General features: G+C 36.6%; 1 protein-coding gene and 2 long non-coding RNA genes across 4 annotated transcripts; 1 reads left to right on the top strand and 2 right to left on the bottom strand.

The window, feature by feature from the left end:
* Window positions 1-17,123: 17,123 nt before the first annotated feature.
* On the top strand, window positions 17,124-21,421 carry LOC137763673 (uncharacterized). Its single transcript, XR_011073833.1, has 3 exons — window positions 17,124-17,270; window positions 18,872-18,975; window positions 21,364-21,421. It is a non-coding gene; the product is annotated as an uncharacterized lncRNA (long non-coding RNA).
* An 18,939-nt stretch (window positions 21,422-40,360) lies between these two features.
* On the bottom strand, window positions 40,361-96,952 carry LOC137763672 (uncharacterized). 2 transcript variants are annotated; one of them, XR_011073831.1, is made up of 5 exons: window positions 96,661-96,952; window positions 82,585-82,910; window positions 78,718-78,815; window positions 77,084-77,381; window positions 40,361-40,807 (listed from the first exon to the last, which is right to left on the bottom strand). It is a non-coding gene; the product is annotated as an uncharacterized lncRNA (long non-coding RNA). The 2 variants fall into 2 exon arrangements; XR_011073832.1 differs by having other exon boundaries at window positions 77,084-77,143.
* A 28,253-nt stretch (window positions 96,953-125,205) lies between these two features.
* ANTXR2 (ANTXR cell adhesion molecule 2) lies at window positions 125,206-287,039 on the bottom strand. The gene is made up of 17 exons (XM_068542777.1): window positions 286,215-287,039; window positions 285,548-285,619; window positions 283,426-283,497; window positions 271,404-271,485; window positions 270,804-270,911; window positions 270,602-270,670; window positions 269,733-269,813; window positions 252,619-252,679; window positions 250,673-250,771; window positions 248,801-248,870; window positions 232,700-232,778; window positions 214,987-215,082; window positions 193,760-193,804; window positions 192,826-192,918; window positions 186,987-187,154; window positions 186,589-186,669; window positions 125,206-127,131 (listed from the first exon to the last, which is right to left on the bottom strand). The coding sequence occupies exons 1-17, from the start codon at window positions 286,364-286,366 to the stop codon at window positions 127,093-127,095; spliced, it is 1,467 nt and encodes a 488-aa protein (XP_068398878.1). The 5' UTR covers window positions 286,367-287,039; the 3' UTR covers window positions 125,206-127,092.
* Window positions 287,040-288,358: the final 1,319 nt, after the last annotated feature.

The following is a 288,358-nucleotide window of genomic DNA, read 5'->3' as shown; positions in this document are numbered from 1 at the left end:
CAAATTTATAATCTCTGGAAAAACATCTTATTGTTTTTCTCTCTGCCTCCTTCTATATCCTTCATCTTTCCAAGACTAAGAGAGCTATCTTTCTATCCAAAAATAGCAAATTCAGCCTGTGCAACTCATCGTCTCCCTCATCTCTATACCCAGTCATTAATACCTGCCCTTATTCTTCATTAATAGCTCATGACTCTAACCTCATTGCCTTGGTAATTTCATCATTCATTCCTGAATTACCAGAAGAGCTTCCTGCTTTTTCCTTTTGTATTTTGCCTTTCCATTCCAGTCTGTATACTATCAGTACAGGCAATTGTCTAAAACACAAATTTAATCATGTAGTTTTCTAGAAAAAAAATCATATGGGATCCCCCACTACCTGCAAGATCAAGCCCCAAATCTTTAGCATGGCTTTCAATGCTCTCAATGAATTACATTCAACCTTTCCTGCCATCCTCACTCCCTTACACTCTTAACCAAACCAAATTTACTTTTTTTGCTCAGTTTTTTTCTTTCCAAAGCATTTATCAAGGCCTGGAATTGTCTTATGTTTATGTTTGTTGGCCTATTCCCCACTAGAAGGTAAGCTTTCTAAGGTCAAGAACTCTGTTTACTTTGTTTACTGCAGAGTCTACCATGCCTAGAACAGCGTCTGATGCATAATAGGTGCCCAGTAGATATCTGTTGATTGATTGACTCACCCAGAAGTTTCCAGACAATTGCCTTTGAAGCCCAAATCCATGTTCTCTATTATATATTAATTACTATACATAATAAATTGACAGTCACTTCCTTACTTTTCATCTCAACTTTCACTCTAAGTAGTAAAGTTTAAAAACTGATATAATGGGGAAACGTACAGGTCTGGGTATCAAGGAGACTCAAGTTTGAATTCTAGCTCTATGCTGACTCATTTACCTTATTTATAAAATGAGGATATATTTCCTTCTTTACATAGTTATTTTAGATCATGTGTGATACATGATTTATACTGTAAATACCCCCTCCCTTTTTTCTTCCCTCCCTCCTACCCTTTCTTCCTTCTACCTCCTCTTATCTTTTTGGTATAGAACCAAAAAGATAAACCTCGGGTGTGAAGAAGAGGAAGAAAGGGGGACATTTCCACATCTTATTTTTAAACTATCTCCTTACAGCTGAAAAATCAAATGTCTGGTTTGGAAAGGGATCTTAGGGTTCATCTGGTCTCCTCTAACATGTCAATTTTCTCTATAATTTCCAAGCCATGTGGTTGCCCAGCTGATGCTTAAACAGCTCTAGCAAGAAAAATTCTACCTCCTGTTACTATCTAGCCACCAAAAACATTATAAATTACATATCACAACCATATAAAATTGTAGCATCAGCCAATATTAAAGATAGTTTGCATAGTACAATAAGTTAATTAAATCATCTTGGTGAGTCTATTTGAATGGAAACTTCAGCATCAAGTTTCCTGCAATTTCTTTATCAAGGCCTCTAAAGTTGTACTTTTATTGATATTTTAAAAATAAATTTCTATAACATCAAACCTATAAAAGGTTCATCACAGACCAAATACCTCTCTAACCTTTTAAGCTCTCACAGTAAAAACTGTCTTTTTTATTTATCTAAGTTTGAGAAATATACAAATGTAATCATAACCCCCAAGGCAAAATTTTATGGCAGTTTTCAGAACTCTTCACTATGAAAACTACTCAAAGCTACAAACATAAAAGTTTCCAATAAAATTTGTTTTAGATACTGGCAATAAAACATCCTTTGCTTGCCTCCTAGCTCCAAATTTTGGAACCACAGCTGTCCAAATGCCGAAGATGTATCCCACATCCCCCAGCCACATATTCCCCAAACTTTTAATCTCCTCCAATTGAAAAACAATAACTATTATTATTTATGAAGTATCATTAATATTTCATATTTAAGGAATGTGTGTTAATGAGAATAAAAGAAAAAATAGGTCATATTAAAGAAATCACAAAGAGCATTACATAAATTACTAAGGCACCTTAAGTAACTATATTTTACTTTAAAAATAATGTCCTCATGTTTTCACCTCAAAATCTTTCTGATTTTTAACCTGGAACTTGTTTCATAATGAAAATGTAAATAATAAGGGAGAAACATGTGCCTATGAGCACAGAAGTGGTTCGTATTGGAAAGTCTTCTGAGAGCCCGTGTGCGTTGTATTAAGGGCATTTGGAAAGCTGATTTCCATTCCACTTCTGGCCCTCCCAGTGCCACAGGGAGATACTGCCAATGGCTTCAGTGCTCAGGAAGCACATGGAAGCATTCTACCTCCGGACTCTAACAATTTTACCAAAGTGTTCCTTTCAGGCCTCAGACCTTGAAATCAGTTCATTCCATCCATTGCTCTGATCTCTGTTCCTCTGCGACACCAGACAAAACACAAACCAGGCTCCTTCCTTTGACATCAGCATATTGTTCACCGTGCGGATGGCAGTCAGTGGTCTATTGTCAAGGCCCTGTGCTCAGCCAGTCCCTTACATGCTCCTTCCTCTGCCTTAGGGAGGGAGTGTAGGTGGAAGCATATGCAAAGGCTCAGGCACTAGACCGACCTATGTTTGAACCTCAGCAATGCCACTTTTTAGCTCTATTAGCCTGGCAAGTTAAGAAACTTCCTCATCCGTAAAACTGGGGCAAACTTCCCTCCTTTTGCTCCTTCCTGACTCATGGTCCCTGCAAACTCCTTCAATTTTACACTCAGTTTCTCTCAAAGTAAACTCCTCATTCTAATTCAGATTATGCAGAAACAAACCCTGAGACAAGAATTGTGTACAAGGTACTCACTGTGGTACCGGGAGAGACCTGTCAGAGAATCCGGGAAGCAGGGCAGGGAGAGGGAAGAAGTCAATCAAGGGTCCCTTTTCAGGCACAGATTTGGCCTCACCTGGTCCCTCAGAGGAGCTCTGCAGCTTAAATTACACCTGCAAGTTTGGTCCCCTCCAAGGGTTGCCAGATAAAAGGTGACACCCAATTAAATTTGAATTTCAAATAATGAATTCTTTTTAGTATGTCTCAAATATTACATGGAACAAACTTATACTAAAAAAAAATTATTTGTTGTTTACCTGAAGTTCAAGTTTAATTGGCCATCCTGGATTTTTATTAGTTAATCTGGAAACTCTATGAAGGTCAGTTTGCAGGGCTTTCATCCTAAGGGCTGTGGGGATGGCGGCACGGTGATGGGGATGTGGGTAGCGGCTCCCACAGAACCCATAGAAGGGATCGAAGGGGATCTGGGTGGGATCCTAGCACAGTGTCTGCTAGCATCCTGTACTGTCTCATGTTCTTCACACGATGCTCCTTCCACTTCCTCCCATTATGGAAACTTGGCCCATGGGTAAAGAACCCACACTTACAGGTCTCACAACGGAGCCTGCTTTTTCTCTGCAACAAAACTAGCTTTCTACAGTTCTTCACTGTGGCTTCTAGATCATACATCCATTGCTCTGACACCCCAGGGATAAGTCCCTCTTTGAGCTCTGGCTCTCCGGCTATTGCCTTCTAACCCCTGCAGTTTTGCCTACTTCCAAGGGACCCTTAACCAATTCCCTGATAACCGTGGCATCTCGGTCACAGGTTTCCTCCAGCCCCAAATGCTATTGCCATTTTGGTCATTGCTTTGTCAAGTAAGTAGTCTCAAAGTTCTGTTATCCCTTCTCTATTTTCACAGCACATTCTCTTGATGCTTCCTGGCCTAACCGTTACTGGGATTTCCTTCACCTCTGAAAACTTAATTATCCCACCTTGAAAATACTCTCATTCATCCAGTTTTCAGTCCATTACTCCTATTTCATTAGGCCTTAGACTTAATGAAGACAACTTTCCTCATTCATTAACCCCTCCTGAATTTACTTTCTTCTCTCATCAGCTACACACTTCAGCCTTTTATCAGCATTTATAAACATTCTCGACAGCCTCACCCTCTTTTTATTCTGCTGTACTCACTCTAAGATCCCTCAACCCATATCACTGCATAAACCTCCTTTCTCCATTCTTCTGAAATTTTATTAAAAAGATTACCATGATGTCATATATATTGGGATAGCAAAACTTTCACTTATAATTATAGGAGCAAATTTAAATCATACTGAAATTAGCTACATTATATATTGCTGCATTCCCAGCGGCGAGTGTTGTTAAGTGCAAAGACTCTCTGATACATTGCAATTTTCCTTTAGGGATCATTAGGTATTTAATATGAAGAATATTAGCTTGAGTAGGATAGATGCTTGAATCTATGTATTTAGTAATTTCTCACACTACAATATAAATTGGAAGCACTATTTTTTTAAGTGCTGAATCCATGTTAATATTTATACATTGAAAATAGACACAAGGAAAAGACATCATTAATTATTTTCCTTTAAAAGGTTTAAGATTAATGCTTATTTCCAATAAACTTTTATTAAGTTTACTTATTTTGTAATCAAAAAGAATAAAAGAGGCTGAAGGAAGATGAAACAAAATAGCAATTATCACATGCACAGACATATACTTAACATAAACACAAAAGTGAAGATGAAACAAAGAACAATTATCACACACACATATACATAAAAACAGAAAAGAAATATTTGCAAAGTTGAGGGTTTTTTCTTGGACTTAAATAAAAGTAACTTCAGGAGCAATTTAAAAACCCTAAACCATTTTTTATACAAGCAGCTCATGCAGCTCAATATCAAAAAAACAAACAACCCAATCCAAAAATGGGTGGAAGACCTAAATAGACATTTCTCCACAGAAGACATACAGATGGCCAACAAACACATGAAAAGATGCTCAATATCGCTAATTATCAGAGAAATGCAAATCAAAACTACAATGAGGTATCACCTCACACTGGTCAGAATGGCCATCATCAAAAAATCTACAAACAATAAATGCTGGAAAGGGTGTGGAGAAAAGGGAACCCGCATGCACTGTTGATGGGAATGTAAATTGATACAGCCACTATGGAAAACAGTATGGAGTTTCCTTAAAAAGCTAAGAATAGAACTAACATATGACCCAACAATCCCACTACTGGGCATATACCCTGAGAAAACCATAATTCAAAAAGAGTCATGTACCACACTGTTCATTGCAGCTCTATTTACAATAGCCAGGACATGGAAGCAACCTAAATGTCCATCAACAGAGGAATGGATAAAGAAGATGTGGTACATATATACAACAGAATATTACTCAGGAATGAAATTGGGTCATTTGTAGAGATGTGGATGGACCCAGAGAGTGTCATACAGAGTGAAGTAAGTCAGAAAAAGAAAAACACAAATATCATATATTAACACATATATGTGGAATCTAGAAAAATGGTATAGATGATCTTATTTGCAAAGCAGAAAGAGAGACACAGACGTAGAGAACAAATGTATGGATACCAATGTATGGATACAAATGTATGGATACCAACAAATGTATGGATACCAAGGTGGAAAGGGGAGATGGGAGGAATTGGGAGATGGGGATTGACATATGTACACTATTGATGCTACGCATAAAATAGACAACTAAGAGAACATACTGTCATAGCACAGGGAACTCTACTTAATGCACTGTGGTGACCTAAATGGGAAGGGAATCCAAAAAAGAGGGAATATATGTATACCTATGGCTGATTCATTTTGCTGTACCATAGAAACTAACACAAAATTGTAAAGCAACAATGCTCTAATAAAAATAATTTAAAAAAGAAAGCAGTAATCAGATCTGATGATTAGTAAAAGATTGCCACATAATAGCTTTCTAAAACATTTTGTTAATATAAAAATTATAAATATAACCATCAAAAAAAACCCCAAAACCATTTTCAAGTTCAACAATGTACAATTAAATACAAGTGGATGCTTATTTCAAAACAAGTTGTTTACAGCAGCTTCTTAATTCATTGTGCTGTCACCATCTTTCAAAGCCAACACAACTAAAAGCTGAAACCTACACCAAGAATTGCTCCTCCACCAAATAGTGAAAGAGAAGCAATGGTGAATGATATTTTAAACCTTTCTTTCCTTCCTTGTCTTATTTCACCATCTAATCCATTTAGTATTCATGAAGGTGTGTGAACATTAATTTTCGTTTTTATATACTTGTTTCAGACATACTTAAACTGAAAGAGTTTGATTACTACACAAAGTATAAGATGATAAATCATAATGCTTCTCCATTTAGCAGAATTGGATTTTACCAATCTCTTGCCTTAAATTTTATTTGCTGGACTAAATTATCCTCAAATACTTTCCACATACAGTTGGATTCTTTCAGCACGGGTCCTGAGACCTAGTGTAAGTTGTTGTGTGCAGGGAGATAGTCTGATATGATTAGGAAGTTTATTATTTCAAAGAGCTGGAAGAAGAGGGCCTAAGGAATGAGTTCTAAATTAATAATAACTAGTTGGATTCTCTTCTGGTTTAAAACTGAAACTAAAATTCCAGGTGGATTGGGAGGACCTTCAAGATGATGGAGGAGTAAGACATGGAGATCACCTTCCTCCCCACAAATACATCAAAAATACATCTACATGTGGAACAACTCATACAAAACACCTACTAAATGCTGGCAGAAGACCTCAGACTTCCCAAAAGGCAAGAAACTCCCCACATACTTGGGTAGGGCAAAAGATAAAAGAAAAAGAGAGACAAAAGAATAGGGACGGGGCCTGCACCAGTGGGAGGGAGCCGTGAAGGAGGAAAGGTTTCCACACACTAGGAAGCCCCTTCACTGGTGGAGACTGCGGGTGGCAGAGGGGGGAAGCTTCGGAGCCATGGAGGAGAGCGCAGCAACAGGGGTGCGGAGGGCAAAGCGGAGAGATTCCCGCCCAGAGGATCGGGGCCAAGCAGCACTCACCAGCCTGAGACGCTTGTCTTCTCACCTGCTGGGATGGGTGAGGGCTGAGAGCTGAGGCTCTTGGCTTCGGAGGTCGGACCCCAGGGAGAGGACTGGGGTTGGCTGCGTGAACACAGCCTGAGGGGGGCTAGTGCACCACAGCTAGCTGGGAGGGAGTCCAAGAAAAAGTCTGGACCTGCCAAAGAGGCAAGAGACCATTGTTTTGGGGTGCATGAGGAGGGGGATTCAGAGCGCCCCCTAAACAACTCCACAGATGAGCAAGAGCCACGGCTATCAGCGTGAACACCAGAGACGGGCATGAAACGCTAAGCTGCTGCTGCAGCCACCAAGAAGGCTGTGTGCAAGCACAGGTCACTATCAACGCCTCCCCTCCTGGGAGTCTTTGCAGCCTGCCACTGCCAGGGTCCTGTGGTCCAGGGACAACTTCTCCTGGAGAACACATGGCACGCCTCGGGCTGTTGCAACAACACGCCGGCCTCTGCTGCCACAGGCTCACCCCGCATTCTGTACCCGTCCCTCCCCCCAGCCTGAGTGAGCCAGAGCCCCTGAATCAGCTGCTGCTTTAACCCCATCCTGTCTGAGTGGGAACAGACACCCTCAGGTGACCTACACGCAGAGGTGAGTCCAAACCCAAAGCTGAACCCCAGGAGCTGTGCGAACAAAGAAGAGAAAGGAAAATCTCTCCCAGCAGCCTCAGAGCAGCAGATTAAATCTCCACAATCAACTTGATGTACCCTGCATCGGTGGAATACTTGAATAGATGACGAATCATCCCAAAATTGAGGCGGTGGACTTTGGGGGCAAATGTAGACTTGGGGTTTGCTTTCTGCATCTAATTTGTTTCTGGTTTTATGTTTATCTTAGTTTAGTATTTAATACTTATTATCATTGATAGATTTGTTTATTTATTTAGTTGCTCTCTTCCTTTTTTTATATATATATATATATTTTTTTTTTCCTTTTTCTCTTTTTGTGAGTGTGTATGTGTATACTTTTTTGTGTCATTTTGTCTGTATAGGTTTGCTTTTACCATTTATACCTGGGTTCTGTCTGTCCATTTTTTTAAAGTATAGTTTTAGCACTTATTATCATTGGTGGATTTGTTTATTGGTTTGGTTGCTCTCTTCTTTTTTTTATTACTTTTTAATTTTTTTATATTAATAATTTTTTATTTTTATTTTAATAACTTTTAAATGTAATTTAATTTAATTTTTTTCTTTCTTTTTTTTCTCCCTTTTCTTCTGAGCCGTGTGGCTGACACGGTCTCGGTGCTCAGGCTGAGTGTCAGGCCTGAGCTTCTGAGGTGGGAGAGCCAAATTCAGGACATTGGTCCACCACAGACCTCCCGGCCCCACGTAATATCAAAAGGTGAGAGCTCTCCCAGAGATCTCTGTCTCAATGTTAAGACCCAGTTACACTCAACAACCAGCAAGCTCCAATGCTGGACACCCCATGCCAAACAACTAGCAAGACAAGGACACAACCCCACCCACTAGCAGAGAAGCTGCCTAAAATCATACTAAGTTCAAAGACACCCCAAAACACACCTCCAGATGTGGCCCTGCCCACCAGAAAGACAAATTCCAGCCTCATCCACCAGAACACAGGCACCAGTCCCCTCCACCAGGAAGCCTACACAACCCACTGAACCAACCTTACCCACTGGGGGCAGGCACAAAAAAACAACAAGAACTACAAACCTGTAGCCTGCAAAAAGGAGACCCCAAAAACAGTAAGTTAAGCAAAATGAGAAGATAGAGAAATACACAGAAGATGAAGGAGCAAGGTAAACACCCACCAGACCAAACAACTGAAGAGGAAATAGGTAGTCTACCTGAAAAGAATTCAGAGTAATGATAGTAAAGATGATCCAAAATCTTGGAAATAGAATGGAGAAAATACAAGAAATGTTTAACAAGGACCTAGAAGAACTAAAGAGCAAACAAACAATGATGAACAACACAATAAATGAAATTAAAAATTCTCTAGAAGGAATCAATAGCAGAATAACTGAGGCAGAAGAATGGATAAGTGACCTGGAAGATAAAATAGTGGAAATAACTACCACAGAGCAGAGTAAAGAAAAAAGAATGAAAAGAATTGAGGACAGTCCCAGAGACATCTGTGACAACATTAAAAAAAACAACATTCAAATTATAGGGGTCCCAGAAGAAGAAGAGAAAAAGAAAGGGTCTGAGAAAATATTTGAAGAAATTATAGTTGAAAACTTCCCTAACATGGGAAAGGAAATAGTCAATCACGTCCAGGAGGTGCAGAGAGTCCCATACAGGATAAATCCAAGGAGAAACACACCAAGACGCATATTAATCAAACTATCAAAAATTAAATGCAAAGAAAAAATATTAAAAGCAGCAAGGGAAAAACAACAAATAACATACAAGGGAATCCCTATAAGGTTAACAGCAGATCTTTCAGCAGAAACTCTGCAAGCCAGAAGGATGTGGCAGGACATATTTAAAGTGATGAAAGGGAAAAACCTACAACCAAGATTACTCTACCCAGCAAGGATCTCATTCAGATTTCACGGAGCAATTAAAACCTTTACAGACAAGCAAAAGCTGAGAGAATTCAGCACCACCAAACCAGCTTTACAACAAATGCTAAAGGAACTTCTCTAGGCAGGATACACAAGAGAAGGAAAAGACCTACAATAACAAACCCAAAACAATTAAGAAAATGGTAATAGGAACATACATATCGATAATTATCTTAAATGTAAGTGGATTAAATGCTCCCACCAAAAGACATAGACTGGCTGAATGGATACAAAAACAAGACCCGTATATATGCTGTCTACAAGAGACCCACTTCAGACCTAGGGACACATACAGACTGAAAGTGAGGGGATGGAGAAAGATATTCCATGCAAATGGAAATCAAAAGAAAGCTGGAGTAACAATTCTCATATCAGACAAAATAGACTTTAAAACATAGACTATTACAAGAGACAAAGAAGGACACTACATAATGATCAAGGGATCAATGCAAGAAGAAGATATAACAATTGTAAATATTTATGCACCCAACATAGGAGCACCGCAATACATAAGGCAAATACTAACAGCCATAAAAGGGGAAATCAACAGGAACACAATCATGTTAGGCGACTTTAACACCCCACTTTCACCAATGGACAGATCATCCAAAATGAAAAAAAGTAAGGAAACACAAGCTTTAAATGATACATTAAACAAGATGGACTTAATTGATATTTATAAGACATTCCATCTAAACACAACAGAATACACTTTATTCTCAAGTGCTGATGGAACATTCTCCAGGATAGACCATATCTTGGGTCACAAGTCAAGCTTTGGTAAATTTAAGAAAACTGAAATCGTATCAAGTATCTTTTCTGACCACAACGCTATGAGACTAGATATCAATTACAGGACGAAAACTGTAAAAAATACAAACACATGGAGGCTAAACAATACACTACTAAATAACCAAGAGATCACTGAAGAAATCAAAGAGGAAATCAAAAAATACCTAGAAACAAATGACAATGAAAACACGATGATCAAAACCTATGGGATGCAGCAAAAGCAGTTCTAAGTGGGAAGTTTTTAGCAATACAATCCTACATTAAGAAACAAGAAAAATCTCAAATAAACAACCTAACCTTACACCTAAAGCAATTAGAGAAAGCAGCACACACACAAAAAAAAACCCAAGTTAGCAGAAGGAAAGAAATCATAATGATTAGATCACAAATAAATGAAAAAGAAATGAAGGAAACGATAGCAAACATCAGTAAAACTAAAAGCTGCTTCTTTTAGAAGATAAACAAAATTGATAAACCATTAGCCAGACTCATCAGGAAAACAAGGGAGAAGACACAAATAAATAGAATTAGAAATGAAAAAGGAGAAGTAACAACTGACACTGCAGAAATACAAAGGATCATGAGAGATTACTACAAGCAACTATATGCCAATAAAATGAACAACCTGGAAGAAAAGGACAAATTCTTAGAAAAGCACAACATTCTGAGACTGAACCAGGAAGAAATAGAAAATATAAACAGACCAATCACAAGCACTGAAATTGAAACTGTGATTAAAAATCTTCCAACAAACAAAAGCTCAGGACCAGATGGCTTCACAGGCGAATTCTATCCAACATTTAGAGAAGAGCGAACATCTATCCTTCTCAAACTCTTCCAAAATATAGCAGAAGGAGGAACATTCCCAAACTCATTCTACAAGGCCACCCTTGTGGCCTTGGTATCACCATGATATGAAAACCAGACAAAGATGTCACAAAAATAGAAAACTACGGGCCAATATCACTGATGAACATAGATGCAAAAATCCTCAACAAAATACTAGCAAACAGAATCCAACAGCATATTAAAAGGATCATACACCATGATCAAGTGGGGTTTATCCCAGGAATACAAGGATTCTTCAATATATGCAAATCAATCAATGTGATAACAAACTGAAGGATAAAAACCATATGATCATCTCAATAGATACAGAAAAAGCTTTCAACAAAATTCAACACCGGTTTATGATAAAAACCCTCCAGAAAGTAGGCATAGAGGGAACCTATCTCAACATAATAAAGGCCATATATGACAAACCCACAGCCAACATCATTCTCAATGGTGAAAAACTGAAACCATTTCCACTAAGATCAGGAACAAGACAAGGTTGCCCACTCTCACCACTATTATTCAACATAGTTTTGGAAGTTTTAGCCACAGCAATCAGAAAAGAAAAAGAAATAAAAGGAATCCAAATCGGAAAAGAAGTAAAACTGTCACTGTTTGCAGATGGCATGCTACTATACATAGAGAATACTAAGATGCTACCAGAAAACTACTAGAGCTAATCAATGAATTTGGTAAAGTAGCAGAACACAAAATTCATGCGCAGAGATCTCTTGCATTTCTATACACTAATGATGAAAATTCTGAATGGGAAATTAAGGAAACACTCCCATTTACCATTGCAATAAAAAAAATAAAATACCTAGGAATAAACCTACCTAGGGAGACAAAAGAACTGTATGCAGGAAACTATAAGACACTGATGAAAGAAATTAAAGATGATACAAACAGATGGAGAGCTATACCATGTTCTTGGATTGGAAGAATCAACATTGTGAAAATGACTATACTCCCCAAAGCAATGTACAGATTCAATACAATCCCTATCAAACTACCAATGGTTTTTTCACAGAACTAGAGCAAAAAATTTCACAATTTGTATGGAAACACAAAAGACCCTGAATAGCCAAGGCAATCTTGAGAAAGAAAAATGGAGCTGGGGGAATCAGGCTCCCTGACTTCAGACTATCCTACAAAGCTACAGTCATCAAGACAGTATGGTACTGGCACAAAAACAGAAATATAGATCAATGGAACAGGTTAGAAAGCCCAGAGATAAACCCACACACATATGGTCACCTCATCTTTGACAAAGGAAGCAAGAATATACAATGGAGAAAAGGCAGCCTCTTCAATAAATGGTGCTGGGAAAACTGGACAGCTACATGTAAAAGAATGAAATTAGAACACTCCCTAACACCATACACAAAAATAAACTCAAAATGGATTAAAGACCTAAATGTAAGGCCAGACACTATAAAACTCTTCAAGGAAAACATAGGCAGAACGCTCTATGACATAAATCTCAGCAAGATCCTTTTTGACCCACCTCCTAGAGAAATGGAAATAAAAACAAAAACAAACAAATGGGCCTTAATGAAACTTAAAAGCTTTTGCCCAGCAAAGGAAACCCTAAACAAGATGAAAAAACAACCCACAGAACGGGAGAAAATATTTGCAAATGAAGCAACTGACAAAGGATTAATCTCCAAAATATACAAGCAGCTCATGCAGCTCAATATCAGAAAAACAAACAACCCAATCCAAAAATAGGCAGAAGATCTAAATAGACATTTCTCCAAAGAAGATATACAGATTGTCAACAAATACATGAAAGGATGCTCAACATCACTAATCATTAGAGAAATGCAAATCTACAATGCAAATCTACAATGCAAACTACAATGAGGTATCACCTCACACTGGTCAGAATGGCCATCATCAAAAAATCCACAAACAATAAATGCTGGAGAGGGTGTGGAGAAAAGGGAACCCCCTTGCACTGTTGGTGGGAATGTAAATTGATACAGCCACTATGGAGAACAGTATGGAGGTTCCTTATAAAACTAAAAATAGAACTGCCATATGACCCAGGAATCCCACTGCTGGGCATATACCCTGAGAAAACCATAATTCAAAAAGGGTCATGTACCACAGTGTTCATTGCAGCACTATTTACAATAGCCAGGACATGGAAGCAACCTAAGTGTCCATCGACAGATGACTAGATAAAGAATATGTGGCATATATATAAAATGGAATATTACTCAGCCATAAAAAGAAACGAAATTGAGTTATTTGTAGTGAGGTGGATGGACCTAGAGTCTGTCATACAGAGTGAAGTAAGTCAGAAAGAGAAAAACAAATAATGTATGCTAACAGATATATATGGAATCTTAAAAAAAAAAAAAAATTCTGAAGAACCTAGGGCCAGGGCAGAAATAAAGATGCAGATGTGGAGAGTGGACATGAGGATGTGGCGCGGGAGGGGTGGGCTGGGAGGAGGTGAGAGATTGGCATGGACATATATACACTACCACATGTAGAATGGATGGCTGGTGGGATGCAGCCGCATAGCAAAGAGAGATCAGCTTGGTGTTTGTGATCACCTAGAGAGGTGGGTTGGGCAGGGTGGGCGGAAGATGCAAGAGGGAGGGGATATGTGGATATATGTATACGTATGGCTGATTCACTTTGTTATACAGCAGAAGCTAATGCACCATTGTAGAAAATTATACTCCAATAAAGATGTTGAAAAACAAATAAAAATTTCAGGTGATCCAAGGAGTCATTGAGAACTGGGAAAGATTATCTTCCACAAATGGCCTTTTAGGAATTTAAGTAGTATCTTAATGCAAGAAGCTATAGAGGGATCTAACTGCCCCCTCTGCTTTATGTATATCAGGCCTAATAAGCATAAAGTTTTGCTGATTAAAAAGTGTTTTTAAATGTATCTTTTCAGTTAATACTCATAAAATATTATCTAAAAATCTCCACTTGGTTTAGGGTAATGCTGGGACAGTTGAACCTTTACCATTTAAGCGTTTCGTTCATCCACTTGTTCATTCATTTAACAAATAGGGATTGGCTATCTACCATGTGCCAGGCACTCTACTGAGTACTAAAAAGAATGGAACTCTGCCAATGATAAAAATTGTCGTAGCACCCTGGAAACTCGCATATGATGAGTATGATGATCTAGCCAACATGTACTCTATATGAGCGGGGAGCTTTCTGTATCTAAGAGTCAGGGAAGACTTCTTTGACTAAGTGACCTTTGACCCAATTTGTGTGTTCAGGAGGGAGTGAGGAAGGACAGAGGAAATACGAAAGACAGGATAGTGCCTTTTTCTTGAAAGGATTAGCTCTGTATTTATCTTTCATTTTTACCATTTCAAATAACTACTTTCATAGTGGTTCAAAATAAACTGAGATATTTTAAAAAACAATGAGGGCAAGGTAAGCTTTGACATTCCCTATGCTCTTTTTTGCTATTCGAAAGTCTCCTTCATAGGGGCTTGACTTGGATACAGATGGCGTGTAGTAGTGACTTAATGAGATAAATGCTCCTCCTCATTAGGATCTGTGATTGGGTCTCTCTAATAGTAAAGTATTTACCAAAGAATAAAATCAATTCTTTATGTATTAGTGCTCCTTAAGCTAATAACACTTTATATTCCTGATATCCAATGTTAGAATTTATGATCTGGGATATGGTAATGCCCTCAGTCTAGTCGGTACTTTTACTTTTCATGGTTTATCTTAAAGAGGACTACTGTATAATTACTTTTGTGCTTTCCCATTTGTTTTCTCTTGTAAAAGAAAAAAGACTGAGAATATTAAGCCAGCTGTTAGCACTTCTTTGATATTTCCCTGTGGTCTGCTCCATTAGAGGGGGCTAAGTTCTTAATATCAGTTGGATTTGTTAATCATTGGCAAACAGTGCTCTATGAGTATTGGATAATGGGTTCATTTTGTGCATTTATTTTACCATGGCAATTTGGATGTTCTCTTGTCATAAATAAGTTCATTTTAAAAATATCTAAAAACATAATCCAGATTTCCAAGCCTTCCACCAAATTAAACAAAGCAATACTTTCCTTTATTTACATGACTAAAGCAAATATGATTTTCAGTTTTTATTCAAGAATTTATTTCAGATGGTCTTAGATTACATTCTCTATACCTAACACCATGTGGAAAAGAATAAGAAAGGCCACTGCATCCATGACATGAACTAACACTTTATTCAATTATTCATTTACTCGGGGTCTACTTTATACCAGGTTTTGTGTTAGGCTTTGTGGAAATGAAAACAATGATATTGATGGGGAAATTTTCACTCTAGAGACTCCTAAATAGTTGATCCTTTCAAATAAAGTTCAAGGCTATTTGGTATGGCATTTGCTATTTTATAGGAGACAAAGACAAGCTCTAGCAAATTATGCCATAGACAGCCAACAAATGCCTAATTCCAGTCTCCTTAGTGGTAGCCCAACTCTGGGATAGATCAATTTATGTCTTTACACCCCCATCACAAGAGATATATGTGGGGAAACAGACATAGATGTAGATGTTTAGCCCTAAGGCAGAGACATGATAAGAATAATTTACTTGGCCAAGAGTATTTTAAAAAGAAAAAAGATCTCTGCTCTGTGAACTCATCTAGAGATTATTTCTGAGATGAACCCTCTACTGTCAGGTGTGATGGCACCTGTTGCGTGGCCTTAAGATCAGACATCTAGGAGAGCTCCCCCTCTCCCATGAGGCAATCTTCATGAAGTATGTGACAGCTGGAAACACAGACAGAGCTAAAGATACTGAGGGAACTTAAGCCTAGTGCGCTTTCAGCTACCTAACTTATCTGGGACAGGGTTGAATTGTATTCATACTTCTCACTGAGGCAGAAGCATAAATAACATGTGAACTGCTTCACAATTTGCTTAGCTGATGATTGTTTCCCAGAACTGACTCCTAAAAGCCCACTCAGTCAGTCCCAAGAACATCCTAAACAAGTTGACCACTTCCTTGATTGGAAGATTTACAAGGCAGTAGATTTGCCTCCATCTCCCTGTACATATAGGTCCATGGAGTACAACAAACTGAAATGATCCTCCTTCCCTGGAACCAATATGGAGGCAATGTGAAGTACAGGCAAATCCCTTGAGTCCTAAATGGCCTTCAACAGACATGTCTTAATGAAGCAAAGTTAAAAATCAGTAATAAATTAATGAGAATGGGCCTCTTAGTGGCAATCATCCATCCATTCCCTCTTAGAGCACCTTTTAATTATTTTTGCTAATGACAGAGTTTGGGGGTCACTGATTTCAGAAAAGAAGAAAACTTTTCTGCTTTCAAGGCAGTAATGTGCGGTCTCTACATTCTGCATATTTGGAATAATCACTATTTACTACTTGTGGTTGTTTCTCTTTTAAATGCTGGGTGATGACATTGCTTCAGAGGGCTGAAAATACACTTTCTAAATTTGTCTTTTTTCCTTCAGACAGAGACTGTCATTTGGGGCTGTTCATCATTTATAGATAGTAATGACTAGAGTAATATGCCGTACACACCTTCTCGGTCTTCACAGGGTACCTCAGTAATCTCTAAGGAATCATAGAGGTATGGATAAAAATGCCTGTTTTCCCCACTTCCCATCTTTCTGTTAATTGGGCTTATGCCCAGTTTATGCAGTTTATCATTCGGTCTCGCTGGTGATCTTCACAGCTGCTGGCTAATGCAGGCCCCTTAAACATCTCTCCGAAGCTCTAAAATCTGCTTAGGAATTTGTCAAAGTGACACCTGTTAGTAGCAATTTCATTTCTCAAAGAATCATGGGGTGAATGCGCTACCCACTTTTCCTCCCTCCCTTTCCTTCCTTCCCATGGTACATTCCAAATAGGGTGACTTTCTGGGGTTACCGCTCATAGAATATAACTTACAAGTTGGGAAAGTATACTTAATAAATTGTGTCTCAAAACAAATGAAGAACAGTCAACATGAGTCAATTATTAGTCATCATTTTTATAGCAACCAAGCTGTAATTGGGAAATAGAGGGTGTGGTCATCCCACTGGACAGCCACAGAGCATAGAGCAGAAGCAACTTGTCCAGAGCTCTCGGCGTGGCCATCCATAGCAAGCACGTGTCCGCTGCTGTCCTGTGCCTTCACATCAGCCACCAAATCCATCTGATCTCTCTGCTGGCCTCAAACTCCCAGATTCAGAAACAGTGGAGAGTGCAGGAAAGCAATCAAAGAAAAATAGGTGTGTGTGTTTATTTATCTATTTATTTATTTTTGGCTGCGCTGGGTCTTCGTTGCTGCACGCGGGCTTTCTCTTGTTGCAGCGAGCGGGAGCTACTCTTCATTGCGGTGCATGGTCTTCTCATTGCAGTGGCTTCTCTTGTTGCGTAGCATGGGCTCTAGGCACGTGGGCTTCAGTAGTTGTGGCACACGGGCTCTAGAGCGCAGGCTCAGTAGTTGTGGCACACGGGCTTAGTTGCTTCACGGCATGTGGGATCTTCCTGGACCAGGGTTCGAACCCGTGTCCCCTGCATTGGCAGGTGGATTCTTAACCACGGCACCACCAGGGAAGTCTCAATAGGTGTATTTTGATAGCAACTTATGAGAAACTTTGGCTTCATCACTTTGCTAATTACTGTTCTAACTGGCATACTCTCTCCTGCTTAATAAAGGAAGAAGACATCACAGGCAATGCTAGAAAATTTAGGATTAGTGAAATAAAAATAACAATAGATATGTTTTTAAGGATTTTGTTGAGCTTTACATTTTCAAAACTTCTCCCAATAGTGCTTTTTCCCCCCTTCAAGACTGCTGATATCAATCTATCACTCAAGAGAAAATAATAGTGTCAGGGTTTCTAAAAACAATCTTGAATGGAAGGAGACTGTAGGATTAATATTTTTAAATGAATTACAGTGGTCTGTATGCACCACTTTCTTTAGCGATTATTCTTGGCAGAGTGAAACATCAAACTCAGTCCAATGTGAAAATTCCCCAACAGAATGGAAGTTAGAATTCAATACAAGCAGCAAACTTGTGACAGTATGTTATTCATTCAGAGATTTTCATAACTAAAATGCATCAGTTGTCAGCAGATTTAGTGCACACTTCTTAGTCCTTCTTATTGTAAGACTAACAAGGTTCAGCCCCATCTTCTTATTTCACGAATTCTCTTCTTCAGCCTAAAATTGAAAACCTAACCATCTAAGTTCCCCAGAGGGCTTTGCAAGAAACGAACTCTTACTTGAATTAGCATCACTTTTGCAATGTTTCTAAATAAGCTAATGCAGCCCCTTTGAGGAGAAGCCCTTCCAGGGGTAAAAGAGAATGCAGTCAAGCACATCCAATCTCACCGGTATCACTGACTGTGAAGGAAGTTCAGCAAAATTTCTTTCAGCTGGTTAAACTCTGAAAGGTCATCCACACAGACAGCAAGCCCAAGTTCCTCTCCCCCCTCACAGGACTAGAACATCTTATTGACACCAGTTACCAGGCTATGAGACCATGCGGCTGGTGAAAGATGCCTTCATTTATTTATGTATTCATATGTTTTAAAGAAGACTTTTTTCCCATTTAAAAAAATTTTATTATTTAATTTTCCAGAAACCCTAGAGGTCTTGAGAAGAAAGACACAAATTTAAGGCACTGTGGTTTGGATGTTAAATTGGTAACAACCATTAGAAGGGCTGCCCGAGTTAATTATGTAGGATTTACCTGCCCTGTAGATTTGTGAGTTAGATTTTGTTGCAGTTTCATCATTGTATGTGCTACTCAGAGAAACAAATAACTCCCCCATTTTTACTTTATGTTTTGTTTTAATGCAACGTTTATCTTTTGGCATAGGTAGAAGATAATACTTTTATTGGTGCAACCCAAAATGAAGGGGCAAAACGATGAGAAGACATAGCTCATACATGACTTTGCTGATTCAAGTTTCTGTGATTAAGGTATAGTTGAGAACATACTTTCATCCCATTCCTTGTATGACGTCTCTATGCCCTCAGAAGAGAACTGGCATTGCTTCCCCTAATTTAAATCCCACTGATCTATTGCTCTTTAATATTAACAGTCATTGCTAATCTGCCTCTTCCAGCACAAGCAGCTCCAGCTCCAAATCTCAAGGTCTAAAGACCATAGTCATTTATCTAATGAGCCCCAGGAGGACTTAGGGTAGCTCAGCCCATTAAGCAAGCTGAGTCTTAAGCAAGGGCTGCTGAAAGTTGACCTGAGACTGCCAAAATCCTCTTTGTGGAGTTTTGTTATGAGTCATAAAACTCACTTCCTCCATGGCAAATCCAACAGTATTTGTTAATTGTGTCTCTGCTCCGTGACATAAGCTTTACCTCACTGGAGCATCTGCTTGGGCTTTATCCCGTTGCTAATGATCATTTTCTACTTTCCAGTCACTAATTTTTAAGAAGCACCAGTGTGATATAGTGAAAAAATGCCCTTAAAAAGGTATCATGAGACTTGATTTCTATTCCCATTTCTGCCAATAACTATCCAAGTAACATTGAGAAAGTCCTTTGATCTCTCTGAACTTCAGTTTCCTCATCTGCAAAACAGAATTGGGGATGCTGGGTGGGGAGGATGTACTAAATGACACGAAGGTCCCCCTGGCTGTAAAATCCCCGTTACATTTACATATAAAGAAAGGACTTTATTTCTACTCTTTTGATATAACTTTTGGTGAAATGACAATTTTGCACGACTTTTAAAACATTTATTATTTATTCAGTTACCAAATCTTGGGATGACTCTTTAAAATTGGAGGAAACATAAAACAATGTAAACAAAATAAAACAAAAAAACCTCTGAGTTTCACAGCATACTTTATGGTTCATGGCATACTCATCATACTCTATGATTCTCTAAGGGTGCAAAAAATAATTTAAATATTTATTAGTTACTTTTGAAAAATTTGGATTTCCTAGAACTTAGTGTTTAGTTTTGTGTGGTTTCATTTTGTTTGTTTTGCTACCCCATACTTGAAAAATGGTCTTTATTTTCTAAATATGGAAATTAAAACACAAGTTTGGAACCTGTGGTTTCTTCTCAGTCATCTTTCCTGTGATCTCTTTGCAGGATTTGACATTGTCCACTTCCCTCTTAAACACACTCTTCTCATTGGGCTTCTATGACCCTGTATTTCTGGGTTTTCTCTCCCTCTATGACTCTTCCTTGACTTTTCACTGGATCCTCTTCCTCTGCTCAACTTATACAGGAGAGTTTTCCCCAGGTTCCATTCTCAGTCCTCCCATTTTAATCTCTCTGTATGTGTTCCATTAGTAATCTCCTTTACTACTACATGCACATAATTTTCAAGGTCATTTCTCTGTTAAAAAATCTTAAGTGACTCTCCATTTCATCTATCATTCAAGTTTAGATTACTTAACAAGGCACAGGTGGCCCCAGCCTACCTTGGCAGAATCAGTTCCAACTTTCTTTGCCACAAACACCTTATTCTCTAGCCTTGCTTGACTAAGCACCATTCCATGAGCCCTGAGGGACATTCAAATTTCTCTTCCTTTGGCTACATTATTTATCCCTCTTGGGATGTCTTTATCTTCCTCCCCCCTTTTATATCTTAGAATGTTCTATTCATTTTTAAAGGCCCAGCTCAAAGCCACTTTTCTTTCTGTAACCTTACTGACCCAACAGGCAACATGAATTGTTCCAAGCTCTCCCCTCCCACCACTTCTGTGTATTCCTATAGGTCATTTCCATGCTTTTCTGTAGTAGGTATTGCATTATTTTAATTGTGTATCTGGTTAATTCAATAATATGTATTTTGTAGAGAAAAACAGAAAACAACTTTATCACTATCCTTTTAAGCTGACTTTGTTTAATAGTTCTTCCTTGACTCTGGATCAAATCTTATTATTTTTCTCATCTTTTTTCATGTGTGGAAAAGCTTGAAGTTATTTAATTTAAAAAAAACCAAAAACCCTTTAATCTTTTATCCAATTTAAAGATTCTCTTTTCCTCTAGTTTAGGCATGACTCAGACTCAGAAAATCCCCTGGAAGTAGCAGGGGATTTTGGTCAGATTCTTCCTCTTCCATGTACCGTCTCCTCCCCAGCTCACTAGGTGCCATTTCAAGCTCAGCCAGATCAAGCAAAGGAGGTAGGATTACATGAAAAGAGTAAAATCTTAGCTGCCTTTCAAGTTTTAGGATGATATTATCTCTTTGAGTCTGGCAAATGATAAATAATGGGTTCTTTATCTTATAGAAAATTTTTATCTTTAAATGGAAACCATTTAACTCTGGCTGCCATAACAAAATTTCATAGTTTGCTGGCAAAGAACTGAAATTTGTTTTCTCACATTTACAGAGGCTAGAATTCTAAGACCAAGGTGCCAGCGTGGTTGGTTTCTGGTGAGAGCTCACTTCCTAGCTTGTAAGTGGCTTCCTTCTTTTTGTGTCTTCACATTGCAGAGAGATAGAGAAAGAGAGAGACCACTTTCTAGTGTCTCTCTTATAATGTCTCTATTATAAGGACACTAATCTCGTCATGAGGGCCCCACCTTCAGGACCCCATCTAAACCTACCTCATCTACCAAAGCCTCACCTCCAGATAGAGTTAGAGCTGCAATAGATGAATTTTAGGGGGACACAATTCAGTCCATAGCACTACTGTTGCTGTTAACCTTTCACTAAGGATTTCCTGGTATGGGAAATGTTCTTTCCAGCTGAATGCTCATGATAGCCTTTCAACCCCTGGCTTTCAACAGTCCATTCCAAAAAGACTGTCTGTTGAGGATACCTTGCCCCTCCGGACAGGGTTCAATTTCAAATCCTGTCCTTCTTCAAGGACTGACTAACCCCGCTGGGAAATTCACACTATCCTTCCATCAGTGGAAGCCCAACTTCCTTTTTCTGTAATATTCTCTACTCCTCCACTATCAGGTTATTAGCCTTCAGACATCTTCAGATGAAAGTCAGGCAGCAGCTTCTGTATTCTTCATCCTCTCCCACCCCACACTGAGTGGGAAGAGGTCTCTGAAACTACTTGACTTGGAGGCTGGGGAAGGAACCCCCTTTTCAAGAGTACCTTGGTGACTCTATTTTTTTTAAACTCCCAATCTTTAGTAACATAGTCTTGGGGCAAAGCAGCAAGGTAAAGCATGCTTGGCTTTTTCAAGCAACTGAAACCAAAATTTTGTGGTTGGAACATAATTAGTAGAGAGGGAAGTGGCAGACAATGAAATCAGATATGTAGGTGAGACTGAGATCCTATAGATTATGGGAGCTGATAGTGAAGAGCTGGTTTTTATTCTAAGTGCAATGGATAACCATTGGAGGTCTTTAAGCAGGGAAGTGATATGAGCAACATACTGAGATTTACATTTTAAAGATGTACCTCTAGCTGGTATATAGAGAATTTATTATAAGGGGGAAAGAGTGGAAGCGAGGACATCAAATATCAGGCTCCCAAGTAATCCAGGTGAGAGATGTAAGTGATTTGGCTTAGAATGATAGCAGAAAGAAGAAATAAAGACGATAGATAGGAAGTATGGTTTGGAAGAATAATTGAGAGCATGTGCTAAAGGTCTGAATGTGGAAGATGGAGGGGACAGAGATTAAGAATGACTTCTAATTTGGGGGATAGATAAGGGTGATATTAACTGACATGGAAAATATTGAACTAAGAATAAGTTTTGGTTTTGCTTTTGTTCTCTGATCTGTGTTTAAGAACAGAAGGGATTACAGGATTCTATTTAGGTTATATTAAATCTGAGATATTTATTAATTCAAGTGGAGACGTCAAAAGGCACATCAACAAATATTTAACTTTGGAACTCAGTGGTCACGGCTAGAGATAGAAATTTAGTTGCCATGGGCATATACGTGGATTTAAAGCCCAGTGACTGAGTGGAAACACCTAGTGAGAGAATGTAGAAGGAGAAGAGGGACCCAGGACCTAGCTCTGGGTAACTGACGTTGAGAGGAGGAAGAGTCAGCAAAGAGACCCAGAAGAATCAGAATACATCTTATTCAATAATTTCTCAATATTTAAATATATGAGTAGTGAAATAGAACCCTGTTCTTCAATCATTTCTCACCTCAGCACTAGTGAGAATCTAAAGCAGCAAGACCTAAGAGGATATTGTCTAATTCGTAGTTCAATAGGTAATTATTTGAAAATATTGTTATAAGTTTGGAGAAATTTCTCATAATGCTTATATTATGGAATTGGACTCATATGTATACTTAACCACAGTAGGTCATTATTATATATAAACTTTCGTATGCAGAGGTTAGGAGCATAGGCTTTTAGCACAGACCTTCCCTTTTTTTTTTTGAGTAGGTTGCTTCTGTGAGCCCCAGTGTTTTCATCTGTGAAATGGAGATAATAATAATAGGACCTATCTCACAGGACTAATCTAAGGGTTAAATTATTTAGTAGATGTAAATACTTAGAACAAAGCCTAGAACATAATAGCACTGAAATAAATATCAGCTATGAGCATCACACGTAGTTGTTATCTTCTGGGAGCTTGAGCCGTCTATAGTATCTCCAGATTAACATAAAAATGAGTGAGAGTTTTCTAGATTCAGGAATGAATTAAGAGTTAATTTTTTATGTCCTGGAGAGAACTAGTTGTGGACCAGGTAGAAAACAGGTTTGTCCTACAATTCTGGCACTTACCAGAATTATAGTTTTGGAAAAGTCATTTAAATCATGGGGCCCCAGTTGTCCAATTTAGAGAGTGGAGAAATGGAAGGACTGAAAATTCTTAATGGTTTTCTCTAAATTTTATAAATTTTAAGATTTCTTTCTCATTTCACATGATTTTCCTTCTTTTGAGTATACACATGGATGGAATCCACTGTAAAATGGGTTAAAATCTTCACTTAAAGTCTGTGTATAATTAGTTTTTAAGGAGCTTGAGATCATAGGGAATAACAGTGGGGTTTTTTTTTTTTTGGTTATTTTTGTAGATTACAGATACCAAAGCTCCAACATAACTGTGACTGTAAATCTGTCCAAATGTCATACTGAGAAGCTAATGCAAGCTATTTAGGAAAATTCTTACTTCTGTTGAGTCTGAGGTAATTTATTTTGTCTATCGCTCATTTGTAAGGTGTCTTTTAAGAAAATATATAGTGATTTTAATACATTTAGTTTGAAATTGATAAGTTTAAAACTATCTATTTGAAACTGCACATTCAGGGAGTATTTTTTTTTGGATCTTAAGTTTGAATATAAATTTTTATTAGGTTGAAGACATACACAAAGTGTAATTTAATGTGCAAATATCATGAGAACAGAACATTGTAACTATTACTACTCTTTTTTCCTTTTCAAATATGTCAAAGATAAACTTCACATAGGAAAATAGTTTTGGGGGATTTGACAATGCTGCTTGGTTATGATCAGACATTGGACACTCAGTCACCCAGCCTTCTGAAGACCTTGCTTCTGACTAACTACCGGCGGCAAAACTGTTTCCCTCCTTCTTATTAGCGATGGGATCTTCTACCTAGAGATTTCAGAACAAAAGGTAAGAAAGACAGTTAATTATAGCCCAGGCCTCACATGAAGAGTTAATGAATTTTAATGCACATCAATTAATAATTAATTGGGTTTTTACCTGACTATAGCTAGAAGTATTGGGTGATGAGAAGCAAAGAGGCCCCATTTTAATTGAAATACAACAGTCATTCTGCTATGGCTTTGTGTCCCTGGTTCTCCTTGTCTTTAAGTCAAAATCAGAAATAAAAAATCTGAAGCTTCTAAAGAGGTACACATGACCTTTAACATAAGGCAAATACAAAATCCTTTATAACTCTATATGGAGCAATGCTGTTTCAAAGCATTTTTACGTTATGTGTAGGCAAGGTAGATATTATACTTTAGTATATAAAATAAAAAGGAAAAAAGAAAGTAAATAAAGAAAAGAGGGTGGGAGAGAAGGTAGAAGAGCTCAGAAGGTTTAAAAGTCTTGGTTTCATTTCACGGCTAATGAAATTGAAACAGACACAAGACTCTGAGTCTTATGAATCTAACTCCAGTTCCCTGTCCCCACGACATAAAACACCATCCAACTTCAGTATACCCTCAAAGAAGAACAATCAAGCTAGAGTAATCACACTTGTGTGGTATCAGCTTAAGGATAGACACGTATATTAATGGAAAGAATATGGAATACAGCAATAGGCACACATATATGTGGCCAACTGTTTCTCAACAAAGGTATCAACATAATTCAATGAGAAAAGGAACACTTTTCAACCAATGCTTCTAGAAACAATTACGTAAATATTTAGGGAAAAAGAAAATTGAACCTTCACTCCTACATTGTACCACACACAAAAATTAATTTGAAATGGATCATAGACTTAAACATCTAAAATCATGAAGCTCCTACAAGAAAATAATAAGAGAATGTTTTTATTATTGGAATAGGCTATACTTTTTTCAAAAGGACACAAGAAACAAGAACCATAAAAATTGATAAATTGAATTTCATATAAATGAAAATCTTCTCTTCATCAATAATTAAAAAATAAAAAGGCAAGCCATAGCCAGGGAGAAAATATTTGCAATGCATCTATATGACAAAGGCTTGTATCCAAAATATGTAATGAGCACTTATAAATCAATAATAGACAAAAAAACCAATTAACCAATTAAGTTTTAAACCAAGTAAAAAAACTTGCACATAAAGTTCTTTCAACTACGCTACAGATATACAGATGGCTGATATATAAAAAGCTGCTCAATATCATTAGCCATCAAAAATTCAACTAAAATACACAATGAGATACCACTTCACCCCCATTAAAATAGATATACTAAAAACATATATAAACTTCGTTTCATCTCAGAGATACAGAGAGCAGTAAAGAGCATTGATCTCACCATTACCAAAAAAAAAAAAAATAATAACCTCAAACTTCAAATTAATGACTTTTTCTTGAATCTATCAGAAAATTTTAACTTCAGGGCAGAAATTTCATGGATAAAAAGGAGCCAAGAATTTGAATAGCTGAGTCAAATGCCACCAGATGCCATATAAGTCTGTAAAAAGAGTCAGTTAATATGTTTAAATGAATTACTAAAGGCCAAATATCTATTGATAGGAAGGTATAAAGTCATTTGTGGCTGCAATTATAGGAGAGTCTGTGCCCTCTAATGTAATTTTTTCTCCATGAGCCACACCAGATGCTCAGAGAAAATTGTGTAGATTCCTGAGAATAGTTACCTCATGACACTTGTCAGGGGAGGGGAATTGCAGCCACTGTCAAAACTCCACCCAAACCCATCTCCCCTACCTCCCCTAGAGGGAGATGGTCCGCAGGGAGAATAGTCACAAAACTCTTGTTTAGGGCACTGTTGGAAACCCATTAAAGCTAGAGAAAAGAAACAGAGAAAAAGTTAAGTTCTACCTCTGTGGAAGGGGCAGGAATGTGTGCTAAGCAAAGTTATATGTACTCTAACTGTAGCAAGGGCAAAAACACTTGTGAAAGCCACCCCACACTGAGATGCAGGTTCACCCTGCCTAAGAATGAGGCTTAATCAGAACAGCAGGGAGCATTTCCCCCTCCTCCACCTTCCATCACCGTGCCAGCAAGCATTGGTAATTTTAACAATGGGATGTAGCTAGAGAGCTGTTTTCTCTCTGGGGAGAATATATTGAGTAAAAAAGTTCTGGAAAACTCATCCACACCCTATAACTAGGGGATGTGAAGCCTGTGCAATAAACTGCAAACCCAGCCCAAATCCTGAGTATATTAACACAATCCTCCACACTAAAAGCCTAGCATAAGACTAGGCACACACATATCCAAGTATAAAAGAGTATTTATCTCAGTATCTACTGTTGTATACAATATGTCCAGCTTTTAATAAAAAATTACAAAGCATGTGAAAATGCAAAAAAGAAAAAAGTTTGAAAAGACTTTTTTCATCAGAACCAGGGTCAAGTATGACATTAATGTTGGAAATATCAGACAAAGAATTTAAAATAACGATAATTAACATGTTAATGGCTCTTAATGAAAAGGTATACCACATGTAAGATCAGATAGATATTTTCATGAGAGAAATAAAAACTCCAAAAATCAAATGGAAATGCTAGAAATATAAAACAAAAACAGAGATGAAGACTGCCTTCAATGGACTCATCACTACACTTTATGCAAACAAGGAAAAGATCAGTGAACTCACAGATAGGTCAATAAAAATTACCCAATCTGAAACACAAAGAGAAAAAAGTGAAAACAGAGGGAGTGTCCATGAGTTGTGGGACTATATCAAACAGTCTAACATACCTGTATAATTAGAATTCTAGAAGAAGAGAGCTAACAGTGTCAAAGTATTACTTGAAAAAATAATGGCTGAGAATTTTCCAAAGTTAGTGACAAGACACTAAACCACATATTTAAGAATCTCAGAAAAGCATTTGGTTTAGGAGGGGGAATGGAACACCTATACATATCATATTCAAATTGCTAAAAACCAAAGACAGAAAGAAAGTCTTGCAGAGAAAGAAGACACATTACCTACAGAGAAACAATGATAAGAATTACAGTAGACTTCTCATCAGAAATCATGCAGGAAATGATACAACAGAGTGATATCTTTCAAGTACTGGAAGAAACAGAAAGACTCTCAGTTTAGAATTCCATACCAGTAAAATATAATCCAAAAATTAAGGAGAAATAAATATTTTCTCAAACAAGCAAAAAATAAGTGAATTTTTAAAAGTTAGTGAATTTATTGCCAACAGGCCATCTTGAAAAGAAATACTCAAGAAAGTTATTCAGGCAGAAAGAATGTAAGAAATTTAGATTTACACAAAATATGAAGAGCACTGAAACAGGAATAAATTAAGTAAATTAAATTTATGTTTTTCTCAACTTTACTGCTCTAGAGATACCTGTTTGGAGCAAAAGATAACAGTGCTATTCATAGCACATGTAAAAGCTAAAATATATGACACAGTACAACAAAGGATGAGGGGAAGGAATTAGGAATACACTGTTATAAGGTCCTTACTACATGTGAGGGGGTATAATATTGTTTGAACATAAACTCAGTCTTCATCAAGATAGGCAATACTCTGTGCTATTAAACAAACTTTACCATATGTAAAAGAAAATAATTCCACAAAACATGTTCTAAGACCATAATGGATTTAAACTAGAAGTCAATAACAGGAAGATATCTAGAAAATTCTCCAATATTTGAAAAGTAAGCAACACACTTCTGAATAGACTGAAAACACAAAATATTGACAAGGGTGTGGAGCAAATGAATCCCTTTTATATAATGATGGTGAGCGTATAAACTGACCCAAACTTGGAGAACTGTTTGGCAGTTTCTTAAGCATATGCTTTTCATATGACCTGGCCTTTCAACTCCTAGTATTTACCTAAAGGAAATCAAAACATAGGTCCACATAAAACTTGTAAAAGTATTTTTATTGCAGCTTCATTAATAATTGTTCCAAACTGGAAACAATCCAAAAGTGTACCAGAAGGAAGGAAGATAAATAAATTGCTGCATATAATGCAATGTAGTACTATTAAGTAATAAAAAAAGAATGACCTACTGATACATGCAACTAGAGAGATAAATCTCAAAAATCTCTCCAAAAAACTAGCATAAGTAAACACATACTGGGTAGTTCCATTTATTTGAAGTTCAAGAACGTACTAAACTCTTAGTGATGGAAACGAAAGAGTGTTTGTCTGTGGGTGAGAGAGATTGATGCAATGGAGGATGAGGAAACTTTCTGGGTTATAGCAGTGTTCTTTGATTGGGGTGTTAGTTATATATTTGTGTGAATTTGTCAAACTCATTAAAGTACTGGCTGTGAATCTAACTCTACGTAAACTTTACCTAAAATAATAAAAGAATGTTTAAAATTTCTTTAGCAGATAATATTACAGTATTAGTCAAATTTTAAAAACAAGAGACAATAAATTCTTAATAATATGTACAAAAACACCTTAAAAGAAACTAAAATTAATCATCAGTTTATTTTACCCTTAAATAAATAAAATTTCCAAAGCAATAGAATTGAAAGTTTCTTAATACTCAAATTAGTTTAAAATCATAATGGAGACCTGGTAAAAGTTTAGATTTTAGAATGTTTAAGCAATGGACAAAAATATAAGTTAGCGTCTTGTATATTTCAATTATCCATCTTCTTCATTCAATGCTATAATTATCATCTTTTACCATAATTTATCAAGATTACTTAAGTGTAAATAAAAGATACCCAAAAGTATGGCTTACACAAACTTACTTTTCAATTTCTATTAATTTTTAAAGAATATTCTTGGAGGAAGATATATATATCTTCAGAATCTATTAAAAAAATCAAATGTTTATTTATGAATGACAAAATTTATTCTTATAGCAGATTTTGTCCCTTCATAGCATTGTTTTTTAATGGGGCACTGTGTGATGGATATTAATTGTCATTTTAGAATTTTTTTTTACTTTTGGTTTTTCATTTGATTACAAGAAATTTGTTAACTTTCTTTTTGTGGTACTTGATAGGGCACTGCCTCGTGTATTAAAAATGGATGACTTCCCAAAGTGCAGTATGTCTTTACTTCTTGGCTAGCTTCCCATGTGGAAAAATAAGTGTTCATAATTATCTGAAGAAGAGTGTTTGCATATTACTCCTTAAGCATATAATTATCTCATATTTTGGGAAGCATTTTATGTGTAGGCCTACAGCATACTGTATGTTTTCTTTAAAAGGCAAAGTAGCTAAAAATGAACGTGTGGAAAATGTGACAGTCATACCATGCTAGCTGTATTTGTTACTGTGCCACTATATGATTTAAAAGCCACTAATGCAAAAGGAAAGTGCATGGTACTTGCTGTGTGTTTCTAATTGGCACAATTTGCTAATACAGTCCTTTACGCCAGAATTCTGTTGTTCACATATCTGATTTAATATAATTAAATGGCAGGCACTTTTTCCTTGCAATTTTGGAACATCAGAACAAACAGAAAGAAAGGCCATGCACATGAATACTAATTAATAGCGGTTCTTGCTAAATATAAATTGCCTTCCGCAAAGGCAACTATGACAAAGACACTTAAAAACAAATGCACGAAAAATCTATTTTCTAGAATAGGATTTTATCAAGATTTTCTCTGATTCTCTCCTTCAGCCTCCAAGTATACAGCAGCTTGAGCTTTGGAACTGTGATTAAGTAAAAGCTTTTCTCATCCCTCACCTAATTCCACTCACAAGAATCAATATCCATGCTGGCTTTTAATGAATGGGAAGCTACTCAAGAGAGTAGGTGAAATCTGAGCTCTAAGCTGAGATAAGCCCACCCCTCTCCATACATAGTGCTGTCTTTCCCCCTCTTTTCCTTCTCCCCACCCAACTGCCTGGCCCCAAACCCTTGATGACAAGGATTTTTCTTGATGGCAAGACTCCTCAGTGCAACCCTGAATTCACTCATTCATCCATTCATCCATCCACCAAAGATTTATTGAGCATCTACTAGGTGTCAAAGACCATGTTAAGTACTAGGAATAAAATATTAACCAAGATATTCCAACCTTCAGGAAGTTTATAGTTTAGTGAGGAGAAGTAAATCAACTATAACAATACAGAATGAAAAGTACCATTACTGGGGTGCTATGAGAAAGCTTCAGGATGTCTAGAGAAACCTTCCTTTAAGAGAAGAAGTTTGTGATGAGCCTTAAAGAGTAAGAAGTTACTGGAATGTAGCGGGAAAGGAGAGCATTTCAGGCAGGGAACTAACTACAAATGAGACAGGTGCTGCTCACCCCAATATATAGAACATTGTTATATAATACATTTGTAAATGGATGTAAAAAATTAACAGTCATGGGAAGCAATAATATTCCCTCCTTCTCCTGAAACATCTAGGAAATTTCTATCTAAATACTTGTGTAAGTCCATCTAAAACCTGTGCCTTGAGAATTGGCTTCTTCCTTGCAGAATTATTTACCACATTGTTTGCATAGTGATACTCTTTCTTGTCGGAAGATTTGGTATGTTTTCTTTTGTCATACAGTGAGAAATATACTCTTATTTGACTTGGCAATCTGCAAGCCCAGAGTTATATTTAAACATAAATCATTGGGCCTGTTATAATCTTTTTCATCAACCACATTTTGTTGAAGAATATGTTTTTTGACCTCTCTAAGTTTATTTCCAACCATCCTGCTATGCTGTGTGTCACCACAGATCATTTTTTTACAAGTCTGTATACATTGAAAATACTTGTTTCTATAGTAAATTCTTACAAGATAGTCTCACTTGGGCCTTGATACAATGTTGCTGAGAATTAAATTACTTAATATACTTGAAATAAAATGCACATTCTCCTAATCACTCATTCCTCATTTTCAAAAATCACAAGGATGGCTTGTAAGATACAATGTAACATTCATAAAACACATAAAGTCATTATTCTTTACTTATCAAAAAAGCCAGCAATACTTTCACTGATAGCCTTTATTTTAAAATCAGCATGACTTCATTCATGACAAAGCTTGCATAAGGAAAGGTTTAAAGAACATAGTTTGCTAAAAAACACTCTGTATTTCTACAACAAAATTTGTTTCCATCCGCATATTTATATTAATAATGCATGTCATGAATGAGTTGTCAATAAGTGTTAGGCTACATTCCATGATACATTTGCATTTCCAAAATAAAAAGAAATATTCAATATGAATTTTAAAATGTGTCCCAGTCCTGATCATTCTTTTTTCCCCCACTTTTTATTATTCAAAATATAATTTTAAATAGTTTAAAACCTGGAGAAGTTAAAGAAGTATCCTTAAAATGAAGAATCCGTCTGTGCCACATCTTTTTGAGAAGAAAATGTTCTAGGAGATCATAATGGAACAAAATGCTCAGTGGAAGACAGCAATTATAGGACAAACAGTACATTCATCAGAGAGCTTGCTGCCACAAATAAATTGAAGGTCCAAATGGCATACGTAATCCAAAATTAAAGTTTTTTCAAAATCATAGTCTAAGAGAAGGAAGAATGATATTTATCTTGAAAGAACAGATGTGATATTTCATTATAAAACTGAGAAAAAATACAGCTAGAATTGTGCTAAATAAGCAGCATAGGACTTAAAGCCCTTTTATATTTGATTCAGTTCTCATCACACACCACTCATCATTCACCTTCCTCCTTCTTCCCTTCTTCATTTTTTCCATCCTTTTCTTTCCTTTCTTTCTTTCTTCCTGCCCGTATTCCTATATATGTTGGACTTACAAATGTATAGATAATACAAGAATAATAATTCAGTAGTCAAAGTCATTATGACTTCACATTTTGTACTGATTCTCAGTGTGCCTGTTTTCTATTTTTTCCTCATTAGATAAGGGTCAGACCCTTTCAGGTTTCATAAATTTCTAACCACCAGAACCTTTTAAGTTCTAAGACTTAAAAGGCAGATGCAAATCAATTCTACTTAATACCAGAAATAAATACAGACATAAGACTTTCAAAAAAGAAGTTAGAACAGTGTACTTTCTTCCTTATTCATTTTATTCTCATTAATTCTAACAAGAAGACATTATTTGCAATGATTTGCAAATATTTTATCAGATCCTCATTAGTAGTGAAGTGAGAAATATTTAACTTTATTCCATAGCATTTGCCTTATTTACATCTTTTCTGATTAATTTTCAAAGTTGAAGTTTGAAATAGATTTATTTTATTTTGTTATGTGATATGTAATTTTCTTTACCCCCATATCATAAAAAAAAACACTGGGAAATATGTTCAGTTGAAATAGATGCCTATGATCTTTCCAGTGGTTGAAGAAAAAACTTATATGCAGACTTTCCCGTGCAATCTCTAAAATACATTTATCAGCAATTTTACTGATCAACAGCCAAAGGTTTATAAACCCACATGTTATTAATTTTTAAGCACGAGAGGATAGAACAGTGATAATATGAAAAAGAAAGAACTCATTAGTTTTTAATAGAGCATTGGACAGCACAGATTTTGCATCCAACTATTTACCCAGGGTTTCTCACCATGCTCTACGAAACTGCTGCTCAATAAATAATAAAAGATTAAAACCTTAAACCTGGACAGTTTAGAAAAAAATATTAGAAAATTTTATTTGAGATTATAAAATTCCTCAAATGATTTACTTGAAGAGACACCTTCATTGCTTCCATGTGCAAGGACTAATGATGGCCCGGAGCCTGGGATTGGTGAGGAGCACTTCTTGGGAAACATAGTCAGAGGTAGGTGATAAAGCAGGCCCTCCGCATGACTCTTTCACTGTCACCCACATATCTTTTTACCATTTGTTGCAAGAAAATGATAGTCTATGTACATAGTTATCTACTTGGACTGTTACGACTGTGATTTTCTTTTTCCAGGACAGGCCTTTTTGTTCTAAGCAACTCAGCTTCTAGGCAGGGTGACTGCAATGAGTCTTCATGTCTAGAGCGTAGACAAAATAAAAGAAGATTCTAATTAAAGGATCTGCTCTTAGGCTATTGACATCTGCAGAGACAAGATTTCACAGTCACTTTGGCTCTGTCTATACCCGCTCTGGCGTTCTACACAGACTCTTTTAATTAGGATGTCATGCCTTTAATAATCTGACATTCATTTCTTCCCTCTCCTTCTAAAGGTAATGGATCTTTGATAGTTGCTCAGATGCTTATTGAAATGAGATTGGATGTGCCTTTCCTACTGAATCAAACCTGAAGGTATATTTACCTTAGTCCCAACCAGGAGATGAAGATGAGGGCTGAGTTTCAATTTGGTCCCTTTTATCCACTGAAACAGCAAAAAGTAAATACGTCTGAAGAATGATTGTCTGGAAAGTCTATGAAAACAGCAGGCTGCACGTCTTCTTTATAAAGCCAAGTTGTTCACTAAATATTTCATCCATTTGCATTTGATCTTACAAACAAGTATAAGGAAATGAGAAGCAGGAGGCAGAGAGATGGAAAACCCTCTCTCTCCCAGGACTTGGTGCAGTTCCTCACTTATCATTGGACTGCACAGTGGAATGTTATTTCTCAGTGCCTTGAATTGTTTGAAACTATTAATGAATATGGTGTCCCCACAAGAGTTAAAAGTCTTGTTTCCAAGACTTATCTCGCAGTGGTACAGTGGGGTGTAAGTACTACTCTAGACTCAGACATCTCTGCCTTTACGAACCGCATCTCTAGCTGTGACTAGCCCTGTAATCTTAATCTCTCCGAGCCTCAGTTTTCTCCTTTGCAAATAGGGTAATTTCAAGATTTAGCTCATAAACTGTGATAAAAATAAAAAATAAAGCCCTTAATGCCTGGCACACAGTGAGCATGCAATAATTTCTATAAGATTATCACTGGTTATTGATCTTATAAAATTTATTCTCTAATCACCAATAATGTTAATTACATATCTGTTATGGCAAAGATACTGAAGAATGTAATACAGTAGGAAATAAAAGCTGAAATAAATATGTTTTTAGGATCTTCCTAAGGACAGCAAAAGAGAGCAGCAGTAGAAAATTAGGGAAAAGAAAACAAATTTCTATCGACTGCTATTGGGAAGAAAAGATAAAATGAGGGAGAGGAGAGAAGGGGTTAGGGGGAGAAGAAATAAGCATCTATCAACAGGAATTATTTTCAAAATAATGTGTTTCTAAAGTAGAAAAAATTTGTACATCTTTCAATTCAATATTTTGAGAGGGATGATTGGGTTGGAAGGTTAGTGTCATGTAAAAATGTTTATTCTTTTTAACAACAAGGTCATTGACATATTCAAACTCTTAAAATGATATGTGGTTTACTGCCTATGGGGAATCCATAAAAATATTTTGACAAAAAATATGGAAAAAAGTTAAATTCTAATTTTTGGTGCCATTAAAATCGTCTATGATGCGTGTTCACCACTCAGGCTTTTCCATCCATAGATCTGGCTAATAACAGCCATGTGTTCCAGAGGTTTAGTTACTTCATTAGAGAGCATCTGAAAACCTTCCCTTTTCCCTGTGGTTTATATTGTATTTCAAGGGGAACTGTGTCACCATCTTTTCGCCTTCATCTTTGGAGAGCTATACAAGGTATTGCCCACTTTGGAGAATTTTTCCAAAACTCTCGTCTGTTCTTTGGGCAATATGATGCAATGTTTTTGTTGTTGTTGTTGTTGTTTTATTTTACTTTTTTGAACATTCACTCTTCTTCTTCTCAAGATTCAATATTCTACATTTATCTGCATTGATTTCTGGCATTTGCCATCTTTTAGCCCAGGTACGTAAGTGATCCAACTTCTGCTTCTGACTGCATAGTTCTTTTTTACTGTTCTTCTGACTTTATTGCAATATCAGGTATCACTGCTGTGGCATTTTTCCTTTGGGCCACAGTATAAAGTCAATCCAATGTATATAGCACAAATCTCTCTGGGTTTGGGTCTTCTCTGATAATTGCTGCATGTTTTTAAAAGATAAGCTTGAGTACTTTATGTTGAGTATTTATATCTCTGAAGATAAGGATTAACCTCTTTAGAAGATAATTATCCCCGAATTTTAATTCTAATATTAAAAGTAGCCCTTTCCAGAATCTTGTAAAACCAATCAGTAGAAGCCTTCTGTCTCCTCAACCTATAAAACAGGATCAAACAGTTGTGTCTTTTACTTGTGCAAATGCAGATCCCTTACAAGGCATAAGCCTTCTTTTACCTTAGTGTGTATTTTGAAAAATCAATATCTAGCTGATAGTAGTAGCTCTAATCGACTGGGGATTTTAATCAGAAGATCTAGAAATTTTGGAGAAGAAAGAATTTTAGGGAAGAGCCAATTTTATAGAGTACTGAATTCTCTGGTCATGGGGTAAGAGGAGAACCTAAAGGAAAATTGTGAGGAATAGAGGTGGCAGAATTCTGACTAATTTTTGACAGAGGTTCTAATTGTGTCTTAATGAATAAGAGGCATTGTTGCAGAGATAACATTCCATATAGATTTTGATGTGCCTATTTATTTCCTTTATATATTTTACAATGGAGCTGCTTGATTTATTTCTCATTAATTAGTAAAAGCTCTTTGTGTACTAGGAGTATCCCATTATCGTATGTGTTGGAGACATTTTAAATTATATTATTTACCTTTTGATTCTGCTGCTGATGTATTTTCTCTAAAAACATTGAAAATATTCTCTGTAATCAAACCTCTCAGCCTTTTCCAATACATCTGTGTTATCTTGGGTTCTTCCCTGCTCCATATCTATGCATAGATATAAATATATTAGATAAGTAGATAGATAGATAGATAGATGGAGATAGACATGGATAGATAGGTAAGAAGAGAGAGGGGGAGTTCTGGTCCTGGTAGAATAAAGAGATAGAGATATGAGTGGGGTAGGAATAGGAGTAGTGATAGGGTTAGGGTTAGGAGTAGATATAGAGATAGAGATAGGTAGAGGTAAGTAGTCCTTAGGAAATTTATTCTTCATGTAATTTTAGTTAGGAGTTTACGGCCAGAACCATTCATTTATCCACTTATTCCTGTACCACTGTCATATTGCTCTGTTTGTAGCTTTATAATGTCTTATTAACTGATAAGGGAAGTTCTTCCCTTATATTCTTTTACAAAATTTCTTGGCAATTCTTACACTCTTATTGTTCCATATATATTTTTTAATACTGTTTTTTAATTTCATTCTTTTTTTTTATCTTTATTGGAGTATAACTGCTTTACAATGTTGCATTAGTTTCTGCTGTACAGCAAAGTAAATCAGCTATATGTATACATATATCCCCATATGCCCTCCCTCTTGAGCCTCCCTCCCACCCTCCCTATCCCACCCCTCTAGGTGGTCACAAAGCATCGAGCTGATCTCCCTGTGCTATGCAGCTGCTTCCCACTAGCCATCCATTTTACATTTGGTATTGTATATATGTCAATGCTACTCTCTCACTTTGTTTTTATTTTGCAGCACTATTTACAATAGCCAGGACATGGAAGCAACCTACATGTCCATCAACAAATGAATGGATAAAGAAGATGTGGCACATATATACAAAGGAATATTACTCAGCCATAAAAAGGAAAAAAATTGCGTTATTTGTAATGAGGTGAATGGACCTAGAGTTTGTCATACAGAGTGAAATAAGTCAGAAAGAGAAAAACAAATACCATATGCTAATGCACATATATGGAATCTAATAAAAGGTACTGATGAACCTAGTGGCAGGGCAGGAATAAAGACGCAGACATAGAGAACAGACTTGAAATTATTTTGATCAGCTAAAACGAGCTGCTTTGGAATTCTGATTGCAGTTTTATTGTGTGTATATAGATTGGGATTGTTTTACATCCTTGTAATATTGTCTTTCCAACCAGAAACATGGTACGTCTTTCTGAATTTTAAACATTCTTAGTTTTAAATTCCATCTCTTACTTGTTATTTAATATTAGGCTTGTTAGTTTTGTTCTCTTAACATCAATTTTCTCAGCTAAATTTGGCCTAAAAATAACTTCTTACAGGATTATTAAAAACTCTACAAAGAAAACATCTAATGTCATTTTAGAAGATAAATTTAATGCTTAGCACAACAGGCCTATACATTCCATTCAATCTTAGCCCCACTTCTAGTAAAAGAAGGGAAGTGAAGGAATGGATATAGAAAGAGCATAATTTTAGATATTTATGAGCCACTTTCTACCCCAATAATAGTATTCATTAATACCCTATTAATATGGTATTCACAAATTTTACTACTTGGATCAACCTTTAAAATATGTCACTATATTTTTTCACTGCTTCTTACAAAGAACCTCTAACCTCTGTAGAAAATGAAGCAGTGACTGTGATGTTGAAAAATGTTCAGTTAGTCTCGGCGTGACTGAAATCAATACACAATATAACTTGAAGGAATGGGGCCTCCGAGTTCTCAAAACAAAACACACAAATGACCACAGCAACAAAACCCTCTTCTTGGCCCTTTAATGCAATAGGCTGGATCATGTCTTCGTTCCAGGGTTTGGATTTCCTCTTAACTCATACTTAAAAGTTCTTTACTTCCTTTATCCTCCCCCTTAAGGTGAGCTTGTGGTCTTCAGTTTCTCCTTTGGATCTGGCCACAGTAGCTTACACACTTCAAGCATCCAATTATGCCAACCTGGAGAGCAGGGCCCACCTTTTAACCAGAGTTGTCCTGTCCTCCAGAGACTAATCTACTCTCTCATCCTGTGAGCTAAACTCCCTCAACCGGAACTCCTCACTACACTCCCATTGTCAGGAGAGATTAAAGCTAAATGGAGCTTTGTTACGGGGGAAATTGTCATCATCACTATGAGTTAGTAAATAATATCAGCAAAGAAGACTTATTTCATGCTCAATAAATGTCCAGCACTGTACCAGATATTACACATATTTAATGAAACATTTAAAGAAATAGTTTACTAAATTATTCCCATTGAGAGCAAAAAATGTTAAGAAAGGTTAAATCTGGCCTAAGTTCATTAAACTGGTTAAGTATTAAACTCAAGATTGTTAGTTTGTGTTGCTGCATTTCAATGATTAGGAATCTACTCATTAATTTAGGTAAGGATATTTAATAAGACTTTAGCATACTGTAAACTGAGAGGAGAGGGTGTAATCAAATGTCCACTTCTTGACTTTAGTTTTTTCTCTGCTGTTTCCTTATGCTATACCTCCTTCTCAAGAAATACCACACATATTAACAAGGTCACTGTCTCCATTATTTGCAAGTTAATTGATAGGCAGGGTAAAGATTTAAAGTTACAAAAATGGATTTGTTTATGATCTTTGAAGAGCATGTATTTTGTGGAGTAGAGTTACTTTATAAAACTTTCACTTGGGATACTTTAATAATTGCTGGAATTTATCTTCATTTGCTATTTAAGCAGCTCACTATTGCATTTTTGCTATGTTTCTCATATATTTAATCTCTAGTTTATACACGTAAATCTGATACAGCTTCTTTAAATATATGGCTACACTTCACTTAGAAGTGTTTATCTGTTTATAGGAGTGTTTATCTGTCAGTCAGTCAGCTAACATTTACTGAGGACCCATAGAGTATGTGCGTGTTTGTGAACACGAAGCTTGTAGATTATTTAATTTTGAAAAATGGCACTTGTAAATCCTGGCCGACTCACTCTACAATGAGGATAATACTGTTTCCCAAGACCTAGTCTGTGTAAACACTATTGTAACCGGGTGTTTTGGCCTCCAGTACGTTAATCACATGCACTTGGTATGAAGCCTGTGAGAGTGACCTAATGCATTGTTGAATTTTTGTTGTTAATACTCCTAATGTTTAGTCTGTAACAGGATCACTCCCCAGGCTAGATTTGGGTTGTGAGCTCATGAATTTCTCGCTGTAGACATTCTCACATTCTGGATATCAGAATGAGAATGAGATCTAGCCTAGAAACATCTATCTGTGGTTCTTTATAGCTGTGTCATTGGAATAATTATTTCACCTCACCAGACTTCAGTCTCCTTCTGACAGAAATGTTAATAGTAATCATTATATTCATATTAACAACGAACAGCAGATATTTGTTAAATTTTTACTTTGTTCCATTCTTTTTTATTTTTCCTAAATTTTGACCACACTGTGTGGCATGTGGGATCTTAGTTCCCCAACCAGGGATTGAACCCGTGCCCCCTGCAGTGGAAGCACGGTGTCTTAACTACTGGACCACCAGGGAAGTCCCCTGTGTTCCATTCTTTGCTAAGAGTTTTGGATCAAGTATTTTTAAAGAATTTTTATAATAGACCTCATTTACAACACCACCATCATCTCCATACTTCATCCTACCCACACCGAACTTAAAACATTTCAGTGGCTTCTCATTGCTTTAGGATAAAAACTAAAATCCTTTACACAGCCTACATGTTTCTTTACTTGTCACGGTTTTCCACTCCTGCTTCCTTTCACTCTCTGTGCATCAGCCACAGCAGGCTTGCTTGCTTGATTGTTTGCTTGCTTTTTTCAACAATTTATTGAATACACCCATGTTTACCTTCCTCCCATTGAAGATACACTGAGGAATATTTTCAACATATACAACAAAAGCTCCATATAATTAGCCAGAGCAGCTCCTTAAATCACTTGGGAAAAGAATATTATCTAAGTAGGAAAAAACAGGCAAATCACTACAAAGAGGCAATTCATAAACTAGGAAACACAAATAGAAATAAATATTATTGCTCAGTTTCACTAGTTTTTAAGGAACTGCAAATTGAAACAATGAGATAGTATATTTGCCTTTGGGGTTCCTAGCACTGACAGAGATAGGCAAGGAAAGAGAATTCTAATATCTTTCTCAACCACTTTTATACATATATACTAAGATCCTAGCAATGTGTCTTGCAGCATTATATATGTATTATGAGGAAGATCTACACCATTCACTTAAGTGTAATATATATATGAACACAAGAAAGAATCAGTGAATTACAGAATATTGATATATTGTTTCAAAGTATACTTGACATCACAGAGAAACCTATAAAATCAGTACAACTCCAGTATTTCACATTTATTATACTGGTGAAATATATAAAACCATATTTGCAATAAAGGTAGAAACCAGCAAGTGTCACAACAGTGTTTGGACCCAAACACTTGAGATATTCTGCCCTCTAAAGAAAAGTATCAGATTGAACGCCATGCATTTATCACTTAGCAACAAGAGTCCATGAGGCAGCTGATGAGTTGATATGCCACCTGCAACTTCTTGTCAAATGTCCAAGTATGTACAGCTTGTAAATAGCATCACTCAAACTAGAATTGTAGAAAACTTTTACCTGTAAGTGGTAAGGAAAAAAAAATACAACTATTATACTAAGTCAAGATTAACTCTGACCAATCATTTTTATACTCTTACTTTGAAATAATTATAGATTCACAAGAAGTAGGGAAAATAGTGGAGAGGTCCTGTGTATCATTTACCCAGTTCCTCCCAATGATTACATCTTATGTAACAATAGAAAAATATCAAGACTAGAAAATTGATACTGATACAATGTATCTGTGCCATTTTATTACACATGCCATTTAAAGCATGTGGATTATGTGTATAGATTGTTACAACTACCACCACGTTCATGATACAGAACTATTCCATCACCACAACAATCTCCTTCAGGCTACCCTCTATAGTCACACCCTCTCCCTCTTCTCACTCATGTCTAACCCCTCGTAACCTCTAATCTTTTCTCCATCTCTACAACTTTGTCATTTTGATTTACTCAATCACTTTTATCTTCAGTTTCTTGAGCATTTGTAAATGTGAATTTTTTAAGTAATAACACTTTCCAAAATATTTCAGAAATAAGCATCACAGCTCTCAAACCTTGACAAAGTGACAATGTTAGATGAATTTGCATGCAGTTTAACTAATTTAGGTAATTCTAAACCAATGAGCTCACTCAAGATATCAGATGAAAATGCTGACAGTGGCAACTACAGTACTAACTAGATGTACATCTTATTCAGTAAACAAACCTTTTTATCAACTGATAAAACTTTTATCATGAATGGATTCTATTATACCTCATCTACTCATCTATTTCCTCCAAAGACTAACCATTCGTACAAACAAATAAAACGTGTATTTAGCAACTACTGTGCACCTAGTGCTGCATTAATACTGTATGAAGAAACGTAGAGCCTTGAGGAAGCTAAAACACAGATGAAGGTATTTTTAAATATTCCATTGTTATATCTTATTTTTCTAATCTCATTTACTGAGCACAAAGTGACTACTGCATAATTGTTGTTATATAACTCTTTGTCGTAAATATTACAATTCCATAGTTTTTGAATGACTGATACAATCAAAGGATGCCATGAATATAGCAGAAATCTCCATTTGCCTCTGTTCATTAACTAAAGCTTAGATTATTGGTGTCCTGTTTTGGACCAGAGTTCTATTCCAAGTATCATTGGATTTGTAGCTCAATTAAACCTTGATAGGCTGATCCAAGGATGCAATCAATCATCCAGCACAGAGCGCTAAACTCATTTTTGCACATTCAGTACCAGATAATCCAGATTTTCTCCATGTTAATAGATATTTGGGCATGGAGAAAAAACTGCATCAATCTGTGTTGGCTATATTAGTACAAAGTAACCAGAGCCAGGGTTCATTTCCTGTGTAGATTTTGTGTACAAGGAAGTAAAAAACTATGAAACAAATAGGCTACTCAGAGTAGAGACAATATGTTGCTTTTGTAAGTGAAAAATTACACATAATAGTGACCATGACATATATGTGTTTGTTTTATTCTATGAGTACATTTATGAGTTAACATATATTGTAGGGAAGTTATTGGAAATAGAATACTCAGTAAAGAAAATGGTATTATAAGATATTGAGGTGTGTTTTGTTGTTGTTTCTTTTGTATTTATTTCTTTGTTTTTGTTTCTTTTAAGATAATCTCTACAAGATCGTGGTTGAAAATATGTTATTTAGTTTGATAGACAAGAATTTGATATCCAGCTCTAATATTTATCACACTTGTGACCTTGAACAAGTATTCCCATGTGTAAAATGTAACACTATTATCTCTGTCTTAGAGTGGTCATAAGAGTTAATTAGATTTTCATTATGAATACTTAGCACAATACTAGGCATAGTGTAAGAGTTCAATAGATGTTGGTGGCTCTTATTTTAATTATTATTATGTTTATCACAAACAAATATTTTGAGGAAAGCTTTAAAATTTATCAGTATGTAATCTCCATTAATATTCACAGTTCTCTCTTTAGAATTTCCATAATATTAATAATATCAATGACTAACTTAATTTATCTGTAATTAATGATAATGGCCAAATAAAGGCATTTCACCCCGCTCTTCTCAAAGCCAACTAAAAACAATAAAGAGAATGAAAAACAGAGGGGAAAACTCCATCTGCAGTAAAACTAGGAAAGCACAGAGAAGCCATGTACTATGATGGAAAGCTACCAAATCCAGTGGAATTTGTAGCAAACTAACAAAGGTTTCTCGGAGGACATCAACACCTACCAATCTTTTCATTATGCAGTCTCCTTATAATCAGTCAACCAGGCCTGAAGTGCTCAAACAATGACTCTGTTTGCAATAAGAATGCAAAGAGTGAAAAAGTGTGAGAGCTTCATCCTAGAGAATTAGAGAGAAAAGGTAGAATGAGGAATCAAGGAAACAAGGCAGCCTGAACAGAAGCAGATTGCCAGAGTAGAAGGAGAGGCTAAAGGGCAGCAACCAGCTTTGACTGCTAAATGCTTGAAGGTAAATAAATGCAGTTATGTATTGAATTCATACCTTGAAGTTCTAATTCCCAATTGACTACATTTGGAGATAGGATCTTTAAGGAGGTAATTCAAGTTAAGTGAGATTATAAGGGTGGGGCCCTAGGACTGGTGTCCTTATAAAAAGAGAGACACAAAGGACGTGCCTCACAGACAAAAGGCACACAGTGAGAAGACAAACATCTGCCAGCCTAGGAGAAAGGTCTTGGAGAAATCAAACCTGCCTACACTTTGATGGATTTCCAGCCTCCAGAATTGTGAGATATGTACCACCACCCACTCTGTGGTATTTTGTTACACTCCCAATAGCCAAATTTGGAGCAATATGAGCAAAAAAATGATGATAGTACTTAACTATAACCTATAGGATAAAATAAATGTATGTGAGTCTATATCGGTATAAATAAGTAATTGAGTAAATAAATAAAGGAAGTAGCAGCTCTTTTTTACAGAAGATTTCCAATTAATACATGTAGAAAGACTGAGGGAAATATAGAATTATCATTAGGTAAACACCCTAGTTGCAATGGTTGCCAGCAAGATCCACCAGTGGATGAAAAAGGAAGTGGATGAAAGTTTGAGGAGACACAGAATATTTGCAGAGCCTCAAATAACTCTCCCAAGATATTTATCAATTGCCAAAGGAAAATAGTAAATTTACACTGGAAAAACCTAACAAACACCATGTTAGCCATGTGATTGAGGTTTACACTACTAGTTATAATGCATATAAAAATCATTTTCCCCCTGATATAATGCAGTGAAATGGACACATCACTTCTGTAGTTTTCTTGCCAAAATGCATAACCTCATTCTAATCATGAGAAAACATCAGATGTTCCAAAATAACTGACCATGAGTATGAAAATTATCAAGTATCAAAAGATGTGGAAAGACTCGGGAACTGTCACAGCTTGGAGAAAACGAAGAACACAGCAACTATATGAAATGTGGGATCCTAACTGGATTGTGGGACTGCAAAGGGATATAAGGGGGAAACTGAAATTTGAATAAGTCTTTGGTTCAGCTAATAGGAGCACACTAATGTTAATTTCCTCGTTTGACCATTGTACTATGGTTTTGAAAATTATAAACATTACAGGAATCTGAGTGAAGGGTATGTGTGAACTCTCTGTTCTATATATTTGCAACTTTTCTGTAAGTTTAAAGTTATTTCAAAATAAAATGGTTTTATTATAGAAGACTAAGTGGATACATTTCTAGACATTTATCTTTGAAGTCCAATAAAGAAAACCGTCACTTCCTTAACAACTAATCTCTCACAATTTTACTGTAAAAACATGCTATTATTTCCAATGTGTATATATATGTGTGTGTATATATATATATATATGCGCTAGGTTTAAAGGTACTAACCAAAAGCAATGTTAAAAATTTCATCTTGTTTTTCTAAAAATTAAAGAAGGTTGAATCTCAGGCACAACATACTTATTTCATGCTTTTTCCTATCAAAGAGAAGACTTGCTATGAAACTTGAAAAAAAAAGTAATTGTGTTATGTCACTTTAGAACAAAGTAGTAATTAATTATCTTTAAAAAGAGCAAAATTATTGCTCAGAAATAAAAGAAAAATTAACCTAACAAACCATTTTTGGAAAATTTATCCTACACGTAGTCTCATAAATGCATATAAACTTATATCAATCAGGATTTTTCCAATGGAATACTCTGTACCTAATAAAAGGAATGAAGTAGGTCTGTACATTTTCATAGGGAAATATGAATCCACTGTACAATAAAAAATAAAGCAGCATAGTGTGTATGTTACATTCCAATCTGTACTTAAAAATACATATAATTTATATCTGTATCAGTAGGTATATTTGTTTTTATATGAGAATTTTCTCAAAGACTCCCCAAGAAAATTTTGATAGTGGCTACTTCTGGAGACTAGGGCTAGGAGATGGAGTGAGGAAGATATACTTTTAATTTTATATACTTTTATATTATTTGAGTAAGTCCTTGTTATTTCACAATAGGAATATCAAATTAAAAATTATTTTCATAACTGGAAATAAAGTTGTTCAGTGTGTACCATGGAATATAAATGGAACCAATTGAAGGACACCTCAGAAAAATATTTAGCATAAGGGGACAATTTTCTTTAAACCATCAAAATTGTCCAAAGATAGGATTTACTGTCTCAAGTAATTATGTCAATCCTGTTAAGAGAGGTGTTTAGACACAGACTCACAAGACAATCACTTGGAAGAAATCTTATGCAGAGAATCCAGAAACTAGAAGAGTAGTTGGACTGGATAATTTTTATATCCCTTACATGCCTCGACTTTTTTTTTTTTATTTATTTATGGCTGTGTTGGGTCTTCGTTTCTGTGCCAGGGCTTTCTCTCTGGCTGTGGCAAGCGGGGGCCACTCTTCATCGCGGTGCGCGGGCCTCTCACTATCGCGGCCTTTTTTGTTGCGGAGCACAGGCTCCAGACGCGCAGGCTCAGTAATTGTGGCTCACGGGCCCAGTTGCTCCGCTGCATGTGGGATCTTCCCAGACCAGGGCTCGAACCCGTGTCCCCTGCATTGGCAGGCAGATTCTCAACCACTGCGCCACCAGGGAAGCCCCATGCCTCAACTTTTATCAATTAGTATTTCTTAAAGCACACAAAATGGTGCCGTGCTCCGATAGTAAAGTACATTTACAAAGTGATTAGACTTCCCTATCCTCTCAGGATTGTTATAGAGTACTTAATGATAGAAAAACTTATTATTATTACTTGAATATTTAGATGATTAAATATTCTAAATAGGGATATTCAGATGTCATGAACATTTTGTTTCCCACAGGAGGGAGAAAGAACAACTTGAAAGTGAACAGCGAGTCACATTTATTTGACCCAGTGATTTCAATTGTCTTTTCCTAACAAATGAGTAAAATTTAGATGCATCCCTCAAAATCAGATAGAGGACTTAGTGGAAGGACAAGTAGGAGATTCAGGCTTTTGAAATGAAAGAAACCACCTTCTATTTCCCTGAAAAGCAGAGAGCAGATGAAATAAGGGTGGTCACGATGGCTTAATGTGATTAGCCTGAGGTCCTAGCTTAGAACAAAAGGTGTTGGAATCAAATTTCAGTCAAGCTTAGAAGAAAGCTGAAATCTGGCTGACAAATATTGTTCATTCATTCATCTATTCAATAACTACTTATTGAGCACCTACTGTATTACAAGACTTTTCTACACACAGGGAAATAGTGAAAAACACAAGTACCTGCTGTCATGTAGTTTATATTCTAGTGGAGGGAGAATGTTTTTGTAGGAAAAAAACAAATAAAATAACTTTATATAATGTTAAGTACTCTGAAGAAAATAAAACAGGGCATTGGGTTAAACAGTGACGGTCAGGAAAGGCCTCTTAAAGGGGTGACTTTTGAATTGAGAGTCACATTAAAATACGGAGAATGAGTATTCCAAGGAGAGGAATCAGCTAGTGATAAAGGTCCTAAAAACTAGTCAAAAGGGTCTAACTTAGCATGCTCAAAAAAATAAGAAGGCCTCTGTAACTAGAATTTAGGTAGAGGAAAGCAAGGTAAGAAAGAGAAGAAATTAAAATCCCTGTGTCCAGTTCACATCTGTGACTTGATTTCAATTAGATGTGAATAAAAATATTGTATTGTTATTTAATCTTTCCTATGAATCTTTATGCTCTTTGAAAAGTATAAAGCTGAAGTTACTATGAGTATTCTATTATGCTTTGGGGATTTTTTTTACCTGTTAGTCACTGAGAAAGATGGTTTTGAATAATTGCAACACGTCTCCATTCAGGTATGAAGAAAGCTATATGTATGATTGGAAAGTCATTAAAAAACCTGTTATAGGATCTGGGAAACTTTGATGGAACTGAGAGATCTATTGGCAAGATGAACTGCCAAGAGAGTAGAGTGGGTTCTGCTTTGACTACAGTTCTCTTCTTGAAGGAGTGTTTTCTTAAAAGTTGAAATTTATAAGAAATGTATGTGCCAACAACACTCTGGATGCATCCATCTAAGAGCTGAATACTTGAAAGATAGCCTAGGAGTAGTATAAATGGGAGTGTAGCATTTGCCAACTTAGATCTCACCATTGAATAAACGGAGAGAAAAATTATTGAACGGTATAAATGTCACCTTCACTTTTTAGATACAAGCAAAGAAATGTGTGTCTGCTTGCTTAGAAGATTTTTGCTGGACAGATGTATGCTCAGATCCAGCCTATTTATTAGAGAACAGTCTCGGCTCTCATTTTCAGTTTTAATCACTGGGGTCAATTTTAAAAGGGCAGTTCTCATTATATAAACATTTGGAAGTTATAAAGCTGAAAGGTCAAGGTGTAGACAAGACAAAGATAACATACCACCAGCTGGCATATACTTCCATGAGAAAAACTTTTCTCCCAGTAAGCTCAACCCTCATATACAAATGTCCTAGGACATAGGAATCATTGTTTACCAGTTTTCTGTTTCTGCAGCAAAATGATTTTACTTGTATGTGGAGAGTTACATATATCTCTCTACCCAAGGATTATGAAAGGTGGAATTCTGCTATAAAACTTTATAACAATTTCACAATTTGATTCAATCAGACATCTTTATGTAGAATAATAATCATAATTCCACTGTTTATTTAGTAACAATTATGTAGCAATTGTTCTTTCTGAGTTATCTCATTTAATTCCTACCACATCTCTGTGAGGTGGGTATTTTCATCACCAACATACAGAAAGAGAAATTAGGAGTTAGGGAAATTAAGCAATTTTCTCATACCGGTACAACAGGTCTGTGTTAGATCTAACAATTTAACCCAGGCCTGTGTAACTTCAAAACGATATTATCCTCTGTACTACATTATCTCCTTTAGTAAATACCGCTTGAGCTGAGGGTTTTATTCAAGATCCAGTAAAATTTGTACTGCAGGATTCAAGAAATCCTAAAACACCCGTGATGCTCAAAGGAAGCATCACAAATCTTTGACATCACTTTATCTTTATTACTTTCATCTGAAAGGTGCAATATAAACTGAAAACTTCAAAAAGTACTGGCTGGACTCTTAGTTAAATATAGCAGAATAAAGCTTTTTTTTTAATTTCTTTTTTTTTCTTAAAATTCATGAAAAATTATAAGTAGTTAAAATACAGAAAATCTGAAACTCAAAGCACACTTGCAAAATCCTTCAGAATCTGGACCAAAATGCAGAAGAAAGATGAATTTGACCAATTTTTAAAATACTTTTCCTAAATTAAGAAGCATTATCTCAAGTGACCTATACAAATATCTCTTGTTGAGAGAGACAAGAACTAGGGGCATGTCTGTATCACATGAGAAAATGGATAAGACCCTGTTAGAGACGTTGTGTGTGACCAGGGAATGTGAAGGGAGGTGTAGCAAGAGGAGAAAATGTGTTGATCAGGTATTTGTATGAACATCATGGTAGCCCAGGGAGCCACTAGAGGGTAAAATAAGATCAAGGAGAAAAAGTATAAAGTGATTGTCTGGTAGCAACACAGAGAGCTGTGACCCAAAGACTTCCTCAATAAGCCTCTTAAACAATAACAGCAACAATAACAGCAACAAGAAAGTTGTCCCTAGGGCAAGGAAATGACAAATCTATTGAGTATATTTGCAACAGTAATCCTATGAAGAAGCTGACTGGCTTATTTCACTACCTCCATTTCTCCCCACATGATTCTTTAACAGATAATTAGCTTCATTCAAAATAATAATAACAAAAGCTATTAAGTTTAATTAAGTCCCATTTGTTTGTTTTTACTTATGTTTCCTTTGCCTAGGAGATAGATCCAAGAAAATATTGCTACGATTTATATCAAAGAGTATTCTGCACAGCAAAGGAAACCATCATCAAATGAAAAGACAACCTACTGAAGGGGAAAAAATATTTGCAAATGATACGACTGATAAGGGGTTACTATTCAAAATATATAAATGGCTCATACAACTCAATATCAGAAAAACAAACAACCTGACTTTAAAAATAGGCAGACTGAGCAGACACTCTTCCAAAGAAGACAAACAGATGACCAACAGGCACAAGAAAAGTTGCTCATCATTGCTAATCATCAGAGAAATGCAAATCAAATCCACAGTGAGATATCACCCCACACCAGTCAGAATGGCTATCATCAAAAAGTCTACAAATAACAAACGTTGACAAGAATGTGGAGAAAAGGGAACTCTAGTACACCATTGGTGGGAATGTAAATTGGTGCAGGCACTATGGAAAACAGTATGGAGGGTCCTCAGAAAACTAAAATTGGAACTACTATGTGATACAGCAATTCCACTCCTGAAGAAAATGAAAACACTAATTCAAAAAGATAACTGCACCCTGATGTTCATAGCAGCATTATTTACAACAGCCAAGATATGGAAGCAACCTGAGTCCACCAACAGATGAATGGGTAAAGAATACGTGGTGAATATATTAGGTTGGCCAAAAGGTTCGGTTTTTTCCATAAGATGGCTCTAGCAGCACTTAGTTTAACTTCATTTGAAACAATTTTGTTAGATCGTGACAGCTGTCATATCAGTATGCATTTAAAAAAAAGACATTAAAATTGGTGAATTTTTGTGTAGCCATTTTAATGTTGAAGATGGAAGAAAAAAAGCAACATTTTTAGCATATTATGCTTTATTATTTCAAGAAAGGTAAAAATGCAACTGAAACGCCAAAAAAGATTTGTGCAGTGTATGGAGAAGGTGCTGTGACTGATCAAACTCATCAAAAGTAAGTCGCAAAATTTCATGCTGGAGATTTCTCGCTGGACGATGCTCCACGGTCAGGTAGACCAGTTGAAGTTGATAGCAAACAAATCGCGACATTAACTGAGAACAATCAACATTATACCATGTGGGAGATAGCCAACATACTCAAAATATCCAAATCAAATGTTGAAAATCATTTGCACCAGCTTGGTTATGTTAATCGCTTTGATGTTTGGGTTCCACATAAGTTAAGTGAAAAAAACCTTCTTGACCGTATTTCCTCATTTGATTCTCTAGTTAAACGTAATGAAAATGTTCCGTTTTAAAAAAAGTTGTGATGGGCCATGAAGAGTGGATTCTGTACAATAACATGGAATGGAAGAGATCATGGGGCAAGCAAAATGAACCACCACCAACCACACCAAAGGCCGGTCTTCATCCAAAGAAGGTGATGTATATATGGTGGGATTGGAAGGGAGTCCTCTATTATGAGCTCCTTCTGGGAAACCAAACGATTGATTACAACAAGTACTGCTCTCAATTAGATTGACTGAAAGCAGCACTTGACAAAAAGCGTCCAGAATTAGTTGACAGAAAATGCATAATCTTCCATCAGGATAATGCAAGACCACATGTTTCTTTGATGACCAGGCAAAAACTGTTAGAGCTTGGCTTGGAAGTTCTGATTCATCTTCCATATTCACCAGACATCACATCTTCAGATTTCCATTTATTTCGGTCTTTACAAAATTCTTTTCATGGAAAAAATTTCAATTCCCTGGAAGACTGTAAAAGACACCTGGAACGGCTCTTTGCTCAAAAAGATAAAAAATTTTGGGAAGATGGAATTATGAAGTTGCCTGAAAAATGGCAGAAAGTAGTGGAACAAAAGGGTGAATATGTTGTTCAATAAAGTTCTTGGTGAAAATGAAAAATGTGTCTTTTATTTTTACTCAAAAACTGAAGGCACTTTTTGTCCAACCCAATATATATATATAATGTAATACTGCTCAGCCATTAAAAAGAATGAAATTTTGCCATTTGCAGCAACATGGATGGACCTGGAGGGTATTATGCTTAGTGAAATAAGTCAGAGAAAGACAAACACTCTATATTATTACTTATATGTGCAATCTAAAAAATAAAACAAATGAATGAATATAACAAAACAGAAACAGACTCACACATATAGAGAACAAACTAATAATTATAAGTGGGGAAAGGGAAGGAGGGAAGGGAACTATAAAGGTAGGGGATTAGAAAGTGGGAAATACTATGCATAAAATAAATGGCTACAAAGATATATTTTACAGCACAGGGACTATAGCCAGTATTTTATAATAACTTTAACTGGAGTATAATCTATAAAAATATTGAATCACTGTACTGTACACCTGAAACTAATGTAATATTGTAAATCAACTATAATTCAATAAAAAATAATAATAGTGATAACGAATGAAATCAGCATGAAACTCTTAGGTGGGGAAGGGGATAAATAAAGGACTGGAACATTGGGTGAATGCAGATGAAAGACACATATCACAAAAGTAAATACCTAAGGAAACAGAAAAGAAAATCATAAAAATAGTTCTTCATAGACATCATTGTATATGAAAAAAAAACCAACAAATACTACAAAACTTTCAAAGATGAAATTACACAGAATCAAGAGATGAGATTGGACCAGCAAGCTTTTAAAAAAACAAATTGTAAGAGAAAAACAGATACATTTAGAGAAGAAAACCACATTGAAAGCAACAACAACAAAAAATTACAACCTATGTGATTAAAAACTTTTCAGTTAAAATAGAGAAAATCACATAAAATGACATTCAGAGCAATCATAGAGCAAAATGGTAGACATAAATCCAACGAAATGAAATAATTGAACTCTATATAAAATGATCAAAGATTCCATTTAAAATCAGAGATTGTCAGGGGGAGGGACAATATAGCGGTAGGGGGAAAAGTGTTATTATGAGATTATAAGAAATTATATGTGTAAAAATTTTTGAAATTTGTAAAGCACTATAGAGTTTAAAGAATCTTTCATTTAATAAAAAAAGAAAAAAAATCAGAGATTGTCAGACTATTAAAAAGTAAGATTCAACTAGTATATGCTTTCTATAAATGATTCATTTTAAGAGAGAAACTGGAATAAATATGAAAACATATACCATGAAAACCATAAGCACAAGAAAATTATGCTATATCACATGCTATTGTCATGACTATATTAACATTAAAAAAATAGATTTTGAAAAGTATTACCAGAGATAAAGGGAACATGTCATGGTAGAAGAAACAAACCATTGAGAAGACATAAAAATCACAATGTACATGCACCTAATAACAGAACTTCAAACTACATGGAGGAAAAACAGATAGAACTAAAGGAAGAAATAGAAAAACACAGCTTCATAGCTGGAAGCTCTAATACCATTCTGTCAGTAATTGATAGACCAAGTAGTCAAAAAAATCAAACAAGTTAGAGAATATTTGAATAATACTATCAACCATCTTACTTTACTTGATGTTAATAAACATTTAACCTAACAAGTGGCACAAATATGGTCTTTTCCAGTATACAAAGGATGTTCATCAGAATAAAACATATGTTGGGCCAAGAAAAAAATTCTCAATAAATATCAAGAAAACAAATATTTCAGAGTAAGTTTTCTTAACACCACAGAATTAAATTAGAAATGGCTAAAACTAATATTCCTAGAAAAGCTGCAAATACCTGTAAACAACATACTCCCAAATAACTCATACGTTAAAAAAGAAATAAGAAAATAGATAATTAGAAAAGATTTGAATTAGAAAATATCAGAATTTCTAGGAAATAGCTAAAGTCATGAAAATTTATAACTCTAAATGCTTATATTAGAAAAGAAGAAAAGTCTAAGTCAATGACCTACTATTTCACCTTAAGAAGCTAGAAGAAGAGTAGCAAATCAAACCCAAATGATGTAGAAGTAAGGAAAAATAAGATAAAATCAGAAAGGCAGAAATCAATGAAATAGAGAAAATAACTGCATAGAGAAATATCAACAAAGCCATGAGTCAGTTCTTAGAAAAAATTAATTAAATTGATAAACTCCTAGAAAGAGGTCCTCCCCCAAAAGGGAAGGAACACAAATTGCCAATAATAGTGATGAAAGAATAAACAAGAGTCAGATTCTAGATATAAAAAAAAAATTAGGGATAAACTATAATGAGAAAACTTTACACCAAAAAAATTTGACTCTGTAGTTAAGATAAATTCCTTAGAAAAACAAATTACCTATGTTGACACCAATGTTTAATGATCCTAAATCTATCAAAGAAATTGAAATCACAAAGAAAGCTCCAGATCCAGACGGTTTCTCCAGTGAATTTTTCACAATTTTAAGAAAAATAATTTGCCAAAATTATTTCAGAAATTATAGAAAAGGAACACTCATGTATGAGTCCAAGATCATCTTTATACAAAAACTGTCAAGGATACCAAAAGAAAAAAATCACAGACCATTCTTTTTCATAATCATAGATGCAGAAATTCTAAACGAGGTATTAGAAAACTGAATACAACAATATAGGAAAAGGAGCTTACTCCAGAATATAAATTTGGCTTAATATTAGAAAATAAATGAACAAAAGGAGAAAATTCATGGTATAATCTCAATAGATACAAAAAAGCATTTACAAAATTCAACATTTATATAATAATAAAAAATTCTTTTAATCCTTGAAAGATTATCTACAAAAAAATCTACCAAATATTCTACCTAATAATAAATTACTGAAAGTTTTTCTCCTAAGGTTGAGAATGAGATATGGATGCCTGTTATCATCATTTTAGTACTGCTAGACATTGCGCTGGTAGCCCTAAGTGTTGATAAAAAGGACAAAAAATAAAAAAGAAATACAAGTTACAAATATTGGAATGGAAGAAATAAAACTGTAATTATTCAGAGTCAATTTGATTGGCTATATAGAAAGTCTGAAAAAATCTACAGAAAAATTATTTTAACTACTAAATATTTAGAAATAGATATAGTAAAATATGTACAAGACCTCCACACCAAAAAAAGAAATCACAATAACGGTAAGAGTAATTAAAGGAGATTTAATATATGCAAGTCTATACCATGTTCACAGTTTGGAAGATTCAGTATTGTAAAAATATCAATTGTCATTCAGTTGATCTATAGATTTAATTTATAGAACTGAGTGAAAATTGACAAGTTGATGATAAAATTTATATGGAAATGTAAAGGCCCAAGAATAGCCAAGGCATTCTTGGAGAAGAACAAACCTGGAAGTTACAATGTTAGATATCAAGATATATTACAAATCTGTAATAATTAGGAAAATATGGTAATAAGGCAAGGAAGTAGAAATAGACCAATAAAACAAAATTGAGGGTAAAGAAAGCATCATTTCTTTTATGATCTAGATGTCTATTTAATGCATTGCTAAAAAGATGCTTTTTCAATAAATGGTGCTGGGGAAATTGAATGTTCATATTAAAAAGTGAATCATGACCACTACCTCACTTAATACACAAAAAATATAGTCAAAAGGTAAACATTAAAACAATAAAGCTTTTTAGAAGAAATCATAGGAGAATATCTTCATGACTTTGGAAAATATCTTTATGACATTATCTCCTAGGGTAGACAAATAAACACAAAAAACATTAACCATAAAGAAAAAATAATAAATTAGACTACATTATAATTAAGAACTTCTTTTCATGAAAAGACACCATTAGAAGAGTAAAAAGAGTAGAATATATTTGAACTATATATATTCAACAAATGATTACTATCCAGAATATATATAAAGAACAGCTTTGTTCTTCTCCAGAACATCAAAAAATCAATATGAAAAATGCATACAAATGAATACAATAGAAGGAAAAGTGTGCAAAATGCCTAGAGACACTTTACAAAAGAGAACATCCAAATGGCCGATAAACATATAAACTGCATTCATTTTTCAATAATGCTCAAATTATAACTATAATATAATATATCTTTACACCCACCAGAATAGCTAAAATAAAAAAAAAAATTTTTTTTTAATGGAGCAACTGGAGCTATCATACATTGCTGATGGGAGTGTAAATTCATAATAGAACTTTGGAAATTTGTTTGACAAAATTGACTGAAACTGAGCATATGCATACGGTATGACCTAGCAATTGCTCCCCTAGGTATAAACCAAAGCAAAAGGTATGAATCAAATGTTCACCAAAAGACACATAACAACAATGTTTATGGCAACTCTCTATAGAATAACCTCAAACTCGAAACAACCTGATGTCCATCTATCATAAGATGGATAACTAAATATTGGTATATTCACACAATAGAAAACTAAAGAAAAAGAATGAACAATCTACAACTATAAGAATAAGAAAGATGAATCTCACAAACAAAATATTGAACAAAATAAGCCAGTTACAAACTACTACATAGTGTATGATTCAATTGATACTCAGTTTAATCCAGGAAACTACCTAGGGAGTTAGAAGTGAGGGTAGTGGTTATGCTTGATGTGATGGAAGAGAGGATGCAAGGGGACAGGTGTCAGTCTGAGCCCTCCAGGAAGCAGATGCTGAGATGGATTAGGATGGCAATAGGTTTCTGAGAGGTAACACTCGAAAAATATAAGTAGATGGAAGTGTGGTTGAGAAGTGAAAATCTCTATACCCTGTGCGGCTCTGACACCTGTGCGAGAAAACAGAATTGAGGTAAGCCTCAGAGCATAACGCAGATTTGAGAAAGTCTCAGCCAATCCAATGGGAAGCTCCACAAAAAGACTGCCAAATAGAGGAGTTCTACATTGGCCAGAAATGGTCAGGCTCTAATAACCCCACTATGTTCAGCTATTGGCTGGGGTTGCCCCAGAAGAACTGAGCCTCAGGGGCCACAGATGCTGAAAAAGCTGCACCTCAGGGCAGTCAACTCTTTGCACTCTAGGCAGCTGAAGCAAGTCTTTTCTTGAAGATAGATGGGGGCAACACCTCCATGGCTGCCACAGGCAGAAGGGCGGCTTCAGAGCTGCTAAAAATGTACCTTTTCTTCTTAGGGGAGAAGATGGTGGAAGAGTAAGACGCGGAGATCACCTTCCTTCCCACAGATACAGTAGAAATACATCTACTCGTGGAACTGCTCCTACAGAACACCCACTGAACGCTGGCAGAAAACGTCAGACCTCCCAAAAGGCAAGTAGGGCAAAAGAAAAAAGAAATAGAGACAAAAGAATAGGGACGGCACCTGCACCAGTGGGAGGGAGCTGTGAAGGAGGAAAGATTTCCACGCACTAGGAAGGACCTTCGCGGGCAGAGACTGCGGGTGGCAGAGGGGGGAAGCTTCGGAGCCACGGAGGAGAGTGCAGCCACAGGGGTGCGGAGGGCAAAGCGGAGAGATTCCCGCACGGAGGCTCAGCGCCGAGCAGCACTCACCAGCCCGAGAGGCTCATCTGCTCACCCGCCGGGGTGGGCGGGGCTGGGAGCTGAGGCTCAGGCTTCGGTCGGATCCCACGGAGAGGACTGGGGCTGGTGGCGTGAACACAGCCTGAAGGGGGCTAGTGCACCACAGCTAGCCGGGAGGGAGTCCGGGAAAAAGTCTGCAGCTGCCGAAGAGGCAAGAGAGTTTTTCTTCCCTCTTTGTTTCCTGGTGCGCGAGGAGAGGGGATTCAGAGCGCCGCCTAAACGAACTTCAGAGACGGGCGCGAGCCGCGGCTATCAGCGCGGACCCCACAGCAACAGGGGCGCAGAGGAAAAAGCGGAGAGACTCCCGCACAGAGGATCGGCACCGAGCAGCACTCACCAGCCCGAGAGGCTTGTCTGCTCAGCCGCCGGGGCGGGCGGGGCTGGGAGCTGAGGCTCGGGCTTCAGTCAGATTGCAGGGAGAGGACTGGGGTTGGCGGCGTGAACACAGCCTGAAGGGGTTAGCACACCACAGCTGGCTGGGAGGGAGACCGGGAAAAAGTCTGCAGCTGCCGAAGAGGCAAGAGTCTTTTTCTTGCTTCTTTGTTTCGCGGCACGCAAGGAGAGGGGATTCAGAGCGCCGCCTAAACGAACTCCAGAGACGGGCGCGAGCCGTGGCTAACAGCGCAGAATCCAGAGACAGGCGCGAGCTGTGGTTATCAGCGCGGACCCCAGAGACGGGCGTGAGACACTGGGGCTGCTGCTGCCGCCTCCAAAAATCCTGTGTATGAGCACAGGTCACTCTCCACACCGCCCCTCCCAGGAGCCTGTGCAGCCCACCACTGCCAGGGTCCCGTGATCCAGGGACAACTTCCCCGGGAGAACGCACTGCGAGCCTCAGGCTGGTGCAACGTCACGCCGGCCTCTGACGCCGCAGGCTCGCCCCGCCTCCTCCGTACCCCTCCCTCTCCGCGGCCTGGGTGAGCCAGAGCCCCCGAAGCAGCTGCTCCTTTAACCCCGTCCTGTCTGGGTGGGGAACGGACGCCCTCAGGCGACGTACATGCAGAGGCGGGTCCAAATCCAAAGCTGAACCCCGGGAGCTGTGCGAACAGAGAAGAGAAGGGGAAATCTCTCCCAGTAGCCTCAGAAGCAGTGGATTAAAACTCCACAAACAACTTGATGTGCCTGCATCTGTTGAATACCTGAATAGACAACGAATCATCCCAAATTCAGGAGGTGGACTTTGGGAGCAGGATATATTAATTTTTCCCCTTTTCCTTTTTTTGTGAGTGTATATGTATATGCTTCTGGGTGAGATTTTGTCTGCATAGCTTTGCTTTATAATAGCTTTATTTTACTTCACTATATTATAGCCTCTTTCTTTCTTTCTTTCTTTCTTTCTTTCTATTTTTTCTCCCTTTTACTCTGAGCCGTGTGGACGAAAGGCTCTTGGTACTCCAGCCAGGCATCAGGGCCGTGCCTCTGAGGTGGGAGAGACAACTTCAGGACACTGGTCCACAAGACACCTCCCAGCTCCATGTAATACCAAACGGCAAAAATCTCTCAGAGATCTCCATCTCAACATCAAGACCCAGCATCACTCAATGACCAGCAAGCTACAGTGCTGAACACCCTATGCCAAACAACTAGCAAGACAGGAACACAGCCCCATCCATTAACAGAGAGGCTGCCTAAAATCATAATAAGGCCACAGACACCCCAAAACACACCACCAGACGTGGACACGCCCACCAGAAAGACAAGATCCAGCCTCATCCACCGGAACTCAGGCACTAGTTCCCTCCACCAGGAAGCCTACACAACCCACTGAACCAACCTTAGCCACTGGGGACAGATACCAAAAACAACGGGAACTACGAACCTGCAGCCTGTGAAAAGGAGACCCCAAACACAGTAAGATAAGCAAAATGAGACGACAGAAAAACACACAGCAGATGAAGGAACAGGGTCAAAGCACACTAGACTTAACAAATGAAGAGGAAATAGGTAGTCTACCTGAAAAAGAATTCAGAAAAATGATAGTAAGGATGATCCAAAATCTGGGAAATAGAATAGACAAAATGCAAGAAACATTTAACAAGGACGTAGAAGAACTAAAGAGGAACCAAGCAACGATGAAAAACACAATAAATGAAATTAAAAATACTCTAGATGGGATCAATAGCAGAATAACTGAGGCAGAAGAAAGGATAAGTGACCTGGAAGATAAAATGGTGGAAATAACTACTGCAGAGCAGGATAAAGAAAAAAGAATGAAAAGAACTGAGGACAGTCTCAGAGACCTCTGGGACAACATTAAATGCACCAACATTCGAATTATAGGGGTCCCAGAAGAAGAAGAGAAAAAGAAAGGGACTGAGAAAATATTTGAAGAGATTATAGTTGAAAACTTCCCTAATATGGGAAAGGAAATAGTTAATCAAGTCCTGGAAGCACAGAGAGTCCCATACAGGATAAACCCAAGGAGAAACACGCCAAGACACATATTAATCAAACTGTCAAAAGTTAAATATAAGGAAAACATATTAAAAGCAGCAAGGGAAAAAAAAACAAATAACACACAAGGGAATCCCCATAAGGTTAACATCTGATCTTTCAGCAGAAACTCTGCAAGCCAGAAGGGAGTGGCAGGATATACTTAAAGTGATGAAGGAGAAAAACCTACAACCAAAATTACTCTACCCAGCAAGGATCTCATTCAGATTCGATGGAGAAATTAAAACCTTTACAGACAAGCAAAAGTTGAGAGAGTTCAGCACCACCAAACCAGCTTTACAACAAATGCTAAAGGAACTTCTCTAGGCAAGAAACACAAGAGAAGGAAAACACCTACAATAACAAACCCAAAACATTTAAGAAAATGGGAATAGGAACATACATATCGATAATTACCTTGAATGTAAATGGATTAAATGCTCCCACCAAAAGACACAGGCTGGCTGAATGGATACAAAAACAAGACCCATATATATGCTGTCTACAAGAGACCCACTTCAGACCTAGAGACACACACAGACTGAAAGTGAGGGGATGGAAAAAGATATTCCATGCAAATGGAAATCACAAGAAAGCTGGAGTAGCAATTCTCATATCAGACAAAATAGACTTTAAAATAAAGACTATTACAAGAGACAAAGAAGGACACTATATAATGATCAAGGGATCGATCCAAGAGGAAGCTATAACAATTGTAAATATTTATGCACCCAACATAGGAACACCTCAATACATAAGGCAAATACTAACAGCCATAAAAGGGGAAATCGACAGCAACACAATCATAGTAGGGGACTTTAACACCCCACTTTCACCAATGGACAGATCATCCAAAATGAAAATAAATAAGGAAACACAAGCTTTAAATGATACATTAAACAAGATGGACTTAATTGATATTTATAGGACATTCCACCCAAAAACAACAGAATACACATTTTTCTCAAGTGCTCATGGAACATTCTCCAGGATAGATCATATATCTGGGCACAAATCAAGCCTTGGTAAATTAAAGAAAATTGAAATTTTATCAAGTATCTTTTCCGACCACAACGCTATGAGACTAGATATCAATTACAGGAAAAGATCTGTAAAAAATACAAACACATGGAGGCTACACAATACACTACTTAATAACGAAGTGATCACTGAAGAAATCAAAGGGGAAATCAAAAAATACCTAGAAACAAATGACAATGGAGATACGACGACCCAAAACCTATGGGACGCAGCAAAAGCAGTGCTAAGAGGGAAGTTTATAGCAATACAAGCCTACCTCAAGAAACAGGAAACATCTCGAATAAACAACCTAACCTTGCACCTAAAGCAATTAGAGAAAGAAGAACAAAAAACCCCCAAAGCCAGCAGAAGGAAAGAAATCATAAAGATCAGGTCAGAAATAAATGAAAAAGAAATGAAGGAAACAATAGCAAAAATCAATGAAACTAAAAGCTGGTTCTTTGAGAAGATAAACAAAATTGATAAACCATTAGCCAGACTCATCAAGAGAAAAAGGGAGAAGACTCAAATCAATAGAATTAGAAATGAAAAAGGAGAAGTAACCACTGACACTGCAGAAATACAAAAGATCATGAGAGATTACTACAAGCAACTCTATGCCAATAAAATGGACAACCTGGAAGAAATGGACACATTCTTAGAAATGCACAAACTGCCGAGACTGAACCAGGAAGAAATAGAAAATATGAACAGACCAATCACAAGCACTGAAATTGAAACTGTGATTAAAAACCTTCCAACAAACAAAAGCCCAGGACCAGATGGCTTCACAGGCGAATTCTATCAAACATTTAGAGAAGAGCTAACACCTATCCTTCTCAAACTCTTCCAAAATATTGCAGAGGGAGGAACACTCCCAAACTCATTCTACGAGGCCACCATCACCCTGGTACCAAAACCAGACAAAGATGTCACAAAGAAAGAAAACTACAGGCCAATATCACTGATGAACATAGATGCAAAAATCCGCAACAAAATACTAGCAAACAGAATCCAACAGCACATTAAAAGGATCATACAACATGATCAAGTGGGGTTTATCCCAGGAATGCAAGGATTCTTCAACATACGCAAATCAATCAATGTGATACACCATATTAACAAACTGAAGGAGAAAAACCATATGATCATCTCAGTAGAGGCAGAGAAAGCTTTTGACAAAATTCAACACCCATTTATGATAAAAGCCCTGCAGAAAGTAGGCATAGAGGGAACTTTCCTCAACATAATAAAGGCCATATATGGCAAACCCACAGCCAACATTGTCCTCAATGGTGAAAAACTGAAACCATTTCCACTAAGATCAGGAACAAGACAAGGTTGCCCACTCTCACCACTATTATTCAACATAGTTTTGGAAGTGTTAGCCACAGCAATCAGAGAAGACAAAGAAATAAAAGGAATCCAAATCGGAAAAGAAGAAGTAAAGCTGTCACTATTTGCAGATGACATGATACTATACATAGAGAATCCTAAAGATGCTACCAGAAAACTCCTAGAGCTAATCAATGAATTTGGTAAAGTAGCAGGATGCAAAATTAATGCACAGAAATCTCTTGCATTTCTGTACACTAATGACGAAAAATCTGAAAGTGAAATTAAGAAAACACTCCCGTTTACCATTGCAACAAAAAGAATAAAATATCTAGGAATAAACCTACCTAAGGAGACAAAAGACCTGTATGCAGAAAATTATAAGACACTGATGAAAGAAATTAAAGATGATAGAAATAGATGGAGAGATATACCATGTTCCTGGATTGGAAGAATCAACATTGTGAAAATGACTCTACTACCCAAAGCAATCTACAGATTCAATGCAATCCCTATCAAACTACCACTGGCATTTTTCACAGAACTAGAACAAAAAATTTCACAATTTGTATGGAAACACAAAAGACCCCGAATAGCCAAAGCAATCTTGAGAACGAAAAATGGAGCTGGGGGAATCAGGCTCCCTGACTTCAGACTATATTACAAAGCTTCAGTAATCAAGACAGTTTGGTACTGGAACAAAAACAGAAATATAGATCAATGGAACAGGATAGAAAGCCCAGAGATAAACCCACACACATATGGTCACCTTATCTTTGATAAAGGAGGCAAGCATATACAGTGGAGAAAAGACAGCCTCTTCAATAAGTGGTGCTGGGAAAATTGGACAGCTACATGTAAAAGTATGAAATTAGAACACTCCCTGACACCATGCACAAAAATAAACTCAAAATGGATTAAAGACCTAAGTGTAAGGGCAGACACTATCAAACTCTTAGAGGAAAACATAGGCAGAACACTCTATGACATACATCACAGCAAGATTCTTTTTGACCCAGCTCCCAGAGAAATGGAAATAAGAACACAAATAAACAAATGGGACCTAATGAAACTTAAAAGCTTTTGCAGAGCAAAGGAAACCATAAACAAGACCAAAAGACAACCCTCAGAATGGGAGAAAATATTTGCAAATGAAGCAACTGACAAAGGATTAATCTCCAAGATTTACAAGCAGCTCATGCAGCTCAATAACAAAAAAACGAACAACCCAATCCAAAAATGGGCAGAAGACCTAAATAGACATTTCTCCAAAGAAGATATACAGATGGCCTACAGACACATGAAAGAATGCTCAACATCATTAATCATTAGAGAAATGCAAATCAAAACTACAATGAGATATCATCTCACACCGGTCAGAATGGCCATCATCAAAAAATCTAGAAACAATAAATGCTGGAGAGGGTGTGGAGGAAAGGGAACACTCTTGCACTGTTGGTGGGAATGTAAATTGATACAGCCACTATGGAGAACAGTATGGAGGTTCCTTAAAAAACTACAAATAGAACTACCATACGACCCAGCAATCCCACTAGTGGGCATATACCCTGAGAAAACCATAGGTCAAAAAGAGTCATGTACCAAAATGTTCATTGCAGCTCTATTTACAATAGCCAGGACATGGAAGCAACCTAAATGTCCATCGACAGCTGAATGGATAAAGAAGATGTGGCACATATATACAATGGAATATTACTCAGCCATAAAAAGAAGTGAAATGGAGGTATTTGTAATGAGGTGGATGGAGTCAGAGTCTGTCATACAGAGTGAAGTAAGTCAGAAAGAGAAAAACAAATACAGTATGCTAACACATATATACGGAATCTAAGGAAAAAAAAAAAAAAAAAAAGGCCATGAAGAACCTAGTGGCAAGACGGGAATAAAGACACAGAACTACCAGAGAATGGACTTGAGGATATGGGGAGGGGGTGGGGTGAGATGTGACAGGGTAAGAGAGTGTCATGGACATATATACACTACCAAATGTAAAATAGCTAGCTAGTGGGAAGCAGCCGCGTGGCACGGGGAGATCAGCTCGGTGCTTTGTGACCACCTAGAGGGGTGGGATGGGGAGGGTGGGAGGCAGGGAGATGCAAGAGGGAAGAGAAATGGGAACATATTGTATATGTATAACTGATTCACTTTGTTATAAAGCAGAAGCTAACACACCATTGTAAGGCAATTATACTTCAATAAAGATGTTTTAAAAAAAAAAAATGTACCTTTTCTTTACTCCAGTTCAGTTTATTCCTCAAGTGGGTTCACCTCATGAAAATGTTTTGAGCTATGTGCTCGTGATTTGTGTATTTTCTTAGTATATTATGCTTTAATAAAATAATTTGCCTAAAAATTAATCTTTTAATATTTGCCATAATATTTTATTCTTACTTGGGCCAGTTCTGGCTTATGGCCTGTTTTTGTTCAGCCCTGGATCTAAGAATGGTTTTTAAATTTGTAAAGTGTTGTAAAATACACGCCCCTTCCCCTAAACACACACAAGGATATGTGAGCGAGAACATGTGCAGCCCACAGCCTAAAATATTTACTATCTGGCTCTCTACAGAAAAAGTTTTCCCACTTCTGTTTCAGAGGGTTCTTCTAGAGCTAACATGTCATGGGGTAAGGAAGTTAATTATCTAAAGTTCAGCATAGCTTTAATTTCTTTTCTTCCAAGTAAAATTCTATTTTATTTATTTCAAAATGTTATTATAGTATGTTAATTTTTGTTCTATCTATCCTTTTATCTGCAAATAAATATTCTATGTCTAGAATAAAGCTAATTTTTTAAAACCAGTAAATTTCTATGTATTGGGATTATGAGTAACTTGAAAAATAATCTTCTTAGGATTTTTCTTAGTTACATGATTTATATAAAATATGACCATCACATGCCATAGTTTTAGAAGTCAGAATGATATCACACACTCACACACACCCACACCCTCTATCTCTCCCTCTCTCTCTCTCTGTCACACACACGCACAGACACACAAACACACACACACACACAAAACGTTTAATGTAATAAGATATGGAGTTTTCTTGGCGATCTTGCTATATGCTGCTTTTCTTAGTCCTGGAGATCCACAGGAAACACAACAACATGTGATGAAATAGTATGATGTGATTTATAAGAAAAATAGTTCATCACATGTTGGGTTTGGTGTGCTGTTTTCTCAGCAAGAGAGAAATAAATAAGGAGAAATCACATGAACTCTGGGAAGTCGCCACAAACCACAGATTCATCTCTCACTTTAGAAAGATATTTAAGCTCATCTGACACCATGTGATTCTTTCTTGCCAAACACTTTTGATCATACTCAAATTGAGTTCACAGAGGCTCTTTGTGTTCCTGATTAAAACACACAGAAATGTAAAAGGTCTAGTGGAGCCACAAGTAAGGGACCTTCCCTATGACTTTTTTTTAAATAAATAAATTTATTTATTTATTTATTTGGCTGCGTTGGGTCTTCGTTGCTGCGCGCGGGCTTTCTCTAGTTGCAGCGAGCAGGGGCTACTCTTCGCTGCGGTGGGTGTGCTTCTCATTGCGGTGGCTTCTCTTGTTGAGGAGCACGGGCTTTAGGTGTGAGGGCTTCAGAAGTTGTGGCACATGGGCTCAGTAGTTGTGGCTCGTGGGCTCTAGAGCGCAGGCTCAGTAATTGTGGCGCACGGGCTTAGTTGCTCTGCGGCATGTGGGATCTTCCCGGACCAGGGCTCGAACCCGTGTCACCTGCATTGGCAGGCAGATTCTTAACCACTGCACCACCAGGGAAGCCCCCCTATGACTTTTTTGTGACCTCTCATCTACAGAGGATTTACCATTGACTTGACAGAACTTTCCTTCTCACTTGTCTTCCAAACCTCTTTTTTTACAAAGGGCACATTAGAAAGACAAATGTTAACCACATAGTCAAAAATCTTTGTGTTAAAATATTTTCTGTTTGTCCCTGAGAAAATTAGGCATTACTACTAGGTCTCCATTCCTCTTTTATAAAATGAAATGAAAGGGCTTAAAGGATTTGTATTCGTTTTCTACTGCTGTGTAACCAGTTACCTACTACAAACATAGGAACTTAAACACAACATAAAGTTAATATCTCTTCCTTTTTATAGCTCACACATGACTGGGTTCTCTGTTCAGGGTCTCACCCCGTAAAACCCAGGTGTCAGCTTTATCTATGGGTTTTCCTCTGTGGTTCAGTCTCCTCTTCAAAGCACACGGGCTGTTGGCAGAATTTATGTCCTTGCTGTTGTTGAACTGAGTCTTTTGTTTTCCTATTACTGTAGGTACAGGACCACACTTAACACCTAGAAGCTGCCATATTCCCTGCCACGTGTTCCCTTCATCTGCAAAGCCAGCAACAGAAGAATCTCCCTCACGTCAAATCCCTCTCTTGCTTCAAATCCTCTGTGTCTGATCTCTAGACTCATGCTATTTAAGGGGTTCATGTGATCAGGTCTGGCTCACCCAGATAATCTCTCTTTCTTAAAGTCAGTGGTGCTACTTAACATAATCTAATTATGTAAGTAAAAATCTACAAGATTCACAGTCCCAGGGATAATGTACAAAAATGTACACCGGGGTAGGGATCTCAGAGGCCGTTTTAGAATTCTGCCTACTTGGGTTGTTTTAAGGGTTAAATAAGATAACGTGGAAAAACATTTATCTGAATATATGGACCTTAATAGGGGCCTAATAAACTGATTTATTCCGAATATGATATTTTGGGAGGAGGAAAGACAAGTGAACTAACTGCTAACTAGTCATCTACTCAGATACCATAAGAAATCACCACTTGCGTAGATCAGTAATAATAATATATAGACAATTTCATATGGTTCTATTTACCATATCTGCTCAACATCACATTTCACAAAACATTGAAGAAGCACCTCTACATTGATTTTTAGTCAACAATTCATTCATTCTCTTCTTTCATTCATTCATTGGGGCAATTTAGAGCATACAGAAAGGAACAAGATAACCATACCTAACTCTTTTAAAACTTTAGGATCTAGTGGGATTTGAGTCCTCATAGATTTTAGCAGTGCAGTTGATATTAAACAAAGCTGCTTCTGACAGAGCTAAAAGAAGCGACACATATAGCAATTTCAGGTGTCTAACCTCACATTGTTTATAATTCTATGACAAAAATAAATGGAAAAGATAAATTTAGAAGAACCTCTGTTCTACACAGGCTCTGTGACAAATGGGGTTTGCAGTCTTGGCAAGCAGCCCCAAGGGTTTCCAGAGTTAGCTGGCATCTTACTTTGGAAATACCTTTCTTAGCTTCTCAGCAACAGTTAATATATGACAAACGATCCTAGTGTCTCCTTTCTTGTCTTCAAATAAAATAGCATAAGCATATTTAAACATCTATCTTCTTCTGGCTTCAAAAAGTCCTCTTTCACATGAGCACCTAATTCATGGCTCGGTGTCCCTTAAAAGAGTATCCCAAGGAGAGTTTTCCAAACTTCCCTGGAAACCTAAAAGCTTCCTTGGTAACATGATTCAGAATTCTGTCCTTTCCCAGTTTGTTTTCCATTACTTCATTGGTCAGAATGTGGGCAATTTTGGCTGCAGATATGGTCTCCTTTCTGCTTTGCTGATGGCAACTTGAGCTATACTGTAATGTAAAGACAGCTCCCAAATCATTATTAACTTCATTGTGTTGCTATCATTACAATAATAAAACATATGATAGAAGATATCTTAGACACAATCTCATGTAACCCCCATCGTACTTTGAATTCTTTTTCATTGTTATAATTAACATACAATATTATATTAGTTTGAAGTGTCAAACTTTGAATTCTTATTACAGTATCCTCCAGCAGTTGCTACTCAATCTCTTTTAGAACACTGAGATAGAAAGAGAATTTGCTTGCAAAGAAGTATTGCTCACACTTTTAATTCTTTATGTCCAAGCTGAAAAAAATACTGCATTACAATCATCATTGCTGAATTTACAGTCTTTTGTGTTAGTTGCGGATTAGCAAGAATAGACTCCCCTACCCTCCCCAGATACACACAGATTAAACTCCAAACTTAATTAGCCAAGGACACAAATAATTAACAGAAGCAAGATGGACCAAACAAGTTAGAAACAGATGTAATTTATCTTGATGTGACTTTTCCTGGGCCTCCAGTTCCCAAAAAAAAGGCAAAAACTGATAACCCTTTGAACAGAGTAGAATAATGCCTGATCTGAGAAAACAGTCTGATTTGTCTCACCACAAGCCTTTTTTATACTCGGGGTTTAACAACTGCTATAGGTGGAATAATGAAGCCCCCCACATCCGGAACCTGAGACTGTGCTAAGTTTCCTGGAAAAATGGGAATTAAGATCACAAATGTAATTAAGTTAGCTAATCAGCTGAAGTTAACATGAGGTTATTGTGGATCATCCAAGTGAGCCCAGCATGATCCCAAGTGTCCTTTAAAGCAGAAGAGGGAGAAGAAGAGGAAGTTGGAGTGATGTGAGAAGAAATCGATTAGCCTTTGCTGGCTTTAAAGATGGAGAGAGGGGGTCATCAGCCAAAGAATATAGGTGGCCTTCAGAACCTGGAAAAGGCAAGGAAACACATTCCCCCCTTAAACCCTGAAAAAGGAATGCAGCCCTGCAACACTTTGTTTTAGTCCAGTCACTAGTTTTAACAGTGACTTGGCTTTAACTCTTGTTGGACCTCTAACCTACAGAACTATAGGATAATAAATTTGTGTTATCATAAGCCACCAAATTTGTGGTCATTTATTACAGCAGCGAATAGAAAACTAATACACCTCAATTAAGTTGGTTTTAGACTCCAAAATGAAGACTTATGTAAAGTGTTTTATTAGGAAGTGTTCCCAGGAAAAATTGTTTCCGGGAGTAGGAAAGAGGAATCAGGAAGGAAAGGAGGCCACGCAAGGAAACCATAGCAAGCTAAGTCCCAGGAAAGACTTTGGCTCAATTCCACAAGGGAGCTCTGGAGACAGTGTGGGTCATTTCTCAACATCATCCTAGATCAGACGGCAACAGGACTGAGTTATTAGTTCCTCTCTGACCAGACATTGCTTACACATTGCCCATGGTGGTGAGGCAAGAGGAGTAGCGCCCAGGCAGTGGAGATCTCTGTGCAGGTAAGAAAGGGGAATCTGAAGGTCTGAGAGCATCCATCTACCAAGAGACACAGGTACTGGCTGTTAGAAAAAAAAGCTGACTGCAGCCTTGTGTATGTGAAATGGTAGAGACCCGAGGAGACGTGGGTTGAGTGCTACCAGTGGCAGCTATAGAGGGTTTTTTCTAAAAATCGATACATTTCCGCTTAAGTGAGTGCTGACATAAATTAGACTTTTCCTTGTTTTTGTATCAAATCCAGCATCTGCAAGGCTACATACCATCCAGAGGAAGAAAGCAGAATCAGCGTTCAAATGACCCTGAAAAGTATCTTTGCCTCTTCAGAGATCTGCATAATTCTAATAATCTAATCATCATCAGACAGTATGAGTACCTACTGTGTTCCAGGAACAATCTCTGAGAATCTAAGCTATATAACACAGTTCTCAGACTTCAGTGGCTATAAAATTTTAAAAATGTCTATGAATTATCATGTTGGATCAGAACAATCCCATTTTATACTCTGTCTGTCATTGCCTTAAAAGTATGATACTACAAAACTCCAAATGTCCGTGAACATTACCTGACCATCCCCACATTGCAATTCTCTTTATTAATTATTTATAAATGATTCTCTCACATCAGGAGAATTAGCTGCATCACTTTTCTAATGGACATCATCTTTAAGATTACGTGATCAAAACTGTTTCCCCCTGTAAATCTGCTTCTTTTCCCAACATCTCTTTCTTTATTAACGACATCCTATTATTCTGGTCTCCAAGTTAAACTTATCAACTTTAACTTCTTAAATCCTGAATCAAGTTTGTCATTGTCTTTTTTTTTTTTTAACATCTTTATTGGTGTATAATTGCTTTACAATGGTGTGTTAGTTTCTGCTTTATAACAAAGTGAATCAGTTATACATATACATATGTTCCCATATCTCTTCCCTCTTGCATCTCCCTCCCTCCCACCCTCCCTATCCCACCCCTCTAGGTGGTCACAAAACACCGAGCTGATCTCCCTGTGCCATGCAGCTGCTTCCCACTAGCTATCTATTTTACATTGGGTAGTGTATATATGTCAATGCTGCTCTCTCACTTCGTCCCAGCTTACACTTCCCCCCTCCCTGTGTCTTCAAGTCCATTCTCTAAGTCTGTGTCTTAATTCCTGTCCTGCCCTTAGGTTCATAAGAACCATTTATTTTTTAGATTCCATACATATGTGTTAGCATATGGTGTTGGTTTTTCTCTTTCTGACTTACTTCACTCCGTATGACAGACTCTAGGTCCATCCACCTCACTACAAATAACTCAATTTCGTTTCTTTTTATGGCTGAGAAATATTCCATTGTATATATGTGCCACATCTTCTTTATTCATTCATCTGTCGATGGATACTTAGGTTGCTTCCATGTCCTGGCTATTGGAAATAGTGCTGCAATGAACATTGTGGTACATGTCTCTTTTTGAATTATGGTTTTCTCAGGGTATATGCCCAGTAGTGGGATTGCTGGGTCATATGGTAGTTCTATTTTTAGTTTTTTAAGGAACCTCCATACTGCTCTCCATAGTGGCTGTATCAACTTACATTCCCACCAACAGTGCAAGAGGGTTCCCTTTTCTCCACACCGTCTCCAGCATTTGTTGTTGGTAGATTTTTTGATGATGGTCATTCTGACTGGTGTGAGGTGATACCTCACTGTAGTTTTGATTTGCATTTCTCTAATGATTAGTGATGTTGAGCATCCTTTCATGTGTTTGTTGGCAACCTGTATGTCTGCTTTGGAGAAATGTCTATTTAGATCTTCTGCCCATTTTTGGATTGGGTTGTTTTTTTTTTTGATATTGAGCTGCATGAGCTGCTTGTATATTTTGGAGATTAATCATTTGTCACTTGCTTCGTTTGCAAATATTTTCTCCCATTCTGAGAGTTGTCTTTTCGTCTTGTTTATGTTTTCCTTTGCTGTGCAAAAGGTTTTAAGTTTCATTAGGTCCCATTTCTTTATTTTTGTTTTTATTTCCATTTCTCTAGGAGGTGGGTCAAAAAGGGTCTTGCTGTGATTTATGTCAAAGAGTGTTTTTCCTATGTTTTCCTCTAAGAGTTATAGTGTCTGGACTTACATTTAGGTCTTCAATCCATTTTGAGTTTATTTTTGTGTATGGTGTTAGGGAGTGTTCTAATTTCATTCTTTTACATGTAGCTGTCCAGTTTTCCCAGCACCACTTATTGAAAAGGCTGTCTTTTCTCCATTGTATATTCTTGCCTCCTTTGTCAAAGATAAGGTGACCATATGTGCATGGGTTTATCTCTGGGCTTTCTATCCTGTTCCATTGATCTATATTTCTGTTTTTGTGCCAGTACCATACTGTCTTGATTATTGTAGCTTTGTAGGATAGTCTGAAGTCAGGGAGCCTGATTCCTCCAGCTCCATTTTTCTTTCTCAAGTTTGCTTTGGCTATTTGGGATCTTTTGTGTTTCCATACAAATTGTGAAATTTTTTGTTCTAGTTCTGTGAAAAATGCCATTGGTAGTTTGATAGGGATTTCATTGAATCTGTAGATTACTTTGGGTAGTATAGCACTCTCACCACTATTATTCAACATGGTTTTGGAAGTTTTAGCCACAGCAATCAGAGATGAAAAAGAAATAAAAGGAATCCAAATTGGAAAAGAAGTAAAACTGTCACTGTTTGTAGATGACATGATACTATATAAAGAGAATCCTAAAGATGCTACCAGAAAACTACTAGAGCTAATCAATGAATTTGGTAAAGTAGCAGGATACAAAATTAATGCACAGAAATCTCTTGCATTACTATACACTAATGACAAAAAACCTGAAAGAGAAATTAAGGAAACACTCCCATTTACCATTGCAACAAAAACAATAAAATACCTAGGAATAAACCTACCTAAGAAGACAAAAGACCTGTATCCAGAAAACTATAAGACACTGACAAAAGAAATTAAAGATGATACAAACAGATGGAGAGATATACCATGTTCTTGGATTGGAAGAATCAACACTGTGAAAATGACTATACTACCCAAACTGCCTCTTATCTGTTTAGGAAATGTTAATAATTAATGTTAATAATTAATATTATTTATAAAATAATGAAATGATTATTAATTAACATTATTGATGTAAAAAATACAAACTATCACTCAAGCCAAGTGATAAAATGTCTAAGATATAAGATGAAAAAAATCACTAATGAAAAACTTGAAGCAGAAGCTAGTAGAGAATGCAGTAGGTACTATTTTCCTAAGACCTAGTGTAGTTTGGAGCGCTTTCTATCAAAAGAGCAGATGAGCAAATAAAAGTTAATTTCAAAATAAGTTCTCTTTTTTTTACGCAAACTGATTGAATATCCTGATGGGATTCCACAACTATCCTTCTTTAAGTCCTCTTTCCTCACATACAACTTCTCTTAACTCTCTTCAGCTCCCCTGGGAAATGTGGCAGAGGGACCCCTTGTTGATCCTTGGCTCCCGCCTCTTGATCTTTTCTCTCTTTTCTTTCCCTCTTGCATCACAAAAGCACACCAGTGCAGGAACTACCTGAGATTTCAGGAGAGGGTAAGAAACAGAGGATGTAAAGTCAGTATCACATTCAGCAAAGAGGGATTATGGGAAAGGCCAAGAATATTCATCATTTACCATTTCTGGATGTATTGATTTGTTTCTGTGGATTCAAGTTAGCATCTGGATTCATTTCCTTAGCCCAGCTAAGCTGTGTTCCCACCCACCTCCTTTATGCTGTTAATGGCAAATATATTACTTTTCTATGAGTCATAGGCTCAGCAATCCATTATATACATATCGTTTTGTTTTATATAATTGATTTTTAAATTAGTTAAGAGAAGAAAAGATAAGAAATATACATTTATCTTCTCTTTCACAATTACATAATTTCCTTTATAGTGTTCTTTGTTTTCTTGTGTGGATTTGAAAAAATGAGATCATTTGCTTTTAGCCTGAAAAACTTCCTGCAGTATTTCTCAAAGATGGGTCTGTGAATAATACATTCTTTCACTTTTGGTTTATCTTTTAATGTCTTTTTTCTACTTTCATTTTTGAACAATAGCTTTGCTGAATGTAGGATTCTTGGTTGACAGTTTTGACTTTGTGCACATTGGAAATGTTATCCCACTGCTGTCTGACCTCCATTATTTCTGATGAGAATTTACTGTTTATTTTCTTGGGATTCCCTATAAGCAATGAGCATTTTCCTCTTCCTGCTTTCAAGATTTTCTCCATGCCTTTGGCTTTCACCATTTTTATTATGACTTGTCTATTTGTGGATCTCTTTGCATTTATCCTATGAGTTTGTTGAGCTTCCTTGATGTGTAATGTCTTCCAATATATTTGGCAAGTTTTCAACTATTATTTCTTCAAACACATTTTTTGCTCTTATCTCTGTCTCCTTTCCTGGTATTCACATTGTGTGTGTGTTGGGGTACTTATACTGTCTCATATTTCTGAATGTCTGTTTATTTTTCTTCATTCTTTTTTTCTCTCTGCTCTTCAGATTGCACAATCTCTATCAGTCTATTTTAAAATTTGCTAATTATTTTTTCTGCTTGTTCAAGTTGACTGTTGAGCCCCTCCAATGGATTTTTCATTTCAGTTATTGAAACTTTCAACTCCAGAATTTCCATTTAGATCTTTTTATCATTTATAGCTCCTTACTGATACTCTCCACTTGTTGCAACATTGTCATTATACCTTTCACTATGTCCTTAATCATAGTTTCCTTTTAGTTTCTTAAACATATTTATAATGCTACTTTGAAGTATTTATCTGTTAAGTCTGACATCTGGTCACTTACAGTCTGCTTTTCTCCCAGTGTATGGATCCTATGTTCTTGCTGCTTTGCATAATCTTTTTGTTGGAAATGACATTATAGATAATACATTGAAGCAATTCTAGTACTGTTCCCTTCCCTCCAGGGCTTGCTATTGTTATTGACTGCACTATTTTTGTGAAGTATATCACCCATCTCACCGCCACCCACAACTCCATGAAGCCTCTGACGCTGTTCATCAAAACACACGGCCTTGGATAACCCACATCACCCTCAGATGACAATGATCTGGCAGAACATTCTTTGACTGTCTCTTTCCCTGCCTACACCTACCTGTTAAACTACAATAATTTCCAACTAATTGCTTTATTGTTTTCAACAATGTCTTGGGCATGAATTGTTTAACAGACCAATCCAGTGAAATTTAGGCTGCTTTGAAGGGACAGCTCCTAAGATCAGTGTTTGAGATTTGCTCTGACCCAAGGAGTGCTCTTCCCAACTGTCTCTTCCCCTGGCTCTCCCTGGCAAACAGCTAGCCAACGCTTTTGCCTATATTCCCAATGAATCTACCAATCTCTTATCAAATGTTTATTCCCACAACCCCTGCTGGTTTTGAGAACTCCCCAAGGTTCAAATTCTTCCACACTCTGTTGCAAATGAAGTCAGTTCTTTTGGGGAAAGATTCAGAGCTTTCTAACATACAGCCTGATTCTCCTTTCAGGCGAAATATATTAGCCAGGGTTCCGGTGCTAGGTGTGAGGACAATGGTAAGACATACAGCTTTGGAGCTGAGTGCTGAGTGCAAACTGTAGCCTCAGGTTTTCTCAGCTTGCCTCTCTCAGCATGGAACCTCCACCTTACATGCAAGGAAAAGGACAGGCTTCTGTATTCTCAGTGGTGCTGTACCCGAGGTAGAGTCTCTGTCCCATGAGTGGGGGCTGAGTAGAAGAAAGGAGCTCCCACCTGTCAGTCACACTTGCTCAGAACTTAGGTTCAGCAAGAGACAACCAGGAGCATCATGGGAAATGCTGTTGTCCTGCCCCTCCTAGGAAAATAGCCCTCTGACTTGGAGCTAGAATGAGAGGGAGTCTTGCGCTCTTGGTTACGTAAGTCTGGAGTGGAGTTTCTATCTCGCTAAGATTCAAGAGAAAAGAAGGGAGTGGATCTTGGTTCAAATACCATTGACTCTTGCTGCTCTTGCCAAGTTTTAGTAGATTTTCTTGAATGAATACTTTTTCATTTACTGTATGCCCTTAGATCCATTTCCAGAGGCTTTAAATGGCTGGGTTTTTTTTTTTTTTAACATTTTTTATTGGTTTTGCTGGGAAGCACGTTCGCGGAGCTCTCCACACTGTCATACTGAAGGTAGAGCCCTCCACATTGCCTTATTTTATTTTTGAAAACTTTGAAATACTTTGAAAATAAAACCTCTGTGAATTAAATATTATTATCCTTATTTTATAGATAAAGAAATTATTCTTATCCCACATCACAGTTCATTGATGAGAGAGGATTTGAATAGAGCCCTTACAAATGCAGACTTCAAAGCTCCTTCTCTTAATATATTACACTAATTTAATAGCAAAGAAGGGATATAGAATAGAAACGATTACTTCAGGAAAACAGATTTTGAAGTACAGAGACCTATTATATTAGACATCTTAGTGAGCAGTTGCTTTGTGTTATTTTATATTCTGAGTACTGAGGGACTATCTGGTAATGGAGATTACTTAATGGGTTTGTTGCCGAATTAATACAAAAATGAATTGAGGTGAGGGAAATTTTACTGGCTTTGTCCTTTCCATTTTTAATTTCACTTGATGATCATTTTAAGATAAGATATGACAATTTTGTAGATTATGAGGAGAAATTTTATGTAGAAACACTGGAGGTAAATAATCTGAAAGACAAGACTATACAGGTAAAAAATCAAGTCTAAGAGCAATTACGTCATTAAGAGCACTCATAGGTTTTATAGCAACCTCTGATATTTCAAGATAATAGCAAGCTCGTGAATAAATAAGCAACCAGCTTGCGAGCACTATGTAATTGCTTAAACCTTGACTACCTTTTATTATTTGCAAACTGTCATGAATTAAACAATAAAACAATAATCATTAAACAATGATTATTTTAATTAATGTATAATTATAACTTATGTTTTCTAGATAATTATGACATAGAATATATATTATCTATAATCTATTTTATGTAATACAATATATAATAATATATAATTATGATCAATATTATAAAGCATACATTCTGTGCTAAGGTTGTTGCATACTGTAAATTTTGCTAAAATTGCATTTTAATTAATAATTCAAATAGCTATAATAAATATATTTGGTTTTACTTAAGCATTTATTTATTTTGAGGAATGTTTTTAAAGTATGAAAGGTTTTTTTAAAGATTTTTACTTTTAAGAAACTTTATACCTTTATATGGATGAGGTCTACACGCTTAGCAACTTATAGTGAATGGCATCCTGCAATCTGATAGCAGTTACTGAAATTACTGGCATTATAGTTAGGACAGCGTTTATCCAAATATGATACTCAGACCATCTGCAAAAGAAAGTCCTAGAATCCTCCTTACAAATATAAATCTCTAAGCCCCACCCTGCACCCTTCAGATCAGAATCTCTGGCCATATGGCCCAGGAATCTACAGTTTTAATCATGCACTCCCCAGGTGATTCTTACACGTATGAATACTCAAGAACCATAGAGCAAACAAACCAAATCCTAATAAATGTACCCTAAACATCCAACCTATTCCCCAAAGGTTAAATATCATACAGGGATAACGTAAAAAGCCCCAGAAGGAGATATAAGAACAATCAGAGAGGTAAAGGGGTAATTACTAATAAAGAGTTTCTTTGCCAGTATTCAGAGTTAATATGTAAAAAACGGCATAAGTGAAGTAGAATATAGAAATTGAAAAGAGCTTTCATTTGGTATAAATACACTACAAACCACATACATAATCAGAACAAATAAAAAATACATTTAGTGTGTGAACAAAAATAATTATACTCCCTCAATCAGTCTTGGCATATGATACGGTAGATTAAGTTTGATATTTCTGTTTTGACAGTAGATGTATAAAGGAGATGAAAGGCAAAAAAACACACAACAACTGATTTCTCCTTTTTTATGTTAGGTTAAGTGGGTAATGGCATATGGAAGAACTAGAATTTAATCAAAGGTCATTTAAAGGAAAGCACTGGAATTATTCACTTTTTACAGGTACTAATTATATTTTCACTCATGCTTCTCAGTATTTCAAAATAAAATTGCTCTTCATTTTTATGCCAAAACATCTTTACAAAAATTGTTACTGATTATTTCCAATACCTTTCGCTCAGCCATTTGGCACCATCACTATTCAGGCAACAGTGTTCATATGGTAATAGTTAAATCTGTTTTTCACTAGGGCCCTCTCATCCAAAGTTTTCATTTCCAGCCTGCACATGCTGAACTCTAGAAAGTGTTTTAATTATTTTATTTATATATAGGTACTTCTAATTCAATCAATATCAGATGTGTTGCCTGCTTAAGGAGTGGACCTTACTCTACAAATATAAGGTTCTTTAGATCCCATTTTTCAGGTTACAGTTAGTCAGCAAGGTTTGGGTTTGAGTTTCAACTCTGCCTCTTCTTAGCTGCATGCCATTAGGAGAGTGTTAACCTCTTTGAAACTCACTTTCATCATCTTGGTTTGTGACCCCCGGAGTTTCCCAGGTGAAATTTGAAACTGGCCCTCATCCATGGAGGGCAAGGAGAGACTGAAGAAAGAGGCAGACCACTCTATATTAGTAGGTGGTAGGTTTAAGAAGCAAGGGAACTTACTTGAAGACTTGTCTTGCACAGCCACAAGAAGAGTAAATTTCCACACCCGCCTGCCAGAATCTTAAAAACATATAGAGGTCTTAATAGGGTTCAGTCACATATACTGTCCAGATGGTCTTAACAGCACATTGCTCTCTCAAGGGTCCATCCTTGAAATTGGCTCCCACTGTGGGAATGATGGGCAGAACATACATTCTGAGGACAGGGGAGGGGTTGGGGAACCTCTGATTGCCCAGGTGCAGCTCGGGGGTCAACCGGCAGTCACGTCTTCTCGGTGACCACTTTCAACACCTCATCTCTAAAATGAAAAAACACTTACTCTGCATTAGTGTCAAGATTTAAAGGAGTTGATTGAGCGCAGAGCAGAGCACTTGGCACATACTGATCGGTTATTATTGCGAACAAATAACCCCAAAACTATAGAAACAAACATTTCACTTTGCTTCTCATGTTACAGATTTGAATTTGAGGAATGCTTGGCTGGGCCATTCGCCCTAAGGGTCTCTGATATGGCTGCACTCAGATGTTGGTTGGGACACAGTCAGAATAAAGTCTGAATGGGTAGACTGTCAAAGATGGCTCTCAAATGCTGACACTTGGAGTTGATTATAGGCTGGAGGCTTAGCTGTTGACCAGAGTGTCTACTTTTGTCTTCTCTGGCATTGTGGTATCTGTATAATCAGACTTACTACATGGTTTCTGACCTCTCAGAGTGAGCTTTCCAAGACAGCCAGGTAGCCAGCTTCATGGTCTTTTCTGACTGGCCTTGAAGTTAGAGAGCTCACATCTACTAAACTCTGTTAATTATAAGAGAGTCACTAAAGCTGGTCCAGGTTCAAAGGGAGGGAACTTTAGACTCCAAATCTTGATGGGGCAAAGTTCAAACAATTGCTCTTAAAATCACCATATAATCCTGCAGACTTGAGATATGCATAGGCCATGAAATTTAGGTTAATTTTCTCTCAAGTTTTCCTATTTATATACCAGGAATATATAATATATTGGAGGTATATATGTATGTATTTATATACTTTACTTATTATATATCTTTATATATAATTTATACATAAATTCTCCTAATATCTACATCTATTGGTCAGATATAGATATTAGGAGTATTCACTTACAGGTATCAAGTATTAAAACAGATTATTAAAAGATTAGTACATCTTCCAGAGGATTGATTTTTTAAACATAGGCGTTTAATTATAGACAAAGGCACTAACTAGAAGATGTTAAGATCTCTGGATGTTAAGATGATAAGATCTGTAGTAATCTAAGGCTTCTATGACACTACATTCTGAGAAGAAAACATTATAAACAAAGAAACTTCAACCGTGACTTTCAGATATTGCTTTCCAAAAGAGCCAACTGAAGATGCCTTGTAAGGATTCCTGCCTTATATCATGTATGTTCTTTTTTGTTCCACCATATGTTAACTTTCAGCTTTGATTTGTACCCTAGTGTTCTAACACCCTAATTCTCCATGGAATTGCTAAAGTCATCAATAAACCACAGAGATGGAAAGCAGAACTACATGTTTCCTTCACGAATGTGATAAATTTCTAGATGGTAATCTAGCTTGCTTGTCTCCCATAAATTCAAAATATGAGTATTCAGATCTGGAGCCTTACCTGAGATACCAGATGACTACGGGGCCAGAGCTGCCCATCGTGAGCTGGGTATTATAAAATCAGCCAAGCCATAAAGTCCAGTGGGCACAGCAACAATCCTGTGTATGAAAGGGAACAAAGTTTTATTTGGGTTCAGACTTGAGCAGGTTCAGAAAGAACAAGCAAATTACATGAGAAGAGACTCCCCTGAAAACCATCTCTGCTGTACCAATGCCTTTCACTCAAATCATACCTTCTAGATGTTGATTGCTCTGGCGTATGCTGAGATGCACCACCCAGATCTCCCTTCAGGGACAAAGGGCTCATTATCCCACACACTGTAATGTCCAGCTCTCAGCTGTCAGCCCTTTTGGGGATTGCCCTAGCTGGATAGAGCTTCCTTTCCTAAGATCACTCCCCTCCGTCAGCAGCCGACATTCAGTGACCACTGGCAGAGGCATGTAAATATCTGGTTCTCTTGTCCCAGCTCAGGACGGCTCTCAGGAGTCTCCTGGCCTTCAGTCTTCCCTTCAGGGCTGGCGGAGGCCCTCCAGAGATACTGCATCACAGCTCCCTTCTCTGCCCAATTGTGCCTCACCCCTTCTCCTTCCACAGATACTGTCCTCAAGAGCACACTCTAATAAACCCCCTGCATGGTAAATGCCTTTAACAGCGTCTGCATCCTGGGAAACCCAACCTGAAACAATTATGATCAACTGACAGAGGAGGAAAAACTCAGGTCTGGTCCATGGATGGGAAGATGTAATACATCAGGACTAGCAGGAAACGTACTGCTGCCCCACTGCAGCCTTCCACAGAGGTGTCCTCAAAAGACTGAGGTGAAGGAGGTTGTCTGTGTTCAAAACTGTGAGCAGTACAGTTTATTGTTTACCATGTGTGGTGGGGATAGTGGTTTGAGTTATGAATACACACTGACGCCTGTGCCTCAAGGAAAAACGATCAGTGAGCAGAAGCAAGGAAGTCTGGAGAAGAAGCAGGTAGATGGAACTCTGGAAGTGGCCATAGAGTATGCAAATACTTATGTCTCACATGAATGCCCCCTGACATGCATTCACCACAAAAGATGCACTCAGCAACCAACTGGACAAGATGATCCACCCTATTAGTGTCAATCACCTTATTTACTCAGCCCAGTGTGGTTGATGCAGTGAGTTGTGAATGATGTGGCCATCGTGTTAGGGACAGAGGCTATACACGGACTACCTAGCGTGAGCTTTCTCTCATCAAGAATGATCTAGCTACTGCCACTACGGCGTGCCCTCCACCAGAAGCAACCACCCCTGAGGAGACTAGCCAACCATCTGATTCCAACGTCATTACTTTGGGCCTCTTCCACCTTGTACCGTCTTTACCAGACTTGACACCTGGGTTTTCCTTGTATAGCTACAGCGCCTCCTCCAGCACGACTGTTAGAGGATTTACCTAATGCCTGCCTATCGACATGGTATCACATAGAGCATTGCCTCACGCTAACAGATTGGTTCTTGTTTTTCACATTTTAAGATGTGCCCTATTACAACTCAGATAGGACGAAACACTGAGCACGTGCTCCTTGGCGTCGAGATCTGGTTCTGCGTAGAGAGGGGGCGCGGCGCTGGGGGCGGTCCTTCCTCCTCCCTGGGGCCACTGCTGAGGTAGCCCCGTCTTCTGAGGATTCTCCAGAAGAAACTTCTCTTTGGTCTGGGAGCTGGGTGGCATGTTTTCTCTTCTAGCTCTGATGCCATATTTTCCTCATTTTCACTTTCAGTGATGTCATTGAAACATTCAGATTTCATCATCTCATTCTGCCAGGGGAATGTGTCCACACCCCGTAATAAATTGAGGGTAGAAAGTGTCATCTGTAGGGTCCAGGGAGACTCTTTTCACCATGGAGAACTGCTCAAAATCCAAGACACCCTTACAATGAACTCCACGAGGATCGGACAGAAAGGGGGAACTAATATATCTGCTTTCAGCCTCCTGAAGCTACTGTCTTTAAACACAGGTTGTTACTTTACTCCAGCTACTTCGTGGCCCTTGTAGCCCAGTTGGTGCTTTGGATTCTTGGTGAGTAACTACAGTGCTCACTGTTTGAGCTACAACGGCAGCACAGACCCACTTCTTTTGCTTCCTAGACTTGCTGTGAGGTGCCTGCCCCGAGGCCTGTACACACACTTCGCCCTCTCTCTCTCTCTCTCTCTCTGTCTTGTGCTCTCTGTCTAAATTCAAGTAGTCTTTATTCAAAGTTGAAAACTGTACCATACTGCATTACTGCAAATTTTTTCTGGTACAAAACACTTTGCAGCTGGTGAGAAGGCAATAAAAATTTGATTTTTGAACCCATGACTGTAAATTATTCTTGGACTTTGCAAATGCAGAATTTCAAACTGCATTTTCTTTTTCTAAATTGCCTAGAGTACTTGAGGTTCCCGAAGCTAAGGTAGCTGTTCTACAGGAAGAAGAAAGGGGAGGAGTAGGTAGCAAACATCAAGGGATTTCCGTCTCTCTTTCGATGCCCACATACTTCGGGGCATCAGCCTAGCTCTTTCTGTAACCAAAAAATAGCTCCTCACCAGTGTGGATGGCTCTCTTACCAAAAATCCCTATCCTGTGATCACTATTAACCATCATAACATTTGCATAGCAGTTTGAATTTACAGAATGATTCGCAAAAGGAATCTTGTTACCCTTGTGGGTTTCATCCCCCCCAAAATCATTATTTAGATTACAAAGAAAGCTGCGTGTGCATTTATCATATACTTGCCCTCTTCTGTCTGCTTCATCTTGAAAAGAAGAATTCTTTACAGACCAGTTTTACAGCAAAAGAGACATAAGAATGGGTACATATTCACAGAATGCATTAGACGTATTACGCACCTCATCACTCAGAAGCACTTTGCCTGAGTAGAATAGCTAACAATAGAATGGAATAGGACTGCCTGGCAAAGGCACCAGCTCAGATACGGCATCTTGTGAGGATGGCACGTAGACCTCCAAAATGTGGTTTTTATTCTGAACCCTGAGGTTAAAGGTCTAGGGTCACTCCACCGGGCACACGACTAGAGTGTCTTGCCACATTTAAGGGAAATTCAAAATGGACCGTGGAGGAGAGGAGATACTGATTACGGCTTTAGGACTAGCTACAGCAGTGAGGACTACAGCTAATTCAACTAACCCTCTTTTCTTAAGTCCTTGCAAGTTTGGCCACTACCTTGAAAGGGACACGGTAAAGGGAATGAAAGAAACCGAGGGGTGGAAGGGATGAAGTGTAGCAGATACCTCTTGGGCTGTACCTCAAATCCTCTCTACATCCTACTCCAGAACTACGGTGGTGACCAGTTCTTTGAAGGCTTCAACCAGCTTCCCACAGGTGCAACCTGACAGCACTTGACTCAGGCCTGTGTTAATCTCTCTCAATTCCTGCCTGGGTTTTTTGCTTTATGTTTGGTTTTGGATTTGATGCACCTGCATGGGAAGTCTTTAAATACTTATGCATCATTCAAAACTGCAAGGGAGGATCAGTGAGGCTTCCCTTGACAAATGAGGGACAGAAGCTAAGGACAGATTTTCCTTTTGATATCCAGTTGATCAATTCTGAAACGCATACCAGAAGGCTCTTCAGAAGGAACCACAGGACTGCGTGTGGCCAACTCAGTCCCTGCGTTGGCTTTTCCTCCTTCCTGTTCAACCCTCCACCATTTCTTCTTCCTTTCTGTAATCACTTGCTTCTTGTTTTACATCCATACATGAATTAGCTATCTATACAGAAACCTTTGTCTTAGAATCTGCCTTCAGAGAATGTCTAAGAAAAATTACTATTAGGGAAGCCAGGGCCATAGTAAGCCAGAATGAAAAGTTTCTGAAACATGAAAGTATGTCAGGACTTACCCTGATTAAATTAGATTTGAAGCTTTTAGAAAACTATTTCATTCTCATTACATCTGATTCTAAGCCTGGAAATTATTCTCATATCAAGGTCTAAAAAATCCAGCATATGAGGTCTCCAAGTCTGGAAGGATTTCAACCTGACACTCCCATTTATGTCACTGAGATGCGTACATGAAGATCCAAAGACAATACTTGGCTGGCCTTTAAACAAAGGAGGTCTCCTTGCTGTGGCAGATAAGCACTGACGCACATCTTCTTTTTCTGATTTCAAAACACTTTCTACTCATCTCTGAACATTTCTCAATAAAGCTTGAGAATCTGCTGCCCTAAAATAGAACAAACAAGATGGGTCTGAGGTCAAACATTGTTCCCAACTTCCTCTGAGTGGCACATTTTTTATAGCATTCCACTTTGGTATACAAATGTTTCCATGTTTTCTTTGAATAAACAAATTTTAAAACATCAAAGACTCTATGTTGGCATATTAGATTTAAAGATTAGATAAAATGTTTAATGCAAATATGATTATCAACAAATTTTAATCATTGAGATTTTTAGATTTGTCCCAAATATGAAACATTATCATGCCTGAAAATTAAACTTGGATATTTAAAAAATTTAAAATAATTTAAAAAAAACCCTCTCCCTCTGTATATATGACTCCCTTACCAAGCAAATTTGGAGGATGCTGAAAGTTTTGCACATTTTCAAATTAGACGGTATTGTTAATTGCATTAAGTTAATAATCAGAAGTTATAAGCTATCTTCAAATGTAAAATTTATCATTACTGTGTTCTCTGACTAACCTGAATTTAGATGAATAATGATGGTGATGATAAAGATTATTATTGCCAGCACTTATGTCCCAACATTTTGCTAAGCACTACGTATATTATCCCACTTAATTCTCAGACAACTGTATCAGGTAGATTCTGATGGCATCTCCATCTTGTAGCTGCAATGACACAGGCTCAGAGAGAATTAAAATTTCCACAGTAATGCCCAGCTTGTAAATCATGAAACAGCAATGAAATGTATTCAAATAACCAAAACAGAGGGGGAAAATGGCATCATATCTCTCCAAGATGTGCTTGAGTAACAGTGGCTTTCAATTTAGAGCAATGAGATAAGATTAAATGATACCAACTGATGCTCAAAATAATTTCAGTTCATGTTATGGATCTACTGAAAACCTACTAAAGAGTCACTTTAGAAACTGAGATTCTTTTTTAAATGAGTCATAATGTGTGCAGTGACATTGTACAATTGAAAGTGTCTTTAAACTATATATTTCAATTATGAAAATACAGTGGGACTTTATGTATTTGCTGTGGGACTTTATGCCCTACTGTTGAATCAAGAGCATCTGTTCCTAGGTTTAGTGAACATGTCTGTGGTCATATTACCAAATGCTTAGACATATATAAAACTTTTAGCTTCATTACAAATGTCTTTTGCCCTGCAATGTGGTCACGCCAATCAACTTGCATTTTGTGTCTCTCCTCACACTGCCATTGTGTTTGATGAAAGTGCCCTCCTTGGGCTCCTTAAGTTCACTTAGTGAAGGGGATTTCTGGACCCTCTGTAGAATCGTAGGGGCTTTTTACAATCATCCCTTCCCAGCTGTTCCCTCTCCACCTGGCTTGGTTCCGAGGAGATGTTGCAAGGCTGTGAAATGGGACTGTGCTTGGGATCCAGCTGAGGGGAAAGGCTGCCGGAAAGGTCACAGAAACTTTCACATAAACAGAGCTGTGACCCGACTGGCTCTGGGTTAACAGGGTTAGAAGTTGTTCTTCCAGTGGGGACAGACAAACAGTGCTCAACACTTTCTGTTCCAGATCTGCTTCCCTGTCACTTATGCAACACTGGGAGGTGCCTTTGACATTTTCTTTCCCTTTCTTATGACTATGATCCAATGTCTCATTACAAATTATTTCACCAAGCGATGGATCTTCTTGTACTGTATTCAGAGCAGGCCCTCAGCACAGTTATGAAGCAAGACAGATGAATCTACTGAAGCCTCCTCCCTTTGACATCTTCAATCACTTTCCTTTTTCTGTTGGATTTTAGACATCCTATAACTGCCCTCGTATGATGTCAGAGTACCACACTTAAGTCTGGTCTCCCTGAATCTTATCACAGCTAAGATGGATTTGGGTGCTGTCACTTCCTTCTTATTCTATCACCTCAGAACCTGTAGTCTTTAATTGGCATGTAAATGTCAAAATGAGTTCATTTGTTAACTGGGTTTAAATTTTGGAAAGACCTTGTAGAAATAATCTATTATGTAAAAAAACAAAGCAAACAGGATTCAAGCCACATTTGGACATGGGAGAGGACTCTATGTGTGAATGAATATGTAGACTTTCTCCTGTCCATCGGCCATCATTGCCCTCTCTGCTTTGTGGTTATGTCATTATAAATTTTCGCTACCCCTGAAGAAGGCTAAAAACATGTTTTAGAAACTTCTTAACATGCAATTCTCTTTACGATGTTGAGTCATTTTGTCTACTGCTTGGAATTTGTGTTTTGGAGGAATTCCCAGGGCTTTGTAATCCAGGTGTTAGCCCTTCCAAGCCTTTCCCAATCTGTCCTACTTGTTCAGTTCAATCCCAGCTATAAGCCTTCCTCCAGCTTCCTCTTTACCAAAATAAAAACCAAAGTCAGGGTAGGTAAGAGTGAAAGATCACGGAAAGCTAGAACTAAGTCCTATTCCCTCCAAAATTCTTGGCCCAAACAAAATTGCTATGTAAAATACTAAATAAAAAGTATGGTTTTAATTAATAACCTGACTTACTCTAAGGGACTATTCTACATTAGCCAGAAATGATCAGTTATCCTACAATACAAAATTTACTTGGAGCAGTGTCTTAAGCCCAGAGGAAAAAGTATAGAACCTAGGGTCAGAAAAAAAGGGTGCCCTGTTACCAGCTCTGCCATGTTTAGCTGTGTGGGCTTGATCACATTAGTTACCTCTCTGGATCTCAGTTTTCTTAGAGGTGATATAAAATTTACCTAGCGAGATTGCTGTGAAGTTTGATTAAATTCTATGATATAGTATGTATAAAGATCCTTGTTTTGTAGCATAAATTGGTACTTTAATTTAAAAAAAAAAAAAAAGAAAGCAAAAAAAAAAAAAAAAAATCAAGAGAAGAGAAAATCAGCAATAAACAACCAGCCTAAGGCAAACAAATATGTGTCCTTAAGTGTTATGTGATAAACAGTATGTCTCATAGTGTGTGTCCCCCTGAGGGACATACAGTTCTTCAGGAAAAGTGACAAGTCTATCCATACAATATACAAAACCTAGGAATGTGTCAGACCAAACTGTCTTGACTTTCTGGATTCCCCTGCCGTATCATGTCTCATTATTTTTGCATAAACCATTCCTCCTACCTAGAAAATATTATATTTTCCCATCTTAATCTCCTGAAGAAAATAAGACACTTGCACATGCACACACACCCACACACACACACCCCAGCTCACTTTTTCAGTTGTGCCCATGCTATATACCTCAAGGACTCTAAAAACGGGGTAAACTCCCATATGGACTTTCATAAATTACCTTCAGGAAATAAAACATCTGTTGAAATTATATGTAAAATTATGTTTATATGTGCCTTGGCACATTTTTTTTTTTTTCTAAAAATAGGATTTGCATGTTTGATCACAATCTCATAAGGGTCTATGATCCAAAACAACTTAAGAACAATAGTTGCAGTTCTGGGTGCAAATCGCCACTGTACTACAATATTGTTGGCGGCAATCAGGGCTTATTAATCTCTGTTTTCCCAGCCTCTACTGTGTACTAAGTGCTCAAAAGGCATTTGATGGGTGATTAACTGCATTTGCAGAAGAGTATTCTCAGGGTACTGGAAATTATGCTCACAGTACTGTACAAGGAAGAGTGACAGTCATGAAACAGAAAAGTCCATCCTTGCACAGCTGCCATGAGATAAAACTCGGTTGGTGCAGGTTACAGTTTGCTAATAATTAACGATTTTCTACATACAAAATTAATTATAGCATCATAAAATCCAGTAGAATTTCTTCCTAATTCTCCTCTGATCTGCATTCTGTTGTTTATTCTCATTTGTTCTGATAAGGTCCATTGTCTCTAATGTTGTCTCGTAAAGGGTAAGAAATAAGTCAATGGTATTTAGCTTTTCTAAACATCTGGTCTGGCAAACATCCCAAAATTAATGTTTAAATCTGGGTGCAGTACGTGTATGTTGTCTTGTCTTAGGGAACATCTCTGGAGATAGGAAATGAGGGGTAGCGATGGTCCTTTAATCTCACTGAGGAATTTGATCTTTGGGTAGATATTGCTCTATAAATACTGCAGGTTTCCATTACATGTTATGAGGGTCAGTATACAACAAATGTCAAGGCTGATCAGTTTGAAAGCTCCCACTTAGCACACTCCTTTGTGTTTTAGATTAGAGGTTAGCAAACTTTTCCTCATAAAGGGCCAGATAGTAACTATTTTAGGCTTTGCAGGCCATGCAGTTTCTGCTGCAATCATTCAGCACTGCTGTTGAAGTGCCAAAACAGCCATAGACAACATGTAAAGAAACGGATGTGGCTGCGTTCCAATGAAAGTCATTTACAAAAACAGATTACTCTTTAATTCAGATTTCTAAGGTTAGGTCAGAAAGGACCGTGCGGCTTCTTCCTGGTTCTCCTGGGACGGAGAATTTAATTAAGCGTAGTATCCTTTAACTCAGATTTCTAGACCCTTCATCTTCTGACACTAGACTGCTGTGTCCCCCTCACCCTGCTCTCTCCATTCCATGCATCGGCAGCTCCTACACTTGCCTTCTGTGACAGTGACCCTGGTGAGGGTGGGAATGATGTGACAGCTGCTGCTTGGTGATTGGGTGTATTTGCAGAGTGAGAGGAAAGAAGACACAACAATGATTCTGGGATTCCAAAGTTGGATGAATAAGAGGTGACACCCTTAGTAGAAAGGCTAAAGTCAGATGAGGGAATTGACTCAAATGGACATATATACACTACCAAACGTAAAATAGATAGCTAGTGGGAAGCAACCGCATAGCACAGGGAGATCAGCTCTGTGCTTTGTGACCACCTAGAGGGGTGGGATAGGGAGGGTGGGAAGGAGGGAGATGCAAGAGGGAAGAGATATGGGATATATGTATATGATATATGTACATATATATATATGTATAGCTGATTCACTTTGTTATAAAGCAGGAACTAACACACCATTGTGAAGCAATTATACTCCAATAAAAAAGAAAAAAAGAAAACATGAAGATGCAGTATATAACCATTGCTATTGTGAAATTCCTTCCTTGTGTACACTCTCAGTTCCCTGCTCTCTCTCATTTTACCGTATTAAACTGGCAAAACCCCAATCTTGGTTAAATTCGACTCTGATGGCTCTGCTCCTCCCCGTAGCTGAACATGGTTGAGAAAAGCACACAACTTTAAATGCATGTGCCCCACTGTCAAACAGGTCCCTAATGTAGCTCAGCGACAATGTATGTTTCCCTAATCCATTAGCTCTCCCACACTTCCAGAGGGCCATTTCTAACCTCCTCTGTCCTCATACACCCAATACCTCCTCCCAATCCTCACTTCAGCTGTTGACCTTGCTTCCTGTTTAACAGGGAAATAGCAACCATGAAAAAACAACTCTCAAAAGCTTGAAAGCTTGAATCACCACATCTAACCACCTCTCGGCATCTGTGCCCACGTATCCTTCCTAGCTTGCTTCCTGTTATCCTGTCATTTTGTACAACCTGTGTTCCTATTTAAGGTCCTTTGTATATGAAGTCACATGACCTCTTGCTTACTCGAGGCCATAGCTCCACAATTGTTTCTTTTCTTTTGCATCACCAATTTTTCCTGTCTACCGATAGCTTATACGCATGCTATTATCTCTCCAAAATTAACCAAAGAATCCTCCTCTTGCCCTCACAGCTCCCCTTCAGCCATAACTTCATTCTGGTCTTCCCTTTAGAAGTTGTTTGCTACCCTCTACCTCAATGTCCACTCCTTCTCTGGTCCTTTGCAGGTTTCTCCTTAGCTCACCGACCTCTACACATTGGAGTGACCCACAGCTCAGTCCACATAACTCTTTTCTCCCTGCACACACTACCTCAGTGATTCATCTAATTTTGTGACTTTAAATACCATCTAGATGAGGATGACTCCCCAATTTACAACTCACCCCAGGCACTCCTCTGAATTCCAGACACATACACACAGCATACTGCTTAATTTATATTTCCATTCTGATGTCTAATTGGTATCTCTCTCTTATTGTATCCAAAACTTAATCCCGAACACAACAACCAAGTCAAAGTCTTCCCAGTTTCAGTTAATAGCAATTTCTTCCTCCTGTATCTCAATTAAAACCTTGAAATTATTTTTCACTCCTCTCCTCAGGTCTCACATCTTCCTGTTAGCAAATTCTACAAGTTCTACCTTCTAAATAATCCAGAATCTCACCTCATCTTCCTGCATTTATTGCTCCCAACTTTTGCAAAGCTGCTATGATCTCTCTACCAAATGATTGCAATAGTTTCCTAACAGATGTCTCTGCTTCCACACTTGGCCCCATGCTCTCCAGTCTAATCTCAACACCAGTCATGACATGTCGGTTCCTCTCTCAAAACCGTCCATTGAGTTCCCATCCCATCAGAGTCCAAGACGTCATCTTTAGAGAGGCCTATGAGGCTCTTGATGTCCTGGCACCATCACCTCCCCCCTCAGCTCCTGCTTCTCTGCCTCTGGCTCACTCTGTTCCAGGAATACTGGTTTCCTGGGTTCCTTGTGACCCTTCCAGCCATGCTGCGGCCTCAGAGCTGCTGCACTCTGTTTCCTGTGTCCACAGGGCCCTTGTCCCAGAGAGTCTCACTCTCTCACTCCCTTCAGGTCTTTGTTGCGATATTACCTTCCCAGTGAGGCCTTCACTGACCACCTTACTAAAAATCGCAACCCGCCCCGCTCCATACGCTGACACCCTTTTCTGCTCTCGTGTTCTACTTTTCCCCATAGCAGGTGGCACCAGTGGGCATCATTTCTGCCTCACCCTACTCCATGGAGACGGGGATATGGCTGTGCAGCTGAGGTCAAATCCTGTCCTGTTAGGGCTGCACACCACTGGTTGCTGCAGCAATGGCTGGAGTAAAATGTGGCCCAAGAAGGTGTGAGGCAGTGCATGTGATGCACCCAATACAGATGTCAACTGGCATAATTGTACCCAAAAGTCAGCCTGAATTTTCCAATCTGTCTGTTTACAACACTGCCTCTCTCTTCTTCTTGAAGTGATTGTGTGGAAACAGATTTGAAACAGCTTTCCATTTCTTTATCTGCTTAACGCTTTCGTCCAGCACTTGACCTTCCATTCCCCATTTTTCTCTTTTTAAAACTTTTAAAAATTTATGCTCGCTTTCCTGTACCTTCAGTACACATGTGAAAAATGTACTTGCCTTCATTGATGTTTCTCTAACTTCCAACGCACCAGTTTGTTATGCCTCGGGAAAGGTGACCTTTTCTGTGCAGGAGCCAGGCCATACATAATTTTGGTGGTATGTTCAGTTATGCCTTTGTTGGGATGTCTTAACAAATGGATTTTTTAACTCCTTTTTTGACAACTTGGTATAACTAAGTAAATGTGAAAAATATATCCCTCAATATGTGCATTTGCATATATACATGTTTTCAAAAATAAAGAGAAAATACATAATATTTGGGAATAAGATAGGAAGATCATTTTCACAAGTTACAGATGTCCTGATAACTCATAAGTGGTGAAATTATATAAGGTCATCTCTAATGAGTGAAAACATTTTTGATTTCACACTTCCCACATCTTGTACTCTGTTTATAAGAATTGCTTAAGATGTTTGAAGATTTTAAGAGTTTTTAATGGTTATTTAACTATCAAAACTAAATAAATACATCTTTATACAGTTCGGTATTGCTAAGCTTTCATTGGACAAAATGGGACTTTGAAATCTTTTTAAGTTAATAGCTTAAAGACATTTCTCATAACTCAGAGCCCTCATTATAAATTCTGTTGTTTTGTTTTCTAATCACTGTAAAGAAATCCACCTTATATCTTTTCTTCATGACAGATTTTTTTGTGGGGGTTTAATGACATAATTAATCTTAGAACAAAAAAAAACTATTTTCAGAAATGTATTCACTTTTTTAGGCTATTTCATGGATGGAGTTCAGTAGAGTAAAATCATAGTAATTAAAAAAAATATTTTTCCAGCTTTCAAAATACCAAAAATCACTAGGAATTTCAAGTCCTAAGGTCATGGTGTTCACAGTAAACCACACCACCTTGCCTTCCATATCAATATAGAAAGGAGATGGAGAGATCAGGTAAGAACACAGGTACTGGAACCTGGGTATAAAGTGGGGCATGTGACTCTGGCCTGACCAATCATGATGTCAATCCAGTGGTCATGGTCACCAGTTCAGGTGTATATATGTAGCCCCAGCAACCCTAGAATTTTTGATGCAGAGGCTTACAAGAACTTTTTCATTCCTATAAGGCCCACTGAATTGGGATGTTATGAATTCAAGGCTATGTAAACATGTCACCTGCCCCATGGAGAACACCTATCTAGAGTAGGACAGAATGAGACCTACAAAAACAAGTGGAAAACAATAGGGAATCTATAGTTCTCCTCTAGACACGTTGCTTCCCTCTCTATACTACAGCCTGTGCTATAGCTGGAGAAAATGGGACCATAACAGATCAAGTGATAATCTGGAAGAGTGAGAAACCTGAATTCCCTCCAGCCCATACAAACTGGATTACAGCCTAAGTTGGACATGCTGGGGATCCAGGGACCAACCTGCACATAGATATGTGACAACCAGAGAGGATCAGGTTCAAGAGGGCAATGTGTAAGGATCCTGAACTCACCTCCTCCCATGGACATACCAACTCTACAGCCACCTATGAGAGAAACCCCAAAACTAGCTAAGCAACTCCCACACATTGGATGAACAAGAAAAAACCCACATCAAAATGGGTAGGAGAGGCTGAGACACAATCTCATCATAAACCTCACCCCCAGCACAGCAACCCACACAATCAGGTGGTAACTTACAACCCCGAACTTCTCCTGAGGAGCGAATGGTTTCAACCTCAAATATGGCAGCTCAACTTTTAAGACTGGGCACCTGAGAGATGACACCCAAAACATCTAGCTTTGAAAGTCAACGGGGCTTGTGTCCACAAGACCCACAAGGCTATAGTGAACTGAGAACCAGTTCTTAAATGGCTCGTGAAGACTCACCACAGCTACACCCCTGAGCCAAATGCAGAAGAAGCCTACTGAAACACCCAGTCTTCCTGTGAAAGAGGTCTATTAGCTTATCTTCACAGCTGCAGCCCAAGGGGCAGGCTGCTGATTAAACACACATCTAAATGCTCACTGTAATCCTCTCCAGAGACTTTGGAAGGCAGGTGCCCTCTTCACGCTCTCCCTCTGTGTGAAGATACATATTTTGGTCTCTGCCTCTTGTTCCTGCTAATATATGGTCTTTGACCTTGGTTCCTCGCACAGAACTCCTAAAACCCCTGTAATTTCCTGAGTCATAAGAACATCTCTTGTTTTAATGAGGTGACTCTTGGTGGGCTTCTGGATGCAGGATGGTCACCAGAAAGACCAAGCCATAATTAGAAGTTTGGAACTTTCAGCCCCATCCCCCCATTCTCCAGAGAAGGAGGGGGCTGGAAAATGAGTTAATAATTAATCATGTCTACATGGTAAAGCTGCTGTAGAATTTTCTAAAGTATTATTGGTGAACACATCCACGTTCCAGGAGGGCAGTGCATCCCAGCTCCATGGGGATAGAAGTTTCTGTGCTTGGGACCCTTCTGGGCCTCACACTCTGTATCTCTTCATCTGGCTGTTCATCTTTATCCTTTTGATCATATCCTTTATTATATAGTAAGCCTGTAACTGTAAGTAAATGACTTCTTGAGTTCTGTGAGTTTTGTAGCAAATTACCAAACCCAAGGAGATGGTTGTGGAAAGGCTGTTTGATAGCTGGTTAGTTAGAGGTACAGGTGACAACCTGGGGCTTGTGATCGGCACCTGAAGTGGGGACAGTCTTATGGCACTGAACCCTTAACTTGTGTGATCTGATGCTAATTCCAGGTAAGTAGTGTCAGAACTGAGCTGAATTGTAAGACACCCAGCTGGTGTTGGAGAATTGATCACTGAGGAAATAAACCTACACATCTGGTGTCAGAAATGTTTTTAGTGTGATGGTCACATGAGAGTAAAGAAAAACAGTGCATTTTCCCCCCAGATGTCAAGAGATCAAGAGAAAGGAAGTCTTGGTTACATTGCTAGAAACCTTCAATATTTTACCTGAATCTTGCTTGTGCAATAATAACAATAATGTTTAGTAATAATCCCTTTGCTTCTAATGGGAGTTGGAGTTATGTTTGTGTCACTGTCAACTAAAAGAAACTTGATTAAGAGACAATGTAAGAAGTTCATGAATTAATTTATTACTTAATTTACATGTGATTAAGAAAGAACTCCCCACCACAGGGAATGTGAAAGGGATCTGAGTTGCTTTTTAGTATGATTCATGATCTTCTAAATAAGCTGTACTTTAACGTTACACAAAAAAACAAAGTAAGGAGGATTCCCAGGAGAGCATGATCCCTTTCTGACTGCCAAGAAAGACACTCAGTCAATATGTGTGTGATTCATTTTGAACACATATATTGGTATTGGCTGATTGTAATATTGGATAATGCTGTTGGAACATTGTTCCCTGTATATATAGGAAGTGGGATTGCTAGTGAAAGGCAAATGCTTCTACAAAGTTTGCCATTGTGACTATCACATTCCTGAGGATAGAGTTGTGTCTCTCAGACAAGTATCTGAAGGGTGGTCATGGAGAAAAACAAAATTAAAGTTATTCTGCTGAGCTCTCAAAGGCAGAACTATAAATAATAGCTATAATTTGTAAGATTCAAATTCAATAAAAAGAATGATTCTCTTGCATTCTTCATCATTAGGAGTGTTCAAATAAGATTTTTCAGGGATATTTAGAGAAGACACTTGAATTGAGTAGAACAAAATGCAGATCATTCCTGCGTTGGTTTGGATGAGTTCTACAGTGCTTCTAACTCTAAACTTTAAGTATCCTACCCTCTAAAATCCACACATAACTGTTCAGTATGCAAATTATTTAATAATAACACAGAAATCTGAATAACTAGCATTTTCCTACTGCTTTATATTTGTATAAAGCACTCTTAGCCGTATGAATAACTAGTGTACTTCAAGTCAATATACTTTATTGCTTTATCTTTAGAGACACCATGTCAGATGTTTAAAACAAGTGGCTGCTATCAAGAAAATGGATCTCAAAATACAAGAGGTAAATCACAATGACCTCCTTATTTGGGGAAAATTTCACTTGCAATAGAAAGGAAAAATGGGAGTGTGGGAAAGTGTCTTTCAGAAAATTAAATTTTCCCAAAGGTCATTTTAAATTTTAATAATTTAATCAACTACCTGATTCCAATTTCAAGTCAAGAGTCATAGAGGTCCATTTTATTACATATAGAAAAACTTGCCGTCATTCAAATGTTGATGGCAGAGAATAACATCATTAACTGTGCTAGACAGAACACAGGAGCCAAGTAAAGGAGAAAGATGCAATTTATGTCCCTCATCAATTTTAGAGTGTTTTTCCCTCCAGGATCATCCTAAAGCCAAAATTGGGGAAATATTTCCTACTTTTGCACACAACGATCTCTATTCCATCCCTTGCATGTTCTGTGTTTATCTGAAACTTGGTTTCTGTCTAAGTGTCTAAAGAAAGACCTTGTTAGGGTGAAATACATTTTTGCAGGCACTGATGTGACCTTTGGGTTTTGAGTTACCAATGACCTAAGGGCAGAGACTATAGGTAATGGACAGAGAAGGAAAGACAGGAGAGCATGGAGCTGGCCTACTGTCGTTGCTCTATTCACTGAGGATTGAGCCATTCTAATCCCCTTAGATTTTTTTATCTACCAAAGCAGCTTGGGCCCATCAGCAAATTGCAGTGGCATATGGTCCAGGTTTACGAGTAATCTGGCACATGATTAAGGCAAGGAGGATGTTATCCTTCAGCAAATACTGAAAATATTGTAGGAGAGTTTTGTGGGGTTTTAAAACTGATAAAATTATAATTATTAAAGATTTCCAGGAATCAACAATTTGGATTTTGTCAAATTAAAATTTTCTTAAGATATAGGAAGTTACTTCAAAAAAGAAAAATCAATGGCCCAAGTGTTAAGAAGTAGTAGCTCTGTTTATTTGCTGTTGAATCAGTAGCTTGGATACTGATCGTCAGGATCTAAAGGGGGCTACACACAAGGCCTGGGTTTCCATGAAGACCAGGTTTCCACTTCCCTACAATCAGTTCACCATTGTAGTTACAGCTGTCCTAAGGTTCCAGGGATGAAGGAAACAATTTCAAAGAGAGGTGTGACGTGGAGACAGGTAGATGGTGTCTAATATAACCTCATCCATGTTTCTCAAACTGGCTAAGTCTTTAGGTAGAGAGGTGGCTCTCACCCCTGGGTACACACTAGGTTCATCTGGGGAGAGTAGAAAAATCTTTCCCAGAGATTCAGATTTAACTGGACTTCAGTGAGGCCCAGGCAATGGCATTTTCAAAAAGGTACCCTAGTGTTTCTACAACAATTGAATTAGAGCAACAAGCATTGAATTGGGCAACACTCCAGGGTCCCAGTGGTACACAGAAGTGTAGGATAAAGATTGAACACATCTTTCTGGAAAATCCATCTTACTCAAAGATTTCACTATTTTTGTTCCTCTTTAAAAGTTATTACGAGATGTTACACTTATAGTTCTAAGACAGATATGAATACATAGTAAAATACAAATTCACATGAGGTTTTCAGGTAAAACGGTGCCCCAGTACCCTAAGAGGAATATGTTTTTTCATTCATCTTCTCCTTCATTCATCAGACAGTTTTGAAGAGGTCATATACATAAGATAGTATGCTTCCATTGAGGCTACTTCAGTGCCTTGAATTTCTCCATTTATTTGCTCATACACAACAACCTAAAAACTACATACAAATACTTATCTAATCATCAATTTAGGAACATATGTGTGTCTATATGTGTGTGTATTATGAGTTTATCTTTTAATCAGTAAAACACATTTTTTAAGAATCCTTCAGGCTAGATTGCATCTATCTCCAAATAAGTTTAGCAGTTACAAACACAGTTATATACGCCTGATTTAGACTCTAATTCCCTCACAGATTATTTTGCACTTACGACTGTCAGGATGCTGAGTAACAAATTGAGCAGCAGAAAGAAAATAAGTAAAATGTTCGTCTCCTTCTGTTTAATATTGTAGTGCTCTTTAGAGCCACAACGTAGCATGAAAAAGTTGTCAGGTCCTCTGGTTGTTCTGGGCATTATATGCTTACTCTATCAAGTTATTTCTCATTGGATTAAAGCTAATCAGTCCTACAGAAATTCACGACCACATAATTCAATCTCTGTATAAAAGGGGTTCAACTTCCCTGAACCTCTGTTCTCAGCACGTATCACAGGAGAAACAAGTCAAGTTAAACTCCAGTCTTCTAGTCTTTGACCTTAAAAACAATATCAGCACTTGCTTCGGTAGAGTTCCAGCAACTTCTTTTACCAAAGACCTTCTGTGCTTCTCTCCCATTTTCTCTTCAGGGTTAATTAAGGAAAATATATTTATTGATTCATCTTGACTACAGCTTCCAGGGGAGACAAAAATAAGCGTTTTATTTTGCTCTCATCCAAGTTATTTTTGCAAAAACTCCTGCTGGGTAAACCAACCAGTGACCACTTAGCCAGCTACAGAATCACCATAGCAACAGAGTCACTGCATCTTTTCAAGACCCCTGCACTGTCAGGGCTCTTAGGAGGGCTTTGTATCCAACAGCACACACTAGAGAGAAGAGCAGACATGAGCGATTCATGGCTTTGGCTCTGTTGAAAAAAAAATCTCAAGTTTCATTTTAAAATATTCATGCCCAATACTTACCTTATTTGAAAAACACCACAACCGTAAATCAAGGAAGTGTCACAGGAAGGTTGGACTCCATCCTTAGCATTGGATCAAAGTCTTGAGAAGGCTCCAAAGTTCACTGATGGATTGGAGGGGAAGTGAGAGATCTAGTGACACCAAAGTGGTTTCAACATTGAAAGGAATCAAATTCCCTCCGCTATTTGGGAAAATCAGGGTGAATTTTGATGACTTGCATGGAAAGTTGCTTAGATGGGTAAGGGCTATTTTGCAGTCTGTGGATTTTTAAAGCAAGAAAGCAAAAGGATCACAGCATGAGGAAAAGGTAGGCTGCACCAGAATCAGTGTAAAAGGGTTGGAAGTGATTTTCATAGCTTCCCCATGAGTCATGTGCATTCTAAGGGTATTAGAGTGAGTCTTGGAGAAGGAAGGAGCTACTTATCTCCAGCAAAGATGTTTCCAGGGCTGATAGAGAAGGAATTAGAGCCAAAGTATAGAGTCAAGAAAGCCAAGATGCAACTAAGATACAAGATCTCAAGGCAAACCCAGGAAAAGGATAAAATGTCAGACTTGGGTAAGATAAATGGGTTTGCTGATAGAGATCACAGCCAAATTCTCCACATGCCCATTTGATACAGTGTAATATTCCTATGAATTAAATGACTTAAAATAATTTTGTGTGATTTCTTATTCATGACTCAGGATTTCTGGGAAAAGTGAATACTTTAGACAGTGATTGTCACTGGAACTCAAGAGTTTACAAAAATCACAGAAAATCCAGGAAAGGCACAGACTAACTAGAAACCACAGTCACACCCTCCTTGAAAGGTAAGTGTAGATTTGAAACAGGAGAAATACCTGCACTAGTCACTGAATTAAAAAGGATCCTTGTCATTCTGCCCAGAGGATCCAAGTTTTACCCAGGAAGTTGATATCTCCAAAAGCACTTGTTCAGAGTAACTGGGTAGAAATTTTGTAGTGGTTATTAAAGTACAAGGAAGGCATTCTCTCTTTCTAACAGTTTAACTAATCTTGAACCTGGCACACCCCTTCTAGGATTTCTTACCAATATTCTGCTTAGAAACCTAATTTTTAATCAGAGCTCTAGCTTCAAACTATTGTCATACTATATTTCTTCCCACCAAATAAAGCAGTTAAAAGCAATAGTGGCGGCAATAGTTGCTATTTATTGAGTGCTAACAAGGTGCCAGGTGCTTCTGGAAACTCTGAAGCATAGTTTCTAAGATAACTTATAATTTATAGATGAGGAAGTTGAAACCTAAAGAAATTAAACAACTTACCCAAGATGGCCCAGCTGGGATCTTAACTCAGGGCTCTCTGATTTGAGAGCTCAGGGTCTTAACTATTCCTTTGTATTGTTCACCTCCCAGGAATCATTTATTCCTTTCTCCCACAAATATTTGTGAGACACTGACCATGTGCTATGGAGTGTTTTAGATACAGCAGCAAACAGAATACTACAAGTTCCTGCTTTCTTGGAGCTTAGGTCCCACATTCTGCACATATATATCAGGTGCTATTAAGTTCACTGGGAATGAAGAAGAGAACATGGTAGAGAGTTAGACAAACTCCTCATCATCTCTGCCCACCTCCCAAAGTGCAGACAGACCTCTCAGTTACACCTTTTTCTTCCATATGCTTATGTCCAAGCTGGTCTTCTTTTCTTTTCTCTTAACCAGTCCTCTTACTCTTATCAACCCTTCCACTCTCCTCATCACAGAACGGTCCCTTGATTTCAATGTCTTTGTGAAAATGTGACTCTGATGATACCACACCTCTTGGAGCCTTCTTGGGAGTTAGGCTGAAAAGCAGCATTTGTAGCTTCAACTCCACCTGGCGATACCAAACCTTTGCTTCTCTAAACACTTGTAAAAATATGTCTGGCTATATCACTCCCATCTTCTCCATATTTTTGTCCACTTCGGTTATCTAATTTTGTATTTGGTTTAAAGTTCTCCTCTTTGCTCTAAGTTTTATCATAATAATTAGGGATTCCCACATCCATGTGGAAACACCAATCAGACAGCGTCTCCTCTTTGCTGCAGACACTCACCATAACCACCAGACCCCACGCAGAGCTGACACACCTCTGAAACCTTAAAGTTCTATGTCCACTCTCGAAGCACAGTTTCCTATTCTTCTAGCTTTCTTATTTGTCCTATTAACATCTTCGTTTCTAATCCTTAACTAGACTTGAAATTTATTGACTGTTCCATTCTTGCCCATCTATCAACCTCCTCCTGTCCCCATTTCCCATGTGGGCCATAATCCAGCATTTGAGTCACTCCTTTGTGTCTCGATTCTTTGCTCCCTTCTGCTGCATCTGCCTGCCATAACCTCAATCTGGTCAAGGCCACAATCCCCACTACGTAAAATGGATGGGGATGGGGGAATAAAACATAAAACTGTGTAGACCTGTGTCACTGTAAGTTAATGGTGTCCAGTTGGCCCTTAATAGTGCCTGAAAATTCTGTAGTATGTTTCTAATCAGCTTGTCTCTTGCTATCCAGAATAACCATTCCAAGTTTACCTGCTTTTCACAAGCTCCCTATCCCATAATTTCATCCTTCACTCTCAGCACAAGACCTCCTCTCCAATTTTACAGAGAAAACACAATCAGGTGAAAACTTGTCCAACTTCACACTCACCCACCTACACATATGCTACATTTGTTCTCTATTTTTTTCTCCTGTTTCTTTAGACAAAATATTCTATCCTCTTTTCTGAAGCTAATCCTGCCATTCCCTCCAGCTTCCATACAGAAGTTGTACAGTCATTTAGTCTCTCTCTTTTTTTTTTAAGAATTTTGGTAGGAACTTTATAAATTTATTTATTTATTTATTTTTGTTGTGTTGGGTCTTCGTTTCTGTGCGAGGGCTTTCTCTAGTTGCGGCGAGCGGGGGCCACTCTTCATCACGGTGCGCGGGCCTCTCACTATCGTGGCCTCTCTTGTTGCAGGGCACAGGCTGCAGACGTGCAGGCTCAGTAGTTGTGGCTCACGGGCCCAGTTGCTCCGTGGCATGTGGGATCTTCCCAGACCAGGCCTCGAACCCGTGTCCCCTGCACTGGCAGGCAGATTCTCAACCACTGCGCCACCAGAGAAGCCCTATTCTCTTTTATGGTTAAGTTCTCTGACTTCTCTCTCTCCATTGACATTTTCTCTCTTGCATACAAGATTGCTCAAGCCTCTGCCATGCAAAACACTCTCCTTTAACCCTGTATCCCCCACTAACTCCCATCTAGTCTCTCCCTTTTAAATACAAGCTATTGCAAAAAAAAAAAAAAAAAGTCTGTACACAAGTACTTTAATTCTTATCATTCACCTCACTCCTTAACTCTCGCCATCCACAGGCTCCACTTTTACCACATCAGTGAAATAATTCTTCCAAATGTCGGATGACCATGCATCCTGGTTGTCCTGCAAAACATCTATTTTACACTTGTTGTCCTGTCATAATTGTTAATAACAATCTCTGTATTAGTCAGGTTTTCGCAGAGAAACAGAAACAACAGATTATTTAGACAGATGATAGATAGAGAGAGAGAGAGATAGAGAGAGAGATGATATAAATAGAGATATAGAAAGAGACTTATTATAAGGATTTTGCTCTTATGATTATAGAGGCTGAGAAGAACTGTGTCTGTAAGATGAAGACCCAGGGAAGCTGGTGGTGTAGTTTCAGTCCTAGTCCAAAGGCCTGGGAACCAGGAGAACTGACAGTGTAAATTTCAATCCAAGTCTGAAGGCCTGAGACCCAGGGATGCCAATGGTGTATAAGTCCCAGCCTGAGAGCCAGAGAAACCAATGTTGCAGCACAAGTAGTCAGGCAGAGAAAGAGCAAATTCTCCCTTCCTCTGCATTTTTGTGGTATTCAGGCCTTCAGCTGACTAGATGATGTCCACTCCCACTGGTGAGAGCAATCTCCTTTACTCAGTTTACTGAGTCAAATGCTAATTTCATCTAGAAATACCCTCGTGGACATATCCAGGATGTTTAACCAAAACACGGGGCACCAGTCAAGTTGACACATATCATCAACCATCACAATGCCTTTAATTCTCAATTTTATTCTATATTGAATGATAATTTATACCATCACTCTTTCCACTTTGTAACCCTAACTCACTTGATTGTGCTGCAGTAATTGCCTCTGGAACCCAGGGTTTTTCTTTGAAGTCCTTTGACTCCAGGAGACAACTCTCACATGGATACACTTGGACTTCACCAGCTATTGCTTTTCAGTCTCTTTTATAATCTCCTCTTTATCTGCTCCTTAAGAATCAGTATTTCTCTAGGTTTGTCCCTTGGCCAGTCCTCCTGGATAATATATTCATAATAATGGCATCAACCATTCTTATTATACAATAACTCCCAATATACATCTTTAAGCCCAGATCTCCCTCCTGAACTCTAAGATTTCATAAACAACCACCTATGGGAATTTCCACTTGGATGCCTAAAAAGACACCGTAAACAGAACCCAACTCAAACTGAGCCCATCAGTTTCCTTCCATATCAGCTTCTTTTCCCAGACTAACCTATCTAGGTGAATGCAGACCCATACCCATGGTTCACATCAGAGACCTGAACATCATCTTTGACCCAACACCTTCTTTTATTCCTTTATCTCATATCAAATTTGTCATGATTTTCAGGTGATTCTACTTTTTAAATTATTCCTTAGATCTTGACATCTGCATATATCAACTGCCATTACCTTGGTTTAGAACCTTATTAGTTCTCACTCTGTTTACTATAATAGCCTTTTGTCTTTCCACCTTCACTTGTAATCCCTTTGACCTACATGCCACACTGCCATGAGTTTGATCTTTCTAAATCCTACAATGGCACTTATCTAATTTTACCTCCCCAGTCCTTGCACCCTGTATACCAGTGTACTCAACTCCAAATGACTGAATTGACCCAAGTCTCTCATGCTTTTGTGCCTGCTTCTTCCTCTCCCTAGAAGGACCCTCCTAACCATTCTTCTTCTACATTAGTCTCACTTGGCTCAATATCAGCTCCCTCTGAGAGTCTTCTAGGCAGGGTTAGGTGGCCCTCCTTACACAGCATCCTTTGCTTCCATCACAGAACTCATCATCCTGTAGTGTAATTGTACAGTTGCTATTCATCTCTACTGCTAGACTATGAACTGTGAGATGTCTTTGTCTCTATTGTGCCTCACATGAGGCCTGGCACAGAATAGGCACTCAGTTAAGGTTTGTTAAGTAAATGAATGAATGAATGAGTATCAGCCAATTAGAAATAATTTCTACCATAATAGACAGAGTATATATGAATAAAACATTTTTTATAAAGACATAATATTTATTTTCTTAAAAGTTTTTTAGTTCAATCCAGAGATCTTTAATTTCTGCAGAAGTGCTAAAATTACTTGGCTGAGTTTTGCCCCATGGTTCAGGGTTTCCATTTCATGCTTCACCATGTAACACCTGTAGATTAATTTTTTTTCTTTGCTATTTATTATTTGATCATTAAGTCACACTCTGCTGTCTGTTATGGTTATATTAAGGCTGTGCTTGTACAGTATTTCAAGCTTCCAGAAATGCAGACAAGTCATTATAGAGATCCTTTTCTCGTACAGCCACCTGCTTGCTGAGACATATGTTTCTCTCTCTTCTAACACTTGTGTTTCTGAAATACTTTAAAGCTAGACACTATTGTAAAGACATTCAGTATCAGATTATGACTCTTCTTTTACACTCAAAGAATGAGGAATAATTTCTCTTTTTCTTAGCCTGTTTGTGAAATAAACTATATTAAATTTTGTTTAAAAGCAAAACAGTAAAAGAGAAATTTAGTAGGGATCTATGATTCAAATGGGAAAAAGAAAAGCTTCCTGATTTAGCTGTGTCACCCCAATTGGAAAGTATGAAATGGTCAGTTACTAAGAGTGGTCTGAACAAGCATCAAAGAAAGAGATTTGATAGAACATTGGATAGAACATTTGAAAACTAGATATCTGTTTTACACTTGGTAGTGTATATATGTCCATGCCACTCTCTCACTTCGTCCCAGCTTACCCTTCCCCCTCCCCATGTCCTCAAGTCCATTCTCTACGTCTATGTCTTTATTCCTATCCTGCCCCTAGCTTCTTCAGAACGTTTTTTTTTTTTTTTAGATTCCATATATATGTGTTAGCATATGGTATTTGTTTTTCTCTTTCTGACTTACTTCACTCTGTATGACAGACTCTAGGTCCATCCACCTCACTACCAATAACTCAGTTTTGCTTCTTTTTATGGCTAATATTCCATTGTATATGAGTGTCACATCTTCTTTATCCATTTATCTGTCGATGGACACTTAGGTTGCTTCCATGTCCTGGCTATTGTAAATAGAGCTGCAATGAACATTGTGGTACATGACTCTTTTTGAATTATGGTTTTCTCAGGGTATATGCCCAGTAGTGGGATTGCTGGGTCGTATGGTAGTTCTATTTTTAGTTTTTTAAGGAACTTACATACTGGCTGTATCAATTTACATTCCCACCAACAGGGCAAGAGGGTTCCCTTTACTCCACACCCTCTCCAGCATTTATTGTTGGTAGATTTTTTGATGATGGCCATTCTGACCAGTGTGAAGTGATACCTCACTGTAGTTTTGATTTGCATTTCTCTAATGATTAGTGATGTTGAGCATCCTTTCATGTGTTTGTTGGCAATCTGTATATTTTCTTTGGAGGAATGTCTATTTAGGTCTTCTGCCCATTTTTGGATTGGGTTGTTTGTTTTTTTTGATATTGAGCTGCATGAGCTGACTGTAAATTTTGGCGGTTAATCCTTTGTCAGTTGCTTCATTTGCAAATATTTTCTCCCATTCTGAGGGTTGTCTTTTCGTCTTGTTTATGTTTTCCTTTGCTGTGCAAAAGCTCTTACGTTTCATTAGGTCCCATTTGTTTATTTTTGTTTTTATTTCCATTTCTCTAGAAGGGGGGGGGTGTCAAACTTCAGACTATACTACAAAGCTACAGTAATCAAGACAGTATGGTACTGGCACAAAAACAGAAATGTAGATCAATGGAGCAGGATAGAAAGCCCAGAGATAAACCCACGCACATATGGTCACCTTATTTTTGATAAGGAGGCAGGAATATACAATGGAGAAAAGACAGCCTCTTCAATAAGTGGTGCTGGGAAAACTGGACAGCTACATGTAAAAGAATGAAATTAGAACACTCCCTAACACCATACACAAAAATAAACTCAAAATGGATTAAAGGGGCTTCCCTGGTGGCACAGTGGTTGAGAATCTGCCTGCTAATGCAGGGGACACGGGTTCGAGCCCTGGTCTGGGAAGATCCCACATGCCGCGGAGCAACCAGGCCTGTGAGCCACAACTACTGAGCCTGCGCGTCTGGAGCCTGTGCCCTGCAACAAGAGAGGCCGCGACAGTGAAAGGCGCGCGCACCGCGATGAAGAGTGGCCCCTGCTCGCCGCAACTAGAGAAAGCCCTCGCACAGAAACGAAGACCCAACACAGCCAAAAATAAATAAATAAATAAATTTATTTTTAAAAAAAATGGATTAAAGACCTAAATGTAAGGCCAGACACTATAAACTCTTAGAGGAAAACATAGGCAGAACACTCTATGACATAAATCACAGCACGATCCTTTTTGACCCACCTCCTGCTGGTTCTTAATCACAGGTTTGACTGCTAAGAAAAAAAAAAAAAGAACGGGTAATTTGTTTATACAGTGACACACTCCATTGCCTTGGTCACTAATTTGACCAGCACAGGCAGTCCTCTTGATGTACATTTTCTGTTTGCACTTCCAAATATTCACTGTGCCTCCTACCGCTGTTCACTGGAGGCTTCGTCAGCTCAGAGTCACTGAATTAAGCCCAGGTCTTTAACACTAGATACTGTAGTTTGCAAACGCTGCCTTACACTGGCCAGAGGAAGCACAGGTCTGTAGGAATTTACTCTCATCAGGAGAATCTTTGGAGTTTATCCCCTCATTAATAAGGAGGGCTTCCAACTAACAAGCTGTAAAATTCATCAGTATACTTTTTAATCCCTTCCAATAGTCATCCAGTTATCCCCACAGCATTCAACTGTGGTCAAGAAGAATAAAGCCCACAAGTCAAAAACCACTACCACACAAAAATACTGTGATTACAAGATCAGTTTGATAATTCTTTGAAATGATCATGCCATAGTACTCACAAGGAAGTGTGACAAAAATACATTTCACAATATTGCCATGAACTGTGTTTAATTTTATCTAACTCAGTGAGCTCTTGAGAGGGTTTTGCACCTGCAGTAATTTGCCTTTTTGTGAACATGTCTAGATGGCAGTGTGTCTTGGCATCTACTTAGATAATTTAGATAATTTTAGTTGAGACCCAACTAGAACTAAATATGCCTTAAAAAAATCTCTCGATGAAGTTTGTTTTCAGGAAGTTTCAAAGTGAATTACAATTGTATAAGCAGCTTTTAAGAACCTCAGTGAGAGCAAGATGAAAACCTTTCCCAAATGTGACCCCAAATGTAATTCCAGTAATGGGTCTAGGACCCCAAACTCATTAAGTAACCCTATTAGTCCTTGCAGAGTCAACGCATAAGCCATATAGCACATTCCTCTCTAATTACAAACATCAGCTATCCATTCGTGAGGGTATGGTTTATGTCGGCCAACACAGAAGTACAAGGAGGTCAAAGTCACCTTGTTTTCCGAAGTCTGTTACCATCTGGTGAATTTCCAGGATCATTCTGTCTCTACTCAAGGAGGCTAGACCACAGTAACCATTCATAGAGTCTTAAAAAGGAAAGCAAATCTATGTCCAAGTGGGGGAAATGCCAGAACTCAAATAGCCTACTTCTCCCAAGGCAAGTTCTTCTTATGCCTGAGAAGAGGTTCCAAGTTCATAATCTTTTTAAAAGATTCCAACAATTTAGCTTGATATAAAAATGAATTGTTACCCAATTAACTGTCACAAGGGGTTGCTTTCCTTGCCAAAGAAGCTCTCAGTGTTGCTGATATGAATGACATTATAACCACATCGTAGCTAAGAAAACACACAGACCTGTTGAGAGATGGCTCATCTCACCAACCAGAAAGTGGGTACAAAGGAGACAGCAAAAAGAAAACCAAAGAAGTAGAGTCCAATCAAATTAATCATGTTTTGCAAAGGGATTTTCATATGAATCAGTGACCAGAAGAAAATTCTCAAACTGACTATAACTTTCCACTACCCATGGCCAAAGAAACTGGGAACACAACTAGCCAAGAAGTTGAAATTTTCCCCACAAGATATCAAAAAAAAAACCATGACTGATCACTTGACTTTTAACCACATTTTTGTAATATTTACACTTTTTGAGTTTAAGACATGGCAAGGTAATTTGCTTAAAATAAATTATTCTCAGAAAATATTCCAAAGATGATATCATGTCATGTCACATTTTGATGTTTGAAGCCCCCATGTAACGATGACAAGAAAGGGCCATTGGGTGTCTAATGAATCATGTTATAAGGAAGCTGAACTCATGAGTTTCTCTAGTTATTTCTGAATCTTCAGCCTAGTGTCTAGCAATGTTTTTTAAATGAATGAGTGAATAGTTAAGTCTATTATGATGTTAATACATTAGCAATGAGTAACAACATCAAGACTCTCCTGTCTTAATCTCAACATTTTAGCCCTAGTTGGTTAGATTTAGGATAAAGTTGGCAGATAACAATCTTAGCAATGCTAGACCAGGGGTAGCTCTAAGCATGTTCTTAGTTCGCTCACCTCTGAAGAAGAGTGAACCTAAGGTCAAAGGAAACTTGGAGAGATGACTGATTTTCTGAAATCTATAAGAGATTTCTCATCCTGATTTATAAATCACTGGCACCTGTGGCTAACAGTTTCCTATAGAGCAAAATTCAGCATAAGGCAGGTCCATCTTGAACTCTATCCAAAGGGGCTTAATTACTGAATCACACACACACACACAAATCTTGTTATAAAATGGATTTGCCCAAAAGGCAGCCAGATGGCCTAGTTCCAATGCATTAGTGAGGATAAAAAGAATGACAAACACGTTGTTCCCCCACTCCCAAGATGTTCATTGTGTCGCTGAGAGGAGTCAAAACCCCAGGTAATAAGTTGACGCCTGGGAAAGGAAATGAAATCTGCTTTACGACATCCCCACAGCAACTGACTAGACTCCCTTGACTGGGGTCTCGGCAAGTACTGGGGGAAGATAGTTCCTCCAGACCAAGATCATTGTTTCCAAAAAATGTGGGTGCTGCTTGCCTCCATAAGCAACTGTATCTTAGGAACAGAAATTTTAATTGACTGAAACCCACTGTGTGAAACTTAGAATGGAAATTGGGTTCTCCACCTCCGCAGCACCTTTATTTTGGGCTATGAAGCTTTGCAAGGACAGCAGGGAGTATAAACTGGCTATTAGTTGTCTCTTGTATTATTCATTTATGTACCAAAAAAAAGCGAAAAAGAAAAAAGAAAAAAACTTCTGGTTCTGAGGAAGTTGCACAGAAGGTAGGACTGTGGCTAGAATGGCTTGTGCCTGCTGGCTTATGAAGTAAATGGACCTTTTGTATGTTTTTGTGATGAAAAGAAAAGCAGTTGTCGTCTGTCATCTCTGGCAAGTTTGTCACTCGTGAGAATTTCATTAGCCGTCTGTATAGTTTTATCCTATTCTTTGCAGAGATCTCTTTGAGGGCAGGGGCTATGTCTTATTTATCTTTATTGCACCCCAGCCAACACAGTGCCTGGCACTTAGTAGGCTCTCAATAAATTTGGGTAGATGAAAAAAAAAGATGAATACATGAAATACTGATGAATACCTTAAATGATAACTTATATATACTTTAAAAAGTAAAAATACATGGGTACAGCTTACTATAGTATAGAGAAGATAAATGTTTTTTAGGAAAAGATCTTAATACTCTACAGGTTCAATGTCTTGCCTTTAAAGATAAGGAAAATAAGACCTAGGGAAATTTAACATATCAGTTGACTAGAACAGTATCGAGGTTTCAAGATTCTGAAAAGTACATATACAGTTTGTGTGGATGCCACACTATTTCAATTACATTCATACTGCCTGGTTCTCTCTTGACCTCCAACTCACTTCTGGGTTCCTTTCATATATATTTGCCCAAAGAATGCAAACTATTTTAAAATTAGCTTAAGTAAAACCTAATTAGGTAAATCGTATACGGAAATGGATTCCAAAGATCCATTAAAAATCCCTTGTCTACAGCACCTGCTGAAGCCGGATCACAATGAGCCACCTTGTTTGAACTGTCCAGGTTAGATGGAAGGAAGAGCCAAATTTAGACGATTCCAAACGGATGGAGTGGCAATGTTATCAAGTGGCCAGTCAAACAAATGTCAAATGACAAGTTTAGATAGCAATCCCTGTATGCCAAGCAGACACTGACTAGCTGGCAGTGCACGTGGGAGAAGACAGAAGTGGCCCACAAGTCTCCATTGCTTACTCTCCACGCCGCAGCTCAGCACCAGCCTTACAAGAAGGGGAACAAGTGACCTCTATGAAGTGTCACTTAAGGAGGCTTCATCCTACACCGTCTTCCCAAATAACTTCCTCAGATGCCTGAATCGTCACAGTTTGTGCATTAGCAGTTTATTTAAACACAAATAGGCCTGGGAAGAAATTCTGTGGTTAAAATTTTGTCTCTAAGGTAGAAAGACTCACAAGTCTGGAGGTAGATAGATACGGGTTCAAATTCAGGTGTCAGCAACACTTTCTAGCCCTGCAAACTTGGGCAAGTTAATCAACCTTTTGAACTTTAATGTTTTTGTTTTTTTGTTTGTTTTTTTTGTTTTTTTAATCTGTGAAGATTTTAAGTCCTACCTTTCAAAATCATTTGCAAAGATTAAATTAGATATTGTACGTAAAGGCACAAAGTTATACTTGAGGAAGAGGGAGGAAAGAGCAAGGAAGAGATGACAATAGCTTAGCTGGATGGTTAAACATCCCATCTCTATCAGGTTGTCTGAGTTAAAATCTTGACTCTTAGAGGCTGTGTAATTTGGGGCAAGGTACTTACCCTCTCTGTGTCTTTGTTTTCTCATCTGTAAATAAGGACTAATAATAGTACATACATCATAGGTTATTATATAGATTTAATGATATCATAGAGGTAATATGCTAGTATTGGGGCTCAATTAATTGAGCTCTTAGCAGGAGAAATACAGCAAGTGTGAGTATTTCAGGAGGTGGTAGGTGAAGCGGAAACATGTCAGGGAAACTGGAAGATGTAAAAGGGCCTTTAAAGGGAATGTAAATGGCTATCAAGAAGAAAGTGCTGATTCAAATATTTTCCGGGTCTGTGCAGTTAATCTTTATTTTCCTGCATCTCTCTAGAAAAACCGTAAATCTTTTAGTCTGATATCTTGAACTTGTTAATTTTCATTTGTCTCATTTTGATTTTGGTCTTAAAGCTAGTATTCAACCACTGGCTTTCTGCATGTACTTAAAATTAACAAGTAAGAGCAGAAACCATTTACATCCCCACCCTTCCCAGAGAGACTAAAGCTGAAACACCCTTCCCTTAATAATGAGGCTTAACAGATGAGGCTTGCCCTGTGCCCTGGAAGTTAGCATTCTTCAGGCTACAACAGAAAAACAGAAACAAGCTCCAAAGTGGAAGATATTCCACCCTTCCAGCAGAGTTCAAACTCAGGACCTGACAAAGCTGATGGACTCTACTCATGGGAGGATTCATATCTCATCATAAATCTCAATCTACTTTCTTCTTTAGGTCAGAATCTCCTGGTAGTTATTAGACTGTTTGTAAACTTATTTTACAGCATAAAAAATATTATTGCTACAATGGTTTTACTATCATATTGCATTGTATTTGTACAAAATAATATTAGTGCTGGTATTGTTTTTAGTGCTTTGAATTGTATTATCCAACATTCTTCTAAATGTCTTTATTACCTACAGACTCATTTTAATTTTATTGTAAGCAAAATGCAGTCCAGGTACAGATGGTTTAAAAAAAACTTAATAAGCAGTGAACAAATCTTTCAGCAATCTGGTTCTATATTAGATTGTAGCATTAAAAATGGTCTTTATCATACAGATAAAGCTGAGAGAATCCATGGCTTTAAAAGCTGCCAGTTAGTGGCAGAAATGAGATTAAAACTTTAGTCTTTTGTACAAAAAGCTGGGGAAAATTATTACCATTTTATATTTTTTAAAAAGTCAATTCAATTGACCTTCCTATTTCCAGACTCAGTATAATTGGTAAATCAATATTATCAACAGTAATTAAAACTGCCAGCAATATGAAAGAAATCAGTCTGATGAATTGTATACAATTAAACTCTTATTTAAATGGTTTTCTAAAATTATCACAAATGATGGAACGAAGGACAGGAGTAACATTTTCTTAAAGTGTGACACGTGTTCCACACTGGTAAGAAAAAAAAAATGTTGAGAACTCTTCTGTTTCTCCCCAATAAAATGCCATCATATTTGCCTTAAGAATTAAAACTGAGTGTCCCCTGCATACTTTGTACTTCATGGAAGTTTTTTTTTTTTTCTTTTTTAAGAGACTACTGTAAAGGCAAGAAAGAAATGTTCTGTGGACTAGCCAGTAGTGTCAGGGAGAATAGTGCTTAACAAAATGTATCTTACTTTTTAAAATAATTGACTACGTGATTATAAATTACTTTACAAATAAAAGAAATTCAGTCTCCCATAAGTGTTACCTAATAACAGTTACAAGAGGGCAAATGAAAAATCAGATTGTAAAAGGGCATGTAATGCATTTAGTTTTAGTGATTCTTTAGTAAAAAACATATAGTGACGTTTCCTTCTGTTTATCCACTAAACCAATGGGAAGAGATGGCATGATTACAGTATGTGATACCTAAAGCAATCTCATTTATTTCATCTCATTCATACTAGCCTAATTTGGGGGGGGGTTTTGTTCTCTAATATAATATCATGTCAAATAACATAATTTCCTGTGTATTAGTCACAGCCCTCCTTTTCTCCACTTAAAATGTCGGTGGCCAGATGCATAATCTATTGGAACCATTGTTTGTATCTCTGCTCTGGAACATTTCAGAGACAGATGCGTTGGCTGGTTTCCGGTTAAGTTTAATATTTCCTGAAGGAGAAAATTAAATAAAAATCATTTTCTCTCAGATGCATTTTCAACTTTGACTGACTGTAGACATGGGGGATTAAATTTTTCCATAGGCAGGTGCATCCAGTGTCCTTTTAATTTAATTAATCTTTAGAAATTGTAGCTTACAAAATAAATATTTTTCTCATGGGTATATAAGTCTTTGTAAATATTTTGCTCATTTTGACATTGCCTAAGAAGCAGGACAAGATAGATTAGAGCTTGGAAACCTATAGAGAGGAGTGAGTACTGAAACCCCTGGGGAGAAAGGGCAACATTAAAGGCTTCTGTTAAGATGTCCTTTCTGATGAGACAGAACACTCTTGAACTGCTACTTCCTCTTGAGCAAGTGATTAATGTTGTTGGTATAAAGACATGATCACAATATACAGCTCAGCAACTCAGTCTACTGTACCAGATTTATGAAGCCTGGATCAATATAAATTGTCTTAGGAGAGCTCGCAACCTTGTAATTCACTAGGGAACAATGATCGAAATGAAAACATGGCCTTGAGATTGTCTTTGCTCACTATTTTCATTGGCAGATGTATAATTGAGTAAAAAACTATCTTGGCATTTAATGAGTAGGTAAAATATGAAGAATAGCCCTCTTTGAATCCTGTCTTTAATCTTCAGTGATGGCTCAGGCATTAGAGACAAAGGTGAGTTTTAAAGGGGCAGAGTTGATTCGTTACTCCCTTAGAGGACTCAACCAATTTCCCTGGTTAAATTAAGGTATTTATTTTTGTGTTTCTACATTTCAAGTAAAAGAATTCTTTTAAAATAGGCACATGTTGGGAAGATATTTTGCATATGAAATATGCATATGAAAACCATGCCTTTCAAAAGTACATAATTTGACAGCCCAACATAATACAGAAAGTTCTCTGACTTTGAAGTTTATTTTAAAGTCAAATGGAAACAACCATGTATGCTATTGTCTCCACATGATATACATCCATTCACCTAGATGATTTTTAAAGGACCTTTTGGGCCATTAGACTAAAATAACATAATAACTCAGAAGCACAGCATCAAGGTCGTATTATCACCCCATTGTCATCTAAAGGACTCATTCCTTTTATTACATCTATTTCTTACTTTATCCTCTTTTAAAAAAAGGTTTCAGGCTTTAGCAAAATTGTTCTCATCAGTAAAAGCTTGTCTGAATTACATGTTTCTTCGAATGTGGTATTCACTCTTGGTAGTTACTTTATGGAATGAACTCAGAAAGGACAGACAATTATTTGTTTTTCTAAGAGGCACAGAGTGGATCCTGAATGAGATGAACAGTATTCATTTCAATTGCAGTTATTGAGGGGAAAGGAGTAAATGAATGAGTCTTAGATAAAATATCCAAGTGAAAAACAAACTGGAAATCTGGTAGATGATTGTGGTGATATCAACTTAGCTTGATTTACAACATATCACATGATCTTTCAAGTGCTGCTCTGTTTACCAAATGGTCTCTTGAAATTTGTTTTAACTTTTCATAAGACCGTGTCTGTACAACCTACAAGTAAAGTAAAATAATGCAAAATCAATATTTCCAATTGTTTTATCTGTTGGATGAAAAAGCTAGATGTCTGAAAACAGATGACAGGGTGAATTTATATTTCACTTGCCATCTGAACTCAGTAGCAAGAGTATGTAAATATGCCATAATTTGAGTAGCATCAAAAGAATCCCTGTTTAATTGTAATTCCAACAGAGGTATTTCTGGAATTCATGCTATCACTTTTTCAGAGGAAAGTATCAACAGTCCTTATTAAGGAAAGAAAGTAATACACTGAGCTACTAATGCCTCATGACAAATTAGTTTATGAGATTAACTAAATAGTAATCTGACAGTAATAATATTAGCTAACACCTATGATAGTTGAGGACATAGGGCATAGAAGATCTGGGGCACAAGGAGGCCACCACAGGGTCAGCAGGGTTACAAGATGGAGCGGCTTATTCCTGTATACACACCCACAAAGATTAAATGCAATGTTTCACAGATTTGCCAAGGGTCAGTGGTATATAGACTGAGATGGAAAAAAATGTGTTTATGCATGTACAAATATATAAATATATGTGTATATACGTAGGGATATGTATATATACAAATATATATGCACACATGCATAATATGGGTTTATATAAATGATGTGAGTACAGCTGAGACATTGATGGCACTATGAACTAAAAGAACAAGAGTGTCCTAAAATCTAAGACATAAATATCTGTATCAAATTCATAGGACTCAAGTTCTAAGTACATCTTCCACAAAAATTACATTTAGTTAGATTTAAACAGTTTTAGTTCATTTATAACATTTTATTCAAGTTTTGCCATTCTTTTCAGTCATTCTGTCATTAATTATTATTTATTGAGTAAATGCATGCTTATTTATTAAGGAACTGAATTAATTATTATTTACTGAGTATTCACAATACGCCAGGGAGGGCTGGCTGAGCATAAAGGGACACTGTCCTGCCCTTGAAGAATTCACCAGGTAAAGAGAAAAGACAAATGCACTTGACCTTAGCCTTTAAATGAGGTTATTGGTGCTTATGTTACACCAAGAGGGTGCTTGTGTGTGTGAATATGCATGTGCATGTGTGTGTCCAGCCAAAGAATATGTCTGACTTGACTTTTTCCTCGTTCACCAATTCAAAGAGGTTTGGCCCTCAGAAAGTTGAGATTAAAGTCACATGTTGGAAATTAGTATTATTGGCCTTGTATAATTAGGAAAGGGTCCCTGATGGTGCTGGGTTTTTTTCATCATTTAGTGTGACAGTTTTCAAACATGCAACAAACAAAGAGGCAATATAACAGACGCCTGTATGTACACCAGTAAGAATAAACATATGTTAACATGTTTTATTATTATATTAGCTAGCACCTATAGTGTTTACTATGTGTCAAGCACGAGGCTTAACTTATTTGCCTCACAGAGCCTCCCATTCACATTTCATCAGCTACCAGAGGTAACCAAGTTAATTTGTATCATTCCCGGGAATGTTCTCATACTTTTACTCTCTATATTTATCCACAACATAAAATATATTATTGTTTTGTTTTTTAAATTGACAAATTTTATCATATCGTAGATAAATTTGGCTGCTTTTTTCTTTCACTCAATGCTAAATTCTTGTAATTGATTTATATCGATACACTTATTTTAACTATATGAATGATCCACAGCTTATTCACCCAGTGGCCCGCAAAAAATCATTCGATGATTTCCAGTCCTTCAGTAAACATTCACATCCCAAGCTCCATCTCACCATCTGCTTCTGAGAAAGCAGCCTGCGTAACTCATGCAGTTACTCCCAGGCACTAGGAACAGTTTGGTGACAAGTCAGTTTCTGATTCCTGAAACAGTTACCAGACTTTCATCACTCTCATCAAGCTATCCATTCTCATCTATCTCTATCTCAGTGGCTCCCTCACTTTCCTACTGTGACAGGAACCACTATTTTTACCCTCTCACTTTTCTTTTCCCCACCACACACAAAAAAAGAGAAAGACCCACGTCCTTTTGTGGCAAGGCTCCTGTCTGCATTCTGGATCTTGTTCTGCTCTGTAGGGGTTTTGGTCTGGTGTTACAAGCCTTCCCTCTCTGCTTTTCCCCCTTACTCTATAAATAAATTTGTTACCTTGCTTTAAAAGGGAGCAGTAACCAAAGTATAATAACTTCTATAATTTTGATCCTACAAAGATGTGTTTCTGACCTTTTGAGCCAACCTCTCTATATTAACTTCTTATCCCACTGGAATCTGGCTTCTACCACCACTAGTTCACTGAAATTATTTTTATCAAGGACCCTATTAACTACTTTATTACTAAATCCTATTAACCACTTTATTACTAAATCCAATGGGCATTTTTCAGTGCTTGCCCTTCTTGACCTTCTGCAGGATTTGGCAAAGTTAATCAGTTCCTTTGAATTTTATTAATAAAACTATTTCAAATATACAAGTGTTTCAAATATAAAAGTACATATAACAATATGAGACATTCATTGCTTACCATTCAAATTAAACAGATGTAGACATTTTGCCATGTTTTCTTGAATTCTATCTTATTGAAAAAATAAATAAAATATAAGAGATAACTAAAAATCACCATCCTTTCCCTGAATCTTTGTCTCCCAGAGTAGCATATAACCTAAAGTGATGTGCGTCATAGCCAATTCTTCCTTTTCAGAATACTATCACTCTTTCTTCATTCTCCTCACACAGTTTGACTACTAGTTTTTAGAATCATTTTTGGGTTCCGCTTCCATCAGTATCTTCCTACTGTAGGTATTCCCCACAAAAGATTCTCTAGAAGAGGTTCTGTCTTTGGCCCTCTTCTGTTTATACTCTCCAAACTTTCTTTGAGTTATTTTCATCCATTCCCATGTCTTCAACCAATATCTCTCCTCAGATATAAAACCATATATCTGAAACTCTACTGAAAATTGGCATGTATATATTTCACAAAGGTAAAATTGTGAGACCAGAACTAAGCTCATTGTTTCCATATATTAGTTTAGAGCAAAGTTAACTATTATAATAGATAAGCTCATATTTCCCCTTATAGTAGTGTAGGTAGTTTTAAAATATGTCCACAAATTCTTTGACATCCTTCCTTCTAAAGGTGGAGCCAAATACCCTCACATTGAGCATGAGCTGGACTTAGTGACTCCCTTCTAACAAGTAGGATATGGTGGAAGTGATAGTGTACAACTTCCAGGACTGGGTCATAGAAAGCATTCTCTCTCTCTCTCTCATTGCTTTCTCTGGAGGATGAAACCTTCTATGCCATGGAGACACTCAAGGAGCTCTAACAAGAGGTTCCTATGTCAAAGAACTGAGGTCTTCTGCCAACAATGTGAGTTATCTTAGAAATGACTTTTAGCCCAGGTCAAAGCTTCCTACATTAATGAATGACATCACCAGTCTCTTGTGAGCCAACTTTGCCAGAGTCAGAGTATAGGATGTCTTGATTCCCTATCTTTGCATCATACTGGTAATCAGTCACCAAATTTTGTTGATTCTAAATCTGCAATATACTTTTTCCAGTACATTTTACTTTCTCTGTCTACTGCCATTAGAGGCTAAGATCATGGCAACAATCTCCCAGCTGACATCCCTACAAATTTTGCACCCTCCAATCCATTCTCCGTCTTGCATTTTATAACCTTTTTAACATGCATATCTAATTATATCTCTCTTTTGCTTAAAAATAAACAAATAGAAAGCAAAACAACCTCAATTAGTCCATTACATAATAAATATGCTCTAAGCACCTTAAAATAGAAAAAAAAAAAAGTTTAGACATGACATTCAGGCCTTTGGTTAACTTTCTAATCTCATCTCATGACATTTTCCTTACTTCAGGTTTCATCGACTCTGAACTTCTATAATTTCCCCCCAAATGGGCCACACTCTCTTTTACCTCATTAACATTTTACATGCCTCTCTATCTGCTCTTCTTTCCTCTGTACTCGTTACCCATTAACGAGTCCCACCTTCAGAATTTCTATTTCTGTTTCAGTAGGCCAGGAGCGGGGCCCAAGAATTTGCATGTTCAACTCAACCTTTTTGTGTACATCTATTTCAATATTTAAATTTTATATTTCTAGTTTTTATCTGCATTTATTTCTATTTTGTGATTTTAATTGTTTTTATGATGAAAATCATAGTGTACTTACATTTTATAACCTAGTGTTTTTCAACAAGTATATATATATATATATATATATATATATATTTGTTGGCATGTACATTTCCCATTTGATCAAGTATTCTTCAATATATCACATGTACCAGAATTTATTTTACCAATACCCTATTATTGTTATTTAGTCAGGTTCCAATATTTTTTTATTATTGGTAGTTGTATAGTATTCAATCATATGGCTATATATTTGTTCATACCTCTGATTTTTTTTTTTTTTTTAAGGAAACATAAAGCAAACCTATTTGAGTCTAGAGAGTGCTCATGTTAAGGATTTTATGTCAGATACCAAAATTGCCTTCTTGAAGAGTTATTTATTCTCAATTGCAGTAGAGCTATATATGATACTGGAAACTTGTGCATAGGTATGTGCATATATATATGTGTGTGTGTGTGTGTGTGTATGTATTTATTTATATATATGATGCGAATTGGTGATTGACTCAATATCCTCCAGCAGTGTCCTTTAGACTTGCAATGCGAAAACTGAAAGCTATAATTTAGAACTAGGAATTTGTATGGTAGGTGTGGCCAGTTGCCTATAGATGAAGCATCTGAGAATGTTGAGCTTTTCGAAATTTTTAGAAAAGATGGGACTTCCCTGGTGGTTCAGTGGGTAAGACTCCACGCTCCCAATGCAGGGGGCCCAGGTTCGATCCTTGGTGGGGGAACTAGATCCCACATGCATGCCACAACTAAGAAGCCCGCATGCCATAACTAAGAGTCCGCATGCTGCAACTAAAGATCCTGCATGCCCCAACTAAACATGCCGCAACGAAGGTCCCACATGCCACAATTAAGACCCGGCGCAGCCAAAATATAAATAAATAAATAAATATTCAAAATTGTTAGAAAAGAGATCTCAGTTGGGATGAGGAAAAACAGAATTTTTCCACATGGGTTTCAATAAATTGGATTTATCTGAAATTAAAACTAACAGACATTTTTAAATGGCATTATGAGAATTAGTGTAATTTTTAATTTAGTTCCATTCTCAAAGCATATGATATGAATTTAAACTGTTACTCGAAATAAAATTATTTCAAGAAGATATTTTCACAGGCCTAATTCTTAAATTCATTCTCTATATTACTGAGGGAGGCAGAATAATGCTCTCCTCACCCACAGATATCTGGGACCTGTGAATATGGTGCCTTACTTGTCAAAAAATTTTTTGCAGATATTATTTAAGGTTTAAGCCCTTGAAATGAGATTATTTTGGATTATCTAGGTGGCCCAGTCTAATCATTCGTTAAAAGTGGAAGACAGGGGCTTCTCTGGTGGTGCAGTGGTTAAGAATCCGCCTGCCAGTGCAGGGGACACGGGTTCGATCCCTGATCCAGGAAGATCCCACATGCCACGGAGCAACTAAGCCCCTGTGCCACAACTACTGATCCCGCATGCCACAACTAGTGAAGCCCATGCACCTAGAGCCCATGTTCCGCAGCAAGAGAAGCCGCCGCAATGAGAAGCCCGCGCACTGAAACGAGAAGTAGCCCCCCCGCCCGCCGCAACTAGAGAAAACCCGTGCGCAGCAACGAAGACCCAATGCAGCCAAAAATAAATAAATAAATATTAAAAAAAAAAAAAAGTGGAAGAGAAAGGCAAAAAGTAGGTTAAGAGATGCAAAGTGAGAAAAATCTGACTTGTCATTGCTAGCTTCGAAGATGGAGGAAGGGAGCCACGAGCCAAGGATGGGCGCCCGTAGTAACTGGGAATGCCAGTCAGCTGACAGCCAGCAATAAAGAGACACCTCAGTCCTATAACCTCAAAGAAACAGATTCTCTAGCCTCCATAAGGAATGCAGTCAGAACTCTGACTCCCCAAAACATTAAGAGAATAAATTTGTGTTGCTTTAAGACAAGAGAGTTATGATAATTTGTTACGGCAGCAATAGAAAACTATTAAAATTGGAGATAAGAAGCTTCATGAAAGGTGAAGATCATGTCTCTGCCTTTTTCACTGCTGTGAATAAGTGGCCAACAAAGTGCCTGGTGTGTAGCCAGTAATCAGTAAATATCTATAGATTAATTAATTAAGCTGCATACCTTGTTCTCATTTATTTTGGCATTACTCAGTAGGGGAAATCGTCTCACTAGATCTTAGGAGAGGAATAAAATATACTGATTAAATTCTGACTTCTAACTAGCTTAAAAAATGCAAACAAAACCTTAGGAAAAAAGTAATTTCTTATGTAATTAGCTAAATACAACTGTATGAATGGGGAGGTTGGACCCTTCCAATGTAATGCTTGATCTCATTTTATTTGATTAGGCAAATTATGGAACAACAGCATGAAATGCATTACTATACTAATGTAGCCTCCAAAATGTGAATCTCATTGTAACTGTGGCCTTGAGGTCTTTTAATGTTGAACCTGAATGAACAAGTTGAAGTAGTTCAAAAGAAAGCTCACGCACACACACCCAAATGTGTTAATTATATTTTTTTGCAGAGGAAAGCTTAAAGCTTATGCTACAATCAGAGAAAAAGAAGGAAATGGCACATCAGTCAATTTTTAAAAATGATAAAAGTAGTCAAACCACTTGAATGTTGCAGCAAGTCCAAAAATGCTTAATTGTGTGATTTAGGAGATGGAGGGTGGTGATGGTAGCACAACATTATGAATGTATTTAACACCAGTGAATAATACACTTAAAAATGCTTAAGATGGTAAATTTTATCACACGTGTATTCTACCACAATAAAAAAGTTGAAAATAGCTGTGGAGCTGAGTACCTGTTACCAGTCCCACAGGAGGACTCTAAACACTTCTTTCTGCCCATTGCATTTTGGTATTGGAGATGCCAAGGAAAATACAGTGCAGTCAAGCACTGGACGGAACAACTCTTAGAGAAGAGAGAGAGCAAGATCAGCTTCAGTTGGTGTGTCAGTCCCCCATGACCGGTGGGTCTCTCCCCGAAGTACCCTCTTTGGGATAAGGCAATACAGGCAGCCAGGAGACCCACCTGCAGGTTTTTCCTCAAGTTCTAAGCAGTCTGCCTTCTCCTTTCCACCTTTCAGAGACTTCCTATGTCTTTTGCCGTTTGTTAGGTACAGGGATTTTTAGTTGTAATAAGGAGGACATGGGAGAAATGGGATTACTCAGTCTTGGAGGAGCTAGAAGTCCAAATAATCATTTTTTAACTCATTAACAAATAATCACTGAGGGCCTATTATGTGCCAGAAACTCTGCTATTTTATGTTCTACTTATGTTGCTAAGTGATTAGGACTGAAGGAGGAAGGAGGGAAGGAAGGAAGGAAGGAAGGAAGGAAGGAAGGAAGGAAGGAAGGAAGGAAGGAAGGGGGGGAGGAAGCGGGGGAGGAAGGGGGGGAGGAAGGGGGGGAGGAAGGGAAGGAGGGAGGGAGGTAGGTAGGGAGGGAGGGAGGGAGGAAAGAAGGAAGGAAACACTATTCATGCTCCCAGTCTCAGCAAAAACTTCACTGCTTTCCCTAATGATTCAGCCTAGGTTAGTCCCTTCCAATTACAAGCTCGTAGCACTTTGTGTTTCTCCTTTACACGACTCCTGGTCTCGCATCTTCTTGTTCAGGGTCTGTCTCCACTTGCCAGTAAGATTGCTGAGACTAACTTGTCCTTCCTGCTACAGTATCCTATTGCCCAGTACAGAGCCCGGCACAAGGTAGGCACCTGCCAATCTTCATTAATTAAGCTAATGAATGTGCAACTTCCTTTCTCTGGCTTTGTTCTTACCATTGTTTTTCATCCCTGGTACAACTGCTGCCTGAGTTCTGACTTTCTTGGTCGGTTTTTGGCTCCTTTCTCTTGGCAACAGAACAAACTCCCTAAGCTTAGGCATGGTTTGCACTCATCTGGCAAGGGTTTGGGAGGGGGGGAGTCTCTACATTTCTGACTACTAAGCACAGCTAACTTCCGCTACCCCCAGGACTCCACCCCAGACATGTCATTTCTGCCATTCTCCAGGGGCTATCAGAAAATCAGGGTGCTGTGTGTGGTTGAAGGTTTGCGGGGCCTGCCTTCACCCTAAACAGCACTGTTCTTTACCTGCTTTGTGTAGGTCAGTGGGTAAAATGGAGAGGAAACACAGATGTCAAAATAGAATAAACACCTGGAACAGTTTCATTATCACAAAGTAGAAAAGCAAAATATAAATCTAGTCGTTCAGTTTTCCACTGTGAAGTGTCACTTTACCAATGTAATCCTTCAAATTAAAACTAAGAGTCTGAATTAATTACCCTTTCATTATCTTGGGTTTTCTTTCCTTTCTTGTTCAACATTAACTGCCTCTGAAATTATGTTAAAGCAATGATCTCTATCATAATGTCCTTCAGCTGGCCCTGAAAACAATTTCCTACAAAAACCTTTTTTTCCTAGGAAACATCTGAATCTTAGCCTCATCATTTTTGTTATTTTGTTTTGTTTTGTTTACACTTAGAGGAGATTACATTTTTATGAGGCTTAACTTATCTGTGACTTAGACTGAAGTAGTGTTTTGCAACAAATAGAATGATTTAAAAGTATTTTGCTCCCTCAGGAAGGCCGTTAATATACACGGGAAATAGTGTGGCAGCAAAATGAGATACTCTCGGTGGTACAGAGTTTATCTAGGGTTGCCCATATGAAACAGGCCTCATTTAGCATTAAATCTCATTTTATGTGATCAGGGTTTCTTTTCCAATGGGCCACTCAGGATTCATGCTGTAAGACTTTTTTTTACTGAGCATCCTGAGAAGGCCATCTCTTCTGCCTTCCATCCATTCCCTTACACCTCAATTTCACACTTAAATTTGCCTAGGTTTTGGCCAAATTAGAGCTGAATATATAGCACGCAGCCAGTACCTGTTTATTAAATAAAAACAATGAATAACACATGTTGAAGTACTTTGGAAAATTATAAAATGATATATAAGTGCAAGTTATTAATATTTTCAGGTGATTTGCCTGGTTATCTATAAACATGCTGAGGAATCATTATTTTCAGATGTCATATTGCATCACATGAATAATCAAGGATATCTTTAGGATTGTGAAGCACGTAAAAGTTCACATTGTGAGTCATTTTTAGCATTTTTCCCTAGAAAGGATTGTGTGTGTGTGCGTGTATGCACAGAGATACATAAAGTAACAAAAAATATGAGCAACATGAACACTATTCCCAGTTAATGTATAGAATTTCATAATTTTTCCTAAAAACTCAAGATCTATTGGTACATGATGTTGTATTTGAGGGGAAATCTAGCTAGAGAATCTGATCCCTTTTATTTCTAACATTTTAGAGTTTATCAGTTTTATTGATGTCTTGTTCAAGATTACTACCTGAACAATATTTGAAGTAGATGTTAGTTTTATTGATGTTAAAATCACTCTCCTTTCTTTCAAAATATTTTTTTTTTATTCTGTGAAAAAAACAATGAACAGATGAGGAAAGCTTGCTGTTTAAGATCTATATACTATTACCTCGAATCCATTCATCAGTTTTGGAACAACCAATCTTCAATATCATCTCTGCAAATTTCCAGAGAGGCTTATTTTTCATACTAATTTGAGGGATCATCTTGCTCTTTTTGAATTCAGCCAACTTCCTTAAGTGACAGAAAATGTGAGTTAGCAGACAACTGAAATTGTGAGATGGAAGGGTGTACATTGCAGGAATGCAATGCCATTTAAAATGGAATAGCAGGCATCTGCATTCTTAAAGACAAAAAACTTCCTCTGTCATTTTCTAAATTGATGCTCTTACCTCCTATAATATTGCTCAGCCCTCCTCTCTCTGGTCTTTTTTCTCCATTTTATTTCCCTTCAATTTCAGGTGGGTGGGGTGAGTGGAGAATCCCTCCAAGATTTGCTTTATGCAGAGAAATTCAGTTTTGTCCAGCCTCTATGGCAAAACTCAGATCTGAGATTCAGTTCGCGTGGAGGAACTCAGCTGAAGCTTTGAATGTATGACTTGCAAGACCCTTCCTGGTCGAGTTACAGTCTTAGACAAAGGCTGTCATGCTCTGTAGTTCACTACGAAAGAGTAGGAGTGGAAAGGCAGTTTATTTTTCCAGTTACCCAAGTACCTAAGCAAATAGAGTACAAGATACCTTTAATTTCCTGGTGTTTCTTTTAATAATCAAGCCAGTTGTGGCTAGGTCTAGGTCTAGTCCCTCCATCATCTGATTCTTCAGCCAAGACGATTGGTAGCACGTTACTCTGAGTCAATCTCCATGTCTCTCTCAGTCTCTCCGTGTCTCTCTCTCTCTCTCTTTCTCACACACACACACACACACACACACACACACACACACACACACACACAGAGACACTTTACCTTAATATAGTTCCTGCAAAGCAATCTGAACAAGCACATTTTAATATAAATTTGCATGGTGTACTTATCAGCATTTTCTTTTGGCAGAAGAGCCCAAAAATAAAGTGCATAAAAAATCCAGCACAGGAATTGCTACATTATGAGAAAGAAAACAAGTTTTTCTTTCTTTTATCAAATTGACTGAATTAGAGACTAATAAGTGTAGAAATATACCCAAATTGAAGTGTTCTCAGGAATAAGCCGTGGAAATTCACTAAGTGAAATATTAATTTAACTCTGAGACTAGAGTACATGGCTGCACCCACTTCATCACCTGCAGATAGACAACATTCTCCAGCCTCACCTGCTTGTTTCTTCCCTTAAACGTACAACAGATGTACAGAGTTATTCTCTGATTCTAGAATATGTATTTCCTTTCATAGTAAAATAATGTATATATTTCTCTCCTGTGCACATATACCCACCGAAATTTTCCAGTAGCAATAAAATACTAATGAACTTCCTAAAGTAGTGTGATACTGTACAAAATCTAGTAACCACAAGGCTTTGTGATAGAAGAGGAAGTTACAATGTTTACAATATTCATAAATGTTACCCGTTTATATTTTGCCCGGTGATAGAAGAGGAAGTTACAATGTTTACAATATTCATAAATGTTACCCGTTTATATTTTGCCCGGTGATAGAAGAGGAAGTTACAATGTTTACAATATTCATAAATGTTACCCGTTTATATTTTGCCCGGTGATAGAAGAGGAAGTTACAATGTTTACAATATTCATAAATGTTACCCGTTTATATTTTGCCCTCTTAAGATTGAAAAACAATATATGTAAGCAGATCAATCAAAAAAATATTTTAGACACCTTCTTGGCCATAATATAGGCCGTTTTAATTTTAAAAATAACCTAATAAATTGCCTCTGAGCAGTAAACAATGGTCAGTGATATTTATATAATAAAGTTAAGTTGACAGAGACACCCAGATCTTGCATCCAGTAAGGATTTATTAGAAAAACAAATACTGAATAATTTATGATTTAAAGTGGTTAGAATAAAATTCAGGAAAAATATAAGCAAATCATTTTCTTTTCTAACAATTTAAAATGTAGGAGGTTTAAACCTTATATATTTTTGCCAGAAGAGTAATTATCCACGGATGACAGATGCCGCTCCCTACTTAATGGAGGGTCTCAAATTTTACTCTGCATCTCATTGGGAAGGAAATATAAAAATTTAAAATAGAATTAACTTGGGGAAAGGCATCAGTGCTGCAACTCTTAGCACCAAATGTTTTTTCTTGGAGCACCAAATGCTTTAAGGAAAACATTCCAAGTATCAAAGTTTTCAGATAGATAAATATTTATGGATCAAATCCATAAAGAACAGACATTGTTATGAAATATATATAGATGCCTTCAAAACTTTCTTTCCAGGCAGAGTAGACACATAAGTTAGGAGTCATTTCCCACTTAATTGTTTCTGCAACCTTATGCAACACAAATGGATTGTGGATGAAGACTTAACTAATTTATTCACAGAAAGTAGATCTTGACTGGCATTATGTCCAAAAAATTAAACAGGAACTGTTTCTCTATATAAAATATAAAATGTTACTAAACTTATAGAAATGGCTTTATTTTAACCTTTCATTTTCCTGGTTGAAAAGTGTAGCGGTGTTCAATTTAGTCCTTTGGTGAGAATACAGTACTCTTTAAAGCAAATTCTTCTCAATTTGCTAGTTAGCATAATCAGAGAAAATCATAACCTAGATCTGGTTCATATATTTAAGTGCAATAAAATTCCATCTGTCTTTGAACTTTATGAATGATACTTTTTTAGTCTATACATAGACCATTGCCTATGACCATTGACTCTCAGTCCCTCTTCACTGAGAGTTCTTCATAGTGGTATCAGAACTGGAAATCCATTTTCATTACAATCTACAGAAAGCTATTTTGCCATTTAAGGGCAAAGGTCTACTTACACTGCTCATGTACAAAATAAAAGTATCATACAAATGCCATGATACTAGACAAATTCAAAGGAACTACCAAAGAAGCAGCCTTAGCTTCTGTAGTACCCTTGAGGCTCTTAAATTCGGGGTGTGCACTGGTTGGAAATGAAGTGCCAATTTAAGAAAATCGCAGTAGGCCCTGCCCCAGATGCAAATGTAGAACGATGGCCTACAAGAACTCAATGGGTATATATCTGGTTTCCAAGTCACACTTGCAAACATGGATAATTAGTACCAACACTGCCATTTGTGAACATAATGGACATTTTGGAACTGGATACAATTCTGTCCCTGAAACTAATCAAGACAATTAAATATTCAACCAAACAAGGCTTGAGTTCATGTGGGCTTAAAGAAAAATGGTAGCCGAGGCACAGGTAAAATTTTATTTATGAATATGTAGACACATGACTTTGGATCCAGCCAGCCAGTGACATAAATAAACTTGAGCAAAAGATTCAAGCTAGAGGATATATATGTATACATATATCTACGTATAAAAATTTGTGTGTGTGAGCAAGGCTTATTGGAGCAGTGCAACAAATCTGGACACCAACCATCAGAATCACTCCCATCGTTTGAAATTTCCATTAAGCGCGCAATGGGGGTAATTATACTGGGATGCTCCAAATCACTGTTTCCATCTTGTGCACTCACATGCCCGCCAAACATGAAATGTTCGCCTTCTCCCTTCCAATGTGATGGTTGTTGAACTTATTTTTAGTGTCATTTGATAAGCCTTTGTGCTCGCAGAGAGACATCCCACTGACCCAGCCACTGGTCATTGTCTATACCAGTTCACATCAAAGCAGGCGCGCTTTGTCAGGTTTCCAGTCGAATATCCATTTCGCATCTGAAGTACAGTATCGAAAGTGACTAGATCATTTGAGTTTTTTCCTTCAGCTGCTGCCTCCTTCCTCCCCCACAGTGTTTCCGCTCACGCTAACATAATTTGGCATCGTTGACGTGACACGATGGTGGTTTTTCTAAAAAAATTATAATACATACATTTTCGATGTTTTGTGGTGGTAGACCCTCCTGAAAATTTAATTTATAAATTGATGAGAGGAAGCCTTTTTTTTCTCTCTACTGAATCACAACCAAGGTAGAGTGCCCCTCAAAATCCAAGTAATGCGCATACAGTAATAGGTCATTCAATGTCAAAAGGCATAAAAAAGATGAGCAAAATCTTCACAGGCTGCTGCTTGCTGTTGCCTTTAATTATATTAATTAAATTTTGAAATTTTCATGCAAAGAGAGTTGCTGGCTTGTGACGCTGAAGAGCCCTTGGAGACCTGGAGGAAGAAAATACCCTGAGCGGAAGCTTTGTGGTTACTGCTTCCTTTAAATTAAAAGCAAAACAAACTCCTAGGTATGTTTACAGATATTACTGCTTTATGTACTACCAAGCCCTAAACATAGAAAGAGGGGTAAATCTACCAATCCCAGGGACAAGTTCTCAAATCATGAGTCCATTAACCTCCACTGAAGATCTCTGGTTAGAGGCCGTCTTCCTGTGGAATTATGCTCTATTAATTTTCTTCTTTTCCCAAGGGCATAATGAAAGAAAGGTGCCTTCAAAAACGAAAGGGCAAAATCTTGCTTGCTACCGATACCTTGAGGCATCCTGTCTACATTTTGTCATACGTGTGCACTTTTCAGTGTTAGAATGACAAGATTTTCCAGTCAGAAGCTTCCCAGAAGGCACATCGTGGTAGGGGACTTGGAAGGATTTTGTGATCTGACACAGCTATAAGGCAATAGACTCCTTTATTTGCTTAGCCTGGTGGGAGATTTCATACTCTGCCTTTGGCTAACAATCTTGCCATGTAAACACACAAGTGCTATGGTTCCATGTAAAATGCTCCTTTCTCCATTAAAGATTCACCAGGGCCAATTGTTTTGTGCTCCCTATTTTGATATCATCTTCATGCTTTTGTTTTCGCTTTTTCCTCTTTTACACATTCAAAACAACTTTCTTGTATAAACCACAGCATGTACATTAAAGTTCCTTTTTATTTTTAATGTCCTGAATCATGTGTCACCATTGAGTTTCATCAATTCCCATGTAGATGGCAGAAAAAGAGTTTGAAAATGTTTGATGCAAGCAAAGCAGAAGGCAGAGAAGACATTTCCTGACTGAGAGGAATAAAGCTGCTCTTCCAAAAACTTCTGAAATGCACTTTGTTTTCTTTTGGTTGGAAATCGGCATCGTGAAGATGTACCATCTTCGTACCTCTTGGTCTTCCTGCTTTTCTTTTACTGAGCGGGAACTCGGGAGAAGTTTATGCACCGGCCCTAGGAAAGAAACAAATCCTTATTGAAATACAGAAGTAATTATTTAAAAAAAGCATGAGAACACCTAGTTTTCCTAATATGATATAACAAACGATTACCCAAGGTAAGGTCAATGTTAGGATGAAACATGAAGTCATAAGGTTTTTTCTTTGGGTCAAAGCATGATGGTTCATTCAGATCTTTTCCACAGCAAGTTCACCTACACAATGGTATGGTAAAATTAGAGTGAAAAAAGCACTACAGAAAACAGAACTTTGTTATTGCTATTTAAAGAATAGCATTACTATCCGAGCAATAAAAATATCAAAGCCACAACCCTGTATGTTTCTACAGTGTATTAAAATGGAAGTGTCCCATTTATACAATCTGGTGCTTTTAAAACTGATATAAAATTGGTGCTTCTAAAATGTATGCATGAGAAGTGTATTTAAGAAGTTGTAAGAGATTGAGGATACGAAGTCAGGGAGAAAGGGAAGAGATGCCATCTCTTTGTGATTCCATTTTATAATAGGCTTTTGCAAGAGATTTATTAGCAATCTTGTCCACTGTTGTTGATCATTTCTCACAACTGCACACCACCATTATGTGGTCTCTATAAATGGTGACTTTATTTGCATTCCACATTTCCAAAGAGAGTTTGCCATTCCAATTCCTTAGCAGTTCAATGAAGCTTGTGGAAACACATTGTTTCATATGTAATCATAAATAATCTAAGAATTAGTTGAAAATAAAGTTTCCAATTAGTAATAAAAGATCCCCTTCTTCCCTCTCCTTGGTATGACATTGCAGATGTACTATATAAATCATGTCTAGATTCCTTAATAAGCCAAAAGGTAGCATATTGCTTTCTACTTTAGGGTCCAGATCATCACCCTATTGAGATTTTCCTATTTCTCATAATATCTGCTCTCTAACTTCATATTTTAGAACTTCTCTTTATTTCCCTCTAAATGTGAACAATACATTTGTTTCAAATATCTGGTACATCCAGAGTAAATGGTACATTCAAAAGGAACAACAAATATTGTTGGAGAAGAAAGCCTGGAATGTAAAAACAAGATTTTGGTCTATTTTCCTCTCAAAAGCGACTGTTCAACAAATTTGGAAATTTCAGAAATTAATGAAAACACAGAAAAGCATAAAAGCAAACTAGTTTACATTTACTCTTGCCTAAAAGGCAAATATTCATCAAATTATCTGTCTTCTAATAATTTTGGAGGTAACATTATTACTATAATTGTCAAATTTATTACTTTGTGCCTAATGTCTACAAATAATATCTGTGCAAAAGGAAGTGGGAGAAAAGCATGGAGAAGACTACCTTAGAATGAGCTAAAAATTCCTTGGTAATGCAATGGTCATAGGTCATGTACTCAGACTGTATTTTTGTATTACCTAGAACCTTCAAAGAAGATTTTTAGAATGAATATTAAGTGAAAAGATGCTCTTCTCCAGATTAGCTACATTTGGCATCAAGTGCCAAGGAAACATTTAAAAATGTTATTTTCATGATATATCCCTTTCCTAAAAATTTTTTTCAGAGGGCAGGAAAATGACATAATTAATAAATATTTGGGCAAATCAGTAAATCAGTCTTTCTAAGCCGTGACAGTGTGATAGTATAACTATACATACAATGAGAAATAGATTTTAACTATGAATATTAAAACAGTGATAAATATTAAAAATATTACCTTCTGGCAATTTTCCAGAATCAAACAAATATATGAGGAAATATATGAGGAATAACATTTTGACAACAAAGATATGCATTAATGACATTTTTCTTGTGTATTTATTATGGACCCAAAAAGTAGAAGTTTTTTCTCTTCTGCATAATTTTGAAAAGAAGTTACCATGAATTTCTACTTTTATTTGCATTTTATCACTAATTAACTAGATTTAGATATAAGGCTCTTTTTCGGACCATTTCTGTTCCACACACCAGATTAATCTGGTGACTCTGATTCATTTATTTTATGCAATTGGAGGGTTTAAAAAGTGAAATTCATAGTTCACCTGAATTCTCAAAATCACTTCAACACCGAAATTATTCCAGACCTAAATTATTTTCTATTTCATTTAGTGTGGTTTCATTAAAGATTTAGCAACTCAAATGAAGAAAGCCCTATTGATTTTGACCCTGAGGTCTTTACTTCAGCTCTTCCAAAGCTTGGGATTAAGTATTAATCATCAGCTGCCTCATGTCTATTGATTCAAGTACCTAAAAACCCTGGTACATGCAATATACACCCCTGTGTTTTAGCACACACATTGACAAAAACAACGAAATATCTCCTCACCTCCTGAGCATGGACTCAGTGTTTTTCATTTTTATCAAGATGTGATAATGTTTTATTTTACAGGAATTTAGAAGTTGGTAACTTAGAGGAGTTCTAGTCCAAAGTTACTTCCACTGTTAAGCCTTTCCCAGCTCTCCCAGTCATGGGGCTCCTTCCCCCAAATTGCATCTCTACCACAGCCAAACTACATTACACCATAATTGTTTGCTTCAAGATCAAAAGGAAAAGTAACAGTGGTTAAATCTGAGAGCTCCAAAGCCTGAATATGTATCCCAGCTCTGTTATTTATTAACCTTGTGACCATGAACAACTTATGGTTTCTTCATCAATAAAATGGGGATTAAAAACTGGACCTATTCGTGACTTCCCAGGTGGCACAGTGGTTAAGAATCCGCCTGCCAATTCAGGGGACACAGGTTGGAGCACTGGTCCGGGAAGATCCCACATGCCGCGGAGCAACTAAGCCCGTGCACCACAACTACTGAGCCTGCGCTCTACAGCCCGTGCACCACAACTACTGAGCCCACATGCCACAACTACTGAAGCCCGCATGCCTAGAGCCCATGCTCCGCAACAAGAGAAGCCACCGCAATGAGAAACCCGTGCACCACAACAAAGAGTAGCCCCTGCTCGCCACAACTAGAGAAAGCCCACGTGCAGCGATGAAGACCCAACGCAACCAAAAACAAACAAACAAACGAATAAATAAAGAAATAAGAAATAAGTGACTAATCACAATTTTAAAAAATTGGACCTATTCTTAGGACTGTTATAAAGATTAAGTCTATTAATATAGATCTATAAAGCACTTAGAACAGTACCTGGCACATAGTAAACTTGCAATTAAAAAGCAGATAGTTACTATCCATCTCCCCTCTACGATGTCATTGCACAGTGTCTAACATAGAGCAGACGTGTTATAAATACTCACTTAGAAACAAGTGAATGGATGGATGATGTATAAAAGAATTAATACGTAATGACTAGACCTCTACTGGGGGAGGAGCCAGACCTTAAAAATGGGAAGATAGAAAAAGTATGAATTTGAGAGAGGAAAAAAGAGATTACAAAGGAGAAAAATACAACAGTGGAAAAGGAGAGAAGATAATATGGAGAAAATAGAAAAGAGTAGTTCTAAAGAGAAAAGATAGATAAAGAATAATCAAGAAAAAAAGAAACTATTGGCCAAAGGAAATTTTTATTTAGTATTCCATCAGGCACCTTACTCCCAGGGGATTATTTCATGCTAGCTGCTACCATCCACTTACCAGAATATTCTAAAATCAAGGCAACATACCCTGGTTGCAAGTGGCTGTGATTAGGAGTCTGTGGCCCTTTGAATACTGCTCAATACTATCTTACAAAACGCATCAATATAATGCCAATTATGTTTAAGGTCAAGAATGTTAGGCTGCCATTGATATCATGGCAAGCAGTCTAGGCCAGAACACAGAAGAGCAATTTTTATTCACAGGAAATGGGATATGACAGGGTTTACAGGTCTGCCATATCCTCGTGCTTACAATGCCTATACAATAAAGGTATGTTATCAAGGTAACAAGTAAAGCAATGTAAAATAACTTGAGCATACAACTCATCATTGGCTGGTACAGAATGGAAAATATTAGTAGTAATAGTGTTTATTTTTCTGATACTATTTCACTTTAATTACAAATAATACAAGCTCTGAATATTTTTAAAAAGTTAATTGAATAGGTTAATAATAAACCATTCAATGCAACCTAACTATACAGAAATATACATAGAGACATAATTTTAATACTTTACTCTCTATATAGAGGTTAACACTAGTATCAGGTAACAGGACTATATAGTCTCTAAAATAAACCACTAAACTTGTAATATGCTAAAACAAATGAACACAAGATTTCTGCTAGCAAGAGTTAAAACAAATGTGTAACATTATGTTTGCTTTATATTTTGCAAAATAATTCAAAAAATTTGAATTCAGGTGGCATAAGTGTCTAGGGAATAATAAAACATGTAATATAAAGCATAATTATTGATGTGGAGAAATAACATTAATTTTCTCTATATTTTCAAATTTTTAATTAAATATTTTTTAAAATAATTTTCTTGACTTAAAATCATGCTCTAATCATGCATCTAAATTATGGGTAAAATCAAAGTATACTGTTGTCATGATGCTTTAGGTAATGCCCATATTATTTATTCAATTAGGCAATCACTTCAACCAACTTGAATTTGGTATCATGCCGTATAAGTCACTAGGTCATAAATCTCAACAATAAGAACATATAGTCAATGTAAAATTGAATTAAATGAGTGTCCTTAGGACTGCATTAGTTTAAAAATGAACTATGTATGTATTCCATTCTTTTGCCTTGGGAATATAGAATTCCTTGGATGCAATGAAATAATTGTAAAATTTATCCATTTTGTATGACAGAGATTAGGAGTAAAATTTCTTAAATATTAAAAAAATTAAATTTAGGTAGAACAAATAGAATTTAACTACTGACTTTAGATTATAGCCAAGTACATTTAAAGTGCATTAATTTAAAAATTGTGATAATTCAGATAATGACTGACCAGGTTATAATTTACCTTCTCAATATATTAAACAACCAGGCAAATTAACTATAAACAAGATTACTATTGGCATATTTACCTGCTTAAAATAAGCTGTAGAATATTAGAATTATTTATATATTAATAATTGACATCATTGTATTGTAATCTGGGTATGACATTTTATTTGCCTAATAAAAATTATGGTTTAAAAGGAGTAAAACTGCCTCCCATTGAATGTAAACCATCTTATGCAACCTTATATTGAGCACATTACCTAATTAGTGAGCTTCTGTGGCAAGAAAAGAACTCTCATGCATTGCTAGGGAAAATATAAATTGGCAAAAACTATATATAAGCAACATATGTAATAATAGTCTTTAAAAGCTTATATTCCTTGACTCAGTAATTTCATGTCGGGAATTCAGTAAAGTATCTGTAAAGTAAAGTATCTAGACAAAGATTTCAAAATGTTTACCATGGGGTTTTTATAATGTGAAAAATATAATCAGTAAATTAATATTTATTTCTGTCTCACAATCAGAGAGTAATTAAATTATGATTAACTATCTAACGGTTATGTAGCCATTAAAATAGAAATTAAAAAAAATTTTTAAAGATGTAGGGAAATGATAAGTGAAAAAATGCCAATTTGTATATATACGTAATTATAATTATGCAATGTATACCGAAAGAGTAAAAGACAAGACTAAGAGACTACACCAAACATGCTATGAGTAGTGGAATTGCATATTATTTCTTACATTCTATTTTATATCTTTCCTGTATATTTATATATTTGATAGCTTAAAAATAAGTTTTCAAAGACCAAATTCAATCAGCAAAAATGCAGCCTTTTCTACACATCTATATTTATGTTTTTAAAAGTCACTACGGGGGGGCTTCGCTGGTGGCGCAGTGGTTGAGAGTCTGCCTGCCAATGCAGGGGACATGGGTTCGAGCCCTGGTCTGGGAAGATCCCACATGCCGCGGAGCAACTGGGCCCATGAGCCACAATTACTGAGCCTGCGCGTCTGGAGCCTGTGCTCCGCAACAAGAGAGGCCAGAGGCCCGTGCACCACGATGAAGAGTGGCCCCCGCTTGCCACAACTAGAGAAAGCCCTCGCACAGAAATGAAGACCCAACACAGCCATAAATAAATAAATTAATTAATTAATTAAAATATGTATTAAAAAAAAGACAAGTGAGAAAAAAAGAATTAAAAAAAAAAAAAGTCATTACAGGAACCAATTGACTACTCTCAGGAATCACCACCATCTACCAACTATACCAAAGTTCTTCAGCATTCATTGTTCCCATAGGTCAACTCATTTACTTGTCTTTAGGTTGTCTTTTACAGTTAATATTCTGATGAACCCACGTGTATGCAGTTCTACTCAAGAGTGCGTGAGTATGGCAGAAGCCACTGATTAATAAATTCTATAATCCACAGTCAGCATTTTCATTTTTATGGTACACAATTCTAAGAGTTTTCATAAAATGCCTGTTCAAGCATTTGTCCAGGCTGCAATCAGCAATCTTATTTTAAAAAGTATGTGTGTGTGCATGCATGCACGCATGTGCGTGTACATGTGCACACATGGCTTACCTCAAGCCCTGTGCATACTGGAGTTGACTATATTTAATAAAAATATAAGGTAAATCTTTAATTTTCATACAACATCAAACTTTCTAATGACATGCACAGTATCTAGGGTATATATATATATATATATATATTTATATATACACACACATATATATCTGCACTCAATCAACAACATAGAATATTTATACCTCAGGCACTTATCAATAATAATTTTTGAATCCTTTCTCTCCAGATCAGTTGGCAAAACTATCTTTGAAAGTGAGGTTCTAAGTGAAATGTTAGCCATCGATTTCTCTAGGTCAGTGGTTTTTTTGTTTTTCATATTATAGTCCATGAAGTCCTGGGGGTTCTACAAGGTGCATCAGGGACCACTATGGCTGGAATGGTGCACAAGAATGGAGCAAGCAGGCACATGCAAGCCTCCCCTAATCCAAACCAAGAAGATGCACTCTCATCTACCCTTTAAAATTGCAGTTCAGTATAATATTTTGTTTTTGTTGACCCTAAAAATGTGGTTTGATACCTATTATTCAAGCTATTCCTACTTATGTGAAGCCAGATCACCAGTAAACTATCAATATACCTGGACTTGGTTTCTTTACTTTTCTTTAGAAATACCTTCCTAAATAAATCTATGACAACATTACAGCATTATCCCTTTCAACTTTTGGTCATTATCCCTTTCAACATTACAGCATTATCCCTTTCAACATCCCTTATCAACTTTTGGTCATATCTAGAACTCACATGAATTTTGGTTACATACAGAGAATTTTGTATTTTGGAAAATTGCTATTGAGGATGTTGATATTAAGGGATCAATTCTGAGAGTTCAGAGCTAGCTAGGAAAAAGCATGTCACTTCTGGTAAGCTCATGTGCTTCCCTTTTATTATATAATGCCAATTATGTAACTCAGCCTTTCTCTTTGTGCCTTGACTTTCAAAAAGCTCAGATTTACATCATGTTCTAAAAGCATTGCTACTCTTAGTGTACATTTTCTGGTATAGCTATCTTAACTTTAGCCCATGATTATTTCTATATTTTTATCCTTAAGTTTTATTGTATATTTTTTCTCAATATTTCTCTCCAGGTAGATTAGGTATAAGTAAGCAGAAACTAATATATATTTCTTAATTCTCAACTTTCTTAATCACAAAGACTCCACACTCATCTAAACCTTTAAAACCCTCCAACAAATGTATTACCTCAACCTCTACCTTATACAAAAGATCATATCATGTCTAATTCCCTTCTTTGTTGTCTTTTCTTATTCTGGTAGGACTTACTGAGGTACTGTTCAGATAGCTGATGTCAAATGATGATTAATTTGAATTTAATCTTAACTAAGTTAACACAGATAATTAATATGAATTTGAAGCTTATACATGAAAGCATGCTAAAACTACACTATTCCATAAAATCCCAAAAGTTCTTCTGCCAGAATAAATCCCCTAGGTCTAAAGACTGAGAGCTTAACTTCATTTCTTTGACTGCTAGGAAAAATAAGCACAATGATTTTATGATTCTTTATAAACTATAAATGTATTTATATCCCAATCCATCTCTTAGAGCAGAGGTCTGTGCAGAGGCTTTACTCCATTACTCACCTTCCATCAGTAAAAGAAGGAACAGAATATACCAAGGATACATCACAAACAGAACTCTGGTCATAACAAAGGCTAAACTCACAATTAGAACCTGTCAGTTTTAACTCCACTTAAGTGATTTTCAGGCAACACCAAGTATCTATTAGAGTAAGAGGTTAATTGACGTTTCATTGTTGGCAATACCTTCTCTTAGGTCTCATAATAAGTAGGAGTGGAAAGTTGGTGCCCAAAATAAAAATGTCCAGTGCTGTTACTGTTCTTCAGTTAACTAAACCAAGAGATAAAAACTAGACAACAGTAGGAACCAATGTATTTGCTGTTGGTTAAGTATATAGACCCCAACTCTGTTGCAATATTTGAAAACTGATTTTGCCAATTCATTTTCACTGTGACCAGAGTAGCATTAGCCAGAGCAAGTACCACATTTCCCATCTCTTGAGCATTAAAATTCTGCAGGCATTAACATTTGCAAGCTCCTTTACTAGCTATCTGCACAGGATATATTTCACTGCTATAACTGTAATAGTATTATGCTCACCTTATAAATATCCATTGACAAGCTGAAGCATACAACTGCACTTTGGTTTAGACTTCTCAAACACAGATAGCTGATTTATTTATATCTCCACTTTAAAAAAGAGTTTACTAAACCTTCATGCTTTGTGCAACAGTGAACAGTGATTCAAATTTAAAATTGTATACAAAGCACAGATACACAAGGAAACAAACACAAGACAATTCAAGAGGTCCAGGAAATCACAAATATCAGGAAAGAATGTTGACTTGAGAACACAATAGGCTCTTTGAGTGAAGATTTCCTGTAGCAACTGGAGGTACAGAGTGAAGAGAAGGCACCTACTATTCTCTCTCTCTCTCTCTGAATTTCAGAAATTCTTGAAAGGTTTACCTCATTTTTTTTAGTAAAAGGACAAGTTAGTAGTCCTTACATATTTAATACTAACAGTATAATAGGACTATGTGCAACTATCAGCAATATATACATATACAAACATATACATATATACATACATATACACACACAAAGAGAAAGATATATATACATATATATATACATATATAATATATAAAAGAATCTGTGTTATCCTCTGCTTTTTAAAAAAAACTGAAATATTTTGAGCTGAAATATAAGTTCCATATACTTTTCTCTAATGGAAGCTCAACCTATAAATGTTCCACCTTACAGTGGAGACAACACACCATATGGATATTCAGTTAATGTCATGAAGGGAAGTACTGAGTTTGCCTGATAAATTCACCTTCAAATTTTTTTTCCTCTTCATTCTCTAATGGCATCTGCAAAATGTTAGTGACTATATACACACTGTTAATATTTATTTTGGAAATAGCTATGTACCTTTATTTTTTTGAGATTCAGACATATAGTTGGCATTTAATGAAACATCTAACTCATACTTCATAATAGTAAGATATGAAGGCCAAAGTTGCCTTCACTAAGTGCAAGGCAGAACCCTCCCAAAAGCTGGAGACATAGCAGGAAAGCTGAGAGAGACCCCTACATAGTACATGACATTTTCCTTGAGACCAAAGAAGTAGTCAACTGAAGGCTAGGGAGAAAAGCAGGAGGGTAGTGAAATAATTACCTTTTCAAAGACACATGGGGCCTTCCCTAAGGGAAAGGAAGCAGCCTATTGAAGATTTGGGGAATGGCAAGAGGAATGAGAAAAATAGCTCTGAGGGACACAGGGCCTTCTTGAACCACATGTCAGTAGCCTGTTGAAACTTGGGAGGAAGAGAACTGAGAAAGAGCTCTCCAAGACTCATGGGGCCTTCTGAGAGTGCAAGGAACAGGGCCAGTCAAAAGCTATAGGCAGGAGATCAATATGGAAACAGGTCTCTCAAAGTACAGAAAGTGGTGGTTGGTGGGCATAGGGAAGGTATGGTCCTGGTAGCTGAATAGCAAAGAGAATTCCCCTGCAACCAAGAAGCTCATAGGTGGGTTGTAAAGGAGAGAGAGACAGAGACAGAGACAGAAAAAGGAAAAGAGAGAGCTCTGCTAAAGGAAAATCCTTGATCTTACTCTCAAAATTTTGGAAACCAGTAGTGAACTAAAAATAACTAAGATGGCAACAAAACCAAGACCCAGCTTAACCACAGATCAGCAACATGACAGAGGAAGGGTACACATCTTTCTAGAGGTAAATATTATCTAGATTAGTCTCTATTTTTTATGACAGTGTCCAGAATAAAATCACAAATTATGGTACACACAAAGAAGCAGGAGAATATGACCCATATTCAATGGAAAATACAGTTAATATAGGCAAATCTACAATTAATAAACAAGGACTTTAAAATAACTATGATAAAAATGTTAAAAGTTCTAATGAGAAAGGTGGACAGCATGCATAAAAATATAGTGAATTTCCACGGAAACTTTGAATAAGAACAAAATTGAAAAACTAGAGACAAAAATGCAATATCAGATATAAAGAATGTTTTTGATTCATGTAAAAATATACTGAACATAGCAGAAGAAAAACTCACTGAACTTGAAGGTAGGAGAATAGAAATTGTTCAAATTGAAAAACAAAGAAACAAATAACTAAAGAGAATCTGAGACCAGTGGGACAATATCTAATGGTCTGTCACATGAGTAATTGGTGAGAAGAAAATTTTGAAAAAAATAATGGCTAAGAATTTCCTAGAATTGATGAAAGGCATAAACCTACAGATCAAAGAAACGTAATGACCCTCAAGCAGGATAAATACATAGAAAACCTTATCAGGGAACATATAATAAAACTTATGAAAGCCAAAGAAAATCCTAAGAGTATACCTATCTGTCCCTAATCATCCCCCAGCTGAAGACATTCTGTACAGAGAAAACAACTGTAAGCATGACAGCCAACTTTTTATCAGAAACAATGGAAAATACAAGACAGTGGAACTCTCTCAAATTCTAAATGGGGAGGAAAAAAGTCAACCTAAACTTCCATATCCAGAGAAAATATCACTCAAGAAGGTAAGCAAAATGAAGACATTTTAAGACAAGCAAAACTTGACATAATTTATCTGCAACAGGCTTCAACAACCACAAGTGCTAAATGAAGTTCTTGAAACTGAAGGAAAAGACACTAGATGGAAGCCTAGATGTGCAGGAAGAAATACAGAGAAACAGAAGTAAATATGTGCATAAACATGAAATATAAATATATAAAAGAAAATTTCTTTATGACACTATTGATTACAAAAATAATAATATCAAAATTAGGAAAAATATATTATTGAATTTATACCTTATGTAGACTACAAAATATGATAATAAGAGCACATAGAAATAGAGGGGTAAATGGAAGTTAGGCCATGGTAATATTTATATATTACTTTAAACTAGTATACTATTGTAGACTGTGAAAAGTTAAAGAAGCACATTGTTATCTCTAGAGCAACCACTGAAAAACAGCACAGAGGTATAGCTTAAAAAGATAACAGAGGGGATGGAATAGATTACAAAAAAATACTATATTAATCCAAAAGAGAGCAGAAAAGGAGAAACAGAAGAACAAAGAATGGGTAGGACAGATAGAAATAAAATACAGTAGACACAAGAACTGGAAATAAATTGAAACAAATGAACTGCATACATAACCACATTGACAAAAGAACTACTTCAAGTGACTTAACACAGTATTGTGTTTGTATACCAACTACGGAATATAATTTAAGGATAAACAGACCAGCAAAAAATGTTTTATTTCATTCATTAGTCTTAATTTTACTAATACTATTTTATTATTAATTTGTAGCTATATATATTATAGGATAGAGCAAATAAGTATTTTAATATTGGTAAGGCCAAGATTTTTCATGTAAGAGAAAAGGGGTACAAATGTAAGTTCAAAAACATTCAGCATTAAGATCCTTTAATGCTAAATCAGAATTAAAAGTATACCATAAACTCATGATTTCTTCAAAACTATTGAATTTCCTGGCTCTACCTGCTGAAAATGCTTAGAAGCAATGAAAACCCAATAACAATTCGCACCCCTAGTATCCAAATGTGTTCTCTAAATACCATTGTCTACTAAAAACATCTAATGCTCCTTGGAGTTGAATGGTTTATTCTACTTTTGAAACAGAAAACGTAAAAGATGAGTCTGGGACATATTATGCCAAAACTAAAGAAATTTATCAAAGACTAATGTGCACCATGTCAAAAATATATAATAATCAATATGATGAATCAGGCTTTTACAGTATGGTTTCTCTGATCAAACTTGGCATCACAAATAGTAGAACAATTGGTGTGATGTGTTACCCAGTGCACAGCACCACTTATGAATAATCCATTCCAAAAGAAAAAGGTGATTCTGAATCAAAGCAAGGGGGTAGAGAATGTCAGTATATATGATCATGTGTGTGGCAGACCAGTGCTGGAGGTGTTGTAATTTTATAAAAATGTTCAGGTGGCATTTAGCAGAGATTATAAGGAGGTCAAGGAAACTATGACTATCTGGGGAAGAATAATTCTGGTAGAGAAATCAACAAGTGCAAAGGCCCTGGGGTGAAAGCGTCTTTGGCATATCTGTAGACAAGTAATCCAGATAGTGTGGCAGGAACAGACTGAGCAATGAAGAAAGTGGAAGATGAAGTCAGACAGGAAGCAGAGAGCCTATGATGCAAAGCCTTGTAGCAGGAGCTGTTATAAATTCTTTTTTAAAAGCCAGGTTACTAAAAGTAAACATCTGGATCCCTTCTCATCTCTTTTACAGCAGACAGAGATAAGATGTTAAGTGATTTACTCTTCGAAGTTCTTAAGGCCAACACACACACACACACACACACACACACACACACACACACACAAACTTTCTCTCAGTCTCTCTCTCCCACACACACTCAACAGACAATCAGAATAAAAACCCAAACTCCAAACATTATGTCAAATAATGGCTAACTGAAATAATAATTAATCCTTATTAATTATTTAATTATTAATTAATCCATATTTGAATTATGTATTTAGATAAATGTGAGACAAATCCAAATGAAAGGTTTATTATATCACTACTGTTCAATCAGGTGGGACATACATAGAATAAATTAATTGACTCAGTGTGGAAGCATGATGCATGAAAATATTAATTTTCACTTGAATATCTCTAGACTTAAAATTTTAACCTCAGTTGTTAACATCAGAGAGCAAAACTTTTACATGCAATTCATTTGTCTTTTTCCTAGGAAATTAGGCATTGAGATATTTATTTGTCTTATCAAACTGCTTTAGGCACATTTAAAGAGAAACCCTGAATGCTTATACATCACTATCATCACTGAAAAACATTTATTGAGACATTTTGCTAATGTACACGATCCTAGGAATGCAATGATTTCTCTCTAGCTAAGTTTAGTTTCTAAGAATTAAATCCTCACTTTTGGGACTCTAAAACAGTGTTTGTTGCCCCGGTTAAAAAAAAAATTAATACCTAAAAACATGTTGATGAATTCAGCCTGCACATGATTTCATTAGCTATCTCTACTTAAAAGTATTCACAGCTCTTTGGGTCATTTGTCAGAGAGCTAAATTCCCAGCTAATTTGAGACTAAGACCAATCATTTAACAGCCTCTTTCAAAGAAAAACAAATATTAAAAACTTCCTTTAAGTTTTGAAATTAATACTTGATGGATAATACCAATTAAAAATACCTTAAAGAAATGTACAGTTTTTAAAGCTTCATTTTGAAGGGTAATTATAGATAACTTTCTAGATTATAAATGAAAAAATTTTATTAAAAAAAACTACCTAATGCTTTATCTGGAAAATTAGCTACTGTGATGCTGTTTTCTTTCAGCACAGCAAGTATTTAGTGAACTCATTCCAGGTATTCAGTCCTAATGGAAGACGTACATACGTATTCAACTTTTGCACAACAAATTTATGCTTTAGGTATTTTTATTACATTTGGGAAAACCAATTTTAAACAATTGCTGAACTCATTTTTATATTTAATAATGAATCCAAATCCCCAAAGTCAGGATTTCATTTTGAATATTTATTACAGACTAATATTTAGATGTATGATATCAGAAGATATATGCTTTTCTATAACACATAAGTAATGTGGATTAAAATTCTTCACATTACACTTCTACATTCTAAACTGCTAGAGCAGCAGGCAAATGATTACATTTACTGCTAAATTTATACCAAGGAGAACAAAACTTCAAGCAGCACCTTAAATCGTTTATGCTAAAATTAGGCCAATAACAGCATGAAGACTATCCCTGCTTTTATGTGCACATGCAAGTCTGAACGCGCCTTTCATATATAGCCACAGGGATTTATATTGCAAAGATAGATGCCACTGTGACCCAGATGTCACTTCACTTATCAATGAGTATACAATGGCACTTAATGGGAATCCCTTGCTTTTCACACTATGAAAAGAAACTAAACATGAATTTTGTCCCTTGATCAATACAGACATTCCTAGCCTAAATAACATCTCAACTAACAAGACTGACTCAAAATAATTGAGGTAATATTAAACCATCTCTAGAGAAATAATCTCCCTCAAACGGAAAGAATAAACTTCCAAAGTTTAAACATTTATACACAGATAAGCATATAGATACATTCAAATAAGTAGACAAACATGATTGTGATAGTGTTTCAGAATACTAATTACTTATTCATGTGTAATAAGTTACCTCTATATACAAATGACCGTTTGCTTCTTTGGCCATAGAATTCAAAAATGCTGAAGACATGTACATTTAAGAGTCAAACAATTAAAAATGATTGGATTTGATTATTTCATTTCCATTTGATTGTCTACATGTAATTATTCAACATAAATACCAGATCCAGAAACTGGAGTTTAGGTCTATCTACAAGTCAGGTATTGGGTCTTGTGTTAGGGCAAATAGATGATTTATGGATGGATGGATATGTAGATAGGTAGATAGATATTGATAGACAAATAGATAAATAAATACATAGGAAGATATATAGATAGGCAGATGTGAATATAGAAATAAATTTTCAGTTAGCTCAGAAAAACAAATTCTGATATTCAAAGACAAAATGATTTTCTAAATTAAAAATAATAGAATTAGCCTAATATCCTACTACAAAATATAATTAGATTCAGATGATAGCAAAATTTGTTCAGCAGTATAACAAATCTTTTAAATTTTTTTAACAAAAAAAATCTTAAGTATTTGTTTAAACTCTATCTTCTTTCCCAGACTATTAGTTCCATGATCGTTTTGTTTCATTACCATTTTGTAAATGCTTAGGACAGTGTTCACCCCACAGTTTGTGTTTAAACATATTTGCTGAATTAATGTTAACTACTGAGTTTGAAATACTAAATTTGATCTATGCAGCAAACATCTCTCTAAAACATATAATTGATATTGATAATAGATATTCATCTGAATATTGAGATAGTTCAATCTAACTACACGATGATTAGTAAGCTATAAAATAAAAGACAGTGGTTCACTTGCCTACACATATAAACACAAAACTATAGCCTACACATATAAACACAAAACTATAAAACTACACTTCAGTTTTTGCTAACTGACTTGTAATTAAGCAATAGTGGCAATCGTTCCAGGGCAAAAGTCTTCCTGGCTTATTTTGTGACATGGATATTCAAGCAGTCCTAGAGGTCTCCTTTCCTATATGTCAGCCCAATGCTAGGCATAATAGGGAAATGGCTGAACTGGAGGATAGAAGTGCTCTAAGCTGGAAAACAAGTAGGCATCAGGGAGGAACTGAACGTGATATCAATTTTAAATAGAGAGCAGATGGTAGGAATTGAGGTCTGCTTCAGGCTTGAAACCTCCAACAGGCAGAGAAGATAAAAGTATGTATTCTGAGTCCATTATTATTCTTAGATCTAAATACAACACATGTTTTACAAGCAAGAAGTGGTCATTACAAGTAACCTAACCACATGTAAACACGTCATGAAGTACTGAAATATTAAATCAGTGCCCAATTAATTAATTGATTTTGTGGGTGTTTATTTTCCTTTATGACTCTGTTATTCCCTGTCAAAGAAATCAGTATTTGAAGAAACATGGTGTTTCTTCACACAAGTGGCGTACCACTTACTATCTCTACGTGTGTCAATAAAAATTCCAGAGACCAAGTTATGTATCAGGAGGAATTATTCTATATTTTCTGATTACTAACATTATTAGATTTGAAAACAATACAGCACAATTCATGCAGATTTCCCAAAACACATATTTTTAAAACCCTCTTAAAATTGATGACACTTGCTGACAAATGTGAAAGTTTAATATTTAGTGGATACTGAACTCTTTATCAACAAGTAGAGATTTGGGCTTGAAAATAATGAAAACATTCTTTAAAAGAATAAAATATGACTTGATAAATCAATTTCAGTTACTACTTATTTAAGATTAATGAGAAAGTCTTTAATCTACAATGCATTATTGGAGTTGTTGTTCCTTTAGTAAGAGATTTATTAGAAAAGTATTCATTCTATGGCAGGGCTGGTAAACAGAACATTCTTCAGAGTCAGGAACATGAAAGGAAAAGGCAAGAAACTGCCTTTTGCAACTGCAAAAAATCTAGTGTTCATAAAGCTTCCTTTCTTTAAGTTCAGTCTCTGTCACACTTTTAAAATATGACAACGAAAATTCAATTCCAAAACCTTGCCACTGGAAAATGTCTCTTTGACTGAAACAAAAGAGAGGCGCTGGTAGTCATGCATCCGCACAACGCCACAATGAAAACTGTGCTGAGCTGTCATACTCTAACCTACCATCCCACTGTCACAGATAGAAAGGCTATGTGAGATGACAATGTAATGTGTGGTTTGAATGGCATCCTTGAGAAAAATCCAACTGCAGCAGCACATTTTTAGATTTAAATGAGGAAGATGGGTCATTCTAAATATATATCATTGTATTTTTTCTTCAAAGTCAACACCTATCTTTAGAACTTAGAGAAGACTGAATGAATGAAATACGCTTGTATTGGCAAACCCCAAACCTGGACAATCATATCAGCATTTTTATTCTGTCTCTACTGACAACATCAATGCACCTTGTGAAAAGAAAGCCAGATGTTCCTCCTATATGGTGCTATTAAAAGTCTGTTTTACAGACTTAAATTATATTCACTGTTTCTCTTTTTTTTCTAAATGATGATGGCATTGAAGCCTTTGATAATGAAGAAAACATATTTTTATGTGGGTTTTTGGTACTTCTAGCCTTAAATATACAACTTAACATATGTTTAAGACAGAGCATATGGAAATAGGAGAAAAGCAAATCTGAAATCCAGGCACAAATTTTACTTTATAGTAATTTCAAATCATACCAGTTATTGAGACTCAGCATCAACAAAAATATAATCTCTTTGCTATAATCATACTAACCTTTAAGACTTAGAATTTCCACAGTTGATATCTCATTGTTCAGGTTCTACAAAATTCATCCCAGATTTTAAAAGGATTAGATCAAGAGAGTCCTTGCCTTTGTGTGACTTGGGGTCATTTTCTTATTGAGCAATATTAAAAATAACATCTTTACAAATCAGCCACTGAATAAATTAATTAGCAGCAACCAATGTTAACAACTTCCGTCTATCCACTTAACTGCATTATTACAGAGGTGATGTCCATGAACAAGTCAGTACTGAGCAAAGAAAAATTTAACATCCATCAGCTGTTATCTAGACAAGAAGAAATTTTAAAGCATTTTTCTTCAGTTGCTTTTCACTTTTATGAGAAAAAGACAAATTTTACCTAACAAAATGATCTTACAATTTACCACCAATCAGTGTGTTCTTAAACAATCACTTCAATGTCCTATGTTCTTTACCTTGGGAGAACTGTAGACTTAAAATTGATTCAAAATTATGGTTTTGGAAAACTTTCAAGATGGACAAAGGTCTGCTGAATTAACAATGATTGATATGTGTTGGATAAATCAACCAATATTTTTAAACAAGAATTTGAATCCAATTTATTTAAGAATTAAAAATCTATTTATCATTCATATTTTCTTGTGCATGTTTTTGAGGGGATTTAGTTAACCAGAATATTTGTTTGTTACCAAAACATAGCAATCCCAATCATGTCTATTAAAAAAAAGTTTATTAAACCATGTCATCAATGAGCTAGGAGTGTGTCTAACTTGATGTCCGAAGGTTGTAGTTACAACCTTACCATTTTACAAACCACATGTCAACTTCCATCTAGAAGTTTTAGCTTATGTGGCTGCAAAGATGAGTGAGACTGTTGCCATATTGAAGCAAAAAGAGATTTGATTTTAAGCTTAGAAAGGAAATTGAGAATTTTTAAAGATCTGTAAGGACTTGCATGTGAAAGTAACTATTTTATTTTTAAAATACATCAATTTCAGCAAATTTGGAGACAGCTAAACATAACATGTCTGTAGATATTTTTAAATGAACTAAGAAGTCCAACTGTGTCTCTTATATGGAAAAGCTGCTATGAGGTTACCATAACTTATAAGTCTTTTGTCTTTGTATTCTTATGCTAAGCAAAATGCCTGAGTTGGAAGTACATGCCACCTGTTTACAAACAGGAAAAAATAAGTGGAAAAGTAGAAGCTAAAAAACAAAACTGTCATTATCCCACTTCACACCTCTTAGGATAGCTAGTATCAAACAAACAGAAAATAGCAAGTGTTGGCAAGGAGGCAGAGAAATTGGAATCCTCATGCATTGCTGAGGGATATGTAAAATGGTGCACAGTGGAAGATAGTATGGCAGTTCCTTTAAAAATTAAAGATAGAATTATCATATGGATCCACTGCATATACACCCCAAAGAATTGATGGTAGAGAGTCAAAGAGATATTTGTACACCCATGTTGACAGCAGCACTCTTCACAATAGCCAAAAGGTAGAAACAACCCAAATGTCCATCCACAGATGAATGAATAAACAAATATGGTATATACATACAGTGTAATATTATTCAGGCTGAAAAAGAATGACATTTTGATACAAGCTACAATATGCATGAACCTTAAAAACACTTTGCTAAGTGAAATAAGACTGACAAAAAAGGACAAATATTGTATGATTCCACTTTTATGTGGTATCTAAAATAGTCAAATTCATAGAGACAGAAAAAGAAGTAATGGTTACCAGGGGCTAGGGGGAAGGGAGAATGGGGAATTATTGTTTAATAGGTACACAGTTTCAATTTGGAGTGTTGCAAAAGTTCTGGAGATGAACAGTGGTGATGGCTACTCAACAATGTCAATGTACTTCATGGTACTGAATTTTACACCTAAGAATGGTTAAAACTGTAAATCTTATGTTATACATATTTTACCACAATAAAGAATTATTATTTACAGGATTTAAAAATCAACTGAATTATTACCATAATTTATAGATTATAGTGATAGATGAATTCAAGATATAAAAAATCAAAAAGTTCTCATAGACCAGTAATAATTGTTAAGAATATTATGGAAGATATGTTTAAAGAAAAATATTTATTAATTTACTTTAAAAGATGTAACAGACTTTTATTATACATTACTAATATGTGGTTATCTATATATATATTTATCATAATTATTTTATCTGTCATGATAGTTAATTGATTTTAATGATGACATGAAAAAAGTAATTATTGCTTAGTATTTTTGCAAGACATATAGCCAAGAAAATATTTGACATTTCAAAAGTTAACTCAAAATTGGTTTTTATATATATTACTATCTGAATCCCAGTAGAGTGCTAACAAAGCCTTGACTATATGCAATAGTTGGGAATAAGTAGTTCAGAGTGGAACAATTATCCTGATAATTGAGACTGGGAGACAAAGTTGCTGCTGGTTTTCCCCCAGCCTCTGTTCTGTTCCCTCAGCCATTCAAGTTGGCCCTTCTCCCCTATTTGCCTACCATCTGGTGGACATAGGTGACAACCATTGGGGCTCACAGACTCGGCCATCAAAAACAAAAATGTAAAGATTTTAACTGTTAATGAAAGAATAAAAGTTTTCGTTAGTTGTCCTTCACGTTGCTGCCACCACTAGTTTCTCCAAATGAGACAGGACCCAGTGCCTAGGACAGGAGCAACTACTATGGCATTTCTTTCTCCTAGTGCTAACTTTGCAATACCACTGTGATTCTGAAGACCTTTCCAAACTGATACATGGTTAAATATCCATAAAATAGTAAAGCAGAGAAACCAGTTACAATCACTTTTAAAAATATAATTTGAACCATAACCAACTATATTCCAGATGAATATAACCAATAGTTTTCTGACAACAACAGCAATGAGAATTATGACTAACCATTATACAATTTAGTCCTTATTTACAGAGTGCTTTTCTACGGACTTTGTAAGCACTGGGGTTATTTAATCATCACTCCTATGTGGCAGGTATTAATATCCTGAATTTATAGATGAGGAAACTGATGCTTGGAGAAGGCAAATCCTTTACTTAAAAGTTCATTGCAAGTAAACAGCAGCTGCAGACCCAGGAGAGTCAACCTCTAGCACCCATAATCATCACCACTAAAGCACTAATAAAATTCTGTATTTTGTATATATGTATAGATCTTTTAAAATTACATTAGAGATAATGAAATATTACTGGATGGGAATATAGGGAAAATGCCTACATTTATGAAACTTAAATCCAGTGAGAATTCAGAAATTAAATACATTATAAATTAAATCTGAAGAACATTATGAAAAGAATTACAAAATTTTCAAAAGGAACTTATATGAGAGAGACCTTACATATTTATGACCATAGAAAATGAACTCAGATCTTTAGCACCTGCACAATACAAACTAGCATGTAAGCATAGTTGTGGATCAACTACATTAAATCCTAAAGCTTTATCTACTTTCCATTTAGGATGGAACTCTTTTCAATAACATACTCACATTTCTATCTTCCTACACTGAGTTTTCTGCCCACGTTCTCATATCCAAGACAAAGCTTCATAATGATGAATATCGATGATTATACCAGAATGTAGTCCAGCAATGTCCTTAGGGCATTCTGGGGAATGTGAAGCTGCTTCTTCTTACATTAAACAACTCCGGATTTCAGTGTTTGTCTGAGTCTTGTGTCCATCAGTTTTCTCTTTCTCTTCCTTGCAACTCCTTCCTCTCATTACTGTGATATATCCGCCTTTCGCAGCCCCTGCCCCCAATTCTACTGTACTGCTTCTAATTTGCCACAGGTATGGAAACCAGATAACCAAGTCCACTGAAAGTAGGTATAAGGTAAAAACAGATAATAGTGTAAATGAGCTGGGACTCTTCCACATCTATTTTTACTGATCAGAGAATTATTTATCTATTTATTTCCATTTACAGCTCTAAAGTGTGTTTTAGGCATGAAAGTTGCTGATCTATTTTGCAATACCATACAGTTTAAAATGATATAATCTCAGAAAGATCCTACAGAATAAATTCAGTACACTGATTTATATGTTCCATACTTTTCCTACATATCACTGTAATATTCTTAAGTCTCAATTTCAACACATTTACCAAAATAGAGTTCAATTCAAGCAGTCTACCAAATCTAATCAACAAAACCAAACTTACATTATGTATATTCTCTGTCACAGAAGAAGTGCTCATATATTCAAATTGTACATAATTTTTCTCAACTTGAAAATTTTGCAAATGTGCTTTGTTGTATTTCCTTATTTAAATACTTGGTTTTAACCTAGTTTGCATATCACAGGCTGAAAGTAAATAGCTATTTCATATATATATATATAAAAATATATATATTTTTTTAAGAGAAAGCAAATGAGTAGGCTTAACTTTATAAGGGTTGAAGTCAGGGACACCAGCTGCAAATATTTTATCCTTTCCTAAATTGCACTTGTGCCAACAGTGAGTAGAATAAATGCTCTAGGATCTCTCTCATTCTCCCTCTCTCTCTTTCTTTCACTTTTACTCTCTCTCTCTCTCTCTCTCTCTCTCTCCACTTTCAGATAAATGCCAGTCATTTGGCCAGGGCTCACTCACAGAAGGTACAGCAGGCACAGATGGTACTAATGCATAAATGTAATCTAGCAAAAGAACGCCAACGCCAACCCAGAAAAGGTTCCAAATAACTGCAGTGCACTTACAGGAAGTCTGTGATTGGCAAGGTTAAAGCTGCAACTGTAAGAGCTCACTATTTGTTCCCAGATCAACATTAGATATTCTTGAGCAAACGAGCATATTTAATTTGTTTTATTTGCCACAAATGTATTAATTTAGATGGTATTTAGATAAGTGATATATCCTTAGAAATAACACTAAATGAGGATAATCTAATTCCTGCAACTGTCTGAACGCATTCACAAATTCATGCGCATCTGAGTATCTGTAGCCTCTTTCCAGCCATTCTCTATTTCCTTACATCATTTTGTCTTCTTTATAGCTCTTGCTACCTGAAATTATCGTGTGCCTATTAATATACGAAAATATGCCTCCCCTATTTACTCTCATTCATACCACTCTTCAAAGAACTTCACATTTCATAGTTATTTTAAATATTTGTTTTCTGTCTCCTGAGCTAAACTCCACCAGAAGAGAGACTTGATCTATCTCATTCACTTGTCTCAGTGCAAAGTAATAAACTGTTGACTGAATGAATATTAAAGAAGAAAGGAGTGAATAAAGGCACTCATGTGTAATGTGTGCTTACACATTAAATAACAGTATTCTGATATCCATTCAAACGTTTTGTAAACTGCTGATATAATGTTACTTTGACCATAGTTTATCTCTCTTTTTTTTTTTTTTTTAAGACCAAGTCATATCACCATACTGTAAATTTAAAATGCTCACAAAATATCCATTATTTGGTAAATTAACTAAGGCCTTCAATATTCATACTTGGGTAAATTTTAAATACGAGCAAAACATTAATAAAATTGACTGTGTTTAGTAATCACACCTATGCCTACCCTAGAGTTAAGTTTGTTTCATGAAAAATGCCACCAAGAAGAGAAGAAGGTCTTCAGTCTAGAGGGAGCAGGAAGATTAGTGAAGGAGGCATTCCAGGAGGGTCGCAACAGCAGTACAGAAAGAATTTCCTCGTATAATTATTTAATGGCTCACAACAATTCTTAATAAAAGAGTGATGCATTTTCCTTGGCAAAAGATATTCCTTCCTAGTTCTTCATTATAAACCTATTTATTTTCTCCTCAAAAATACCCAGCTTGGGGGCTTCCCTGGTGGCGCAGTGGTTGAGAGTCTGCCTGCCAATGCAGGGGACACGGGTTCGAGCCCTGGTCTGGGAAGATCCCACATGCCGCGGAGCGACTAGGCCCGTGAGCCACAACTACTGAGCCTGCGCGTCTGGAGCCTGTGCTCCGCAACAAGAGAGGCCGCGATAGTGAGAGACCCGCGCACCACGATGAAGAGTGGCCCCCCACTCGCCGCAACTAGAGAAAGCCCTCGCACAGAAACGAAGACCCAACACAGCCATAAATGAATAAATAAATAAATAAATAAATAAAAATACCCAGCTTGGAATAAAAGTAATCATTGCTGCATTAGTCATAATACTACCCTTCCCACCATGAAAAATTATTAAATATCCAAACACAGGGATTCCTACATTGACCACAGTAAAATGCTTAGTAAAATTTTATGTGAATGTTAGCATATAAACTATGTAACAATATAAAAAACAATAATGATACCATTTTAAAGCAGGACAGAAATTAGTATTTATATAGTGTGAGTTCATCTATATTTAAAAAACAGGTTCAGAAAAATTTTGAGGTAATATTGCGTTGGCCAAAAAGTTCGTTCGGGTTTTTTCCATCCTATCTTACGAAAACCCAGATGAACTTTTTGGCCAACCCAATACTTTCTTCAATAGCTTTGGTTTGTGTGATACATATAAGAAGATACTTTTTTCTTCTCTGTCTTGAAACTTATACAATTTTTGTTTAATAAGTATGTTTGTTTTATAACAAAGAGTTAAAAGAAAACTTTACCACCTTACCAGTTATTTACATATTTTATCCCATCTTATTCCACACACACACACACATACATCCACAAATTAAGGTTAACTTTTTCTAAATTGTAATCTTACCATTGAATCAAATTACCTAAAGAAACTAAATAGCTGTTAATATTGAGTTTTCTCTCAGATATGAACTGTGGCACATGAAAAGTGTGTATGACAAAACAGTAAAATAGAATTTCTGTGACGAACAGTATCAGAAAATGACTGCCAATGCTTTTGAATAAGATGAAAGGAGCATGTAGTCTCTTTCCATCTTTGAAAACCAAATCTACCATTTGAGTCATTTGACCTGGAGCGATGTATCTTTTCCACTTTATTTTCCTCATTTATAAATTGTGGACAACATCACAGCTTCATGGAGTCAGTGGGAGGACTATGAGCTTGCCCGTGAAGCTCAGTGCCTGACACATGATGAACACGCATCAGTGCCATGTGTTCCTACCACTGTTTCTGTCTAACAGAGATGAACTGGCAAATAGTCTGGCATATAGGATTGTTTTAAATATAACTTCAGAGCAGATACTGGAGCCAAAAAAAAAAAAAAAAGCCTCCATTAGTCAAGTTCCTAACCAAAGAAATATCTATCTATTCAGTGGTTCTTTCATGAAGGAGACGTAGTCACCGGAGTGAGATCTTGTGTGCTTTCAGAGGATTGACTCCGGACATTCTATTTCAAAAACAACGAAATAGTGCTGGCCATTGCTAAGAATGACAGGTTTGTAACATGCTCCTAAAATTAAAATGCATGCCCTCCACCAACGTGGAGAGATTAAAAACTGTATGTTCCTTTTTTTTAAAAAAAAAAAGGCACTACATTGGTCAATCAGAACAAGCACCCTTTCCTCAAGACTCAGCTTGGCAGCGAAAAGTGGGCTGGATTTCAGGGACTGCCCCCATTAGTCCCTCGGTTTCCACCTTTATGCAGAACATAATTTACTCAACTAGAAACAGCAGTCCTGAAATTATACATAACCTGTGGTGGCACATCATGGACCACAAAGGTAAAAATGAAGTAGTGACAAGGAGTTGGGGGCACATTGTCTAGGGAGAAATACTGAACACGAAAAGAGAAGCTCAAAGGCCAGCTGGACTGGAAAAAAGGGAACCTAAAACTGGGGGAAATGCCAGAAGGGGCAGCAGCTTGGGTGAAGGCTGGGTCAAACACGAATATGAGGAAGCAAAGTAGAAACCAAAGAGCAAGACAGCACATTGACATGTATGCTTAGTTGCCTAAGGTATGTGGCATCAAGTGGAAAGAAAGTCTTCTTTCTCCTGGCTGCAGAATGTAATGTAATGTGAAGAAAGTTTAAGATGCTTACAATTCAATCAAAGGACAGGAATCTAAGGTGACTTAGTGAGAATGCTGTGCCCAACTGTGTGTACATTGGCTACTTGTTTTTGCAAGGAACATTTACTATTTCACATTCACTGCATTAATATGTAGTGCATTTCTATTGCTGTCTAGCTATTGTAGAGCCATGTTGAAGAGTGACATTTGAGTTAATGTACTCTCAGGAGATGACTTAGCTTCCAGTAGGATCTATCTTCTTAAATGATAAATTCCTGTTCGGAGAAAAAAGCACCAAGAACCCTGATCCCATTCTAAAGTCGTAAGAAAATGGGATTTATCAGGATTTGACATATGTACATCCTGATTACAGGTCACATATTCTAATATAAGATGTTATTCATAGTCCTAAATGTAGGGAGTGACCACATCATTGCCAGTATCACTATGATGCTTCTCTTTAAAGGAGTTCAGTTGTTTCTTTCTTTCTTTCTTTGGCTGCATCCTGCTACATGCGGGATCTTAGTTCCCCAACCAAGGATCGAACCCGTGCCCCCTGCATTGGGAGCGTGGAGTCTTAACCACTGGACCGCCAGGGAAGTCCCAGGAGTTCACTTGTTTCAATCATAGCTCTTAAACAAGTAGTACAAATGACCTAGTTATTTAGTCGTAGGTGCATTCTTTTTCACTGGATTTTTAATCAATCTCTATTCAGATACATTTTTAAATGACACAATGCTATTCAACCGCTATTTTCAGATCTTCTGTCATCAAATCTTGGCTATCCTCTTTCAAAACTCTTACCATTCTCTTTCCTAAATCAGCACTATAATTGGAAGCACTGCATTCAACCCTCCCTATACAAAATTCCGTATCTGTGGGTTCTGCATTGGCAAATTCAACCAACCTCAGATTGAAAATACTCGAAGAAAATTCCAGAAAGTTCCAAAAAGCAACACTTGAATTTGCCAGGCACTGTCAACTATTTACATAGCATTTACATTGTATTAGGTATAATAAGGAATCTAAAGATGATTTAAAATATGCTGGAAGATGTGTGTAGGCTATATGCAAATACTACTACCATTTTACATAAGGGACTTGAGCATCTGCAGATTTTGGTATCTGCAGGCAGGGTGCGGGTGTGTTCTGGAACCAGTCCTCTGTGGATAACAGATACCAAGGGATAAATGTACTTTAAAATCCTGCTTAGAGGATTCCCACACAAGAAGTTTCCCCCTTAATCACACATCTAAAACCTAAATGAACAGCCAAAATGTTCTCACATTTTTCTAATTCTATCAAAGTTTCTTTTCCTTTTAAGATAATTTATTTCCTCATAAAAGTTCAGGCATAATTGCTGATGGAAGGAAATAGTGAAATATTTCAACAGTATTCAAGTTGGTCTCAGGGATTGGAGAATGATGCAAAAGAAATAAAAATCTCTTATTAAACCTAAAAGATATTGAAGGAGAAAAAAACTAACACATGAAACAATCAGAAAGCAATTAATTTAAAAATTATTGCACAATATTTAAAATAATTCACTTTAAGCTCTGGTTATTTATTACACTGTGGATTATAACGACTTTTGCACTTATAATCATTCCTACCTAGTACTACACAAGAATAAGAACTATTTTTATATTTTCTATTTTTCTATTTTTTGCACAATTCTAGACACAAAGTCAGCAAGTAATGAATAATTTCACTTTGCATTAATTCAATCACTTGGAGGCATTTCTCATTTTAATCTTTGTTAGAAAGAAGGAAAAATGTATTGGTGATAATTTTTTTTGCTTTATTCTTAAGAAATTAATAAATGAATGAGCCTTAATTTTATACAGCTTAAAAACACCCATACATTTAATTAATCTTTTAATTCAGTTATAAAGAATGGGAATCACTCACTATAGCCTCAACAGTAGCATTAAGAAAACAAAGTGCCCATTTCAGTTTCTTAACGAGGCAATTACCAGTAATAGGAAAACCTCAAAAGATTCAGATTTGGCTCAAAAATTCCTTGAAAACCAATCTCATATAACCATCTAAAATAGCACAAAATAAGGCAGAAGAAGAAATTCTCTGGAAGATTGTTTGCAATATCCATAAAAATTTAGGCTAGGGTAGCCAGTTTCTGATTATATGCCTTTGGATGTATCTTTATTGAAATTCTCACTATAGTACATTTGCAGAAAATTGTCTATCTGCAAGTGACTTTTCTGCCACTCACTTGGGCCACTTTTTTCCAACTCTAATTTGCAACTCATATCATACCCTGATAGAGATAATGCCTGGATTGTGCCATTCTCAAACAACAGATTTCTGTTTCATTATCTAAACCACAAATAAAGAAATCATCAAATGCTGTGTCACTGACAAAGTACAACTTGAGCAATTAAGTATTTATGGAGCCAAATATTTGTACTGAAGATCAACCATGCTACCTAGCACTGTGCAGGTGCCTTTAAAGCACCCTAATATTTTTGAATACTTCATTGCTTTTCAGTGAAAACAAGAAATGATATTTTGATACCTGGTTACTATTTTATTATAGTTTTTACTAAAAAATGACTACCTTATCCATTCCTTTTTTTTAGGAATTTGCTGTTTCAACTCTTTGCAAAGCTTTCATGAGGTTTGTTATAAACATTACTACTGCCCATTTAGACAGAGATGGTCAGAAGGAAAGAACACCGAACGAAATGGCAAGTTCTCTTGCTAAGTCTGAAGGCAGAGTGTCATTCACTTCTGAGTTTGAATCAAGTTAATTAAAACCTGCTAGAGGCTGGGAAAGCCTAACATCACTGGTAGTGCTACTCATACAAATTACAGAATATTTTACTCCGGAGGATATCTTTGTAAGCTGCAGAACAGTAACGTAAAAGCAGGAAAGAGAAGAGAGCTCTACAATTCAAGCCCATTAAGTGTATCCAAAATGCTTCTGCAGGTTCACGCCAAGCTCTCTATACGCAATTCAGTCCCTATAGAAAAATCTGAATAATGCTGAAAAAGAAGTACATTACCTTAAGTATTGCTACTTTGTTATCCATGGCGGTTAATATATTGTATTATATATAGGAATAATTACTACTGTTATACTCATTAAAAACCACTAAATCACATGACCATTTTAAACTGCTGCAGTAGGAAAAAAAGTTGAGATTTTTACAGTATTGTATTCTGGCACCACACCAAAAAAATGATGTACTGTACTACTTGGGAGAAAAAAACGTGAACATGAGTTCTTATACTTAAGTGTATATTTCTAATGTGTGTGACAAATAAAAGATATTTCTTTCAGACTTCAGAATTTTAAAAAAGCCCTACGCTATGTCTGTCACAATATAAAAGCTAGCCACTGGCCTGAGCTGTAGCCTGCACGGTGGTTACACATATATTTGTGAGTTTAGTACAACATGTTTTGTGTTGGCAATTTTAATTTCAATAGGCTATTAATCTTTTAAATACATTAAGCATGTCCATCCCTGCTGCCAGGGTCTCCTGCCCCTTTGATTCTCCTTCCTTCTTAGCCCAGTGTTTTCTCCCTAGGGCTTGAGGTTGCAGTAGAGTGATTCCTGCCAATAGGAAGGTAAAGAAGTTCAGTTAAAATTACAGAGTTGTTTTGTAATTGCCTAGTAACACCACTATTTTCTATTCTTAAACTTTGTAAAGTCAAGCATACGTGCTTTTCAAACAGATCATTCTTGTTTTTTCAAACATTACCCGAATTATTTAACTCATGAATCTGGGCTTAGTTTCAAGTGGCTTTGGTGGAGACAGACTTGTCCACACTAGGGCTACTTCAATGATGAGTGTGAGGTTCCCCCAGCCCTCCGCCACATTTCGCCTACAGAGAATCACCCACGGAAGGTAAAGATGAGAAGGTAAATAGGTAGAGATTGAGAAGACAACTTAGTACGTTAAGTAATATGTACAAAAGTCCAATATGGAAATCCCTTTTTTAGGAATATACCCCAAAGTTTCTTTATATACCAGTAGTTAACCTCAATATAGAATAATCATATTCCTCAAAATTCCCAGCACAATTTCAGCTTCCAGATTTTTAAGTCAATCATCATCCATCTTACATCATTTCTTTGGAATTAATGCACTGATTTCCCATGTACTGTTATTAATGGCTCAAATATTTGTTAACATTTATCTAGCATTTACTCATGTATTAACTCATACAATCTTCACAAAAATGAAGCAGGGTATTTATATGACATAAAATAATGCCACAGAGGCAATTTTATGTTTTGTCTTAATAAACCTACTCTCCACCGATTTGAGATCCTCAGTACAAGTTGAAACCAACATATTCAGTTTTCATTAGATCCATTTGCATTATGGCCATTCAGATGGGCTTTGTGGTGCTCACTTGGCACTTCTCCAGAAGGTTTAGCCATCATACTTCTGTTAGAAGGAGAATGGGTGAAGGATCCCCATGCAGTCAAAAAAGATCTGAATTACACAAACTAGAGCCTAATTTAAATTTATTCTCTTCTAGAGCGGAATATATAAAGTGGTAAAATGTAGAGTGAGGATGAAACTGAGAAGCAGAGACTGCTAACTTTGGAAATATAATAAGTATATGATAGCAAATATTTATTAAATACTTTCTGGGTTTCAATTACTGGGCTATGTGCTTTACTATCTCGTTTAATCTTCAGTTACACTGTGTGGTAAGTGGTATTATAAAATAATTTTCTTTTTTAATATTAAAAAAAGGAAAATGAGTTTTAGAGAGCCTAAGAATGTGCTTAAGGGCACAGAGTAAACAGTACAATCAGGAATGGAACCCAGGTATCATAAGTCAGTTAGGTCATGTGCCCCTGTGAACAGACTAAGATGAATATTTGTGTGCAAAATGTTTATTGAGGAGTGCTTTCAGAAACAACCCCTATTTCTGTGAAGAGAGTAGGATTGGGCAAAGTGAGAATTTGTTTTGTGCTGCAGTTTCAACAGAGGCCTCAACCAACTCCATGGGGATTTCTGGAGCTTCAAGTTGTCAAGCCCACATTCAGTCAGTCACTGAATGTGGGTTGCCCTATTCTGTTCCCATGGAAACTTCAGAGGAAATACAGCTTTCCTATAGTTCTCACGAACTGTCCAAAATTTTTAAAAAAAGAATGACAATAGGTAGTAAGCACAAAACCCTCCCTGTTTTTGTTTTTTAATTAATTGAAGGCATTTACTTTTTTAGGATGATTAATGCTACCTGAAGATCTATACCAGATAGTTTATGTCCTATCAACTAAAGTCCTAATCCTAACAAACACCTTAGGATTTAGATATCATATACAATAAAAAGGGCACAATGCTTTATCTCTTTTCTCAGTAAAGTGAAAATTTATATAGCCACACAGATAATATTCCAAATTGCTACGAGCCTCTTCTATATGTAAGATGCCTACTTCTTCTGCCAGAAACAAATGGGAACCAACTATAACAACTGAATTGTAATCCCTACTTCTCAGCCAGATGGGGCTGTCTTAAGAGCACTGAGAACAGCTACCCTAAGGTAAAGCAGTTCTTCCAATTAGAATTGTTCTCCTTTCTCCAAATTTCAGGCCAAGTGGATTATTCACATTTGTCTTATTTTTCTTAATTTTATTTAAAAAATTTTATTGAAGTATAGTCAACGTATAATATTATATAAGTTACAGGTGTGCACAATACAGTGATTCACAATTTTTAAAGGTTATACTCCCTTTATAGTTATTATAAAATGTTGGCTATGTTCTCCCTGTTGTACAATATATCCTTGCACCTTATTTATTTTATACATAGTAGTTTGTACCTCTTAATCCCCTACCCCTATATTGCCCCTTCCATCTCCCCACTGTAACCACTAGTTTGTTCTTTATATCTGTGTCTGCTTCTTTTTTGTTATATTTGCTAATTTGCTGTATTTTTTTAGATTCCACATATAAGTGATATCATACAGGATTTGTCTTTCTCTGTCTGACTTGTTTCACTTAGCATAATACCCCTCCAAGTCCATCCATGTTGCTGCAAAGGGCAAAATTTCATTCTTTTTTATGGCTGTGTAGTATTCCATTGTATATATACACCACATCTTCTTTATTCATTCATCTGTTGATGGACACTTAGGTTGCTTCCACACCTTGGCAATTGTAAACAATGCTTTTATGAACACAGGGGTGCATGTATCTTTTTGAATTAGTTTTTGGTTTTTTTCAGATATATACCCAGGAGTGGAATTGCTGGGTCACATGGTAGTTCCATTTTCAGTTTTTTGAGAAACGTCCATACTGTTCTTCACAGTGGCTGCACTAATTTACTTCCCACCAACAGTGTACAAGGGTTCCCTTTTCTCTACATTCTCACCAACATTTGTTATTTGTGTACTTTTTGATGATAGCCATTCTGACAGGTGTGAAGTGATATCTCATTGTGGTTTTGATTTGCATTCCCCTGATGATTAGTGATGTTGAGTATCTTTTCATGTGCCTGTTGGCCATCTGCATTTCCTCTTTGGAAAAATGTCTATTCAGTTCTTCTGCCCATTTTTAAATTGGAATGTCTGGTTTTTTTTGATGTTGAGTTGTATGAGTTGTTTATATACGTTGGATATTAACCTCTTATTTGTCGTATGATTTGCAAATATTTTCTCCCATTCAGTAGGCTTTTTCATTTTGTCGATGGTTCCCTTTGCTGTGCAAAAACTTTTAAATATAATTAGGCCCATTTGTTTATTTTTGCTTTTATTTTCTTTGCTTTAGGAGACAGATCCAAAAAAACATTGCTATGGTTTACGTCAAAGAGTGTTCTATGTTTTCCTCTAGGAGTTCTATAGTTTCTGGTCTTACATTAGGTCTTTAATCCATTTTGAGTTGATTTTTTTGCACATGGCATTAGAGAATCTTCTAATTTCCTTCTTTTACATGTGGCTGTCCACATTTGTCTTATTTTAAACTAGCATATGTAAATAGGGAAGAGAGTGCTCATAAGCAAAATATGAAATTGGAAGAAGAAATAATAATTATGTTGCTCTGCATTGCTACCTCTTCTCATAACCAAATCTGCTCTTGCATATTGGTTCAATTAGGTAAATCTAATTATGTGGGTAGTAAGGTCCTATTTACAACAGGGGTTTGTTTGGCATGACCATCATTCATGTTTTAAATGCTACAGGGACTAAATAGCAAGACAAGCTCAAAATACAAACAACAACATAAAAATGTTTATTATTTTGCTCCAGCAGAACATTTTCTAACCTACAGCTTCCCATCACCTTTTACTGTGGGCGATGTCAAAAACACTTATTGCACAAGCAGAGATCTGTGTTTCCTTTGCCACAGACAATAAATCTTTAGTGTCTTCTCCTGACACGCATCACTCCACTTCTCTCAAGAGGCACTGTATGTCTCTTGTTTTCCCCCTCACCTAACAAGGTCACTTTTCAGTGATGATACAGCTTATTGCAAATATGTATAGGCATGCACAATAATTACTATCTACTGTTAAGTATCTTGTCAGTCAACATTACAAAACTCTAAAAAAGTTTGCTTTCCGGGCTTCCCTGGTGGCGCAGTGGTTGAGAGTCTGCCTGCCAATGCAGGGGACACGGGTTCGAGCCCTGGCCTGGGAAGATCCCATATGCCACGGAGCAACTAGGCCCGTGAGCCACAAACTACTGAGCCTGCGCATCTGGAGCCTGTGCTCCGCAACAAGAGAGGCCGCGATAGTGAGAGGCCCGCGCACCGCGTTGAAGAGTGGCCCCCACTTGCCGCAACTAGAGAAAGCCCTCGCACAGAAACGAAGACCCAACACAGCCAAAAATAAATAAATAAATAAATAAAGGAGTTCCTTTAAAAAAACAAAAAACAAAAAACAAAACTTTAAAAAAAAGAAGTTTGCTTTCCAAACTTAACATAATGTATACATAAACTTAATATCACAAATATATATGTGAATAAGCCCATCTAAAAACAGATTTCTGTCCTGTCCTCTCTGTTCATTATTGCTATAAAGTTATACTTTATCCAGAAGGTACATATTTGATAAATTAGTTTTAGCTTCAGAGAAATCGCCTCTTCATTGAGAGATAATCTGGGAACTAAAGAAAATAAATTGCTAGTTGATGGCATTCACCTCTAGCTTACAAAACCAAAGCTTTTTCTCAGTTAATGAGAAAAATAGTGGCAAAAATATGTATAGTGGAATTTTATTAATCCTCATTAGCCTTTCTCAACAGGGGTTCTATGAGTGCCTTAAGACCTTTGGAGGCATCCATTGCATATGGTAAGCTAACTTCTCACCCAAGCTTTATGCTGGTTGTGTAGCATCCTTGGGAGAATGAGAAAATAATTCCTTAAATTATCTTCTCTGTTCTCTGATTCAGATAAAAAGCCTCAGTTGAGAAATCCTGTTTAAAAAAAACGATTCAGAGAGGCTATACAATTTGCTTGGGGCCAATCAGTTGGTAAATTCAAAAGCTGATAAGTGAACCTGGTCTTTTGACAATAAAGCTGGGGTAAATTACATAATGAATACAAGGCATGTGTTATTCCAAATTTCAGGCATGACATTTTGTTTTCTTGAAGTGTCAAATTAAGATACACAAAAAAATTCAGAAGCACATTTTAGATTAACTCTCCTAAGTAAGATAAACCGAAACAGATGCCTATGAGTTTTAAGCAAAACAAAGATAATACAAGTTTTAAAAAGAAAGTCAGTCTTCAATCTCTGCGACAAAGGAATTTCTAAAACCATTCAAATAAATATGTAATAATGCTATGATGACTTAAAATCATGGTGGAGGTCCTTTCCATTTCAGTAATTTAGTGAATCCCCCGTGTCTCCCTTAAACTAAATGCAAAAACGAAAGGAAGGAGAGAGGGAGGAAGGGAGGGAGGAAGGAAGGAAGAAAGGAAATTGTCCTTGGAAGTAACTCAGATCTTTAAATTAAAAAAAAGTTTTTAATATAGGCATTATAATACCTTCTGTATATGATTCATACCCTTTGGATTTGGTCATTATCATTTCTTTGAGTCAGCACTACTATCCTTTTCTCTGATTTCTATTCTAGCTCTCTGGTATTTTTAGCAGGACGAATAGAGACTCTAAATCTGTTGGCCATGCTTTATGTTCAGAAGATATTATCCCTGAATAAATGTCTGGCTAGTATTTAAAAACTAAGGAGATGAATCCTTTCCATATGAGTGACAGAATGAAAATGCTTCAATTTAGGTATAAAATATTTTCGAATATCATGAGAAAAAAGGAAAGACAGAGGACACAGGTATCCAGAAACAGGATGAGAACACAGGAGTGAAGAAGGGTTTGGTATATTATCACATGACACTTACATGTCTGAGATGACTAAGAGCTGTCTGTGAAATAGTGGATGACAGGTAGTAATTATTCTAATGCAATACATTATACACTAAACAAGGATGGCTGGGATAAAGTGTCAAATGCAGGTCATTAATGATGACAAGGGCTGGATTCAGCTGCAGCAGCTGTCACCGTCCCAGGTGGGTGACCATACTGCCATAATCCCTATCTCTAAGGAGGTCCTTCCTGGGAAAGCACAAGCCAATACTGCAGGTTAAAATATATAAATAATATACACACACAAACATGCACATAAACTCTCAGTGTCCTCAATGCCCCAAGAATTTACTTCTTTGTAGATTATATCTTTACAAGTCACTAACTCCAGTGTAATGTAAATGAAAACTTTGGTATCATCAAACTGAGTTTAAACCTTACTGCTTGCCAGCTGTTTAACCTTTTTTAACATCCTGTGTGCATAATGGAGAATTTACTTTTTATGAGGACTATAGTGAAAAATGAATGCAACATAGCTGACACATTGAAGGTATGGGATAAGTTTTAGTTATTTCCTAAGCCACTGAACAAGTTGGTCGAATCTAAATGCTTTCTGTTAGTGAATGTGTATCATTCCTACAAAGATTTGCTGAAAATACATCAATTTACAAATAGGATAATTTATGAATTATGGTCCAATATTTAAAAAATAAGGCACATAACTGATGACTATATTCAAAATTTTAGGATTAGGAAAGGACTAGAACAGCTATCATATCACTGCTGTCCTCTTTGAATATGCATGATTCCAACTAAGTCTATAAAACTACTAGAAAAGTTCTACTCTTAAAAAATTCCCACTCAATATTCATTATTTTATTCAGTATCTGTTCACATTCTTTTAAACTAAACAGTCATCCTAAGACTCTGTTGGATCTTCAATCTTAGAAACAGTTGTAGAAAATAGCCAAAAATTCCTGTATCATATCTTTACTTATACTCTTGCCCTAGTCTGTTTAAGACTGAAGTAGTTACTATTTGAACTATTCCTTTCAAAACATCCAATATCATCATTCACATCATTCTTTAACACTTTATTTCCAGATACAATGATTCACAAGAACCCACAGACCCTCATCTCTCAGTTATTCCCTTGTTGGCTTATGAAACTCCTACTATCTTAGGAGAAAAAAAAAAACTACATCTCCAGTAGCTACAGATTTACATCTCTTGAAAGAATTAACCTGATGAAAATAGCTGGAGCAAGTTAATAGCTTCAGAATTTTACAAACTGAAGCTAACATTTCTTCTTCTCCCTTTTCCCTCATTCCCTCTGCTGACCCACCCTCCATTGTAGATTATTCCAATAGTACTTCAGTTTCTGTATATTTTATATTATCAAAAATGGCAAAGAATTGGAAAATAAGAATATATGCCAATGAGAGGTTGGGATGCTAATTCTAATTTTAAAATTAGATGTTAATTTTGATCCACAAGAAAAAATACCCAGTACTAAGGTAGGAGAAAACTAATCCTCAGTCTCTTAAACACAGTTTCAACTGTCTAAGGAGCCTCTCCAGTCTTCATGTCCAGATGTGATTTTTTTTTTTTCCCCCAAAAGCCAATATTTCTTACTTTCTACTGAGCATTTCCAACTTTTTCTTCAAGCTCAATTCCAGGGCACCATCCTCAGGTGCTCCCTCTTCTCCTTATTCTCCCTGCCACACATCTAGCTCCCCTTAGTAATCAAGTCCTGTCAGAGGCCCTTTTTCAACTATTTCCCATTCCGTTGGAATCCCATTGTTCCTTGCCCTGGCTGGTGCCCTCACTCAGTGGTTCCTGCATTAGTTCAGTCTTCTGTTCTTTCCTTCAATCTATCCGTGTATACTGCCTGTCATGAAGCTAATACTCTTTAAAAAAATGTTTTCATGAGGTCCTAATACAGAACTAGAAAACAAAATTCAATAAAATGATTTGTCTGCTGGGGCAAAAGCCTAAAAGCTTGAGAAAGAGTACAATGAAATATTTGCTGGATATTGATTGCTAAGTGTGAGTCTAATATACTAGACCCCTCAGAAATGGATATGACGTAGATTTATTCCCCATTATTTTCCCACTTGTAGCTTGGAAGTGATTAAAGCAAATAGTTGAGCCACTGTCCTGGAACAAATGTGAACTTTTCTGCCTTCTCTACCTATACAAATCCTTCAAGGTTAATTCAAATCTTTCTTCCTCTGTAAACTGTCATCTTACCACCTTGTCTGAAGTGCTCTTCCCTGATAACTCAAATAGCAATTAGTGTCTAGACCGTTCATTTGGAAATTAATTAGGCAACACTTTTGCTACATCTCTTGTTACTGCCTTGAGTTGATACTTAAATATTTCATTATTTTATTTTCTATATATGTATTCTTGGTCCTTTGAATAGATTAAAAATTTATTGAAGACTATGTACTAAATATTTTGGGGTCTCAAAGACTGCTTAAAAATACAGGGTTCTCAAGAAAAAATTATTAATTTTATTTTTATGCCTCACATCATAATTCTACCTCATTTTTTCAAACTACCATTTGTTTGAAGTGGTATTATAATTGTGGATATATATATGTACATATGCAATTATATATATATATTTTTTATACCATTCTTTGCTGTATTCATATATAGTATAGATTATCTGTAATACCTTTGTGTATGCATTACTAAGAATTAACATAAAGCAAAAATATTCATTCTTCAAATATGGTATTTATCAAAAGCAGCACTACCATAGATTTCAAGACCTTACAATGGTAGAAAATTGTATTAGAAATTAGAATCCATCCAGATTGTACAATTGGCTTTACTTTTTCTTTTTGTTTTTAACTGAAATTTGCTTGCTCTGCTTTGAATTATAATGTTTGAAGCTTTACTTTATCCTCTGCCCCAAATAGATCATAAATTTCTAGAAGGTTAGGGACTATCTAGTCATCATTAAATTTCTAAAAATGTTTCTCTTAATTCAGATAAAAAGAGACTATTGACAAGATTATACTTCATTTTCCTTTCAGTCTAATTTTACTAAAAAACAAACATTTCAACCAAAAATTCAGAAAAGACAAAAGTCAGAAATGTGTTTAAATGCATGTTTCCCAATACACCAAAAAGAAAAATTCTAGCATTAATAATTTTTAAATTCAAAGAGATGTTCACCTGCAATCTTATAGGCCATATATTACAATTTCATTAATGCCATTCATTATTCCAGTGTTTTCCCCATTTCTTATTCCTAAAAAGATTTCAAAAACAAATCGGTAAATGTTTGTAAAGAATTAGAAGAACTGTTTACTAAAAATATAGTAACCTAAGCTTTGAAACATAGTTTATATGGATATTATTCTTATGCTTTCAGTTACATAAATTTGTCTTATCATTACTATTAATTTTGATATTAGTATTTTTATATGAGAGGGAGTACACAGAATGATACCTTGGAAATAAGGGAAATATTATTTCTTGCAAGTTGGTAAAAAGGTATTTTCTCAGCAAAATAACAACAGCAGGGGCTTCCCTGGTGGTGCAGTGGTTGAGAATCCGCCTGCCAGTGCAGGGGACGCGGGTTCGAGCCCTGGTCTGGGAGGATCCCACATGCCGGGGAGCAACTGGGCCCGTGAGCCACAACTACTGAGCCTGCGCGTCTGGAGTCTGTGCTCCGCAACAGGAGAGGCCGCGATAGTGAGAGGTCCGCGCACCACGATGAAGAGTGGCCCCCGCTCACCGCAACTAGAGAAGGCCCTGGCACAGAAACGAAGACCCAACACAGCCAAATAAATAAATAAATAAATAAATAAATTAATTAATTAAAAAACAACGACGACAACAACATACCGATGACTGAGCCGCACCCCGCAGCAATTAAATCTGAATGTCTACAGATAGGACCCAGTTCAGACACTATACTTTAAAAAAAAAAAAAAAAATAACAACAGCAACAGTAATAATGACAATGTCAGCATGTCATGACAATGAAAGTCTTTCAAGATGCCTGATCAAAGCAGCTTTATAATGAGGTAATCCTGGCCTCCCCATGTGAAGTGGAAGGAACGTAAGGACCACTTACACTGTGGGCCATCAACCTACAGAAGTTCAACCTTCAGTTCCCTCTACTTACACACTAGTGATTTGTCTTAAAAGTAATGGCTGGAAGCCTGTTTGCTTCAATTTTCACTAATGTACCTGGGAAGACACTTTTTAAAAACCATTTCAGTGGGCTTTTTTAGGATGATTTGGGGCACGCTATTTGCAGCTAGATCAAGGGATAAGTTTGACAAGTGGAATCAGTTGCTCCATAGATCAAAACGAGAGCTCGAGCAAGAGAGAATGATCGAGGAAATAAAGAGTAAATTCAATATAAATTTAATTGAAGTCGCAAATGATGATGAAATAGTCTGAAAACTAGATTTTAAGAGGGATTCTAAACAATAAATTATATGACTGTGCCAACAGTATCCTAATCTAAAAATTATGACCTTTCTGTAGTGAATATGAGTTTTTATATGAAGCATATTTGGAAAACATAACTTGGAATTGTGTCATAATCTTAGCCTCTGGATGGAACTTTTCTTTTTAGTTTGATTTTATAGATTAGAAATAAAAATCAAAATTTTAAAGTTTTATATTAAGAATAACCTGTCAATATATTTTCTACCACTAATTATATTTTATTCCTTTTTTAAAAGAAACTATATGTTTTATAATTGTTCCTAAGCCTTGGCCCCTGCATAATGTCTGCAGGTGCCCCCAAATAAATCTACAGATAATTTTCTGACCCCAATCTTTACAAAAACGTGAGTAAAATACTCAACATTTATGTTCTGGATATTTTGTATTTAAATAGTCACTAGTGATTCCTATGTTATTTAAATAGTTGACTATTAATTCCCATTTCTATGTTTGACTTTGCAATTTTATTTCATTGTTATAATTTTCTCAGTTCAGTGCATGGGTCTATAAACTACAACTAAAGCACAATTCTGAACTGTGGTGCATTTTCTGTATAATTGGCAAATTAGTTTTAAGACATAAAGCATAATTAAATGGTACACTAATTTTCCTATAACCTATTTAAAGTTCAAAGTTAATACCACTCACTCACCACCTCTCTGTGTGATGCTGGCAACTTACTTGTCCTTTCTGATCCTCAGTTTCCTTATCTATAAAATGGAGATAAGGAAAGTGAGTTGTTTTGAGAATTACAGTAACACATGTAAGGTCATTAGTACAGTGCCTGGCACATAGCTGCTGCTCTAGTGATTATGCTGGTTTTTCATTACTGATGATTATATTATCAATGATGACAGTGTACACTGACTTCCATGGAACTATATTCTTAATTTTTAAGTTAAGTATATTCTTCAAGTTTTGACTTTCTACACTGGTCATCACAGTTTTGGATCCTGACACTGTCGCAACATGAATGCAGTTATCTAAGGTATATGTTACACTGGGGTCTTTCCTGATTTTTATCTTTTCTAGTTGTAAAAATGAAGTTAAAGATAACTGTGTTTCCATGTCGTGCTAGATCCTTGTACTTCCCAATAACATATTGCTATTTCTATCTATATTGTATTCGTAATGAAATATTTCTGATATAGATTTGAAATATTAAAGGTCTAACAATTTGTGGTTTAAATAATATTAATATAGAATTTTTCTATTTATAAATAATATCTAAAAATACTTTTATCTAACTAATCAAGAGTAAGATAATTCTAATATAGGAATAAAACTATGGGGCTTCCCTGGTGGCGCAGCGGTTGAGAGTCCGCCGGCCAATGCAGGGGACATAGGTTCGAGCCTTGGTCCGGGAGGATCCCACATGCCGTGGAGCAACTAAGCCCGTGCACCACAACTACTGAGCCTGTTGCTCTAGAGCCTGAGAGTCACAACTACTGAGCCCGCGTGCCACAACCACTGAAGCCCACGTGCCTAGAGCCCGTGCTCCGCAACAAGAGAAACTACAGCAACGAAAAGCCCGTGCACCACAATGAAGAGTAGTCCCCACTCACCGCAACTAGAGAAAGCTCGCATGCAGCAACAAAGACCCAACACAGCCAAAAATAAATAAATAAAAATAAATAAATTTATTAAAAAAAAGAATAAAATTACATACAATCAAACCATTGTCCTTAGAGGTTCAAGTTAAAAGCATTCAAAGGCTAGAGGTTACCACAAATGTAATTTGTCATCTAGTTAGCTGTAGGGAAAAAGGCCACTCAATAAAAGGAGTATATTTAGCTGATTTAAATCAAAGTGATTGATTTTCATTTAACATTTGTCCACTATTGTTAGCCCAAGTTAGAAGATCAATTTCCGAATGACCCACTGGGAGAGCAGTTCCATGTAGCTATATATATTTAATGACAAGAACACATTAGTACTTCAATGCTTATAATAGTATTAAATAAAAGAAACTTTGTGTTTAAATTATTTTGCAGTTGTGACACAAGGCAGCAAATTGCCACATATCAGAATGACAATGGAGCTAATCCAAAATCACATATTAATATCTTCTCTTTTTTTGAAAGAAGCAGCAAGAAATAGACAAGTCTTATATATAGACAGAAAACTGGCATAAATTTATTTATGCTACTCTCTTAAATATGTATCCTCTTTACTTTCTTCCATGTGCAGTTATTTTCAATTTATTTAAAGCATAATAGTAGTAAAATATCCATTATGGATCTAGAATCATAGTGTTGTTATAGTTATTCAAGCGTATTTCAGAATATTGAGGGATATATGCCATTTTTAATTCTTAAAGTAACTTGTAAAATGTTTATATGTATTTATTAATTATTGATGGCCTCATGAAATGTCTAATTACTAAAAAAGTATGAATTAATTTGAACAGATTTGTAAACAATGGACCAAAACATTCAACCTACAAGAAATTGTTTCATTCTTCAAAGATTATTATAGTCTACTGTCTGAGAGCCAATGCACAAGGTCCTGGGGTTATCCTAGTGAGCATGACAGGAAAAGTCCCATCTTCATGGAGCTGCCTTGATTGGAATTAGATAAAGAGACAAGATTTCAAGAATTCAAAGGTATCTTTGTGGTCATTTATTTCTCTAAATACAAATGAGAAAACTGAGGACCAGAGAGATGAGGAAATGTGTGCCAGGTTTCAAGCTAATCAATGACAGTATAGAGATCAAACATCCTCTGACTCTTAATGTAGTGATCTTCCCAATATGCCACCAAGGGCTTTAGGAATTGCTGTAATTCTACCTTCATCCCATAACTTACCTCCCCAACTCCCAGTTTCTTGCTCCAGCCTAGAAAACTACTTGCAGTTCCTGGAATATACAAACTATTTCATGCATCTTGTGCCTTTGAGCATGCTCTTCCTTTCGGAGCCCCGAATTGAGGTGGCGGTGTAAGTTGCAGTATAAGAAGGCATTAAATTACGTGACTTCTGAGATCCTTTATGATGCAGAAGTTCCTTATTCCACACAGCTCATGAACTTTCTGTGGAATTTACTGCCACTTCTAAATATTATCTTTTATTTATAGATGCATGCGAAGTTAAATTATTTTTTAAAGTATATATATAGATAAATAATAGGGTAATATGCATGCATTCTGAATACATTTGTCCCTCTGCCCTCAGTATCCACGGGGGATTGGTTCCAAGATCCCCGAGGACACCACAATCCACTGATGCTCAAGTCCTTTATATGAAATGGCAAAGCAGTTGGTCCTCCCTTCCCACGGTTTCTATATCTGCAGATTCAACCAGCTGAGGATTGAATTTCAACTGTACATGCTAAAACAATTTATAGATACAAACATAGATAAAAATTGATCATTCTGGCCCCAAGAGAATCAGATTCAAAGCTGGAAATTTTAAAAGCACTTCTCTACTTGTATAAAAGCCCTAATGCACTCAGTTACTGACTGAATAGGGAGAAGGATAAAGTGCCGCACTGAACAAGGATGGCATGGCACGATGGGGCACTCACTGAACTGGAAATAAATAAAACCTGGGTTTGAATCTAGGCTCTGTTATTTTTCAGCAGTGTAACCTTGGCAAATGCACTAAATTTCTCTGAGTCTCATATTCTTCACCTATAAAATGGGAATAAAATGACACCTAACTCTTAGCATTAAGAGTTGACCACACCTAACTGAACATACGTAAGACATAGTAGGTGCTCAATGACTGAATTTGAGTCCTCAGTATTTCCCATGAGGAGAAAGTGTCCCCTCTTTCCTGAAATTATGAGTGCCCTCAACAAGCACAATGCCGTGCTTTCACCCCCATCAGACACATAAACACTCCCACACATGCATGCACATATGAATAAATACATGCGTTCACGTGTATCTGTATTGCCAGTCTGAGCTTCAGTTATCTATCTAAATATTCCTAAGAAGCAAGGAAGACCCCTAGGCCCCTGACAAATCAGGAAAAATACATGAAGCCATGAATCTCCATTTTTTTTAGCTAATAAACCTAAGCTGGTGTTCAAAAAAAAAAAAAAAAAAAAGGGATTTCTAATAGCAAAAAGTGTTATTTTATCCAAGAAACCACTTAACTACTTGACAATCCATCAGGCTTACTATATCATCATTTTCATGTGATTCTTTTTGCAACTCATGATGAAAGACTAGATATAAATATAAAAGCATTGATACCAGGTAAAACTGTACAGAAAAACACATATTATCTCCACTCCTATCCCAAATTTCGTTTGGTCATGTTACTACCCAGCTCCAAAACTTTACTGGTTCTCCACTGCCTATAAATGAAAATCTAAACTCTTGATACATGCAGATTTTTGCATTGTCTCTCCAATAATTCCAGTGTGCAAAAATAAATAGGTAGATAAAGAAATAAATGCTATTTCATTTTCGTGTTTTATCTTATTTATATTTAAAGCTAATCATAAAAGGAAGAAAACACTGCTGTAAAGAGTAAACATAATATATCTCAAAACCAAATTTGTGATTTTAAATTTGTAGACAGTGATATTCAAGTCACTGGCTATAACTTGCTACTGAAATTCAGTTCACAGTCATCAGCAGTAAGATATACTTGTAAAAATTAATTTAGTGTGTTGTATATTTTCATTACAAATATTTTCATTTTGCCCAAATACATGGAGAATTTGAAATATAATTCTGAAATCATAATTCTGAAGCTTTAAGCCTTATCTGCTTTTTGAAGATTTCCCCTGGAAGAACTGCAAGCCATTTTTTCATAGCCTCCCTAGCCAAAATACTCACAATTAATACAGTTAGTTGTAGTTTCACACTGAAAAGTATCATGGAATAATAACATAGATTTAATAGTAAAGGGAGATAAACCTGACAAACATGAGTGGAACAGCCACAGTGGAGAGAAAAAAAGAATTTTAAGGAAAGGCTGCTTAGTCGTTTCAAGGTTCAATCTGTTTAATTCCAAATGATTAGGTCTGCAACAGTGGAATATGGAACCATACAAACATACAATTGTAGTTTATTACTTAAATAAACATTTAATTCTCCTATTGCCTGCAAGTTTTTCAGAAGAATAATCTCTTCCCCATTTTTCATTCCTTTTTCCTTTTTATTTGCTTCTTTCCCCCTTTCTGCTCCTAATCTTCCCTTCTTCTATTTCATAATCTGACATTTCCTCTTCAGTGAAGTATTTTGTATGCTGGTAAACATGAAAGTAATATTATTCAGATTTACTGCTGTTGCTATGCCTAGGAATTTTATTTGGATTTATTGTTACTTGTCTATAATTCCTAACTGCCCTACAGTAACTGTCAAAAGGTGAAGGCCTGAATATTAACCCAGGGAAATCTTTGAAAGATGTAAATGAAAATATTTATGTAAGATACACACACACAAACACACACACTCTTCTCTCTCTCCTAAACCTCTCATCTTATAAAAGAGCATCTGATGCCAAAGCATGAACAGTGTATTAAGGGCTTAACTTCAGTATTAATAACTCAGATTGAGAACTCTCGGCAATTAATTAAGATTAATGACAGAAGTCAGCCCCCTTTCCCCAATGTAACACTTCCTCCCATCTCTTCAATTCCCCACTCCACTGACCCTTCCATGCTTATTTCAGCATGAAAACCTGAGGTCCTGAAACTTTGATCCTGTTATCTGCTGCCTATTGTGTCTGAGATTAACGAAGTAGACATTAGCAAATTTACAAACAACAACTCAGCCGCCCTACTTTAAGCAGTTAATGGAGAAGAAACTAATCTACTTAAGAGCATAGGACTAGTTCATAAATCTGGATTCAGAGGACAAATAAAGCCATCACACTTCTTCTGGAGAGTAGGGACTGAGTTCAGTCATCAGCCTTCTTGTCACTGTTGAGAAGCCAGTGTTTCTATAAACTGGACTAATGAGACGCTCAGGGGCTTCCCTGGTGGCGCAGTGGTTGAGAATCTGCCTGCCAATGCAGGGGACACGGGTTCGAGCCCTGGTCTGGGAAGATCCCACATGCCGCGGAGCAACTGGGCCCGTGAGCCACAATTACTGAGCCTGCGCGTCTGGAGCCTGTGCTCCGCAACAAGAGAGGCCGCGATAGTGAGAGACCCGCGCACCACGATGAAGAGTGGCCCCCCACTCGCCGCAACTAGAGAAAGCCCTCGAACAGAAATGAAGACCCAACACAGCCAAAAATAATAAATAAATAAATTAATTAATTAATAATGAGACGCTCAGAGCTGGCAATAAGCCACATGTAGGCCTGGACAGAAGATGATAATGCAAGAGACTGACATTACAATGTATGATTTCACTGGGATAAATATACATCTTACAAGAATTTCAATCACTAAAAACTTCTCTTGGACCAAATAGGAAACAAAGATTAAATCTGTTTTTAAAAAAATGAGAAAAAGGCAACTGGCAAGCAAGAAAATAATAACATATCCTGATAAAGAGAATTAATAAAAATTATAAGCCTTCATCTATTCAGAATTCAACCTAGGAGAAAATAATTGTGTCATGCTCCTATAACTCAGAGAATGTTCAATAGATTTAATTATAAATTAAAAATTAATCATCCTCCCAAAGTGATAAATCTTAGCTCCACAGAAATAGCATTTTTATGTATCAGCATCCTCAGCCATATCTTTTTAAGAGATAATTCAAGTCTGTCCCATTTAAGAATTGCTCTGATGTCTTAGCTTAGTTTCAGGGTGGAGTCCTGATAACAAAAAACGTTTATGTTCTACAAAGTCAAAATGATGTATCTCTTAAGAATCATCAGAGTTTACGCATAAATTCATTCATAGCTCATTTTTACTTTTAATCAATTATAATAAAACTAAAAGGGACATTAGTACACACAATTCTGTCCATTGAATCAACATCTTGTGCACATTATAGGGAAATATTGTGAATTTTTGGCATGGGACATCATACCCAGAATTAGAAGGTTAAGGTCTTGACCTTACCTGCATTGTGGAAACCATGGGGTCTGCAGGCCTCAGCTTAGATGCATGACGTGAAGGGTAGTTAGAATAACTGGGAGTAAAGTTAAAATATGACAGCCATACATAAGGAATACACTAGTCCAGTTAAACACAGAGAATATGGTGACAAGAAGACATCCAAGATGAAAATTCATATAAGCTTTCAAAGACATGCAAGTAGAATGGAGGAGGGAGGATAGAATTGTTTAAAAATGGTGTGTATAGTGATGATAGCAAAGCAGTGAAACTCTATATGGTCTCTAGAGAAAGTAGGATGAGAGAAAACATAAGATCAAGGGTTAAACTGTAGGAATCAACCGATGTTAGGAGATAGAAGAAAGGAGAGAAATGAAAGTGTTAAAGATAATTGGAGAGTAATTGCTCTTTATTCTCGACCTCTTATCTGTATGCTACGTATATAAATGTGCTATTTTAATTTTTTATTGAAGTATGTTTTACAAATTTACTGACTCTGTCCGTTAAGATAGGATATGATATAATATGATACGTGTGTGACTGCAAACCAAACTGTGCTTAACACTGGACAGGATTATGAAAATATATTCAATATTTAATATGTATTATTTTCAATACACTAACCTGCTTTTGAAGAAGAATCATGGGAATCTAAAGTTTAGGAAATTAGAACCATCTATTTTCATATATTTTCTAAGTGAAAAGAGCTCTCTAGAGTGAAAGATATGAGGTATAATCAGTGAATAAAATTATTTTGTAATGGGAAAGAGTTTGTCAAACTATCCCAATTTCATTAACTAAAAAAAAAAAAAAAAAAAAAAGCATTAGGAGAAAAAAAAAGAAATTTCTTATAACCCTTTGAAATAAAAAAACACTTAATTTTTAATCCAAAGTCAGATAAATAAAATGGTAAACAAGTGAATGTCCACTGGCACTCTTAAACATAATTTGTTGCAAAGTTTGAACAGTAAATTATTTTTATTTTATACCTCAAAGTTTACAACAGTTTCAAATTTCTCAAATGTTAGAGGCTGTGATTTGATTTAGAGAAGAATTAGTGGAGAATATATGTTTATGTGAAGCAATTTTAAAGATGATTTACTTAGACTGTAAGTGTATATTATAAAAATTATAGTATTTTATTTGGAAAAAGAAAAGGAAATGAAAGCTATTTGGCCAAAATGTCATTTATTTCTCCTTAAAAGTATGTATTTATGTAATGTATTAATATAAATTCATTTTTAAGAAGGGGGCAATAAAAGCTTTCTACTCAGGCCGATTTTTGTAACTGCGTTAGGAAGGTTGCCTTAAACTAAACTTATAAATGGGGGTCTGGTAGACATAAAGACACCATCATTATGCACTCTGTTAAAGTAATAAACTGTCTACAAAATAATGTACTTTTTTCCCTCCTTGAACTATATCTTTTGAGCTCTAAATTGAAAACTGAATATTTAACATATACAAAATAATATAGATTTTTGTAAATTATTAGAAATTTTAAAATGATTTATTTAAATAAACATAAATCTAATCTTCTATAATTAAAATTACATAAAGGCTACACAAAAAGCACTCAGTCACAGGAAAAGAAAGGTTGAAAATTCTATCTTTGCTGACATTTCTGCTCCCAGTTGGATGATTTAATTGATGTCCTCAAAGTGCTCAACATCAAAGCTGTATATTGAGCCTAAGAAAATAATATACTTAGCCCTGGACAACCAATGCTAACTCTCGATATTTTCAAAGTATTCTTTTAGTGTGCTCACTGATGACAAAAAAGGTTTATTTCTAAACTCAGTGCATTAATTTGAGGATATTTAAACTAATTTAATAATTTTTGTCTCGATTATCAAAGCGTTGCTAGTCAACATTAACCAAGAAATATCTCTACCTAAAATTATAAATTAATACATAACATGTATATGATGCCACTAAATACAAGTTATTTTGGATCAGAGGGGTAAAAAGCCAATTAAATATCTAAGTTCTATTTATACTTTCTCTGAAAAAAATAAAGCTTTTTGGTAATTTAAATGATTAAAATTTGCATATTCTGTATTTCACTTTAGGGAACCAAACTGAGTCAACACTTTTGCCAGCTTATATGCATAATTAAGAGATGATTTTATTTAAACTATGAAATGGTGTCAAAAAGCACTCTATTTCATGAATTTGTTATTTTCCACCGAAACAGACATTAGTTGATGACATACACACTGAGAAAATATGTCGTATAGGAATATATATATACACATATATTTATATTAAACATTTTACACACACACATGCGAATATACACGCATACACGCACACTCATAAATCAGACAGTGGAATTGTAACAATGGCGTGTTCATGACGTGAGTTATTCTAGTAACAATTTGTCTTTCAAATATGTATAAACGAAAGTTAATTCCTTCTACTAATTTAAAAGGGGTAGTGAAGGTATTTTAAGGATGCCCTGAAATATAATGACAAGAGATAATAAGAATGAAAGATACTGGTGGTAACATAAGGGATAGAGGGACATAAGGGATAGAGGGTAACATAAGGGATAGAGAAGTCTAGTGGTACTGTTTTCCCGTGATGTTGCAACAGAATTGGCCTAAAGGACCGTATAAAATTTCAGAACTTATAGAAATAAAATGGAAGCAACCACTTTACCATTTTTAAAGTTTTTGATATTTTTCTTTCATTTAAGTATAAAAAAGGAAAAGTGTGAAAGCACTGTGGCATTTTGTGTTCAACAGGACTGAGTCAATAAGTCTAAAATAAAGGGCTATCTTACAGCGCCTAAAATCTATTATTAAGGTTGGCTATAGGACACACAATATTTACATGGAATCAAAAAACGAAGTTTAAGAATGCCGTCATTCTTGATACAATGTATAAAATAGACAACTATGAGAACCTACTGGGAACTCTTCTCAGTGCTCTGTGGTGACCTAAATGGGAAGGAAATCCAGGAAAGAGGGGATATATGTATACGTATAGCTGAGTCACTTTGCTGTACAGCAGAAACTAACACAACGTTGTAAAGCAACTACACTCCAATACAAATTAAAAGAAAAAAAAAGAATGCAGTCCTCAGCAGCATGATTCCAAGCACTGAAAACATCTGACATATCAAATCATCTGAGTGAAGGTTTCAAACTGCTCAGAAACACACACAAGTGGTTTACGTTTTGCGAACGTGATGGGGAACTTAAAGGCAGGGTGGCACAAAATCTCTGCCTTCCAGATGCTTCTTCAATCTGAAGATGAAGTGGTTTGACAGCACAGAGCCCTGGGTGATTTGTAAGCATGACAGAGTTCAGAGTGATCCTTGGGAGGGTTAAGAATACTTGAAGAAGCTGCCATTGAAGAGGGTGAGGCCGTTTGTTTTGACCATGAGAATTCAGAAGCAGGACTGACAGAGGAGTGAACATAAATCTAGAACTGGAAATGTAAGCCAGAGGTCCAGCCTGAATCATCTGCCACTGCGGTTATCAGGCTTCTGTGGTGCCTTTTAAATGAACCTGCGCTACCTATGTTCTCAGGTTGGGTTTCTGTGGGGTTTGTGGGTTTTTTTTTTTTCTGTAGATTTTTTAAAAATCAGAGGACTGGCATTGAGTTCTGTTATAATGAACATCTTTCTTTACAAAAGCAGTTACCATCAATCATTTTAAAAAATGAAAATATCTGCACAATTAACAGAAGTCCTCTCCACGTAATAAATTCAGGTTAATTGGAAACTACGCATTTATGTTGCTTATTTCACCACCGACTGATGAAAACTTTGCCACATGCCCGCGTTTCTCCCCAGGCCATTGCTCCCCAGCTGCACCCACGCCAAAGGCTACCCTCAAGTCAGCACCTTTCCTTTATCTCAGTGGTGGCACAGCTATTTCCTCAGGTGAGGCAGCCTAAATATTATTAATGATAAAAATTTACATTACCATGGAATCTTTATTACCTTACCATACCCTGGAGCTTTACTTGCCAGACTAATATTTTAACCAAATCTGTTATGCCATAGATGTGTGTGTGCACAGTTATGAGTTTTTGCAGTATTCCCGGCGAAAATTATACAAATCCTTAAATTTTTTTCCGGCTGAATCTAGGTGGGAGAGGGGGAACTTCCTCAAAAGAGAAAAATGCTTCCGTTAACATGTGATTCTTACTTTTGATTTTTAATACCCAACTATCAGTATGAAGCCTTTATAAATGGGGAAAAAAAGTCAATGCAATTTTCTAAGTTTTGTCTTACTAAAAAATGAAATACATCGGAAAAAATCTAATTCTATTTCATCTCCATGTAATAAAAAGCCCTATATGTTTAAAAACAGACATAGTGGGCGTACTTCACGGATGTTACTATCACTAGGATTCTTTTATTGCCGTATTTAAATTTGTCTGCTTACTGGTGAACGAGGGGCTGCGGTCTGAAGGTTAACATAACCTCGATTACAGACAGGAAGCTCCTTGGAGATTTAATTGGTTTGTGGAACAACTCCCAAACTAGCGCTGCGCTTTCTTCTTTCTTCGCTTTGCTGCTTCTCTGGCTCTCTCTTTTCAGATAAAAAAGGAGAACGCATGGTAATGCATCATTTATAAATTACCTTGTTATTGCAAAAACAAAACACCGCTTTGAAAACCAAACAAAACTCCTGCTGCGGACTCCAGCATGTTTGATGGAGGCCCTTCAAAAGAGTCCAGGGCTTAATGGAGGTTATGTGGAGACTTCGATCTGGACCTGCTGTCACCCGTCACTCCCTGGAAACTTGGCGGCAGATGTTGCAGCGTTAAGTTGTCTCTGAAGTGGCTTTCTGTCCTCGTCTCCCCACCGCCACGGAGTCAAACTGCATTAGATCTCTTTATTTGTGCCTAAGGCAAGTTAGGGAGCGCAGCTGTGTCCACCCCCGCTCCTACCTTTGGTGTTTCAAGCCTCCAGGCAGCGAGTGTGAGACCAAAAACGGTCCTGCCGCTCTCAACTACCTCCGCTGACAATCCGGCCGCTCGCTGCGGGCCGGGGCGGCCGCTGCCGCCGCTGCCAACAGATGTCGGTGACAACCTGCTCGCTCACACCTGGACGCGCGCGGCGCGCTGCAACATTCATGACTGCGAGGAGTTGCAGCCACAATCAAAGCCCGGGCCCGGCTGCGTGCAGCCCGCGGACCCCGCGCCACCTCGGCAGGGGCTGGCGGCGTCCATAGGTGGCGGGAGCGAGGGGCAGAGCGAGAGATCTCTCGCGCCACTTGGATTCTTGATGCCTGAACTTCAATTACTTGATCAAGGACTTCAATTCAGCAGTGCATTCTGCAAATGAGCCCGCTGCGGTCTCTGAGCCATAAAAGGAGAGCATTTGGCTTGAAATTCAGCGTGATGGGACTTGCACAGTAAGTGTGCGTGACTCCCAGTTTAGTCCTACGTACCCTGATTTGTTTATTAAACTAAACTCTCAAGAGGCAGAATCTGCAGTAAACAATTTATAAATAAATGACAAGAGTGGTTTCCAAGGTAGAAAATACGCCCTTGACTAGGCAGAGGTTGTGTTATTTTGGAACCATCAGCCACAACCTGAAAACAATTGTGTTTTACTGTCTCTCCAACAGTGTAGTTTGTTGTGTCTTTTTTTTTTTTTTTTTAAGAGAAGTGTGACTATTCCTTTAAAATTCAGAAATGAGAAAGCATTCTCATTTGTTTCTTGACAATATGAAACAAACTGCATCCATGTCTAATGATATGAACATGTTTCCTAAAGTCCTCCTAATCTCTACAATGTACAAATTACTTTAAACACACACACACACACACACACACACACACACACCCCTCCTATACCATTACACACAGTTCATAAGAAGCATAATCAAAAGTAAACATACACAAGCCTTTACAAGCACAGGAAAATAACAAAATTATTTGCAAAATGTATTCACCAATTTATATGTTGATAAGAAAGTTTCTTTTAAAAAGAACTGAACTTGAATAGCTAATAACATTTGTTCCAATGAACTATTTGATATGCAGAGACAAACCTTTTTAGTCGAATCAATATCAATACATATATATACCTACATATACCATATATATAGTACACATACTATATATATAGTATTTATGAAATCTTTCATGAGTAGTCTGAGTAATTTGAGATCAATATTTTAACTTAGTTTAATCAAGTACTGATTGGTTTCAGGGGAGTAACTTTGAAGACAGAATTTTACCCTTCCTTATGCTGATGGAACCTAATCATAGGTAAGTCTAGTTATCTAAAGCTATCAGAAAAAACTCCAAGACATTTTCTCATTCAACGATTATGCCCTGGCTTGCCTAGAAAATCCAAAGCAACAAATGGCCAGAAAACTAGAGGACACTGCTACTTGGACATCTTAGTCTCCTAAATTTAAATTTTTCTCTACCCCATGTAATCCTATGAGACAAACCATGTCTGTATAAACTAAATTGATAAAAACCATAGAGTTCAGGCAGTTTAATTTTTGAGAGCTTCACTAACTAGCCACGGTAACTTCTACCACTAACAGAAGGTAACAGTGAGACATGGTCTTTTTCTCATGCATAGATAAAGCATTACCAAAGCAAATCACCCCACCTTTATATCATACATTAAAATTAGCTGGGCCAAATATCCTCTAAATCCCTTATTCTCTTTCTGCCTCTGAGTCCTCAATTTCTTACTAGGTAAATAAAGTTTCTCAAATGAAAGCTACTTTAAAGCAAAAAAAGTACTGGAATTTAAAAAATATTATATGTTTTTTTTTTTTAAATAAAATTTGTGGGATGCTGGAGTGTCTACTATAATACAGATTATGCCATGCACCATGCAAACATGATTTTATTTAGACAAATAATTAAATATTACTTTTTGGATAATAATATTTGATGTATTCCAGTTATTATAAAGTCTTTTAAATAAAATCCACCAAATATTTACTATGATTAAGTGTCCTATGATTGGTTCAGATTCTTTGGGGCACAAATACACAGAGTCACATGGGTTGGCCTTACCAATAACAATACTTACTGTGTTCATAAGGAAAAGAGTAGAGCAATTGAAAAACTTCATTCAGAAGAAGAAGCCAAAAAGAAAATAAGCACAGTGTATAAGAAATGCATAAACTGGTATAAGAAATTAGCAACTGTGTAAGTGAAAGCATAGTGAAGATAAATGTGTTTGAGAAGAAACAGATTAGATGGATGAATGAAAGGAAGGAAGGGAGGGAGGGAGGGAAAGCAGGAAGGGAGGGAGGGAGGGAGGTAAGGAGGGAGGGAGGAAGGAAGGAAGGAGTGGGGGAAGGAAAGCATTCTAGAGATCATACAACCGAAACAGTATGCTGACTTCCTAAAACATAATGTAAATATATAACAAATGTAGGGACTCTTCAGTTGTCCTAATAACATACAGAACACTAATTCTGCCACAGTATTGGAATGATTCTTGCTGGGTAATTCTATAATTTAATCTCTGAAAAAATACAGGTTATAGTCATGTATGTATGGGGGATGGGAATTTTATATTGGAATTAATTCCATCAAATAAAGAGTATCTGATAGATGATGTGGAGTTGAAAGAAACTCAGATATTCTTAATAATCTTTGTGAAACATGAAAAATGGGGAGATGAGAAATAAAAAAAAAGGGGAGAGCAAAGATCTCCCAGGTTTCTGAAAGGAAAAAAGTTATATGCTGATAACTATAGATTTGACATCAAACCCCAGTTTAAAAAAATAATAAATATTATAAAGGATCATAGCAAGAATCAGAAGCAAAAGAGCAAATCATGTCACACCTAATTTCCATGATCAAATAATTTTGGATCACTGGTTTGGTTAGATGGGGGAATACGTAAATATACGTTCAGCAAACTATTAAACAAATTAAATTCAGCAAACTATTTAACAAAATTTATTAAATATCCTTGGAATAAAATGGTAAACTGAGTTTATACTATTGGTGGGCTCCTAGCTTTACCGTATTCATGTCAATTAACTGTGTAGAGTGTCAACCTGTGGGCAAGGCTCTCATGGAGTACCCCACTGAGGTCTGAACAGTGGCTTGAACTAAGTGACAAAAGTTCTGGAAGCAGCAAAGCCATCAAGAATAGGTACTATGAAAAAAGATTAAGTCAGACTGTGTCAGGCACATATAGAATCATATATTTGACGGAAAAGCAAATCAATTAATTGCACTAACAATTGGTATTTACTAAGCTTAAAGTCCTGCATTTAAATAAAAACAAATTAAAAAATCATAAATCACATCTATAGGTGAAGAGTGAAAAAATTGGAATTTTAGTTAATAACACAATAAAAGTTTACTATCTTTTGTCTATATTTTTGAAATACAAAATCTTTGAAAACTGAAAGTTTTGTGTTAAGTTTGTCACCAAAACCTAACCTGAACTAACTTGAGAGTATTTATGGTCTATATTTATCCACTTGTAGCAATTAATATTTCTGTAGCAGAATGTCTCAATAATGAGCTGAGGAGACGATGCTTTACATGAAATATGATATATGGACTGTATCAGATTCCTAAAATCTGAAAAATTCTGAATTCTGAAACAATTTCACCCCAAGAGTTAGAATAAAAGGCTTTAGGATTTTATTAGACAGAAGTGTGACCAAATTACTAAAAAACAAAGGAAATTTTGGTCAAAATAAAGGAAACATTACTCTTCAATCACGGAAAAATGAATGATGACTTAACCTGCTGGGGCAACATGTAGAATATTCTAGCACTATAATTTAAGAAGAATGTTAGATTTACTTGGTATCTAACAAAGTGCTTGGTACATGTTAGACACTAGATAAATATTTGTTGAATGAATAAAAGAATGAGTACAATGCATCATTCAAAAGCACAAATATATCAATTTATCCAAACTGAAAGATTTCTTATCATCTATTCCCAATATCGATATCAATATCGTCTATTCCCTTCCATTCTGGTTTTAATCCCCAACTTCCAGACTATCTTTTTTTTTCTTTTCTTTAAAAAGAACCTTTAATAAATGGTCCTGGGAGATAGCCTCATCCACCAGAGGGCAGACAGCAGAAGCAAGAAGAACTACAATCCTGCAGCCTGTGGAACAAAAACCACATTCACAGAAAGATAGACAAGATGAAAAGGCAGAAGGCTATGTACCAGATAAAGGAACAAGATAAAACCTCAGAAAAACAACTAAATGAAGTGGAGATAGGCAATCTTCCAGAAAAAGAATTCAGAATAATGATAGTAAAGATGATCCAGGACCTCGGAAAAAGAATGGAGGCAAAGATCGAGAAGATGCAAGAAATGTTTAACAAAGATCTAGAAGAATTAAAGAACAAACAAACAGAGATGAACAATATAATAACTGAGATGAAAAATACACTAGAAGGAATCAATAGCAGAATAACTGAGGCAGAAGAATGGATAAGTGACCTGGAAGACAGAATGGTGGAATTCACTGCTGCGGAACAGAATAAAGAAAAAAGAATGAAAAGAAATGAAGATAGCCTAAGAGACTTCCCGGACAACATTAAACGCAACGACATTCGCATTATAGGGGTCCCAGAAGGAGAAGAGAGAGAGAAAGGACCCGAGAAAATATTTGAAGAGATTATAGTCGAAAACTTCCCTAACATGGGAAAGGAAATAGCCACCCAAGTCCAGGAAGTGCAGAGAGTCCCATACAGGATAAACCCAAGGAGAAATACGCAAAGACACATAGTAATCAAATTGGCAAAAATTAAAGACAAAGAAAAATTATTGAAAGCAGCAAGGGAAAAACAACAAATACCTCCCATAAGGTTAACAGCTGATTTCTCAGCAGTAACTCTACAAGCCAGAAGGGAGTGCCATGATATATTTAAAGTGATGAAAGGGAAGAACCTACAACCAAGATTACTCTAACCTGCAAGGATCTCATTCAGATTCGATGGAGAAATCAAAAGCTTTACAGACAAGCAAAAGCTAAGTGAATTCAGCACCACCAAACCAGCTCTACAACAAATGCTAAAGGAGCTTCTCTAAGTGGGAAACACAAGAGAAGAAAAGGACCTACAAAAACAAACCCAAAAAACTTAAGAAAATGGTAATAGGAACATACATATCAATAATTACCTTAAATGTGAATGAATTAAATGCTCCAACCAAAAGACACAGGCTCGCTGAATGGATACAAAAACAAGACTCAAATATATGCTGTTTACAAGAGACCCACTTGAGACCTAGGGACACATACAGACTGAAAGTGAGGGGATGGAAAAAGATATTCCCTGAAAATGGAAATCAAAAGAAAGCTGGAGTAGCAATACTCATATCAGAAAAAATAGACTTTTAAATAAAGAAAGAGACAAGGAAGGATACTACGTAAAGATCAATGGATCAATCCAAGAAGAAGATATAACAATTATACATCTATGTGCACCCAACATAGGAGCACCACAATACATAAGGCAAATGCTAACAGCTCTAAAAGAGGAAATCGACAGAAACACAGTAATAGTGGGGGACTTTATCACCTCACTTACACTGATGGACAGATCATCCAAACAGAAAATTAATAAGGAAACACAAGCTTTAAATGACACAATAGACCAGATCGATTTAATTGATATTTATAGGACATTCCATCCAAAAACAGCAGATTACACTTTCTTCTCAAGTGTGCATGGAACATTCTACAGGATAGATCACATCTTGGGTCACAAATCAAGCCTCAGTAAATTCAAGAAAATTGAAATCATATCAAGCATCTTTTCTGACCACAACACTATGAGATTAGAAATCAATTACAGGGGAAAAAAATGTAAAAAACACAAACACATGGAAAAATAAATGAATAAATAAAATAAATGGTCCTGGGACAGCTTCCTATTAACACACACAAGAAAATAATAAAATTAGTACCTTGCTTTACCTTATTTTACAAAGATAAATTCCAGATGGACTAAAGGTAAAATTTTTTAAAACTTTCTGAAGACAATACAAAAGAACATCTTTATGACATCAGAGTAGGGAAAGATTAATTAAATAGGACACAAAGTGTAAATCACAACAACAAGGTTGATCAAATGGACACCAGAAGATACTTATCACAGAGTATTGTCAAAAATTTCTCTTCCCCCGGACTTTGAAGGTCATGTTTTCCCCAGACTATCTTGTAATCCACAAACCACTGTTCTTGGCTGCCTCAGAGATTTTGTTCATGATGCTTCATCTGTGGAAATACCCATTCCACCTAACTTCACCTGATGAAACCCTACTCATTTTCAAAGATAGAAGGCCTGTATTTTTGAAGAAGCATTCCCAAATCCCTCCAGGAAGAGTTAATCTCTCTTCCTCTATACACTCAAGAGTACTTGACACCTACCTGTAAATGGCCCAGATCACATTCTGGAATAAATTTTATTTTTGTATGTATCTTGTTTCCCAAACAAATTTTAGGTTTCTTAAGGGCAAAGGTTATAGTTTGTACCCACTCCCCAGTATCACCTAATGCCATTACTTGTGCATATTTATAATGCAAAAATGATCGAATTAAGTCAAAATTAGTAAGAGTGAAAAAAGGCCAAAAACTAAATTTGAATCATGAGAGTTAAAAGAATACAGAAAGTACTGACAAGAGTCCTGGAACCACTCTCTGTTTTTGCTAATACATCTTTAGTGCTAGCACTATACCCAGCACTCAAAAGGATGAAACTTATTGAACAAATGAGCTAATGTCTAACTTGGGGGACAGAAAACTAAGATAACACATGAAAACAGTTTAAAAACCTGTAAAGTAAAAGTCTAGAATATTGAAGAATAGTGTTGTTATATGTTGTTCCAGAAGCAGAACTCCAGATCATGCATTAATTTAAACAGAGCCACAAACTTCATTAAATATAAGAACTTTCTATTAACCACAGTGGTTTGGTAATGAAAGAGGCTGCTTCATAAACCACCTGGTTCTCTCTACTTATGGTCCAAGCAAAGGGTAAATGATCTGTTGGGAATATTCCAGGAATATTTTCTTAAATTGCTTCTCCAAATGGCTGAACTCAGATGTTTACAAAACTACCTCCATCTCATAGAAGTAAGATCTAAAAATTTAGATGTTTTGGTATTTTAAACACCTAGCTAGAATCATATAACACTAAATATAGCTTGGCACTGAAAAATAAATATTAATCTCAACAATTATTTCATCCTTAAAAAAACAAGCCCATCAGACCTGAATAACCTAATGTTCTCTGAAGCTGACATGAATGAAGTTCATGTACTTGTTCAAACAGAATGATGATCACGTTGACACACAATGAAAAGATTCTGTTATCATTACTAACAGTATTGTGTCTCTGAACCACACCTGCTCATTGTTACATATGAAAAGGTTTTAAACTATTTTTCTTACATCGATACAACAGGAAATAGTGCTTATATGTTAAAGAAATTATAAAGCTGGAGTAATTCTAGCCAAATTTCCAAAAATAAAAAAGCCTCAAAAAGGCTTCCTTGGGACTTCCCTGGTGGCGCAGTGGTTAAGACTCTGTGCTCTCAATGCAGGCGGCCCAGGTTCAATCCTGGCCAGGGAACTAGATCCCACATGCATGCCGCAACTAAGAGTTCGCATGCCACAACTGAGGAGCCCATGTGCCTCAACTAAGGAGCCTGTGGGCCGCACCTAAGACCTGGCGCAACTACCTAAATAAATAAATTTTTTTTAAAAAAAGGCTTCCTTGATAGGGAAAATGCATACACATATATGTGTGTATGTATTTATGTATGTATTTTTATACATAAGTGTGTGTGTGTATCTCACCATTGCAGATGTCCATAACGCTTTATAACTTTCAAAGCACTTTCACATTTTCAAGAAACTAGATTAAATCAACTTTAAAGGCAGGAAAATGCTTATTTATACCTAAAGCAACAGAGGATCTGAGGCATGTACCCCAGGCCTCAATGCTAGTAAATGTTAGGAAGATTTACTAATCCCCACTCTGTCCTCCCCGCTGGGTAAAATCTCAGAACAGAACGTGATGTTCTCCACGTCAAAGGCTGAAGCGTTGAGTGTGCTTATTAAAGTATGTGTACAGTGGACCTTAATTTTTATGTTACTTGAAAAGGGCCTCGTGTTAAACTGTGGCTTGAAGACATATTCTAACAGTAGATAATCATTTATTAAGCACCCTACGTAATAGGAATTTGCATGAGACAATAATAATTCCTTCTTCAGCTGTAATGAGGACTTTAGGTTCTTTTTGATTATTATTTCCCTCCCTTCCTTATACACACCTGAGCGGTCACTATTTTCCTAACACTTCCCCACATACAAACCTCATCTCCTTCCTGAGGTCGCATCAAGGACACCCGGTCATACTGCCTCCGCAACAAAGCCCAGAGTGCATCCAGCCGACCCTAAAGGGAAACATGATCTGTAAATCCCTGCGGAAGGTACTCGGCCTCTGCTTGTTAAATAAATGAGCTAAAATGAAGAAGGTAAAGCCTTATTTTCTCCTCTCATTTCTTTCATAAATTTAATGAATAAATAAATAACAAAAATAGAGTTTCTTGTTACTGAGAAATATTCAGTTGTTATAAGGTAAACTGAATGTCTGTTATTTGATATACCTTGGTCCTCCTGCAGATGGTTGGGGGGGCCGGGCAGGGAGACTAAAAGGATTACACTTTCTCTAGGAAGTTGCCATTAAATCCCACAAAGTTTGAACAGTCACCTTAATTGGCGTGTACCACTTTGTCTGAGGAGGCTGGAGTGTGGGTTTGGGTCGAGGTGGTCTGGGCCTAAGGGGCTCCTCTGGTTCTTCAGGAATGGTCACCACAGCATTTTTGGCTTTCTCTAGCCTTGCACCTTCCTCCGTAGATCCTTTATCACCCCAACGAACCTTTAAAACAAGGGGAAATACTGATATCAGACATATAGTGGCCTAGAGGAACAGGCTCTCGTTTAGTTGGTTCTTTGATTCACCACTTCAGAGTCCAAAGATGAGTAGGTATCCTAGCTCCAAATTCCTACTCTTCTGAGATTTAATAGGTTTCTCACCACTCATGTATTTAATATTAAGATCCTAGAAATAAAGATCCTTTATAAAAATCTGGCATCTATTAAATCTGATGCAGCCATTTCTCCATTGTTTCAAGTAAGGAGTTAATTTGTGTTTTACATACGAAATGCATGACAGTGTGTAACTCTATTCTCTAATTAGGTATGTTCCCCTTCTAGCTAAACACATACCCGTATATACTGATGACACTGGGTGAAATAGATGGTAATGATGATGATAATTAGCATTTATTGAATGATTATTATGTGCCAAGCTGCATTTAATCCATACAAAAATGCAATGAGATAGATACTATGTTTTTGCTTCCAGATGAGGAAACCGAGACACAGAGAGGTTAAGTGATGAGCCCAAAGCCACACAGCTAGTAAACAGCAGGACAGGGATTTGAACATATGTAGTCTGAAGGGGGCAGTAAGTTTCAAATAGGTTTGAATTTTACAAATATATTTTATACAAAGGAGTTAATTTTTCCTTCCAAACTTTCCATCAAGTTTGACTAAGGCAAAAAGTATGATTTAAAATTTAGCCTTTGGAAGTAAAATAATTATATATTTTTTCTCAACTTTGTAAAGCTCAACTTTGTAAAGTAGCTCTCAGTCTTTACTTCCTCTACTCATATGAGTATGGTTATTTGACATATCAATTTTTCATTGAGGAAGACAAATCTGAAAAGATTCTGCTTTGAAGAGAAAAATTCCGGGACACCAGGGAATTCCACAAATTTGGGAGGATTCCTTTCTCTGAAAAACCTAAACATTGAAAACAAGAAGGTCAAATGATGTTTTCTTTATTTTTCAATGAAAATTGGCTAAATTTTAGCCAAATTTTTTCATGTGTGGCATGTGAAGAAGTTGTGGTCCCTGGAGAAAGGCTTTGTCCAACCAGGAACAGTAGAGAAGTCTAAAAACCAAGGACGTTACCAAAGAAGACAAAGATAAGTGAAGCTCTAAAAAGAAACAGGAAGGCCTGTCCAGGGCACACAGTGGCTCACCAGAGTTGAATAATTTCTACAAAGAAAAAATGATTAAATGCTTTTTAAAAGCATTTTAATGACCTGAATTAGTGGGTAGGAATACAGATGATTACTGTTCATAGAAAGATCTATTCATAGCTTCTTGATAAGGCTTACTTAGATGTTTTTACTTTTTTTTTACTACAATTTTAGAGTAGGTTTTCAATTTCAAGTGGACTCTGTTGGGTCATTAAAATGTATCTGTATGTTTCAGTGTTATCAGTGGTACTAGAATGTTCTTTATGAGGTCGTTAAAATTGTTTTAAACACCATTAAACCTTTAGAACGAGACAGTTGGCTTTCCTTCCAGAGAAATGACCTTCTCTTTCAAACCACAGTGTCTTCACCTAGATAAACTAAAACTTTAAAAATCTTTAGATATATCTAAATTGAACTAAAAAACTTTAAAACCAGGACACATCTCCTGCAGTTGTAAAGTCTCAATTTTAAGGGAAAAAACAAAAAACAAATGAAGATACATAGTCAAATAAATATATGAGTATCATAACAGAGAGAAGTAATTCAGAGTAGAAATATAAGTAGGTAAAATTTAGATCCATTCAGAAATGATAGATTTTTAACTTAGATTTTAACTAGCCCAGGCTTCACAGTTGATATCCTAGAGGTAATGGTACTCATATTCTTCCTCCAAGTATCATTGTACCATTCTCAGATAAAGAACACGAAGACAGTTGAACTAGAGTTCTGACCCAACATCGCATTTCTAAACGTGCGATACATAGTTGCTAAGGTCTAAAGGAAATGCATTAAATAAATCCATTAGTGTTAGTTCATGAAGTAGCTGTTTTATCATTATTATCACCATCACCACAGACGATACAACAATCAATTCTCACTCAAACTAGGAAACACCTTATATAGAGTTTTCCTAAAACGCTTAAAAGCAATTAAATATATATACACACTTATATGTATAAATTTTAATATTTTAGTTTGACCACATTGAGATAGTCAAAAAGGATAAAAGAATAACAAGAATAGATTGCTAAAGGCAGTTTTAACAGAATTAATATATCTGACTTTTTACTATTTAAAAAAAAGTGCAAGCTTGATAGCTAAATTCTTCCAATTCTGCTTGGCTTTAATGATAAACAATGAAATTCCATAATTTCCACAGCATATTTGGAGGTTGTATCATAAAGGAGCAATTTCAGAATTGAGAAAAGAAACAAAAACAGTTTCACGCGGAACTGGCAGAAACACACATTTGAAGCCATTAGGTATTGTGGATCAGTTGTGCTAACAGCTGTTATTAACATCAGCTCAGTTCCAGCTTTCTGCAAACTGCGATTATGATAGTGTTTAAATATTTAGGAGGAAGAAAAAATTTCTAGGTAAAATCCCTATACTGGCTTAAAATAACATTGAGTTATGAAGATTTATTCTTTAGTTCAGATGTGCTCATAATTTCTATAATTCCTTTCACTTTCCACAGTTTAAACTGCGGAATTTTTTTTAAGGAAAATACTTTTCAGGTTTGAATAGGCACGGTTTTAAAACAAGTTATGTTTTCTATTTTTCCTCTCCAAGTTTAAATTAGTTGATGTTTGAAAAAGTCTAAAGGCACTTAATTCCTAGTTTATTTTTTTCTTTGTTTTTTTTTGGCCTCACTGTGTGGCATATGGGATCCTAGTTCCCTGACCAGGGATTGAACCTGTGCCCCTTATAGTGGAAGCATGAAGTCTTAACCACTGTACCGCCAGGGAAGTCCCTCAGTTTATTTTTTATTGTGTATTTTTATGTATCGTGTTTCCCCTTTGTGAAGCCCACATTTACTTTCTCATTTTTTTCTTCATTCTCATTCCCATTTCCATTTCATTGATGGAGTACTACATAAAATGTAGCCAAAATTATCCATGGCTAAAATGGACTCTGATTTATTGAAAGTGGGTGAGTCCTTCTCATAAATTTTCTTCAGCTAAAAAGCTAGGGCAATATAATTTCACATTAATTAAGCGTCAGTAACTAAAACACAAATAAATAAATTTCAATTAAATTTGAATTAAATTAAATTTTACATTTTAAGTAAAAGAGTCAATAACTCTTAAAATGTGAAATGTGAGTTACTCAAGAATGTTCATGGGCCCTTGGCTTTCTTGACCATATTCCAATAATATGCCTTTTAACTCAGAACCAATTCAGGAGCTCATGCATAAACTTTTCTTTTCTGTAGAAAGAGATCTTAATCTTTGGAACATGGAATATTGGAGTAACAAAAATCTGCCACAATTCCTCGTGTTTTTAGCAAGAACTAATATATCTGAATCTCATTGTCATGTGGTATTTTATATGTGTGGATTTCAAAATGGAATTAAGTTTATTATTCTGAATATAAATTAGTACATGCTCACTGTCAAATAAGTTGGGAACAAACAGGGAAATATATAACACAAATTGAAAATCACTCCATTCAGAGAATGCTACTAACATGTTGTGCTATTTCCTGTCAAACCCTTTTCCCCCTGCATACATCTTTTTATACACACATTTTGGAATGAGACTAAATAAACTAAAAATAAGCTATGACAGATTATATCTGCATATTCACATGTAACGATTTTATTTACAATTGTATTTTTTATATACGTAGGGACATCCAATCCACACTCTCCCTAACCTCTCCAATCCTAGAATGACACAACAAAGGCAAATGAAAGGAAAATACCTTCCTTCCATCTCAAGCAACAAGAGCTAGCCTCACCATGTTCTTTTGTACTGCTTGATATTCCCAATTACCCACCTGCAAACACAGAAGCAATATTTTCTCCAAAAGACAAATGTAGTAAGTTCTAGCACCTGCCTTTTCCATGGCTTATTGGCAATGAGGTACCTGTCTCAGAAGATATTTCAGCAATAAAGTGGCAAGCTCTTAGGGAAATGTGCATTATTTTAAGATCTAATGTGGTCAAGAAAATGAGAATCACTATCAGATGACTTAACCACTTTAGTAATGACAGTCATCTAAGTTAAGTCTGGGCTTCTTTTGAAGAGTACTGAAATTTATGCTGAAAATGGGAAATTCTCCTCGGGAATCTGAATTTTATTGAAATATATAAAAAGAGAAAATTGTGGGACTTCCCTGGTGGTCCAGTGGTTAAGACTCCACGCTTCCACTCCAGGGGACACGGGTTTGATCCCTGGTGGGGGAACTAAGATCCTGCATGCCACATGGCACAACAAAAAAATAAAAAAAAAAAAAGAAAGAAAGAAAAGAAAATTGCAACAGTTGTGAGGTTGTTAATTAGCTTATTGATTTTTTTAAAATTAATTAATTTATTTATTTATTTTTGGGTGTGTTGGGTCTTCGTTTCTGTGCGAGGGCCTTCTCTAGTTGCGGCAAGCGGGGGCCACTCTTCATCGCGGTGCGCGGGCCTCTCACTGTCGCGGCCTCTTGTTGCGGAGCACAGGCTCCAGACGCGCAGGCTCAGTAGCTGCGGCTCACGGGCCCATTTGCTCCGCGGCATGTGGGATCTTCCCAGACCAGGGCTCGAACCCGTGTGCCCTGCATTGGCAGGCAGATTCTCAACCACTGTGCCACCAGGGAAGCCCAGCTTATTGATTTTTGCTGGCAGTAATGGGACAAAGCAGATATGACAGTAGGAGATGTGCAAAGATTGCAAAACACATAAAAACTCTTTCTTATCAAGAAATAAAATTAAAGAATAACTAATAAGAAAGAAATGCCAGGATCTGTGTTTAATAATAAAGTCACCATATCATGAGAAAATTCCTCCAATCTCTCCTCCGGGAGGGATGTTGGCCTATCTATGCTGTTGTTAAGGGCTCAGTGCTGACAGTGCTTGCTTATTATTAATTAATCCATCACTTTGAAAAATATTTCTGTGGTGGTAAGAAGACCTCATTTCATCTTCAAGATATAATATTTAAGTTCAATTATAGTCCACATGTTTTGCCAGTCTAAAAATTTAATAGTCTATAAATGATATTTAATATTAATTTTGATTATTCATAAGTGGTAACTAAAACCTGTAAAAAAAAAAAAAAAGCCTTAAATGTACTTCCTCTACATTTGTGATAGGGTCTTATCCATGATATTGAATATTTTAATATTTTTCTCCTCAAATAGTACTTAACTATTGGATCTTTTCAAAGACAAGCATTGTTGCAACTTTAAGTAGCTGGCTTCTTCAAAGTTGATGTTCTCCGTAGTAATTTTTTCCAAAATAGTAAAAAGAAACCCTAATTTTCCTTTGCCCTTTAGAATTCAGACATCTTATCAATGTAGTTCTTTGACTAATGAAGTCAGTTCTTCTTGAATAGTTCTGAAATGGCTAGGATTATTCCATAGAAAAAAATTGTCCAAAAAAGACCTAGTGTTAAGTAAAAACGGATGATATTAGGATACTGAGTTGTGAAAAGTACACTTTCCATGGCTTGATAGTTCTAAAAATACATATCCTAGATTAGCAGCTTCTAATTTTTTTTTAAGATACCAACCTCCATTCTTTTAATTCCTCCAACCCCTCGACCACCATAATAAGAAGCATCCACGGTTGGCCATTTCTTGGTAGGCAGAGGTTCTTCTTCCTCCTATGTGGACACAAGTTTTTAAAACTGAGTTTAATTAATTTCTTAAAATATTGCTTAGTCAGAACCAACTCACATTTAAATATTTTTCCAAATAATGACACTGATATGGAAGAAATATAGTAAAAATTATATGTAGCACATGTGGATGTACTTATGCTTATGTGCATAAATTTCAAGTGAGGTTCTACAGAATATGAGGACTCCTTCCATTCCACAATTTGAGGAATCTACCTTATTTCACTAGGCTACCAGAAGTTGCTCCTTAACTATGAGCATCATTTGGTTTTTCCAGATTTATTCATCACTTCATAGTTAAGAAGATAAAACATTAAAATTAGGACCGCATTTCAATGATCATTTAAAGCCTCAATGTATGTGTAAATTTAAACTCTGTGAAATTTGTACTGAAAAGATAGGTAGTTGAGAAGCTTTGAAAATGCACACCACCATATTTTCTGTTGTTAACACAATTTTGGCTAACAGAGTAATGTAAAAGTAATAATCATTTTGAAGAAAGTAATAATATCCTTAAACTGCCAGCTTGGATCTTCCAACTTTTTGTAAATAAGACAAGTGACAGCAGAACTATTGATATATTGCTATAAAAAGTAAATTAAATCTCTATGTACTATTGATCCTGATGGCTAGTCTATGTTTATCAACGTGTGAAGGTCCCGTTCCTCTAGCACATGAAAGAAATCATGAGAAGACAAAATATAATTGATTTTCATAATTTCAAAAGTCAATACATAGGTATCACAGTTATCTAATAACAATGTAATTGATCAAATTAGGGATAATATCTAAATACACCCACATCACTTATTAGGCACTCATTTACCTCTTTTGGCGCAGAGGGTGGTGGTGGAGGAGGATCCTTGATAACCTGTACCAAAAAAAACAAAACCAAAAAAACAATCAAATGCAGAAACTTCAGTGTCACAGGGAGGAGACAGAAAGGATGTATAAAAATAATTAGATTAGTAAAATACTGTTGTGGCACCAAAGATGTCTCAGATGAACCTAGCCTCCCAAAACATATGCCCCCCTTTTGAACCTGGGCTTGTTTGTAACTAGCTTTGGACTAACTAGCAACTACTAGGTTTTTTTTGACTAACTAGCTAGCTAACTAGCACATTCATTCATTTTATCTTTATGATATAGATATAGCTTCAGTTTTCAGGTAAATAACAAGAGCAAAAATTGTCAAATACCTTTCACTAAGTGGCTCTTCTAATGCAAACATTTTTCACTGGATTACAGTATGTCCCCTCAAATGGAGTAGGAATTTACTAAGTCTTCCTGCTTTGATTCACTGACTTTTTCACAAATTGACAATACAAAGTTAGCTTGCTTTGGATGCGAGAATAGAGAAATTAACATACTCTCTTTCCCCACCTTTTAACCTAGAAACAAATCAACCTCTTAGCCAAGAGTCCTTTCCTGTGAATCATTACTCAATATATTATTTCATGAAATTTGATGTGGTTAATTCTTTATGTGAGAGGAATACAGACTGAGATCAAACTTAAATGACCTTTACTGGTACTGGGGTATCTGGACTTTCATACCATCATGATAGAAAATTACTGACCAAGTGCCAGTAGTGTCTGATAATTCAAGTACACATCCAAGTCTCTATACTAAGAAGAAAAACTGTTTGAAAATATAACTGCTTCACTTCATCTAAGGTCAAATGTTTCAATTATGTTATTAAATTTTTAAAATTTTAAAACAATAGTAGCTCTGAAAATGAATATCATCAAAGAATTATTACTACTGTTCAGGTATATTCCTATTATCATGAATATGTTTTTTAAAGACTGCATATATTTTAAAGATATATACTGAAACATTTCTAGATTAAATGATATAATTCTGATATTTCATCAAAATAATTTGGGGTGGGGAAGTAAAGAGGTTATATATGAAATAAATTCAGCCATAAATTGAGAATCATTGAAACTAAGTAGACATGGGAGATTCATTATTTCACTTTGTCTCTTTGTATATGTTTGAAATTTTCCATAATGAAAGTTTTTTTTGTTGTTACTGATAATGTTTAGAGAATTGACTCATAATTTTCTTCATATATATTACTTTCATCATCAAATTTTAGTTTAGATCTAAATCTCAGGAAAAAAATGCAAACAGTAACTACAATTACATAGATATAACTGGACAGTAATTTAATCTGAATGAATCTTGAACTAACTCATTGTAGCATTCAAACTTTTGAATGCTACAAGAAATGCTGTTACTTCTATTTAACCCTTCTGTTTAATTCAATTTTGTCTTATCAATAAACATAAAATCCCAGTTCTTTTTACTGATATTGAAGGATAGAAATCTGTGAAGTTTTACATTTAGCCCAGAAACAAATGCCAGGAGAGGATAAAGATTTAAAATAATACTGTGGTAAAATAAAATAAAGGTTATCAAGCTACAGGTGCATTTCCTTTATAAAAAGGAAGCACTCATATTATCAACCTGCACGTCCAAAATCAATCAATGAAAACCAGATCTATCAATATTTCACAGTCAACAAGGTCAAAATCAACCTAATAAGCTTCATTTAAGAGCCAACTCTTCTTCCTATCTTCCTTGTTTCTTTCAAGTAAATCACTCTTTCCTTAAAGTTGCAGCCTTAAAATTTTCTCATAATCTATAATTTATTCTCACTTCTAAATGACTTCACCAAATCATTTACCATGTTCAAAAGATTCTTTGAAATATTCTTCTCTCTCTCTCTCCCTCTCCCTCTTCTATCTTTTCCTCTTTTCTTCCCCCCCACCATGAATTCCCCCAATCCTCTCAAAGCAGATCAGATTACCTTAATATGTACAGATGCCTATTTGTTCTCCCCTAGCATTGGTCACAATTGATAATTTTATCTAATTCCAAAACACTGTAACTTCTAAGAGGATGGATTTTATGTCTGCTTTGTTCCTCACTGTATTCCCAGTACTTAGTAGAGTGTCTAGCACAAAGGAAGGAAAGAAGGGAAGTTAGGAAGAGAGAAAAAGGAAGAAAGTGGGAAAGAGAAAAAAAAAGATAGAGGAAGGGATAAAGGGAGAGGAGGAGAAAGGAAGGAAGATCACGGGAAGAAGGAAGGATTCTTTGCATTCCATTCCTACTATCACTACCTAAAATCATGAACTCAAGATCTCTGGACCTAAAAAATATCTAGTACAATATTTTTCAACTTCTCCAATACACATCCAACCAAAACTTCATTATTCTGAAAAATTCCCAGCTAGCTGTTGTCCAACTATGTTTGAATTCCTGCAATAAAGAGTAATTCACAACTTCACAAAGCAATTTATTCCTTTGGCAAGGAACTCACATCATTTGAAAAATTTTCCCCCAAAAGAAGCCAAAGCCTCCTTCTCCGTAGTTTCCACCCTTTAGTCCTGAGCCTAGAGTGTGGAAACACATGCATACACACAACTATTTTTAATTCCAGAAAAGAGCAGTTCCTATTTTTGAATACTTGGATAATAACCATATATCTATTGAACTTACACATCTGGAAGCTAAACATCACAACCATTTTTTGCATAACGGTCTGAGTTATTGGGTCATCTTGGTCAGTTTCTTCAGTATATATTCATTTGAACAATATCTCAAAGTGTGGTTTCCAGAACTGATAAATAGCATTTTAAGTGTGGCTGATCCATTATAATTAAATGCATGGTGCTCAGGCAAAACAGATGCACCCCAGCAATCCTCACTTTGATTCTATGCATTTTAACTAATAACATATTGATAACATTGATTGATAGTCTATAATTACCATAGCTTTATTTTGGCATCAATGTCTACATGTTTTATTTGTAGCTAAATTAGACCTCTAGCTTGTTCCTCTATCTCTAACTCATCCTTCATTCTAACCTATGTAGCCAGGTCACTATTCTTCTAACAGAAGTTCAATTGATTGTTTCTCTAGTCAAAATGGATCAAAGGTTCCAGTGGCCACAACTGAACTCGAGGAATTACCGAATTTTGGGAAGAAGCTTACCGCTCAGTTTTGCAAACTACCATAAAGTGCTCTCCAGAGTTCTCTCACTAGAAAAAGCCCAAGGTACATCCTTCATTCCACTAAGTCTGAGTATAATGTACCCGAACTCATTTTCATTTCCTTGTGAGGATTTCAAATTTACTCTGCTTATTACGTGTACATCTTGTACTGATATAGAAATTTCTGAGGACTTAAACAGTATCCCCAACCCTGTTCTATGTTATATCTCCTAAGAATTACTGAACATCCCCCTCCATAACACTGCCTTTTTCATGTCATATTTATCATGCTGATTATCCTGCATAGCATCAAGTTTTAGCATTAATATGGGTAAACTGAGTCTCAATTTAAAATCCTCATATGACCACTGGTGACAAACTCACAGCACGATAATGAGAGGCATCTTTGCCTTCTTTATCAGAGACTCTTTATCTGTTATCATAAGCCACAACCTGGAAAATGCAAACTCCTTTTTCAGTACATCTACATGAGCCACCTCTTGAACTGTCATTGTTCAAATGCCTCAGCACGGTATAGTTCAACCCTAACACCCTATGTATAAACATCCCTGCACGTGTACCTCTAACTCCAGGCTGACTGAAGATCCCTTTGCTACCCCCCAAAACATGACCATTTCCATATTAACTCCCATCCAGTCATTACAGAGTAGTCTACCAACTTTCCATTGCTTTACCTAGAAGCTTTAAAACTTCTAACAATATATGTGCTGCACAGTTGAACAATTCATGCTTCATCAGTTTGGGTTTATATGTTTATTTTGGAATTTGTCAATTACCCCTCAAAACTGTAGATTTCTTAGGGGCAGTATCATTTCTCCCTCTTTGAAAATATCACAGCACTTAATAAAGTGCTCTGCAAACAACAGATACTAAAAATATGATTGAAAGTGAGCTGAAGGAACTAGCTGAGAATGTTTGCAAAGGCTCATAGCCAACCTCTAAATTTATAAGAAAAATACGGAGGGGAAAAAAAAGATATAAATGATAACCAATAGAGAAAGATTTCCATGAAACTAAAATATTGCTAGTTCCAAAGAAAATGAAGTATCAAATTTCTCTTTCAACCAGTAAAGTCAGAGAGCTAATGAACTCAAAGACAGATGGGAAAATGTAAGACCATGCTAAGTTTCTTCATTTGGGAAATAAATTTGATTCACTGTAGGTCCTTTCCAAAATGAAAATTCTAATAGAATGATAAAACAAAATACATATCACAATATTTCCACCAAGTCTTTTTCTTCTATGCCTTTACATAATTAAGTAGGCCATATGTCTACATACATTTGTATTCACCTTATTCCAGAAAAGAACTTTAGGGTTTGTTTTTCCAATAATGTGTAATTAATCTTATGTATGACTAAGTGCATTGCTTATTATAAATTTAAATCAATTTTGAAATCCTGGCAAGTATATTTTCTACATTGTTAACAATGAAAACAAAACCCTTAATACTCTACATAAATCAAATTTTGACCTAGTAGATTAAGAGATACCACCACCACCACAACAAATAACAGCACTTTCAGAAACTGAAGCAGAGCAAAGGCTCATCTGTGTGCTGTTAATACTATTAACAATAATGACATTTATTGGTGCTGCCATATGCCACGCACTCTTATATTTCTCTCATTTTCATAGTAATCCTATGCAGTTACTATGCTTATTTTAAATACAAGGAGAGGGAGGCCTGAATTCAGTAACTTGTCCAAGGATACACAAAGAGAAAACATTAGAATTAGTATTTCAACGGGTCCATCTTCCTCGAAACTCTGGGTTCAACTTCCTCTGCCACATGACATCCTTTTAAAATAAGGTTTGGATTGCAAAGGGAAAGGGTGCAGGAGAAAAGGCTTAAGATGTGTTGAGAGTTTATTACTTGCTGGGATGCATGCATGGATGGATGGTTAGATAGATGGATGGATAGATAGATAGACAGATGGATAGATGGATATAGACAGATATAGATCAATATTTATGGTAACTGTGTGAGATAGATGTTATCTTCCCCATTTTATAAGGACATAACATATTCATTCATATGCCCACCATCATTGCCCTAGAAATGTTGGAAGAGGAAATAAGTTTTTTGTGTGTGTGTGATGTTTCAAAATGCTCCCTCTCTCCGTTCTACCACACAGCTTCATAAGTAACAAAGGAGAGTGAAAATAATCTGAAGCCATTCAGCCCCAAAGCCAAAAATGGCAAAAGTCTGTGTCCACTGATATTTCTACATTTCAGTAAAATTAGTGCAGGAGAAAAGGAAACCTGACTGTTGGTCCAAATACATTAAAAATAACAGTCATGAGAATCCCATTCTTGTATTAAATAGTGCAAGAATACATTCATCTTTGAAAAGGATGTATTCATAAGCACCATATTTTATGAGAATTTGCAGATTTTAAAAGGCATAATATTGCCTAGTTGCCAGGATTTTTTCCACTTAGCATCCTTCAGCTCGGTATTGAAGATTTTGGAAAACACTTTCACCACTTTGTGAACCATATGCAGACTTTGATTCTTCTCCAAGTTTTTTTTTTTCATTTGTTATTATCATCATCAGGGAGGATTACATCTCATCTACTTAGCTGTTAGAATGAAGATTTCAGCTTGGAGGAGAGCCGATTTCTTAAAGAAAAAAAAAGTTAGCTGCTTCAGGCAACAGTCCTTTTGATCTGCTCATTAACACTTTTCAAATGTTCGAGTGATGTGGGCATTCTTTGAGCTAGAAAATGTCAGTACAGGAGCCTGCAGCCAGCTTGATGCAATCATATGTTCCAATATTCAGAAAAGAGTGAAAAGAACTGTCAACAGTGAGCTGCCTTGGATTAAAAAAAAAAAAAGATACTGTATAACGACTGTAGATCAAGTAGTATTTCAGAACCAATTCTTGCCAGTGACAGAAACAAATGCCCAGTTTATCAGCAATGTCATCCAAGCGCCTAAGAGCCCACAGACTTAGACAAATCATTCTTAGTGTTTACAAAAACTTGTTTAAAATACATGTGGGATTTCCTTTCATTCTTCCCTTTCTTTTTGATAAAATCAGAGAACAAGTGTAGCGCCTTTCCTCTCATGAATACAAAGTTCTCTGACATAAGTATTTGGGAAGCCCTTTTCTGAAACCCGCAAAGTTAGGTGCTTTCAACATCCAGACCAAGATATAGTCGAGGTTCTCTCACCTCCCTTTCCTTTCCTCCTTGACAGACTCATCAATGTTCAAAGAGTCTGCTTTGAACAAATAAATAGCTACTTGGAAGTCTGGACAATAAATATAATTTTAAAGGCCAAATGAGGACTAGGAAGAAAAGTGTGAGAGTATATACTCCCAGAGTTAAGTAAAGGTGCTGCTGTCAAAGCAAATAAACTAAGACCAGGAAGGGTTTGATACCGTGTTTTGTAAATGATGCTCGGTTGGAAAACATCACCATGGAAGCAATAAGTACTAACATCACACTATTTCAAGGAGGCAACCAAACATAAATCATTTTAATTAATGGTGCAAAGAAGGCATATTAAAATTTTAAATTACTTCTGTTTTATTGTGCATTCTAAAAAAAAATCAGGCTGCTCTCAAAGTAACTCAATAAAGGCATCAAGAGCCCTCCTCAACAATAAAAAACAAGTGCAATGTAGAAGCATTATTACTATTTAGAAAGAACAGCACAGCTGTTGCTGGCTAAGAAAATGACTCCATAGAGCTCCAGTGAGATATATCCTCATCACGAAAGCTCAACTTATTTATAAGCAAAATGGGCATTAAAAAGATAACTTTTTTAAATGTTTTTTTTAAATTAAGATTTATGAGATCTTTCTGTAATGTCTTAAATGCACTAAGGAAAAATGAGCTTGCAATTTTCCCTTGCGGATGGAGAACTTTGGCCAAGGACACTAGACCAAAGTGAACATTTATCATTTCCAGCATATTCAGATATTTATTTGCAGCTGGATAACACACTCCAATTGACAACACTCCAGAAAGCCTTTGTTTGCCACCTCATTAGCCTTACATCTGTAATTCTGGAGAATGTCTGGTTACTCCAAATGATGCAACTATAGGACTGTCAGTTCTGCCATCCTGATAGTAAAACAGATCTGCCATAAACTCAACGTACATTCTAAGCTAACAATGATGAAAAGAGCTGTATTTTCTGATATCTCACTCATGATTCAGTACATGATTTTTTTTAACCTCTCCTACCCCCTTTTTTTAATTTAAGGGAAAAGGAAGGATGCTGCTGATGTTTGTTATAGAAAAGCGGTTGTAAAGGATGGATGTGAGGATACTCAATGAGCAGGATACAGACTCGTAAACAGATGGTGAGAAATAACTTCACACAAAAATGAAAACTTTCCCCCTTATGGAATAGTTTGCAAACTCAACATACTCTGTAATTCACTAATGGTACCACCTAAAATTCCAGCTTTGCATAAGGGTTCTGTTATTATTATTATTATTATCACCAGATAAAGTTCTCCAAATATCATTGGTTTAGATCCTATTTGTCATGGAAAACCTAGGTACACAGAGGACACAATTCTGCAACATTTTAAATGATATCATCTCTCTCCTTTATCCTTGAAAATACTCATTAAAATTAACTGAAAGATTGAAAAATTTAAAAGTCTCATATTAAAAGCATTGTTGGTGGCCAGATATTCTATTGCAGGGGGTTTTCTCTAACCTTTTTTATTCTATGTCCCTCTTTGGCAATCTGGTGAACCTATGAACCCCTTCCCAGAATAAATAAGCTAAATTAAAATACACAGGATTAAAAGGAATCCAATTGTATTGAAATATAACTGTAAAAATCTATTTTAAAAAACAAGAAACCAAATCTGTGATACAGAAATACTATGTGCTTCTTTATTAATTCATTAAATTATGTAATATAATAGTAGGTCTAGGAACTATTATAATTTTTTGAAGTATAATTGACTTACAGTAGTATATTAGTTTCAGGTGTACAGCACAGTGATTCAATATTTTTATACCATACACACTTATAACAATATTATAGACTATTTTATCTGTGCTGTACATTACATCCCCATGAATAATTTATTTTATAACTTGTAGTTTGAACCTCTTAATCCCCTTCCCCTATTTCACACATCACCCCCGCTCTCCCCTCTGGCAACCACTAGTTTGTTCTCTGTATCTATGTCTGTTTCTGTTTTGCTATAGTTGTTCCTTTGTTTTTAGGTTGCACATATAAGTGAAAACATACGGTATTTGTCTTCGTCTGTCATAATCTTGAAGTAGTGATATGTATCTGAATATGAATGGGATTGTTCTGGCCTCTTACAGCAAATAACAAGCACCCTGAGAAAGCTGACCATGGAGCTTTGCTGTCAATAGGTTCTAATAACATATATACCTTGGATACTTCTGAAAATTAGAAACCTGTTTCTTCAACAAATCCCTGGTCACTCTGAAACAGTGAGTAAATTCTACTCAGTATATAAAGCATTGCATATTTACTTTACAGTTACCCAAAACAAAACAGAATGGTAATTCTAATTTTAAAGAATGCACATTGGTTTTAATTGCCGTGGAACCATCTACCATCTTAAAACCTCTTGTTGTGGAACCATCTCCCATCTTACAATCTCTTGTACTTCATAAACAGTTTTTGTAATGAGTTGATCTAGAAACATATTACATGTGAATTCCTCAAATCAAGAGCCCGGAGCAGTGATTCTCAACCCTGGCAATTATCAGAATCATTTAGGAAATCTATTAGTTTCTTAATGCAGCTATAACAAATTACCACCAACTTAGTGGTTTAAAACAACAGAAATTTATTTTCTTACAGTTCTGGATGCCAGGAGTCCAAACACAGTCTTACAAAGCTAAAATCAGGTGGTAGAAGAGCTGATTGTTTCTTCAGGAGCCAGGGGAGTATCTGCTCCTTGCCCCTCCCAGCTTCTGCTGACTGTCAGCATTCCCTGCCTAGAAGCTGCATCACTTCAGTCTCTGCCTCCATGGTCACTCTGCCTTTTCCCCTTCTGTGGTCTTATCTCCTCTGCCTCCCTCCTATAACGGCACTTGTGATGGCATTTAGAGCCATCTAGGTCATCCTAGATAATCTCCCTATTTCAAGATCCTTAATTTAATCATATCTGCAAAGTCCCTTTTGCCATGTAAGATAACATTCACGGTTTCCAGGAATTAAGACCTGGATATATTTAGGGATCATTACTGAGCCTATCAGAGGGGCTTTCCTAAACCATACTGATCCCTGGAGATGTCTCACCCAACCACCCTTTCCCCTCAGAGAGAGGCACTACCAATGGCAATCTGACAGCTACTACTCTGACAGCCTTCCAGTTATTAGGAACAGAAAAAACCCTGAGAACCACTGCTTAAGATATAAGTAACACTGTCATCTCTGAGTCATTAATTAAATATCTGTGAACTTTTAATCTCTGAACAATGAATGGTTAAATTATTTCATAAGATATTTTTTAAAAATATGAAATGATTGAATGAAGAATGTGTGACAGACATTGGTGCCTCTGTTCAGGGCTTTTTTCCCAGTATTTCTATCTTTTTTTTTTTTTTTTTAACATCTTTATTGGAGTATAATTGCTTTACAATGGTGTGTTAGTTTCTGCTTTATAACAAAGTGAATCAGTTATACATATACATATGTCCCCATATCTCTTCCCTCTTGCATCTCCCTCCAGTATTTCTATCTTGATAAGAGCTCCTGAGCATATGATTCCCAAGGAGGTGATTGCTGACATAATCTAAATGTGCCTGAAAACAGACATTTTAAGCTGTTTAATCATGTTTTAGTTGAAAGATTCAATATTTGGCCCTAGCACTTAAAAGACAATCAAACCAAAGAAATTTGTAAAACACCAAGCTGAAATAAATACATTTCATTTCCCATGAAAAAGTAATATTACTCATAATGATAAAGTGCAAAATGATCCCTAATAACTTAATGCTGCTAAAAATTGTTAAGCTACAGAAATATAGATCAGTGGAACAGGATTGAAAGCCCAGAGATAAATCCAAGCACCTATGGTCAACTAATCTATGACAAAGGAGGCAAGGATATACAATGGAGAAAAGACAGTCTCTTCAATAAGTGGTGCTGGGAAAACTGGACAGCTACATGTAAAAGAATGAAATTAGAACACTCCCTAACACCATACACAAAAATAAACTCAAAATGGATTAAAGACCTAAATGTAAGGCCAGACACTATAAAACTCTTAGAGGAAAACATAGGAAGAACACTCTTTGACATAAATCACAGCAAGATCTTTTTTGATCCACCTCCTAGAGTAATGGAAATAAAAACAAAAATAAACAAATGGGAACTAATGAAAGTTCAAAGCTTTTGCACAGCAAAGGAAACCATAAACAAGACGAAAAGACAACCCTCAGAATAGGAGAAAATATTTGCAAACGAATCAACGGACAAAGGATTAACCTCCAAAATATATAAACAGCTCATGCAGCTCAATATTAAAAAAACAAATAACCCAATCCAAAAATGGGTGGAAGACCTAAATAGACATTTCTCCAAAGAAGACATACAGATGGCCAAGTGGAACATGAAAAGCTGCTCAACATCACTAATCCTTAGAGAAATGCAAATCAAAACTACAATGAGGTATCACCTCACACCAGTCAGCATGGCCATCATCAAAAAATCTACAAAAAAAAGAAAAAAAAAAGAAATGAAAGAGGAGACATCAATACAGATTCCACAGATATTAACATTATAATAAAAGAATACTATAAACAACTTTATGCCTACAAATTTGATAACCCAGATTAAATGGATCAATTCTTTGACAGATGCAATGTGCCAAAACTCACGCAGGAAGAAGTAGGTGATCTGAATAGTCTGATGTTAAAAAAAGAAATCTACAAACAACAAATGCTCAAGCAGGTGTGGACAAAAGGGAACCCTCTTGCACTGTTGGTGGGAATGTAAATTGATACAGCCACTATGGAGAACAGTATGGAGGCTCCTTAAAAAACTAAAAGTAGAATTACCATATGACCCAGCAATCCCACTATTGGGCATATACCCAGAGAAAACCATAATTCAAAAAGACACATGCACCCCAATGTTCATTGCAGCACTATTTACAAAAGCCAGGTCATGGAAGCAACCTAAATGCCCATCGACAGACGAATGGATGAAGAAGATGTGGTACACATATACAATGGAATATTACTCAGCCATAAAAGGGAACAAAATTGGGTTGTTTGTAAAGACGTGGATGGACTTAGAGACTGTCATACAGAGTGAAGTAAGTCAGAAAGAGAAAAACAAATATTGTATATTAATGCGTATATGTGAAATCTAGAAAAATGGTACAGATGAACCTGTTAGAAAGTCAGAAATAGAGACACAGACATAGGGAACAAACATATGGACACCAAGGTGGGAAAGGTGGGGTGGGATGAATTGGGATATTGGGATTAACAGATATACACTAAGTAATATGTATAAAATAGATAACTAATGAGAACCTGCTGTATAGCACAGGGAACTCCACTTCGCCGTACAGTAGAAACTAACACAACATTGTAAAACAACTATACCCCAATTAAAAAAAATTTTTTTAACTAACCACATGCTAATAACAACACTGCAGAAATATATTCTCTAAACATAATCAGATAAATATCCTGCAACTGTACCATAACACCTTTTGGTACACTCAAGAGCTTTATTTTCACAAGGTTATGGTCTCCTTTTCCCCTTCTTTTCACATCACCTCCTCATTTTTCTCTAGCTCACTTAGCTTCCTTGTTATACTCCAACTCTCTACATTCTGTTAGAGATACTTGCTCAGGCCATATTTCTTTTTTAATACAAATTTTAAAGGTTACACTCCATTTAAAGTTATTACAAAATAATGGATATAATCTTTGTGTTGTATAATAAATACATCCTTGTAGCCTATCTTACACCCAGTAGTTTGTACCTCCCACTCCCCAACCCCTACATTGCTCCTCTCTCCTCCCCACTGCCACATCTAAGGTGCACTGTCACTGGCTTTGCATTTCAATTGCTGATGGAACTCAGATGGATAAGACTTAATCCCCACCAGGACCAGACCTCAGCACCACATACAGCAAGCAAAGCTTCTTTCAGGGGATTACAGTGATCAAATCTTTCCAGTGGCTTCTCCTCATCCCTAGGGTGAGTTCAAACTTCCTCAAAGACATAGGAGGCCCTCCTTAATGGGGTTCACGCCTGGATCCTAAACCATCTTTCACCGCTCCCTTTCCCTGGCTCACTTGGTCTCAGCCTAGGACTCCCCAAAGCATGCCCAAATAACTTGTAATTCCACACACACTTCATGTGAAAAGTCCCTCATCAACTGCCAACATCTTATTCATTATTTAAAACTCAGTTTGGAGTCAGTAGCTCCATCCGGTTTCCCTGAAACAATCCCTCAACTCTGGCAAATCCCTCCTCCTTCATGTTCTTTACACATGTTGCTATTGGGGTGCCCATAACCCTCCATTCACACTTTGCCCACTATTCTGTGTTTCATATTAAAATGTGAGTTTCCATATCATATGATAGTCATTTCTGGACCCCCAGTTCCAAGCCAGGACTGGCACATATTAGATTGCTAAGGGCTGAATGCAGAATTTACCTCTACCTTCTCCCTGCTTTTTTTTTTTTAATTTTATTTTAATTATTTTTTTATACGGCAGGTTCTTATTAGTTACGTATTTTATACATATTAGTGTATATATGTCAGTCTCAATCTCCCAATTCATCACACCATCACCACCGCACCTCTCCCCACCTTTCCACCCTTGGTGTCCATACGTTTGTCCTCTACATCTGTGTCTCTATTTCTGCCTTGCAAACTGGTTCATCTGTACTATTTTTCTAGATTCCACACATATGCATTAATATACAATATTTGTTTTTCTCTTTCTGACTTAACTTCACTCTGTATGACAGTCTCTACAAATGACCTAATTTTGTTCCTTTTTAAGGTGGAGTAATGTTCCATTGTATATATGTACCAAATCTTCCTGTCCATTTGTCTGTCCATGGGCATTTAGGCTGCTTCCATTACCTGGCTATTTTAAATAGTGCTGCAATGAACATTGGGGTGCATGTGTCTTTTTAAATTATGGTTTTCTCTGGGTATATGCCCAGTAGTGGGATTGCTGGGTCATACGGTAATTCTATTTTTAGTTTTTTAAGGAACCTCCATACTGTTCTCCATAATGGTGTAACAATTTACATTCCCACCAACAGTGCAAGAGGGTTCCCTTTTCTCCACACCCTCTCCAGCATTTGTTGTTTGTAGACTTTCTGTTGAGGCCCATTCTAACTGGTGTGAGGTGATACCTCATTGTAGTTTTGATTTTCACTTCTCTAATACTTAGTGATGTTGAGCAGCTTTGCATATGCCTCTTGGCCATCTGTATGTATTCTTTAGAGAGATGTCTATTTAGGTCTTCTGCCCATTTTTTTATTGGGTTGTTTTCTTTTTTTAATATTGAGCTGTATGAGCTGCTTGTATATTTTGGAGATTAATCCTTTGTCCATTGAGTCGTTTGCAAATATTTCCTCCCCTTCTGAGGGTTGTCTTTCCATCTTGGTTATAGTTTCCTTTGCTGTGCAGAAGCTTTTAAGTTTCATTAGGTCCCATTTGTTTATTTTTTATTTTATTTCCATTACTCTAGGAGGTGGGTCAAAAAAGATCTTGCTGTGATTTATGTCGAAGAGTGTTCTTCCTGTGTTTTCCTCTAAGAGTTTTATAGTGTCTGGTCTTACATTTAGGTCTTTAATCCATTTTGAGTTTATTTTTGTACACGGTGATAAGGAGTGTTCTAATTTCATTCTTTTATATGAGGCTTTCCAGTTTTCCCAGCACAACTTATTGAAGAGACTGTCTTTTCTCCAATGTATATCCTTGCCTCCTTTGTCATAGATTAGTTGACCATAGGTGCATGGGATTATCTCTGGGCTTTCTATCCTGTTCCACTGATCTATATTTCTGTTTTTGTGCCAGTATCATACTGTCTTGATTACTGTAGCTTTGTAATATAGTCTGAAGTCAGGGAGTCTGATTCCTCCACCTCCATTTTTTACCCTCCAAATTGCTTTGGCTATTCGGGGTCTTTTTTGTCTCCGTACACATTTTAAGATTTTTTGTTCTGGTTCTGCAAAAAAATGCCATTGGCAATTTGATACGGATTGCATTGAATCTGTAGATTACTTTGGGTAGAATAGTCATTTTCACAATATTGATTCTTCCAATCCAAGAATATGGTATATCTCTCCATCTGTTTGCATCATTTTTATTTCCTTCAACAGTGTCTTATAGTTTTCTGAGCACAGGTCTGTTACCTCCTTAGGTAGGTTTATTCCTAGGTATTTTATTCTTTTTGTTGCAATGGTGACTGGGATTGTTTCCTTAATTTCTCTTTCTGATCTTTCATTGTTAGTGTATAGGAATGCAAGAGATTTCTGTGCATTAATTTTGTCTCCTGCAACTTTACCAAATTCATTGATTAGCTCTAGTAGCTTTCTGGTGGCGTCTTTAGGATTATCTATGTATAATATCATGTCATTGGCAATCAGTGACAGTTTTAGTTCTTTTCCAATTTGTATTCCTTTTATTTCTGTTTCTTCTCTGATTGCCGTCACCAGGACTTCCAAAACTATGTTGAATACTAGTGGTGAGAGTGGACATCCTTATCTTGGTCCTGATCTTAGAGGAAATACTTTCAGTGATCTTAGAGGAAATGCTCTCAAACCACTGAGAATGAAGTTTGCTGTGGGTTTGTCGTATATGGCCTTTATTATGTTGAGCTAGGTTCCCTCTATGCCCACTTTCTGGAGAGTTTTTATCATAAATGGGTGTTGAATTTTGTCAAAAGCTTTTTCTGCATCTACTGAGATGATCATATGTTTTTCATTCTTCAATTTGTTAATATGGTGTATCACACTGATTGATTTGGGTATATTGAAGAATCCTTGCATCCCTAGGATAAATCCCACTTGATCATGGTGTATGATCCTTTTAATGTGCTGTTGGATTCTGTTTGCTAGTATTTTGTTGAGGATGTTTGCATCTATATTCATCAGTGATATTGGTCTGTAATTTTCTTTTTTTGTAATATCTTTGTCTGGTTTTGGAATCAGGGTGATGGTAGCCTTGTAGAATGAGTTTGGGAGTGCTCCTTCCTCTGCAATTTTTTGTAAGAGTTTGAGAAGGATGGTTATTAGCTCTTCTCTAAATGTTTGATAGAATTCACCTGTGAAGCCATCTGGTCCTGGACTTTTGTTTGTTGGAAGATTTTTAATCACAGTTTCAATTTCATAACTTGTGATTGGTCTGTTCCTATTTTCTATTTCTTCCTGGTTCAGTCTTGGAAGGTTATACCTTTCTAATAATTTGTCCATTTCTTCCAGAAATGGACAATTGGCATTTTACTGGCATAGAGTTGCTTGTAGTAGTCTCTTAGGATGATTTGTATCTCTGCGGTGTCTGTTGTAACTTCTCCTTTCTCATTTCTAATTTTATTGATTTGAGTCCTCTCCCCCATTTTCTTGATGAGTCCGGCTAAAGGTTTATCAATTTTGTTTATCTTCTCGAAGAACCAGCTTTTAGTTTTATTGATGTTTTCTACTGTTTTCTTTGTTTCTATTTCATTTATTTCTGCTCTGACTTTTCTGATTTCTTTCCTTCTACTAACTTTGGGTTTCATTTGTTCTTCTTTCTCTAGTTCCTTTTGGTGTAAGGTTATATTTTTTTGGGATTTTTCTTGTTTCTTGACGTAAGATTGTATTGCTATAAACTTCCCTCGTAGAACTGCTTTTGCTGCATCCCATGGGTTTTGGATCATCATGTTTTCATTGTCATTTGTTTCTAGGTATTTTTTTATTTCCTCTTTGATTTCTTCAGTGATCTCTTGGTTATTTAGTAACGTATTGTTTAGCCTCCGTGTGTTTGTGTTTTTTACTTTGTGTTCCCTGTAATTGATTTCTAATCATATAGCATTGTGGTCGGAAATGACGCTTGATATGATTTTAATTTTCTTAAATTTACTGAGGCTTGATTTGTGACTCAAGATTTGATCTATCCTGGAGAATGTTCCATGAGCACTTGAGAAGAAAGTGTAATTTGCTGTTTTCGGATGGAATGTCCTATAAATATCAATTAAATCTACCTGTTCTATTGTGTCATTTAAAGCTTGTGTTTCCTTATTAATTTTCAGTCTGGATGATCTGTCCATCAGTGTAAGTGAGGTGATAAAGTCCCCCACTATTACTGTGTTACTGTCGATTTCCTCTTTTATAGCTGTTAGCAGTTGCCTTATGTATTGTGGTGCTCCTATGTTGGGTGCACATAGATGTATAATTGTTATATCTTCTTCTTGGATTGATCCATTGATCTTTACGTAGTATCCTTCCTTGTCTCTTTCTTTATTTAAAAGTCTATTTTTTCTGATATGAGTATTGCTACTCCAGCTTTCTTTTGATTTCCATTTTCAGGGAATATCTTTTTCCATCCCCTCACTTTCAGTCTGTATGTGTCCCTAGGTCTCAAGTGGGTCTCTTGTAAACAGCATATATATGAGTCTTGTTTTTGTATCCATTCAGCGAGCCTGTGTCTTTTGGTTGGAGCATTTAATTCATTCACATTTAAGGTAATTATTGATATGTATGTTCCTATGACCATTTTCTTAATTGTTTTGGGTTTGTTTTTGTAGGTCCTTTTCTTGTGTTTCCCACTTAGACAAGTTCCTTTAGCATTTGTTGTAGAGCTGGTTTGGTGGTGCTGAATTCTCTTAGCTTTTGCTTGTCTGTAAAGCTTTTGATTTCTCCGTCGAATCTGAATGAGATCCTTGCAGGTTAGAGTAATCTTGGTTGTAGGTTCTTCCCTTTCATCACTTTAAATATATCATGGCACTCCCTTCTGGCTTGTAGAGTTACTGCTGAGAAATCAGCTGTTAACCTTATGGGAGTTCCCTTGTATGTTATTTGTTGTTTTTCCCTTGTTGCTTTTAATAATTTTTCTTTGTCTTTAATTTTTGCCAATTTGATTACTATGTGTCTCAGCATGTTTCTCCTTGGGTTTATCTTGCCTGGGGCTCTCTGCACTTCCTGGACTTGGGTGGCTATTTCCTTTCCCATGTTAGGGAAGTTTTCGACTATAATCTCTTCAAATATTTTCTCAGGTGCTTTCTTTCTCTCTTTTCCTTCTGGGATCCCTGTAATGTGAATGTTGGTGTGTTTAATGTTGTCCCAGAGGTTTCTTAGGCTGTCTTCATTTTTTTTTCATTCTTTTCTCTTCATTCTGTTCCGCAGCAGTGAATTCCACCCTTATGCCTTCCAGGTCACTTATCCGTTTTTCTGCCTCAGTTATTCTGCTATTGATTCCTTCTAGTGTATTTTTCATTTCAGTTATTGTAGTATTCATCTCTGTTTGTTTGTTCTTTAATTCTTCTAGGTCTTTGTTAAACATTTCTTGCATCTTCTCCATCTTTGCCTCCATTCTTTTTCCGAGGTCCTGGATCATCTTCACTATCAGTATTCTGAATTCTTTTTCTGGAAGGTTGCCTATCTCCACTTCATTTAGTTGTTTTTCTGGGGTTTTATCTTGTTCCTTCATCTGGTACATAGTCCTCTGCCTTTTCATCTTGTCTATCTTTCTGTGAATGTGGTTTTCATTCCACAGGCTGCAGGATTGTAGTTCTTCTTGCTTCTGCTGTCTGCCCTCTGGTGGATGAGGCTATCCAAGAGGCTTGTGCAAGCTTCCTGATGGGAAGGACTGGTGGTGGGTAGAGCTGGGTGTTGTTCTGGTGGGTAGAGCTCAGTAAAACTTTAATCCGCTTGTCTGCTGATGGGTGGGGCTGAGTTCCCTCCCTGTTGGTTGTTTGGTCTTAGATGAGCCAGCACTGGAGCCTACAGGCCCTTTGGTGGGGCTAATGGTGGACTCTGGGAGGCCTCACACTAAGGATTATTTCTCAGAACTTCTGTTGCCAGTGTCCTTGTACCCGCTGTGAGACACAGCCACCCCTGCCTCTGCAGGAGCCCTCCAATACTAGTAGGTAGGTCTGGTTCAGTCTCCAATGGGGTCACTGCTCCTCCCCCTGGGTCCTGATGCACACACTACTTTGTGTGTGCCCTCCAAGAGTGGAGTCTCTGTTTCCCCGAGACCCGTCAAAGTCTTGCAATCAAATCCTGCTAGCCTTCAAAGTCTGATTCTCTGGGAATTCCTCCTACCATCGCCAGACCCCCAGGTTGGGAAGCCTGACGTGGGGCTCAGAACCTTCACTCCAGTGGGTGGACTTCTGTGGTATAAGTGTTCGCCAGTCTGTGAGTCACCCACCCAGCAGTTATGGGATTTGATTTTGTTTTGATTGCGCCCCTCCTACCATCTCATTGTGGCTTCTCCTTTGTCTTTGGATGTGGGGTATCTTTTTTGGTGAGTTCCAGTGTCTTCCTGTTGATGACTGTTCAGCAGTGAGTTGTGATCCCGGTGGTCTCGCAAGAGGGAGTGAGCGCATGTCTTTCTACTCCACCATCTTGAACCAATCTCTCTCTCTCCCTGCTTTTAAACCTACTTTAGGAAGCATATGCTCTGATTCATTTATTCCTAGGTCTAAATACAAGCTCATACTCAGGGCTAGCTGCTCTACAGTCTATATTTCTAAATGTAAAATAAAGATGGTTCTCTCTAGGAAGTAAATTGCAGAAATTAGTAAGCATTCATGATGCTTCTGAGTATAGGAAGCCCTCCTGACATCGTAAAAACACGCCTTAATGGTGTCCCTCTGTGCCTTGCATAAAGAAATATACTGCATGATGCCCAATCTGCAGAGACCCAGGGGTGGAACGGATCTATTCTCACCACCTGATGATTGAATCCTCTCTATAATACCCCATGTGATGGTGGAGACTTCATTTGAGTACATCTAGCAACCTCCCAAAGAAGCCCATTTCAGTCTTCACAAGCATCCTTTTAAAATACCACTTTGACGCTTTTGAGCCCTCTGGTCAATATTATATGAAATTGCAAAGTAATGAAATAAGGAAATCCACCATTGTGAAGTTTAAATTAAAAAAACAAGGAGCACACATCACATTAAGGCACCCTTTTGCTTTTTAATTTGAGACTCAGGAGTGCTAGCTAGCCTAAAATCACCACATCTAAGATAATCAAGATTACTACAGGAAACCGTTTGAGCATAAATTGCTATGGCAGGAAACTGATTAGTTCAGCAAAGAGACAGGATGCTTCTTGTCTCTACTGTTGTCTAAGTTAATTCTGTGCTTCCTCCATGGGCCAACTGCTCTGAGACAAAAGATTGTAAAGTTGTCTCATGAAAGCAGACTGAAGTACAATGAATAATAAATGCAGGAGTAATACAAAGCACTGCCTGAAGTTGCAAGGTAGCGGAAATCAGTCAGCAGCGGGAAGGGAAAAAAAGTCAGTCTAGTAATATTATGTAAAACACTACTCTGGGGGCTTCCCTGGTGGCGCAGTGCTTGAGAGTCTGCCTGCCAATGCAGGGGACATGGGTTCGGGCCCTGGTCTGGGGGGATCCCACATGCCACGGAGCGGCTGGGCCCGTGAGCCACAACTACTGAGCCTGCTCTACTGGAGCCTGTGCTCCGCAACAAGAGAGGCCGCAATAGAGGGCTGCGCACCGCGATGAAGAGTGGCCCCCACTTGCCGCAGCTAGAGAGGGCCCTCGCACAGAGACGAGGACCCAACACAGCCATAAATAAATAAATTAATTCAAAAAAAAAAAAAAACACTACTCTGATCTACAGAATATAAAGTTCTATATAATGTGCTGATAAGGAAAGGAATATTATTAAAATAGGTAGTAGCATGCTTTGAAGGAGCGCTTCTTCAGAATAACCTTTTCTACGAAGCCTGAACAATCCAAGTTGTATTGCTTGAAATGTGCTGATGTTTTTTACTCAACGTTCCACCCTGTGGCAGGAAAAATAATGGCTCTATAAAAATGTCCCCATCCTAATTCCCTGGAATTGTGAATAAATTGCCTTCCAGGGCCAAAGAGACTTTGCAGATGTGATTAAGGTTAAGGACCTTGAGATAGGAGATCATCCTGGATTATCCAGGTGGGTCAAACCTAATCACATGGTTCCTTAACACTGGAGGTCCTTTCCCAGCTGGGTTCAGAGTCAGAGGTACATGTGACTACAGAATAATGGTGACAAAGATGCAACGTGGCTGGCTCTAAAGGTGGAGGAAGGGGCTCACAAGGCAAGGAATGGAGGTGGCTTCTAGAAGCTGGAAAACGCAAGGGAGCAGATTCTGTTCTAGAGCACTAAGAGAGGAATGTATCACTGCTGATACCTTTTAACCCAGTTTAGCCCAGTGAGACCCATGTTGGATCTGTGATTACATAACTTAGATAATAAATTTGTGTTGCTTTAAGCCACCAAATGTGTGGCAATTTGTTACAGTAGCACTAGAAAGCTTATTACCCATATTCTTTCAGAGGTTTGACTCAAACATGAAAGATGACACAACCTGAAATCAACTGTCGTAACTTCAAAAGTGACTGTTTAACAGATACCCTAACATTTGCACATGACTTATTTCTAAAATGTTTTTCTAAGAGGCAAACAGAGAAGGTCCTGAAATAGTAGATCTTTCAAAGATGTAATGAAACATTCACTAAGCACTGAAAAAAAAAAACTGACCTCTCTCAATGAATCCAGCAGAACATATCATTCAATTTTCTTGAAATTCTTCTGTACTTGCATGGAAAACCCTTTATCCCTACAACCTGTCCTACCTTCTTTTCTCCTTCTTCCCCCAAATCTGATTTTGAAGTCTTTTTTTGATGAAGTTTTATAATGAACATTTATTGGCATGCATGAGTACAATTTATTATAATGACAAAAACTATTAAAATTCAATTTGCTAATTGAAACTTTGCTGTTATTGAATATTGATTCATATTTCAGCCTTACTTTACACCTTGATGTTTAAAAAAGAGTAGGATTGCAAATCCTTCTTACTCACCACTTTGCAGCAAAGGGGCCAAAACCACCACATCAAACCGATGCCCAAGAGTAGCAGTAACACCAAAATAGCAATGATGGCTGCAATCCCACTAGACTAGAGGAAGCACAAAACAAAAACAAGGATGTCAGCAAAGTTTAGGGTCAAATCCCAAACACATATTTTTTAAGGGAACATCAGAAAAAATTACAGAAAGCATCATAATCTTAAACCAGATTTCTCTTATATTCCTTTAAATTCTTTAAATTCTATAAATTACCTTATACCCTATTTATATTCTACTTTATTACATTTATATAATATATTAAGTATATTATAATCTATTTGTATTAAATTTCCTTATATTTCATGTATATTAAGACAGGCAGTAATTAGTATAAAAATCTTCCAAACTGTTTGAAATTATGCCTTAAAGAAAAATACGAAAAATCACAATTTGGGTTTGTACGAATGGTCTGTATGGTCCCTACCTTTTGTCTCTGGGAAAGGATTATTCTGGTTATAAGCATGATTACCTCTAGGCAGAATTTATGCAGAATTTTCCCAGACTTTTTGATAATGGAACATTATTTACTTTACATATTTAAATAGTAGGACAAGATGATTACCAAAAATCACCAATCAGGTGGCAAACCAACAACAATGGTTCTTGTATGCATCAGAAAAGAATGTAACCTCATGCATTCATATATCAGAAGATGTCTCAGGGCAGCTCAAGCACTACCCACACAAGAACCACATTGGTGTTTTTTCACTTTCTAATGACGATCTCCTCCAGGCCTAACACCCCTGCTCTGGGCTCTGCCTCTGACCCCCTTCTTCTACCAAATACCTACACATCCAATAGGGCTTAGCTTAAGCCACTTCCTCAGGAAGACTTCCTTGTACCTTCTGCCTAGAAAATGCCCCTCCTTACTGTACAAGGCATAGTTCTCTGTACTTTAATCTTAGCACTTATCACAGTATATTTATTGATTTATTTATTTATGATGAACTACAATTTTTTATTTAATTTGTCTTTTCTATATTCACTGTGAGCTCTAGGAAGGCAGCGCCTATGCCCAACCTACTTACTAATGTGCACTCCATGTCTGGCACTTAAAACTATTTACTAAGAGAATGAACTTCAAATAAATAAGACTGAAAAAGCCACAGAAACAAAGAAGAGTGTTTGCTGAATTTTTAGTGCAGAGATAGTTTCCAAGAGAAGGAGTTGTCTCTTCCAAACCACTGCTCTCTGGGATCCCCAGTAATCATGTTTGGTTTGTGGGGCTTTTTTGGGGTGGGGAGGAGAAGATTTCAAGGAAGAAAAAAAAACTGTAAATAAATCAATACACTGTCTGGGTGGAAATTTGGGCCTTTATAAGGCAGCTTTTCAGGGATATATTTCCTATCATTCAAAACAAATAAGTAGTACAAGCCCAGAAGTCAAGGCAAGAGCCACATTTAGCCCAAGAGCTGACAGAGAGAAAGGCTGGGTGGGAAGAACCTATCAGTTTCCATCTTAGAATAGCACTATCTTAAAAATATTAGTCTGGAGGTCTAATTTTAAGCAAGTTGTTTAATTTCTCAGGGACTCCATTTTCTAATCTACAAAATAAGAAAGTCAGTTGTTCCCAAAGCATGCTTTGCCACAAACCATCTTTGTGGCAAAGCTATAACCAGGCTATCTCTCTTAGAAAAGCACTGCACACATTAGCATATTTTTAAAGCCCTGAATGGCTTTGTAGTAAAAAAAAAAACAGTCCAACTTATATCAACACTGATCAATTTTTTTTTCTCATAACATTATCAATATCCTACAGAAATCGGATTTCCTAGAATCCATTTTGGGAAATGTTAGGATTGATCAAAGCTAAGAGACTTTCAGATGTTGAAGCAACAATGGTGGTAGCATTTAATTAGAACATTTTATAATGGAATTTGAATTGTAATACATAATAACCTATGCATAAAGAGATAATGATCTTTATGTAAACAGTTGTTTGTAAATAACTGAAAAGAGAAGAGAAGGTACTTTTCAAAAGTATTACTTTAGGGAGTGCTAGCAAAATATACTTGGTATAGCTAATCACAAAAATCTTGAAATGTGTGTCAGTTTCCCTATATCATCTGTATCATAGAATCACAATGGAAAAAAAAGAAAAAGAGATTACCATATAGTGACTTGGAAACTATCATCTCAAAACAGATCAATTTTCAAAGACGTTGATTACTAACAGCACTTCAGTTTTAATAAATCCATTAAAAAATAACTTTAAAAATAATCCTCAAAGCAGCATAGGCCATAAAACATATATTAATTTCAGAATTTTTTTTAGGAAAAGATTAAGAATCAAGTATACATGAACAATTAAAGCTATCCTTTAACTTCTAATTTTGCATCTGGATGCAAGAGGGAATAACCATACAAGCTATTTAGGTAATTAATGTTAGGTTGCAAATGAACCAAAACAGACACCATCAAAATATCACCTAGAATCCTTGAGGATGTCATTTAATTTATTTTTCAGAAGACAACAAAAATAACTACAGAAATTTCACACACAGACACATACACACACAATCTTCATAAAGCTCTAACATTTACTATTAGACCATTTTTAAGGCACTTGAAGATGTTACCACATATTTACCATAAAAAATTAATTTAAAATTTAAGAAATGAGAAGACATGCAGTCATCTTGCAACTTCTCAATGTACAGTTTGGTAGAATGAAAGTGTAAACTCAACATGTGGTCACTGATGTAACCTAAACGTCTAAATCAGTGTCTTGCACACAGAAAGTTCTGTGTGTGTGTGTGTGTGTGTGTGTGTGTGTGTGTGTGTCAGAGAGAGAGAGAGAGAGGAGATAAATACTTTATAGGAAATTTCCTGGCAAATATCTAAGTTCTCTGTCCTCAAAACCAAAGAAAGTAATTCAGAGCACACATCAGGATACTTATGAAAACACTCAAAGTGCAACTTTCTACACAGAATTCTAAACGTTCATGAACAAATCATACAATTCTCCACAGGCTTGATTATACTAAGCTCTGAAATCTAGACAAACAAGAATATAATGGGAAAAGAATGCCAAAGAAATACATAGAAAACTATGATATCCTATGGGAGAAATGTTGTCAAATGTATAAATTCATGATTCCACCTTCAAATATAAGGTCTTACATAAGATAGCCCCGATCTGTGACCGTTCATGTATGGAATGAATGCAGCCTTCCCCACCAGACCTTTCCCACATGAGGATCGAGCCACGGCATCCATGGAAATGCTCACCATGTGGCTGTGCGCACCACTTCCAAAAGGGTTCTATGAACATTTGTTTTTCCCTTTTCTTAGAATTCAAATCCTATGTTCAGAAATAAGGACGTGAAACTGGAGGGTGTGAATATGCTAAAAGTTTAGTGGTTAGTTTTTTCTTTCTACAAATGTGTCATGAGCAGGAAATTCGGAAAATCATACTGACAGAATATAAAGTAGATGGGCTGGCCATGATAGGCAGTCAAAATTCTTGGATTTTCTTTCAAAAATGCCCCTGTTAGGAACACTGACAAAACATTATGCACATCCAGATGCAAACATACATTTAGTATAATAATATTATCATCTCAACTGATTCTGAAAATTAGTCTACAAGAAAACTGACTATGAAAATACACACTTTCTGAAGACCTACAGACTTAATCTTTATCACATTTAAGAGAGGCATGATGGAAAACAGGTCACAGTAAGCGAAGAATTTAATGCAACCCGAACTTGCCATAAACACAGCCCTGGATGCCCCAGTCCCAGACATTAGCTCAGTTCACTGCATACAAATCCAGTCTTTCCCAGTTCCTTTGTTTTGATTTGCCAGAGCCATTATCAGAGCATGAAAGACTTCAGCCATGAAAGGGAAATAATTTCATTGCTCACATAACTTTATAAACAAATTAAGAAAAGGTCAAACACATAGATTTCAGTCCTATGAGCAGATACTATGCTGCAAACTGCAGAGTCAGATGAAACTAGATCTGGTTACACAGAGTTATGTATCATAGGTGGAAACTAAAAGCCTCTCATCTCTGTTTAGGTGTGCTGCTCTTTAAACACTAGGCAGTTAAAAAGCTGCCAAAGCTATAATGTTGCACAAGTCTTCATGAAGCCCACAGGTTAGTTGGAGGGACAACCCTTGAACACACAATCATAAATGTGAGAAGTATGGAAGGAGAGTACAACAGAAACAGGGCAAAGCGGGGACTAGCCTGGTCTGGGGTTCTGAAAGGACCTCCTGAGGAAGTATAAGAAAGCCCAGGAAGGAAGTGGAGGTCGAATGAGTGGCTCCTTGCAAGAACAAGAAAAGACAACTTTGTCTGAAAAATAGAATTTGAGAGGACTTGGTAGTACCTGAAGCAGCTGAAGAAAATAATGAAACACAAATTTCTGGAAAGCAGTAATCCTCTTTATTTCAGAGAGAATTGCCCACTTGTTGGGTTAATATCCATTTGTTAGATGACCTTCCAATCGGCCATTTGTTGGATCAATTCTTCCTAGCTATAGTTCTGAACAAGTAGCATTTTCAGATGTCTACAAAGACAAGTTAGCTGAGGAGTCCAGTTGGAGATTTAGTACCTAGATGTTGGTCAAGGCTTTGAAGCCAAAACTCTTTTAAGGGTTAAGTTGGGGACACACCAGAACCTTGAGCTTGATTTTAGGGTAAAAGGAATATATTTTCTAGTCATCCTGGACACATTCAGTCTTTGAACTTCATCTGCATCTAATTTCCTTTTCTTCATTAAAAGGAAGTTATAATGTACAATGAAAAACTTCACTCCACCAAATAGAACTGAAATTCTAGCTAACAGAATGACAGACGTATAAAAACAAATCAGAGTCACTACTGTACTTGCAAAACAACTATGGGAAAAGAGGAATCACTCAAAAATTTCAAAAGTGCGTGAATAGCCTGTTGCAATCTATCTAGAAAATAATTAATCACAGCAACCACAATAGAATAAAACAGACACAGAAAAGGGGAACTAAATCTCCACAATTTTGCTTCCATGAATTTAGAGCTAGGGGAAGAAAAAATAGTCATAAAATAGGTAATGATTTCATTTACTGGATTCTTTTGAAATATTCCATATCAGGAACTAGCAAACTACGGCCCAAAGGCCAAATCAGCTCATCTGTTTCATAAGATGCCTGGCAAGCTACAAAACATTTTTTACATTATTACATAGCTGAAAAAAATTTAAAGAAAAATATATTATCAATACATGAAATTCAAATTCTAGTGTACATAGTATGTTGAACATAGCCATGCCCGTTTGCTTATATGTCTATGGCCACCTTTGTGTTACAATGGCAGAGTTGACTAGTGTAACTGTGTAGCCTCTAAAGCCTAAAATAATTACTATCTGACCCTTTACAGAAAAAAATTGCCAACCTCTGTCTTATATAAATCAAATTAGGACCTGGTAACGAATGGCAGATTGTGCAAGTATTCAGGCCAGGGGAAGACAAACTTGGGTTCAATTCTCAATTCTAGCATTTACTCGACTATGAAACTGAGCAAGCAGTTTAACCCCAGGGCCTCCAGGCTCCAAGTCTCCCCTTTCTCGGGGGCAGTGAAAGCTGAAATCAGCCAATATTCTGCTCATCAAGCTGTGTAGCATGCTGAGGGTTGGATCCACCTACTAGCAGAAGCATCTTCTAATGTGTTTGCATCAATGTGCACTGAAGATTGGAGGTGGCTCTCTGTTCCTCAGTTTTCTCATCTGTAAAATTAAGGTAATAGTAATAGCCTCCTCTTGAGTGGTGAGAATTAAATGAAATCATTAAGTGCTGAGCACATGTGTAGGGCTTAGCACAGTGTCTGGCACTTAATTAGTGCTCAGAAAATTTGTTCTTAGTATTATTATTCTAAAAGAATCAGAAGAGCAGTGGCCCAAGGGGGGAAAAAAGACATCTTTCACTGAATTGTTTAAAGCGGAGACACATTTAGATCTTCTGAGACAGACGAAAAGCATGGACTGCCTAAGTCTAAACCCTCCTCAGATTCTAGTGTTAAATCTTTTAAGTCCAAACCTTAGTTTCCCCACTTTTAAACTGAATATACAGGTACTGTCACTCATTCCTTTAACAAATAATTTTGGAGCACCTGCCTCGTGTAAGGAACAGGCACTGAGAGGGAGACAATGAGCAAGGCACAGACTGCAGAGAGAGGCCGAGAAGTAAACAGGAAATTACAACCCAGTGACATAAGTGCCTTAATAAGACCGAGCCCGCATGCTCTTGGAGAACAGAGGAGCTTCTTTATTTGTGAGATTTCCACAAGGATTAATCAATTGCTAAATAATGGTGTTTTATTTTGTTTGGCTTTTCGAATGCCTGTGAAGAGCCGAAAGCATCATCCAAGAATGAGTAAGATTACTAACTTCATCTCTCCTAATGATCACATCCAAATATGCCTGAAAGGCTAGGTATCACGTAAATACAAGGCCGGTATTTATCATAATATTATCCACTGTCTTCTTCTATTCTGAATAGAGATGTAATGCACACATCTGCAGGTACTTTCTCATCAGCTCCATTCTCACTTTCTACATCTATAAAACGGTGATATTACTACCACACACCAGACATATTTGCATTTAAATCAAAATAATGGTTAAATCTAATGAGAAAAAAAGAATTATCCCGTGGTTATGTAAGTCAAATAATTATGCTGTACACCTTAAACTTATACAGTGCTGTATGTCAATTATATCTCAATAAAATTGGAAGGAAAAAAAACTCTCTAGCCCTTTGTCTCAGCAGAGTTGAGTTCAATCTCTCATGAACGTGGAAGATTTTCTTCCCTTCATTCATTTTAACACTGTGTACTGAAGTTTAGGAACCACAGACCTGTAGGATGAACTCTAAGGTCTTTTTTTTTTTTTTAGGCCATGGATAATCTGATCTAAATTTTCTCTTTCCAAGCTTTCCTTCCACTATTTTTATCACAACCAAATATATCTACTTTCAATTTTTTTCATTAATTTTTTATTAAAGTGTAATTGCTTTACAATATTCTGTTCGTTTCAGGTGTACAGTATAGCGATTCAGTATTTTTGCAGATTATATTCCTTTAAAGGTTTTATAAGATAACGGGTATAGCTCCCTGTGCTATACAGTAAATACTTGTTGCTTATCTATTCAGTATATAGTGGTTTATATCTGTTCATCCTGTATCCCTAATTTGTCCCTCCTCCCTTCAATTTCTGTTTGCTATTTATCTGTAAAATGTTCCCCCCTCCTCTCCCTTTGCCTAAGACCTGCTCTCCTTTCAAGACCCAGTTTATCTCGGTTCCTCCATAAATACAAAACATTTCTCTGGCTTTCTTTCCCTTCTTGCTCTACCTACTAAAAGCTCCTTTTTTTTTTTCATTAAAAATCATGTGGAATTTGGTTGACTCTTTCATTCCATACAACAGCTCCCAAATGTGCACCTCCAATCCAGGCCTCTTTCTAGAACTTCAGACTTGTGTATTCAACAGCCTTTCTGACACTCCCACTGAGATGAAAAATGGACGTCTTTCACTCAACATTTCCAAAACAGACCTCCTCAACTTTTTCAAAAAACAGCTCTACCTGATGACAACTCATCTTTCTAGTTGCTCAGGTGAAAAAGCCTGGAACTGTCCTTATTGTCTTTCTGTCACACCCGTATCTAATCTGTCTAGGTATCCGGTAGACTCCACCTTTAAAATATATTCAAATCTAACCACTTTCCACCATCTCCCTTGCTATCTCCCTAGTGAAGCCACCATCCCCTCTCCTAGATTACTGAACTAGCCACAGAATTGGTCTCCAGGTCTCCACATTGGCCCCTACCTGCAAAGTCTATTTTTGCACAGCAGCCAGGATGATCCTTTTAAAACACAGTCATAGCATGTCACCTTCCAGTGGCTCCTGTTTCACTTAGAAAAAGACTCAGAATCTTACACTGACTTAACAAAACTCTCCATGATCTCTCCCCTCCCTCCACTCTCTCCTACTCATCTCAGGCCTCCTCCTCCCCCAGCTACCTCCACTCTGCACACTGGCTGCCTTTCTCCTCTTTAAACCAGTCACATACAGTCCCATCTTAGGCTCTGTCCGAGCTGCTCCCTCCGCAAGAACACTCTTCCCTTGCACGGTCGTCAGGGCTCACTCCCTCACCTTCCTCAAGGCTTTGCTTAAATCTCTTCTCAAGGGAAAGTATTCAGATGCCTTATTTAATATAACAACGTGACCCCAAACTTTCTCTCCATCTCTGACACAACTGATGTTCCTTTTTCTGAAATCACCTTACTCTTAAAACCACCTCGAGTCATGTTACACTCCCCTTAGAACTAGCAAGACCTAGAAAGACTTCCTCTTTCCAGGAAGCAAACAACCTGTACATTACAAATGAGTCATTTGGCTTCAGCATCCCTGCACACAGAAACTGTGCATGGTTACAGGATGCAGACAAAGATTTGTTTTCCTGTTTCTGTGGAAGAGAGGAGAAAAAATACAGCTGGAGGTACAGAAAAGGAAGGAGGATGGAGAAAGAACGCCATTTCAGTGAGCAAAACACTGAGATACCATATACCACAAACGTGTGTAATCTCAACCACATCCTGAGGGACCAGGAAACCTACACATTACAACATCCACAAAACCTATAAATTGCAACATGAATTGAAGATAAAAAGGGGAAAAAAACAACTAGCTATTTTCAAAATAAAAACAGGTGCTGTTAAAGAGTTATCCAGGGAATTTAATAGTGACCCAAGAGTCCATATGGATGCTTGTTTTCCCTGCAATGTTTTCTTACAACAAGAAACAAACTATCTCTCTACAGATAATATTGAGTTGCTTTGTTTTGTTTGCTGGAGGAAGGATGTCTCTCAAATTAAAAGATCAAAATATAAAACCATAAACTCATGAGATGGAGGCGGCGCCTTCAAGATGGTAGAGGAGTAAGACGTGGAGATCGCATTCCTCCCCACAAATACATCAGAAATACATCCACATGTGGAACAACTCCTACAGAACACCTACTGAACACTGGCAGAAGACTTCAGACCTCCCAAAAGGCAAGAAACTCCCCGTGCACCTGGGTAGGGCAAAAGAAAAAAGGAAAAACAGAGAAAAAGAATAGGGACGGGACCAGCACCTCTGGGAGGGAGCCGTGAAGGAGGAAAGGTTTCCACACACTAGGAAGCATCTTCACTGGCAGAGATAGGGGGTGGCGGAGGGGGGAAGCTTCAGAGCCACAGAGGAGAGCGCAGCAAAAGGGGTGCAGAGGGCAAAGCAGAGAGATTCCTGCACAGAGGATTGGTGCTGACCAGCACTCACCAGCCCAAGAGGCTTGTCTGCTCACCCGCCGGGATGGGTGGGGGCTGGGAGCTGAGGTTCGGGCTTTGGAGATCAGAGGACTGGGGTTGGCTGCGTGAACACAGCCTGAAGGGGGCTAGTGCACCACGGCTAGCCAGGACAGAGTCCAGAAAAAAATCTGGACCTGCCTAAGATGCAAGAGACCATTGTTTCAGGGTGCGCAAGGAGAGGGGATTCAGAGCACCAGCTAAACAAGCTCCAGAGAAGGGCACGAGCCACAGCTATCAGCGTGGACGCCAGAGATGGGCATGAAACGCTAAGGCTGCTGCTGCAGCCACCAAGAAGCCTGTGTGCAAGCACAGGTCACTATCCACACCTCCCCTCCCGGGAGCCTGTGAAGCCCGCCACTGCCAGGGTCCCATGATCCAGGGACAAGTTCCCCGGGAGAACGCACGGCGCGCCACGGGCTGCTGTAACGTCACGCTGGCCTCCGCCGCCGCAGGCTCGCCCCACATCCGTACCATTCCCTCCCCGTGGCCTGAGTGAGCCAGAGCCCCCAAAGCAGCTGCTCCTTTAACCCCGTCCTGTCTGAGCGAAGAACAGAGGCCCTCAGGCGACCTACACACAGAGGCGGGTCCAAATCCAAAGCTAAACCCCAGGAGCTGTGCAAACAAAGAAGAGAAAGGGAAATTTCTCCCAGCAGCTTCAGGAGTAGCGGATTAAATCTCCACAATCAACTTGATGTACCCTGCATCTCTGGAATACCTGAATGGACAACAAATCATCCCAAAATTGAGGTGGTGGACTTTGGGAACAACTGTAGACTTGGGGTTTGCTTTCTGCATCTAATTTGTTTCTGGTTTTATCTTTATCTTATTTATTTATTTAGAGATTATTATCACTGGTAGATTTGTTTATTGATTTGGTTGCTCTCTCTTATTTTTTTTAATATATATTTTTTTCCTTTTTATTTTTTTGTGAGTATGTATGTGTATGCTTCTTTGTGATTTTGTCTCTATAGATTTGCTTTTGTCATTTATCCTAGGGTTCTGTCTGTCCGTTTTTTGAGGGGTTTTTTTGTTTATTTTTTAGTATAGTTTTTAGCACTTGTTATCATTGGTGGAATTGTTTTTTGGTTTGGTTGCTGTCTTCTTTTTTTTTTTGAATTATTTTTTATTTTTATTTTTAATAATTTTTTTATTTTAATAACTTTATTTTATATTTTTTCTTTCTTTTTTTCTCTACCTTTTCTTCTGAACCGTGTGGCTAACAGGATCTTGGTGCTCTGGCCAGGTGTCAGGCCTGAGCCTCTGAGGTGACAGAGCCAAGTTCAGAACATTGGTCCACTAGAGACCTCCTGGCACCACATAATACCAAACAGTGAAAGCTCTCCCAGAGATCTCCATGTCAATGCTAAGACCCAGCTCCACTCAACGACCGGCAAGCTACAATGCTGGACACCACATGACAAACAATTAGAAAGACAGGAACACAACCACACCCATTAGCAGAGAGGCTGCCTAAAATCATACTAAGGTCACAGACACCCCAAAACACACCACCGGACGTGGTCCTGCCCACCAGAAAGACAAGAGCCAGCTTCATCCACCAGAACACAGGCACCAGTCCCCTCCACCAGGAAGCCTACACAACCCACTGAACCACCCTTAGCCACTGGAGGCAGACAACATAAACAAAAGGAACTATGAACCTGCAGCCTGCGAAAAGGAGACCCCAAACACAGTAAGTTAAGCAAAATGAGAAGACATATAAATACACAGCAGATGAAGGAGCAAGGTAAAAACCCACCAGACCAAACAAATGAAGAGGAAATAGGCAGTCTACCTGAAAAAGAATTCAGAGCAATGATAGTAAAGATGATATAAAATCTCGGAAATAGAATGGAGAAAATACAAGAAACATTTCCCAAGGAACTAGAAGAACTAAAGAGCAAACAAACAAGGATGAACAACACAAAAAATGAAATTAAAAGTTCTCTAGAAGGAACCATTAGCAGAATAACTGAGGCAGAAGAACGGATAAGTGACCTGGAAGATAAAATAGTGAAAATAATTACAGTAGAGCAAAATAAAGAAAAAGAATGAAAAGAATTGAGGACAGTCTCAGAGACCTCTGGGACAATATTTAACGCACCAGCATTCAAATTATAGGGGTCCCAGAAGAAGAAGAGAAAAAAAAGGGACTGAGGAAATATTTGAAGAGATTATAGTTGAAACCTTCCCTTATATGGGAAAGGAAATATTCAATCAAGTCCAGGAAGTGCAGAGAGTCCCATACAGGATAAATCCAAGGAGAAACATGCCAAGACACATATTAATCAAACTATCAGAAATTAAATACAAAGAAAAAATTAAAAGCAGCAAGGGAAAAGCAACAAATAACATATAAGGGAATCCCCATAAGGTTAACAGCTGATCTTTCAGCAGAAACTCTGCAAACCAGAAGGGAGTGGCAGGGCGTATTTAAAGGGATGAAAGGGAAAACCTACAACCAAGATTATACCCAGCAAGGATCTCATTCAGATTCAATGAAGAAATTAAAACCTTTACAGACAAGCAAAAGCTAAGAGAATTCAGCACCACCAAACCAGCTTTACAACAAATGTTAAAGGAACTTCTCTAGGCAGGAAACACAAGAGGAGGAAAAGAATTACAATAACAAACCCAGAACAATTAAGAAAATGGTAACAGGAACATACATATCAATAACTACCTTAAACGTAAATGGATTAACTGCTCCAACCAAAAGACATAGACTAGCTGAATGGATACAAAAACAAGACCCATATATATGCTGTCTACAAGAGACCCATTTCAGACCTAGGGACACATACAGATTGAAAGTGAGGGGATGGAAAAAGATATTCCATGCAAATCGAAATCAAAAGAAAGCTGGAGTAGCAATTCTCATATCAGGAAAAATAGACTTTAAAATAAAGACTATTATAAGAGACAAAGAAGGACACTACGTAATGATCAAGGGATCAATCCAAGAAGAGGATATAACAATTATAAATCTATATGCACCCAACATAGGAGAACCTCAATACATAAGGCAAATGCTAACATGTATAAAAGAGGAAATCAACAGTAACACAGTAATAGTGGGGGAATTTATCACCTCACTTACACCGATGGACAGATCATCCAGATTGAAAATTAATATGGAAACACAAGCTTTAAATGACACAGTAGAACAGATAGATTTAATTGATATTTATAGGACATTTCATTTAAGAACAGCAAATTACACTTTCTTCTCAAGTGCTCATGGAATATTCTCCAGTACAGATCATATCTTGGGTCGCAAATCAAGCCCTGGTAAATTTACGAAAGTTGAAATCGTATCAAATATGTTTTCCGACCACAACGCTATGAGACTAGACATCAATTACAGGTAAAAAACTGTAAAAATACAAACACATGGAGGCTAAACAATACACTACCAAATATCCAAGAGATCACTGAAGAAATCAAAGAGGGAATCAAAAAATACCTAGAAACAAATGACAATGAAAACATGACGACCCAAAACCTATGGGATGCAGCAAAAGCATTTCTAAGAGGAAATTTTATAGCAATACAATCCTACCTCAAGAAACAAGAAACATCTCAAATAAACAAACTAACCTTACACCTAAAGCAATTAGAGAAAGAAGAACAAAAAAACTGCAAAGATAGCAGAAGGAAAGACATCATAAAGATCAGAGCAGAAATAAATGAAAAAGAAATGACAGAAAAGATAGAAAATATCAATAAAACTAAAAGCTGGTTCTTTGAGAGGATAAACAAAATTGATAAACCATTAGCCAGACTCATCAAGAAAAAAACGGAGAAGACTCAAATCAATAGAATTAGAAATGAAGGAGAAGTAACAACTGACACTGCAGAAATACAAAGGATCATGAGAGATTACTACAAGCAACTACATGCCAATAAAATGGACAACCTGGAAGAAATGGACAAATTCTTAGAAAAGCACAACCTTCCAAGACTGAACCAGGAAGAAATAGAAAATATAAACAGACCAATCACAAGCACTGAAATTGAGACTGTTATTGCAAATCTTCCAAAAAACAAAAGCCCAGGACCAGATGAGTTCACAGCGAATTCTATCAAACATTTAGAGAAGAGCTAACACCTATCCTTCTCAAACTCTTCCAAAATATAGCAGAGGGTGGAACACTCCCAAACTCATTCTACAAGGCCACCATCACCCTGATACCAAAACGAAAGATTTCACAAAGAAAGAAAACTACAGGCCAGTATCACTGATGAACACGGATGCAGAAATCCTCAACAAAATACTAGCAAACAGAATCCAACAGCACATTAAAAGGATCATACACCATGATCAAGTGGGGTTTATCCCAGGAATGCAAGGATTCTTCAATATACGCAAATCAATCAACGTGATACACCATATGAACAAATTGAAGGAGAAAAATCATATGATCAACTCAAGAGATTCACAAAAAGCTTTCAACAAAATTCAACATCAATTAGTGATAAAAACCCTCCAGGAAGTAGACACAGAGGGAACTTACCTCAACATAATAAAGGCCATATATGACAAACCCACAGCCAACATCATTATCAATGGTTAAAACCTGAAACCTTTTCCACTAAGACCAGGAACAAGAGAAGGTTGCCCACTCTCACCACTATTATTCAACATAGTTTTGGAAGCTTTAGCCACAGCAATCAGAGAAGAAAAGAAATAAAAGGAATCCAAATCATAAAAGAAGAAGTAAAACTGTCATTGTTTGCAGATGACATGATACTATACATAGAGAATCCTAAAGATGCTACCAGAAAACTACTAGAGCTAATCAATGAATTTGGTAAATAAGCAGGATACAAAATTGATGTACAGAAATCTCTTGCATTCCTCTACACTAATGATGAAAAATATGAAAGAGAAATTAAGGAAACACTCCCATTTCCCACTGCAACAAAAAGAATAAAATACCTAGGAATAAATCTATCTAAGAAGACAAACGACCTGTATGCAGAAAACTATAAGACACTGATGAAAGAAATTAAAGATGATACAAACAGATGGAGCGATATACCATGGTCTTGGATTGGAAGAATAAATAATGTGAAAATGAGTATATTACCCAAAGCACTCTACAGATTCAATACAATCCCTGTCAAACTACCAATGGCACTTTTCATAGAACTACAACAAAAATTTTCACAATTTGTATGGAAACACAAAAGACCCCGAATAGCCAAAGCAGTCTTGAGAAAGAAAAATGGAACTGGAGGATTCAGGCTCCCTGACTTCAGACTATACTATAAAGCTACAGTCATCAAGACAGTATGGTATTGGCACAAAAACAGAAATATAGATCAATGGAACAGGATAGAAAGCCCAGAGATAAACCCATGCATATATGGTCACCTTATCTTTGACAAAGGAGGCAAGAATATACAATGGAGAAAAGACAGCCTCTTCAATAGGTGGTGCTGGGAAAACTGGACAGCTACATGTAAAAGAATGAAATTAGAACACTCCCTAACACCATACACAAAAATAATCTCAAAATGGAATTAAAGACCTAAATGTAAGGCCAGACACTATCAAACTCTTAGAGGAAAACATAGGCAGAACACTCTATGAGATAAATCACAGCAAGGTCCTTTTTGACCCACCTCCTAGAGAAATGGAAATAAAAACAAAAATAAATAAATGGGAACTAATGAAACTTAAAATCTTTTGCACAGCAAAGGAAACCATAAACAAGACGAAAAGACAACCTTCCGAATGGGAGAAAATATTTGCAAACGAAGCAACTGACAAAGGATTAATCTCCAAAATATACAAGCAGCTCATGCAGCTCAATAGCAAAAAAAGCAAACAACCTTATCCAACAGTGGGTGGAAGATCTAAATCGACATTTCTCCAAAGATTGCCAACAAACACATGAAATGATGCTCAGCATCACTAATCATTAGAGAAATGTAAATCAAATCTACAATGAGGTATTACCTCACACTGGTCAGAATGGCCAACATCAAAAACTCTACAAACAATAAATGCTGGAGAGGGTGTGGAGAAATGGGAACCCACTTGCACTGTTGATGGGAATGTAAATTGATACAGCAATTATGGAGAACAATATGGAGGTTCCTTAAAGAAACTAAAAATAGAACTACCATATGACCCAGCAATCCCATTACTGGGCATATACCCTGAGGAAACCATAATTCAAAAAGAGTCATGTACCACAATGTTCATTGCAGCACTATTTACAATAGCCAGTACATGGAAGCAACCTAAGTGTCCATTGACAGATGAATGGATAAAGAAGATATGGCACATATATACAATGGAATATTACTCAGCCATAAAAGGAAACGAATTTGAGTTATTTGTAGTGAGGTGGATGGACCTAGAGACTGTCATACAGAGTGAAGTAAGTCAAAAAGAGAAAAACAAGTACCATATGCTAACACATATATATGGGATCTAAAAAAAAAAAAAAATTGGGGGGCTTCCCTGGTGGCGCAGTGGTTGAGAATCTGCCTGCCAATGCAGAGGAGACGGGTTCAAGCCCTGGTCTGGGAAGATCCCACATGCCGCGGAGCAACTAGGCCCGTGAGCCACAATTACTGAGCCTGCGCGTCTGGAGCCTGTGCGCCGCAACAAGAGAGGCCGCGATAGTGAGAGACCCGCGCAGAGGCCCGCGCACCGCAATGAAGAGTGGCCACCGCAGTGAAGAGTGGCCCCCACTCGCCGCAACTAGAGAAAGCCCTCGCACAGAAACGAAGACCCAGCACAGCCATAAATAAGTAAATAAATAAATAAATTAAAAAAAAAAAACCAGCTACAATTTTTTTTTTTTAAGAGGATTTTTTTTTTTAATTATTTTTTTTAAATTAGTTATTTATTTATTTATTTATTTTTGGCTGTGTTGGGTCTTCGTTTCTGGGCATGGGCTTTCTCTAGTTGTGGCAAGTGGGGGCCACTCCTCATCGCGGTGCGCGGGCCTCTCACTTTCGTGGCCTCTCTTGTTGCAGAGCACAGGCTCCAGACGCGCAGGCTCAGTAGTTGTGGCTCATGGGCCCAGTTGCTCCGTGGCATGTGGGATCTTCCCAGACCAGGGCTCGAACCCATGTCCCCTGCATTGGCAGGCAGATTCTCAACCACTGCACCACCAGGGAAGCCCAACAGCTACAATTTAAAAAAAAAAAAAAAAAATTTGGTTCTGACAAACCTAGGGGCAGGACAGGAATAAAGACTCAGAGGTAGCGAATAGACTTGAGGGCACGGGGTGGGAAAGGGTAAGCTGGGATGAAGTGAGAGAGTGGCATGGTCATATATACACTACCAAATGTAAAATAGATAGCTAGAGGGTAGCAGCCGCATAGCACAGGGAGATCAGCTTGGTGCTTTGTGTCCACCTAGAGAGGTGGGATAGGGAGGGTGGGAGGGAGACGCAAGAGGGAGTAGATATGGGGATATATGTATATGTATAGCTGATTCACTTTGTTATACAGCAGAAACAAACATACCATTGTAAAGTCTTTATACTCCAATAAAGATGTTAAAAAAAAAATCATGAGATGTGAGAAAATGTTTAGGCTTGGGATTTTGGTCTTTTGAAGGGCAGGAATTTTTTTTTTTTTAGTTTGATTTATATACTTTTAACAAAGAAAATGCACTCATAAGAATATCAACCATGTGATCAGTTCCTTTTAGTGCTCTGTGTTTTCATGTTCAACAATCTAATGTCAAGATAAACCAAAAAAATTAAGTATAAGGAAAACACTCTCTTATCAATGGAATTTATATACCCAAATATTGCATCTTAGGTAGTGCAAATCAACCATCTTAACTAAATTATAGCTTCAGTGTAGTTTCAAACCAAGATATTATAAAGCTCCCAAAATCAAGTTCCTTACCCTTGAGAAAGCACCAACATTAAAAGGGAAAAAATAATAAGCTCACTCATTAGGATGCACTAATAATTTCAAAAACATGATAAATGTCTTAGATACTATAATGCAACCTTCATTAAAAGAAAGACATTATTTCCTTTAGATAGTTAATGTTTTAAGAAAAAAATGCTTCATTTGGAAATCATTTTCCTACCTTATTCTAATATTTAAATATGACTTCAATTTTATAAATATCAAAGTATAATGTATACTGTCTTAAAATTCCTTTTAAAGGAGACTAAAAGAAAAAACAAAACAACCTACAATAAATTCTATATAAACCTTTTCTTGTAATGGTCTCCAATGTTATTATTTGTACTTTCTTTACTGTAGGATGCAACAATATTGAAGGTCCATAAATTATTTCTGGAGAGAGTTATTTTTAAAAGGAAACTTTATGTGAACAGTGACTTACACATTCTGTGGCTGTGACTGTTAGTGAGCCTGAGATGACAGAATTTCCTCCATTAAAGCTCACTGAAACATCAAGAGTTCTGAAAGAAAACGCAGAAACAATAATTAACAGTAAATTAAAAACTGGAGTTTTGTGGAAAATTTTTCTTTCCTTAAATAATTCAGAATTAGCCAGAGTCTACTTTAAAAGTCAAAGCGTTTGATCAGTTATCTTAGCGTTTTTCTTTCGTAATTCTAGTCCTTACTCAGTAGCCAGAGGCAAATTCCTTAACTGATCTAATTGTTCCTAAAAGAAGCATTAATGTCAACAGAAACATGAAGAAATTCCTGTTGTTGTCATTGTTCTAGTTTAAAATAATACATTTTTAGGAAAAAAATTAAATTAAAAAATTCCTTAATCCAGAAAAATGCTGACATTGTTTCAGGTTCACAAAAACCTAAAATGGGGAAAAATACTTCCATCTGATTTAGCTTTTCCCTGTCTCTAGACATTACCACGATCACAAGATCATTGTTTAAGAATATAAATATGGAAATAGAAAGAAACTGGGCATAGAGGGAACTTACCTCAACATAATAAAAGGCATATATGACAAACCCACAGCCAACCTCATTCTCAGTGGTGAAAAACTGAAAGCATTTCCTCTAAGATCAGGAACAAGACAAGGGTGCCCACTCTCACCAGTATTATTCAACATAGTTTCAGAAGTTTTAGCCATGGCAATCAGAGAAGAAAAAGAAATAAAAGGAATACAAATTGGAAAAGAATTAAAACTGTCACTGTTTGCACATGACATGATACTATACATAAAGAATCCTAAAGAGGCCACCAGAAAGCTACTAGAACAAATAAATGAATTTGGTAAAGTAGCAGAATACAAAGTTAATGCACAGAAATCTCTTGCATTCCTATACACTAATGATGAAGAATCAGAAAGAGAAATTAAGGAAAGAGATTTGCCACTGCAACAGAAAGAATAAAATACCTAGGAATAAACCTACCTAAGAAGGCAAAAGACCTGTATGCAGAAAATTATAAGACAGTGATGACAGAAATCAAAGATGATACAAACAGATGGACAGATATACCATGTTGCTGGATTAGAAGAATCAACATTGTGAAAATGACTATACTACCCAAAGCAATCTACAGATTCAATGCAATCCCTATCAAATTACCAATGGCATTTTTCACAGAACTAGAACAAAAAATTTTACAATGTGTATGTAAACACAAAATACCCAGAATAGCCAAAGCAATCTTGAGAAAGAAAAACGGAGCTGGAGGAATCAGGCTCCCAGACTTCAGACTATACTACAAAGCTACGGTAATCAAGACAGTATGATACTGGCACAAAAACAGAAATACAGATCAATGGAATGGGATAGAAAGCCCAGAGATAAACCCATGCACACATGGTCACCTTATCTTTGACAAAGGAGGCAAGAATATACAATGGAGAAAAGACAGCCTCTTCAATAAGTGATGCTGGGAAAACTGGACAGCTACATGTAAAAGAATGAAATTAGAACACTCCCTAACACCATACACAAAAATAATCTCAAAATGGAATTAAAGACCTAAATGTAAGGCCAGACACTATCAAACTCTTAGAGGAAAACATAGGCAGAACACTCTGTGAGATAAATCACAGCAAGGTCCTTTTTGACCCACCTCCTAGAGAAATGGAAATAAAAACAAAAATAAATAAATGGGAACTAATGAAACTTAAAATCTTTTGCACAGCAAAGGAAACCATAAACAAGACGAAAAGACAACCTTCCGAATGGGAGAAAATATTTGCAAACAAAGCAACTGACAAAGGGTTAATCTCCAAAATATACAAGCAGCTCATGCAGATCAATACCAAAAAAACAAACAACCCAATCCAAAAATCGGCAGAAGACCTAAATAGACATTTCTTCAAAGAAGAGATAGATTGCCCACAAACAGATGAAAGGATGCTCAACATCACTAATCATTAGAGAAATGCAAATCAAAACCACAGTGAGGTATTACCTCACACCAGTCAGAACGGCCATCATCAAAAAATCTACAAACAATAAATGCTGGAGAGGGTGTGGAGAAATGGGAACCCTCTTGCACTGTTGGTGGGAATGTAAATTGATACAGCCACTATGGAGAACAGTATGGAGGTTCCTTAAAAAACTAAAAATAGAACTACCATACGACCCAGCATCCCACTACTGGGCATATACCCTGAGAAAACCATAATTCAAAAAGAGTCAGGAAAAAAAAAAAAAAAAGAGTCAGGTACCACAATGCTCATTGCAGCTCTATTTACAATAGCCAGGACATGGAAGCAACCTAAGTGTCCATCAACAGATGAATGGGTAAAGAAGATGTGGCATATACATACAATGGAATATTACTCAGCCATTAATATAAATGAAATTGAGTTATTTGTAGTGAGGTGGATGGACCTAGAGTCTGTCATACAGAGTGAAGTAAGTCAGAAAGAGAAAAACAAATACTGTATGCTAACACATATATATGGCATCTAAGAAAAAAAAAAATGGTCATGAAGAACCTAGGGGCAAGACGGGAATAAAGACGCAGACCTACAAGAGAATGAACTTGAGGATATGGGGAGGATGAAGGGTAAGCTGGGACGAAGTGAGAGAGTGGCATGGACATATATACACTACCAAATGTAAAATAGATAGCTAGTGGGAAGCAGCCACATAGCACAGAGAGATCAGCTCGGTGCTTTGTGACCACCTAGAGGGTTGGGATAGGGAGGGTGGGAGGGAGGGAGACACAAGAGGTAAGAGATATGGGGATATATGTATATGTATAACTGATTCACTTTGTAATAAAGCAGAAACTAACACACCATTGTAAAGCAATTATATTCCAATAAAGATGTTAGAAGAAAAAAAAAAAAAAGAGAGAGAGAAATGTACCACAATGTTCATTGCAGCTCTATTTACAACAGCCAGGACATGGAAGCAACCTAAGTGTCCATCGACAGATGAATGGATAAAGATGTGGCCCATATATACAATGGAATATTACTGAGCCATAAAAAGGAACGAAATTGAGTTATTTGTAGTGAGGTGGATGTACCTAGAGTCTGTCATATAGAGTGATGTAATTCAGAAAGAGAAAAACAGATACCGTATGCTAACGCACGTATATGGTATCTAAAAAAACGGTCCTGATGAACCTAGTGGCAGGGCAGGAATAAAAACACAGATGTAGAGAATGGACTTGAGGACACAGAGAGGGGAAGGGGAAGCTGGGATAAAGTGAGAGAGTAGCATTGACATATATACACTACCAAATGTAAAATGGATGGTTAGTGGGAAGCTGGTACACAGCACAGGGAGATCATCTCAATGCTTTGTGACGACCTAAAGGGGTGGGATAGGGAGGGTGGGAGGGAGGCTCAAGAGGGAGGGGGTATGGGTATATGTGTATACATATAGCTGATTCACTTTGTTGTACAGCAGAAACTAACACAACATTGTAAAGCAATTATACTCCAATAAAGATATTAAAAAAAAAGTTATTACAAGATGCAAACTATTATATATAAAATGGATAAGCAATAAGGTCTTACTGTATAGCACAGGGAACTATACTCAATATCCTGTGATAAACCATAATGGAAAAGCATATGAAAAAGAATGTATATATGTATAACTGAATCACTTTGCTGTACACCAGAAACCAACACAATATTGTAAATCAACTATACTTCAATAAAATAAAATATTTTTAAAAATGGAAATAACAAACCATTGAAAGATAAAATATAGAGAAAGTGATCATGAAAGACAGAGTAAACTAAATGAAAAAAAAAAAGGAATGCAATTTACATGTTTGTAGGCATTTGTTGTAAATGTTCAGGATTTTAAAATATCCTGACAAAGGTAGAAAAAAGGGAGAATAATTTTTGTCCATTGCTAAGAAATACAGCTCTCATTCTGAAAATATGATTTCAACTAATAATACAATTAAAAATAATTACAATTTCATTAATTCAGATTCTAATAATTCATCATTTGGGATCAGTAGGTAATTTTTTTTTCATAGCTCTAAGAAGATATCAAAGAGAAAAAAGATGACAAGGAGTTTTTAAAGTATTGAGGAAACAGCTCTTTTCCAAAAGAGTTTATGAAGTATATTACCACAGAATAATCAGGATACCAACAAAACAAAGCTATCCCTTCATTAAAGTGGAAGCAGTAGGCAACATTTTGTTAATCTAGATAGAACACCATGCTCCAATGCTCACAAAATATTCTAAATTCCAAGAATTAAAAGCCAGAAACTTTGCCTTAATTACTCTAAATTTAGACGATTTCTTCCCTATGCCTTGAGTTGCGTGCCAAATACTATTAGTTATGGAGAGTTAGGATAAAACGGAAGCAATCTCAAGCCACTGGTAAGATTTTCAGTAATGATGCTAGGGAAAGGAGATGAGAAATATTATTCAGTCCCTGCCATGTGCCAGATGCTATCCTGGGCATTTTATGGATATTATCTCATTTAATTCTTAAAAGAACTCTTAAAGTAAGTAGTTTCACAGTTTTACAGCTGGGGTACATAGGCCCCAAAATATTAATTACCTTGCCCAAAGTGGTAAAGCTAGGATTCTCACAAATTTTGAATTCTTTCCATCATACCACACAGGCTTGAAGAAATGAAAGTTCTTAATGTGTTTTTTTCCCCTCAATGTGGTATTTAGTTTGGATTCTTACAGGGCTAGAGCCCCCAGGAAAGACAGGACTAGCAAACTTCTAGCTGAACTCTTCTTCAGAATTCAGGATTACCCCTATTAAAAATATTCCTTGTAAAATATTCCCTTTAAAACATTTTGTTAAAAAAAAAAAGTTTAGCTAAATCCAGAAAAGAACAAGAACTTGGGGTATTTATATCAACTTAACTAAACTTCTGAACTATTCCAACACAGAATGCCAAGTGGCTTATTTAAGAAAGAAAACTTAAACCTACTTGCTTTTTCTGCAGAACTGAGTGCCTTGTTTTGCTTTGTTTTTTTGAAGATTAAGCATAGTTCAATCCAAAAATAATGTTTCCTAGATCCTAATTCCTCTACTTTAAAGCATGTACCAGAAAGCATATGAAAGAGAAAGCATGGTTTTGGTTTGTGGGGGAAGATTACTGGATTCATAATAATGTATGATTGTTGCAGGTAATCTTATTGATTCAACTTTAAAGGGATCAGTAGACATTGACCAAAGTTGTTTATAATCTTTTTGATTCAACTTTAAAGGGATCAGTAGATTGACCAAAGTTGTTTATAATCTGGCACGTAGAACTCACCAGAAATGAACCAGTTCTCTAATTAATGAGGGAAACATTTAAAACATTTAATACTTATCCAAATGGAATAAGAACAGAAGATGTATTTTATAACAAAATTCACTCTTTTCTATAGTTTCCCATAGCATGCTGATGAGGTCTTGTAGGCAACCAAACCAATTTGCACGTTATTCTTAAAATCTCAGTCTAGTATAATGTAGCTGGTGTCTGATCAAACTGAGTTAGTCTCCACAGACATGGAAAGCCACCAGATGATTCTTTTGACACATGGATTCAGTTGAAACAATATAATATTCACCTTCCTGAGAGCAGTAGTAGCACGATCAAACCACTACCAGAAACAACAGTACTAATAATAACAGTGTTTATCGATTCCTTACTGTGAGCTAAACACATTAACACATCTTCTCAATTCTCACAACAACCCACTGAGGGAGGCTGTAGCATTATCTCCATTTTCCAAATAAAGGACCTGAAGCTTAAAAAGGTAACTTACCCAACTATTGGACTTCTCTGGCTCTGTAGTCAAAGTGCTTTCACTTCTACTGCATACCACCTTAATCCTCAGTAAGTGCTTTAGGGTCTTACATCTAAATTTCACTCACTGGAGAGAGCTTTGTGTCACTTCTCCAGCGTCACTCTTCCAATTTCTTACTATATTCACATATTTCTCATGGTTATAATGGTATTTACTATATGATATTTATTTGTGAACATATGTGTATATTTTTATATGTATATACATTTGCCGGGAAATGTTTTCAGAAGTGTTGCAAACATGAAAAACACACTCTAATAAAAGTTATTTCTGCTTTTAAATTTTGTTGTTTCTTTAGAAAAGATTTTTGAAATTATTGGTATGATACTGGCACTGTTATGAGCTGATACTTTTGTCCAAAGCTCTGCTACTCCATTGCTGGCACACAGATTGATAAAACCATCTCACCCTCTAACCCAGACTCAATACCTTGACTTTTCTTTGCCCCAAGACTCCAATATACGTATATCATGTTTTGTCATATTTTATGTAACTTGTGCTAGTATCTATGGATTTCTCATTCTGAGTGCTATATAACTTTTATTGCTGGTTAGTATATTTAGGACAGTAGAACTCATACTCTCAGTTACAGAAACTTTATTATGGGCAAAAATGTATTAAAACCACATTGTTTTTACATAATTCCATACATAAAGGAGAGGTGAGTAAAGAATTTATCTTTATTTGTCCCAATAATAAAATAAAATTGAAAAAGGGGATAGATTCAGCCCACATGTTGGGGAATCAGGAGTTCTAGGTTTGAACCGTAGTCACTACCCTCTCAATCTTGCATTCTTCAATGTGTAAAATGGGGATAACTGTACCTATTTCAGAGTTGCTTTGGGGAGGAGAGCTTGATGAAATAATGTGCATAAAATGTCCAACACAGTGCCTGGAACACAGCGGGTACTCTATAAATTACTGTAACATCTGACTATTTGTCTAAAAAAATATTCAGCTATCAAGGTACTTTTATATAAACATTTTAGATCCAAGTTAAAAAACAGCACAGATAATATAGAAGAATGTATTGCAGCAAAGAAATAATTGCCTAATACTTTTTTGTTTACTTTAAAGAATTTCTCTTCTACTTACTTCCACATAAAAATAGAGAGAGCTAAATTGTTCCAAAAATGCCTAGTATAACATATAATGTCATGCAAGATCGTGTAAAGAAATTATTCAAAGCTATTTCCTTCCTGTTACAAAATGTTACCTTGATAAAACCCAACACTGCAACTATGTTGAGCTGTGTGCTTGAACCTAACACTTAAAACTCTACTCCAAATTGGTTTTTGAATGTTGGCCAGTAAGTTCAGTCAATCACTCAATCAGTCTATTACTCCAATATTTATAAATTGCCTACAATAGGCCAACCTAGGCTGTGCTTGGTAATAGGGCTGCAATAACAAATGAAACACAGCATTACAATGTAATTGAAAGGAAGCCACATGAACAATTACAATAGAATGTGATATTAACTAAAATAGGTATAAGCACAAAGGTACTAGAGGACCATATGGGAGTTACAACAGACTGAGCCTTGCACGGGGGCATCAACAAAGATTTCCTGCAGGAGGTCACCTCTATGATGAATCCTAAAGGATGATCAAGAATTAGTTAGGAAAAGAGATTAAAAAGGGACCCAAGAAGATGGAGCACTATTTGACAAGCTGGAAGATAAGAAAGGCACAGAACAGTCAAGGAATAAAAGCCATTCAGTACGGCATCAACACAGAATGTGAGAGTGAGAATATATGGTTTGAGGCCGAAAAGGAGAGTAGGAGAAGGATCATGAAGAACCCAGGATGCCATATTTAGATATTTGGAATTAGTCTTATGAGTTTTTAAGCCAGGCAGAAATATGGTCAGAATTGTGTTTTACAAATATCACTTGTTGCATCGTAGAGCATGGATTGGAAGAGTAAATTTCTACAGTAGAAGACCAGTTAACAATGTCATAGTGTATTTCACTGTTGGTAGGAATGGAAATTGGTGCACCTACTATGAAAAACATGATGGAGGTTCCCCCAAAAATTAAGAATGGAACTACCATATGATCCAGTTATTCCACTTCTGGGTATTTATCTGAAGAATACAAAAACACCAATTCAAAAAGATATATGCACCCTGATGTTCACTGCAGCATTATTTACAATTGCCAAGATATGGAAGCAGCAACGTAAATGCCCATTGATGGATGAATGGCTAAAGAAGATGTGGTATATATGTACAATGGAATACTACTCAACCATTAAAAAATGGAATCTTGACATTGTGACAACATGGATGGACCTTGAGGGTACTAAGTGAAATAAGTCAGATGGAGAAAGACAAATATGTACGATTTCATTCATATGTGGAATATAAAAACAAAGAAACAAAACAAAACAAAAACAAGCACCTAGATACAGAGAAAAATTGATGGCTACCAGAGGGGAAGAGTGGGAGGGCAAAATGGGTAAAGGGGGTCAACTGTATGCTGACAGATGGAAACTAGACTTTTGGTGGTGAGCATATTGTAGTGTATACAGAAGTCAAAACTTAATATTTGTGTACATGAAGCTTATATAATGTTATAAACCAATGTTACCTCAATTTAAAAAAAAATTTTTTTAAGAATTTCTCAGTGAATTTCAAATAAGGACCAAAGTAGAACTGAACCAAATAGTGTCAATGAGGGTAATCGGAAATGAAAATTGAGAGGTATTAAGCAGTTAGATTAAAAAGGACTTGGACATTTAAAAAAATAATAATATTTTTTTTTAAGAATTTCTCAGTGAATTTCAAATAAGGACCAAAGTAGAACTGAACCAAATAGTGTCAATGAGGGTAATCTGAAATGAAAATTGAGAGGTATTAAGCAGTTAGATTAAAAAGGACTTGGACATTTATAGGATGTAGGAGGTGAGGAAGAAGGAGTAGTTAAAGATGGCTTCAAAGTTTGTGTTTTGCACATGAAGATGGGTAATCTTGCACAGTAAACATGAAGGAACAGGTTTGAACAGAAGTACATGAGTTTAATTTGGGAACTTCAGGTTTAACTTGCCTAAGGGAAATCCAAGTGAATGAGCTGACATTTGGATAGTGGACATTTGGTTGGTTTAAAGCTAAGGGAAAGATCTTGTCTGAAGATTTGGAACTCATCAGCAAGAAAAGGAAGGCTTAGAGAAGGTGAGTTTATGGGTCAGGAATCCAGCCATGGTGAAAACTGACTAGGAAATGTAAGAAGAGGAGCCGGAGGTAACACTGGAGAAGAAACAGTCCCGGAGGTGAGACTATGAAGTCGTGAAAGACAAGGAAAGACCTTCTTCTGAGACAGGACTGGCCCACAGTGCAGATAATTCTGGGCGGTCAGGGAAGGCGAGGCTCAGAACTGAGGACCCTTTCAACTCCCTTTCCTATAAGTTGGTTCTACATTGTTTAGAATTGCTTACAAATATGTTCAATGGCTCTTTGCTCCATCCTCAGAACATTTAAGTAGAAGGATAGAAGAAACCTGAACAACTTAACAAAAAGACTGCTTGAAGTGCATTTTAATGTCAATTGGTCCTCAATTAATAGTGATAAAACGAAATTCAAGGGTAGTAAATTCATTCCACATGAGAAATTATTAAATAGTATTCTGATATATAACTAAGTAAATAAAATTCAAAGTCCTAACGGTCACAGTGCTTTAATTTAATGTTTAAAGATGTAAGACAATTCCAGAACAGCAGAACAGCTCATTGCCATACGTTAGGGCTACTCTGATCTGAGGAAATTTCATACTGCATGAAATATGGTTGACATTTCAATCATAGCAACCTATTTGCAAAGTATTTATTTGCTGCTGGCTTTATGGATGGCCAATAAAAGACTGCCATTTTATGATCCATTTAAAAAGATGAAAAAATTAAATAAAATTGTGAAAGACATTTGCTGGAAGTAATAAATAATTTACCTCCAATTTGCACATACTGAAAATTAAACTGGCAACTACTCAAAAAGCTATTAAAATTATGGTGACTTAAGATATTTTGAAATCAAGTGCTACTATTTAATACTCTGCAGAGCTTTTTAAAAGTTAGCTTTATGCATAATAAATTATGAGGTGAAAATAAGGTTTCAAATTTGTGAATAAAGACTCTACTTCTAGTTATGAATATATATATATAAATTAAAGTTTTGTTTAAGGATATTTTCTTCAAAGGGGTAAAAGGATAAAATAATTGAATAAAATAATTTCTTTTTGAGATACTCAATATATGTATATAACTAAAACAAACACTGCAGTCAGGAAGATTGCTAGATTTCAGAAGAAAAAAAAAGCTATATCAGAATTGTACTGGACATCACACCTACACTTTTATTGTAAATGTTTTCAGTATTATACTGAAAATAACCCCATTTTAACTGCATTGTGTATCTTTTTAAATACTAAAAAGATGCTTCAAAATGATCACTCAATTTTTAGTGCCTTTCATCCAAAAAAGTCAAATATTTTAGTAATAGTAAAAACTTTAATAATATAAAATTTAAAAGCAGATATATAAGAGGATTTAAATACATATTTAAGGAATATCTTCCATATCATCACATAGCTGTCCCTCTTTGAACACTTTTAGTTACCAAAACACTCACTAAATGATTCCAAGTTTTACAAAAATCTTTCTTATATTGAGCTGAAATGTGCCTCCTTTTACCTTCCACTCTTTCTTTCTCTTGTTCTTGGAGCAATAAAGAATAAGCCAAATCTATCTTTCACATGACAGACCTGATGTTTGGAGAGCTGATGTGTCACACCTGAATCGTGTCTTTTTCAGTATTTTAATTCAGTATTTTAACATTTTCACACTTGGCAAGATTTTGTTGGCCACCCTAGACGTACTCGAATTAACTATTGTTCCTCTTAAAAGACAATTTACAGAACTGAATATAATATTTAGGATGGAGATGCAATGCAGATTAGGTGAACTCATCACATTTATAGGTATAATCAGAAAGCGATACACTGTGTGAATGAATACATAAATGTTCCACCATTGGGGGAGGGGTATAGAGAAATATAAAAATTGAGAGGCTCCTCAGCCTTAACCAATCTCACCAAGATTCTAATGTTTATATTCAAAATGAAGATATAACTAATGTCCTGGTATCCATGATTTAAAAAATAAATAAATCCAGTCTCATTCCTCATAAGGAAGAGAAGAAAGAAGAAAGTTATGGTTGCATCACCTGCTACTAAGACAATAGAATTGGGGATCATGTAGAGATACAGATGGACGACATTTGGTCATCATGTGGCCTAGTGCTCCTGGCATGGGTGGCTGGGTTCCCCTGCAGACATTCACCCAGTGTCAAGGGGCTATCAAGGCTGTAGCTTGGTGTCCCTGGCAGGCCAAGGTCCTGGCAACTAGAAGGAGGCCCAGTGATTGACACATTCACATCTAGAATGTCTACTATGGGGCCTGAGTGCTGCAGATGCTTCCAAGTGTGGTCCATCCTCTGGTTCCCCCACTACAAGAAGCTCATCTCAGGCCATGGCTTTGCCCAGAACCAGCTTGTTATTTGTAAGCACCCAACCAAGGCGGCTGAGCTCAAAGGTCACACAGTTCAGGTCCTCAGTCCAACCATGAGCCCAGATGGGGGCCCTGCAGCTATGGCGCTGCTTTGACATGGACCCTGAACAAGGGAGGAAGTGGGAGATCAGTGCAGTCAAAGCAGCCTCATCCACCAAGTCATCTGTTGACGACCAATTCATCACCTCAGTTCTTTGGTTTTTTAAAGAATTTTTCTAATAAAAAAAAAATTTTGTCATGTCTCCCTCTCAAAAAAAAACAAACTGATAAAATAAATTCACATAACCATACATACATAGGTATAGATATATTTCTTCTAACTGTTCATGTGAGAAGCTGTGCTAAAGGCAGAATTTGTCAAACCAAGAAAGGGAAATGGAATTAATTTTATTCCAGGCAAGATGAATTATATTTAAAAAAATCACAACATTGAGGAAAATAAGATTCCATTACCAAGTCAGGCTCTAACCCCAAGTCTGCCACACATGCATCTCAGTGATCCTTCAGTATCAGATGCTTCAAATTTTCCACATACACTGATGTCCCACCACTTCTTACTTAAACCCTCTGTCAACTGTCTTTCCACGCTGCCTTTTAAGGGAACTAATACTATCAGTTTCATCTGATTTAGATATTTATTTCATATTTGCCAGAAGATTCTGGCCAATGTTTTTGAAAGCACATTTAACTATACCATATGCCTCCTTAAATCTATCAAACAAGCTGTAGGATCAGGATCTGGTTCATTCTGTTCTGTTTTTCTTTCTTCACAATGTGTTTATGTATATTTCCCCAATTTGCTCTGTTCTTCTTGCCAAATTACAGGTTTGAGATCTCAACTATTGCAGAGCAGCTGTGCTATTGTTGATGTGTCACTAAACAAGGGTCAGAGAATAAGCCCATTTTGCAAGAACGGGTGACACCTGCACATTACACCAGGAGGCCACGGCCCTCGAAAGGGTAGGATCTGCAGAACTTCACAGAGTCCTTCCTACTCAAACTTAAGACATTTTGGTTCAAATGAACCACTGGCAGAAATGAACTCCCAAACAATCTACAGATTTTTCTAAGTAAGACAATTTGTTTAACCATATGACATTTTTTAATTAAATTGTGTCCAATGAAAAAAAATAGGAAAGAACAATCTCAGAAAGAACACTCTCACCTTTACATTCTTTCTGTTTAAAAACTAAAAATATGTTCATTTTAATCTAAAATTCTATACCAGATAAAGAAATTTAATACATAGAGATTAAATTTCAATGTCTCTCAAAGAAAGGACTCCAAAGACCCATTCCAACAATGCTAAGCAATGATAAACCTGGATAAGATTTGCCCAGATAGCTTCAACTTTTGTTTACTCCACGACATCAATTTCCAAAGGCAAACCTATGTCCTAGCTACTCTGCTACATTCTTAGTTCCCATCTCCAAGTAAAACATCTTCATGTTAAGCCTCTTTCAAACCAAAATTCACGAGCCCTCGATTTTTAAAGGAATAATCCTCAAAGAAAATGTAATTCAGGAAGTAACATAAAGATGAGAAAGGAACTGATAGAGCACACTAATGAGACGAGACACATGTCCGTGGCTCCAGCTCTGAGACTGTGCATCTGGCTTTGAGGCTGTCTGTCTAGGGTTACTTCACCAGCATGCTGTTAATTATTTAAGTGAGAGAACAGGGGGAACCATCACCACATCTGTCACCCTCACACAGGAAAAACTTTCATTCATTGTTGGGCCAGATGTGTTTATTTGAAACATAGACTAGCTACTTAATGGTTTTGAATCCTTAGCCAAAAGCTAATTAGACAAACATATTAAGCACAGTCACCTTACAAGGCTAAACTGTTTCAGTTGTGTTGATTTTAATCCAATCTCATAAGAGAGCTCATCGCCTACAAAAGTATCTGAAGGAAATTCAAGGCAAAGGAAAGGTCCAAATTACTTGCAACGTACTTAGTAGAACAAATAATGATGTCGCCAAATGTCCCATACATTAACAAATAAAATCTTCACATATTTTGCCTCAGTGGTGTCATGTACTTGATAGACAAAAAAGAAGCAAAAGTAATTATTTTAGACAGATCGCCTTCCAAAACATTCTCAGCTTGCTTGTAGGTGAAATATTAATGTCAAAAAGCAAACAAATGATTTTTTCTCGTGCTTGATATTTATTATGTCTTATATGATTTTTTAAAATCACGTCTTCTGAGTATTTAGCCAATGTACAAATCACTAAAGAATACCAGCAGTACCTATGGCAGTCTCTTAAAAAGGAGACTGTGCCCCAAGGCAAATTCTAGAGAAAACAAATTCAGTGTTGGATAAAACAGGTATATTGCATTTTATAACTACTTTGGAGAAGAAAGTAAGCTGTCTTCCTTAACTAGTCATTACTATGAAAAGGTCAAGATAGTTTCCTGCTCTCTTAAATGGTATGATCCCCCAAACAGAATTCTGATCATCTTTCTCCTACCTGATATACCCAGTAATCAAATGCACTCTTTTAGCTCTTTATATAAATAGTAAATCAAAATGTTTGAGAAAAATGTATTCATTCTTTCATGCAACAAACAGTTAGTGAATCTACTATCTGTCAGGCATTGTGTCAGTGCTAGAGATACAGAAAGAAACAAAATAAACCAAATTCATCCCAGCAGGAGGGAGACACAATAACAAACAAATAAATGCTTTGGAGAAAAAGTGAACCATGAAAAGAGAATAGAGACTGTTAAACTCAAGGGAGGGGGAAGATTGTATGATTAAATAGGGTGACTGGCAAGGGCTTACTGAGAAGGTGATATGTTGAACAAAACTTGAAGTTGAGAGAGTGAGACAAGAAGGAAGGAGCCTTTCAAGCCACTGGAATAAGCTCAGGTGGTTAAAGAACAACAAAGAGGCCAGTGTGACCATAACAGAAGGGGCAAAAAGAGGATGAAGTTGGAGATGCAGTGAGGGCCAGATCTTGTAGAACCTTATAGAACATTGCAGCGATTAGACTTGCACTCTAAATGTAATGAGGAACTCGTTATCAAGGATTTTAAGTGGAGGGGTGACATAAACTGATCTGTTTTAACAGGATCACTTTTGCCAAGGACAGAAGAAGAAAGATGGGTTGAGAGGCTAACAACCTAAGAAAGAAATGACAGTAGCTTGGTCTAGGGTGGTATCAGTGGAGGTGGTGGGGAAGGACTGGATTCTGAACATGTTTTGAAATCAGAGCTGAGATCTGCTTATGGGCTGCATAAAAGAGATCAGTAATGAGTCAAAGGTTTTTGACCTGAACAACAAAAAGGATGGAGCTGCCCGTGACTAAGAGAGAGAAGACAGCTCTGAAAGTAGACTGGAGAGAACGATCAGGAGAATCAATATGGACTTACAGATTCAATGAAATAAGACCAAACTTTAAGTCAACAGGTTTATCGTTGCTAATACAAGACTATTACTCAGAAAGCCGTTGAGTCCCACTGTGCCCTTGTGGTACAGATGGCTCCAGGTAAAATGGATGGGCCTTAAATTCCAAGGCCAGTCTAATTTGGCCATAAGCATGTTACCAATACCAGATTATTATATGACTCAGCAAATGAATACTTTTTTATAGAAAGAAGATAGATTCTGATAGTCTTGCTTTTATAAGTTCTATTATGCAGCTCTTTTCAATCAATTTCAAATAGAAAGCTGATATTGCTACAATTTACTTGGATGACCAGAAGTGATGTCCAACAGGTATCTTGAATATTTAAGCACCCACAAAAGTTAAGTGCTCAAGTTAACTTCAAACTACTAAAATGATTTTCTCAGGTTCCACAAAGGAAAATATAATCTTCACTCTCTGAACACTAATCCAGACTTTGGATTGGGGCCTTAGTATTTTAGTTTCCTCTGATCCAGAGGAAGGTTTGAGATCAGTATATAGTGATTCTTGAAAACTGCTTCCTATCCATTATCCTAAGCATATTCCATCTACTACTGTTGGACAAGAGAACATTTGAACTATCTGCAATCATCTCCTGCATAATAGAGAGGGCAGGGGGAAAAAAAAAATCACCCATGGAAATATTAAGTTGATGGTGAAATTATCTGTATATAGGTGATTAAAATAAAAACCCTTCTTCCAAACTAAATATCCCTTATTTTATCCAGCTATCATGGTTTATTGCCACACCAAAGACATGAAAATATACTCCTTAACAGGACTGGGACACAAATTAATGCACAAATATTTCCTAGTCTAAGTTGTGCCTTATTGAGCCATGTTCCTTTTGCTCTTCAATCTTAATATTTAAACACTATAGTAATTAGTCAAAATCCCACTTTGAAACTCTTGTGTGTATGTGTATGTATGTGTGTGTAAATTCAATACTCTAAAGTTCAAAATAATGGCTATGGCTTTATTATTTAAAGGCTCTAACAATAGTTCTCAAATCTATCCAGATAAATATTTATAGAGCCTTTTAATCAATATTTCAGAAACAAGATAAAACAGACTTTACCCTTTTCAACCTACTAAGAATACGTATAGGTAAAGTACTAGTACTAACCAGAGTGACTTGCCTAGGATTTACTATTTCATGTTTAATCTGTATATCAAGAAAAGATAAAATAAAACAACCAATGTATATTTTGTCATCATTTCCTTATAATTTGTAGCTAAAAAGTTTTTAAATGTTTTTAATAAAGTACTTACTGTCCAACTTCATTCAGGGTAGGTGCAGGACAAAGCATAGAATTACTTTCCACACTCACTGGCATTACACCTATAAAATAAGATGTCATTTAATCAATAAAGGGTTTTATGTATCTCACACAGTTTCATTAAAAATATGAAGAGACGCAGCAATCAGAGTTCAAGTGTGGGACATTAGATATATTAGCATGAAAAAAACAAAAAGATACTCATCTAAAGAAAGAGAAGGAACACAGAATGAAAAACAGGAAGAGATTATATGCCTCATTGATATATAGTACTGGTAAATCATAAATTACGATTTTTTGATATAGATTAAGTTCACATACAGCCTGTAGATACTATAAAATTATTACCTTTTCTCCCTCAATTTTGCCAATATATTAGATTTTCAAGGAAAAATTATATATATTTTAAAAGCAGAATTTAAAAATGATAGAGAAGACAAATGTCCAAAGGATAATACATTTCTTTCAAGAGTTTAATAAAATAATTGGGTTTATAATATATAAACACATTTTATAGAATGCTTAAATTGCCTTGCAATTTTAATAGCATATGAGAAAAATGATCTAGACTATAAATACTCAGAAAAGTTACATAATTAGATGGATAATGTTAGAATACAAATGATGAAAATACAATCTGACTCAATTTATTTGAGATTTACTTTAATAAATTCAATCCTATGTAGCTAAGTGTAAAATATGTTTATATTATAATCAACTCAAATATGTAATCAAAAGGAGTAAGGTAAAGCTAATGCTTAGATACAGATGACTACTGAATAAAAATGGTAAAATTATTTTGTCCTCTTCAGTTGTAGAACCTACTAGGAAGAAAGTTTTTTACAAATATTATTGTCTTTCCTGACCAAAATGATGATCTTAATAAGAAAGAGAGGAATTACTGATGGCATTTACCATGCTGAGATCCTCACCACTTTAATTCAACAAACGTGTGGAGCAGTGACTGTGTATGTAGCCAAAGCTGTGCTAACTGGAGGGTTTAGAACCATCAGATAAACAACAAAATTGTAGATGAACCTCTCAAAAAATAATTCCACCAGAGTTCACAGAGTTGCAGCATCTGCCTTACAGTATAAAATTTTAGAAGACAATATAATCATCAATGAGGAGAAAATGTCTTAATAGAGACCCAAAACGCTCAGCATACTAAGATCTATTTAAAGAGCAGAAGTTTTTCTCAAAATGAAGATAAAAATGTTACACCCATCTTCTCCTATTTTGAAAGCCAAGTGAGGGAAAATAAAACCTAATTCCCTAAATATGATAATTATCAACAAACACTGTGGCAGGTGGGCATTGGAGATGTATCTATAAGGCAAAAAGCCCATCTTCAGGAAACTGGCTGACAAATTATTGGGAAATTAGATAAAGATAACAAGTGACAATAAAATAAGGCAATAAGTGGTAGAGTAGTCCAAGACAGTTAGATTTTCAGGCAAGAGTTACAAGAAACAAATCTGGAGAAAGAGGCAATTAAATCAGGTGGTGGATAGAGTCCGTACGGAGTGCAGTCAGGAAAACTGGGTTCAACTCTCAGCTCTGCCCATTATTACTGTGTCACCACAGGCAAGTTATTTGACTCTTTCAGCCACAAGGGCATCATTTGTATAATGAGGCTTCTTAGGATGGGGTCCAGCATTTATTAAGTTATGAACAAATGTTGCCATTATTAAATAACTATTAAGTAATTATTATTACTACTTGTATTATCATTGGACTTCCTTTCTTTCCCCTCTGATAAAAAAATATAGCACAGTTGGTTTCAGTTGGGGAAAAGAGGAAAACACTTGATGCTGATATACTATGGAGACATTAAAGCAATATTGAAATTATGGAGACCTACTCTTGGTGTATGTTTCATTAACAGTGTAAGTACAGAGAACACTGCCATTCCGACTGCCCAAGTTGAATCCTCTTCCATTCAAAACTATTTGAAATTCCTCTAGAAGTAAAAGGAAAAATAAAAAATTTAATCACTACTTTACAAAAACAACAACAAAAACCATTACTTGAAACAAAAGTATCAAGGTACAAAGAATGAATTTTTTAGTACTAATCAGCCAACTAATAACAACGAAGACATGGTCCTACTTGCTTTCTTAGACCCTCCAGGTACGTACAGTGAAGATACCCTTCGCTGCCACGTAGAGATGCGTTATTTTATTTTTTGAACAAAGTGTTTTCCAATAGTGACCAAGATTTTAGAATTGAAGCATAACAGTCATCCCAGACAAACACCATACAAACGTGCCCAAATTCTATCCTGAAGAAAATATCCACAGGAAAGAAAACTCTTTGTTTTCCTCTTGTCTTAGGAACTGAGGTATGAGAACGTAAAGAAGTTAATGCCTCATATTATCTGGTTCTTAGAACAGTCGTGTATTATATTTTCTTCAATCTATGACACCCCGTACATAGCTCTTCTTTAACAGCTTCTTCACATACTTAATTCTAGTTTTATTTTCTGTTGCATACAAACTTATAACTCATCAAGGGTCATGCATTTTGGACTAATAATAATCTATGGCCAATAGGTAAAAGAGGTTGATTGAACCCATATTCTGTGTAAGAGCAGCAGTCACTAAATGTTAGAGAGTGAAATAATATGCTAGAAGAAAATTTTAGTTGCCAATCAATGTTTTGATTGGCATCTAAATGTTTGCTGCTTAGTTGCAAGGTGGTATGTCAACTATTTTAATAGTGATCAACTTTCAATCCTCTTGGAGACCTCCTATCTGAAATAATCTAACACATATAGAGTAATTAACTGTGGAAGAAAATACTGCCATGCCACTCTCCATTCAGTGTATTATGAAAGGAATTTTCTTATAAGTTAAAATAAAGTGCAAGTGAAACTTAAAATGTGACTCAGAAAAAGAACATGAGCTTTAGGAGTGAGACAGACAAGAGTCTAACAGGACATTTACTAATAGCAAGTACTGAACATGTCTCTGTCTCAGTTTCCCCATCCGTGAACCCGGGATTATAAAACTGTCGAATACTGTTGTTATGAGGATTAGGTAAAATTCTAAATGCATAGAATGCCATCCTGCTCTGGAATGTTCAAATGCACTATTCCTCTTGGACTTCTCAGTAATCATTAATGGAGGAGTCCAAAAGATGTAGAACTTCATCCCATGTCCAGCATTTGGGAGGTTCTGCAGTAAATTGCACAGCACATTTCCTTCCCCACCAGACCCAATGTTTTTCCTTTGAAAGAAAAGTCAGGTTAAAATGGACTCCAGGTAAGACTTGAAGTAGAAATAGTATAGGCTAGAGGGAATCGCACTCTCTTTGGGTTGGATGGCTTGAAAGTGCTAAAACCCGAGTCTGTTCTTAGAACCAACTGATGAAGCCACCTGCTTCTTTCCTGCCATCCACCCATAAATCACTTCTTTATGGGCCCTGAGCTGGCATGTACTGTACTTTGGCCAGGTCATCAAGGCATGGAGCTCAATGTCTACAGATACCTGACTGTTTGTATAATCAGATAAAAGAGAAAATTTTCTATTTTACTTGTCATAGGAAAGGTCTCAAACATGAACTAAATATACAGAAGATTTTAAAAGCCTGTCACACAATATGTTCATTATTTAAAATAACACTCCAATCTTAAAATTTGAATTTAAAATAGAAATATTTCAAGGAATTATTTAAAAATTCTTACAGAGAAAGATGCCAAAAAATTAATTTTGCTATTCTCTTTCCAACATGAGTTTCAAATCGTATATTTTAACTAGGAAAAAAGTACAACTTCTTGCAAGGTATTTTTAAATTCTAACCACTTACCCCCCACACAGACGCTTGAGGGCCGTAATTCCAGGATTTCAGTGCACGACTGAGCTAGTATCTAAAAAGGAAAAAAAGAAGACCAAGGTATAGCACTAAATCATAACATGTAAAGTGAATTATAAGATTACTAATAATCTGTGGTCCTCCCTTTAACTTCAATAGATGGCAGAGAAAATTTTATTAACCATCTCATATACAGCTACCAAGCTCTTAGGAAATTTCTGTGTCGTCTTTCAGTATATATTCTAAGATTGTATTCTGTAGGAACCCTTATTTGATTAGAATAAATACAGATAAGCACAGATAAAGTGGGTTGTTGCCTCAGAGTCTGGGAAACTTAGACATGAAAAGATAACTAAAATTTCCTGATAGCCATAAAATCAATGCTGAATTTCCCGTCAGGCAAAAACAAGATAGCAAAATCAGACCTCCTATTTAATTATGCTAATTGAATGTTTTCTATTGAAAGGTTCAACATAATATCAATAAATAAACACTTCTTTATTTGACTCTGGCATTTCTATTCAATTTCTCTGCCTCAGTTCCCATAGACGCTAATCCTCCTTACATGCATCAAACATTACACTTGCAGAACACAGGCCCCTTGTATGAGCCAAATATTATTCTCAAAAAGACAGACTCTCTACTCCAGCATTCCCAGAGCACAGGAACAGAATGGCTCTTCTTAGCTTGTTCTGAGAAACAGAAACCACCATACAAGGCACAAGGCTACGAGCGAAAAACAACAATGATGAAATAAGCTGCTCCTAATGGACTCAACAATCCTGCCTTTATTTTTAGAACTGCTCTGCACTACATTAGCAAAGGCAGACAAGTTCCAGATGATATTTGAACGACATTTCTTTCTTGACAGACATTAAAGACAGATGATGTACAGTAGTTTCTAGCATCTCCTGCTCATAACTAAAACAGGAAGGAAGGACTGTAGCAGGATATAGAAATGCTTTCTGTGCTTTCTTTAATAACAGTGGAAATATAAATTGTCAGACTCTAAAATACAGCTGGGTCAAATCACGGAATTTTTGTTGCTGAATATGCCTCTCTGAAAGAGGGAACATTTGCACTTTTTAAGGTCATTTCCCAGTGAATCCACTTTTCACTTAGTGATTGAGGTTTTAGTAATTAGGAAACAAATAGAATAAAATATTATATCTGAGAAATTCCAAGTGAGGTTTATTTAAGCTCATAAATAACCAAAGAGATTCCAGAGTCACCCAAAGACTGTCAGGGCCCAAACACCTTGTGGTCTGCTATTTTATCTTTGACAATCAACACTCACTCCTTTGATGAGTGAGTACCTTTGTTCATTTAAGAATTGAGGACCATTGTCAAAGGTTAATGTGCCCTCTTGGAAGGGAAGTATCTCAAATCACTAACATCTTTAAATATTTTGACATAATTCAGATAACAAGACTCTGAAGGGAACAGAATACAAAAGTTTTGCCAAAGGAATATGAAGCTAAAAAGGTTTTGCCAAAGGAATATGAAGCTAATAATACCCTAACTAACAAAATTGGGGCATTATTGCTTTAGTTTTGACCAATTTGAAATAAAAGTGAGAACTGAGCCTCGAAAATGGACGGTCAAAAGAAAACATAAAGCCCCCAAATCTACTTTATCTGGTGACAATTCTTGAAAGAATTTATTTTAAAATAAATTCTGTTAAGGAAACTGACTGATCTTAGCTTACAATCTTTTTACTAGTTATTTTAGGCACACCTCTATCAGCATTACAGAAAAATGTTTTAAACATCAAGAAAATTATGAGAGAGGCTTAAAGATTGAGTCTATTGGAAATAGAAATCATTTTTTAAAAATTCCTTAGAATAAGGTAAATCAAGAAATTATAAAGAGATTTTCCAAAAGCTGTGTCAAAGACTATGCAACCCAGAATGACCTGTGTGAATTTCTGAAATTATGTTGGTTTTCTTTCTCCTAAAAATATTGGCCATAATTAAATCAGATCTCAAACTATTAAGACAAATGTTTGTGTTGACTTCCTCTTTTGATTTGATGTATTCCATCAAAACATTTCTAAAATGGTAGTTCTAATAGCAAGATCAAATGATCAATTCTAATGGAGCTCTCCTTAAGACTGGAGAATAAACACCTTCAAGGGCCATTGATGGTCTACTGTTCTGAAGTCAGACCCTGTTTATCCCCTGTAAAGTATTTTGATTTTCAAGAATAAGTTCAGGAAAACTTAGAAATTTATGTTCTATTCAAGTCTGAGATTAACAAAATTAAATTACGTTAAGCAGAGATTAAGAATAACTAAAGGTTGGTTACATCTTGCAGTAACTTGTATAATATACATTTATATATAAGAATACCCTTACATTAGTTTAATATTCATACTTAATTATTTTAACAAAATGAGTTCTATAGAAATGATATTATTGAATGAAAAAGTGATTCAGGTAACACATTCATTGAAAGACAAGCAGTTTAGACCATGAGTCATTAAATTGGCATCACCATCTGACAAAATCTAGATGAATCCCCCTCAGAACACTACCTACCTTTCTCTAAAGTTTATTTTGATTTTTTTATTTCTTAGGATCTTATTGAGTGTTGAATCACCTCCTCTATTAGAAGACAAACTCTGAGCAAAGAAATGGGATCATATTATACTGTGCTAGCCTTCCAGGACTAGCACATTGCTTTGTACACACAGTACAACAACAAAAAAAATGCTTAGAGAATAAAGATTGAATGCACGAATTAATGAGAATATTAAAAATGTCTATCTAGTAAGTAAATCAACAATCATAAAAAGACCAAGATAAAGCAAAATAAAGTTAATTTATGTGAAAAAGCATCTAGCCTTTCAAAAAATTTTAAAGGTTGGAAATCCAGAGACCCATAATTTGAAACTAAGTTCACCTAAACCATCTTCACATGATAAAATAGAGAGCAAGAAAATGTGGTGGGGAAAGAAAGGAGAAAAGAAAGTGTATGCATTTTAGAAAATAAAATTTGCTCTAAATTTGGTTTTTCTATCTAGAGTTTACCATGTTGCTATTTTAAGAAAAGAACAACTAGAAGTTGCTGTGATTTAACATTTGTATGCAAATAGTTTACATTAAATTTTTAAACAAGCACTTCCATAAATACAAAGCACTTCATAATCTAGTCTCACCAAGTAATTGCACAAGTTCAAATGCTCAAGACCTCAGAATGGACCTATTACATTAAAATTGTCATCACTAAATGACAACTGACAGATGGGACAACTATTTTGAACACTAGTTAATTTTTACCAACTTAAATACTGTTACTGATTGATTGAACATTGGATCAGGTGTCCTATCTATGATAATTGATGCATTATCTTTCATACTCTGCACTTTCATCACCTGTACAACAGAGGACCTTGTAAGGATGTTTCTTCAAATATATGTTGCCATCTGCCTTCATTAAGTCTCAACAGAAACAGAAAATAGTTTCCAATAAAGGTCGGCCTTAGTTGACATCAAGAGAGCTAATAGCACCATAGAATGAATTTAAAGACAAACCAAAAGCTATTAATAAAACCAGGGTTCTCTAAGTCATGGACACAGTAGATGCAAAATTGCATCATTTGAGACTTTGGAGTCCATTTATGTGTGTGTGTATATATATATATATATATATATATATATATAAATTGGCAAAGAACTTGATGATCACCATGAAAAAAGTATACTACTGAAGCATCTGTTCACTTAAAAAATAATATTAGTATTAAGGAATATTTATAAATGAAAAAAATATGTACATTATTATCTAATCCCTACTTTTAAATCCTCAAATGTTAATATGGATGACACAAGTCAAACTTTGTAAATTCAGTACAACTAGCAGCAGTCAAAAATTCAAAAGAATTTCTAACAATAATAATAATTACCATTTCTTGGGTGCTTATTATGTTCTAGGAACTGTGCTAAGCACTTTATATAAATTTCTTCAATTAATCCTTCCAAGTCTTAAGAATGCATACTATCTTTATCCCCATTTTACAGATGAGAAAATTGGAACTTAGAGAGATTTGTAAAAATTGTCCTAGAACAATTAGCTTTTTAAATAGCAGAGCCAGATCTCCCCAGGTCTGATTGAGTCCAAAGCCCATTCCTCTAATCAGTGCCCTCTGCCACCCTCCAGACTTGTGATAAATGGTCTACCCATTACAAAAGCTAATATCCAACAAACTAGTGAAATTTACCTGCTTGTTTTGCCTGGACACCTTTTATACTATCCAAAACAATCTAAAATCGGGCTTATTTCTTATCTTCAAAATTATGTCACTAAGCTTTCACTTTTATTTATGGGGTTTTTACAGGTTTGTTTTAAAGTTCCCAACACCACTGACTGTGAATAAATTCAAATTGTAGATCATCCTATGAGTCAGTAATATATGGGATAACCAAATGGTTAGGGGCCTCTCTCTTTTTATGTATTTATTTTTCTCTATTGTCTTACTTTATTACCGCTTTCTTTCTCAAATTTGGTTTTGCACAGATAAAACACTTGTACTTTTTACTTCTCAGCATCATCTAGAAGCTAAAAGACAAGCCAGGCTACCAGAACAACAAGCTACCAGAGGTCCTAATACTGGTATAAGAACACAACAAGCACTTGGAAACTAAAATCAAACTTAGAAAAACTAATTTGTTATTCGATCTTAGGACAGATTTTTTTTTCCGTAAAAGTAATGATGTCAATGGTATTTAGGTTTCATAGTTCTAAAACTCTAGAATTTGCCTGAGTCCTGGGAACAGAAAGGCACATTCAGAGCCAGAAGGCAGAAGTTTGGTGATTTTGTTTGGTTTGGTTTGGTTTTTCTTTATTTTTTCTTGACGTGGAGAGGCAAATTTTTGATACAGACTAAATGAGTCTGTGTCCCTCCCCTCTCATTGTCTCATCTGGGTTGCTAGACACACAGAGACACTCTTTTTCTAAACACAATTACGATCCACGTTTGCCCTATCTCCCCAAATATTCCACTTCAACATAGCTGTTCTCATGTCATGAACGCATTCATACTGATATATGAATGTGAACATGTGAATGCATGACCGTTCAAACAACCTGGACAGGATTATAGCCTCAGGAGGATATTTTGTTAAACCATGAAAATCCCTATACATGGAAATGCAGGCAACATAAACATTAGTAAAGCAAGAAACGCAAGCAGCATGAGGGAAAACATTTTCTAAAATGGGATGCCAACATTGGAAAACAAGGTCTGCCTACATGTCTGTCCCTCTGTTACTCTTTTTCTTAGTCTCTTTCCCTCCAGAATCTGTGAACCACAGGGTCTTTAAACCTACAGTTACACCCACAGGGCACAGGTTGGGTAGGAGATAAAAGTGTGAACTTCCAGGAGGGAGAGGTCTAGGCAGAGCAGCTGATGGTATACACGAGACCATCTGCAAGACCTGGGTCCATAAACCAATACAAATCTATAATAGAAAAGAGGCTGAAATATATAGAATTCTAAATTCTGTTACTTTGTGTAAAGCGTCTACATTCCAGCTTGTTGTCCCAAACTGTGAATTAAATGACTAAAGATGGTTTTATATATTTAATCCCTGTAACCGTCACTGTTGTTTCTCATTATCAAAACTTTCTGTCCTATTTAAAATGTATTTGTCTTGAATACATGTCATAAGAAAGTGAAAATCCAAGTATTTCCCCTCTTCTGAGTTGTTTGGGATAAAACTGCAGGCGGAACAATAGCATTCATCCTTACAAATTATAGCTGTTTATTTTCTGTTGTTTCTAACTCGTATACAATTTCGATACATTCTTTGTACAATTTAGATCATCAGAATACTCTCAATAGTTTGGTGAACTCTGTAAACATGAATTTCACGGAATTTCTCTATTTGTCAAGGGAGTGGGGTAGGATAAGATAAGGTTGGTAATGGCCCCCTCTGGGTTAGTTTTGGTTAGTGGAAAGACCAGATGCAGCCTTAGGAGTCAGCTCTGCCCGCTGGCCTCTCTGAGATACAGATGTTTGGCAGGAGATGAAAGTAGATTCCATTGTGCTGTCCCTTCCCAGAAGTTCGACTTGAATGGAGTATCAGAATGGTGTTTCACCCTGGATATTCCAGGCATATTCCAAAGTAATTTGGATCGAGTCTGCGTCTAGTGCATGTGGTCAGGCTGCAGGATTTCACTAAAGGCCCAATTTGCATACAGAGCAACAAGGGGCAGATATGCACTTTGGAGCCAGAACTGGCAAGATTTGTGGCCGGGTGAGAACCGCTGCTAAGTCAGAGACACAACTCTTCCAAGAATCCCAGTGGCCACGAAGCAATTTCTTATCCCGCTTGCCTATAGGGTTAGGATCAGATCTTTATAAGGACTGAATAATAACCAGGTGAAGTGACAGTGTTAATCATGGAAACATCTACAGCAGAAACAACCAGATAGCATCAGACTTGATTTCTTCCTTCTTAGATATTTTAAGATACATATGAAACCATATTTTGATTGAGATCTTGTAAGTTCCTGAACATGTTTACATAATGGACATGTTATAATGACAAATATAGAAGATGTAGGAAGTAGTAAAAGCCACATCATGGCCTTAAAAATTGCATACAATGAATATAGCTGTGGCCTTTTTCTTCTGGCATTGAAGATAAAATGGGATTAATTAGTAAAGAATTATAGTTGGGCTATATCCAAGATAAAATTTAGCATGGAATTAGTTAAGATTGGGGGGGAATGAAGTAAAATATTACTTAGGACCTACAGTGTCTTGGAAGTTCATGTTGAATTTGGGAGCAATATCTAGGTCTTATGATTTGAAGATCAAGCATCCAGTGTAAATAAAACAAACAAACAAAAACCCACTTCCTACAACTAGTATAAACCAAGACAGATTTTAAAAATCTATATTTTTTCCAGTTTCTAAATGGTGATGGTAAGGCTACTGTATTTGGAAAATAGAGCCCATTCCAGAAGAAACTATGTAAAAACTTTTATAATGAATAATAATACTTCATATTTAAAACCAATCTAACATAAAAGGTATATAACACAATGTTATAAACAGCAGCTTCTCAATTAATATTTATTGAATTAATTGAAGAGTAAATGTAAAACTTTCTAATAAAAAGCACAAGCATTTTGGCTATAAGACAAATAAATGGGGTATGTAACAATAAACAGTTAAGTATATTTAAAATTACAGAGCTTAATGAGGGGCTACTTGAGTCAATCAAATCACATCTTTGGTCACACACAATGAAAGGAAAAGTTATTTGTATAGTTCAAATTTTGGTAATCAATGGCACTCATAAGGCATTGAGCCAAATGCAAAAATAACATTTTTTTAACAAAGAGAAAAAGAAACAATAAAAACAACATGAAAAGGAACAAATTTAAGATATGCATCTTCTTTTAAAAAGAGGGCTGATTCTGGATAGTATATGTGAAAGAGCAAAAGGATATTAAGTCCCATTGAATGAATGTGACTTTCTTTTTTAAGGTCAATTCTAAATAAAAAGATTTTTCCAAAAAAAACAGATTATTTCTTCACACTTAAATTCAATATGCTACCCAAACATCTCCAACATTTTTAACCTTATTCAAAATTCAAAATATTCATTCTAGCAATAATTTTCTAACACTGACTTTGAGTATATAACACAATGTACAACAGAACGTTACAGATAATTTACAAATACCTTCAGTGTATCCTAACAAATAGAAACTGTTAATTTCCATGTCATACAGCATGTCAGAAAATATCAGTAAGAATAATAAGGTCTAAAAAAAAAAGCTACTTTTTTTCTGACTCACTGAGAAACTTAAGCACTACAGGAGTTCATCCCAAATATGAAGCATTCCAAGTTTAAATCTCATAAGGAAAAATCACTGCACAGCATTAGTTCCCCAAGAAAGATCCCCCTAAAATGAAGCGTTAGTAGTTAGCCACACATGTGCATAAAATAAGCAGCTAAAACAACTGGAAAGATTGTTTCTCACAATCATTTCTTGTTTGCTTTTTTACCTTTCAACATTCAGATATGATTTTATTTTCTCTCTAGCTGTGAAACATTCCTACCAAATGTATTTTTCTGTAAGAGGTAATACGTCAATGAAAAACAATTGCAATTTGTAGTTACGTGTTTTGGTTGTGTTTGTTTTTTTTAAATGCTTGGAGCTTCAAAATGCCAGTTGCTCAATACAGCATGTTCTGCACTGACCCATTTCTAAATATGGATTTTCTCTCCCTTTGCAAGTATAAGCACAAGCGACAAATTCTAAACAAACTTTTACTCTAATAAATCTAGGGAAGAATGTAAGTTATAATCATTGCCTTTTACTCCTCTCTGCTCCAAACATAACAGATGAGTAGTTCTGATTATACTGTTGGTGAAATTATGCCCATATCACAAATTGTGAAACAAAATAGCGAAACAACATTTAAGTTCTTCTGCATGTTATAATTGCAGTTTTCATAACAAATCATATTAGCAGGTCTTCCTTTCTCACTATACCATAGAAATACACCCCAAAGTGCATTGTGATATGAAACAAAAGTTTATATGTCTCTGATTTTTTTATTTTCTTTTGTTCAGTACAAACTCAGTATAATCATTTAATGCTTTCCTAAAGGATAAATAGACTTTTCATAAAAAGTGCACTGAGGGCTTCCCAGGTGGCGCAGTGGTTAAGAGTCTGCCTGCCAATGCAGAGGACATGGGTTCGAGCCCTGGTCTGGGAAGATCCCACATGCCGCGGAGCGGCTAGGCCCGTGAGCCACAATTGCTGAGCCTGCGCATCTGGAGCCTGTGCTCTGCAGCCAGAGAGGCCGCGATGGTGAGAGGCCCGCGCACCGCGATGAAGAGTGGCCCCCACTTGCCGCAGCTAGAGAAAGCCCTCGCACAGAAACGAAGACCCAACACAGCCAAAAATAAATAAATAAATAAATAAATAAAAATTAAAAAAAAAAAAAAAAGTGCACTGAAATTATGGGGTAAAGTAATAATAAATGTACTATTTGTTCAGAATCTAAAGAAATTGAGTCTCAAAATGTTTTTCATTTTGATGCATATATTATTTCATATTAGACCTCTTTACCCACTCCCTTGTTTCATTAAATAAAACATGAAATAGACCTGACAAGCATGATAAGTCTATACTTGTTCTATGTGATTTTTCAGAAATCCAGAGTGGCAAATAAACTATTTCCCTATGCAACAAGAATAGAAAAGAAAAAAAAAAAAAAAAAGCTTTATCAGTTCTATTGACTTTACAAACACATATCCCTAAGAATTGTAAGCTCAGAAAAGTCAAGGGTACCATATCCATCTCTGTAACCCAACATCAGAAAAGTGTCTTGAACACAGTAAGTTTTCAAAAATATGCTTCCAAATAAATTAGGAATTATTATTTCAGGGGGGAAAATGAGATATAACTGAGAAGTTACGCATTTACGCATCATAATTTACGCTGATGGTACATTTAATCATAAATCTTAACCATTTTATCCCCCTTTTTAATGTCCTTCTACTCAACTGAATTTGCTTTCAAAAACAAGTGAGCCTCTAAAGGTCATCTTCTTTTGTAGCCCAACAGATTAATGTTAAGAAATAAACGTTTGGCACTTAATTTTGGCTATGTAACCTAATGCCACCACTTTAGTTTTCTCACAAAATATCACAAAAAACTAATTATTTTTCCAAAATGGATTTGATTTCCTTACACTACAATCCCAACCAAAGAAAGAAGGAAAGAATAATGTTATTATTAAGTAAAATTATCATGCAAATGCAAATAGACCATTGGACAAAGGATGTCAAGATTATAAAATTTCAGTAAATTAAATGACTATTTTAAAGCAAATTTTCTATTTGTATTTTTTAGTTAATTGGAATTTAGAAGGAATGGAGTGCCTTATTAGAATATGTCAAAAATATTTTAAATGTATTTGAATACAGTGGACTGTAATACTATTGATTTTTCTTCCCTCCCCAGAACATTTTTTCATCCTTACACATCTATGAAGTGTTCCCTTTCTATTGGAGAAACTGTTCTCTACTCTATGTGGTCCTGGTGAGGCTGTCAATCATTAGCCTTCTCCACCTTGCTCCCAATCTTTCATCACGGGGGTGAGCAGGTTACTCAGGCTGGTCCAAATATGTTTGTTGACTATGTAATTGTTACAGGAATAAGCACTTGACTCAACTGAGTCAATCAGAGTCCTTAACTGGGACAGACTATACTGATGCCCAGAGACAACAGCTCTCTCTTTCCAATGGGCTTGCTAATTGAGGCCCATGTAAGCTGAAACACTTGGCAATTACTTTCAACTGCCACTCATGGGAACAAGGAGAGAATGAGGCAAACAGAATCACAGGCAAAACTTCCAAAGAGAGAAGACCTTAAGAACATGGATTGGTTCCCTGGATCTAACTGTACCTGAGGCAATTTCCTCCTCTGGACCACCCAGTTAGTTAGATAAGCCAATACCTTTCTTTTTCTTTTTTTCCCTTAAGCTAGTATGAACTTGCTTTTTTGTCACTTGTAACCAAAAGTTTTAATACAGTGGAATATAAATAAGAGGATAAAGTCAAAGTAATATGGAATCAGAAGTCAATTCAAAATAAAGTATTTTCTGGCAGAAAAAAGGAGTTGATTTTTTGAATGCTTAAACACACCATAATTGTATTTTAAAAATTTAAAAATATTTTCAAGAAGCATGGATTTTATTTATTCATTCATTGATAAACATGAATTAGGCAATAACTACTAACCCAACACTGTATTAGGCAAAAAAAGGAGGAGGTGGGAAATACGGTCCCAACCTTCCTAACCATTAACGTGAAAGATGTTATAAGGAGACACCTTATCTATATTCAGTACTAAAGATCATTGGATAAATAGAAGCCCAGAAGAATCTGATGCACAGTGAGCCTCATGCTACAGCCAGTCCTTTTTAAATTTATTTATTTATTTATTTATGGCTGTGTTGGGTCTTCGTTTCTGTGCGAGGGCTTTCTCTAGTTGCGGCAAGCGGGGGCCACTCTTCATCGCGGTGCGCGGGCCTCTCACTATCGCGGCCTCTCTTGTTGCGGAGCGCAGGCTCCAGAGGCGCAGGCTCAGTAGTTGTGGCTCACAGGCCTAGTTGCTCCGCGGCAGGTGGGATCTTCCCAGACCAGGGCTCGGACCTGTGTCTCCTGCATTAGCAGGCAGATTCTCAACCACTGCGCCACCCGGGAAGCCCAGCGAGTCTTTTTTAAAAGGAGTCCTAGTAACTGATTTCCAATTTTGAGTAAGTTGTACCAGTTTGGCTTTTTTTTTTCCCGTGAATATATCTTTATATTTAGCTCAGACTTTAGGTTTTTCATTAAACCATAATTTTATAAATAGACATTTCCACAACTAAGCAGTCGACATTCATAGCAGAACCTGCTAAAAGCATTTAAGCTGAAGTCTTATCAGAATGTTTATTAGGTACCCTCTTCTATGAAAATGATTTTCCTGTAGAGAAAATGATTTTGCAACGTCTTCTCATTCCATTAAAACATAGTTTAGACACCTTTCTTAGATACTTTTTAAAAATAATAATAACAACAATAGGTATTACTGAGACAAACAACTTGGCTCCAAAGGTCAAATGAAGCTTATATTTCCAGCACTGTGAATGAAGTTACTTTTTGAAATGTAAATTTTACTTTTTTCAGTAAAAAAGTAAACAATCTATTACAGTTTTATTTAAATTTCCTACATGTGTGAGTGATCATTCCTTTCCTATTTAGGCTCCTTTACTTCCCCATTAGGTATTTAGGAAGTTTGCTGCCATCACCTAGGATGCAGTGTTCTTAATTCTTTTGGATCAGGGTTATCTATAAAAACAGCTTCACAACTGATTTAGCTCTTATGCTTAATATTTTTGAGGTGTGCTATCAAAAAAAATTTATGTAAGTAATTGGAAAGAGTAAAACATCTCACGGTCTTGCTTTTAGAAAAAAAGGAGGGGCTTTTCCACATCACTTTGATTTTTATTCTTTCCCTGTTATTCACTAATCGTGGTTTTGTTTTATTTTTAATGTTCTCTTACACAGCACTGCCTTATGAAACACTGCACTAGAAACCACATGGTACTCACAGGTTAGTCTGGCCTATCTTAGTTTGAATACAATTTTATTTTCAAATTAAAGTTCTACAATCACCTTTCCAAGAAACCAAAAATAATTGTTTAACAATTCTAAGATCTGTGGAAAACAGAATTATATCCTTGTGTTGGTGGGCAAGGGAGAGGAGAAAGAACAAGAGGAGGAAGAATGACTCAGTTCTGCAGTTTTCTGATTTGAACATTTCCCTGGATCTCCACTTCCCTCAGTGACATCCCCCCACCGGGATTTCTTCCCAGGCCCAATTCACCTTCTCTCCCTGCCCTCCTGCCCAATTCCACTTTGTCCTCTAACCCTCTGACCCCTCTGAGAAAACAGCATTCACTTTCAATGCTTCTAGATACTCATATTATCAGGGTTGGAAGGCCCAAGTTACACTTGACTGTCCTCTCTGTCCTTTTCATCCTATATCCAGTGAGCTCCCAGGTTCTATTAATTTTTTAAAGCTTCCCACATTTACCTTTTTATTTCCAGTTTTCACAGCCATCACAATTTTAACAACAACTAGTATTTGCCAGCTAATATTTGCCAGAGCCTTCAGAGCCTGGCTCAGACAGAGCAAACAGTTTCATACCTAGAGGTTCAGCCCCACCCTGTTCCTGACATAATTCTGACCCGGGCAGAGAATTTATTAATTGCTTCCCTTGCAGTCCTTGACCTAGTTTTATTGTGAAAGACCTAGAATCCCAGTGCCTGAAATTAGCCCTAAGGAACTATAGTCCATTGGGGCTGTGGTTTCCCCTTAACAAAGTAACATTTCTACTCTGAATCACTAATTAGCACCACAAGTTCTCCCACAAGAATTGTGGCTCTTTTTTCTGAATGGAGGATCCTGAAATTCTACATAGCTTTTGCCATGGGAATTCTGAATCTTCTTTTCCAGTTGTCGGCTGGGTCCTAGACCTACGCCCTGAGAATTCGGAACTAGGGCACAGCCAGATACTTGACTTTGAGTAGCTACACCATCTAGAAATCCTTGTTGTTATGACCCACTTGCTAGATTTGATCCTTGCACATATCAATACCACCCCTCTTTAGACCTAAGTCATTGATCATTTAGAATGTTGGCCAGCTCTCTCCGTGGACTACCCTACAGAAGGATCAATAATCCCATCCTACATGGTCCTAGCTTCCAGCCATTCCTAGCTTCCTACCACATGTTTTAAAGTCAGCCCTTCTGAGTTAGATCATTCTTAATCATTATCTCATTTAATTCACAAAACAATTTACTGATATAGATATCATTATCCTCATTTGACTGATGAGAATTTTAAAACTCAGAGAGATTACACTATAGGAGGTACACAAGGTCACATGGCTAGGCAGTGGCAGAGTTGGAACCCACACTCAGGTCTTCGTATTTTCCAATCTCATATTGTCTTCACTATGTTAGGTTTCCTTTCACCATGTTTCACAAGCACTATTGCAAGAGACATAACACAGCTTTTCATCTTTCAAATCATCCCATACATTACCATAAGCATATTCCATGTAAACTTTCACTGTTATAAATTTCATGCTCTAAATTAATCTTCCATGGTTCCTCGACTATTTATGCAAAAAGAGCCATTTCACCACTCAAACATTTGAGGGTCTCCATAATCTGGATCCAACCTACCTACCAATGTTTATCCCCCACGTCATTCCACCATCCAAGCCAAACCCTCCTGTGTCTCAGCCACTCAGCCCAGGCTGTTTCTGAAGTTCTGTGTTCCTTGTTTCTAATTAAATCTACTCCAATTGTCAGAGCGCAGTTCAGATCCCACCACAAAAAGCCTCCCATGACTTCGTATAACCAAACTCATTCCACTGCTCTGTCAACGTTACTCTAGCCATATTGATATTTTAACACATACTGCATTACAGGATTCCTTTTTATCACATAGGATGACTCACTGAAATTTCCCTTTTCCAAATTCCCACATTTTGTAATTCTCGCAGGGCGCCACCATATTCCAAACCGCGAATCGTCATTTTCCAGCCCCTTTAGGACAAAGAATTTGTCTTATATAAGTTTGTGTCCCCCTCTTCCAAGCTTAATACCATGCCCTAACATAGTAAGAGCTCAATAAATGAGGAAATGAAAGAATACATTGTACAACGGGAAAAGAAGGGTAAAAAAGAGGAAAAGTTTTTCACCAGTACCTCCTTGAGATAATGAATTCCAAACCCTCATACATGCTAATTAAGAGTAGAGGTTAAACCAATAGTACAAAAAATGTTATACGTATCATGTTTGCCGGGATAGAAATCTAAAAATTTTGAAATGATACATTTCCCTCCAAATTAAAATAGACCATTAACATGATTTTCCGAATCAAATAAATTTTAGAAAAGGTATTAAGTTGTTAATATGTTCATAACAAAGGCCTTTTACAGTCCCTTGTTTTGAAGTTATAAAAGTTAGAACTACTACAGTGTTTCTTCTTTTTTCAAAAACTATAATGAAGAAAGGCTCCAAAGTTAAACTCTTACCCTTGCTGATTAAAAAGTTGATTCTAAACAAACTATGCCTTAACAAAATGTGATATCTTTTACAATAGGGACCAGACCATCTAGGTCACTGGATTTTAGTGGGCAGGCGAAGGGAGGACAAAGAAAACAAGAAAACCATGTTATCATTTTTTCTCAATTAAAGATTAACTTCAAGGAAATTAATGCACTGACAATTAATAAGGCCAGATGTATTTAAATAACTTCTAGCAGGAGAAATAAATTATCGATCAATTTAGCAAATATTTTGCCTTCAGAGTACCAAACATCTGAAAGATTTAAATTTTCTGATTTCTTCCATTTGCTTAGCTTTGTGTAAATACATTCCACAGTACCATGTTACCCATTAGTTTGGTAAACCATAAAGAACAGAGAGAGATTCTCTTCTCTCAGCTCTTACCCTGAAATACACTATATGTGTTTAAATACCATATATAATTTTTAAAGATAAGATGGTACTTTGTAAATATAAAGGGTAATTCAAATTTGAGGCAGAAGTACAGCTTTTGTATATTATCAGAGGTGGTACAATCTCTGCCCTGAAGAGAGATAAAGTGCTTGATTTAGTGCCTTAAATTTCTACAAAGTGGGCAGAAATCCCAAGCTATTATCATGTTGATAGAAATCTCAACCATTAGTGAGATCAACTTTGATTGTAACGCTCCGTTTGTCTACCTGCCTCCTCTCCCAAGTTACGGCTAGGGTTTCCCCAGAGGCTGGCTTCCCTCAGGATCACTTACAACTCCTTTTGTGACAAAATAGCTGCAGTTTAACTATAATGAGATGATAGCTATACCCATCAGCCCCCTCCAGATGAAATTCAAGAGGCTTTGTTCATCATGTGTGGCTAAAATAACGCAAATTTGTCTAAGTTCATGCTAAATCTTTCGACATAACTTACTTGAGCTAAAGTCCATCAAGAACTTCAGGCGAGAAACACTGTAGTTCGAAATTCCATTCTAAAGTTTTCTTATACAAATTTAAAAAGTGAAATTGAACAAATAAATATAATAAAACAATAACAACTTTATCTCCTCCAGTAGTCAAATACTAATTTTTTGAAGGAGATATTTGTAGTCATAACCCACAAAAAGAGTTTTCAAAAGCCAATTAGTCACCTGGAGGATTTTGAATTAATCCTTTTATATAGAGAAAAAAAATGCAAAGGGGAAAACCCACAGAGGTCTTTTCTCCTTCCCAGTACAAATACAAAAATAATTGCAAATTCCCAAGTACAATAAAATTCTATTTAAAATACAATACACTGATTTGTTTTTTACAGGGTCAAATTATCCTCCCTTTTGCATCGTCAATACATTTTCCTATATTGTAAAACAAATCGCAGTTGTAGAGTATGTACCTTGAATCCACCTACAAAAATATTTATTACTTTTTCACATTGAAATTTTTTCCTAAAACTAAACACATATGTAAACTCCTAAAATAATTGAATCTCTGTTCCATTCTGCACTTATATTTGGCCTGTCCACTAGTCGTACTGATATGTTTTAGAATCAAATTGTATGTTTTTCCTGAAAAGATCCATTTATTAAGAGGAAAAAAGCCTACATACTACCAAAAACAAATGCAATAAATCTCACTCTGTGTTTCTGAAAAACATGATTTTTAAAAACAAATTTTAAATTCCAGAACCAAATGTCAGAAAAAAACTGAGATTTTTTTTTTCCTTCAATAAATACCCAAGGATTAAAGAAAAAGCTTTGGCTTAGAGAATACATATTATCCACTTCTATTTTAGGATGTTGTTTACCAAAATATCATAAATACTTAATAGCAACTGCTCCTAGTGCTTCTAGCAAAAGGCAGTAAAATGAAACATAAACCTCAGCTGTGAAAGCCCAGGAGTTTTGCTTTGCATTTCATCACTCCACTTCCCCATACCCTGTTTAGGATGGCCCGGATTCTAATGATCACCAGAGACAGCTCAACTGAATTCCAAACAGAAATATTATGAGCTCCAGTGCAACTATTAATCATTAAAATGGAAAGAACAACAATCGCAGTCAAATACTCTGCCACCCGTTCGAGTTGCCTGACTGATAGCTAAGAAATACCATGTTTGGAGGAGGAAGCAATCACACATTCCAATCCAAATTTTTATTTTACTCTTCTATAAAGCCTATAAAACTTTCAAGATATCAATACAGTGAGGAACTCCATGCTCAAAGCGTGCTCTGAGACTGTTTATGAAAATCTTAAACTTGAAATCACAAACCCAGGCTCACAGAGCTCAATTTGCAAGAATTAATACCAAATCTCACTTAACAAACAAAATCCAGATCTTTTAGAATTTCCCTGCATTTGCAACACCCAACAAACTTCCTTCTTAACTTCTTTCTTCAAGATAATGACCCACTGAACTGGATATCAAGATTACTTCCTATAGTTTAAAATATATCTAAAATTACGAGCCTTTCCTGACCCCAGAGAAATACTCACAGAATTAATTATTCCTTTAAGAGCTTGAAATCCACCTTTGACAGGGAAAACTTGTTCCTTGGAATCAGCAATTCTTTCGAGCTTTAGAAAAAGGAGGAAAATTTAATTGAGAGGTGGTTGAGACATACAACACTTTATACACTTCATTACATGTCAATTACATTCACTTGAAAAATTATACCAGCGGATTAATTCACTGTCAGGAACTGAAGGTGATGGGACTAGTGTTACTCTAAATGCATCACAAGAAAATGAACTGAGATCAGACACAGCCCCTTTACACTGGCATCAAGTTTCAATTTCAAAACAGCTCAGAGCTCTACTAGCTGTAAATGTCATGAGACACAGGAGTCTCAGTCACACTCAACCAAATATTTAAATGTAAAATCATTTTGTGAGTGGGGAAAAAAATTTAATACATAAACCCTCAAAAATTCATGAAAAAAAATTGGTTCTTTAGGGAAAATTATTAAAGATTTCTCCTACCCAGACTTCCCAAATCCCTGAACTCCTGAGTTGAGTTTTCAAACTAAAACATTTGAACAAGACTTGTCATGATAATCCTGTCAGTTGAGTTAAAGAAGAGGAGTATGCATATTGTTTTAATCCAACAGCTTTTCCAATATTAGTTCCTTCAAATGGAATAAATGTTCAAGAAAATTAGAGTTTTGTCTTCAGCTTGATTAGGTAATGAAGCCTGTCAAATTCAGACATTATTAACATAGAGCTCAGGACATGGGGCCATTTTTATAGAAAATCTTTAATGACTGATTTGAGTCATAATAAGTCATCAGTGAAAAAAATCTGATAAACTCTCCTTAAGACAGTTATGTGATTTAGATTAAAGGCTGCAGATCTGCTGGACTTACTTGAGCTTGTTCAAAGTCAAGGACACCAACACAATAAACTCTAGCCCCAAGGGACCTGGATATCTTTGCCTATTGAGAGAATGAGAGAGGGACAGAGAGAGGAAGACAGAGAGGTGAATTATTCAAATGTCAGGCTAATACATGCAGAGACATACAGCAAAGTACACTGGGGTGTAAAGAACCGTTTCAGTTCAATACTCACCTCTTTCTCTGCATATGATGGCACCAGACCATCCAACTTCCCATCTGTCAGAGCAATTATGATACTGGAGGTTTTTAAGCCTCCTGCTTTCTCAATTTGTTCATTTGCCTGAAAATGAAGAATAATTGTCCAACTCATAAGTTAATCTTAACTTTTAACCAGCATGTTCCATCAAGCTGAATTTTAAGTCTGACAAAATCAAAATATTATGAACTGGCTTTTAAAACAGGGTATTTTGTGTTAACTATTTTAATTTGAAATATACATATATTCACATTATAGAGTAGTTAGTATAGGGTTTAAATGATAAAGATTTTAGCCTTGGCTGACTATAACCACATAGAAAATGTGGTTCTCTGAATATAGCCATAGAGAAAATGGAAAATCCCATAAAAGGCAAAATGTCATCCAAACTTTTCTTATCACCATGGTAAATGTTTTCTATCTGTCTTATCCCTAGAACAACTAAAAGCATTTTTTAAAAAAAATTTAAGATAAACATGTAATGGGGTCTTTGAGTTTTACTAGAGAGTTACAATTTATTTCATTACAGAGTAAGAAAACATTCTCTCCCACACTCATAAATGTAAAAGAACTTACTAGCTTTAGTCCTTCATGGATGTATGTCTCTCCTACGGGACTAACACGTTTTAAATTGTCCAAGCCTTCACTGATTTTGCCTCTGAAAATAATATAGTATAAAATTAAACAAAAGAAAAATGAAGAAAGATCATAATAAGCACTTCTCAAGTTGCAGTTGCAGTTTTGCAACTAAAGTTTCTTTAGTAAGAAGGAAAGGAAAGAACATGGGCTTTGAGGGCAGATAGCTCCTCATACTTTTTGTCATTTTAATGAGTATTTAACAATGTCTGTACTTTAACCATAAAAAATAAAAGTACTAACAATGTGAAATACCTTGAAAAAGCCAGGCATATTCTAGGCTTTTTGAGCTGAGAACAGATATCTTCTATCACATTTGTTTTACTAAATGCTAAGGAGTAAAACATTTTCCTGCATTCAAAAAAAACCAGGACAGAGTAGGTCAACTTAAGTGAAAAAGTATTTCTGCAGCACTCACCCCACCTCCCTACAAGTCAGAAATCTTCTGTGTTATCTGCAAATTCCTAAGGCACGTTACTTAACCCTTACTTATGGAAATTAACATTTCCTATATTTGTCTCCCAAAGTCTCATGATCTAGTCACTTCTGTGGCTTCTTCTCACCCATCCAGACACCAGCTCATTCTCTTGCATATTGTAGGTACTTAATACATATTTGATGAACAAATGAAAGAATAAATGATTGGATGGATGAATGGATGGATGATAATGGTTCTTGACAGAGACAATATAAATGAAAAAGAGGAAAAATCATAGAATAATCTTTCTCATCATGACTAATTAGTTGTCTCAATGGAGTATGTCTAAACAAAGTAGGACTACAATATTAACAGCTATTTTGCGTGTATAAGTAAAAGACTCATTTTTCAGGTTTTTTAAATATAGATTCCAGAGACCCCTTTGAAAATAAATCAAAAGAATCTTAAGACACAAATACAAGTGTTGCAAACACAATCCAAAATAAAGTCAAAGTTTCTTTTTAAAATTTTAAAATTAAAAGATCCAAAGAGAGATCTGAATATATTATTTTCAGAATTTTAGCCTTTAAATAGAAGCAAAAAAATACCTTTCTAAATAAAAAAGTCATGATATGGTAAACTGAAGTATAATGCTTTAAATAAAACATGAAGATCATCCACACTCCTGAGGATGATAGATAAAAAATTAATTGTAAAAAGTATATTATCTGAACATCAAGGAACTTACTGGGGTCACACACAAAATTTTTTGTGTATGTATTTATGTATGTATATATACATACATAAGTATATGTATATACATATGTGTATGATATGTATACATCATACTCTATTAAAACAAATGTCAAAAATAGTAAAAAAAAATTATTCTGTCATGCTGCAATGTTGTGTTTCCAATACTTGAAATAAATGAGTCATTCACCAGGGCCGCATTCACATTTTAAAAGTAACTTATTGATTCTATTTTAATATTGTAATGAAAATTATTATCAGACAAGTTCTCCATCTCAAGAAGTTTCCAGATAACACAAGACAACTTTCAAAGTATAATCCTAATCTTCCTCATTCCTAATTCAGTCATCTCTACTAACCCATGTTGATTGTCTCTTTTAATCCTTGGTTTAAAATCTACCTATTCTGAACCTATCTCTAACTTCAATGTACTCTTTTTTCTAAGGTGCCCCAAACATATTCATGTTCAACTCTTACTACATTGAATAATTCTGTTTCTTAAAAACATTCTACTTTAAAATAATTTAATGAATTTAATTTAATTTTTTTACTTCTTAACTAGACTGGAAGTTTACAGTGGACTATCACCATGTCTATTATTTTTAATGTAGCCCCCAACTCTGCGCTAACTACTTATTATAATGTCTTTTACAAAGTAAGTGTTCAATAAATTTTTCAATCTACCATAGGAAAAAAATTCATAATTCCACAGATTATGGAGTAAATTACATAATTTATAAACTTGTTTTATCTAAATATTTATGTTTTAATATCTACAGAAACAACTTGAAACTGATTCTGTCTGAATGCAGATAAAAACCAAATATTTGGTGCTTCCCCAAAATGAGTGGCAGCATGTCCTCAAGCATTAATGTTTGCTGCCAAAAGAGAAATGAAAAAGACAACTGAAATCCAAGTTTACGCAAACAAATTTTGCATGGTAAAAATCACCTTCTCCATTCAGTTCAGATTCAGCTCATCATTACTTCTGAGGACCAGACAACACCAGCAGAAGACTTTAAGCTGAAAGAACTTGCCAAATGTGGGATTCAGAGTGTTTGGGAAGGGAGGTCTCTGCTAGCTCATTTCACTGGAAGAAGCAGAGCACCTCTTGCTTTTCTATCTGTACCCATACCTGCCACCATAATATTCTAAGCTGCTCTGAATTGCATCATTACTTTTACAGCTGCAGAGTCATAAGAGGAAAAGTGTTCCTTGCCCATAGCCAATAATATCAACATACATTGAGTCCTGGTCCTGTCACTTTCCAGAGTAACTACATAATCTGCCAGCCTCTCCTCCATCAACAAGGGTCACCAAATGGGAAATGGAAACCGAAACAAGATAGGGTCTTTGAAGGATCCCAAGAAACTAAAAAATAAGCTCTAAATTTCTCTATTAGTAAATGGTAGACTAAGGGGGAAACAAAATTATATAGCAGGTGAAAAACACAACTCATCCATCTATACTGTGACTTAAAGAAAACTCTAAAGGAAAACAAGGGAGAAATTGATAAAAAATAAAAGAAGAAAAAAAATGGGTATGTTAAGAAGATCAGCTCCAATCCAACATCATCTTAGAAGATCAGCTTCACTGAGTATGGCTTTAACGTTATGTCTTCAGCTACGAGGAACAGCAATATCGAAACTACTTTGGTGTTTGTTGTGAAGCTGTTGTCAAGGGTGCTGCTGTCAAGACACACAAAGTCCCCCATGAGGTCACACAGCAGAAGTTTCTTTGCCATCTCTGAGTAATCACTATATACTTCCTTCTTTCTGCTAACTACAGCTATGTAAACTGTTTCTTGCCCTATCGGGAACCCCATGATAAATTTCTTACCCATTCAGAAAATTCTGCTCAGTTCATATCGTTATCATATTGCTACATCCTCTTTTTCAAGATCCTAAATTTTCTTTTTATATGTTATTAATTTTCTGCAATGTTATTATATTCTGTGCAGCTTCAAATACTTTTTGGAAAGAGGCAGAATTTAAACAAATAAAATAGGATATGAAACTTCTGTTTTACAGTTGTTGTTGTTGTTTGTTGTTGCTGAGCATCAGGGGACTAATCAACTCTTTCTTCTTGACTTTATGTTGATTGAAAAGAGAATGAGGCAGGGGGTGGGAGGTGGAGACAAAAACACACTGACTCATTTTTTTAATCTATAAAATTAACACTTTCAGCTCTGTTAGTATCTCTCAAGTTTCTCTGCTGAGTAGGGAAAGGAAGAGATACAAGGGAAGAGGCAGGACAAGAAGAAAAGAGAAGGGAGGGGAAGGAAACCACAACTGCCATGCACGGTGCCACATCAATGGCTTTTCTCCATCCATAGAACACTTGGGACTGTGGAAGATGTGCATGATGTCATAACTAAAATAAAGATGTATTTTATAAATAGTGGCATAATAAAATGGTTGGCAGAAAATTCTGACTTGCCCAACTAGCACAATTAAGGCATAATTTTAAGTACCTTCTACTTGTGACTAAAGATATACATTTATAAATATATCTGTATATTTAACCTGAACTTTTCAATGAGCATCATCTTAACTTTCCAGATTTTAAAGCTCTTTCCAGGTTTCAGTCAATCAGTCTACACACATCTGCTGAGCACCTACCACATGTGAACGCTGTGATCCTACACGGTGATATGAGAACGACTCATGCTTAGTCCACAGCTACCTTCACACCCATCTCTACAGATGTAGTGTAGTTCTCCATCTAGCTGGACGCTGGGATCATCTGAAGGGCTTTAAGAAAAATCTCCTCTGGACTCTAATGGAAGAGATTCTAACCCACTTGGTGTGTGCTGGGGTCAGGGTATTTTTTGGAAATTCCCCAGAGTATTCTAATGCACAGCCAGGTGTGCTTCAGAATCAACAACCACCCTCTATGACTACAGCACACCAGATAACATCCTATGGGGCAGAGAAACCTTCCTTTGAGCCATCAACTCACAGAATTGTGAGAGATAACAAAATTGTTGTTTAAGCCACAAAGTTTTGGGGTGCTTTTCTATGATCACGGTGCCAACTCCAGGCCAAAGCCTTAATAAGGCATGGGAGTTTCCTTTTTTGTACCCTTGGTAGCTAGCTGCCATACAAAAACTTTAACTATCCTGAGACCACCATGCAGAGGAGGAAACCCAACCTAGCCATGTGCAGAAGCCACATGCAGGAGAATGAAGACTCCAGTCCACAGTCCTAGCTGAGCTCCTAGACAACAGCCAGCACCAGCACCAACTTGCGAGCTGCCTGGGTGAGGTGATTTCAACTCTTCTAGCCATTCCAGCTTCCCAGCTGACAACATGTGAAGCGTGAGAACTGCCCATTCAATGCACAATATCATGAGAAACAATAAATTGTATTTATACCACTAATTTTAGGGTAGTTTATTATGCAGTAATAGATAACCAAAATAGAAATTGTGACTAAGGTAAAAGATAAATGACCTTGAGGAGATTGACAGTAAAGACTGGAAGAGCAGTGAGCAAATTGTTATTGGAGGCTCAGTTTCATGTTCATGTCTACTGCATTCCATTGGTTAAATTTAGTAAGCCATAGGCCCAGCCCAGATTTTTAAAATTATATATTTAAATAAAAAATACTTACATACACATATATTATATATATTATACATATTACATATATAATCATGTATACACATATATGCATATATGTTGTATGTATTCTGTGCTTCATTGGAGGTCACAGAAGATCAATCTATCACAAAAGCTAAAAGCTTCGTGCATCTACGCTATCAAATGCCAGTTTAGATAACTGCATAAGCATAAATGCTATAGGTATTTATATCATAGGTCAGTTAGCTATAGGTATTTATATCATAGGTCAATTCTGTTCTTTATCCTCAAGAGAATATTAGCCAGAGATATTAGTCCTTGAAATGAACAAAACTGCAAACAAAATGCAGGAATACACAAGAATTTTTAAATTAGTCAGTTTCATAACATAATTAAATGTTTCTCTTGGAAGGTAAAACTTAGTAGACTGAGTAAAATATGAAACAAAACAGTGTTCTCAAGATGTTATTCATGTCTATACAAATGATTTAGAATCCACTTAGCATTGTACTTTACCTGAGCTATTACGTATGAAGCATTTAGCAAAATGTCTGATACATAGTAAGTGCTCAATGAACTTTATCTACTACTTTTGTCTCCTTCCATTAATCAACCACACTATTAATCAGTCTGACAAAATTAGAAAAATTACATGAGGGGAAATTTGTTCATTCATTCAAATACTATACCCATCCTAGCTATCTATTTAATTGAGTCATTATATACTGCTATACAACGTACTGTATGAAGGACAAATTGCCAAAGGAAAAAAAAAAAATTATTCCCTACTAGCTCCTCAACTTAAAAATTTTTAAAGGTTTCAAAAGAGTAAAAGATGATCTTTCCAGACACAAACATTTCTAATGCATCCCAAGTTACATCTTAGTAACTTGTACTTTATATAAAAACTTGCTTAGTCTTTATTTAATATGTCACTCTAAAGCCAATATATGCCAAGGTCTCTGTGGTCCAGATTCCAGACCAATGAATCCAAGGTAAAGTCCTAGATTCAAAAATATCTGCTTAAAAAATGCCCCACACAATCTGGGTTCGTGAAAATTTTTTCTCCAATTTAGTCTACACTTACCAAAGTGTGGTACACAGGTCACACCTAAAGTTCACATCTGCTGTATCTTGAATGTTTATACTCCATTTCCCCATTCAATGCCTTACTGGGCCATGAGAAACCGACCTCTGCATTTTACCACCTCAGTGTGCCAGGTCTGTCTTCCAGGCACAAGCAACAATGTATTTAATTTTCTAGAACACACTCATGAAGCAGATATGGGACATCACTGAAAGTAACTATTCACATATGCACGCCCAGAATCCGAGTTGCTGCCATGCCCAGACCTCTCAGGATTACCACGACGTGTGGCCAAAACTGACTTTTCTAAACAGGAATAATTACTGCCCTAATAGAATCAAAGCAAAAACAATAGAGTCACTTCCTCTCACCGCGTCACTGGTTTGTAAGAGAACAGAACACATTTAGAGGATGAATACGTCTTTGAATTATGACAATTCTGACTAATTGTGAAAACTGGAGAAGGGGGAACAGAGAGAGTCGAGGCAGTGCAGTGGTTAGGTGGTCACGCTCAGGAGCCACACCCAGGCGTGAATTCTGGCTCTGACTCCTTAGCTGTGTCACTTTGAGCGAAGTCACTTGACTTCTCCAAACTTCTGCTAGAATCCTGGCACATGATTACCTTGGGTGGCATTGAGAAAATGCATATATATTTAAGAACTAAAAAAAGCTAAAGACTAGAACTTTGGGAATTGGCACATCATTGGTGCGGTACAATGATAACCTCCAAATCCCATTTCAACCTCAGTCTCCTTCCCAACCAGTCATCAGTTAGGCCTTCTCATGCACTGTATGCATTTAATCACCCCAACATTTCTACATGGTAGGAATGATTAGCTCCTTTTAGCAGACAAGCGAATTGGGCAGCAAGAGGTGAAATAACTTGTCCAAAGTCACACAGCTAGTATACAGCTCCTATGCCTTTCTGACCCAAAGTCCAATCCTGGTGTTTTCATTTTAACAAGGAGCCTTCAGGATCCTCCAAGTTAACAGCTGAATATGCTCTATTCATAATGCTTACTCTTTCCAACTCTTGAGTTCCATTTTGATTCCAAGATAGCTGTTTCTGGCTACAGAAGTCAATAACATTTATTTTTAATTTAAGTATTTGTTTAATTTTTTACAAATAGTATTACATTGCTATTGAAATAAAATTGAATAACCTAGATGTATGGAAATTAAAAACATGAAGGCTCCCCCCACCCTGAATCTCACTGCTAAGACAACACTGTCGTTAGCAACTTGTTGCTCAACTTCCAGACTTTTTTCCATGCATTCATTATTATACACACACACACACCATAAAAACAGGTAAATTTTTGGTTTGTTTTGATTTATCATCTTTAACAGAGTATTCTGTAACTTGCTTTTCTCAATTAGTACATCTTAGATATATTTTCATGGTGATATATATGGATTTTCCAATTCTTTGAACGACTGTATAGTATCCCATTCTATGTCTAAATTTATTATAGTATCATCAATCAACGAGCATTTAGATTTACTACAATTTTCACTATAATGAACAATGCTGCAGTATTTAATTTTGCACATACCTATCTTTGCACACTGGTGTTAGTATTTCAGTAGCGTATAGTCCTAAAAAGTAGAATTGCTGATAGCAGACTTCTAAACTTTTACAGATACTGACAAATTTCGCTGCAAAATGAATGAACCAATTTATAAGTTACCAACTCGTAAAAAAAGACTATTTTATCACAAGTAAATTTTTAATTCAGATTTAAAGGAATTAGAAGAAATCCTTTCAAATAATAGAAATGTGTATATTATTTAAATTTTCATATAAATTTAATCAAACGACTTCTCTTTAATTTCCGACAAGTTTGCCTAAGGAATATTTTTTCCTAAGTAATTGATTATTATTCTCAGGTCAAACAATTATATGACTTTTTCAATTTGGGGACAGTTATATCAAAAAGAGAGCTGGAAATGTTTGTAACTGATCTATAACATAAAAATGAGAAAATTAGCAAATATAAGTCATCATTTATCACTTCTCAAGGAGAGAAAATATATGATAGCAGTTAATAACTCAGGTTCTAGAGTCAGACCAACTCAATCATTCATTCAACAAATATTTACAAGCATCTACTATGGGCCAAGCCCTGTTCTAGGTGTTAGATATATGGGTGAAGGTAAACAAGACAAAGAGGACCCCTCTGCTCTCATGCAGTTTACATTAGGGTTACGGAGTAAGATAAATTGATTAATTAACAGAACAATTTCAAAAAGTGATAACTAAATAGAGTATTGTGAGACGTTACCAGGGAGGTGAGGCAGGATTTCTTTACACCTGATGGTGAGGCAAGGCTTCTCAAAGGAGGTGATGCGTGAGATGAGGCCTCAATAACAAGCATGAGCTGGTCAGGGGAAGATCTGGGGCAGACAGCAAAACTGCTAGTGCAGAGAGAAGGTTGGTCTGTTCAGGGAATGGAAAGATGGCCAGTATACAAAACTATGGCATACAATGTTGTAGGAAAGGTTTGGGTGAGCAAGCAGGTAGGGCTTTTAGGCCATTGGGAAACGTATGCTTTCTATTCTAAGCCATTAGATTGTCTTAAGCACAAGAGGGGCATGATCTACTTGACACTTTAAGAGACCATTCTGGCTAATATACTCCCCACCACTGATTAATTGTGTGTTTTGGACAAGTTACATTACCTTTCTCAGCTTCAGTTTCCTCATTTATAAAGTTGAGATAACAGTATCTGTTACATGGAGTTGATATAAGGGTTAAGTGAAGTAATGAATGGAAAGCATTTTGCACAATATCTAGCACATAATAACTGTTCACTAAATGTTTTCGATTAAATCACTTTTACAACGTTAAGACTACATTAAGCAGAACTAAGCATAATTCACTACCCCCAATTTTGCAACACAATAACTAAGAATATCCTTTAAAATTAGTCCTGATTCAAATTCTCTAATATTGAGAGGCTGGCTATTTCCATATTGAATCAACAGTCAGCACTTTCCTCTTACCTGATCCTATAATACAGCCCTGAGCTATATGTGTTTGTGTATGTGTTTGTGTACACAAACAGCCCCCTACTGTCACATAGCTTATTCATCCTTGTGTTACCTCCAGAGTCCACAATGCTCAATACATCATATACAGATAGGGCAGGCAAAGCAGGTAGGTAGGTAGGTAGGTAGATGGATGGACTAACAGATATATGGAAGATAAAAATCATGGGGGCAAAAGAAAAGAAGAGAGTGTTTCAAATTGAATTGTTCAAAATAATAATATTTTTAGATCATGAGTATATAAAATGCATAACTGATCATTTCTTGCCATGTTTATTATTCTATTCATGCATTTACATAGTACCAAATTCATGCTGAAACCCTAACAGAAGACACAGCCCTACTGTAAGGACTTACTATCTTCCAATCTTGCTTCATCTCTACTGAAAATATTTAGCAACACTCTGAGAAACATGAAAGAGGTACTTCTCATATTTACCAAGGTACTGACGAATTGTAAGTAACAGAACCAAAATTGTGAAACCTGCTATATTTGACCTTTGCATTTTCCATGCACTCAGATCTCTTAGTGTGACATCGAGAAAGTTTATACATAGAATTCCCCTTTCTAGGCCTTGAAACAAGGATCCCCAATAGTTGTGGAAACATCTGTTCAGTGATCTTGCATCTAAATATGTGAATGGTTTCTACACACTTAAAATTGTATAATGGATGAAAAGTGACATTATATCCAAATATAGAGGACCAAAGAAATTTGAAAAGTTACTGATTTAATTAAATAAAATTAGTAAAAGAACAACTAGGTTTAGAAAATAATCCTTTGGGGCAGACTGTTCTGTGATATACAAAAAACTTTTCTATGCATTGTCTTATTTTTGATCCTCACAAATCTCTTAAGAAAACATGGTAGATTATGTCTGCAGTTTATAAACATAAAAACTGACACACTGAGTAGATGATTTACCCCAAGTCTCTAATCAGTTAAGTAGCAAAACTGGAACTCTTAACCCAGGCCTTCTCAGTGTACATTCTGCCACCCCAAAGTAATGTGATGTGCCAAATCGTGCAATTTGTTAAAACTGAACTTATTTCTATTTAAAAAGAGCCAGAGGAGCCAACTATTTTGGAGGGAAAAAAAAAGTGCAAGTAGCATTATTAAAATTCCTCCTGGAATTTTATTATAAATCCTTTCAAGCAGGATAATAATCCCTGTATATAAGCATAATTCCTCCTGATCATTAAAATACTACATACTCCCTAGCTGCAGATAATAATAATAGCAACAAAAAAGCTCTCATCTCTTGAATACACATATGCCAGACTCTGTCCTACATTCTCCACATTCAATGACTTCAATTCTTACAGCAATCTTATGAAGCAGGTATTATTATTATCACCACCATCATCATCATCATTATATAGATGGAAAAAACTGAGGCATAAAGAAGTTAAGTAACTTGTCCATGACCATTTGGCAAGTAAATGGGTTCAGCAACTTTTAGGTGCAACATTACGCTGCCTTTTGAAATAGAAGCTTCTTTATCCCATTCTAACCCCTCCCCTATCAGATTCAACCAATGATAAGGGAAGAATCTCTAGTTGAGATGAACAGGATTTAAACCCTTTCCACGCATGTTTATGCAATACCAATCTTGCCGACCTGTGACTATCAAAGTGCTGAAGGATTCACATGTAAAGTACCTAACAGAGAAGGATTATCAAAGTGCTGAAGGATTCACATGTAAAGTACCTAACAGAGAACCTGGCACAATGTATGCAGTTGACAATTACTGAGAGTCTACTATGTGTCTGGCATTATTCTAAATCCTTTTCTCTATACATACTCCATAAATGTTAACTTGGTTCTTTTTTTGTCCTAATGGATAGGCTGAATCAAAAGTTGTTTCTTTGGAAATTAAGCTGGGCAATAGAGAAAACTTCTTTTCATGAAGGCAAGGACTGTTATATCAATGGGTATAAAAAGCTGTTGTATATGGGTTGTTAGGGACTACTGTTGCTCTGGCCCTTGATGAGACCCAGATGCACATAAAAAAGTATGAGAGGAAATATCAATGAGGAGACTAAGGTCATAAGCTGGACTCCCCACCTACAGAGAGATTTCCTCTCCAGGAAAAGTAAAACTTAAAGCACAAAGAAATTAGAAGTTGGATTGATTTTCCAAATCAATTATGTGAATTTTAAATGTTATCTCCCTGAGTTCCTTTAAATATTATGCTTTCTTGACATTTTTAAAGGAAAAAAAAATACTTTAAAGACAAAACTTTTCAGAAATCCACATATTATGTGAAAAAAGATACAACAGCCTCCCTTGCTGATACTACAGTTTGGAGAAATTTGATTTCAAAATAACACTAACCCATTCATTTATTCAACAAGAATTGAGCAAGAACTATCTTGCATACTTTGTGTTAAATGAAGTAGACATAAAAATGAAGTAGAAAATCTCCCTTCCCACTATGGAAAGAACCATTCTTTAAAATATGTCAATGACTACTTCTAACTTGCCACGGTGATGGGTCCCAATGACACAGAAATGGTCATATAAAATACTATGATATTGGTTTGGGGAAAAAAAAATACATACACACACACACACACACACACACGAAAATGAAAGCAAGTCCCTTTATAAAGGTAAACATATTCAGCATCAGTGGACCTCAGAGTAAGACTGGAGATTCAGGATGTCTGCTCAATCTAGTAGATTATCCAAATTGATCCATATCTTTCTCCTCCCTAATATTCTTCCAATTCCTGGTTGATTAATATATTACATCTAAACATGAAAGATGTAGAACTACTTACAGTAACAGAGAGGGGAAAAGTGGGAGGCAGTAAATACACAACTAAGGCAGAGATATGGGTTTCACTGTACATTCCACAGCCAATATGAGTGATATTGATTTTCAGATTACCTACTCTTTTATATTATTCATACCTCCTTTTCCCTCTATTAGCGAAGAGAACGAAATTGTCTGTGCAGCTGCTTGATTCCACTGAGAGGCCTGAATCACCACTTGGAAATATCAATCATTCCTTTAAGATTAGTCTCTACTAAAAGCCTGCAGTGAAATGATAATGCACTAACCTGTCTCCAGTTAATGGCAAAATAATGGTTGCTTGAGAAGAAAACACAATGAAAGATAATCTCATTTGAGGGCTGCAAAATAAGAAAAGAGGCAGTTAAAACATTTTTAAAAGAAATATTGATATAATACAGATGTATAGCTAGGGAGTCTCATTTAAAATCAGTCTCACTGAATGGTCCAGGCTTCTTTTAAATGGAACTCCCTAAGTAGATACACTTAACTCTGCTCAACATTACTGCATATGTCATTTTGGATTTAGACAGTGCTTCTCAGCTCTCAAGCACTCCTCCCTGACCCATAGGACTGTTTAGGAAGAGGCTAACTAGAAAGATGAATTCTAGGCCAATGGAAAATTCTTTTGTAGAAAGTGCTTCTTCCTTTGATGTTCTATCTCATCTCCTTCTAGGAGGCCAATCCCTTCAGAGTGATTATCATTAGCAATTTTAGGGCTGGAGAGCAGTCCGTTTGATTTAATTACCACAGCTATGAAAGGAGTTCATACAGAAGTTATCCTGAAGTAAGATTACTTAAAGAGTGTCACGGACAATGTGAAAGAGAAGAACAAATCACATTTTGATTAGACATTTTCAATTTTCTAAGTCTCAAATATCACACTCCAATTGGCAACAATTGCCCTGGTTAGCTACACCTTTTAAGCTTTAAGCCTTGATCTCACAGAACAGTTCTCATTTCGAAGACACTCAATGCAACTCTTACTAAGATCTGAAACTGAAGATGTGAAAGCAAGACCTACAAACTGAAGAGCAGAATGATGGCAAAGGGTTATACATATTTGAAAAGTCATTCTCTTCAGTAGTCACCCTTTATTTACTTTCTACAATGCACTGTTGGTTAGTAACTGAGCAACTAAACTTGAGCCAGAGAACTGTGTATTATAGAATTCCAATTTGTAAACCAGACCAAATAAGAGCCCCACTTCTTGGAAATGTACTGAAATGACACATTGCTTTTGATCAAAATCTATGGGACTCTGCACACTCTTGGATTAAATCAGAAAATTTATAAACAACTCTTTCTTCTGCCTTTGACATTTAAGGATATAGGGCCCTGTTTATTTTTCTCTCCTAGACAAGTTTACCTCAGACCTTGTCCAGAAATGAGTGTTATACTTGGCTTCTTAAGCAGGAGACTGATGATTAAACATGGACAAGCATACATTTTTATAGGGATAAACTTACGGCTGCCAATAACTAAAAGCAAGGATTGCCTAGGCCTCTACAGATTGTTTGAAGTTACTTGCAACATGACTTTCAAAATGTTTTGATCATCCAAGCCTGTTTTACAGAAAACATTTGGGCTAACAAGACTGAAAGAAGCAATATTTAATGATACAGCTCCTTTTCATGTCCTTTCCATTATCTTGATAAACTTGCATTTGCTCATTGCATTTTTTCTTCTTAAAAAAAAAAAAAAAAAGGAGAAAAAAAAAAAAAGCCTCAAAAGACTAGTGTCCTAAGGTTATTTTTAAATAGGGATGCCACTAATTCCTGGTTACCTCTAAATAAGAGAGTAAGCTGGATTTCATAGCAGTTACGCTTTTTATAGGAGAGAAACCAATCTTTCCTAGTAAGGCTTATTGCATATATAGAACAGTTAAATTTTAAACCAGCCACACGCCCACATATTACGTAAACACAAGTCTTTTCTTTAAACACACACAAGTGCCTCTCCTGGTAGTGGGTTATTAACACGTGTTCATTTGAAGATTACCAACACTTATTTTTTTTTTAATGAGGACTTCAACAATGCTAAGAATTGTATGGAAAGGAAAATATATTACGGATACTATTAGCATAAAATTTTTAATGCGGTAAATTATGAGAAAGCATAACTGAAATTCAGAACAGATGAAAATTCAGAAAGGAAAAGACATTTGGAATTGTATCTGAAGATACTTCCCCAGAGCCTGAGCCAAGTTTCTGGGATCCAGATGAAAAAAGCCCTCAACAACTGAAGGGCTGTCCTAATAACAGCATGTGTGTGATAAGACCTTGAGGCACTTAAAAATCAACAATTGAGTAAAGGCTTTCCCTGCAAATGGTTTCCAACTTCCCTCCACATTAAACTCCCCTGCTTAGAAATGGAAAGTGGGAGAAATACCTCACAAATCTCTCTGTAAGTTGCTGGACAAAATTGTAAATTTCAATCCAGTTATTTGCCACACTCCCAGACCTGAAAAAGGAAATCGAACTGATCATAAGAACAACACGTTTACTGGGGCCTAACCTGACCTCTTCTTCAAGCAAAGTAACAGCGTCAGCATCTGGAACTTAGGTGCTAGGAGAATCTAGGAAGTCAACCCATCTTCAGGGACCACCTGCCTGCTAATTGTTTGGAGTAGGATGCCAGCTCTTCAAAATAAACACAGCCTTCCTTAGAAGGAAACGCAAACCACGCTGGTGGGTATGTTAAACTTCAGCCAGCGTGAGGCGCTGAGGACAGAGGGGCCGAGAAAGACTCTTGTCTGGGTTACAGGGTCGCGGAAGGCTATCCCAAGTGGCCGCAGTTTCCCAAGAAACTCCACAACTGGCCATCAGTGACTACCCATCTCCCAGCGAGCCTAGCAGCTCGGGGATCCTCCTATCACCCCGCAGCCCGCACAGATCCGAAAGCGCTCGCTTTTCGGACGGAGATAGCAACAGGGCACCCGTCACCGGGTTACCCACGCCCCTCCCCAGCTCGCACATACATCTCAGCCTCCCCAGCCACAGCTCACTACCCAGTGCCACTCTCACCAGAAGACCCTGCATCTCCCTCCCGCACTCACTTGTCCAGGACGAAGTAGAGATCAAAGGCTCCACGGCAGGAGGGCTGCTCCTGGGCGCTCACCAGCCCCCCAGGACCGCTGAGAGCTACCAACCACAGCCCGGGGACCAGCCAGCTCCCGGGACTGCGCGCCGGGGACAGCCCCGCCAGCATCCTGCGGCCAGGGGTCTGCGACTCCCTCCTGCTCGCAGCCCCCTCTGCTCGACTCGGTGGCGACGCTAGGGTGGTAGGAGTTAGCAGGGACGCACCCTAGGGTCGGGGATTGCGAGCAGCTGGGGCGCCGGCGCCTGGGTCAGCAGGACCTACTAACTGACAGAGGGAGGGAGACCGGGAAGGAGGGAGGTCCTAGGAGGACAAAGGGAGACTCCGCAACCGCCGCAGCTGCCGCCGGAACTCTTGACGAATCCCAGTGGAAGAGCGATCCAGTCCTCCCCCTCCCGATTCCGGAGAGTTCCTGCAGACAATAAGGGCCCTCGGCGACAGCTTGCAAGAGAAGTTCCTCCCCGGCCTCTGGTCGAGCCTCTAGCGCCCGCCTGGAACCCGGACCGAGAGGTCCAGTCCGCCGGGAGGGCTCGATTCCGGCTGCTGCAGCGCGAAGCGGGACAGGCACCCCCGGGACGCGGCCACCGCCGCGCAAACTTGGAGTGGAGACCCCTCTCTTCTGCTTCCCTTCCTCCGGCGGCCCAACTCCGCTCTGCACTCCAAACTTTCTTCCTTGTACTCCACTCCGGCACAGCGCAGCCGGGCGGTCCCTTTTAGGGGAGGAGGCTGAGCTGGCCCCGGGACTGGTGGCTCCGGAGAAGCCACTCACACCAGGCCAAAAGCGCGATCTGGCCGGGTGCCGGCAGTGTCAGTGTGCGCCCGAGGGCGGGGCCTGAGCCGAAGGCCGCCGAGCCACACACAAGCACACTTGTGGGTTCGTGCCGAGTTGAAGATGACTAACGCTTGTCAGTTTTTGGAAAGAGGATACGTAGTTTAGAAAAACAGATGTCCTCTAGAAACTAAACATCTCCATGTATCCTGCAGCCTCGGCCTATTTCAGCAGCTGTGCAGAGCAGCCCTCGCCGTGGTTTGGGAAACTGAAGTCTAGCCATCTCAAGAGAGGCGATGCCCCCCGCACTCTGCCCCACCCCCATGACCACAAGCACACTTGCTGCACCGCTACCTAAGGAAGGCAACTTCCTCTTTTTTTATAAACCTACTTGGTTGTTTCATCTCACCAAGCCTAGAAAACAGCATGGTGGGGGGGAATGGGGGTGGGGTCGGGGGTGGGAACTGAACTCTTCAGGAATGCACAGTTGTACCTCAAAATATTTCATCCCACTGTCATTTATCTCAAGCTCCAGATATTAAGCGTTGCATCTTGCAGCAAGCTAGGCCACCCTTGCCAAACTGTGCAGGAGCAAAAGTTTGCAGGCGTTCGGATTCTCTGCTTACTCATTTTGCATTCCCTCCCTCCTCTCCTCCCCCACCACACCTGTGACATCTGCCTTCCCCTGGCAGAAACTGGCTTTTAGAAGCTACCAATCTCACTGGTATAAACACAGTATAAACACAGTGAAGTGTCACCTCCTCCTTTTCATTTGAATTAAATCAAGGCTTTACGATCAAAAGTTCATGTAGTACCTAATCACATATCGTCTTAGCAATTCTATTGGTTGTCCTGCGTATTTAACTTTTCATTTACATAATCTTTGACATACAGCCAGATTTGCAAGCTCTCTGAAGATAGAAACCTGCCACTTTAACAAAGATTTATTAGATACCTACTATGTGCTAGGCACTATTCTAGGACCTAGAGTTAAGGCTCCGAACAAGATGACAAGCCCCAGTTTCCATGAAGCTTGCAGTCTGGTTGAGGAGGAAAAACAGACAAAAATACGTAAGTAAATGTCTGTATTAGAAGGTAGTTTGCAGAGATTTAATATATGGTAATATGATAGAGAATGACCAACTAGATGACTAACGCAAAGAAGGTAGCCATTCCAAGAACTAGAGAGGGAAACATTCCCAGCTGCTCCAACTTTCCATAAGTATTAGCTTGGAACATTCAAGAAACAGAAAGAAAAACAGTGTGGCTAGAGTTCTGTGAGAAAAAGGAAGTAAGAGAAGTAGTCAGGGACTAGTATATGTGCTTTGTAAACT

Source organism: Eschrichtius robustus, chromosome 4, assembly GCF_028021215.1.
Source record: "Eschrichtius robustus isolate mEscRob2 chromosome 4, mEscRob2.pri, whole genome shotgun sequence".
In the NCBI taxonomy this organism is placed as follows: Eukaryota; Metazoa; Chordata; class Mammalia; order Artiodactyla; family Eschrichtiidae; genus Eschrichtius; species Eschrichtius robustus.
The sequence above is the reverse complement of the archived record's forward strand: the minus strand, read 5'-3'. Positions and strand labels throughout refer to the sequence as shown.

Bases quoted from the DNA above. Each gene is read 5' to 3' on its own strand.
- ANTXR2 (XM_068542777.1), bottom strand. From the start codon at position 286,366: ATGCTGGCGGGGCTGTCCCCGGCGCGCAGTCCCGGGAGCTGGCTGGTC. The intron at 271,486-283,425 runs GTTAGTGCATTA...TATTATTTTCAG, and splicing joins TTGCCATTAACTGGAGACAG to AGGCAAAATCAGTGAAGGCT. The intron at 215,083-232,699 runs GTAAGTCACTGT...TGCTTCCTCTAG, and splicing joins CAGTCACAGCCACAGAATGT to TCTAGTGGGATTGCAGCCAT.